Source organism: Phocoena sinus, chromosome 19 (assembly GCF_008692025.1).
Source record: "Phocoena sinus isolate mPhoSin1 chromosome 19, mPhoSin1.pri, whole genome shotgun sequence".
NCBI classification, from domain to species: Eukaryota; Metazoa; Chordata; class Mammalia; order Artiodactyla; family Phocoenidae; genus Phocoena; species Phocoena sinus.
This window is the reverse complement of record NC_045781.1, coordinates 58,915,511-59,183,716: the sequence shown is the minus strand read 5'-3', so window position 1 is coordinate 59,183,716 and position 268,206 is coordinate 58,915,511. Positions and strand designations below refer to the sequence as shown.

Here is a 268,206-nt window from a genome sequence, read left to right as displayed (position 1 = left end):
AGTTCCCAAAACTGATGTCAGCTGTGAGATTTGGTGGCTTTCATGTGGTTCACTGTGCCTTTTACCATTTAATAAAATCCAGTTTATTAATGATAAAAACTTTCAATCCCAGTTTCTTACACATTCAGTCTACGAAATTTAATATTCTATTTATTCATCACTTTTAAAGTCTTTGATTCAGGTTTGATTCCATTTAGAAACCTAGTCAAGCTCCTATAAACATGTTTAATTGTACTACTACATGCACTCCATTTGACTTTCTTTTTAGCTCCTACAGTTGTCTCACAGAACAAACAGAAACTTGTACATCTAGCAAATTACACTTGTGAAGCTGGAGCCCCCAAAGCTCTCTGAGCTGGTCCAATATTGTATGTACCCAGTAAGATTTCAACTTTAAATCACACGTTGAAATCAATTTCTCAATCACATGTTTTAAATTGGTTTTACAAGGCTGACCTCTCAGATGTCCACAATCCCTCAGCCCAAGCTCTTGGAAACAACTGTGTTTAGGAATTGGGAGTTTACCCATTTCCACAGCTACTGAAATGCCCAGTGGGGAATGAGCAGCAGCTACCACCAGACAACACACATGACTGTTTCTGCCTTGAGATGCTGGAATACTCACTCTGAGGCAAAAATTATTATAAATTTTCCCTATACGAAAAAGAAAAAAAAAAAAAACCATTTGTAATAGCATCAAAAACAATAAAAACACCCAGGAATAAATTTAATCAAGAAGGTGAAAGACCTGTACACTGAAAACCATGACGCACTGATGAAAGAAATTGAAGACACAAATAAATGGAAAGGTATCCCATGTTCATAAATCATAAGAATTCATATTGTTAAAATGTCTATACTACCCAAAGCCATCTACAGATTCAATGCAATCCCCATCAAAATTCCAATGGCATTTTTCACAGAAATATATATAAAAAAAATAATCCTAAAACTTGTATGGAACTACAAAAGACCTTGAATAGCCAAAACAATCCTAAGAAAGGAGATCAAAGCTGGAGGCATCACACGGCCTGATTTCAAACTATATTACAAAGCTACAGTAATCAAAACAGTATGGTTAAAAAAAAAAACAAAAACAGTATGGTATTGGCCTAAAAACAGATACCTAGACCAACGAACAGAATACAGAGCCCAGAAATAAACCCCTGCATATTTGGTCAACTAACATTTGACAAGGGAGCCAAGAATACTCAATGGAGAAAAGATGGTCTCTTCAATAAATGGTGTTGGGAAAACTGGACAGCTACATGCAAAACAGTGAAACTGGACTGCTATCTTACACCATTCACAAAAGTTAACTCAAAATGAATTAAAGCCTTAAATGTAAGACCTGAAGCCACAAAACCCTGAAAAGAAAACAGAGAAAAAGCTCCTTGACATTGGTCTCAGCAACGATTTTTTGGATATGACACCAAAAGCACAAACAACAAAAGCAAAAAGAAATGAGTGGGACTGCATACAACTATAAAGCTTCTGCACAACAAAAGAAACCATTAACAAAATGAAAATGAAACCTACAGAAGGGAGAAAATATTTGCAAACCATTCATCTGATAAGGGGTTAATATCCAAAATATATAAGGAACTCATACAACTCAATAGCAAAAAAAGAGCAAATAACCCAATTAAAAAGTGGGCAGAGGACCTGACTAGACATTTTCTGAAAGAAGACATACAGATGGTAACCAGGGACATGAAAAGGTGCTCAACGTCACTAATCATCAGGGAAATGCACATCAAAACCACAGTGAGATATTCCCTCACACCCGTCAGAATAGCTATTATCAAAGAGACAAGAAGAAACAAGTGTTGGTGAGGATGTGGAGAAAAAGGAACCCTCCTGCACTGTTGGTGGGAATGTAAATGGGTGCAGCCACTATGGAAACAGTACGGAGTTTCCTCAAGAAATTAAAAATAGGACTACCATATGATCCAGCAATTCCACTCCTGGGTGGAATTTCATTTCCTTTTCCAAAGGAAATGAAATCACCCTCGAAGGGACATCTCCCACATCCACAGCAGCACTATTCACAACAGCCAAGACATGGAAGCAACCTAAGTGTCCATCAGTGGATGATGGATAGAGAGGATTGTCTCTCCCTCCTCGCCCAGCCCCACTCTCTCTCTCTCTCTCTCTCTCTCTCTCTCTCTCTCTCTCTCTCTCTCTCTCTCTCTCGCGCGCGCGCGCTCTCTCTTTCTCTCTCTCACACACACACACACACACACACACACACGCAGAGGAATAGCATTCAGCATAGAAAAGAAGGAAATCCTGCCATTTCTGGAACAAGGATGAACCTAGAGGGCATTATGCTCAGCGAAATAAGCCACACAGAAAAGGACGCTCTGTTCTCACTGTATGATCTCAGTTACATGTGGAATCTAAAAGCCAAACTCATAAAAACAGGCAGTAGAGGGTGGTGGCCAGGGACTGTGGGGGAGGGGAAACGGGGAGGTGTTGGTCAAATGGCAGGACTTTCCAGTCGTGAGTAAGCTCTGGGATCTGATGTACAGCATGGTGACTGCAGCTCACAATACTGTGTGTACAGCTGAAAGCTGCTCAGAGAGTAATCTTAGTCTCATCACCACACACAAAGAACAGGTGATTATGGGAGGTGATGCTGGTGGTCTAGCCTTGTTGTGGGAATTGTCCCAAAATGTGTAAGTGTATCAAATCATCACATCGCACGCCTTAAACTCACACATAATTTACCTGCCAGTTGCGTCTCAGTAAAGCTGGGGAAGAAGCTGCCGATTTGCTGTCAGCGCGGAACGGGGTCCTGTGAGCGCCTGGTTTGGGGCGCCCCCTAGTGAAAGCCAGCGTCCTGACACCTCGCGCTCTGTGCAGCGTTGAGGGCAGGGGTGGACGGAGCTCCTGAGGGACCCCAGGCCCTGGACTCCGGGAGGTGGCCGCCCCCCAGGGCCGGCAGGGCTGGGAGGGAGAGTCGGTCATAACTGGTCCACATCACAGCTCCGCATGCCTGGTATGAGAAAACAGTGTATCAAAACAAAGTGCGGTTATGGGGTCCTTCTGTTTAAACAATAAACTATTTTAGAAAATTTGAAAAATAAGACAAAATGCAGATGTCCCTCGACGCCTCTGACGCACCAAAGCCCAGGCAGCCCCTGGGTCCCCAGCCTCCCCACTTCCTGGGAGCTGCTGCATAAAACCACAAGCAACAGGAGTTCACTCTTTCCCGGTCCTGGAGCCGCAAGTCCAAAACCAAGGTGTCGGGGTACGCTCCCTGTGCAGCCTGCTATGGCGGGGGGGGGGGGGGGGGCGGGCGGGGCAGGGACAGCACCTGTCCCATCATTGGCACTTTCCTCCTCTTATGGCGACACCAATCCCTGGACTCAGGGCCCATCCTATGACCTCATTTGACCTTGATCACACCTGCAAAGATCTATTTCCCAAGAAGGCCCCATCCGCGGGACCGGGGTTAGGACTTGATCGTGTCCTCTCAGGACGGAGGAGACGGTTGCTGGCCTTCCCCCCGAGGAGCCCAGGGGCCACCAGGACCACATGAGTTTTCTCCTCCATCTGCTCTCCCTCCTGCCTCGGTGGGGACTGAACACATTACTCCAGCACAAGCTCAAAACTCAGTGCTGTCTAAAGGCCAAGATGGACGACCCGGCCTCCACCTCCCCTGTACGTTAGACTGACCCCCTCCCTGACCCTCAACCTTCTTCTTCCTGGCCTGCCCTTGGCCACCCAGCCAGGGCCTTCAGTGCTGGCCTGCACCTGGGCCTGACAGTAAGAGGGGGGGCCTGCTCTGAGGACCCCACCCTCTCCACTGTCACCCATGGGAAGCTCACCCCTCATGGAACCAAGGCCCAACCTCTTTTCTGCAGGACAGGACACTGTGGTGATGTCACCTTCAAGATCTGGGGCCACCAGTACAGCTGCATCAGCCTGGAGGCGTGTAAGAGGGAAGAGCCTTTACTCTATTATGAGTTAATCACTCTGAGGGACATTGCCAGACTTCCCTGGTGGCACAGTGGATAAGAATCTGCCTGCCAATGCAGGGGACATGGGTTCAAACCCTGGTCTGGGAAGATCCCACATGCCGCGGAGCAGCTAAGCCCGTGAGCCACAACTACTGAGCCCACGTGCCACAACTACTGAAGCCCGTGTGCCTAGAGCCTGTGGTCCACTACAAGAGAAGCCACCAGGATGAGAACCCCGTGCACCGCAACGAAGAGTAGCCCCCGCTCGCCGCAACTAGTGAAAGCCCGTGCAGAGCAACAAAGACCCAACGCAGCCAAAAAATATACATATAAATAAGTAAATAAATTTAAAAAAAAATAAAAGAGGGACATTGCCTATAACTTAAATTATACATGATGGCCCATCCCAGGGAACCCTGCCTCCCAGGTAATGAGCGTTAAGGTAAAATACCTTTGTTTAGCTCCCAGGAAACCTCCTGACCAGCCCACCTGCGAGGAAAGAAATTCACATCCCTTCCGAGCCTGGCCTGCCAGGGTGGGATGGGAGCTGGGATCCTCGCTGGGACCACCTGAGCCTGCATCTGGCCAGCTGCCCCCTCTCGGGGTCCCAGGCTTCCAGGAGCCTCCACGGAGCATCAGGCACGAGGGTCCCTGGAAGTTAAATCCCCGGAGAGAGGCTGCCTAGGGCGCCACAGCGCGGTGTCTCCTCTGATTTTCCTGGGCGAGAATCCAGATATAGGTTCCTGTCCGGCTCTGCTGGTCCAGCTGAAGGGTCAGAATGACCAGACTGCCATGTCCGGGGATAGGGCCTGGGAGGGGGCTTACCAGCACCCAGGGCTGGGCCGTGGCCGGCAGAGAGGGACTTCTGTTCCTTAAGACGTAACTTGCAATTCCCTGGCTTGGTTCGACCTAGCATTGGGCTCTGTCCAGTGTCCGAAGCCAAATCCCTGGGTCTCACCTCAGCCACATGGCAAGGGAGGGAGGGAGGCCGGGTCTGGCCATCCTGCCCCCTGGGACACGGAGCCTGGGGCACTGTTCCGGAGCCCCTCCCAGAGCTGGAAAAAGTTATCACATCTCATGTTCTCAGGGACATCCTGGTCAACGCTGAGTGACAAGTGTCCATGCTGGGCAGGGCGCAGAGCTCCAAAGACACGCTCACGGCCACCAGCCCACACCCAGCTCGGCGACCAGACAGAGACAGGGCCCACAGAGCGAGGCTGACACACACACACACACACACACACACACACACACACACACACACGACCCCCCCCGACCCGTCTCCATGTCTCCAGGAACACACACACACAGACACAGACACACACACACACGACCCCCCCCGACCCCTGCCCATGTCCCCAGGAACACACACACACACACACACACACACACACACACACACACACACACACACACACAGCTGAGGCCTATTGGCTGTGGGCTTCGGGTCCTGAGAACCAGGCTGGGTGGCCCAACTCAGGACCCTGCTCCAGTGCAACCCAGGTCCAATGACTTCATGTCTCTGAGCTCAGTCCCCTTCTGTGAGACGCCACCCACCACGGTCTGGCCCGGGGTTGCTGCTAGGGTCTGAGCCACGCTCGGAAGGTAGCCAAGACCAAGTCCTCACGGCCAGGGCTCGGCAGCTGTTGCAGATCTGCATGGGGGCAGGTGTGCGCTGGGCAAGGGTCCAGGGTGCCCTTGCTCTGGGGCAGACGCCAAAGCAGGGGAAGCTTTCGCCCAGAGCCCCCTGGGCCCAAGGCCGCACGCCTGGCATCTGACAGCCCTGCCGTCCATGTCAGTTACACCACTCACAGCTGCCTGCTGCCGCTTCCCCCACAGCAGAGGAGAGAGCAGCCTGGCTGCCGAGCTGCCCCTGTCCCGCTGCCTCAGCCCACAGCTGACTCTGAGGACACTGGAGGGGAGGGGCCCAGGGCGAGGCAGACGACCAGCAGGCTGGGGGCACATCCACAATCAGGGTTGCACAGAATGAGGAAGAGGCACCCCGCTCCCGCGGGAGACCGATATTTATTTACCAACAGGTGTTTTGTGCCAGGCCCTGTGCACACCCTCCCATGCAGTCCTTACGAGAGGGTGCAGAGTTACACCAAAACTCGGTGGCTTAGAACAGTGGCAAACAAGGATGAACTCACCCCGTTCCTGTGGGTCGGCCGGCTCCCTCCTGAAAGTGCAGGAAGGCGTCATGGGAGCTGGGGAGCCCCTACCCAGGCAGCAAGGGACCAGGGCAGTCCTGTGGTGTGTTCATGACAGAGCCTTGGAGACACACAGGACCAAGGCCGCCTGGACTCCAGGAGAAGCAGCAGCCACCCCACCTCTCGAGGGAAGGGGCGGCCAAGAACTCTGGGGTCGTGATTTAAAGCTGCCGCGTCCCCAGGTGACAGCAGGGGCTCACGTGCAGGCTGAGGAGGCTGTCCAATGAGAACTGGGCCAGGCGCCCGCCTGACTCTGGACCAGTGCTTAAGTCAGTGACCGCTGCAGGCTTTTGCAAACCCCAAACCCGCATCCGAGAATGGGGGCTGCTCCGAGCAGTGCGCTGCAGGCGACTTCTAGAGACAATGAGGCCCACGTGCCTCCGTGGGGGCCCCAGGCCACGGCGCACCTTCTGGGTCCGCCTGCTGAGAACCCCACACGCAGTGCTCAAGAGCTGGGGGCTGCCCGGCCGCCGGGGTTACAGCCCAGCCCTTCCTGGGCTTCCCTCCCTGGGATCCCATCTGGATTCCAGAGCCCTTGATGGAGAACCTTGTACTGAAACCTTGTACCTTGTACCTCCGGGAATTGCAAGAGGCTGGCGGGTCCTGCTTCTGCCACTGGCCAGCTGTATGACCCTGGGCAAGTCACTTAACTGTTCTGAGCCCTGCTTTTCTTGTCTGTAAACTGGGCGTATTTGCCATCCTTCTGGGCCAGAATCTTCGGGTGGCAAGGGACAGAAGCCCCACCCCCAGCCCCAGCTGGCCTGAGCAGAAAGGAAAGAGCGGATCCACGTGCCCCTAGCATCATTTCTCTGTCCACCTCCTCTATGCCGGCTTCCTCCTCAGGCAGGCCTTGTCCATGTGGTGGCAGTGGTCATCAGCTGCTCCTGGGTCCCATCCCATCAGCTTAGCAACCTGCAGGAAAGTCTCAGGACCCAGTCTCATTGGCCAGCCAGGTGGAGTGCCCGCCCAGAGCCAATCACAGTGGCCAGGGAACAGCACACTTGCTGATTGGCCAGGCCTGGGTCGTGTCCACCCTGGGATTTGGACAGTGGTCCACGCCCATGAAATACATGGACTGAGAGACGGCCCCCAAAGGAAGGAGGTGGGAACGGATGCCGGGCTGGCAGGAGCAGTCGGTACCCGCCTGAACCGCCCCTGGGGCAGTAATCACTTTATTACTCTACTGCCTGTGGGCAGAGCTGGCCACCTTCTCAGGCTGGGCACCAGCTGGTAAAATCACCACATCCGTGCAGCTGAGCCAGCTGATACCTTCCTGCCCCCACCTCCCTCAGCAGCCCCCCTACACCTGCACGTGCCCGGCTGAACCACCCACTGGCCGGGCCCCACGACTGCCCCCGTCATCCTCGCGTCCACACCTGCTCTGGCCCCAGGAGGGCATCCTCTGAGGGCTGCCCCCCACCCCCCTTGACGCCCAACTGCTCTCTGCTTCTTGTTGGCCAGAGGTGAGAGGTTGGGGCCTCACACCTCGGCCCCCTCCCTGCTCCACGTGCTCCGGGAGGGGCTACATCGCACCAAGGCGACAGCTCCCGGGGCCATCACGGCTGCCCCCATGCTGTGCATGGACCCCCTCCCATTCTTCTTGGCTTCTGCCTCCCCAGGGAGCTCAGCTGAGCAGCCTCTGCTGGCTTCGCCCCTGAGCCGGGCCCAGGAACTGTCCACGGCTTTCTGTCACTGAAATGGCAACCCACTCCCACAGGACTCAGCGGCTGGGCTGCTGCTGGCTCACCCTCGCTGCTCGGGACCACGTCACCGCCGCTCTGCAGCCCTGCTGCCTCCCAGATGTGGATGGAAGGGCTGCTGCTTGGGTGTCCTCGCATGCCCGAACAGACCAGTATCGGCCCTTCTGGAATTCAGCGATAGCCAGGTTACCATGGCGACGCCCACTATCCCCGCTGAACGGGAGATGAATCAGGAGCTAAAGATAGGCCCCCAGAGTGGATGGATGGAGGGATGGAAGGGTGGGTAGGCCTGGATTCAGGGTCGGAACAGTTTGTTTCTCCCCAACAAGACAATTTAGGGGAAATCTCAATTGGAAATCCACCCCCAGAGGGCTGGGAGGCGCTGGCAGGTGGTGACCCCTCCCCTGACAGAGCCCATAGCACGCAGCCCCCAGTGGGTCCTCGTAGAGCCCAGTGTAGGCAGCCGCTCCCCACCCGAGCCTGGCCAAGAGGAGGCTGCTTGGGGCGGGGCGGCCATCGCACCGTCTGGCCCTTCCCACGGTCAAGCAATGGCCCCCGCACCCTTTCATTCCTGGGAGGGCCCTTGGTTCAGTCCAGGAAGGAGCTGGTGAGCCTGACGAGAAGCTCCCGGCTCCAGTGTGGGAGCTGCAGGGCACACATGCAGCGCTCCATCCCTCCAGGGGTTGCAGGCCTCTGCTGGGGGGGCAGTAAAGGCACAAAGCCACTGCAAGGACAAGATGACACTTTATTCTGCCTAAGCCTCCTGCCCCCACCCCCAGAGACCCCACAGACACAGAGAGACATGGGGATGCAGCTGGGACAAAGAGGAATCTGGCTATAGGGATGGGTGTCGGGGGGGTCTGGGTTTTCTCAGAGACAGGACGCTGCCTGCTGCCCCCTCCCCCATGAAGATCAGATGCAGCAGGAATCCCCCAGACCCCCCACCCACCCACAAGGCTCAGGCAGGGTCAGGCGTGCCCAGGGGGACCTGTCCCTCCTTCAGCCCTGGGGCCCGGAGGGAGGCTGGCCCACCAGGCAGCAGGGTCACAGGAGCCAATGGTGGGTGTGGGCTGGGGGACGGAAGGCCCCTGGGTAGTTGGGGTGGAGGGTGCTAGAAACAGATGGTGGACACAGTCCTGGCCGGCCCCCTACCGTATGTCCTCACGGAGCGGAGCCCGGGCTGGTCTCGCCGAGGTCTCTCAGAGGCATTCCTTGTGGCTGTGATGCTCAACCAGCTGCCTGGGCACCTCAGCAAGCACACTCTAGGCCAGCGCCACGGGGGACGCCTGTGGGTGGGGACAGTGCGCCTCCAGCCGGCTTCCCATCCCCCAGCCCCCTCCCCTAGAGCCGCCATTCACACCGTGACCTCCACCCCCTATGGGTCGTGCACCAGCTCCTGGGACCACGACCAGGAATTCACCCAGTGGGCGGCCGGGTGAGCTTGCGCTCACGATGAGAACGCGGTCGCTGGGCAGTCCGTCCGCGCTGGCACTGCGGGTGGCACAGGTGGGCCCCACTGGATCAGTGTGACCCTACTCTGGGCACAGGGCAAAGTGGCTGAGGCAGGAGGGGAGGCCCAGGTCCCCAGTGAAGCTGTGAGTGTGTGTCCACGGGACAGGCAGTTCTTTCCACGCCACAAAGGGAGCAGGGAGCTGCCTGAGAGGAGCCCTGCCCTCCGGGGCATCCATGTGACACTTCTCTATTGCAAAAGTTTCTAGGAGCCGAAAGCTGCTCAGAACGGCAAGGGGCCCGGGGCCCCAATGCGCTGCCCGCGGGACCCGCCCGACCACCCGCCCAGCACTCACGATCTTGAGCTCCCAGAAGGGCACAAACTTCAAGATGTCAGAGGGCAGGCTCGCCCCGTGGGGAGCACAGGACACCGCTGTCGCCGTCGAGGACCTGCATGTCGGTGAAGTCGGCGTTGCCCATCCCCACGATGATAGACACGGGCAGGTGAGAGGCGCGCATGATGGCCTCACGTGCGTCCGCCATGTTGGTCGCCACGCCGTTTGTCAGGATTAGCAGGATGTAGTGTTGCTGGGGCCACAGGGACCCTTCAGGGCAGCTGCATCTCCCCCCACTCAAACTCCAAGTCCACCAACCAGATGGCCTGGGGGTGACCATGGTTTCCAAGCTTTTCTAAAAGCATATTTGCTGAAGCGTAACCCACACATGCGCGCGCGCACACACACACGTAATCACAATGAACTGTGAACACATGCTCTCTTTGACCCTGAAGCAGATACTGGAACAGCCACACCTTATAGACGGGGAGACCGCAGCTGGGGGAGCCGGGGTTGACCCAGGTCTGAGGCCAGAGGAGGAGAGGTCTGTGGGCCCTGGGTAGGAAGGGGCTCCCACACCCTGAAGAGTCGCTGAGATTCAAGGAACAGAGTTTGGAAAGGACACAGTCTGGTCCAGCCTGGCCCGGTGCCCAGTGCATCTGCAGAAGACAGACTGGGACTTGTTTCAAATAAACGTCCATTTCCAGTGTGAAAAAAACAAAACCACTCAGAAATCGTTACTAAAAATCTGGATGAGAGAAAACATACAAGAGAAGAAGGAATCACCCTGGAGGTGCAGCCCCTGGAAGGCCAGCCGGGCTGTCCACCAGTTGGCCCAGTCCCTGGCCCAGTGGGCACCCAGCACCATGATGTCTCCAGAGAAAAGGAGCCAACCGACAGCGCTACAGGGGCACCCTCTCCCAGAGGGCTCCTCTCTGAGCCTGCAGACCAGGGGGATGGGCAGTCCCCTGTCCACGGCTGGAGCACCCCTTCAGTGCCCAGCCCAGCCCTCAGCCCCACATGCCCTCCTCCTGCCCCCCAGAGTAGGGCCAGTTCTCCATTAACATCTCACAGCCCTGCGTTTGCCAGTAGCGCAAACTCCACTCCCTCACCGCCTGGAACGGAAGCTTCACCTGAGCCTGGGGACCACTGCAGTCAGGGTCCCTGGAAGCGTCAACAAGGAAAGACAGGGCTTCTCCACAGGACAGAAAGACGGTGGGGGGGCAAACTTCAGGTGGAGGCGCAGGGAAGTGGGTCCCGCGACACGTGCCCAGCATCCACCCGCATCCACCTTGCTCTGCTAAGATGAAGGGTCCGAGCCCCAGCAAGGACAGACGCAGGCCTGAGTGCCCCCAGAGCCTGGCCGCCCGCCCCCCCACCAGAGGATTGAAAGGGGATATGGAGGCCACCACAAGGGCAAGGTCAGGAGACTCCAGCCAGGGGCCCTACTGGACACAAACGCGGGTTTCTTCAGCAAGGGGACCGCGTGAGAGAAGGCAGGGGTCCCCAGCAGGACGGCCACACCCACTGTCAGGTGGAGGCCCTTATCTTAACCCTGTTCCTCCTGGAAAAGCCACCAGGACGTGGACGAGGCAGCTGGACACTTAATACTCGGGAATGGACATCGTCTTTAAGTGTGATGATGGCATTGGAACCCTACTGTTTCTCTTTCAGAGGTTTATACTGATGTTTACAGATGAAATTATGTGTCTGGGACTTGGTTCCAAACAATAGGAGAACATGACAACTGAATGTAACGCTTAACTCCAGACTGGATTCTGTGCTAGAAGTAATATTGTGATAGACTTATTATGGGGGCAATGAGTGAAACTGGAGTATATTCTATAGGTTAAAGTATTGGATCTAAATTAAACTACCTGAAATTGATATTTGTGCCGCGGTTATAGAAGAGAACTCCCGGATCTGAGGTGCAAAGGGCAATGCTGCAACCCTGGCTTTGGGGCTCCATGCCGGGGAGAGCTGCCCCCACACAGGGCGAGGGACAGTCGGACAACTGGACCACGGGCGATCAGAGGCTGGGCGATGGCAAGTCACGGAGATGGAGCAAGGCTGAGAGGAAGAGCCCAGATCAGGACACCAGGACAGAGGATGGGCAGGTCCTGGGATGGCAGGGAACATGGACGCGCGGGGACAGACGGACGTGGGGGAGAGACTAGAGGACGGGGTCGCCTGCAACGTGGGGCTCGAAAGCCGGACCATGGTCGTGCACAGAGTGTCCTGGCCGCGAGCAGACCAACGTGGAGAACGTGGGGCGGGGGCGTTCAGGTCAGCAGCCTGCTCTCCAATGGTTCAGAAAGCAGACAATAGTAGCAAATATAGGTGGAGGCGGGAGGTGGGGGGAGAAAGAGAGAAGAGGAGGAGGAAACAGGGCAGGGAGTCAATGACGGGTGGGTCTAGGGAAGCAGGTGCCAAAGGTGCTGTACTGAAATTATTCTTCCATAAATTTGATGCTTTTCTTCAAAATAAAAAGTTAAAAGAAGGCAACAGAGTAGCCGTGCCCACAGCAGCACAGACAGGTCTACAGAGCATTCCGCAGCAGAATGCAGCCTTCAGCACAGTGTTATTTGGGTAAATTAAAAATACAGGGAAGTCCCTGGCAAAGCAAACAAAATGACAATGTATGTACGACAGAACTGTAAAGAGCAAATCAGCTTCCAGGGTGAGAATTCTGTGCCCGAGAGCAGAGCTCAGCCGCTGGCTCTGGGGCCCTTGGCATCTCCCAGCCGGGTCCTCACTCGGTCCAGACACACCGGCCTCCTGCCCACTGCCCCGGTTCCCTCGGCCTCCTTGCCGCCACGCCCCATCTCGCCCACAGTGGGCCCTGGCCCTGCCCTGTCCCCCAGCAGCAGGCAGCCCTTCCTCACGCGCCCAGCCCCGGCACCTAGAGCTGGACCCTGGGCAGGCAGTTCCGGCAGGCTTTCTCCACGCCCCGGATTCCGGCGGGGGAGGAGGGTGAGCCCAGCCCCGCTGCAGCCCCACCCGGGCGCCTCGCGCTCCCACCTTCACGCTCACCATCCTCAGGGTTGAAATTGATGGCAAAGTCATGGGACACCTGGGCAGGCACAGAAGGGACTGGTCAGTGGGTCCCCCTCCCAGGACCCCACACCCCCACCTACTGGGAGAGGTAGGTCTGGAGCCACCAGGGCCACCACGTCAAAGATCCTTCGCACAGAGGACAGAAGGACAGACCAGTGCCGGGCATCGCTCCAGCCCTGGATCCAGGGGGACCTGAAGCTTCTGAGTTACATTAGCCAATAAATCTGCTCCCCCCCCCCCGCCCCCAAGTTTTCTGCTTAAGTCCGTTGAATGTCCTTTCTAACTGGAAGGTTCCAGACTAATGGTCCCCTCTGCCTGACAGGGCTGCAGTGCTGGGAGGTCAAAGGTCAGCCCTCTGGCCAGCAGGCGGTCCCTGCAACCTGCCCACTGCCGGTCACATGGTAGCTGGTTCCCAGCAGGAGAGGCAGCAGCCAGGGGTCCTGGGACCCGGGCTCTCCTACCTCACACTTGGGAGGGATCCGGGCTCCGAACCCCAAAGCAGAGAGCCTCTTGTCGCTGGAAGAGACACGGCCCCATTAGCCAGGGTCCCTGATCTCCCTGGGGGTGGGTGCGGGTACTTTGGAGAGATACTGACAGAGCCAGGAGACCAGGATGAAACTCTACGGGGTCCAGGCCCCGCCCCGAGCCACATGGGGGAAACTGAGGCCCAGAGCCGTGAAGAAGCCACCCAGCGTGCAGGCCCCCATCACCTCCCAGGCGAGGGCTCCGCCCTGCCACGGCCTCAGTTCACGGTCTGTGAGGTGGGATTTGGACGCCATGTCTGTGTGAAGGACCAAGGGGACCACGGTTGGGGAGCGGCCCCACCTCCCATCTCGGGCCCGGCAGGTGCTGACCCACACCCCACGCAGAGCCTGGGAGGCGCTGGGCTGGGGGCCGCTGAGGCTGGCGCACCTGTCGTAGTCCTGGCAGGTCTCGCCCACAGCCGCCAGGGCCTGCAGTACTCCGTGGGGCTGGAAGGGGTTGATGTAGGGCAGGGAGGCAGCTGTTCCTGGGTCCCCAGTGGAGGCTATGAAGTCAACGGCCACCTGCAGGGGCCACAGTGCGAAGTACCCAAGGAACCCCTCCCCTGGGCTGGGGTGGGCACCTGTACCCCCATATGACAGGTAAGGGAAACTGAGGCCTGGGGAGCCACTCGCCCAGGGCTGCAGGGAAACCCCGGAGGGGTGAGCCCGAGGGCCCAGCGTTTGTGTTGGCGGGATCACAGAAGGGACGTGCCAACTCCAAAAGCTCCTGGGTCCCCAGGGTTGGCCAGCGCCTGAGGGCAATACCAGCCCAGTAGCTGCAGGGAGCCAGCGTGGGTCACGGCGGACCCTCGGCACCTCCTTCTACGGCGGGGGGCTGTGGAGGCGGGGGGTGGGGGAGGGGCTAGGCAGGGCTGGGGAGGAGCAAGCCCTGAGCTGGGTCCCTGTGTGCCCCTGCCCAGTCACTTTCCTCAGGGCATTCTGGCTGTCACGAGAAGGAGTGCAGAGGCCACACAGAAAGGACCTGTAGGCCCTGCCGAAGGGCCTTTTCTGCGCCCATCCACCCTGGGTGCCAGACGGGCTCTGAGTTACATCCAGGGTGGGGAGGGGCTGCTGGGAGCCCTGGGGTGGGGCCCGGGCTCTGACACCCATCCTGCTGGGATGCACCCAGCAGGCTGTGCAGACAGTCCGTGGACTCACCGTGAAGTGGTCTGGCAGCCGCCCATGATGTAGTCCCGGAACAAGTACGCCCTGTAGAACATCCGGGACCCCCACCCTGGGAAGACTGAGGCCAGGGCTTCAGGGTCGGGACCTCTGGGGCTCCTGGGACATGCCCTCCCCCAGGAGCCCAGCAGTCTCAGTCCCCTCCTCTCAGGCCCTCAGGCCGCCTGAATGCCCATCTTCCCCCCACCATCTATTCTCTTCTGTCTCCCCCTCCCCTCCATCCCTCCCACCTCCACACACTGGGGGCACCAGACCGCTGGGACGGGGGCCCTTTAGGGTCCATCTGACTACAGGGGGTTCCAGGCAGTGGCCGGCCACCCCAGCCCGGATCACCCTCTGCAGAGCTGAGGCAGGAGCACCCCCTCCACCCACTGCGGGGGGGAGGGGCTGCAGGCTGGGCCGAGGCTCACCTTCAGGTCTGCCAGGATGACCACCCTAGAGTTCTTGGAACTGCGCTTCTCCTGCGTGTACTTGAGGTTTACACAGTCCCACTGGGCCTGGGGGACAGGGACAAGCAGAGACCCCCACCCCAGAGTGCCAGCACCCAACACCCACCCCAAGGGGCAGGGGAGCACTGAAAGCCCTGCCCCACCGGCATTTGTCACTTCAACTTTTTTTTTTTTTTTTGCGGTACGCGGGCCTCTCACTGCTGTGGCCTCCCCCGCTGCGGAGCACAGGCTCCGGACGCGCAGGCTCAGCGGCATGGCTTGTGGGCCCAGCCGCTCCGCGACATGTGGGATCCTCCCGGACTGGGGCACGAACCTGTGTCCCCTGCATCGGCAGGCGGACTCTCAACCACTGCGCCACCAGGGAAGCCCTGTCACTTCAACTTTAACACGGGCTGGTGGTCCCTACTCCAGCCACCTGGTGTGTGTGGGTGTCCTGCTCTGTCACCATCTTTAGCCTCTCTAAAACCATCACAACAATTTCTGGGGTAACCCAGCGCAGGGCCAGCGCCCCAGCGCATTCTGGGGGACAGGCGGGCCCTTCCTGCTCTCACCTGGTCCTCCCGGAAGGCATTCTGCATCTCCACGAAGGTGGTAGAGAATTCTGCGATGACGTCGTGCTTCCCGCGGGAGTCATAATCCCAGACGAGGCCCTGGGGACCGCGGGACCCCTCAGCCGGCCTGCCCCTCTGAGGCCCCCAGCCTGGGTGTCTCCATGCCCCTGCAGCAAGGCCGCCCCCTTCCCACCATCCTTCCCCACGTACCTCGACTCCAGGAAGGTGTGGTCTGGGGGGACTCGCCCCACCCCAGCCACGCCCCCAGCCGCCCCATCCCCTCCCCAGCACCCACCCTCCGCCAGCCAGCCCCGCCCCGCCCACCTTCAGAGGCCGAGGCTCCTCACATCTGCACAGGCTGCTCAGAGACACCTTGCAAGGCTGCCAGGTGGGGCTCGGGCCGTTCTTCACCACCTGCGGACCGGGAGGGGCGGCTCAGGCGGCCCTGCCTCACGCTCCGGGCAGGACCCTGCAAGCCCAGAGCTGCATCTCCGAAGCGCGTTCCTTCCAGAGCCACCTTCCTAACACCCCACGTTCCTGGACCACCTGAACTTCTTTTTCCTTAAATAGCCTTTTTTTTACTCAAATTAATTTATCTCAGAAAGAAACTCTTTCTGGGGTTTCCCTGGTGGCGCGGTGGTTGAGAGTCCACCTGCCGATGCAGGGGACACGGGTTCGTGCCCCGGTCTGGGAAGATCCCACATGCCGTGGAGCGGCTGGGCCCGTGAGCCATGGCCGCTGAGCCTGCGCGTCCGGAGCCTGTGCTCCGCAACGGGAGAAGCCACGACAGTGAGAGGCCCGCGTACCGCAAAAAAAAAAAAAAAAAAAATGCCTTCCCACTGGTGTAACTGAAATCTTGTTTTACAGGCAGGTAGTGATAACAAATCCGGATTCTTGATTCTAGGACAGAAGCTCCATGCCCACCTGGCCGCTCTCTGTTCAAAGGGGTATGGCGGTTTCAGAGGTCAAGACGTTACAGCCGTGGGGGGCCAGGGAGGTGCAGGGAGGGCCGAGGTGACTCCTTCTCGTCCTTTCACGCTGTCCCTGGGTGCTGGCCAGGGACCCCTCACGTCCGTCCTGTACACCAGCTGCTTGCTCTGATCATCGTTGATCCGGTGCAGCTCCAGGAGGGGGTCCGGCTTGCTGAAGAGGCCCTGCAGGAGGAGCAGAGGGTGTGCTTGGCAAGCGGTGGGGTCCAGGCTCTGCCACCTCCTGGCTGTGAGGGCAACGGCCTCCCCTCTGGAGCGTCCCTGGCTCCCCAGCGCCCAGCGCCCAGTTTCCACCCTGCCCCCCACCTGCCCCACCCCCGGTTCAGTCTCCGTCCAGGGGAGGCAGCAGGCAACGCCAGGTCAGACCCCTGCTCTGTGCCCCTACCCCATGTGAGAAGCCAGCAGGACCAGAACCGAGTTCAGATCCAGTTCCTCCACTGTCTGGACAGGGACCTCCCTGAGTGCCCGTCACAGGGAGCTGAGGATGAGCTGATGGCAGCGATACATACAGGACCCTGACAGCAGCACAACCGCCTGCACAGGCAGCCCCACCCACGGCTCTGAGTGCGTCCCACTCCTCAGCCACCTGTCTCCCTGTGGACACAGTGTAGCTCTGTCTACACCTCCTGACAGGAGGGAAAGCTGGGCTCCAGGGGGGCGCCCCTCACCTTGTCATCCAGCTTCCTGGCACGGAGGGAGAGCTCCGCATGGCCTTTATTCCCAGAAATGTCTCTGGCTATCACCTGGGTGAAGGGAGAGAGCGCCAAGGCGCCAAGGCTCCCGGCTGGTCAGGAGGGGTCTGACCCCACCCTTCCCTGCCCAGCTGCAGCCCAGCCTCGGGGAGGTGTCCGCACGCCCAGCCTCAGCAAGGAATGGGCGGGGGTCTGCAGGGGGCGGGGCCTCACCGTGCTGGGGGACTTGCCAGCGTTCCTGCTGACCTTCAGCAACAGTGCTGGGGTCACCACCTTCTGGGCCATGATCTGGAAGTCAGAGGCTCAGGGAGGGGTACGCATCTGCTCCCCTGAGGACCCTAACCCCGTCCTGGGTCTCTCTGTCTCCTCCCCAACGCCCCCACTCACCCTCGGTGGCCAGGTTCCGCAAACCGACCCCCCAGGGCACCACGCCCTCGGCGCCTGGCAGCGGCACACCTCACCGCCTCCTAGGCCCTCCCACCGCCCACGCATCAGGTGAGGAAAGGGAGGAGACCACCGAGTCACGCTGGTGAGCGCGTGTGTGCAACCTGCAGCAGAAGCCGCGCCCTGGGAACCCATCACCCTCTACGGACCAGCGCAGCCCCTACCACAGCCCAAGGCCAGCGAGCGAGCGAGCGGCCATGGGGCTTCCCAGCCCCATCCAGGACCCCCAGGCTGCTCCCTCCCTGGGGTCTCAGCCCCCTGCCCAGCCCTCCCCTCCTCTCAACAATCTCCCCGGGGGCTGCATTCCTCATTGGCCTAAAAGCCCCTGACTGGGCTAAGAGTTGACCCGGGAATGCCGTGTGCAGCCAGCAACACCTGCTCACCAGGAGCAGCGCTCAGACTGGTCTGCAAACAAGATAGAGGACGACCACCCTCATGGCTGCTGGACGACCAGGTACTTTGTATGTGTGGGGACTGCCCCCTTCCACTGGCCAGCGAGTCCTCAGCTGTGGCCGTGGTGGGTGAGGGCAGTGCTGACCCTCTTCGCCCTGCCCCACACAGGATCTTGTCGGACAAGCTGAGACAGAGGGACAGAGGACACCCCCATCCACCCCCCCCGCAACAGGAGGTGCCTGGCTAACAGCTCAGAGCACACAGGAACATTCTGTGCAGAAGAGAAACCCATCCCAGGTCGGGGAAGCGGAGGCCAAAAAGGGCCACGTGCCAGGCCCCCCAGATTCTCCCATTTGCAGACTCACTTCTGGGCTCTCCTGAGTCATGGGATAGTTGCTTTAGCTGGTTTGACAAGTGACCATGCTTCCTGTGAGCCCCGCAGCTCCCATGGAGGTGGCTTTGTCACGGCCCCAGTTTCCCATATGAGGAAGCAGAGGTCAGGGACTCGCTCAAGGGCACAGCACTGGAACCTGAAGACAAGGTCCTAGCCTTTGGCCACTGATGGTAGCGCCCCTGACGGCCCCACAGATCTGGCAGTCCTGGGGGGGCCTTTCCCTAAAGTTTACGTGTATGTCCAGATGTGTGTCCATACATGTATCTGTGTATCCATGGATCTGCACCCACATGTGCATGCATGCCGATACACGTGTGTCCGTGCGTGTGTGTCCCTGTGTGTTGTCCTCTTCCACGCTCATGAGAGCAGGTAAGAGGCCAACACTGGGTAGAAGCCTTCCTTCACGTGGGGCTGTGCCCTGCCTAAATCTTGGTCCTCTTAACTGATGGAAGGCTCTACCCTGCCGGCTCCAACCCAGGCAGCGATGGGGATGTCACACACAGGCTTCACGCTGGGTAAAAGGAGTCGGACACAAATGAGAACACACTGTGTGATTCATGGACATGAAATTCTAGAACAGGCAAAACTATTGGGGGAGGGGATTGAGAGGAACAGGGGACCTGCTGGATGACAAAAATGTCCTGTGTGATCTGGGTGATGGTCAGGTGTATAAAACTGTCTAAGCCCATCGATCCCAACCCTCAAGGTCTACACATCTTACCGTATGTAAATTACACCTCAATAAAAGACAGGCACCCCAGAGCACTCACGAGAATCTAACGTGACGCGAGTGTTCGGCTCAGAGCCTGCGCTAAGCTGTCGGGCTGGTGGCAAGATCTCCCGTTACACTGACCACGGTAGAGCTAATTGGGAACGACCTCACCAGAGCATGCAGTGTCCCTCGGGTGGCAGCTGGACCTCAGACCGGTCACCGCCATGGGGAGAGACGAGGGAAGGGCTCCCTTGTGTCATGGAAGTGAAAAAAAGCAAACTGCAGAACAGTATATATGCCGTTTGTGTTTTTAAAAGTGTATCTACAGAGAAAAAACTACGTTCCTTTGCTCAGTCAAGAATAAATCTCTCCAGAAGGATGTAACGAACCTGGGGACGGGGCACGAGGGAGATACGTGGTCCAGGGTGTACCTGTTATACTTTCTGAATTTAGACCCATATGAACGTATTACCCAGTTCAAAATTACATTTTTTTAAGTAAAAAATGTTTTAAGAGAAGGAGCTTTGGAGTCAGAGCAGCTGGTACATGGTCTGTGTGTAATCACGCTGTCCCCAGGCCACCACTGCCATTGCACCGGCCCTCAGGACCAGCCGAGGTCTCCATGCTGCCCTCCTCCCTCTCCCTCCCAAGGGGACGGGCGCCCACCTGCCCCGAGGTGCACTCCATGCCCCCCAGAAGTCGTCATCCTGGCAGCTGAGGCTGCTGGGCCCGTGGGTGTTGTAGACCTCAAAGCACAGCTTCTGCACCTCCTCAAAGTAGTCGTCCAGTGTGAAGACCTTGGAGAAGGCCGGATGCAGGCTGCTCCGGACCACCTCGGTTCTGTCCACCTGCAGGCAGCCCTGGGTGAGCAGACCCCCGGGGTGGGGGTGGGATCTGTCCAGCTGAGCACTCCCTGAGGCCCTGTGCCCCGGCTCTAGCCCTCAGGGTCCCCCCTCTCCCACCCATCTGCCCTCGGGTGGTCTTGAAGGACTTGCTTCCAGGCCCTGCTGTGGGAAGACAACCCCTCCCCCTCGCCCCGCCCGCCACCTGCTGCTGCGATACCCCAGGGGGGCATTGCCCAGACCCCTGGGCACCTCCCTCCCTGAGACAAAGGCAGTCCTCTGGCCCCCCCAGAGGGCCTGCTCCATCCCCACACCACGGATGAGCAGGCAGGCTTAGAGAGGAGGGCGTGTCCAAGGGCCTGTGTGAGGTCACTCACTCAGCAGGGGGATTCCACCTGGACCCCCGTCTCCACCCAGAACCCAGTACTCTCACCTCCCTTGACCCTCCAGGCCCCAGGTGTCTCTGCAGCTTTGCTGCACCAACCCCTCCCCTCCCAAGTTGGCAGGGCCGCCCGAGCCCCTGTGAAGCCACAGTCAGGACACCTGCCCAGGGCCAGATGGAACAAGGGACACTGTCCAAGTCTGGCTGTCCCCCTCCTGGGTTCCCCTGACCAGGAGCCACTGCACAGGGCTGGCCCTAGGCACCCAATACTGCTGCTCCCAGGATGGTGGCCTGCTTCCCCGGGGGAGTGAAATCTTTCGTAACCCAGCCTCAGCCCATCCTTCACTTCTGTTCCACTCAGGCAGAAACAAGCTGCTGGGTCAGCCCACACTTCACGGACCGCACAGACAAGGACACAAAGGTGGGACCTCGGGCCAGGGCAGGAGGGGGAGACCACGAGGACAGCTGCCCAAAGCCCCCAGAGGGGTGATGGCAGTGCAGCCAGGGAGGCAGGTGGCAGCAGTGTCCACCGGGCGGGCGGTCCAGCTGAGGAAGGCCTGGTTTTACTCGTGCCTGACTCATCTGGGGGCTCTGAGGATACCCTTGGCAGGAGCCGCCTGCATGGTGCGCCCAGCCCCTCCACCCTCAGTCCCTTCCAACAGTGACCCAGCTTTACCTCCTCTGCCGGAGGCACCATCCTTCCTGGGGAAATTTTCAAAAGGGCAGGAACTTACCACGCAGCACCGTTTCATCAGTTCGTCCCCCAGCACAGTGCAACTGGGGCTTACAAAGGAGGGGAGCCCAGCTGAGGCACCACAGTTGGAGGGTGGGGACCAAGGCCTAACACACACCTTCCCACTGCCCCTCAGGTCCTCAGGCTCCCCAGATGTAACCCCCGAGAAAGCTCTGAGCCGTTCCCAGGAGGGTGGGCCCAGAGATGAATCTGGCAGGCCAGCCCTCTCTTCCTGGGCTGCAGGCCTTCACCAGGCCCTGGACCATGGTCCTCCTGTTCAACAGTCCTCACCGCTACCCAAGGCTGACACGCACCCAACACGCTGCAGTGAGAGCCAGAGATCTTTCAGAAAGAAATCTCCACAAAGGTAAGATAGTTTGTTTTGGTTACTGCCATGTCCCTGCAGCCTGGGACTGTGCCTGGCCCACAGCAGATACTCAATAAATACTTGAACGAGTGCCCGTTCTCTCTTCATCGATTTGTTCTGAGACAATTCCCCGCACATCGCTTTCTACCTTCCCTGGCCCACCCACACCTGCTCCATCCTCAGCTTCCACCGTCCAGGTCCTCAGGACGGTCATGCCAGGCAGGCCCTGGGCCAGAAGTGGGTCAGCTCATTCAGTTTCCTCTGGTCTGGTTCTAAGCTACTGAGAACTGATTCTAGCTGAGGGAACAAAAAAGAACAAGGACACTGGGAAATTCCTGGAATTGGGCATGAACTGCTCTGGACAGAGGCTGCGGTTAGGAAAGGGAGGTCGTTGCCTCTCCTTTCCTCTGGATCTTCTGTGACGCAAAGACTGTATTTTCCTCCTGTAACGCCCAGAAAACATACAAGGAAAAAAATGGCACGTGCAGCCACCTACGCGAGGCATCGAGGAAAGAGGACTGTTCGCCCTTTGCACAGCTGCCCCTTAGTCTACTCTTTGGCTTGAACTAAGTTAAGTCAAGTGGGAAAAAAACCTAAATAACCTAAAATGACTATGGTTTAAAAAAAAAAAAAAAAAAAAAAAAGACTATGGTTTCCCTGTAAACTACAACAACTTGAATCAACAGGGACTTAGAATTTCAATTTTTTAGAAAAATATCACAATTATCTACATTTTAACAAAGCAACTACAGGATACAAAATCAAATTAAAATTCACTCTGGAGGGGTGACACTCCCATGGGTTAAAATGCAGTGATGTATACCTTCCCTCCAAAATAAAAAATACCATGTAACTTGAATATTAAACAAAAATTATTTGTAACTACCCAGACCGACGCTAGTCTCCTACAAATGCCCCAGCACTCCCTGGCGGCCACTGCAGGCACTGCGGGTGACACCAGCACACGTACTTTGGTTATCCGTCCAGGAAGTGCACCTACAACCCACAAACAGTTCTGCCCAGATGGACACTGGCACAGTAGACCCCAGTCCCGCACACCCAGCCAGAGGCCTCTCTGCCCCCCAGCCTGTGAGCACCTCAGCCGGGGCTCCAGCAGACGGGCAGCTACCCTGCCCTCGGGTAGCTTAACTCCTTGCCATGTCTCTGAGCACAAAGCAAATGAACCAGTGTCTCCAGGCTGTCCAGAGGCAGTGCCCCATGTACCCTCTCTCAGATGGCTCATCAGGCTCCAACCCCCAGTCCTCCACACCAGCGGACCTTTCTATGGCTCATGACTTCCAAATACACAAAGTGAGCATGGACGTCAAATAAGTACCTTATCAACTGTTAGCTTTAGAGATGAGAACAGTGGTTTAGTAGTCCTCCAAATTGCCTGAGGTAGTTGGTACCGAACGCACAGCTCCTGGAGGGGTGGAGGGTTCCGACAAGGAAACTCACTAAGCACCTGCCTCCCAGGCCCCGAACCTGCTCCCCTCACAGCAGGCCTGCTGCGACGAGGGACAAGGACGTGCTCCAGGTTCCCCTCAAGGAGGTGGCTCCCCAGGGCCCAGTTCCTTACACAACGAAGGTCACATGGACACTGCAGGCTTATCACAAGTTGCCAACAGCACTTTATTTTTTCTTTTCGACATCCTGTTCCGCAGCTTCCTTGGCCCTTTTTGCCCGGATGCCAAAAAGTCGGGCGTTGGCACGGGCCATGCGGAGACTGGCGAACGCCTTGAAGTTCTTCTCTTCCTCTGTGATGACTCTGGCTTTCTCCTTCTTGTAGACCTGGAAGGGAGCACAGGCCCAGGAACAGCTGTCAGCAAACTGAGAGGCCTTGGAGGGGCATCTGCCCACCCAAGAAAGGCTAACAGGGGAGGCCACCAAAAGATTGTAACAATCCCCTGTGGATTTAAAACAACCCCAAGTCATGTGAAGGGTGGGCGGGGCACTGTGCTTGTACAGGACCTGGAGAAGGGGAGGCTCAGGCCCACGCCCCACTCGCAGGAGCCTCAAGGGCCTGGTCAATTGCCACTCAGGTTACAGGATCACCAAACACCCAGGGTTGCCTACAGCCTGGCCTTTCCAAATAGAAGAGAAAAGGGACCCGACAGAGGGAGTGGTGACAAGTAAGGGTCCACAAAGCTTCCCTCAAAGAGTCCATCCGTTAAGATGCAGGAGGCTCTCTCCAGGGTGGCAAGAAGGTCCTTTCCACAAACTTGTAAATCTCAACATGGGCCCCAGATGCCAGGCTGACTCCCTCCAACCCAACCCCCGCCCCGTCGTTCAGTTGCTCCCTCCAAACATGCCCACTTACGTTCCGTATCGGCATGACTGGTCCGGTCAGCTGGGTGGCCAATTTGAGCTCTTCAGCCTGTGTGCAGTGAGAAGGGAGTTAGGTGGGTTCAGCTCATCTGCCCAAGCCTGTAAGCCCTGGCTGGGTGTCCGCCAATGGATCCCTGTCCGTCTAGCCGATGGCAGGCACAGGCACATGAAAAAGCGCCAACCACGTGTGCAGCAGAGACACACGTAGAACAACTCTCAGGAGCCCATACGGATGGACTGTTAACTTCACACAAAGGTCAGTAACCGGAAAAACACTTTCCCAATTCTACGACAGCTGGCTCCAAGTCCCACAGCTCTTGCCCACGGTGAATCTCGGCAGTCCTAATAATTACTTTGTGGATTCTCAGAGGCTTTCTTCTAGGTATCTACCAACTCTCTACTACCCTGCATGAAGACCCAGTTTTGGATGATAAAAAGCTACAGACAAACATGTGTTCTTCTCAAGGCAGCTAAAGCCCCAGTGAGACCTCCACGCCCTCACCAGGCTGGGCACAGAGGGAGCCCGGTACTCACAGAGCTGTCTCCCTTCTTGGGGGCCGAGGGCTTCCTGGGGAAGAGGATGAGCTTGGAGCGGTACTCCTTGAGCCGCTGCACGTTCGCCTGCAGGGACTCTGTGCACTTGTTCCGCCGCCTCGGGTCCACCGAGATCCCAATGGTCCGGGCCACCTTTTTGTGGATGCCGGCCACCTGCCCCGAGAGAGACACAGATGAAGACCCGAGGGCTCCCCGGTCCCCACCCCCTGCCGGGAAAGCCCAGCCGTCAGATGGAAAAGGGTTCAAGCACACTTTCATCACAGCGGTGCAGCGATTCCGGAGAATGTCATCACTTGGCTGTGGGCCACGAGGGACAACCCGTGGGACTCAGGACGCGTGCTGGCGACACTCACCCTCAGCTCCTCCAGGCTGAAGCCCCTGCCGGCGCGCACCTTGGTGTGGTACCTGACCGTGGGGCATCTCACCACCGGCCGGAGCGGGCCGGACGCGGGTCGCGGGGCAATGCGGCGCGCCTTGGCCTGCCGGGCCTTGCGTCTGCGCAGACAGAAGCCGAGCGGCGGTCACCGGCCGCCCCTCACGCAGCGGGCCGGGAGCGCGAGTCCCGGCCGCCCTCCGCGCGCGGGGAGAGAAAGGGGCGCGCTCGCCTCGGGGCGGCTCACCTGCGTATCTTGCGCGCCGGCTGGTTGAACCACGTCGCCACGCGCCGCTGCCAATCCTTGTGGAAGTGGGGCTTCAGGATCATGCCATTCCGGCTGGGCGCCATGGCTGAGGCCGACTGGCCTGGGGAGCAGGGAGGACGCGGAGCGAATTAGGGCCCACGCCGGCGCGCGCACAGAGCCCGGGCCACGGCCCGACGCCGACGGCGGCGGGCGGGACCCCAGGAACGATAGATGGGGCCGGATGGTGTCGGATAGCGGCGATAGCGCCACGCTCGGGTGTACTCACCTCCTCCGCGGGTTCACGGACGCGGAAAAGAAAGGGGACCGCAGAGCACCCTGGGATGGTACTGGGCCCGGCCAATCAGAAGCGACGGAGCGTTCTGACCAATCAGAGCCAGGGCCGCCGAGTGACGTACAGGCCCCACCCCCACCCCGGCGGCCCTAGCTGCACGGACAAACATGGCGCCGCGTTTTCCGTGCTACGGGAGTCACGCGCCCCCGGCCGGTCTGGGTCCCGCGAAGCCTGGGCCGGCCGGCCGGCCTGCTTGTGCACCACGGTAGGCCTCGCCCTCCGCGTCCTGGTCTGCGGCCCCGGCCACCACGTGGAGCCTGCTTGCCCTCCCTGTGGGCGGAGCGCACACTTAGGAGCGGGCCTTCCAGAGCGCCCTGCGCGTGTCGCACGGAGGCCTGCGGTCGGGCCGTTGGTGGCGAGTACCCGGCAGCGAGTGTGGAACTAAGAACCGCGTGGCGGGTCGCGGCTGTCCCACGCTCCGCTGTGCACACTGCCACCCACGCAGCTGAGCGTCGTGAAAACACCAAGTAGCCAGGCCACCTGGGCTGTGGCGCCTCCAGTTCCCGGGACAGCTTGGGACGACGCCAACACATCCTGCCATCTTAAGCCTTGACACCCAGCAACCCCTTTACGTTCCCAGCCTCACCCCAGTCACCAAGCTTCCTCCCCTGAAACCTAATCAGCGTTTTATGAATTTCATGACAAAATAAGAAATTTGGAGGCCTGTGTCCTACACTGAGTAAACAGGTAGCTGATACTAATGCTGATAGCTTTCTGCCCTACTGAGATCCCCCCGGGTATTAGAAAAATCAGGGACTCATTGAGGAATTACAGGGTTATGGTTGGGGAGCCCAGAACATGTGAAAGGGCAAAGGAGGATTTTTAACACGTAAGTGCCAAGGCTGTGTGGAAGGTTGGAGCCCTGCCACCTAATAGGTACCTGCTCAGCTCTGACGCAAGGGCTGTATTAGTCCTGCTTGGCCGACAGTTGTTAGCAAATGCAAGAAAGCACTTTTCGGTAAACTCGGAAGTGGTGTTTATCTGTGAAGTTAGGGTCATAAATTTTTATTTTGGAATACTTTTAGATACACAGCAAAGTTGCAAAAGTAGTTCCATTATATTATCCACCCCGGTCCTCTTAACATCCTACGTAGCAATGGTAAGGTTGGCAAAGCTAAGAAATTAGCATTGGGACTTCCCTGTTAGCTCAGTGGCTAAGAATCTGCCTCCCAATGCAGGGGACACGGGTTCAAGCCCTGGCCCGGGAGGATCCCACATGCCACGGAGCACCTAAGCCCGTGCACCACAACTACTGAAGCCCATGCACCTATAGCCCGTGCTCCGCAACAAGAGAAGCCACCGCAATGAGAAGCCCCCGCACTGCAATGAAGATGGCCCCTGCTCGCCACAACTAGAGGAAAACCCACGCACAGCAATGAAGACCCAATGCAGCCAAAAATTAAAAGAAAAAAATCTGCATCCTTTCACAGACACAGACGGCTAAACTGGAAGGTCAGTGACCCACAGTTAAGTGGCTGTGGAGTTAGCTAGTATAAAATCTTTGTACTAGTTTTGAGACTTTGGGCAAGTTATTGGTGTGAAATGGGAGGAGCTGCTGTTAGGACACAGAACACAGCTCAGTGCCCGGTGCATGGTAAGTCAAGGTTACACAGCTCTGCTTCCAGGTGACAGGGAAGGGAAGGCAGTGCAGGCGAGAAGGGAGCGGGGGAGAGCGAGGGGTCATCATCTGCCTTGCAAGTCACTTTGTCCATTGGAACTGAACCCACACTCACTCCACCTGGCAGCCTAACTGCAGCAGAGAGGCCCTGGAGGAGATGTCTGTTGAATACCCGGTTGCCTTGGCCTGGGACGTATTTCTTCGGACACAGACGTTAGCCCACACCTCCCATGCCTATCTCAGACGCCTTTCAGTAATCCCGCCATGGACCAGGATACCTTGTTATTTTCTAATCTCAAACACATTCCTGTCCCCATCCCCCCTTTCAGACCCACAGACTCATGCAGCTCTGTCTGCTCATAGGGTGCTGCCCGGGGTACCGGGGGAGGGTTTGAAGTCTGGAGTTAGTGGTAAGAAGCTGAAGCTGCAGTTCGAGGACCTCGGTCTGCTGCACACAACCCGGCAACCCGGCCACACAGTTTTTCGACATCTGAATGGTCCATACTTACATCCTTGGGGAAATGCAGAATTAGCAAGGCCCGAAGTTCCCATGTGATGTTCTGCTGAGAGCTGTTTCCCAGCTGGGAAGATGAAAGAAGTGAACTGTTATGTAGGCATCCTTCTTGACACACAGACTTGTTGGCTCAGAGTTTTAAAAGTCTTCAGCTAGGGACTTCTATGGTGGTACAGTGGTTAAGAGTCCGCCTGCCAATGCAGGGGACACGGGTTCGATCCCTGGTCTGGGAAGATCCCCTGTGCGCCACAACTACTGAGCCTGTGCTCTACAGCCCACGAGCCACAACTACTGAGCCCGCATACCTAGAGCCCGTGCTCCGCAACAAGAAAAGCCACTGCAATGAGAAGCCTGTGCACCGCAGTGAAGAGTAGCCCCCGCTCACCACAACTAGAGAAAGCCCGCGTGCAGCAATGAGGACCCAACGACAAGGACCCAACGGAGCCAAAAATAAATTAAAAATAAAGAAGTCTTCAGCTAGAGGGACAGCCCCTGCCTCCCTGCCACAGAACTCCACGGCACAACTCTGCCAAGGGGCTTTTGTCCCGGGCTTGGGCCTGCAAGGGCCACTGAAAGGACTGGCTAATGCCGCTGGACTTAGCACTCACTGGGGTCAGGGTTCCTGGAGGAGAGCCCTGGAGGGGTGGGGTATGCACAGCCTCCCAGAATTTCCTTTTAATTGTGCCCCAATTGCTTGCCCCACACCTACACCTGACTGGCCCCCTCCAAAGATAGTCAACACTAGCTCCTGGAGCCCTCTGACACACAGTCTTTATTTATTTGACAGCACCAGGTCTTAGCTGTGGCACGTGGCATCTTTAGTTGTGGCATGTGAATTCTCAGTCGCAGCATGTGGGATCTAGTTCCCTGACTGGGGATTGAACCTAGGCCCCCTGCATTGGGAGCACCAAGTCTTAGCCATTGGACCACCAGGAAAGTCCCTGACACACAGTCTTGATTTTTAAAATTAATCTTAGGGAATTCCCTGGCGGTCCAGCGGTTAGGACTGTGTGCTTTCAATTAGTTGATAAAAAAAAAATTAATCTCACAGCGGCAATGTGTTTTTCTTGTGTTTTGACACACACAAAAGTCATGTTCCTAGAGCACTTTGCAAAAATTAGCACGCTGTCATAAATATGGGCTGCTGGTTGAATTAGGAAAAGCAGGAGCCGAACAACTCAGCAAGGACAGGATAATTTTACGGTGTTTCATCACAGAACTCAACCACCCGGCCTCTCGACTTACCAAAGTCGCAGCCAGCACGTAAACCTGATAGAGGCTGAGAGAGTCCTGTAATATGAGGGACACCTAATGTAAGCGAGCACCTGGAAGTACGTTATTATAATCACAAATATCTTATCTGAAAGTTGCTAAGAGTGGATCTTTTTAAATTAATTATCTATTTATCTTTGGCTGTGTTGGGTCCTCGCTGCTGTGCACGGGCCCTCTCCAACTGAGGTGAGCAGTGGCCCCTCCTCGCCACGGTACGAGGCCCTTTCATTGCAGTGGCCTCTCCTGCTGCGGAGCACGGGCTGCAGGCGCACAGGCTTCAGTAGTTGCGGCACTTGGGCTCAGCAGTTGTGGCACATGGGCCCGGCTGCTCCGCGGCATATGGGATCTTCCCGGACCAGGGACCGAATCCGTGTCCCCTGCTTTGGCAGGTGGACCCTCAACCACTGCACCACCAGGGAAGTCCCAAGAGAGTGGATCTTTAAAGTTCTCATCACAAAAAAAAAGCTTCCGTAAGTATGTGTGGTGACCAGTGTTAACTGACTAACCGTGGTGATCACGGCACAATACAAACAAATAGGAATCATTGTGTTGTACACCTGAAACAAGTATGCAGTACCTCAACAAAAAAATAAAAAAACATGTTTATATGAGCATGGACGAGAGTGGAGAACAACTTGTATGATGATGTAAGAACTCTAAGTTACTTCATCTAATAAGTCTTTACCGGTCTTCTGGGGCTCTGATTGTATTACATGTACATTTACCGTCAGGCCACGATGTAACCGCTCTGCTGGGCAGGGGCAGGTTGCCCAGCGTGGTCTGGCTGCTCCAGGGGACCACGAGCTGCTATTGGGAGAATCCCCTTCACCTCCGGGAGCCCTGTAAGGGAGGCACGAGAGGCAGCAGAGGTGCACAGGCCCTGTGCCCAGTGCGCCCTGCGGGTGCCATGCCTGAGGACCGGGAGGTCACGTCACCTAGGACAACTCCCTTCTGTCCATCAGAGCACCGTCCCCGCAGCCCTCCCTGCTGGGTGGCCGTGAGCCCACTCGCTGGCCAGCCCTGGGAAGCCAGGCTGCACCTTCCTCCACTATAGCAAGGCAGCCTGCTTCACGCCACTTCCATCCTATTCCTGGCTAAGCGTCACCAGACGTGGGCCATTTTAATGGTAAACTACGAGGGGCTGAGCACAGCCACATCCGTGTGAGATTACAGAGGCCGCCCCATGGCGAAGACACCAGCCTCACCCTCTGAACCCTCGGCCGATCTTTGGGAAGGAACCTGGGGAACTGGGGCAGATGGTGAAGCATCTCTTGGGCTGCTCGCCCCCATGAGCTTCCTCAGGGCGCCGATGCACAGGGGAGGTGGAAGCAACGAGGAGCAGGTGGGAGCCCCCAAGTGGGTCACACCGCCGGGGACTCGGGGGGCCGACTGCAACCCGTCCGTCTGTCCCACACCCTCCCTCCCACAGTACTACAAGAGAGAGGGTTCCCAACTGGTCACCTCACAGCTGACATCACACCCTGTGAATATAGTATCCGTGACCCAGGACGGCCCTCGGGGCAGAGCTGACCACGCAGGAAACAGAGGCCTCCATCCACAGCATTTATTAGTGGTCACAGTTCCCAGGTGTCCCCCCAGTGCCCCTTGTGTGCACCCGTCCACGCGGCAGCAGGTGACGGTGCTTCACTCCTCCAGGCCCAGTGCCTGTCCCTGTGACCACTGATGAGCGAGCCCAGGACAGGGCCCCGCGGAGGACAAGCAATGAGGGGCTTGGAGGCCCTGTCACGGCGGAGCCCGGAGCGTCCTGACCAAGCCTCAGGAGCCGGGAGGAGCCCGGCCCAGGCCCCGCACCACGAGCTGGCTGTTCAGGGCCCCCACAAGACGGGGCGCTCCGTGCGCACCGGTGACCCTCCCACGGGCGAGAACGACCCACAAACACGAAGGAAACCGTGCGTCTCTGCAGAGACATTTACTTGTCCCGGGCAGGGAAGTCAATAAATAGATCTCAGGGGCCTTGAGCTGAGACCTGCGAGGGCTGAGAGGAGGGACCGTCTCAGGCGGCTAGCAAGGTGGTCCAGCTATCAGGGCCAGGACTGCTCCTCCCCCTGCAGGGGCTGCTGCCGGCCACCTCCGCCGCCTCCGCCTCCCCCGCCTCCCGCTTCTCCCTCTGGGCGTCGCTCCACCTCTGTGGCGCAATCCTCTTCTTGGGCCCATGGGGGGGCGGGCCGATGAGGGCCTCGATGTCCTCGTAGTTGATCACTTCCTTTTCCAGCAGGGCGTTCGCCAGCTGCAAGAACAAGAGGCCAGTGTGAGCGGCTGACGAGCGCCCGGACAAGAGCCCTTTGAGAGCAGGGCACGGTGGAGGGAGGGCCCAGCCCCCGGACCCGCCGGCCGGGTGGGCGGCCGAGAGTGCAGAACTGCTCCCTGACTCCGCCTTGGAGAAAAGGCCAGCTGCCAGCCCCATTAAGCTTTCTACTTCCCTTCCCAACGTGTTTATTTGGGGCAACTTCAACTTCACAAACACGCGTGAGCGTCAGCATGCGGGCAGTGGAGCTGGCGGGCAGGACCGCCTCGATGGGACCAGGGGAGGGGCCCACGAAGAGCCGCCACACCCGCTGCTGAGGGGGTCCCATCGCTCCCACGCCGGCCGCTCCGACAGCTGGCCCTGGGCAACACGGGCTTGAAGTGTGCGGGTCCGCTCCTACGCGGATTTCTTCAGTGAACGTGACTGCAGGACTATGAGACCCACGACCCGCAGGTGCAGAATCGCGGGCAGGGAGGGCCGGCTGTGAAGGTGGCGCTCGGGGGCCAGCTCTATGGTGCTCAGCCCAGGCACGCCCGGACGGCGCGAGCAGGTCCCAGCGCACACGGGAGCCCCGCACGGCAGCGGGCCGGTCCTGGTGGGTTCCGCACGGCTCCCGGCGGGCAGGCGCTGCTGCTCTCGGGGCCCCACGACGCCCACAACATCACACTGAAGGAACAGTGTCCTTCACAGGACGGCCCGTCCACAGAGAGCTGCACCCCCTCCGGGTCCACGGAAGCTTCACCTCTGCGGTCGCCTCCAAACCCAACAGCTCAGGCTGGCGATGAGGACACCAGACAGAGCCCAACTGGGGGACGTTGCACACACACCAGCCCAGCCCTCCTGCACTGCCATGAGCAACAGGAGGGAGCCGTGCCAGCCAGGAGGGCCTGACGGACGTGACGACCGACCGGAAGGCAGGGTAAGCGCTGCGCGAGGCGGCTGAAGCGTGGACTGCGGTTAACGCCGCCGTGTCCGCGTCGGCTGGTCACTGTGTTGTGGGGAACGTGCCCCACTGATGGGAGATGTTAACACGAGGGGACCAGCTGGGGGCAGAGGGCTCTGTGCTATATCTGGCGCTTCCATGGGCACCTAAAACTATGCTAAGCTTTAGAATTTAGTTTAAAAGTTCCAGGAGAAGTGTAAGAGCTGGAAAAGGACTACACAGCGTCGACCAGACCCCACTACTGGCTGAAACTGGGTAACGGCCCAGGAGGGTTGGCGATGTCCCTCCGTCTCCTCTGAAGGAACTGGCCTGAGAGGTTCAATGATACAAAGCTAAACGAGGTACAAAAGGTGCTACGTTCAGTTGAGGTGGGTGGGCCTCGCTGGTTATGTCGTTTTCTGGAGTGCTGTGCACGGGAGGGGTGAGCGGCTGCGTCAGCAGGGCAGTGACGGCAGGCCCAGCTCCTGGCGGGACAGGCAGGCACAGGGCCCGGGGGGCGGCGGGGGCTCACCGCCTGCAGCTTGTCCAGGTTGTCCCGAAGCACCTTCTCAGTGTGCCTGTAGGCTGCGGCCACCAGCAGCCTCGCTTCCTGCAAAAGGAAGAGAAGAGGGCTTCCCTGGTGGCGCAGTGGTTGAGAGTCCGCCTGCCGATGCAGGGGACACGGGTTCGTGCCCCGGTCTGGGAAGATCCCACATGCCGCGGAGCGGCTGGGCCCATGAGCCATGGCCGCTGAGCCTGCGCGTCCGGAGCCTGTCCTCCGCAGCGGGAGAGGCCGCGACAGTGAGAGGCCCGCGTAACGCATAAAAAAAAAAAAAAAAAAAAAAGGAAGAGAAGAGTCTGTGATGGGCCAGGGCGGCTGGCCACCACGCGCGGGGTCCCCTGCGGCCCGGCCCTGGCGCTAAGGTACACAGAAGAAACACAGGTTCAGGAACACGGCCTTTCGTGTCTTACAACGAACAGGAGAGCAAGGCTGTCAAGGGCCTCCTGCCCCCACCCCAGCCCTGGGAATGCCCTGTTCAAGGGGCCTGCCCAGCAGACAGCCCGCCAGCTCCTGGAGCCCCGGACCCACATCTGTCCTCCACGCCCACGGCTGCCTACGTGCCAGCGACACTGCGGTCATCTCCCGTGGGCAGCTGCAGGGCTCACGGGTGCTGGCTCCGTCACTGGAGACATATACTTATTTGACGTCCCTCACAGTCCTGTGTTGTCTACGGTCCCACTGGGCGCCAGCAGGCCCTGGCACAACTCTTCTGGGCACACAGCCAGCACACACGAGGCCTGTCTCCCACCCGCATGCAGCTCGGGACCAGGGGGGACTCACATGGTCCATCATCTGCTGGAGACCCTGGCTGAAGGGACGCCGTCCGATGCCTGGGATGCCGTCCTGCGCCTCAGGGAAGGAGATAGGCCCGATGCCGGGCGCCATCCCGAACTGCTTCACCATGGAGTAGGCGATGCGCGTGACCTTCCTCAGGTCGTCCTGCGCCGCTGGAGTGAGGGGTCAGAAAAGGGGGTTCTTTCCTGGAGGTGTAGTTCGAGGCACCCGGGGCCCTGCCGACCCCTGAGAGCAGAGGAGGGTACCCGGGGACAACTGTATCCTGTCACTGGTCCTTAAAACTTAAAAAAATGCTCTTTTCTTTAAAAAACAACTCCTCAGGGGCTTCCGCAAAAAAAAACAAAAAAACCAAAAACAACTCCTCGGGATGCATCTCTGGATTCATGGCGCCGGCAGTGACCTGGCAACATCCAGATCCGTGGGGCCCCGAGTCTCCCAGAACCTCTTCCACCTCCTGACGGCCCAGCGAGACCACCTAGCTCCGCTTACAGTCTGCACGTGGGGAAAAGCTTTTTTTTTTTTTTTTTTTCCGTTGTGTGGGCCTCTCACTGTTGTGGCCTCTCCCGTTGCGGAGCACAGGCTCCGGACGCGCAGGCCCAGCGGCCATGGCTCACGGGCCCAGCCGCTCCGCGGCATGTGGGATCTTCCCGGACCGGGGCACGAACCCGCGTCCCCTGCATCGGCAGGCGGACTCTCAACCACTGCGTCACCAGGGAAGCCCGGGAAAAGCTTTTGTAACAACTAAATCATCTAGAAAGTCTTGCTTAGTTCCAAACCTACTTTGACCACAGCTCATCTTTTAGAAACACTTAATGAAATTCAAAACTGCATTTGCACCTGCTACTCAGACCCCTCCATCGGATTCACCACCCCTCACGCAGAACGGCTGCAGGCTGTGGAAGTCGTGTGGGCGCCAGCCCCTCACCGGAAGTGACCCTGTTGAAGGAGATGGACTCGGACGCACGGCCGCCGAGGGCCATGCACATCCTCTCAAACAGCTGCTCCCTGGTGAAGAGGTGCTGGTCTCTTGGGAGAATCTGAGTGAAGCCCAGGGCTGCATTGGTCCGCGGCGCGATGGACACCTGCAGAACAGAGGTGGCCCCAGGTAGTGGGCAGGACGTAGGCCTCAGAGATTGGGGGGTGCAGTAGACCCTCTTCAACCAGAGGGTTCACAGCAGGGAGCAAATGGGACTGTCCCATGTTTGTAACAGCGTCACGGAGAAGGGCTCCCTCCCCGTTGGGGCGTGAGGCAGCTGCATACAACCACGCGTCCGCGAGGGAAGGAAAGGTGACGAGGACGGGACGACCCGCCGAGGGCCCTGCGCTGCCCATGCTCCCACCCACAGCCCGCGCCTGCTGAGCCCACGGGGCAGGGTTCTGGCAGCAGGAGGCCACCCTGAGGCTCCGAGGAGGACACGTCCCCACCTCGCCTGGCGGAGTGCCGAGCGTGGGCAAGGGGCTTTCTCGGCACGACTAGTCTGCCTGACTCTGTCGTCGAATGGAAAACCCTAAGAACAGGCCATTTTAAATTAGGGTATTTACTTCACCATGGGCTTTCCCATGTTAGTTTTTTGAGATACTGCATGGAAACAGTTATCTTGATCCCTGGGTCTTCTCGGCGGGCAGCTCCTGCACAGGCCTTCGCCACAGCACTCTGCCCAGGACACAGCGGGGACCGGCCTGAGCAGCAGGACACCGGCCGACGACGCCCGACTGGCAACGCGCTGCTGCAGCCGTCACCCCCGGGGAAACACCACACGCGGGCTGCAGCTGCCGCACAGCCCTGTCTTCGGGGGTCACGGAACAAGGAGCAAGGCGGCTCCTCCTCAGCCGGGGGGACCAAGCCCCCGGCTCAGGCCTACGTGGAGGGCACAGTTACAACCCTCCACACGGGGCACCCACGCCCCAAACGCGGGCACCGTCCGCAGGGGCCGCTCAGGGACCCCCGGTCACGAAAGCACACAGCTGAGGGGGCGTTAACGACGGTACGCCTGCCAAATACGCGACGTGTGCTCGCCTCACTGCTTTCTAAACTCAGGGGTCACGACGTCAGCACGTCCCGGAGCTGACGGCGACCCTGGCAATCCTCAGCCCCACGGGCGGCCGCACGCACCTTCCCCACGGCCTCCGTGTGCTCCAGCAGCCAGCCCACCAGGGCGTGGCCCGACTCGTGCAGCGCGACCACCTTCTGCTCCTCCTTGCAGAGCACCTGGCTCTTCCTGGCGGCCCCTGAAAACACCCAGCAAGGTGAGCTGAGGCGCGCGGCCACCCGGATACGCGGCCAGGCGCGTGCTCGCGGCACCAAAGCGAGGCCTCGCTCGCCCCACCTGTGTAAACGCTGCCAGCAGCAGCCCCTCGGGCAAGGCCCTCACAGGGCTGCGGGGCCGACGGCACGAGCTCGGGTCTCCTGCCGGCCCCCAGACCTGGCAGGGCAGCCGTGGCCCCCGCTCTCCAGTCCTGCCCGAGTAACTGACCCCTTACCTCGCAACCTCACAGGCACCCCCCTCAAGTCACTGCTGAGGTCCTGTCCTCTGTCCCCAACCGTCCACACAGCCGCGTGTTTCCACCTCTGCACCCTGAACAAGCTCTAGGCTCAGGGTACTTGGTAAATCACGCGACCGGGACTACCCCCAGCACCTGCTGTGAGGGGACACGTCCTGAGACGCACTGGCTGTGGCGGGACACGTCCTGAGACGCACTGGCTGTGGCGGTCGGATCGCCCCACCCAGAGCCGGGCCCAGGAGCAGCCGCTGCAGCTCGGGAGTACCCCGCTCGAGGCACCACACACCCAGGTAGGATTCTGGACGGGTTTTCTCTAGTCTTTCCTGTTCAGATACTCTCGCTGTAAGCGCGTCACTTTCCACGTAAAAGAAATGGCTTACACAAAACATAATTTACAGTGAGAAACTGTGACGCTGGCTTGTGCCCAGGCTGCAGAGGCACCTGTCCTAGGTCTGACCTCAAACTGCGGGTGGCGGGCCCATCTGTGGGAGAGGCCTGCTCCTTGGTGCCACCCTCAGTGACTTGCTCTAAACCCTGTGGGAGGACGAGGCGCACTGATGGCCTCTGGTGTTGCCCCCGGGCTGTGGGAGCTCGTCCCGCTCTCCTCACAGAAGGCCAAGGACCCCGCGTACGGCAGCAGGTGAGCACAGCTGCGGGCGCCGGCCCCGCCCAACACAGAGCACGGAGCCTCCTGCAGAGCAGGCCTCCTCCTCGCCCGGGGCGCAGCTGCCAACCATGGCGACGTGGGCAGGGGCCTGTCCGGCGCTCAGGCCCCGCACGCTGGCCGATGGGCCGAGGACACTCACATTTGAGCTTGTGACACCCTATGGTATTTCTGTTTGCACTAACGAGAGTAAGTCACACCGTTAAGGCCTGACGTAAAAACAGGAACTCTTGACCCGTCTTCCCTCTTGGGCAATAATTCTGTCGCGCGGCGTCTAGGCCTGCCCCCCACCCGTGGGCGGGTCTGTGTACCGGCAAAGACGCGTTCCACAGCGTAGTCCAGGTTGGACGTGTGCACGGCCGTGTGCCCCTCCCGCGCAGCGTGCAGTGCGGCCTCGTTACAGATGTTGGCGATGTCAGCGCCTGTGGGCACGGGGGTGGCACTCAAGCAGACGCAGAGAGATGGGGGGCGGGAGGAGAGGGCTGCCCCATTCCCCTCGAGTGGCCGCAGGGGTGAGGTCAGCCGCCCCTCTGGACCCCTGCTGGTTCCTTCCACCTAGTGTTCCACACACACGTCGAGGGCTGAGAAAGGCTCTCTGACACCCATGAGGTTCTAGTTCAGGACGTTAAACAAAGTCCAAAGGAAAGAAATTTATACCACGATAAAAGGGGTTTCTACTTATATTACCCTGTAAAACGAGAGCCATACAGAAAAGAAACCTGATTTGTGACAACACGGAGACCGTGGGGGAGGGCAGTGGGGGGCCCGGGAGGAGACGTGGCCTTGCAGGTCAGCCCCCAGTGGGGAGGAGCGGAACAAAGGCAGGACCACCAGGACTGCTGGGGGTGGGGGGGCGTGCACAGGCGACAGAACCTCAGGGAGGAGAGTCCTCTCACCTCTGCCTGCTGCGTGTACACCTCACTCCCACCCCGGCTGTGCTGGCCGTGGGCCCAGAGCAGGGGTGGAAGGTCCCTGGGGAGGCCCCCTCCGCCCTCTCCAGCCCCAGACAGAGACCCGCGCCCCTACCGCTGAAGCCCGGCGTCAGCTCCGCCAGCCGCTGGGAGTAAAAGCTGCTGGCCCGCGTCAGCTTCAGGCTCCTCAGATGCTGCTCAAAGATCTCCCTCCTTTCCTGCGGGACACGGGACAGGGGACACGGGTCAAAGGACACGGGTGCAGGCTCCCGCCCGCCGACACTCGGGAGCCACCGGCCGTGAGGTCTGCTTTTGCTCCGAGAAACCAACTCAGGGCTGCAGGCGGCGTTTCAAAACCGGAAGGAAAAAAGGAGACAGGAGAAGATAAAGCACGTCACACATCACAGGTAGCAAAGGTTATTTTGTACCCTGTGTGACACGTCAGGAAGACGGGAATCCAGGCCTTCGGAAGCAGTGGCAGGCCACAACCTACGACAGGACAAGGCTGGGTGTTCCCGGGCCCGGCCCGGACCCCCACGTCGGTCTTTGCGGGAACGTTAACCCACCAGCCACCTGCCACGCTCACCCTCCAAACCCTCCCCTGCCCCTGCTGGGTCCTCAGCCACGCTAGGCTCCTGCTCCCTGGGCGGCCACCACGAAGGCCCAACCCCCTGGAGGTGGACGTCCGAGCAGAGACCTGGGGCAGTGCAGCCAGAGGGGCCGAGAGGTCCCTGGGGCTCGCACCCTCCACCCCGTCAGGGCAGCCGTGCAGCACGTGGCTCTGAGGCTCTGCGAAGACTGTGCCGCGGGACTCGGCCCAGACGTTTCAGGATAAAGAGGAAAACAACAAGGATCAAAACCAGGGGAAGAGGGGCTTCCCCAGTGGCGCAGCAGTTAGGAATCTGCCTACCAGTGCAGGGGACACGGGTTCCAGCCCTGATCCAGAAAGATCCCACACGCCGCGGAGCAGCTAAGCCCGTGAGCCACGACTACTGAGCCTGCGCTCTGAAGCCCGCGAGCCACAACTACTGAAGCCCGCGCGCCACAACTACTGAAGCCCACGCACCTAGAGCCCGTGCTCCTCAACAAGAGAAGCCGCTGCAATGAGAAGCCTGCGCACCGCACGAAGAGTAGCCCCTGCTCGCCGCAACTAGAGAAAGCCCGCGCGCAGCAACGAGGAACCAACACGGCCAAAAAATATAAATAAATAAATAAAATTTAAAACAAAAAAGCCCAGAAGAGCAGGGAGCCGAGGCCCGGAAAGGCCAGCCAGGCCGCACTGACCTGCAGCGTGGGAAGGTCGATGAACACATGTCGGTCCAGTCGGCCTGGCCTCAGCAGAGCGTTGTCCAAAATGTCAGCTCGGTTGGTGGCCGCAAGGACGATGACGTGGTCGGTGGTGCCCATTCCTGAAGGAACAGACAGCAGCTGTTAGGGTGGGGTCCCCAGCCCGGAAGCTTCCCCACAGACCCCCTCGAGGGACAGGGGGCAGGAGAGGCTGGGCACCTGAACGCAGAGCTGTGGACCCACCCGGGCCCGTCCCTCCTGAGCGCTTCCACCAAAACCACAAGAGCAAGAACCCACCACTTCCTTCCCAGGCCGCGGCCCAGAGGCAGAACCACGGGTCGGAACCCGGTTCTGCCCTCCAAGGCCATCCTCCACATCCAGACAGCAGCCCTGCAGGAAGAGTATTCCCGGGGTGCAAGGGGCACCTCCCCACACCACTGCCAGGGACACTGGGGACATGTCCCGTCCAACACTGGGACTGAGGGCCCCAGGTCTCTCATGAGAATTTAAAAGCAAGTCCAGAAACCATCACTAACGGCCCACACCTATGTGTGAACCTGGGCTGGACGCTAATTTGAATAAAGCAATTGCAAAAACGCCCCACGAAGCAGCCGGGGGGATCTGACCCCAACTGGATGTTAGATGCTAGTAAGAACAAGTGTCACAATGATAGGGAGGTATTTATCCTAGTGAAGGTGCAGAACTCTGGGTCTACTTTAACCCACGGGGGAAGAGGCAGGGGTGTTGGCAGACAGAACTGGCCGTAGTTACGACAGGCACCGAGGCTGGGCTGGGGCACGGCACTCAAAGCAGGCTCTTCCCAGCTTCGGAAAAGTTCCATGACACAAAGTTTAAAAAATAAAGATGCCAGGATCCATCTTTTGCTAACTTAATCTGTAATAAACTGACATTGACAAATACAATTTCAAATCACCTGTACAAAGTCTTTCAATGGAAGTGAAATCACAGTCCTTCACTCTACTGCACGATCCCAGGACAGCGGCCAGGGGCCCAGGAAGCCCCGACCCAGGGAGGGCATCCACCTCGCCCAGGGGTTGACACCACCAGGACAGCCCAAACCACACCCAGCCCCAAGGAAATCACTCCAGAACTTCAAAGAAATGTCTCCCAGAGACCAGGCTCCCAGCCTGGGCTCTGCATTTTGGGATGTGGTGAGCCCAGACACCTCATGGAGCCTGGGCCCACTCACGGCTCGAGAGTGGACAGTGCAGAAAAGCGTCTGCTTCCCAACACAAAGGCAGCATCTTAAAATAGCTCAGACTTTTGAAATAAACTCGGACAAAAGCAAGCGCCACCCAGCATATGTGATGCACCAGCCCCTCTGCCCCGACTGCCTATGCTCAATTTTAGGAAAAGCGAAACTCTGAAAGGGAAATGAGACGCTTGCTGGAGGGAGGGGCCCTGGGCAGAGCTGGCCGGGTCCACTTCCCGGGACACCTGGGGATGGAGGAGCCCCTCCGCCTCGAGTCCCAGAGCGCTGCCTGGGACACCTGCCGGGGCTCCCCACTCAGATTCCCCAAACGCCTGCCTGCCATAGGCCGGGGCTGTGAACACAGAATCCTGGGATTATACAACAGTGAAGAAACATTGAAAAACAGTAGGAATAACGGGTGCAGAAGAAAGCAGCAGCCGGGCCAGGGTAAGCGTGAGCCCGGAGCTCCAGGCGGGGACTCCCGCAGGACGGCCATGGCCTCTGCGCCAGCAAGCGGCCCACAGGGCTTGTTCGCGGACTGGCATAGCTCTGGGCACACCGCAAGTGGCAGAAACTGTACAGATGTCCCCGTGGCTGCGTGTCAGGTTGCTCCCACGTGGAGCCGGAGCTGCCGCAACCCCGTCTGACGGGCACGCATCTCTCTGCGCGGTGCCCGGCCTCCACCCCGGACTGAGGCAGATCCCACCACCACAAAGACCTCCCTGCACAGCTTCGTCCCCTCCCCGCCACTCGCGTGTTCTCCTTCCCAGAACCGTCATTTGCACGGTCTCGTATAAATTGAAGCGGACAGCCTGTAACCTTCAGAGGCTGGCCTTTTTCACTCGGCATAAACCCCGAGACCCAGCCAGGCAGTCGGGCTTAACGACAGCGAGCGTCTCTTCACTGCTGCCTGGTACCCCCGTGAGAACACATCAGGGCGTAGCCACGCACCCACCGCAGAACACATGGCCTCTTTCCAGGTTTCAGCTGTTACAAGCGAGTGAACACTGGTGCACGCGTGTTTTGTGGACACCGGGTCAACGTGCCGTGTGTCCAGCGTGTTCAGAGCCGGCCGAGCTGTCTCCCGGGAGGCTGCACGTTCTCCCTCTCCCGCCGCAGGGGGTCAGGTTCGCTTCCCCTGCTGCTTCACAGATGCGTCTTCACAGCTGCTTCACTCAAGTCAGAGTCCAGGTTCACGCACAGACCTGGGATCCAGTCTCTTCAGGTCCTCACCATGTCTGCTCTTGCCACTATTTTGAATGAAGTGAGAGGAATGACTCTGCCTTCAGGAATGAGTGCTCAGCTAAGTAACAGGGACGTGTGTGTGAGGAGGACAGAGTCGTGGACCAGCAGCCGGGGGCCGAGAACATCTCTCCAGAGGCGCCTGGCTGGGCTGCGAGAGGGAGCGCAGGCGCCCCGCCCCTGCAGGCTTCCCACTGCGGCGCCAGGTCCACTGCACGCTCCGCACTTGGCGCATGCGCTGCACCTGGATGAGCAGACACTGCTCCTCCCTGAGGGGTGACAAAGGCTCCTCGGACGCTCAGCCGTGTCTGTGCACAAAGGCCCGCGGGCGGCGGTCCAGCCCTGCCAGGGCCTCTGAGGGGGTGCTCCGGGGCCTGGGGGGCGGGTCCTGGGGGGCCCACGGCTGCAGCAAAGCCGGGGGAAGCTGTTCCTCTCCCGGCGGCACAGAGGGGCCCGTCAGAGAAGGCGCCAGCTGGGAACGCTTCCTGGGGGTGCACATCACCCGGAAGGGTGGTCTCTGGCTTCAAGCGCAAAAAGCAACAGGAGCAGAGAGAGGGGGGTACTGCTCCCGGGGCCCAGGTGCTCGGCCACAGCGGGCCCCGAGGGAGCCCCACCGTCACACACACAAGGTCACAACTACGGGTGAGGTCGCGCATTAGCCTCACTCGACACGTCAGGAAACCCCGGCTCGGAGGACGGGAGGGGAGGAGGGGCGCGCACCCCGCCGCGTCCCCCCATGGCCCACAAGCCCCCCGGGGCCAGCACTCGGGCGGGCAGCCGCAGGACAACATGAGTCTGGCACAGCCGCCAGGGCCGTGGAGCTTGACGGTGGCTTCCAGACACGCCCTGCCGTGTCCCACGGCATCACCGAGGTTCCCCACGGCTGAGATGCAGCACTTCTGACAGCACGCTCATCAAACCCTGCGACGGGGTTCCTGGAGACCAGGAGTCTAACTTGCAGACGACCAGACGGTGCGCTCAGGGTCCAGCTGCTCACAGCCCAGCACACGGCGAGGGGCTGCTCAGAGCGGGGAGCAGCGGGGGTGGGTGAGGGGCCCCAGGAGGGCCCATCTCCAGGGAGCGACCCCCAGAGCTTCTTCTCAGCTGCACAGACACCGAGTTCCCGGGCACGTCCTCCCCAGGAAGCTTGCTCCTCAGACCTTGACCACGGGGCAGAGTCCCTGAGCCATCCTGACGGACACCCGGACGAGAGGGAGACGCAGGTCTCCAGGGGCAGCTCCAGACGCAAACCATTCTCAGGACCTAACGAGGCAGCCCTTTCCTCCGCCGTGAGAAGTCACACTTTGATTTCTCACACATCTGAAAAGATGACGAAATGCCTCCCCTGCATCAGCCCCCGACCTGCCCAGCGCTGCAGGCCCGCGTCCCAGCACCAGAGTCGGGGCACGGGGGCACCGCCGTGCACAGTGATGCCACCAAGGCTGTTGAGCGGCTCCTGCCACACACGCGGGGCTCAACCTCACTCAGAGGACACAGCAGCCTCACAGGGGACGTCCTTTCCAGGGCCTGGCCTGGAAGAAGTGCCACAGTCACGAGGACAAGGACATAAAGACAGGCCCAGGCTGGAGGAGACCAAGGAGACAGGACAAGTAAGCAACGTGAGGCTGGACTGGACCCTGGGCCAGAAAGGGCACATCTGCAGGTCAGAGGCAGCTGCTGGACACCTGTGTCAGGCCTCATCCACGTCGGCCTCTGGGCTGCGTGGGGTAAGGGAATAGTTACAGGAACTCTGACTGCTTTTCCATTGTTTTTGTAAGTCTGAAACTCTTTGAAAATGAGAGGCTAAATAAAAAAGTTTCACCCTTAGCCACACACAATCAGATTCCACTGCCCACACGCTGGCCACCAGATCCACCATCCCAAACGCTGAGAATACTTTAAAGAGGAACATAAGTACACAAATAGGGACTTCCTGGTGGTCCAGTGGGTAAGACTCTGCGCTCCCAATGCAGGGGGCCTGGGTTCGATCCCTGGTCAGAGAACTAGATCCCTCACGCACGCCACAACTAAGAGCCCACATGCCGCAACTAAGACTGGCGCAGCCAAAATAAAAGATAAAGATTTTTTTAAAAATACAAATAAATGGTTCTCTTAGACCAAAACTACTTTGAGAAAAAAGTGTCTTCCTTACCTACAATACCTAAAACAGCACTGGAATTCTAATGAAAGAAAAATTAAAACTGGGTCCTACGCGGCTGGGACTTGAAAAGAGATGTGTGTGCCCATGTTCACAGCAACATCGTTCACAACAGCCAACAGAGTCCATCGAGAGACGAGCGGATAAGCCAACCGTGGTCCATCCGCACCAGGGAACATTACTCAACCTTAAACAGGAAGGGAATTCTGAGACTTCCTGGCGGTCCACTGGTTAAGGCACTGTGCTTCCAATGCAGGGGGTGTGGGTTCGATCCCTGGTCAGGGAACTAAGACCCTGTGAAGCTTGAGGACATGATGCTGAGTGAAATAAGCCAGTCCCAACAGGACAAACCCTGTACGTTCCCAATAAAATCAGACACCGACGGGAGGATGGCGGGGCCGGGGGCTAGGGGAGGGGAGGATGCCAAGTCGGTACTTAATGGGGACAATTTGTGTTTGGGAAGATGAGAAAGGTCTGGAGACGGATGGTGGTGATGGTCATACAACAATGGGAATGTACTTACTGCCACTGAACACTGCATTTAAAAATGGTTAAAACGGTAAAATTTATGTTTCGTATATTTTACCACAATGAAAACAAACACAATATCTACACACACGCGCGCGCGCACACACACACACACACACACACACACACACACACTCCAAAGAGGATCTTACAGGAGTAGCTCAAAAAAAACCAATTCCATTAAAAAGAAAAAAATTGTGTGGAAGCCAGTCCACAGGTCATCTCAAGGGCAGCAGACACAGCACCCCCGGCCGTGCATCTGAGGCACCGGCCGCACCCACGCCGGGCACAGACTCTCACAGCAGCAAGACTCCCTGGGCTCCTCTGAGACTGACCACCACCGTCGTGACCCAGCCCGACACGGCATCCCCACCTTTTCTTCCTTTTTCTTTCTGAACTACTGCTCTGACTTTGGGAAAGTGAAAGCTGTGTTTCTGGTGACCGCCTGCCGGAGGAAGAGTTCCCAGTGCTGACAAACCCTCAGGGCACACGAGCCTCCCTGCGACCCGGCCCGAGCAGCGCTCACCGTCCATCTCCACCAGCAGCTGGTTGAGCGTCTGCTCCTCCTCCGTGTTGGAGAAGCCGGACACGGTGGTGGAGCGCCTCTTGCCCACGGCGTCGATCTCGTCGATGTACACAATGCAGGGGGCCCGAGCGCGGGCTTCCTTGAAGAGGCTCCGCACGCGGGCCGCGCCGAGGCCTGAGGACACGGGGTATGGGGAAGCGGGCAGGTCAGGGGCACGGACCCTGCTCTTGGGGAAGCCCCAGCAGGCGGACCCTGCTGCACGTGTGCCGGCCCACTCCCGCCTGGACCCCCCAGACCACGGCTCCCCAGAACGTCAGCACCCCGTTCCCTCCACGCCCACGACTCCCTAAGGCAACCAGCCACTGCAGAAGGAGCGCGCCCTGGACACGTGGTCAGGGGGCCCACCTCCAATGACCTCTACGAACTCCGGGCCAGCCATCGCGAGGAAGGGCACCTGGGCCTCTGTGGCTACCGCCTTGGCCAGCAGCGTCTTCCCGCAGCCGGGGGGTCCAAGCAGCAGTGCGCCCTTCGGGACCTTGGCTCCGAGCTGCAGGAAGCGCTCTGGGCTCTAGAAAAGCAGCAGAGGACACGCACTGACCCCCGACGCTCCAGAGAACCTTCGCGACATGACTCTCGGGGGCCTTGGGTGATGTCCACGTGGCTCTGGGAAAGCAGAGTGCTCTGCGGTGACGGGTGACAGGCAGCGCAGGGCACCGTGGTCACGGAAGCCACCACTTAGGTGCCGGCCAAGCAGGGGGCTCACTGTGTAGCGCGGCACCGGCCAGGCAGTCCGCCCCGCCCCCTGCGCCGCAACCGCCACCCACTCACCTTCAGATAATCCACAAACTCCTTAACCTCCAGCTTGGCCTCATGCATTCCTGCCACATCTTTGAAGCTGACTCCTTTCCCCGTCTTGCCATCCACAATCGTGAAGCGAGCCATTTTAAGCTGATTCTGGGCAGAAAGACAAGGGGCGGAGCCCTGTGCAGCCCAGTAGGACAGGACGGAGGAGCCCTGGGCGCCGGCTCACCTGCAAGTCCTGCCCCACCGTCCCCACTCACTCAGACGGCAGCTAAGGGCACGGTCCAGACACACGAGGGCGCTGACAGCTAGAAAGCCGCCCGGCGTCCAGCAATCTGCCTTAAAGGAAAACACTCCCCACGTCAACTAGGTGACTCAACGTCTTTGCATGAGCCATCTTACTTCTCTGTGTGACCTTCCCCACTACCGTGTGATTTCTTTTTCTGATTATAAAAGTTATGTAACGACACACAGTTGTGGGGAGTGTTGGTAAAAAAGTTGCTTGGTCAATTTCTGGAGCGCAATCTGGCTGGACAGACAAGCTCTTGGCGAGGAGCTCAACCTCAGCCACGATCTCCTTCAGGACAGGCTCTCAAAAGATGCAGCTGCGTGGGATTCGCCCCGGCATTATTTAAATACAACGATGAACAGCCCAAAGGGTGCAAGAACTATCAAACTGGCTGAGCCAGGTCCGGCGCACCCCACGAGACACCATGCTGCCGCTCACAGTGTGCCTGCACGGCCTGAGCTACCGAGGGCCCAGTCCAGGGGGAGACTGGGGCGCTCTGTCCCCCCGGCCGGTTCCCAGGAGGGGCTCCTCCGCGGCCCTCTGCAGATGCGGCTGACAGGCCAGGTACGACTTGAGGGGGAGGGAAAGTGCACGTTGCAGTGAATGCCATGACAACAGAAGAATCCTTCTGAAGTCCACACAGGTCGTCCTTTTCAAGACAACCTTTAAAGCTGTCTCAGCTAGCAGGGGAAACCCCCCAGAGAGTCAGGTCCAGCTGAGAGCGCAGAACACAGGACACAGCGCAGCGGAAACCCCTGGGCTCGGCCACCCCCGTGCCGGGAGCGAGGCCTCAGCTGGAGCCAGTGCGACGCCCCCCAGGTCAGCCAAGCGGAAGGAAAGAGGAGCTGCCGGACGACGTCCAGGCGGACGTCCACTGTGCACTCATCCTGCAGGTGACGGGAAAGGGTCAGCACAAACAGACGAACCCAGGACCACAAGCTCGGGGAGACAATAAGTACAACTTACAAAAGCACTGAATCCGCCTTCCCGTCCTGTCATTCCAGCCAGACGGAAAACATACCACAGGATGGCCAGGCCCACGGCTGTCATCCCCAGGGCGTAGAGGGCGCTAGCATGAGAGAGAAAGGTGGGCACAGCCTCAGGCCCGGCCGCCGGGCAGCCGACACACATGCCTCACACAGGCTGGGGCCCGCAGACGCTCCCAAGATGAGAAGGGCTCCCTCACTCTGAGATCAACCTGTGGAACCAGCGCTGAAAACGGGTTTCCTTGTCCCATTCTCACCAACTACCCCTCCTGCATCAAGTGCGCCCGAAGTCTCAGATCTGGAGCACAGCAGCGCTGGGCACGCAGAACCTGACCGTGGCATGAAGCCAGAATGTCCCCCGCCATCCAGAGCCCCGGGGTAACTCATGCCTGCCGAGAGCAGCTCTTCACCTTCCACGTATTTTGTTTTCAAAAGTAGGCCATCAATTTTGGTCACTAAGGCAAAATCGGTGTAACAGTAAAAAGAGAAAACCGTAGGGCATCACCCCCCAGATGAAGAGGGGGACCCATTCAGGTGTGCCCCCCCATTCCCTACAACAAGCAGAGGTGCAGCCTAGGGGCCCTGAACCCTCAGGAGCCAGAGGCTGTGGGACAGACACACAGCACTTCACAGTCGCTGCTGGTCACCACGAGGGGACGCAGACCTCTGCACACAGTAGCGTCCAGATACAGGGCCTGTGACCCGCTAACGAATGTGCTCCCACCAAGGAGTCCGCAGGCCCTGCCGCCCACAGGCCCTGCACGGTCTCTATGTCTCTCTTCAGCACGGAACCAAGAAGTTCCACTGGACACCCTGCTTCTCCTTTTCCTGCCTCATCTTCCTGTTTGCAGGCAACAGCAAACCCAACCTGGGCTGAATTCGGAAACACCACACGCAGCGGAAGCGGTGCCTAAAAGTGACTCCAAGCTGGCCCACCTCATGCCACCCCTCACGCACCCGCCTCCCACGAGGGGCTCCAGCTCACTGCAGGCACAGCCAGTGTGAGATTTTTATTGGGGTTTGTTTCTCACGTTACAAAGTCAAGCCTGGTTTAGTTTAGAGGCACACAGAAATGACCAACCTACTTTCCAAAGAATCCCGTCCGCTTATAGGAAACCGGAATCCTGTCCTTGCCTTCAATATTCAGCTCATCCTCAGCTGCTCGAAGCTTCTCTTCAAATTTGTCGATATTTGCCACCTGCATTCGGTACATCAAGGCCAGCCGCTGGGGGCAGAAAGCAGAGGGACCGCGAGAATGATGTACAGGTCAGACCACTGACCCTGAGGACAGAGAACGGCGCCCCAGCCACAGTGTGTGGACAACTGCAGGACTTCAGAAGCAGAGGCCTGCCACTCAGAAACCCCCTCCACGTCTAGGGAGTTTTCATTCTCTCAAACACAATTACAGTGACACGTTCACGAAAAAACATTTTAAGCAAACGAAGGGCAGCACGTGCGTCTTAAACTCAGCACCCGGATCGCACTCCGCTGTGAGGGCACAGCAGAGCCTCGGCAAGGAACCCGCAGTGCTGGACCAAACCCACAGTCACCCTGAGAAGGGTCCCTGTTTAACCATCGGCTGGATCTGACAGTCAACCGAGTGCACTCCTCCGTCCTCAGGCAGGCGAGAGACTAAGGAATAGGGAGCAGGCCGCGTCTCCCGGAAGCTGGTGGGACAGTCCCGTCACCTCCACCCCAGTCCCACGTCAGTCGTGGTTCTGGCAGCCGGGCCCATGCTTTCCAGAGTTAAACTGTTCCAGGCTCAGATTCTAAGCACACTCTCGGAACCTAAATGGAGCAACCATATTTCCCCCGCTCTGAAGTCTCTTGAAAGTCTTGCGGGTCAGGCTCCACTTTGTAGGCTGAGAAGGCCAGGTGGAGGGGCACACAGGGGACCCACCAGTCACAACCAAGCTTTGCACTGGAACGCCTCTTGGCCTTAGTGGCTGGATTAACCTAACGCACCCCAAACACTTGGTCTGAACTTCATCGATCCTTGATCACTCAAACACCTGCCCTGGCCAATTTGGATGGAAGGGAAAAACGTAGAAAGGACCCTCTTTCTATTTCAACATCCAAAGGCAAAAGGCGTGATCCCAGAAGCCCCTTCAACCCCGCGCCTGTGAAGCCTTCTCTGATCCTCTGGGCCCCTATGAGCCGCTGCAGCAGCAGCCACCAGGCCCCTCACCCTTGGGCCGGCAGCGGCTACCATCGCCCCTGGCCTCTCAAGCGCACTGGAATTTAACTTCTACGATCTGCCCAGCTGTAAAGAGGGAGAGGCTCGTAGGGCTGGGCTGTGCCCACGGCCGCGCTTGCTCGGGCAGGATGAGCCCCCTCACCCCAAGCACCCACGCAGCCCAGAAGCAGAGCAGCGCCCGGGGCGCCCGCGGGGCATGCTCTGGGGCACCGTGTGAGTGAGCCATCAGGGAGCAGGCACTCCGCCCACAGGAGCAAACCTGGGCTCCAGCGAGCAGAGCGAGTGCAACCAGAAAGCCCTGTCTCCTGGCGTGGAGAAAGGTGCCTGCTTTTCCCACTGTCTAAACTGTTAACAGAAGATGGGAAGGATGCTAAAGTCAGGATCCTTGACTGGATCCTGGATTAAAAGTATTAACACAGAAGGCTCTCAGGCCAGTATAGAGGCACCCGGGAAACACAAACAGGGTAAGTGTGTTAGAAAATATTCTGGGGGACTTCTCTGGTGGTGCAGTGGATAAGACTCCACACTCCCAATGCAGGGGGCCCGGGTTCGATCCCTGGTCGGGGAACTAGATCCCACAGGCATGCTGTAAATAAGAGTTCACATGCCGCAACTAAGGAGCCCGCCTGCCGCAACTAAGACCCGGTACAACCAGATAAATAAATAAATAAAATATTAAAGAAAAAAGAAAATATTCTGGTATGGATGTCACCTTTCCAGGGCCTCAGGATGGCGTCGTGTTCCTGGGGGTAAATGAGAGGGGTCGGAGATGGGAAGGCAGGCGGGACAGCGACTCCTCCTCACAGGAGGGTCTACACAGCAGCTCTCCTTGCGCCCACCCACCTGCTTTGCTGGGCGTGTCTCCCCCTCCCTGACGCCCAACCCTCTACCTGGCACAAGCCTGCAGCCTCCCCTCCCCCTCGCAGGGCCCCTCTCCTCCACCCCCTTTCTTTCCTGCTCCTGCCCAGGGCCAGCCCTTGCCCACCGGTCTCTCAGCCGCATACTCTGGCCCCAAGGGGTTTCCACCGGCACAGCCCCAGCCCCTCCCTCCCCCGCCTGCTGGGCTCCAGCCAGCCGCACACCGGGCAGAGCCTGGACGCCCGCTGCCCCCTCGCCCTCAGCCCAGTGCCCCTGTCGCCCTCCCACCTCCTCTCTGCACAGACCCCGCTGGGACCACACTGCCTCGCCCCCTTCTCAAAGCCTCCAGGCCTCCTCCTCAAATCAAGACACTCACAGCTTGCTCTAAGCAACCCCGCCAGGCCCGGTACTCACAGGCCGCCCGAATACCACGGCGCCGGGGTGCAGGTACACCTCCACCACGTCGCTCTCGGGCACCACCTGCACCCGCTGCACCTCGCCCTTGGCCAGCATCTCGTGCACGAAGTCGCTCCAGGAGATGTTGCCGCCGCTGGAGCCGAGCGCGTTGAGCAGGCTCATGACCACAGCGATGACGAAGAGCGTGCGCAGCCGCTCGCGGTACATCTGGTCCTCGCGCTCCCGGCGCCGCCGCGCCTCTGCGGGGTGGGGGGAGCGGGTGTAAGACCAGGGCGGAGCCCCCGCCCCTGCCCCGCCCCCCCACGTCAGGGGGCTCGACGTCCCCGCGCCAGTGTAGCCGATGCTTCAACACAGTGACTGCTTACACGCCGTTCAAGGTCACCGACATCCCATTCCTGGGGTCCCACCTGCTGGGATAACATGAAACCATTTTTAAAGTCAAAAGCCTCCCAGGACCAGCGCAGCTCCACAGTGACGCCACATCTCACTGACAGCACGTCTGCCCAACTACGACCCTCTCTGGCCTTCCAGGCTCGACCAGATACCGACCCATCCCCAGTGCCCGTGGCTCACGCCCAGGTCCCTGTTAACAACAGCCTCTCCACCACCAGCTGCCCTCCCCCCACACAGCCACCTGGGACTGACACGGAAGCGAGCTGCACGGCATTCGTCACAGAAACACTGGACGAGCAGCACACTTCGGAGTGTGAGATAGAGGCTGCAGGCCCGCTCTTTATCAGAACCACGGCACAAATTCCCCCACTCACACCTGACACAGGAGCTCCTGGGGGCAGCACCTCCCTCCGGCGCACAGCACAGATGGGAAGGAGTCCCAGCAAAGGCAAGGCCACAGCGCTCCTCCCACCAATCACACGGGGGCAGGGGCTGCGTCTCACTGACACAGTGCTGTCCACCCAGCACTTCACATGGTCTCGCTAGCCCACTGCCCCCCAGGAGCCCACCTCCCCAGTCCTTGCACCCACCAGACACCTCATCCACACCCTAGGAGGCCCTGGAACAACCCGGCCTCTCTCACCTGTGCAGGGTGGGCCCATCCTTCCTAACACTCCATGCAGCTTTTGCAAGACCTGCAGTTAACGCCTTTTGATAAACGCGTGTACAATTCTTCACCAGTTCTGCCCAAGACAGACCTGTCTCAACAACCAAAGCTTCCACCGTTCACTCACCCTCCCCAGAGGCCATGCCGGCACACACAGCAGAGCCAGCCATGGTCACCTCTCCAAGGACAGACTGTGGAGGGACTCAGGGCCCCCCTGCCCTCTGCACAACCTGGAGGTGCAGCCACCCACACACACCACCTGCTTCTCCAACGGGCGGCCTGGGGGAATTCGAAAGCATTTTACATCGGTTTAGAAACCTGAAGCCTGAGGGACTTCCCTGGTGGTCCAATGGTTAAGACTCCGCGCTCCCAACACAGGGGACCCAGATTCGATCCTGGTCAGGGAACTAGATCCCACATGCCGCAACTGAAGATCCCGCGTGTCGCAACTGAGACCCGAAGCAGCCAAATAAATATTTAAAAAATAAAAAATAAATAAAAGGAAAAAGCTGAAGCCTGAGAGACCGTCACAGCAGCCATTTTGAAAACACGAAGGTACATTTCAGGTATCACCCTATCTTACGATAGCTTACAACAGTGTATCCCATATTTCAAGCTCATAAAGGTGACCACTTATTGTGATTGTGGACAGCAGATTCATGTTCTCAGGTGAGAAGCCGCCTCTCTCAAATATTTAACCTTCAGCCTTGCTAACAACCCAGTGGGGGGCAATCAACCCTGGCAGCCGCACTGCCCGACAGCCCTGCCGCGCCAGCCTGAACTGGTTGAACTACTTCTATTTCTGAAACTTTAACATAAGGAAACCAAATGTAACAAAACATATATCCGTAGTACTGATCAGGTATGAGATCATGAGGGCCGCTCCAAGAAAGACAACGGGAAAACAGTAAGGGAAGATACGAAAGTGAGACATAGGATCGGCTAAACAGATGGAAGCTTCTCGAGCTCTAAGAGATGAAACAAGATCTGACCCTGAGACTCTACATAGAAAAGGCATGTGAACGCTCTGGGCAGAAAGGACATTCCCTCCACTCCGAAGGCCCCCTGTCTCCTTCCCACCAAGTCCATCATCCCCACAGACTCGGGGACACGAGGCTGCCGACTGGCGCCTCTGCCCGTGCCCTGTCTGCGGAGGGTGAACCCGCCTTCGTGAGCACAGCTCCTCCCGCCGGCTGCTCCTCGTATATCCAGCTCACGGAGAGCTGAGGGTCACCCCAAAATCTCTACTGCCTGGGGCACCCAGGAAAGGCTGCTGCCTCCTAAGCCGTTAGACTGTCTACCCGCTGGACAGCAGCCTGCGGGACCGCTGGAAAACTATGGTCCCACGAGTCCTTCTTGGGGGTCGGAGGATGTCAGCTGCTGCGGTGAGTCACCTGAACCAGCCACCTGAAGACAAATGAACGAGTTACGACGCTGCTGAACGTGTAGGAGACCACGGCAGGAGCCCTCCAGGTGTTCACCCCAGCCGTGAGCACCGTGCCGTGAACACTGGGGGATGCGGCGATACCCCGGCTCTCGTTAATACCACCACGGGGCTGGTCCTGACCCTCAGCCCGGAGAGAAACCTGAAGATGGAGACGAGGTGCACCTCACAGAGGATAAAGGAGCACCGTCCACAAAACGTGTTCCGGAAATGCCAGCCATCGCCGTTTGTTAACCTTTCACGACGAGGTAACTGTAGGCGCCATGTACTCGCGAGAAGTAACAGAGGCCCCTCTTCCGCGTCTACTGGGCTCAGGGCCTTCCAACAGTCAATCTGACAAAACTGGGAACAACATCACAACCCAAACGTGGACAATACTGACACAGCCACCCCTTGCGACCCGCGCTCCCGTGTGACTCTAGTTCTGTGCAATTCCACCACAGGTCAAGGTCTGCGCATCCATCACCAGTCAAGCCACGACTCCATCACTCCAACCGCTAATCTGTGCTCCAGCTCTGTAATCTTGGGTTTGGAGAAGCAAACGTGTATAATCTCTCAGGACTGGCCTTTCTCATCAAGGCTCTCAGAGGGCAGGTCTGAGCGGGACGCTGGGCTGTGCTGCCTGCATGCGGTCCACAGAGCTGAGAGCTCACGGGCCAGTCAACTCCCTCACAGTCCAGAAGACGCCCTCATGGAAAAAAACCTCTGGTTAAGCAAGCAATTATCGTCTAATGCAAATGTAACGGACATGAACTTTACCCCGCTTTCTCGAGGCAAGCTACCGTTCACCCCAAAAGGAACCAATATACAACCAGCACATGAAGGAGGCGGGGAGGCGCAGACCCGGCCCAGGGCCGCCACCTCATCGGGTGTGCGCCAGGCGTGCAGGTGTGCGGCACGTGCGGAGGGTAGGAGCCGGCGCGACCCTCTCTCCAGACTGACTCTGCCTCGGGCCCCCGGCGCTACAGTGCCCGATGGTGACTTGCGATGGGATTCAGCGGGGGGAGTACGTGTCCGCAGCCACGGCAGGTTAGAAGCTGCAGAAAGCAAGTGGCCATGGCCACTCCTCCCAGAAATCAGTATCCGCAGGACCATGCACCAGCCTGAGCGACGGGACACCGGCCAGGCAGACGCAGAAGCTGCTCCGACCCACCTATCTTCTCCTTCTAAGAAAAGGCTTTACCCGTTTCAAGTTAAGGAATGGTCCTCTCTATTTTCTCCTAATTCTTTTCCAATTTCGTTTTTTAAATTGAATGACTCAATCCACTCAGAATTTATGTTGGTATATGAAATGAGAGTCTAATTTAATCTCCTTCCAAACAACTAAGCAACGGTTCCAAACCATTTCTCATACAATCCACCCTTTCTGCCACCGTGTGAAATGCCACTTTAGTTACTTGCTAATTCTTAGATAAACTAGACTCTGCTTCTGGATTTCCTACTTTGTTCCATTAAACTACGTGTTACTGGACCCAGCATTGACTTGTTGGGAGGAAACGACGTTCACATCTGCCAGTAGCAGCCTCCTCGGGGTTTCTCTGCCGTATTTTCTCATGAAGCAAGCCCTCACCTTCCTCCTCCAGCTCAGAATGTCTCTGAAATGAATGACACACTTGAAGACACACCACATATCTCAGAACACGAAGACACATGTGTTCAAACAATCAGCTTTAAAGGAAACTATGATCTCGGTGATAAACTACAAGTTATTACTATCGAAGTGCTACTTGCCAAACGCCGAGCAGAGGGCACCTGACTGGGACCTCCTTCAACAGTCAGGTGCCTACAAACCTCGGGGAAAGCTGGGACTGCCAGCGCTACACCCCAGGAAGGTAGAAGAAGGAAACTCTACAAAGTAAATTCACATGGAAACGTGTGGAGTAAGAGACCTGGAATTGCTGACAAAACCAATGAAACTGTAGGAAAAATGTAAAAACATAATATCAAAAAAAATTGTACGAGGGAATTCCCTGGCCCTCCCAGTGCAGGGGCCACGGGTTCGATCCCTGGTCTGGGAACTAAGATCTCACATGCCGCACGGTGCGGCCGGGGGAAAAAAAAAAGTGGGAAAAATAAAGAAAAATACCCATGGTCAAAGGTCATGCAGTGAAATGCTTAAAAATGCATGGGGGGGACTTCCCTGGTGGCAAAACGGTTAAGAATCCGCCTGCCATCGCAGGGCACATGGGTTCGATCCGTGGTCCGGGAAGATCCCACATGCCGTGGAACTAAGCCCGTGTGCCACAACTACTTAGCCTGTGCTCCAGAGCCCGCAAGCCACAACTACTGAGCCCATGCGCCACAACTACTGAAGCCTGCACGCCTAGAGCTCACGCTCCGCAACTAGAGAAGCCACCGCAATGAGAAGCCCACACGCTGCCACGAAGAGTAGCCCCTGCTGGCCTTCCCTGGTGGCGCAGTGGTTGAGAGTCCGCCTGCCGATGCAGGGGACGCGGGATCGTGCCCCGGTCCGGGAAGATCCTACATGCCGCGGAGCGGCTGGGCCCGTGAGCCATGGCTGCTGGGCCTGCGCGTCTGGAGCCTACGCTCTGCAACGGGAGAGGCCACAACAGTGAGAGGCCCGCGTACCGCAAAAAAAAAAAAAAAAAAAGAGTAGCCCCTGCTCGCCACAACTAGTGAAAAGCCCGTGCACAGCAAAAAAGACCCAATGCAGCCAAAAATAAACAAATAAATAAAATAAAAAAGAAAAATACCCATGGTCAAAGGTCATGCAGTGAAATGCTTAGGAATGCATGGGGGTGGGGTGGGGAACTTTCCTGGTGGTCCAGTGGTTACGACTCTGCATTCCCAATGCAGGGGACTCAGGTTCGATCCCTGGTCAGGGAACTAAATCCCGCATGCCGCAACTAAAAGATCCCACATGCCGCAACTAAGACCCGGCACAGCCAAAGAAACAAATAAATTAAAAGAAAGAAAAAAAAGAATGCATGGGGGTACTTCCCTGGTGGCGCAGTGGTTAAGAATCCGCCTGCCAATGCAGGGAACATGGGTTCGATCTCTGGTCTGGCAAGATCCCAGGTGCCACGGAGCAACTGAGCCCGTGTGCCACAACTACTGAGCCTGCACTCTAGAGCCCGCGAGCCACAACTGCTGAGCCCACATGACACAACTCCTGAAACCCGCGGGCCTAGAGCCCATGCTCCGCAGCAGGAGAGGCCACCTCAATGAGAAGCCCGCTCGCCGCAACTAGAGAAAGCCTGCGCGCGGCAATGAAGACCCAACACAGCCAAAAATAAATAAATTTATAAAAAGAAAAAAACAAGAAGAGCCAAGTCCCCTGGGGGCTTTCCCCCGGGGTGATGAAGGAGGCCTGCAGCACACACACTGCCTGAGCCTGCAGCCAGGAGGTCGACAGCCACAAACGCCTAATCTGAACCCAGCCAAGGGCACTATGGGAGTCGAGACCAATGGAAAGTTACAGCTCCTCTCAAGGTAAACGAAGGGGCCGCCAGCGAAGGATGGACATGAGCATCAGGAAAACGCAGCCCCTCCTAGAAAGTCGAGCACAAGGGGCTTCACCCCATAACCTGTGGGCTCTGGGGCCGAACCTCCAGACCCCCCAGCTCCTGAAGACGTTTCTGGACCAGACTAGGGAGGAAGGTCCTCCCCACGGTTACCAAAACCTGGTCGGGAAGCCGTCTTGTTCCAACTAAGCTGCCACGGTGGCTGCGGCCTTCTGGAAAGATGAGGCCTGGGGAACGGGACCAGTCTGTGTGCAGCTCTGGTGACAGGCCCGGGGTCCGATAAAGAAAGCGTTTCTCAGGCTGCCGTCCCCCCTGAGGCGTCTGGGGCTCACAGGAGCCTGGTTCTGAGCATGGCTGGCCTTTGGGTAAAGTACCTCCTCCAGGGCCCCCGGGCCTCGGGTCCCGCACCGCAACCCTCTGCAGCCACGTCAAAATCAGCGCCACTTCCCCACGCACGGGTCCCTCCCTGGACCAGGCAAAGAGCAGGCATCCAGCGTCCTCGTATGTAGAAAGGGCCAGTGACAGGGTCACTCTGAAGGGAGAGTGCACAAATCACTGAGCACAGTGCTGGGCACGCTCCAACCATTCCTACGGCCTAGCGAGTTCCATGTGTATCAGCTGCCTGCAGCCAGCTGTCATCTTAGAGGTCAATTCAGTCCAAAGTTCCCTTTTCATTTCCCTCCCCTTCACACAATCATCGAGTCCTAATTCCAGAGTCCAGAGGAGACTTGCAAGTGAGTTCGCTGTGCCCCGGGGCTTGGGGCCCCACTCCTTCCCCAAGGCCATGCCCCGTACCATCCTGTCCTCTGGGGCTGCTCCTCAGGCCTGGAGGCAGTGCCAACACCAGTCAGGTGTGCACGAGAGCGGGGCTTCGGCCAGGGAGTCCTGGAGCCTTCCTCCCCCAGAGCTCTGAGTCCGGGGCGGATCCGAGATCCACCCTTTCCACACAGGGCACAGCAGCCCCACCCGCCTTCAGGTGCTCTGAGCAAGGGACACGGGTGCTGATGATGCCGTCCCTAAAAGGATGGGCAGGAAGAACCCAGCAACTGCATTAGGGACGGGGGGCAGCTGTGATCCTAGGATGGGCTTCCTGTTCCTCAGACTAGAGCACACATGTGCAGACAACCAAGGCAGGCAGCGCTTAAGATCTGATGGATATACCTTCGTCATCTTCAGGGCTCCTCCCCTTGGCTTTATCACTGCCTTTAGTCTTCTGCTTCCACCTTGAGGTGTTAAAGTAGTACGTGCCTCCTACAAGGAAGAGGGAAAGTGTTTAACAACAATCAGGCTTGCAACTACAGGGGAACCCTCAGGAGAAGAGCGTATTCCCAGACAACCAAAACAAAACAGAAGCTATCTGAAAGCTACGTGCACAGGATCTAGAAGCTGGGGTAATCATTCTTACTCTAATATCTACTCATTGTAAACAGTGAACTACTTCAACTGAAGTAAGTGTTTCTGTAATTTAAATTAGCCAACGTGAGGAAATAAAAATGATGAACACAGGGCTTCCCTGGTGGCGCAGTGGTTGAGAGTCCGCCTGCTGATGCAGGGAACACAGGTTCGTGCCCCAGTCCGGGAAGATCCCACATGCTGTGGAACGGCTAGGCCCGTGAGCCACAACAATGTCCCCTGCATTGGCAGGCAGATTCTCAACCACTGCGCCACCAGGGAAGCCCCTGACATGCAGTCACTTTAAATGAATTTAAACAAATGAACAGCGGCAAGCGGCTTCCGCACGATGCAGCAACAGCGGCCCGGGCCACCACCTCCACCCAGACGCGCCCCAGACCACTCCTCACACCAAAGGCTCTGACTTGTCCAAGGTCTGAACCAACCACTGCTTAAAACGGGGGAAGGCGTCTCACAACGTGACTGGGCTGCACCTTTCTTCACACACATTAAGAGAGTCACAAATAAAACTGCCTCGATGTCCACCTGACACGGGGGTGTCTGGAGGTGACGGCTGTGCCACTGGGGGCACGTGTAGGCTGCCATGACCGGGGGTGGGTACGTATGTAGCAGTGGGAGATTTCACCTTTTCCCTGTTCCAACTGAATAAAGGGGGGAGTAAAAGTACAGGTGTCAACCCTTATGGTCCTTTGACCTAAGATCAAAAGAGACAGCCGGATGTCACAAGATCTCAATAAACGGTGCGACTCCAGTGTAAAAGCACATTATCTGTAGGCTGTGTTTACTTGCCTTCTGTACGTAAGACATACACAGCCAGTTTGCAGCTCCTTACTAAACGTTCCTGGAGTTGGCTACAGCACATAGAAAACCTTTGTCAAGCAGCCCAATTATTACCAGAATTAAAAAGAAAAAAGACAGAGACAACTCAAAAGAAGCAAAAATGGCTCGTTCAGACCTCAGACAAATTTCCTCCTCATAAACTTCATTTCAGAGCATCTGAGGGCTCACAGTGAGTAGCAGCCGAAGGTCCTCTTCGCGATTTCGTTTTTCTGATGACGTCAAACGAGCAACATTCTCTGAATTTACTCACAAATGCCATAGGCTCTGCCTGTCACCTCTGTCTTCAAAAGATACACACCTAGAAGTTTCCAGAGTCCGACTGGATTCTGGACGAGATGCTGTTTCACCAACAATCTGCTGACCCCTTCAAATGTAGGGGTTAGCAGTCGCCACTGGAAACTCTGCAAAGAGCGAGACAGAGAATCAATCCCACCAACACCACAGCACACCAGGCAATGCAGACTAATTCCCTGCTGCACAGCCTTTCCTAAAAGCTCTGATATTTAGTTACTTGTAATATTAACACCGTCCTGAAATGTGAAGCAATAGTCTGAGCATTACTGCAAAGTTTTAACATAACATCAAAAGAAAAAAACAAACAACATCAAAACCTTAAAAGCAGTGCTTGCTTCGGCAGCACATACACTAAAGTTGGAACAATACAGAGAAGATTAGCATGGCCCCTGCGCAAGGATGACACGCAAATTCGTGAAGTGTCCCATATTTTTTGGACTTGAGGACACGGGGAGGGGAAGGGTTAGGTGGGACGAAGTGAGAGAGTGGCATGGACATATATACACTACCAAATGTAAAACAGATAGCTAGTGGGAAGCAGCCACATAGCACAGGGAGATCAGCTCCGTGCTTTGTGGCCACCTAGAGGGGTGGGAGGGAGACGCAAGAGGGAGGGGATATGGCGATATATGTATACATATAGCTGATTCACTTTGTTATACAGCAGCAGCTAACACAACAATGTAGAGCATTATACTCCAAAAAAGATGTTAAAAAAATAGTTTAAAAAAACTAACTAAAATAAAATGGGGATGTTGATAAAAAAACAAAACAAAACAAAAAGCTTAAAAGCAAGCGACCAAGTCAAAGAAATGCTGAACTCAAGGAGCGGAACACTGGCTGCCATTCTGTAAGCCGAGGCTCACAACTGTCCTGCAGGACCCAAGGAGCAAAGGCCACAGTGGCTGCCCAAACCCTTTGCTCCCCACAACTCCAGACGACTATTCCTTGTAGAACGTTCCCAGGCAGCCCACCAGTTTCCCGCCTGAGTGTGTTTTATGTTACGGTCAACGGTACATCTTAGTTTCTTCTATCTCCGTGGCGCAATTTCTTCATTTCTGTTTTATTTACTTATTTATTTTTAATTTTTTTTCTCTTAGTTCATCCTTGGTCTGCTGTTATTACGGAGAAAAGTAACTCCTTACCAAAGGAGTATGTTACATGTAATTTCCTGTTAGCAGCAGGTTAAAAATTCCTCGTCCACACAATTACTGTCCTATTTAATTAATACTACTATTCTTGGCTCAGTGATGACCAGGAGGCATATAAGGGAGGACCATAGAGTGTGGACTGGGCACAGTAACTGAGAAACGTCAGCGTGTTAGATCGAGTGGGGGAAAAAAGTCATTCTTCAAAGTCAGCCCTAAACACTGCTTGTTTAAACCAAGATGACTTTGTTTTATTACTATTATAGCCACTGGTGAGGTTATCTGTTTAGACTTCACAAGTATGTGTGAATTGCCTACTTCAGTCCTTATTTATTTTCATAGAATAATCAAAGAATCTGATTAAAAATAATAAATTATGATTTTCCTTCTCAATATAACTAAACAGCAAAAACAAAAACAAGTGTAATGCAGCTATAGTTGTCCTCAGACTCAGGAAAGGTGGCCAGGAATCTAGAATAGGGATATGATATGAAATTGGTTCTCAAGTTATGGTAAAATACAATAACAATAATACATTATAACCTAAAATGTGAGAGTCGAGGTCCTAAGAGAGGGCTAAAAAGGTCCTAAAAGAGGGCGAAAAAGGCTGATTTTTCAGCTTAGAACTTAGGGTCTTTGTTTTCAGAGTGAAATGCTAACATTAACAGCGCCTGGAACACACCCTTCACACAGAGGGTCTATGAATTTGAATCCATAACATGTCAAGCTACACGACAAAAGTAAAACACAGTTGCAAGGTACTTTGCTCACACGAAAAACTTTCTGACAGCCCACTTCGAGCATCTGGAAGGTGCTGGAATTCATCTGGGTGGGATCTGATCTATATGAGCTATTAGTTCTCTGCCAGAAATTGATGAAACTCTTACTCGATTCAATTTCAAAACGCCAGGAAGACGGGCAGAAAATACCAACACACGAAACAAAGACTAGAAAAGTCCAAGCAGGAACTGTGCGGCCTCGCCCCCCGCCCCTCCCTCGGGCTGCCCGCCCGCCTCGGCCCCCGCTCCTCCCCCGGGCTGCCGGCCGGAGCGGCCTCTCGGACGACGAAGACCCGCCGGCGGGAGGGCATCTTCCCCGCACATTACCTGCAGGACTCGGCCTCCAGGCCCGACGACACCCATGAGAGGCCTGTGGACAACATACGGCCACCTCCACCCGGTCTTGGCGGACCTGCCTGGACTCCAGCCAGAGTAGGGGCCCCGCAGCCGCCCCGGGCCTGGCCCCGGACCCAGGCGGAGGGCCCGCAGCAGCAGACACGCAGCCGCCATGTTGACTCAGAAGCGGCGCCTGCGCGGTCGGGGCCTCTTCGGGGCGCCTACGCGGTCGGGCGGGGCGCGGGGGGTGGGGGGCGGTCCTCGGAGCGCCTGCGCTGTCCGGGCCTCGTTGGGGCACCTGCGCGGTCAAGCTTGCCAAGCCTCAGTCCCCTGCTCGCGGATTCCGGCGCCGCACGCGGCGTCAGCTGCACCCCTAATCCGACTGGAGTTCTCTAGCGGTTTGAGGTGCCATCTTGTGCGGAGCGCCTCGAGTAGAGCTGAAGCCAAGGAGGGCATCGGAACGCCGCGCCGAGCCGCCGCTCCCGTAGGGACTTGGCGCAGCGGGTCCCGGGACTTCAGAGCGAGCGAGGGAGCCCGAGGGGCGCGGAGCGTGCGCAGATGGCAGGGCCGCCCGCGGCCCTGACCCCGACTTCGACCCTCAGACCCGGATCCTGACCCCGACTCCGACCCTCAGACCTGGACCCTAACCCCTACTCCGACCCTTGGACCCCGGCGCGGTCTGGGCGCGAAGAGGGTGCTGCCGAGGGGAGGAGGGCTTCGCTGGTCCGGGCTCTGGCCGCAGAGCCTGCCCGGGTGGTGCCCGGAGGGTCCTGCGGACGGAGCGGACGAGGAAGGGGCTTAGGGTAAGAGCAAGGACTTCAGGAGAGGGTAGCTGAGCCCCCCGGCGCAGGCAGCTGGCAATCTTGGCCTACAGATGCTTAATTTTGGAGAGGTAACCATCTCGTCCACTGTTATTTTCTCCTGGAGGCAGGCTGACTCCCTCTGGAAGTCGTGCCCAGCTCTGGAGACCAGGATCACAGCCCGGGGGACTTAGTCCGCTCTATCCCTGGGAGGCGGGGGGGGGGGGGGGGGGGGGGGGGGCGGGGTTGCTATGGTTTTATCCCTGGGATTCCGGACCCCAGGGTCCCCGCCTCTTTCCCAGCCCCCCGGAGGTCTGGTGCTTGAACCTTTAGCCCTGAGACTGCTGATTGTGTTATGGTGACTTAAGTTTGTTTGTGTGTTTTTCTGTAATCCCCAAATTCCTAAGGTCATTAGACGATAACCAGTCTTACTGAGGGCCAGCTAGTGCCTGACTGTGTATCAAACATTCTTTTAATCTTCACAAGTGTGCAAAGTAAATGCTTTTACATCTATTTTACAGATAAGGAAACAGACTCAGAACACTTTAAAGTAACCTTTCCAAGGCCACAGCTAAGAATTAATGGCACAGAGTTTCAGAGATGGTCTGACTGGTTTCAGGGCCTGTGCTTTTCGCCCTATGGCTGTAAAGGTCATATGTGTCCCCCCCCCCCACCGCCCCGTTGGTCCTGAAGCTGCAAAGGTTTAGGGACTTTTTTTTTAATGCAGCGTCCTGATTATAGGTCCCCCCTCCGGCAGCCAGGTTCTCGAGTGTGGTTGATTGTGGCGAGGGGGCTGCCCCTGTCCTGCACAGCTGGACTGCCTGCCTTCTCACTTTCTCAACAATCCATCCATCCTCCCCGGTGTCCTCCTTCACTGTTTCACTGTTTTTCTTTCACTGGTTAAACTGTCCCACCCACATTCTCCTGTCCACTCTCCCCAGACCAGTCCCGTAACCATGACCAGGCTTCCCAGTAGTTTCTGGCCCCCTTGCACCCTATCAAAGCTTGTGCAACGCCGCCCTAACAGGAAGTGGCTGAGCCCCACCCTCACCCGGTTCCCTTCTCACCCAGCACAGAGAATTTGTGACTCACAGCCTCTAACAAATTTGAACGTGTTTCGGGAGAGTGTAAGATGCAGTCCTGTTAACACTGTTTGAAGTAAAAAGTGGTATTGGAATCTAAGCTCTTTGCAGGAGGTTCATTTGGAAGCAGTGCAGGGTGATGGCAGGAGCTGGGCTTTGGGAAAGGAGTGCGGGCTTCTGTCCTTCTGAGTCTGTGGCCTTGAGCAATTGATTACCTTCTCCAAGCCTCAGTTTTCTCATCAGTAAAATGGGGATAAAGTTATCTGCAGAGTGAGGCTGATACTGGGTGTCCCACGGGGTTGTTGTAAAGATAAAATGCAATGAAAATACATGAAAGCGGCTCATCAGCTGGGAAGCCGTCCACATCCAGGATGTGGTGGGAAATGAGGTTCTGGGAAATATTAATTCACTCATCCAAACACATTTACTGAACAGCTGTGCTTTGAGAGCTGGCTGCAACCCAGGCCTCAGGTGAGAGGTGGACCTTGACTCTGAACCCCGCCCTGCTCAGTCCCAGCACTGCAGTGGCCTCGGGCGATGGGGGTTCAGTTAGAGAATTCAGATGCCCAGTGGCCTGGACCCTGGCAGAGAAGGACCTGGGTGGGGGGGTGGCCTTAGGAGACCCGGCTCCTCCCGGGCCCCACTCCTGAGGCACCGCCTTCACTTTCCTGAGCCACTCCTGTCGGTCACCTGCTCTCTGTTCTTTCTGTACCTTGTGACTTGTGTTTACTCAGTTCTACTTCCTCAGCTCTCGGAACCCTGTGCACCTCAAGACCTTTGGGCTTGGCTTCCCTTAACTGTGTCAGAGGCCATCATGGTGAACTGACTGCGGCTCAGGCTTGTCTAGGCCTCTGTATCACCTCCCTGTCACCAGGCGGGAAGGGCAGGGGAGCAAGGCGCCTCGTCCTGCTGCCGTCCCTGTGACCCCTGCTGGGCTCCTCTGCCGCCAGCTGTCAGCCGAGGGGCTTCAGGCAAGCTGCTCTGCGGACATCTGTCCGTCCCCTTGTCTGTAAAATAGGAATAACACTTTAGCAGTCTGGGACAGAGGTTGATCTTTTGGGCCATCTTTGGTTTTAAGATATAAGCTCTGTTATTAATATCAGAGCAAATAATTTTTTGCTTCTTCACAAATTAGGCAGCTTGGCTGCAACTAAAGTGCTAAACTTTTTTTTTTAAATCACAGTTCCAATAAGGAGCTACTGTATAGCACAGGGAACTATATTCAGTAACTCGTAATAGCCTATAATGGAAAAGAATCCAAAAAAAGGATAGGGACTTCCCTGGTGGTCTAGTGGTTTAGAATCCACCTTCCAATGCAGGGGGTGGGGGTTCAATCCTTGGTTGGGGAACTAGATCCCACATGCCTCGGGGCAACTAAGCCTGCGGGCTCTGGAGCCTGAGTGCCACCAGGAACACTAGACCCGACGCAGCCAAATAAATAAATATGAAAACAATAAAAATAGAAAAGAATGTATATACGTATACATATATATTTATATATCCACGTGTATGTATAACTGAATCACTTTGCTGTGCACCTGAAACTAACACAACGTTGTAACTCAACTATATTTCAATAAAAATTTTTAAAACAGCATAGTGACTCCACACTCGGGCCTGGTCTTTGGAGCCCTTTGGCTGTCGCATAAGGTAATGACTAACTGTGCCCATGGTGGTGAGCTGCTGGGCTGAGGCTGTCTTGCAGCTTTGAATGACCTGGCCTGTACCTAGATCTTTGCAAAATGCTAGGTTGTCATCTATAAAATACACTCCCCTGTGGAATGTTTGAATAAAGTCATCTGCATTTTGGTAAATTTTGTTTCTGGACTGCACATCTTTCTTAGGAAACAATTTCTTCTCGTATGGCTCACTAATTGGGTTTTACTCACACGTACAACAAGATGTCACAATATCAGATTTGTTCTTGAAAGGAGAAAAGTCCATTATTATTAGCAAAAAACCTGTCCAGGAACTCGCACATGACTAAGTAGCTATGTATTCCTCAATAGTTCTCCAGACGTGGGCGTGGGCTTCTGGACAGACATTTAGGAGGGGCCTGGAAAGGGCAGGTCTGTGTTAACACCCAGAGTTCTGGACAGCACATGCCAAATTCATTAGTTTAACCACTCGCTCTGTTGATTATATCAGTTATCCATTGCTGTGTAACAAATTACCCTAAACTCAGCAAGTTAGAACAACCAGTGTTTATTACCACATGGTTCCTGAGTGCTTGGCCTCTCACCAGGCTGCAGTGCAGGTGACGCCTGGGGTTGTGGTCACCTGAAACTTGCCAAGTGTCCAAGATAACGCCCTTGCCTGGCTCCTGGCCCGTGGCAGCAGCTCCTCACCGTGTGACTCCAGGGGCTTCTCACGTAATGTGGTGCCACATGGCAGGGACAACCCAAGGGTATGAATCCCACGGGGCAGGGGTCATCGAGGGCCAGCTTGGCGGCTGCTGCCCGCAGTGATGGTTGGAGAAGATGTCTGCTGTTTATACCTGCTCAGTAAAGCCCACCCACTGGGTTCCTCACTACCCATCGTGTGGCCCTAGCCCTTTGCAGCGTCACACTAGTCACCACGTTGGGTAGTTCAGGGAGAGGACAGTCATCCCCCAAGTCCTTCCTTAGGACTCATAGGTTTTTTTTTTTTGGCCGAGCCACATGGCTTGCGGGATCTTAGTTCCCCAACCGGGGGTTGAACCTGGGCCCCGGCAGTGCGAGTGCCACATCGTAACCACTGGACCGTGAGGGAGTTCCTAGGACTCGTGTTTGCAAACGGGGAGAGGACTTTGCCTTTGGGGTCACGGAGTCGAGGCGTGAGTTGACGGTGCTGCCAGCACCCTCCGAGCTGTGGTTGGAGCGGGCGTGGCCACAGCAAAGAGGGAGACTGCAAGGGAGCCTCCAGATCCATTTGCAGTGAGTGGGCACCCCCATCGTTCCCTTGTCAGGGGCCAACCCCTTTCCTACAGTGTGAGTTTGCAGTGGGTTTTCTGTCTGTTCACATTGGGGTTTGCCTGTCCAGGTCCTTTAGCCACTTGGGAGCCACAACCAGACACCCAGTGTTCACCTCCACGCCCTGGCACCCGTTCAGAAGCCTTGTCTGGGTCCCGCTGGCAGGAAAGAGGGATCGTGTCTGGATGTCCATCTTTTTTTTTTTTTTTTTTTTTTTTTTTTTAGCGTTACGCGGGCCTCTCACTGTTGTGGGCTCTCCCATTGCGGAGCACAGGCTCCGGACGCACAGGCTCAGCGGCCATGGCTCACGGGCCCAGCCGCTCCGCGGCATGTGGGATCTTCCCGGACCGGGGCACGAACCCGTGTCCCCTGCATCGGCAGGCGGACTCTCAACCACTGTGCCACCAGGGAAGCCCTGGATGTCCATCTTACAGCCAGTATCTGAAAGTTATAGGCTTGATATGTCTCTGGTCCCTCGGGTTACCTGTTAGGGGGATGACAGGATAAGGAAAGAAGGAAGGCCTCACTGTTCTGTGTTTTGTCTCCTGGGAGCTCCCCATTGGAGGTGCCCTGCAGCCAACAGGATGCTCTGGGATCCTGTAGCCACTAGCCAGATTGTGTGCCCATAACACACAGCTAGCAGCTGTCACGGAGAGGCTCCGTTTCACCCGCTGGACAGAACATGCCATCTCCCGGAAGGAGGACGGTCCCAGGCCTTTGTGCTTTTCCATATTAAGACACAGAGTGGCCACCGGCTGGCTGCTTCTGGACCCCAGAGGTCTGTGGCTGTTAATGGTTTATCAGCACATCAGTGGTGGGCCTGCCTCTGCAGATGTTCCACAAACCACATTGAAGTTGGACAGTCACAGCAAAACGGGGAAAAGACAGTAACGAGCGAGCGCTTGCAGAGGTCCTGGCCTTTCCTGCCAGCCCACTGAGGAAAACCCACCTTCCTCCGAACTCCTGTCCCGTTCCCTCAGACTCAGAGGTGGCTGGCCCATTCTCGATATTCTGTAGGGCAGAACAGAAAGACAAAGGACAAAAACAGCTCAAAAGAAAGGATGAAAGAGGCAGAGGATGGGGAAAACACACCAGTGCTGTTACTGGTCCAAAGCAAAGCTGATGGGGAGATGGGTAGGAGGCTGGAGTTTCTGGGGGCGAGTTTTGGGAAGACTGGAGATTGGTGACAGGCCTCCAAAGAAGTTGCAGAGAAGGAAGGAACTGGAGAGAAAGGGAGATTTTTGTGGTATAAACTGAAATTGCCTTTGACAGATGTTGCATGGCTGTGTCCTGGGTGCTGAGGGCAGGAAGACCCCGCGTGGGCGGACGGGAGGTGTGGTGACAGGGACTGGTCTAGGGGAGGCCCTGGAAACCTGGGGAGCTTCCAGTTTCCCCCAGTGGCTGGCCGCTTGGCTTGCCTCGCAGTCCCAGGGAGGCCAGGCTGGCCGAGCACAGCGTCAGCACACAGGACAGCCTCAGCGCAGATGCGGCGCAAGGCGAGGGCTCAGCGCTCAGACAGGCCTCCCTCCAGGAAAAGCTGCTGCGGTAGCGGCCACGAGGCTCAGGGGTGCAGGCGCGGCTGCCTTTTCTCTGTGACTGACAGGGTTGATTTGACAGAGGAACAGGTGGCCGCTTCTATATAGAATTTCAACCATGGCTCACATACTCCCCCCTCTCCTGTGGATCGTTGAAAAGATAGACCAGCACAGGCGGCCGGGCACCAGGATCTCCCAGCAGCTTCCCCCAAGGGGTCCTGTGTTTCCGGAATTCCTCTTGTGCCCCCTCCAGCCAGCCCTGGTTGGAGAGGGCACAAGAGATGGTCGGGTCAAGTTGGAGATTATTCGGAGACAGGAGGATACTTGGCTTCACAGACGCCTCGGATCACAGTGTGCAAATTGGGTTCTGCCGTCTCCACCCCTGCTGCTGTATGTTTTATTTCGTTCGACAGTTTATTTGTTACTTGGGCCCTCAGGCAATCCTATATGAGGTTACAGTTTAATAAACAGAACAAACAAAACAAATCCCGTAGACTGTGTTTACAATCCGTCTCTACTGGCAGAAGGGAAGAACTGAAGCACCCTGAGGATGGACGGGGAGAAGCTGGCCTGGCCGGAACTCGCGGTTGCCACAGGGGTCACAGCCCCGAACACAGGAGCCCAGGGGCAGCTAGAGCACGTCTACGTGCACGTCGGTCCTTTTAGAACCCCTTTAAAGTTGTGACGTAAATCTGGGTTTCAGTGACAAACTGTATTAATTCCTGTAACACCGAATGCCCACGCGGTCCCCAGATTACCATATCGTGGGAGGTAGACGCACGAGCACAGCACCCGCCCAGGGACCCCGAGAAGCAGGCAGGGGCTGGTTCCTAGGCCGAGGTCAGTGCAGGAGCCGGGCGGCTGGCGTCCAGGCCCTGCAGCCCGGGCCTGGGCAGGGCACGTCCTCCACAGCAAACCCATCGGCAGGTGCCTGAGTGACGTGCGGGACAGCTCCGGGGCCACGTGCGAGCCCACGAGCCCCTGAGGCTGGGCTGAGCTCCATCTGTATGCGCTGCTTCACCTTCTCCCATCTCCCCGCGATCTCCAGGGCCGAGCCTCCTCTCTCCCTCCTTGCTGTGTTCCCGCCCGCCCATCTGGTGGCACGCAGCTCCGTCTTCTGGACCGCGGCACTCTGGGAACAGCAGTCCCCACAGCCCAGCCACGGCCCCCAGGCTGCCGAGCGTCTGTGCATCCTGCTCGCTCCCGTGGGCATCCGAGAACTGGAGCTCGATGCAGGGCAACTCTAGAAATCAAATATGGGAAGGACGATCCCAGCACGAATGTGAGCATTTCCTTAGGTTTGTGGTCACGGTTAACAGGTGTCGGCTGCGTTGTGCAAACCATGCTGGGTGGGTTATTCTTCGTGAGAATCCGGCCAGGCAGGTTCTCTCATCCCCCATTGCAGGTGGGGAAACCGAGGCCCTGAGTGAACGCGCTGCCCTGGGTCACAGTTAATAGGGGGCAGAGCTGGGGTCTGAACCCAAGCAGTCTGGTGCCAGAGTGTGTGCTCTTAAGGACTACTGTCGTGGGAGAGGGATCCGTGGGATCTTGTCTACAAAAGATGGAGCACACGCCCACTCCGGAGTCCGTAGTCATGGTCATCTTGCTGTTCATGTGTTAAATACACATTATGCATTATTTTATTTAATTAATTGATTCATTTATTTTTGGCTGCGTTTGGTCTTCGTTGCTGCACGCGGGCTTTCTCTAGTTGCGGCGAGCGGGGGCTACTCTTCGTTGAGGTGCGTGGGCTTCTCACTGCGGTGGCTTCTCTCGTGGAGCAGAGGCTCTAGGCACGCGGACTTCAGCAGTTGTGGCACATGGGCTCTAGAGCACAGGCTCAGTAGTTGTGGCGCACGGGCTTAGTTGCTCCCTGGCATGTGGGATCATCCCGGACCAGGGCTTGAACCCATGTCCCCTGCACTGGCAGGCGGATTCTTAACCGCTGTGCCACCAGGGAAGTCCCTATGCATTATTTTTAAATGTTTTTATATTCTTTGGGACTTGACCTTGGCATGACTGGTGCTTGGTCAGTGCAGGCCTGGCGCGTTCACAGCTGCACCACCCTCTCCTCCAGCTAAGCCTTTAAATATGTAGATTCTACTACGTAAGAGCCCAAGACTTTTTGATTATGTGGGTTGTATCTATTGATGTTTACCATGTTCATGTCAAAACCGAGAAATGTTTAAGACACAGGAAGGCATGTTCCTCAGCTGCCAGAGGGACGTCATTGTCCCACGTCACGCGTGTGCACTCAGGAACAGAGGGAAACAGACACCTCCTAGTATTGTCAGGAAGAGAGTTTTACCTTGCTGACACCCACAAAGAGTCTTGGGGACCTCCCCCAAACCTCTCTTTGCAAGCTGTGGTCTAAGGCAAACATGGCAATTCTTTTTTTTTTTTGCGGTACGCAGGCCTCTCACTGCTGTGGCGTCTCCCATTGTGGAGCACAGGCTCTGGACGCGCACGCTCAGCGGCCATGGCTCACGGGCCCAGCTGCTCCGCGGCATGTGGGATCTTCCCGGACCGGGGCACGAATCCGTGTCCCCTGCATCGGCAGGCGGACTCTCGACCACTGCGCCACCAGGGAAGCCCAAACATGGCAATTCTTATGTAACTAGAATTATTTTTTTACCAAAGATATCTATGAGTGTCATACTTTTTTTTTTTTCAGCCACACCGTGTGGCTTGCAGAGTCTTAGTTTCCTGATCAAGGATTGAACCCGGGCCTTGGGCAGTGAAAGCGTGGAGTCCTAACCACTGGACCACCCAGGAATTCCCCACGAGCATCACACATTTAACAAGGGAACTTAGATTCAGGATTATTCTGTGGATGGACCTAGAGATCGTCATATTAAGTGAAGTAAGTCAAACAGAGAAAGACGAACATCATGTGATATCACTTATATGTGAAATCTAAAACATGATACAAATAAACTTATTTACAAAACGAAAACAAGGCTCCTAGACATAGAAGACAAACTTACTGTTACTAAAGGGGCTGCGGGGAGCAGGGAGAGAGAAATTAGGAGTTTGGGATTAACACATACACACTACTGTATATAAAATATCTTGTAATAACTTTTAATGGAAGAGAATCTGAAAAAGAATATGTATATGTATATATATGTATACCGAATTACTCTGCTGTACACTTGAAACTAACACAACATTGTAAATTAACCATACTTCAATTTAAAAAAAAAAAGAAGACCATTAAAAAAAAAAAGATTATTCCTTTTGGGCCCTTCTCCAGCTAAGACAACTTCAAGTACCAAAGGACAATTTGGGGAGTTTGTTTTTAATATAAAGTCTTTACTGAATTCAGCATTACTAAAAGTTTCTGAATTTACCATCCTGGAAAATAAGCACTGTGGTTAGTTGCAGGACTGGTACCAGCCAGCGGGCTGCTGTCCTATCCACCATCACCAGCAGAGCTCAGCTGCATCTCCAAGGGCTGCTTTCCAGGGATGGCGAGGAACACGGCCTCCAGGGACGTCCGTGGCTCTTTCACAAATCCAAGGAGAGGGGCTGCAGGCGGTGTCATGTCACTTACTTGAACGTGTCTGCCTAGCAAAGCTTCTGGCATATTCTACTCCAGTTACGTTATCACCAAACGGTGCTTCAAGTCCTGACTGACTGTGAAAGTGTTAAGAGATCTTCGTGTTTTGTCGTGGCTGTGACACTGCCCAGCACACAGCAGGCACCCAGTCGTTTGTTGAATGAGTTCATGTTCACCTCCCAGCTGAGCAAGGCCCCAGCTTTCTGCAGGCTGAAATTCATCACATAAAACATTGTGCAAGTGTGGGACAGCCTTACTAGGAACAAAGTCTTAGGAAGACATCTTTACTCTCAAGCTTCCTACTTGGATTTGTGATGAATTCATTAAAAGAATACATCATGACATTTTGACTCTAACATGACATCAAAACAGGTAGGACTACAGGAAAAGTACTGGGTACAGAGTTTTAAAAATTGGCGGGTGCTTCCGGTGGTCCCAAGGTCGGGGACCCCAGGAATATCTGAATGCTGCTTTCTGCCACAGTTCCTCTTCCTCCTGAGGTTTTGGGGAAAACACACCACAGAGCTATGGTAACTGGAAAGCAAAACGCATAATAATTTACTGTGAAATGAGCTTGGGCTCCAAATTCTAGTGCTGAGAACGCTGGCAAGCTGGGGTCGAGCACAGGGCTGAGGCTGGGCCAGCTGGGCCCAAACCCAGATGTCAGTTCTTATGGCCACAGGGAAGAGAAAGAAGGGAGGTGCCAGACTGTGGGCCTGCTCTGGCCACTCGGCAAGGGAGAGAGGAGCCCAGCAGGTGCAGCAGCCCTGCGGCTCTCCCAGGCCACAGCACAGGGGTGTGGGTGGGCAGGGGAGCGTGGAGAGGTGATCTGCGCCATCGCCCGGGGTGGGGACCAGGTAGGACACATCATTTCTAATGCGGGAGGGCATCCAGCATCACCGGGCCTTTCTGGAGCCATGAATGGCTTGTGTCTGGTCAACAATTAGCTCCTTTTCGTTCCAGGGACACGGACATGCTGGAGCGTGAGTGCCTTTGGCAGGAACCTGGTTTTGTTCATGGCTGAATCCACAGCTCCCAGGTCAGTGCCTAGCAAACAGTAGGCCCTGTACGAGTGTTTGCAGGATGAATCCAGGTGCTTTGTGTGGGGTGCGGATGGGCTGTGATGAATCCAGTCGAGGAGCAGTATCGGAGGAGATGTCCAACCACAGGTACTGTCGGGGCCAGGCCTTCCTGACTGGGCTGGGGGACTCTGGGGACGGAGGATGGCCCCGGGACTACGTGGGTGCATGCTGTGGATTTCCCTCCAGAGCTTCCGAGTCAGAATCTTGGGGTGTGCACAGGTAACTGCACTGAGGAAAGTAGGCTTCCCAGGCAAGGGCTGGAGAACTACCCTTTAGGGATCAAAATCAGGAATTTGTAGATCTCATGTTTTGCTTGGCCACACAATGTTTGGCAAATTAATTCCTTTTGTTGAAATGTCCAATAAAAATTTAATTTCCAATAAAAAACTGGAAGACGTGGCAATGCTGGCTCTGGCAGCCCCCTTCCGCCCCCTTGGCCCAGCAGGCGGTTGGCCCCTGACCCCTGTCCCACCACCCTGCCATCGTCCGCCTTCACTAGGTCCCTGTTATTCTTCCTGCGTCTCTTTTCTCTGGAACTGCTGTGACAGCTCCCCTGTTGGCCTCCTGTCCTGTTCACACTGTTTCAGCAGGGCTGCTGCTGAGCCGTTCACTGCAGGGGCTGCTTGCAGGCTAAGACACAGCCCCGTGCCTGGACACCTTGCAGGTCCTGGTCACCTCTCTGCTGCTATCCCCCTAGAGCCCCACAAGGAGGCCCAAGCATCTCAGACTTAACTGTACAAAACTAAGCTCTCCCCCGCCACGTCTTTCCAGCCAATGTCGATTCCATCCCAGACATCTCTCTTTCTCTTGCAGCCCACAAAATCTTGCCTACTCTATCTTCAAAACACATGCCAGATCACACTGTCTCACCAGTCCAGACGTCACTGCCACCTCTTGCCAGCTCCTCTGGGCTCCCATCATCTCCAGAGAGACTCTTTCTTTCTCTCTTTCTTTGGCTGAGCCAGGTCTTAGCTCTGGCCCGCAGGATCTTTGTTGCAGCATGTGGGAGTCTTAGTTGCGGCATGTGGGATAGAGTTCCCTGACCGGAGATGGAACCCGGACCCCTGCATTGGGAGCGCGGAGCCTTACCCACTGGACCACAGGGAAGTCTGGCGACCCTTTCAACAGTAGGTCCCTTCACCTCCCTGGGACCTGCTGTGGCTTACTTTTCATTCAGAGTGAAATCCTAACTCTGAACTGGGACCCTCACCAGCCACTTCCCTCATCTCATTTGCTCCAACTTTGCTCTGTGCTTGTCGGGGCTCCTTCCTGCCCCCTCCTGGGGTGCACTTCCTCAATCCACTTGCCTTCTCCCTCACTCTGTGATTCAGCTCAAAGGTCATCTTATCTGAGTCCTTCCCCAGCCCCCATTACTCCACATTTAATACAGGCCTTAGAATGGTGCCAGGCACACAGTAGGCACTTAAAAGCCCTCAATGTGTTCTGAACCAATGAGTGCTATCCCTCCAGACACCACGAGAGGAGAGGTGCTGTCCCTCTCTCCACCTTCAGGACATGGGTTAGTCTGCCCCTTTGCCCAGGGCTGTCCAACAGAAACAGAATGCAGCCAGGGCATGATTTAAAATTTCCCAGTGGCCACAATTAAAAAGAAACAGGTAAAATTAATTTCAACACTATATTTTATTTAATGCAACTGTCTCAAATACTATCATTTCCACATGTTGTAAATACAAAAAATTTACTTTTTTTTTTGTGGTACGCGGGCCTCTCACCGCTGTGGCCTCTCCCGTTGCGGAGCACAGGCTCCGGATGCGCAGGTCCAGCAGCCATGGCCCACGGGCCCAGCCGCTCCGCGGCATGTGGGATCCTCCCGGACCGGGGCACGAACCCGCGTCCCCTGCATCGGCAGGCGGACTCTCAACCACTGTGCCACCAGGGAAGCCCTACTTTTTCTTTTTTTAAAATTTATTTACTTTTGGCTGCGTTGGGTCTTCGTTGCTGTATGTGGGCTTTCTCTAGTTGCGGCGAGCGGGGGCTACTCTTCATTGCAGTACGCGGGCTTCTCATTGCAGTGGCTTCTCTTCTTGTGATGCATGGGCTCTAGAGAGCAGGCTCAGTAGTTGTGGCGCACGGGCTTAGTTGCTCCGCAGCATGTGGGATCTTCCCGGACCAGGGGTTGAACCCGTGTTCCCTGCACTGGCAGACGGATTCTTAACCACTGCGCCACCAGGCAAGTCCCCAAAATTTACTTTTTTACATTTTACATTCTTTTCTTCTTAGTACTAAGTCTTCCAAATCCAGTATTTTATATTCACAGCCCATGTCAACCTGGACTTGTCACATGTGACTGGGGCGGCCTCACTGGATGTTCTGCACCACAACTTACTTGGTAGTTCTTCTTTAACCTTCTGTCAGCACTTTGAGTGTCAATACTTAAGTAGGGAAACCTGCAAGCCACTCCCCAGACAAGACCTGATTTTCACTCAGTATTTTTAACTCCCTACACTACTCTTTCAAAGCACCTATCATAGCCTGTAATTAGATACTTGTATGGCTATTTGATGAACTACCTTCTGTTCCTGGTCGTTCTCAGTGTCTGATTTAGTGCCTGGCCCTAAATGAGCAGACACTCAGTAAACATTTGTGCATTAATGTATTCAGTGGCTTAATTCTTTCCTTTTCTCTACTGTATATTTTTACCACATAGGTTCTGCTTCTGTGGAACTTCGCTTTGCTTTTGCCTTAGTATGTTTTCAGATTATTTCAAAGCAAATTGCCTCCTTATTCGTATTTCCTACTTTCAATTCTCTATTTGGTTGAGGTCAGTGTTTTTCTTTTTGTTTTTTAGGCCGCGCCGCGCGGCTTGCGGATCTTAGTTTCCTGTAAGGAAGCAGGTCTGAGAACTGACTCGGTTGGCGGACGGTTGGTCCAGCACCCCTTGGACAGCGGCAGGTGCAGCCAACGCAGGACGGACTCGTTGTGAGCTGACAGAGCACCGATGGCCCCAGCCCCGGGCCCTCTCTTCGCGGGCGCGCCTCCGGACCAGCTGGCGCCGCGGCCGCACCGCAACACCGCGCCTTCAGGCGCCTTCCGCCCAGACCCGCTCCCGACCGTTCCCTTCGCCGCTTCCGGCACTTGGGCAGGCCAATCGTCACGTCCAAGAACAAAAGACCCGCCTCCTCCGCGAGCCAGATAGCCAATCCGGCTCCTCGTTACCCCAGCGCCCCGTGCGCCAGGACGCAAGACCTTGCCCAATCCGTCCGCGGACGTGCTTCTGGTCCCGCCCCTGCCTGTGGTAGAAGCTGTCAATCTCGGCGTCCCCCGTGGCCCCGCGTTCACTTCCTTCCCGACGCCGTGACGTGCGCAGCCCTGTGCCCGACGGCGGCGGGCCAATGGCGGTGGTGGATACGGCGGGCCAATGGGAGGTAACGTCTCATGCGGCCCGCGCCGCCGCAGCCGCCGCCGGGTCCCGGAGCCAGAGGCCGCCCGAGCCGGAGCGCGATGGAGCGAGGGCCCCAAGCGGGGAGGCGCGGCCGAGCGCGCGGCCCGACGCCCCCTCAGTGAGCGCCCGACCGCCGCGGCGCAGCCCGAGGGCGGGCTCGCGTCTGCCCGCCTCGCCGCCGCGCCGGCGCTTGGAGCCCGCGCCGCCTTCCCGCTCGGGCCGCGGGCCGGGGACGGCCCGGGGCTGCATGGCCTCGCCCGCGCGCCGCCGCTGAGCCCTGGGCCGGAGACGGAGCCGGAGCTGGTGAGAGCCGCGGTCGCGCCGGGGTTGGGGCGGGCGCGGGGCGTGGGGCGGCCTTGCGGCCTGCAGGCCTTCCGCGCCGGGCGGAGCAGCGCAGCGGGCTTCGGCGGGCCTGGGGGCCGGGGTCCGGGGCAGCCGTGACGGGCCTCCGGGGCCTCCGGGCGGGCTTGTGGGGGGGGATCCGGGAGGGCCTGAGGGCCTGGGGGGTAGCCGGGAGGGACGACGGCGGGTTTCGGACGGGCTTGGGGGCCGGGGGCAGACAGGGGTTTCAGGCTGGACTGGGGGGCAGACAGGGGCTGAGGGTGGGCTCTGGGTGGGCCTGGGAGGCCCAGAGGGCCGACGGGGGACTCCGGGTGGGCCTCGGGCCCTGGGGGCCCTACCGGGGTCCTGGGACAGCCTTGAGGGGCAGAGGGAGGGCTGTAGACGGGCGGGGGCCGACGGGGGTCTTCGAGAGGCCTGAGGAGCCGACGGGGGCTTTGGGCAGGCCTGGGGGGCCGACACGGGGCTGAGGGTGGGTTCTGGGTGAGCCTGGGGAGCCGGAGGGGCCGACGGGGCGCTCCGGGTGGGCGTGGGGACCTTGGGGTCCCGGGGCAGCAGTGAGGGGCAGACGGGGGGCTGCTGGGGCCTCCGGGCGGGCCTGGGGGGCCCGGGAAGTCTTGAGAGGCCGGCCGTGGGCTGTGCAGGGCCCCGGGCACCTGGGGAGCGGGGCGCCGACCTCTGACCCGCGGGAGGGACGCCTTCGCGGTGTAGGCTGTAGTTGTTATTCCCAGCGTCCTATTATTATCGCTGTTTTGAAATGGGAGCAGGCGGCTTCGGGCTCTAAGCCGGAGGGGGAGGGCGAGCCGGGGCCCTGGAGGGAGAGGGGGCGTTGGGGCCGCAGGAGGCGCGTGGGCCCGCGGAGGGGCAGGAATGCGGGGCAGCGGTGCGGGGGTGTTTCGGGGGGAGGGTAGGCGGGACTGGGGGGCGGGTGGGAGGGAAGCGTTGGCGGCGGCTGCAACAGCAGCCCTTGGCCTCAAGGAACAATGTGAGACGTTGCCTGAAATGTTAATTTCCGTTCCTCATTTCATCATCCCCTGGCAGGGCGGTAGCTGTGAGAGCGCGTGCGTGTGTGTGGTGTGTTTGTGTGTGTGTGTGTGTGTGTGTGGTGTGGTGTGTGTGTGGGGTGTGTGTGTGTGTGTAGGGTTGGCCCTGCCACATGGATTCAGTCCCCTTTCAAAGAGGGATCGTGTTGTTGAATCTTGTGTCTCTGCCGTTTTGGGGGGAGTCTTAATTTTTCTTGAGGGCTGCTCTTTTCCTGGTGTCCCATCAGGGTTTTCTGCTTCTGTTGTGTTGTGAAAGCTAGTCTCGTATCCCAGCTTCCGAAGAGTTTTGGAGAGGCTTCGGGAGATGAAGCTGTGCCAAGAGGCCCCGTGCCTTCAAAACCATCTTCTCTCTAACCGTTCAGATGCAGCAGGCTTAGGTTTCATCGTTTCTGTAGGTTATGGGAAGTTTTATGTTCGCTTGCAAGGACAGGGTTTCTCAGCAGAGAAGTCAAATCTCAGGCTTTCTTATAGGGTGAGAAGGTATTCTGAAGGGATTTTGCACATTCCTTTTCCACTGAGCAGTGAGAGTGCGCTTGGTTGTTGAATTGGGGGGGTGATGAAATGCTCTCAGCCAAAAGATGTAAGATGATACTGCTTGTAGAAGAAGTGCCATTGAAACAGTTACTATTTTTGGTTTGTGCGAGCCCAGTCAATGGCATAACTTGGATAGCTCTAAATCAGAGACCCTGAGACTGTGTTTGATGCCTTTAGGACCTTGATTGCGCTTACTCAGTGTTGCTGTCCTGGAAGACCTGGAGTTCTGTTTGTGTTTTTTAGAATGATTGCACAAGTACTCTGGTATTACTTTGAAACTGTAGTTAGAAAGGAAAAAGGGAACACATCTTGCTCAACTTAGAATGTGACCCTTCATCCCCCGCCCTCCATTCAGCTGTTGTCCTCCCTCTGCGGTGTCACGCTCAGGAGCGGGCTCGCCTTTGATAGGCTGGCTCTCTGAACGGAGGAAACAAAGACCAAGTTGCTGTGACATTTCCCTCTGTTCTTTGTGTGTGCCTCTTGAGTTAGTTGAAAAGCTACCCACAGATAGTGCCAAATTTGACCCAGCTTTGAAACTTTGAAAAGATCTTTTTCTTCTAAACGTTTTTTTTTTATCGTGGGAAAATATACATAACAAAATTTGCCAGAAGTTTGTTTTTAAAGGTGTCACATAGTCTTGAATTCCTCCTTTGCAGTTGTACCTTTGTGCTGCCACTGTTGGATGTTTTCCTTTGGGCGTGCTGTGGGCCAGCCGTGATAGTCACACTGCACAGCAGGCCTTTCATCTCTCCAGACCAGATGGGCTGCTTGTGACTCGTGGCTGTCATCTTAGCTCTAATTACAGTGTTGATACAGTGACAAGTAGAACTTTCTACAAATAGAGTTAAAGGAGCTGTGCTATTTGTACTGGAGAATATTTTTCAAGAGGCGTTGTGTTGCGTGCCTTGAGTTTTTAAGTACATTTGACACAGTAAGGTTACGTTTCATCCAATATGAGAGGAGAGTTACTTTGCATAGGATGGCAATGAGCCCATCGTCAACTAAATAACATAATTAGAGAGCGTCAGTAAATGCTGGTTCAGAGCATGGTCTGCATTTGTTGCCAAAATAAGTGTTTTGATCTGTCCATTAGTCCATGTAAGTCCTTTCATCTCTCATATGTAAGTATAATGGATGAGCTTCCTTGAATAGCAAGATACTTGCTAGTTAATAGGTGCGAATGACGCTGCACTGCTTGCCTGGCTGTGTGCTGGGTCAGTTCACTATTGCTGTTCAGTCAGTGCTCCGTGGGGACTGAGTTTGGCCTGTTTGATAAACTTCGTACAAAAAATCGAATGAACGCAAATAAAAGTTACTGTCTTGAAATGTTTTCATGTGTGTTCTGTTAATTTGAATTTCAAATGGAATTTCTGTGCAATTCAACTTTTTCGGTTTTATCTTAAACTCTGTGAAAGATGGCGTCAATCCCCAGCACCTGGAACGCAGGCAGTTAGAGATAATTGGTATAGAAAGCCTTTTTAAAAAGGCTTAGGAAATGATCCACTTCAACAACTCTCTGTTCATTCTTTTCTGTTGTTGTTGTTAATTCTTATAGAGATGTTTCTGTTTCTAAGCGGTTCTTTTTTTTGTTGTTTGCTGCATCTTATTCTTGATATCTTTTAAGCCAGAGTCAGACTCAGCTGTGTACGTAAGTGTATGTTTTTGTTAGTATTCTTCTGTGCTTTTCTTAACTCGCGCTCCTCTCTCCCCATGTTAAAAATTTTCTTTAAATTCACCTTTCAACCAAATAGTGTTTTATATATATGCTAGAACTACAAGTATTATTATTATTATTTTTTTTGCGGTGTGTGGGCCTCTCACTGCTGTGGCCTCTTCTGTTCCGGAGCACAGGCTCCGGACGCGCAGGCTCAGCGACCATGGCTCACGGGCCCAGCTGCTCCGTGGCATGTGGAATCTTCCCTGACCGGGGCACGAACCCGCGTCCCCTGCATCGGCAGGCGGACTCTCAACCACTGCTCCACCAGGGAAGTTCTACAAGTATTATTTTTATGAAAGTGTCCCAAAGGATTATTAACTGGCCTAACCCTGATTGTGTGACCCCCTGCCCCCACCCATGTCCTTCACTCAAGTCCTCTCAAATCCTCATGCTCCGGTTCCCTTGGCCTTTCATTTCCTAGGTGACCCTCTGCTTGGACCAGGGTCTTGCTGAATGTCCATCATTGTCTCCCTTGCAAATCCTCACCGCCCCCCCCCCCATCAACACAGTTGATCAAATGTGTGATCACAGGGCTCTAAGCTGAATGAAGAGCGGCACGGTCTCTGTCACCCAGGGCCCAGCCTAGGCATGACCCTGGGCTTAGAATTGGCTCAGGAAGTATTTGTTGAATTGTTTAAAGGCAGTGTATGGAAGTGTTTGAGAAATTTTGAAAGGACATACTTAGTATCATGAACATTTGTTTGATTGACTAGGAATTACACTATGTACATTTTAGCCATTTTCCTATTTGTTGTTATTACAGGTTTACTTGCGAAAGGTGTGGGGCATGGCTTTTAAAATCGGCACAGAACGAGAGATAAAGGAAATAAAGTAACGGTTGTCTTTGTGGAAGAAAAAGAATGTTTTCTGTGAAAGCAGCTTTAGTAGGACTGTGGTGCGGGGGCCACAGTCAGAGGCTCGCCAAGTGTGGTTTGCTGCTGCTGCTCGTGGTGATGAGAACTTCGGGCACCTTCTGGCCGCGTGTCATGTGAGCACTGTGGAGTCCTGTGAAAGGTTTAGAATTTTTTGATTTATGTTTTTTATTTCCTAAGCGGTTGTAATAAAGAAGGCCAAAGCAATATAAATTCTCCAGAATGGAGGCGGGCCCCTTAACATTATTTATTTATTTTTGGCTGCATTGGGTCTTTGTTGCTGTGCGTGGGCTTTACGTTGGGGAGAGCGGGGGCTACTCTTCGTTGCGGTGCGCAGGCTTCTCTTTATGGTTGTTTCTCTTGTTGCGGAGAACGGGCTCTAGGCACGCAGGCTTCCGTAGTTGTGGTGCATGGGCTCAGTAGTTGTGGCTCGCGGGCTCTAGAGCACAGGCTCAGTAGTTGTGGCACCCAGGCTTAGTTGCTCCCTGGCATGTGGGATCTTCCTGAACCAGGGCTCAAACCCGGGTCCCCTGCGTTGGCAGGCGGATTCTTAACCAGTGCGCCACCAGGGAAGTCCCTAGTTTTGGCATTTTAATGAAGGAAAAAAAATCTCTTTGGAGGGAATACACCAAAATGGAGTTGTGTGTTATTTTTTTCCCCCTTATGTTTCTGTTTTCTAAAAATGAAACTTATGTATTTGGGAAAAGGTTGTTATTGAAAAGCCTAATCGTGGGCATAATTTGGGTGATAAAGACTTGAGTTCTTGGTTTAGATAACAGTAGGTTTGTGTGGTTTTTTAACATTTTAGGTGGTAAGGGGTGAGGGGAATTGGTGGTTGTCGAAAACGTTTAAAGACATCATTCTAGAACTTGAGAAATCCTGCAGTTCACACTCTGGTCCTTTGAATAAAGAGTTAAGTGGGTTTTCAGTGTGAAAATAGAAGTCTGGCCTATTAATATAGCTCAGATTTTTCCAAGGCTGGAAGGACTGAAAATCCTTCTGTGATGCCCCCTCCGCAGCCAGGATGGAGGTAGGCGGCCGTCGGGAGCGGTGCTGAGTTAGAGCGTCCTCGCTGCTGGCTGAGGGCGAGACCCACGTGTCCAGTCTTGCCTTTGGCATCTGTGCAGTGAATTATTTATTATCCTGAAAATCTGTGGGTGCTCTTTTTCCACTTGCAAAGAAACCAATGTGCACCTCTTCACAAAATAAGCATGTTGGTCTTTGCTCAACTTAAAACTTTTTTTTTTTTTTTTTTTTGCGGTACGCGGGCCTCTCCCGTTGCAGAGCACAGGCTCCAGACTTGCAGGCTCAGTGGCCATGGCTCATGGGCCCAGCCGCTCCGCGGCGTGTGGGATCTTCCCGGACCGGGGCACGAACCCGTGTCCCCTGCATCGGCAGGCGGACTCTCAACCACTGCACCACCAGGGAAGCCCTCAACTTAAAACATTTTTGATCACTTAGGTCAAAGAAAAGTATTTTGTCAAGGTTAAATAAAATTCATAAAATCCCCCCTTTTTCAGTTACTTGTTTAAAAAAAAAGTGACCTTTAAGAATGGCTGGGATTGAAATTTAACTTGTAAATGCTTAATAACTTTGTGATATCAGAGATTACTTTTCATCTAAAATGTAGCAAATAGACTTCTTTTCTCAGCTCATTAGTAGTTAAGTGTCCCTTCCTCTGCCCCTTCCAGTGGTAGTCTTCAGACCCAGAATGCGAATGTCCTGGAATAATGAACATTTCTAAATAATGAGAACATTTTGGGAAGGTGCTTTGTTCATAAGGTTTGGGCTAAAGTTATGATTAGTGGGTTTTTTTTTTTAACTGCATTCATATCCAGTAAAATAAAAAAGACTTTCATTTCATTCTCGGTGATAATCTAGACTTGAGAATATTATGGCTGTACTGTGTAAACTTATCTAAAATAGAATGAGAAAAGCAGAGTAGAACCTTATTACTCTTAAGAAATTAAGCCTTGCTGGTATGTACCATGTTTCTAAATGCGGTTGTACATCCTGTAAAACAGGAAGTAAGAATAAAAAACAGCAAAACCCCAAAGCAGCACTCTTGAAGGAATTAACTTTAAAAAAAGTTACTAAAACACTGGACTAATTAAAGGATGTGCAGAACACTAAGAAATCTTGGCCTTTTTGGATGCTTACAGAGGAGAAAAGCCAGTCTTTTTAAAAAAAAATAACTTTATTTATTTTTGGCTGCGTTGGGTCTTCGTTGCTGCGCGCAGGCTTTCTCTAGTTGCAGCGAGCGGGGGCTACTCTTCGTTGAGGTGCATGGGCTTCTCATTGCGATGGCTTCTGCTTGCGGAGCACAGGCTCTAGGCGCGTGGGCTTCAGTAGTTGTGGCTCGTGGGCTCTAGAGCGCAGGCTCAGTACTCAGTAGTTGTGGCGCACGGGCTTAGTTGCTTCGCAGCATGTGGGATCTTTCCAGACCAGGGCTCAAACCCATGTCCCCTGCATTGGCAGGCAGATTCTTAACTACTGTGCCACCAGGGAAGTCCCGAAAAGCCAGTCTTTAGTGGTCTGAAACTGTAGCCCTCAGGTGATTCTGATTTCAAAGAATTTATAGACTTTGTGAATTCTTTCTTTGCTGAGGTGTATGATTTGTTCCGTTTAGCTTTAGCTTACCTACATAGGTATTTCCATTACTTTGAGAAGAGTCCATCTGGAATTTGAAGTGTTTTAGTCTAGAGGTTAATATATTAAATATGCTAAAGCTCAGAATGTTTTCTTATGGGAAAAAATTTCCCCTAAATACTTGGGAAAGGTGATCTTTGAATTGTGTCTCTTATCTTTTAGTATGAAGTTTAGAAAAGGGATCTGTGCTTTCACTCACAGCTGAAGTAATTTTCGGCAGATATAACCTTAATGAGATTTACATGTGAACTTTGTTTTTCTTTGGTGAAGTGATTAGATCTGATTCTGCTGAAGCTGGGTTCTCATCAGATGACTAACTTTTTAAAGAAGACAGTTTAAGCAATAACTCTAATCTTTAAAAAAAAAGATACTTAATTAAAGACTAAGGGCACAATGAAGTTTTAGAACACTGGGGAGGGAATCTCTTAGAATTTAACCCACAGCATCTCGTTTTCCTCGCCTTGACAGTTTTCTTCTAGGCTCCAAATATGTTGTCTAGAGGGAGATGGGAAACAGAGGGGAGATGGAGGATTTGAAGAGGTACCACAGGAGGGTGTGAAGGTTGGAAGGAAGGCGTGCTCTCACAATCTGGAGAAACCCTTGTGGTTTTTATATTTCAGTGCTGTCACTGTTTTCTGTGGCTGCTGTAACAAATGACCAGAAATTTAAAGGCTTACAACAATACAGATTTTTTCTTATTTACAGTCCTGCAGTTTAGAAGCCTGGCATGGATCGTGCTGGGCTGAAGGCAAGGTGTCAGCAGGGCTGGTTCCTTCTGAAGGCTCCATGGAGACTTCATTTCCTTGCATCTTCCATCTTTTGGAGGCTCTTCACATGGCCCCTTCCTCCATGTTTGAAGGCAGCAACCTTGTGTCTCTCTGACCTTCCAAGGTGGATTTGTTTTGTTTTGTTTTTTTTAAAACACAGGACATTTATTTAAACTGTTACTTTTCATAATTCATTGAAACTTATCATAGGTCAATATCTTCATTTTATTACCTTATTGGGTACGTTCATTAGTGTTATATAAACCTCCATATAAAATTAAAGAACTAAAAGTACAACTAAGAACATAGCTCTTCTTCTGACTGTCTTCGGCCTCCATCTTCCACTGTTAAACACACTTGTGATTATGTGGGGTTCACCCGGATGATGCAGACTCGTCCCCCGTCTGCTGATGAGTAGCCTGAGATATCTAGAGGCTCCAGGGATTAGGTCGTGGAGCCCTTGGGGACGTTATTCTGCCAGCCACACCGGGAGTGCACGGCGCTGTCGTAACACGTGAGGTCGGGCCGGGTCCGTGTGCAGCAGGCTCTGGTGCTTGGCCTTGGTTCCCCAGAACTGCCTTGGTCTCGGAGAGACTCAGTGCCGTCCGTCAGCCAGCAGAACTTGGCATTGATAGGGGATTAGTGGATATGCTGGAAACACATGTCCTGGACAAGGTTTTGTTTTATTTTTTATTTTATTCTTTTAAATTTTTATTTAATTTTTTTTGGCTGCACCACATGGCATGGGGGATCTTAGTTCCCTGACCAAGGATTGAACCCGCACCCCCTGAAGTGGAACTGTGGAGTCTTTACCTTTGAACTGCCGGGGAGGTCCCAAGGTCTTGTTTTAAATAAATTTTTATTTTGGAATAATTTTAGATATACAGCAAAGTTGCAAAAGTAGTACAGAGAGTTCCATTATATTCTTTACCCAGGTCCTCTAATGTTAACATCTTACATAGCAGTGGTAATTTTGGCAAAACTAAGAAATTAGCATTGGGACTTCCCAGGTGGCGCAGTGGTTAAGAATCCGCCTGTTAATGCAGGGGACACAGGTTTGAGCCCTGGTCCAGGAGGATCCCACATGCCGTGGAGCAACTAAGCCCTGCGCTACAACTAGTGTGCCTGAGCTCTAGAGCCCTCGAGCCACAACTACTGAGGCTGCGAGCTGCAACTACTGAAGCCCATGCACCTAGAGCCCATGCTCTGCAACAAGAGAAGCCACCGCAGTGAGAAAGCCCGCACGCAGCAACAATGACCCAGCAACGATGACCCAACGTGGCTGAAAATAAAAAAAAAAAATTAGCATTGATGCGTTATACTGTTAATTGAATCCCAGATTCGTTTAGATTTCACTTGTTTCCCACTAATGTCCTTTCACTGCTCCGGGATCACACATGGCATTTAGTTGCCTGTCTCTTTGGTTTCCTATCTGTAACAGGTTTTTGGTCTTTTTCTTGTTTTTCATGACCTTGGCAGTTGTGAAGAGTACAGTCTTTGTTTTTTCTGTCTTTGTAACCATTCACCCATTTGGCACAGTTGTAAAGCAACTGCGTATAGGCAGTTGTGTAGCTGACTTCTGGTTTCTTTGAGTGTTTTCCTGAATGTGGCCTGCTGTATATGGGGAGAACAGTTTGGTGTCTTTTTGTAACTGGAATGCATAACATGCTTTAGGGAGGGGCTTCTAAGACTACACAGACAGCTTTCCCCACGTCCCACTGATTTAGTCAGATGTTTGTTGGTTGCTCACTGTGTGCAGGACTGTGTGGGGGAAGCACAGAGATGAAAGCAAGATGTGGGGCAGGAGCTGCACGCAGGGGCGAGGGCATTTCTGGCTCCGGGTCTGGGGGTTGATGCAGGAAGTGCTCTGGAAGCATGGTGGGTGTCGGTGGGTGTGCAGAGAGCAGGGTCAGGCCGGCAGACTGCCGGAAGGCTCTGGACAAGGGCCACGAGGGCGGGTTGTAATGTGAGAATGTCAGCTTGGCTTGTTTGAACACGGAGCCCATGAAAGAAAGTGGTAGCAGATGAAGCCAGGGAAACGGAGTACAGCCCGAGTGTGCGGGACTTAGGATGAGGGCCCTGGCCATGGCCTGCTGAGGGACGGCAGAGGCCGTGCGTGGGCTCTGCTGGTGCCAGCGGAAGGCCAGTGCCTGGCGATGCGTGAATCTGGGCTGCCAGGAGAGGGGTGGCGTTTAGGGCTTGGGTGGAGGGAGTGAGCGCCAGCCAGGGCGGCCACTGCTCATGAGGGGCCCCTGCCTTGTCTTCTAGCCTGTTCTTTCACCCCGCCATCCTCTGCTTTTGGATGATGTCTGGTTTAGAAAGGTCTCAGTGGGAACTGTTACAGGAAGTGGGAACACCATTTTCTAGGGAACTGTACGGTGAGTGGTAGAAATGGATGATGGGATTGAGATTTTGTTGTCGGAATGATGCCTGAGTTCAAATGACTGGCAGAGGTGCTGTCCCAGGGAAGTGGCTGAGGAGCGAAGTGTGTCTGCTGGCGCCTGGCCTGAGGCGAGGCTGGGAGGGCCTCCCATCGAGGCCGCCCTCAGAGCACCTGGGGATCTTGAGAGTGGGCTGCCTGGACAAGATGCGAAGACTGTTCATTTGGTTGCACCGGGTCTTAGTTGTGGCAGGCGGGTTCCTTAGTTGTGGCTCCAGGGCTTCTTAGTTGCAGCAGGCGGGCTCCTCAGCTCTGGCATGCGGACTCTTAGTTGCAGCGTGCATGTGGGATCGAGTTCCCTGACCAGGGATTGAACCCGGGCCCCCTGCATTGGGAGCGTGGAGTCCTATCCACTGTGCCACCTGGGAAGTCCCTGCTGACAAGTGTTGATGTAAATACTTGAGGGTCAGCTGAGAGGGATGGCCAGTTATATAAAAGGTCCCCTGCCTTGTGGAGCTGTGAGACACCCAGCCCCAGTCTCTAGTGCTTGCCCCCTGCAGGGAGGAGTGGGCAGCTCCCCAGGAGCCTGTGATTGGCTCCTACACGTGTTATTCCCAGACCGTTAAACTGCAGCCCAAGGAGAGTAGCTCTGAGTCTGGGTAGGTGGGGCTAGAGAACTTGAAGCTGGAGAAGCAGCCTGCGATGAAGGCGCGTGGGTGGAGAGGAGAAAGGCCACGATATCTTAGGCTTCTCTTGCACGCCGTCTGTTTTGTATTTCCCATAGTTCTATGCACATGTTGTGCACGTATGATCAGATACCTAGTCAATATTTGCCTGAAAGACGGATCTTAAAAGTTAGGCTTGGGCTTCCCTGGTGGTGCAGTGGTTGAGAGTCTGCCTGCCGATGCAGGGGACGTGGGTTCGTGTCCCGGTCTGGGAAGATGCCACATGCCGCGGAGCGGCTAGGCCCGTGAGCCATGGGTGCTGAGCGTCTGCGTCTGGAGCCTGTGCTCCGCAACGGGAGAGGCCACAACAGTGAGAGGCCCGCGTACCGCAAAAAAAAAAAAAAAAAAAAAAAAAAAAAGTTAGGCTCTAGGCTGAGGAAGGAGTGGCACCTGGCAGGAGATACACAGCCCTGTGTGTCTGGAGCTCGTCGTCCAGTGAAGCTGCACCGGTGTCTGCTCGCGTGAGACTCGGTGCGGTTTGCTTCAGGCCGTCAGAACGGAGCCTCTGACCTGCTCTGTCACTGCATGCTTGTCATGTGCTGTGTCACGAGGACTTTGTCCTTTGGTCGGGCTGTGGGCGGCAGCAGTTACGCTCAGGGCGTCTGGCCCTGGAGCCTTTAGCGGGGGATGGCTTTACTGGGCCAGCAGTAAGTAGTCAGGGCCCCGAATTGCATGCAGTCTAATTGTGGATGGAGAGATAAACGGAGAGCAGAAGTGGATGTTTTGGGCCGCTTGGCTGTGTGGTGCTTGGCTTTGAACGTTCACTCTCACTTAAACGCTCGTAGCTCTGCCAGGTGCCTTTGTTACCACCCCTCCATAACATTAAAGCATTTCACCATTTTACTGGCTGACAACCGCCCTGCACCTGAGGGAGAGAACAAGTTGCTATAGTTGTTTTCGTGACCCTGACTGTAGTGTTTGATGGCTGCACCATTACCACGGGGGTGGGGGATCCAGGATGGGGCAGGGACTCAAGTGGCTGCGCTACTCTCTGGCCTTTTCTCACCCTCCCCGAGGCTGGCCTGGTACTGTTTCTTTGTCCAGGGATGCTTTTTTTTTTTTTTTAAAGTATTTATTTATTTATGGCTGTGTTGGGTCTTCGTTTCTGTGCGAGGGCTTTCTCTAGTTGTGGCAAGCGGGGGCCACTCTTCATCACTGTGCGCGGGCCTCTCACTATCACGGTCTCTCTTGTTGCGGAGCACAGGCTCTAGACACGCATGCTCAGTAATTGTGGCTCACGGGCCGAGCTGCTCCGCGGCACGTGGGATCTTCCCAGACCAGGGCTCGAACCCGTGTCCCCTGCATTGGCAGGCAGATTCTCAACCACTGCACCACCAGGGAAGCCCCAGGGATGCTTTTGAGAGCTAAGAGGGTTCTGTAAAAATAACTTAAGATTAACGGGCGAAGGCTACTTCGTTTCCAGGTGTTTGCAAGTGGGCTGTTGGTTTAAGAAGAGAAACAGTCTGTGCTCCCCTCATTCTCAGACTCTGCTCTTTCTGAGTTGCTTGCAGGTTGCAGTCCTGAGAGCAGTAAATAACAGCTGCAGGGGTGCCAGGTATCTATTACTGGGGGACCAAGCTTCGCTGCATCCCTCTTAGGGGAGGCTGGAAGTGGGTTGTGGGCCTCTAAAAGGAGGCGGAGAGATTTGTAGCAAACAGACTAATGTTGATGAGTTTATTTCCTGCGTGGCCTGGTGTCTGCGTGTTTAACTCCATCCCACACCTCTGTTTACAAGGCAGCCGCTTGAGAGTTGGAACGGGGACCTGTGTCCTCATCAAAATCTAGGGTACTTTCTAAACTTCCCACACAAATAATATCTTTCGTTAGTGGCTACATTTCCTAAGCTGTAGCTTTACGGCTGAAAATATAACTAACTTGTCACCTAATAAGATTCAGAGGTGATAGTCACATAGATGAGACTCAGCGCACATGCTTTTTTCCCTTGAAATAAATTCACAATTGGACTTGGAAGCCTAGCATGTCATTCAGAGAAGTAAGCCCTCATTGTTAATTGTTGATACTGTCTGCTGAATAGATTCTCCTGGTATTGTCACTGCATCAAAGGGAAGAAAAGCCTCTCCTGGCCCCCCTCACAGGGGAGAGCACGCCAGTTTCCTCGCCCAGAGGCCCCTGTGCACTGGGGGCCCAGGTAGGTAGAACGTGGTGTGGGTGAGGCGGTGCTGGTAGGTTTCATGCCCATGGACCTCTCTTGCAAATGTTACAAACTGATTACATGACGAAAACTACTCTTTGGGATGTAAAATGTAAAAGTCACGTTCATTCTAGATGATAGTGAATTTATATTAATAATTGGATTAACAAAAGAAAACCATTACCAAAGTGAACAGAGTACCTATGGAGTTGGGAGACAATACTTGTAAACCATGTATCTGATAAGGAGTTAATATCCAAAATACAAAAAAGAGCTCATACAGCTCAATAGCAAAAAGCCAAATAACCCAAATAAAAAAATGGGAAGGGACCTGAGTAGACATTTTCCCAAAGAATATAATGAATGACGAACAGATAACATGAAAAGGTGCTCGTCATCACTAATCGTCAGGGAAATGCCAATCACAACCACAGTGAGATCATCTCACACCTGTCAGAGTGGCTGTTATCAAAACGACAACAAATAAGAAGTATTGGCGAGGATGTGGAGAAAAAGGAACCCTCGTACACTGTTGGTGGGAATGTAAATTGGTGCAGCCACTATGGAAACAATATGGAGGTTCCTCAAAAAATTAAAAATAGAACTACCATATGGGGACTTGCCTGGTGGTCCACTGGGTTAGAATCTGCGCTTCCAATTCAGGTGGCCCGGGTTCGATCCCTGGTTGGGGAACTAGATCCCACATGCATGCCGCAACTAAGAAGTCTGTGTGCCGCAAGTAAAAGATCCTGTGTGCTGCAACTAAGACCTAAATCAATCAATCAGTCAGTCATTCAGTCACATAACTGCCATATGATCCAGCAATTTCACTCCTGGGTACTTATCCTAAGGAAATGAAAACTCTAGTTTGAAAAGATCTGTGCACCTCCATGTTCATTGAAGCATTATTTACAATAGCCAAGGTATAGAAACAACTTAAATGTCTGTTGATAGATGAATGGGTAAGGGAAATGTGGTACATATATACAATGGAATATTATTCAGCCATAAAAAGGAGGAAATCTTGCTGTTTGCAACCACATGGATGAACCTTGAGGGTATTATATAAGTGAAGTAAGTCAGAGAAAGACAAACATTGTATGATCTTACTTATATGTGGCATCTAAAACAAAACAAAACACTAAAGTCATAGAAAAAGAGATGAGACCAGAGGCAGAGAGTGAGGAGAGGGGAATTAGAGGAAGGTGGTCAAAAGGTACAGACCTGCAGCTACAAGACAGATGAGCCCTGGGGGTGTGGGGCACCGCTTGGCAGCTGTAGCTGCCGCTGCTGAGCAGTGTGCGGGAGAGTTGTTAGGAGACCAAATCCTCAGTCCTTCTGGAAAGGAGAGCGGTGGTTTCCTTTTCTCTCCTTTTGTTTTTATTGTGTCTGTATGAGAAGACAGATGTCAGCTGAACCTGTGGCAGTCATTTCACAATGTATGTTAATCCACCCATCTGGCTATACACCTTAAATTTATACAGGGATGGAAGTCAATTATTTTTCAGTAAAACGGGAAGAGAATACAGAAGTTCACACAAGATGTAGTCTGGGAGTGCCGTTGAAACCTCCTGCACAGGGTGAGGCCCTTCAGCGCTCTGCTGCCCCCCACTGTCCCCGTGGTGCCCCACGACCACTGCCCCTGCCCAGTCCTTGTTGCTGGCATGTTAGTATATCTGTACATGCATTCACTTAAAAAAGTAAAAGATAAACACAAATAGTTCATAAACGGAGTTTATGCAAAAGCAAATATCAAGTGCTGATTAATGTAGGGAAGTAGGCTGCTTTAAATAGCCTTCAGGTTCATTAAAGTCACTTCTGAGTAGTGAGATATTTTTGTATCAGGTTATATTTGTTTCTTGCAGGAGCAAACCTGCCTTCTAGTGACCCTACACTTTTCCGAGGTTGGTTATCTGACACCAAAACCCTTAAGGACTGATCCTCTAGGGACTGAGTGTTGGGTGGGGGACACACGGGGAGCAGGGGATGCGGTATCCATGCAGTTACCAGTGGTGGGATGTTTACCTGCTTGGAGTCACTGAATGCGAGGGCTCAAGTGTGTCACTGTGGGATGTCTCAGTTCAGGCACGTTGAGCTTTCCAGGCTACCTCATCCTGGAAAACTTCAGAGTAACCAAGGTTCCGTTCTGTTGAGGTGTGGTCCTTTGAGGTTAGAGTTAGAGTTACAGTAAGGGGTTTTCACTAAGCATCCAGGATCGTCGATGACAAAGGTAGGAAGCAGCTGCTGCTTGTTGGCTGACTTCACCAGGAGTGGGTGCGCGTGAGTGCCGCTCTCCACCAGCCGCGGTGGAAGGGGAGTGGGCCAGGGTGCAGCTCCCCGAGGTGTGACTGTCCTGTCAGCAGGGATGCTGCTCGTGGGGGCAGGACACCCAGGTTGCTTCCAGGGGCAGCCGGGTCGTGAGTTCCCATGTGGGATGCAGGCAGCAGGTTGGTTAAGGGTGTAGGGTCTGTCTTTTCTACTGAGATATTTGGGATAGGATGTCTTATTTTTAGACAGATTTGAGGAATTTCAAAAGAAAAACCAACTCTAGAACTTTGGTTTTACTTATCTTCCAGTTTTTGTCTATCCCTCTCTTTCATTTTTGCAGTCAGAATGTGCATTAGGGTGATTGTTCATAGGTGCCCGCTGCTTTGTCAGACTTGGCCGTAAAAATGAGGCCCTCAAGTCATGGGGACCTGCCGGCCCTGAGGGCCCCACATGTGCTGCTCCCCAGAGTCCACATCCAGGCTGGCCAAGCAGGCCACCGCTGCTGCTGTGCTGTGTCCTTGGTGTCTTAATAAAGACTGAAGTTAGGTTAGGAACTCTTCCCGAAAGAGGAAGATGCAGAACCAGTTTATCAAGCACTCCCCGTAATGAGCCATTTCCCCCCCTTTCCTTGGATTCTTTTGAAGCCATAATAAATTTGAAATAGAAGAATACATACCAAGAAACGAATATGAGGTCTAATTTTTTTTTTTAATTAATTTATTTTTGGCTGCATTGGGTCTTTGTTGCTGTACGAGGGCTTCTCAACGTGGTGGCTTCTCTTGTTGCAGAGCACGGGCTCCAGGTGCGCGGCCTTCAGTAGTTGTGGCACACGGGCCCAGTTACTCCGCGGCATGTGGGATCTTCCTAGACCAGGTTTCGAACCTGTGTCCCCTACGTTGGCAGGTGGATTCCTAACCACTGTGCCACCAGGGAAGTCCCGAGGTCTAATTTTTAACATTTAAAATATATCAGCCATATTTAACATTTCCAAAACTATTTTACTGTGACCTGTTTTCCCATGGAGCCCAATTAATCATATTCAAAGATGTACAGTCACCAGTGTTCTGAAAACTTGGTGAAGGAAAAAGAAAAGAAATGAAAGTTGGAGAGAGAAAGGAATTCTGGCTCTGCCCACAGTTCCGCTACATCCAGGGAGGTCAGGGTACAGTGACTGCAGGCATCTGTATCAAGGATGTTTTCATGTTTCCTACTCGTGGGTGAGCACTTTGTATCTGGCGTGTGGATTCAGTGAAGAGGTATCTTCAGCTGCAGTGGAAACAAGCTTGTTAGGAAAGGGGCGGCCCTCGTCTTGGGTACTGTAGCACTGAACCGTGTTTTCTGGGAGTGGCTTAGGAAGCTCTTGCATACTGTGTTGAGTTTGCCTTTTATGTGTTCATATCTAGCTGCAGTCCTCTCTAGGCACTCTTTAGTGTAGAGTTGGGGGTGTTACTCATCCTTCTTTTATTGTGATAAAATGTAAATAACATAAAATTGACCATTTTAACCACTTTTAAGTGTCCAATTCAGTGGCATTAATTACATCCACACTGTTCTTATGACCATTACTACTATCCGTTTCAGACTCTTCCGCCTTCCCTCACGGAAGCAGTCTGTCCACAGAGACCCCTGGACATGGACTCTGCACATTTACCCGTTTGTGCCTGGCCTCTTTCGCTTAGCGGGATGTTTTCATGGTTCATCCATATTGTAGCATTATGTTCTTCCTTGTTAAGGCTGAGCTGTATGTATATCACAAGTTTTGTTTATCCATTTCTCCGTTGATGCATGGTTAGGTTTCCATGTTTTGGCTGTTGTAATGCTGCTGTGAACATGGGTGTGCGAATATCTGTTCAAGTTCCTGCTTTCAGTTCTTTTGGGTGCACACCCACAAGTGGGATTGGTGGATCATATGGTGATTCTTTGTTTAACTTTGTGAGGAACTGCCGGAGTGTTTTCCACAGCAGCTGTACCAGTAACACTTTTTTATTTTTAAAGGAACACTTGTTTTTGACTTTTTGCTATAAAGTGCAGAAAGGAGGACAGAATGGTAAAATGAACATCCTGTGTATCAGATTTAATAGGTAACATTTTGCCATGTTTGCTTTATTATTATTTTGTTGAAGTATTTTACCCGTTTTTAAAAAATCTTTTTGGGCACGCCGTGGCACGTGGGATCTTAGTTCCCTGACCAGGGATTGAACCCGTGCCCCATGCGTTGGAAGCGCAGAGCCTTTTTTTTAAAAAAATACATATGTATTTATTTATTTGGCTGTGTTGGGTCTTAGTTGCGGTACGTGGGATCTTCGTCGTGGCATGCGAGATCTTTTGTTGCAGCGTGCAGGCTCTTCTCTGGCGCACGGGCTTCTCTAGTTGCGGCGGGCTTCTCTAGTTGCGGCGAGCTTCTCTAGTTGCGACATGCGGGTTTTCTCTCTGTAGTTGTGGCTCGTGGGCTCCAGGGCACGTGGGCTCTGTAGTTCGCGGCATGAGGGCTTTCCAGTTGAGGCACACGGGCTTAGTTGCCCCGTGGCATGTGGGATCCCCAGCCTGGGATCGAACCTGGGTGCCCTGCATTGGGAGCACGGATTCTTACCCACTGGACCACCAGGGAAGTCCCTAATACCTAGCGTAAAGAGTATTTTTAGTTGATTTTGTAAGTACCTCTTCTTAGTCCTGCAAACTTGAGCGCAAAAAACGAAGGTTTTAGTTGTTCTCCAGTTTTTTAACATGACAATTTTCAGAACTATGGAGAGGCAGGAAGAGCACCGTGATCACCCACGTGCTACCATCTGGGTTCAGCGCTTGCTAAGTTCGCCCTGTTTGCTTCGTCTGGGGGTGTGCGCGCTACCCAACAATTTGGAAGCAAGATGTAGCCTCGTGACATGTCCCCCTCAGGAGCGCCTTCAAAAAATGACAGTCTCCTGCGAGCAGCAGCGTTGTGCGCCGTGGGGCAGCCTGCGGGGCCGCGCTCAGGACCTGACAGACTCCATGCTGTGTTTGCCCCTTTCCTTTGGGTCTTTAGCGTCAGCCTCCCCCTTTGTTTCTTCTTCCTGAATTGAGACCAGTCACCCGTAGATGGAAGGGCATTCTTTTTTGTTTGTTTGTTTTGCGGGCCTCTCACTGTGTGGCCTCTCCCGTTGCGGAGCACAGGCTCCAGACGCTCAGGCTCAGCGGCCATGGCTCACAGGCCCAGCCGCTCTGCGGCATGTGGGATCTTCCCGGACCAGGGCACCAACCCATGTCCCCTGCATTGGCAGGCGGACTCTCAACCACTGTGCCACCAGGGAAGCCCCTGGAAGGGCATTCTTGAGTTGTCGGGCTTTGTCCGGGTTCTGGGGTCTTAACTGGTTCCTCCTCTGTCCTGTGTTTCCTGTTAACTGGAAGTTAGGTTGAAAGGCTGGATTAGAGTTGGATTAAACCTTTTTACCTTCGTGGGTAAAATTTTTGGTTCAAAGTATTCATGTACTGACAAAGGGTCACCCCATCGATGACTTCTTGGTTGTAGAAGGACTCGTGTGTCGGTATAGTAGGAAGACCTGCTGGTCCCACCTTAGCCAGGTGATCTAACTCAGCATCACTAATGCCAACTCACGGCTTTGTCTGTGAGCTGTTCTAACTGATGTTTATCCTGCATCTGTGTTAGTGACCACAGGCAGTGAGGAAACCTTGCTTGGATCCTGGTTTGGAGGGAGCGGGCAAAAGGGCTTTAAAAAAATGTTTTGAGGTATGTGTCAGATCTCAATTTAAAAAAGTGTTTTGGGGACACTTGGACATATAAATATGAACCGGATGTCAGGTGGTATTGGGAATTGTTAATCTGCTTAGGTGTGAGAATGATGTTGTGGTTTGTAGATTACGCTTTGCCCCCATGATTTGTAGGCGGGGAAGTCTGGCAGGGGACTGTGCTGTGTGTGGGGGGGCCTTGCTGGCCTCTCGTGTTGGAAAAGCCCTTTGTAGGTGACGCTCGTCCACGTCATGTTGCATCCACATCCTGCGACATCCTTTGTGCTGACCTGCTGCCCCCTCTGTGGTGGAGGAGGCCAGGGAAGACACTTAGGGGGCAGACTTGCACCTGTTTGACTGGCTTTGTGTGGTGCAGGTTGCCAGCCTGTGCACCCATGTGCGTGCGTGTTGTGTCTGCCCAGAGAGGCTCTGGGGACTTCCCTGGTGGCGCAGTGGTTAAGAATCCGCCCACCAATGCAGGGGACATGGCTTTGATCCCTGGTCTGGGAAGATCCCACATGCCGTGGAGCAATGGAGCCCGTACGCCACAACTACTGAGCCTGCGCTCTAGAGCCCGCGAGCCACAACTACTGAGCCCACGTGCCACAACTACTGAAGCCCGCGCGCCTAGAGCCCCGTGCTCCACAACAAGAGAAGCCACCGTAATGAGAAGCCCGTGCACCGCAACAAAGAGTAGCCCCTGCTCGCCGCAACTAGAGAAAGCCCGCACGCAGCAACGAAGACCCAGCGCAGCCATAAATGAATGAATGAATGAATGACTCTGAAGTGCATACCCACATTTGGTCTCCACCCAGCTCTGCTAACGCCCTGAGAGACTCCGGTTCACTGGGACTTGAGGCCCGCTCTGCTGTGAGCACAGTGAGTGAGGAGCTGGGGACACTTCCAGGGTGTTTGTCAGGTGTGTCATTAGAGGGAACATGTAAGTAACTCCAGCAGTTGGACAGATAGAGGTGGCTAGGGTTTTCAGATCAAATAGGAGAAAACAAAAATTTCTCTGCTTCGGACTGTTAAGATCCATGGTGATGGAGTAGATTGATCCTGCTGTGATGACTTAAAACTGTACATTCTTTTATCCTCCCACAGTTTGTTTTGCTTTTGTCTTTATGCTTGGTTTTCCACTGAAAACAGTGGTTTTGTCTGTAGGCTGGCATGGGAAGCCTTGGCTCCTGGCCCCCAGTGCCGAGCTCCAGGCCACTTCCTTCCCACCCCTTGGGTGTCCTTACAGGGGTGGCCCTGCGTATACAAGTGTATGAGTCTGTGCAGAGTGGATTACATGAGTGGCAGATATATGTTCTTCTGTACTTTGCTTTTTCCCACGTATTCTTTGAGTTTGTTCTGTGTTAATACTTGTGGAGCTGCTTCAAATTTTTCCATCATCATAACACATATGTGCCACAACTTAGCTAACCTTCTTGTTCCTGACGGACATTTTCTTGTTTCCAGCATATCACTGTTACAGAATGACATCCTTGTGCATCCTTCTGGTGTAAGTGTCATCTGTTGTTTCCGTCCCTAGGATTCCATGGTCAGGGTTATGGGCATTTGACGTTTTGGTTGCCCTCTGCTGAGCCTGTGCTGGCTCACGCTCACCAGTAAGGTCTGAGTGCTTTTGATTTGTTTTAAAGCAGCACAGTTCTGACCTTTTGAGAGGAGCGTCGGGGTGGCCAGCCTTTCTGAATAGGTGGAAAGCTTTCATACATTGAGGGGCTGCTGTTTGGTGGGTGTTGGTATCTTACAGAGATTTCTCTTTCTGTCTAGAAAAGGCTGAAAAAGTTACTGGTTAGACAGTTAATCTTATTAAAAGTCATCATGGTTTTAGTTTGTAGTTACGCCTGGCAGCATCTGCACATGTGTCAGATCGTGAAAGTCCTTTTGGACCACAAAGAGCATGTAACCATGGTGAGTGGTGTGCGGTTCATCCCCTCCCAGATTCGGTCACCTTTAAACCAGCATGTCGGTCAGGAGGAAGGGGAAGGCATCTCGCAGGTACCTTGTTCTCTTTGGGTCAGGGAGTTTGCAGAGGCGCAGGTGGGTCTGGGGGAGGAATACCAGTCAAGGAGGGGTGGTGGGCCTTGTGTTTGGTAAGGGGGTTGTGGGTGGCCCTGGCCTCTTCTCCGGTCTGTGTGAGGACTGGCAGTGGTCATGGTGCTGTTGGCAGGCGAGATGCTAGAGCCTCTTTCCGGAAGGATCGGTCACCCCCAGTCAGGTGGAGATTGGGGCGAAGAGTCTTTCTGGGCAGCCCAGTCCCCCGTCAGCCGCCGCGGTGGGGAGGGCCGCTTGGAGGCAGGCGTGGCCCAGGAGGGCCTGGACCCCTTTCCTGGTGTGCCTGGGTGTTGCTTTGTATTTCTTCCTCATGTTCACATGTAAGTGATCATTGTATCGTTACAAAACAAATCACTTTCTGTTCCGTGAGCAACCTGAGAACAGAGGGTACTGTGAAGTACTAGCGTTCTGATCTCTTTGCAGGGCGGCGTGACTGTCCCCCTGTGCTGAGCTCCTCAGACTGTGACGCGCTAGCAGTAGCTTTAGGGGTGTCGAAGGCAGGGGCTTTTGAGTTTGACTCCAGCTTTTGAAAATGGGTTCATGCGCCTCAGCTGGATTTGGAACTTGGTGGTTTTGACGTGAGGAGGCCTTGGCTAAGGGGTTTGTTCTCAGAATTTACTTCTTTCTGTCTTCTCATCTTTGTGTTGCTCAGCTGTTTTTATGTTCCTGATCTTCAGACTTCTGAGGGCATTTCTTGCTTGATGTAGATATTAGAGCAAAGATCAGAACTTTGATTTGATTGTATTTTTGTACTTGTTGACTTGCTCTTGTGCTATCTTCTGCCACTTTTTCCTGATTTAAAGATGGAAGACCCAGCGTGCTTTAATTAATTAATTAATTAATTTGCGGTACGCGGGCCTCTCACTGCTGCGGCCCCTCCCGTTGCGGAGCACAGGCTCCAGACGCGCAGGCTCAGCGGCCACGGCTCACGGGCCCGGCTACTCCGCGGCATGTGGGATCTTCCCGGACCGGGGCACGAACCCGCGTCCCCCGCATCGGCAGGCGGACTCCCAACCACTGCGCCACCAGGGAAGCCCCCAGCGTGCTTTATTGATGGTAATATTTAGTGCTCATAAAATAGCTTTCAAACTTCTGGTGTGAATAATATAAAGTAATTTTAGAATTTAAGGAAAAGTTGTACGGTTGGTGAATAAATAATTAGCATTAATGTTATTGATGTTGCCTACCTAGTTGTTTGTCAAAATGCTTTTCCTGACTGCAATATTTTATTGTAATGGAGAATAATTTCTATGCAAAACCGGTTGATTTAGAGTTCCTCTCTGGTTGCTTTGGAAACAGTCCAGCTTGGTAGTGAGTACTAGTCGAGTGCTGAGTTGCCAGGCCTTCATTACGGGCTCTCCGCAGCCATGGCGCAGCTCCGTGGGGAGGGCCCTGGATTGTCTGCTGTTCTCTTGTTTGGTCACGAGAGCATCAGGTTCTGGAGGTTAGAACGGCGTGACTTTCTTTCCCTCCAGCTTAAGTGCCAGAGGCTTTTGTTATTCAGCTGAGTGGTCATGGAGTTCCTCCCTACCTGAGTTGATCTGTGCGACCCCACCTGCCGCCCAAGACCCCTCCAGCCTCTCGGCCTGGCCTGGAAGATTGACTCCCAGGGAGCATTCAGTGATTTCTTGAACAAGAAGTGTTCACATCTGTCCTGAATTGTGCAGGTTCCCCTGCTGAGCCCTCACTGAGGTCCTTGTGCCACTGCAGCAGCGGACAGGAGGTGAGGGCAGGGATGGCCTCCTGCACTGCTGGGGTGGCAGTGGGGGAGCCTGCCTGACAGCACTAGCGTGGCTACACTGGAGACGTAAGCTGGGTTCACTGGGGTTTCTGTGGACTACGTGTGTGTATATTTCGGCCCGTCACGCGTCACTCTGTGGTTGGAGGTGGTGGCCCGCTTCCCCCTGGAGAGCAGTGTTCTGGTCTGTTACACACAGCTTGAGGTGTGGTCGCCATTGGAAGCTACGAGGTCAGTTGTAAAGACCTTGGTCTCCCTTCGAATGACAGCCTGTCGAGAATACTTCTGGTTCTGGCGTTCTGGTCTTGCGTTTAGCGTCCGAGAGGCCTGCGCGCTTCTGGCAGCACCTGCCTGGTCATTTGTGCGTGTGAGGAGGTGGCAGCTGCAGATACTGGCTTGCTTGCCGCACGGCGTCTGGGGTCCCCTGCTTGGGCCTCACCTGGTCACGGGCTGGGCAGCGTGGGGAGCGGTCCCCTCCCTGTGTCTGAGAAGTCCCTGCTTCTGTGCCGCCTCTCCCTGCAGGCTCCTGGCCCTGGAGCCCCCTCCCGAGCCCGTAGCTCGAGCCTCAGGCCAGCCGCCTTGCCCCAGGAGGAGTCCACATCAGTCCCGGCCATGTGCTGGGCTGTCTGCCCCTGGTGGCCCCTGGGATGGGGGCCTTCGAGAGCCCATCGCAGGGGCATCCTGGGATCTGACTGTGGCCTTGGTGCCTGTTCTCACCGCCCTCTTGGGCCTGCTGACACACGTGGGATTGGGCGGCTCGAGTGTGCACCTCGCAGGGCCGGTGGAGACGGGTGGGTGATGGGGTGTGTCAGGGAACCCCGGGCGGGGCTCTGGACTGAACCCTCCTCCGTTCTCCTGGCTGCGGTTGGTCCTCTTCCGGAGTCAGTGGAGGGTGATTGCCCGGCCGTGGCTCTCAGACCTCCCGCTCCTCCAGCTGGGGTCGGTGCAGGGCGTTCTCTGAAGCCTCTCTCTGTTCTCCCTCGTAAACACCTTCCTTCCCGTCTGTCCACTTAGGTCTGTCCCCATCGACCCTCTGTTACTGTTGGTCCTTTTTTCCCTTTTGTCACCAGTCACTGGCACTTCCACACAATTTGCACAGTGATTTTCTAAAATGAAGATCTGACTCTGTTACTCCCTTCCTTAAGGAAACTGCCCTCTTCCAGGTCTTAAAAGGGCTGCTTCCTGCCCGGGAGTCCCTTCTCCCCACTTTCCCTGGTGCCTGGCGCTGCCCGCTCACCCTCAGGCCTCACCTCCTCAGGCAGCCTTCTCCATCTCACGGCTGCCCCTTTGTCGGGTGTGCCCTCGGCCCCTGTTGGCTAGATTCTCATCCTCCGTCTCCAGGGGGATGTCTCTGCGCCCCTCTCTGGTCATAGTTTATTGTCCTATGTTGTAATTGTTCTCTACTTAGCTGTCTTCCCACCCGATGAAGCTGTCTTGGCGAGCGCGGTGGGTTCCTGCTGGAGCAGGTGCCTGCAGCTCCTGGCCATGCCAGCTGCTGTGCCTGTCGACTCTGGCTGTCTGGACCCGCCGTGCCTCTCACTCGCTTCGTGTGTCGGTTAGGCTCCTTGTTTCATTGCTGGGTTTGTTGTGTGAGTCCAAAATGATTTCTTCTTTTAGATATTGTCCGCATCTTCTAAATATTGCACTCAACTTAGAGATGTTGGTACCCTCTTCCCACCTCTGTGCAAAAATAAGAACGTGTTTTGTGCTCAGACTTGGCATGTGGAGAAGGGAGCTCATGGCCTTCGGGCTTCCTGCTGAGCTGTCGCTTCTGTGCCCTGGGTGTGTTCACGTGGCAGCTTCAGCCTCAGAAAGAAGGTGGGAAACCTGCCGTTGGATCTGGAGCAGGTGCCTTTTTCCATCTCTGTCCCCATCCCCGTGCTCACTCCTGCTTGGGCAGATGGCACAGCTGGAGGAGGCCTCAGCCTGGGTCCTCCGGCCTCTTGTTTTACAGAGATTTGTCTCTCTTTCTGTGAGTGCTGACGTACGCCTGGTAAGTGGGAAACAGTGCTAATTATTTTCAGTTTACCACTCAGCCATGTTTTGCCAGAGAGTTTAAAAAATCAAGATAGGGCTTCTTTGGTGGCACAGTGGTTTGGAATCTGCCTGCCAATGCAGGGGACGTGGATTCAAGCCCTGGTCTGGGAAGATCCCACGTGCTGCGGAGCAGCTAAGCCCGTGCGCCACACCTACTGAGCCTGTGCTCTAGAGCCCGCGAGCCACAACTACTGAAGCCCATACGCCTAGAACCCGTGCTCTACAACAAGAGAAGCCACCGTAGTGAGAAGCCCGCACACTGCAACGAAGAGTAGCCCCCGCTCCCTGCAACTAGAGAAAGCTCGTGCGCAGCAACGAAAACTCAATGCAGCAAAAAATAAATAAAAAAATTAATTAAGAAAAATTATTATAAAAATCAAGATAAAGTGAGATGTCCTAGCGCTTGGCAGGGACCTGTGTACACCGCCAGCTGCCCCATGCGTGGTGGACAGGGACCGGCAGTTAGGGTGCCAAGTCCTTAAAATACACCGTGAGAGGAGTGTTTCCTTTTTGCCTCTTCTGTGTGGTGCTGCATGGGAGTTGAGTGTGTGACTTGGATGGTGAGTTGGACCTTTAACACCTCCCCGGTGGCTTCATCGTGACTGCACGCTTTGCTCAGAGCAGCCTCTGGCATAGTGCCTTCCCGCAGGGCTCCTTCAGGCCTCTGGGGCAGTTTGCTGCCTTCTTGCTGTCTTGTGAGCTTTCCCTGACTTGCTGTAATCACCTGTCTCAGATTCGTGTTTCTGAGGGTATGAAATATGGATACTCAGGGACTCAGGTTACCAGTCCTTTCAGTTTGGTGTTCAGCTGCTCGAAGGCTATGACGTGGACATTGTTAGCATTTCCATCGAGTCTCTGGTTTGGAGTTCAGTAGTGCTTTTAAGTTTAGGATGTAGAGGAGAGACGATTGGTCTCAGAGGCTGCTGTTCTGCCTTTGCTTTTCCAGCTCGTAGACTACCCAGTTTCCCTCACCTACGTTTAGTCTGGACACACAAAGCCCATGGCTGCCTGGCCACAGCCTGGCCACTCAGTGCCCTGGCCTAAGACTGCCGTGCACCAGCTGTGGCTGGAATCGCGGCGCGTGTTTGCCCTGTGCCGCGTGCCGTGGCATCTCGGCCTTCTTGTGCAGGAGTTAGAGGCAGGGTCAGAGCCAGGACTGAGAGCAAGTCACTGCATCTCTCTTGTTGTTATGAGAATTGAGATTACATCTGCCTCTCAGGGCTTTTTAATTTTTCTTTCTCTGATTCAGTGAGCTGATGACTGTTAAAGCAACCAGCACAGTGACTAGCACATAAGCCCTAAACAATAATTTTACTTATTTTCCCCCCATCTTGCTTGGCCAAGGGTGACATTGGATGCCTGGTAACTGCTATTTTTTTTTCTCCAGCTTTAGTCTGGTGTTACCGACGTACAATAAGCTGTACTTATTGAAGTGTACAATTTGATACATTTTGGCACACTCGAGATAACGGATGTATCTGCCACCCTCCCGAAGTTTAGGACCCCTTCGTAATCCCCCCCACCGCAGCCCTCCCTTGCTCCTGATTTTCTGTAGCGTACTTTGCATATTCTAGAATTTTATATAAATGTAATCTTTTTTCTTCACTGACTCAGTATCTTTGTAGAGAATCGGTTGTCTGTGTGTGGGTGGGTCTGTTTTTGGACTCTGTTCTGTCACATTGATCTCTTCGTCTGTCCCCGCACCACAGCACCCGTCACGGTTCCTGTAGGTGTACAGTGAGGCCTGCCGTCCTGGGGTGTCAGTACTGCAGACTTGTTTTTCTTTTTTCAGACTTGTTTTGGTTATTTTCTGTCTTATGTCACATTGCACAGAGAAGCCTGCTGTTTTTTTCTTCTTTTTCTTTTAAAATTCATTTTATTTACTTATTTTTGGCTGCATTGGGTTTTCATAGCTGTGCGTGGGCTTCCTCTAGTTGCACCGCGAGGGCTTCTCGTTGCGGTGGCTTCTCTTGTTGGGGAGCTTGGGCTCTAGGTGTGCGGCCTTCAGTAATGTGTATGCCCCACAGCCAGCGGGAGGCTCTGCCGGCATCTTGCCAGGCTCAGGTACGGGCTCATTCTCCTGGTCCCTGCTGTCGTTGGCATCCTGACATTACTGAGAGTGTGGCTGGTGACTGGAGCTGTCACCAGGAGCCACGTGGTTGTTGCTGGATCCGGGCATCCTGGAGGAGCGTGGAGCGGGAGCGCGGCTGCCCGCCCGCCTGCTGGGGCGGCTGTTCTCCGGGCCAGCACGAGGCTGTGTGGCCCCAAGTGGCTGAGCACCGGTGCCCTGAACGTCAGAGCCTTCCAGACCCCTGTTCTGTGTCATGTGGCATCTGACACCAGGCTGATTCATGATCCTCTGTAGGTAACCTTTTAGGATTTTATGGTAACTTGTAGGGTTTTCTGCCTTTTTGTGCGAGTCTGAAATTTCACTTATTTGTTAGGGTTTGGATTGGACTTTTTCATCTTGTCAGTATTTAGTAGCTCTTTGAATATGCAAACTTGTCTTATTTTATTTATCTCTTCAAGGTTTTCTATAAGGGGCCTGATAGTAACTTGCAGACTTTGGGGCTGCGTGGTCTCCATTGCACCTGCCCAGCTCTGCCATGAAGGAACCATAGACCATATGTAACAAAGGAGCCTGGCTGTGTTCCAGTAAGACTTTATTTATTGACACGGAAATTTGAATTTCATGTCATTTTCTGTTGCCACAAAATATTCTCTTCTATTTCAATCAGATACAAATATAAAACCATTCTTAGATTGTGGACTGTGTCAAAAGCAGCAGTGGGACAGATTTGGCCTTCTGGAGCCAGTGTGCAGAGAGCCCTGTCACACCAGATGAATTTGGAAGTGCATAAATTCACTGAGTTTTGTCCTTGCAGCTTTCTTTTAACTGCAGCAGTGTCTTGACTTTGGTCTTTCTATATAGTTTGACCTGTGGTTTCCCTAGATGTGGGTTATTTGTCCGTCTGATCTGGTCAGCTACTGATACATCATTGTTTTTCAGTGCTGTTTTAGATTTATTTTTTCTAAGATGTTTGTCACTTTTAAGAAATTTTAGGCTAAGGGGATACATTCCACCATCGTGATCTACTGGTATTGATCTTTTTGTAAACACAGTTGCGCTCTGAACAGGAAGCACTTTCCCCAAGTGTGTTTTGACTTGTACAGAAGAAATGAATTTTTTCCTTAAGTAGAAAGCTGGGGGAATATTAAACTTAATAACAGTCGTCATGCATGTATGCCAGCCGAAGGAATTAATTTTGAATTAAATGTGAACTGAACACTTTGCTGTGGAGTAACACATTGGGATGAAGTATTTATGGTGATTGAGTTGGTACTAACGAGGCTGCTTGTGAAGTGAAGCTGTGATGAGTGGAGTATCCCACTGATTACAGAGATGCTGAGGGGCCTTTGCACATTCTGGGCGGCGCCTCACGACTGGACGGCGGTGGGGGAGGGGCTGGGACTTGGTCCCTCTGGCATCCAGGAGCTGCACTGCTGGTCAGTGACCATGGCGTAGAGGAGACCCTAGTGTTCACAGCTTTATAGTGTAGTAGAAATGACCATGGTAATTAGTTAGAGGAGGCATTTGTCCTTATTTTCCTAGATTAGGGGAAAAAGTTTGGAGAATTTAGGCAACTAAAATAGGATGGTACCGTTCATGGTTCTGTGAATTTTTCTTTATTTAGTAAAACTTCATTAAAGTTGGATTATTGCCAGCTTGAGTTTTTTTTTTTTATTGTGGTACAGTACACGTAACATAACCCATTTTAGCCATTTTTTAAAAAAATTTATTTTTGGCTGCATTGGGTCTCCGCTGCTGCTCTTGGCCTTTCCCTAGTTGTGGCCAGTGGGGGCCACTCCTCGTTGCAGTACTTGGGCCTCTCCTGTTGTGGCTCACGGGCTCTAGGCGTGCCGGCTTCAGTAGTTGTGGTGCATGGGCTTAGTTGCTCTGCGGCTTGTGGGCTCCTCCCGGACCAGGGCTCGAACCCGTGTCCCCTGCATTGGCAGGTGGATTCCTAACCACTGCGCCACCAGGGAAGCCCCATTTCAGCCATTTTTAAGTGCACAGTCTTGTGTCCTCATAGTGTTGTGCAGCTCTCGTCACCACCCTCCATTTCCAGAACTTTTTCATCTTCCCTGACTGAAGCTCTGTCCCCAGGACACTGTCAACTTGCCCCCCGCCCCGGCCCCCACGCTGCTCTGCGTCTGTGAACGTGACTCCTCCAGGGACCTCGTGTGAGTGGGGTCACATGGCATTGTCCTTCTGTGTCTGGCTCGCCTCACCAAGTGTACTGTCGTCAGGGCTCGTCCAGGCTGTAGAATACCGTTCCCTTGCGCGATGGACCGCGTGGGCCGTCGGTGTTGTGAGCAGTGCTTTACTGCTCTTGTGTGCTGTACTTCATTCTTCCCCTCCAGGTCTCTGTGTTATTGTTGTGACACATCTTCTACATGTTATAGAATACATGCTACATTATTTTTACTTTAATGGTTAATTTTCTTCTAAGTAGATTTAAATAATAAGTTGAAAAAACTTTAAAACCTAGACTTGAAGAGTTTTTTAGACAACCTAAATCATACAGTGCAGTTTGCAGGTTTGTAAGTTTAAGGAGTAAAACTGCATAGAAACTGGGTGGTTTCTGTTTTTTGGTGTTCTTCATTCCTCTGTGTGGTATTCTCACAGTGGACTCAGGCATGAGCTCTTCCAGCTTCTGTCTGCCTTACTGTGTGTTTCTTCTGCCGTTGTTTTGAGAGGTGTTTTGCAGGCTGACCCTGTGTTCCGAGTGCTTTAGTCCTGTCACTTCACTGATTGTGACTTGTACTGTTTACAGCCAGAAATCTGCTGTCCCCCTGGTACTCAGACCTCTGTGTGGAATGTGGCTGTTTCCTCTGAAGCTGTTGAGAGTTCAAGTCACTTGGTTTCTGATGCAGCGTAGAGCAGTTTTATTTATGTTTCTTGTGCTTGGGGTTTGTTGAGCTTTATGGGTCTGTGGGTTTATAGTGTCCATCAATTCTTGGCCGTTATTTTTTCAGATAACGTTCTTTCCCTCCTTTTCTCTTTTGGAGACTCCACTTTCATTCCTGTGGGATTGCCTAAAATGTCACCCAGCGCGGCGGTGCCCCGTGCCCCCTGTCTCATTCGGGGCGCTTGCTGTTGCTCTGTCTCTCAGCTCACTGCTTTCCTTCTGTGATGTCTGCTGTGACACACATTCTCGTCTCAGGAAAGTTTACCTCATACATTGTAGTTTTATTTTGTCAAGAAGTTGGATTTGGGTCGTTTTAGATCTTCATCTGTCTGATCAGCACATGGGTCTTCAGCATCCGGGTCCGTGTCCATCCGGCGTGGCTGTCCTCTCACTTGTGCGTGGCTGCTGTCCTCTGTTGTTGCCCACACTCTCCTGCTCTTCTGCGTGGTCATTTTTGATTGTGTGCCAGGCATTGTTAATGGTACCTTGTCGTTGCTGGATATTTTCGTGTTACTGTAAACATCCTTGGGCTTTGTTCTTGGGGGTAGTTGAGCTCCTTTGAAGCAGTTACTTCTTTCAGTTCTTTACTTGCAGCTTTGCTAGGTGGGACCAGAGCTGCGTTCAGTCCAGGGCTGGTTTTTCTGCTCCTTGGAGCTCTGTCCCTGTACAGGTCCCCCATGTGCCCACCCGGATCCAGCTCCGTACTCTTCAGGCTCTCCTGCCCCTGCCGCACCCTCTCCCTCTCCCCACTTCTCATCTCTTGGGGGGTCACTCCTCACCACCTGGTGTCCAGACTCTGGAAACTGTACTTTTGTCCAGGGCTGAGGGGATGGTGAATGTGTTCCTTTTATGCCATCTTGGTCAGAGTGGAAGCTGGCATAGAAGTTTTCCAGAATTTTAATATTTTTTGCTTAAAAGCTTAGATTTTATAATTGACAACAGATACTGACAACAGTTGTTTACTTGAAAAGCTAGAGTTTGTCAGTTGTTTGTTGGAGTCAGATTGGGCTCCCCACGAGCAGCTGCAGCTCAGACAGCAGCACGAGGGCCTGGTTCAGGGAATCCTTGTCCTGTGTCTTCAGTAGGTGTGCTTCATGCCCTCTTTAGTTCTGTCGCAGTATTAAGACAGTGTGTAGCTCAGTGCCGAAGTTTAACAAAGTTAAGGTTTACTGATTGATCCAGAAGAGGAAGTGTTGTTACTGTAAAGTGACACTGCTCGTAGAGTTGCGACTGCGGGGCAGCAGTGCTGCACCCGCCTTGCAGGTGTCAGCTCCGGGAAGAAGACTAGTCCTTTCTGCTCTGACCTAGTTCTGATCTCAGAGCTCCCGCCTGCTGCACGCGGGTGAGACCGTGTCTAGAGGCAGTAATGGTGGAACTGGACCATGGAGGGCTGGTGGTACAGCCGAGGGACTGGATGGATTTGAGATATTTTTAAGATGGAGAAGATACACTGTAGGTGTATTTTCCTTTGTGGGAACTTTAATCAAGTTTTGCTGCCTTAGGTAAGACAAGTCTGGATTTTGTGGAAAGAAGTGTTGTTGAATGCAGCGGCTTCTTTGTGGCGGCAGCTTTGGAGATGAGTGGGAGACGTCTGAACCCAGCAGGGTGATGGTGTGTCTTCTAGGGGAGTTGTGACATCAATGAAAGCCCTGCCGCAGACCTGAATTACATAACGTGAGTGCTAACTTCATGCAGGAGCGGGGTTGACTGGAATTTATTTTGAATAAACTTTAAAAAATACATCATTTCAGGACTTCCCTAGTGGTCCAGTGGTTAAGAATCTGCGCTTCCAATGCAGGGGGCCCGGGTTTGATCCCTGGTCAGGGAACTAAGATCCCACATGCTGCAACCAAACCCACGCGCCGCCACTAGAGAAGCCTGCGCGCTACAACGAAGATCCAGCAGAGACCAAAAAACCCCAAAACAACAACTTTTCAGAAAATTCTTTTCTGTTAGCATCACTGTCTTCCCTTGGTTGCCTTGCAGCAGTGGTGTTCCTCTCAGGACAGACAGCAGCTGTGCTGGTTGGGCTGTCTTCCAAGGAGGAGAGTCACCAAGGCTCTGGCGGGGGGCTTTCTGTGGGAGCAGCCGTTCTTAGGTGGGGCTTCTGGCCCTTCACTTGATCTGACGTTAACCAGAGTGTGTCATTTCTCATGTCCATCTGGCACGTGATTGTGTCGCTCAGGGTAATCACTAGTGTGCCTGTGATGGTTTTAGTGACATTTCCATGGGTATAGTCTCGACAGTAACAGTGCTCGTTCTAAAATCGATATAGGTGTTCTTTTTTTTAATAAATTAATTTATTTATTTTTGGTTGCGTTGGGTCTTCATTGCTGTACGCGGGCTTTCTCTGGTTGCTGCGAGCGGGGTCTACTCTTCATTGCGGTGTGCGGGCTTCTCATTGTGGTGGCTTCTCTTGTTGCGGAGCACAGGCTCTAGGCATGTGGGCACGCAGGCTCAGTAGTTGTGGCGCACGGGCTTAGTTGCTCTGTGGCATGTGGGATCGTCCGGAACCAGGGCTCGAACCCGTGTCCACTGCGTTGGCAGGCGGATTCTTAACCACTGTGCCACCAGGGAAGCCTGGCTAGGTGCATTTTGACAGTTGTATTACCCCATGTGGCCAACAGTCAAAATTGATGTAGAACATGTCTGTCACCCCCTAAAAGTTCCTTGTCACACTTAATGCCCCAGGCCCAGCCCAAGCCACCACCTATTCCGCTTTTGGCATAGATTAGTTTTGCCCGGTTTAGGGTTTCCCAGAAACAGTCACTCTGCATGCTCCCCTCCCCCAGCCCCTCACAACCACTCACGTCCTTTGGTTCTCTGTGGATTTGCCTGTTCTAGACATTTCATGTCAAGGGAATCTTACAAGGTTGGTCTTTTGCATCTGGGTGTTTTCAGGGCTCATCCTTGTTGTAGCAGGTAGTGGAACTCCATTCTTTTATATGTTTGGAAAGTATTTCATTGTACTGATACACACATTTTGTTTACATTTATCTGTTGATGGACATGTGGGCTCTTTCCACCTTCTGGCTATAATGAATAGTGCTGATGTGAGCAAATGTGTATAAGGTTTTGTTTGAACACCTCGTAGGTGTGTGACTGGGAGTGGAATTGTCGGGTGATGTGACAGTTCTGTGATTGATTTTTTAAATTTAATTTTTATTTATTTATTTATTGGCTGTGCCGAGTGGCATACAGGATCTTAGCTCCCCGACCAGGGATTGAACCCGCAACCCCTGCAGTGGAAGCGTGGAGTCTTAACCACTGGACCACCAGGGAAGTCCCTAGTGATTTAAAAAAATCTCTTAAAATTTTTTTATAGATCTGTTATTAACTTTTTGAGGAATCACCAAACTCTTTTGCACAGCAGGTGCACCGTTTTACATTCCTACCATACAGGTCAGAAGCACAACCACAGGCCTTTGGGGGTCGGGTGGGCGGTGCCCTGTCTGGCATCAGCCGCCTGCACGAAGAGTGTGGTGAGTGGGTTTGTTCCACCACTGTCGGTGCTCTGCCACAGAAATCAGGAGCTTTCTCAGTATGTGTCCCCGTAGATGGAAGCTTTTGATTGGATCCCGTGGTTACATAGTTGTGAAGAAGTTGATCCTGATGGTTTTTGCCACCTTGTCCATTGCTTTCTTTTGAGGGAGGGACTTGTTGGGTTCCCTGTTCTGCCTTTGTGGTGACATCTTCACCTGGCCTGCGTTCTGAGATGCGTCTGTGTTGGTACTTTGTGACTTTTTCTTGTTGAGGAGACACACATAGCTGTGTGGCTCACGTGGAGCCGATTTGAGGACCCTGTGATCCTGGTCATTGCTGAGGAGTCTTGCCTGGAGCGTTTTTCTGTAGAGGCTGGTTTAAGCAGGTTGGGTTATGGTTTGTGAAGAGTGCTCATGGAAGGATCGGGCTCTGGTCTGGGTGAAGTGCAGCTCTCAGGTGCTGCCAGTGCCGGGCCAGGTGCAGGCCCACTCCCCACACAGTGCCGCCTGCTCCATCTGCCCCCGGTGGCGCTGCGCTACGTCCTGACCTCTGGCCCCGGACGTGGGTGGCTGAGAGCGGCTCTCCACGTGTCCGCGTGGCAGCCTGCGTCCAGGCCTTTGTGAAGCGGCATAGCTTGTGCATTTAGTGAGCACATCATTTCTGTTCGTTATTGAAGGAACAGTTGTAAAACATGCGCTCCTTGCCGGGGGCCGTTCTGTGTGCTTCACAAGATCAACTCATTTGCTCCTGGTAACTCCTGAGGCATAGGTAGACCTACTCATCTCTCTGTTGTCGAGGTGAGTAAACTGAGGCACAGAGAGGCTGGACCACATGCCTGGGGTTACACAGGTCATGAGTAGCAAGGCCGGCATTGGGCCCTGGGCAGCCTGGCTCCAGAGCCCCACCTCTGGCCACGTTCTGTAATAAGCCACCCCACTCCCCGCACTGTTTTGGACGGGTAGATAGCGTATGTTGTGTTGGCAGCTGTATCTCCAGCAGGTAGTAGAGCGCCGAGTGAACGTCTTCTCACAACATTGTGGTCTCGTGCTTTCCCACTTACACTCTTGCTGGCGGAAGGACGACTTGTGGTCTTACAGAAGTAACATAACATCTCTTTTGGCTCCTGGGTTGGCTATGCTTGTGGACGTAGCCATGCTGCTGCCCTGAGCTGCTGGGGACACTGGCTCAGGGGGTCCTCAGCAGCCGGTTCCTGCTCAGGGGAAGGCAGCTTGGCTTGTAGAAGGGTCTTTTTGTAGAGGGAGAGAACTTTTATTGGGCTGATTAGGACTTTAACTCAGCTATAAATTCTTTTTAGAAATGTTAGCAGGGATGTAGGTGCTGTTTGAGGGATTCCTGCCTCAGTTTGTTTATTTATTTGAACTGTAGTTGATTTACAATAGTGTGTGAGTTTCAGGTGTGCAGCAAAGTGTTGCAGATATGTATATACATATCAGATTCTTTTCCATTATAGGGTGTTACAAGATACTGAATATAGTGCCCTGTGCTATGCAGTAGGTTCTTGTTGATTATCTATTTTATATATAGTAGTGTGTGTATGTTAATCCCAACCTCCTAATTTATCCCTCCCCCCTTCTCTTTTGGTAATAATAAATTTGCTGTCTATGAGTCTGTTTTTGTTTTGTAAACAAGTTCAGTTGTATTAATTAATTAATTTTGGCCATGCTGCATAGCATGCTGGATCTTAGTTCCCTGACCCGGGATCAAACCCATGCCCCCTGCAGTGGAAGCTCGGAGTCTTTAACCGCTGGTCTGCTGGGGGAGTCCCTGTATTAATTTTTAGATTGCACATATAAGTGGTATCATATGGTATTTATCTTTCTCTGACTTAATATGATAATCTCTAGGTCCATCCATGTTGCTGCAAGCGGCATTATTTCATTCTTTTTTATGGCTGAGTAATATTCCATCGTGTGTATAAATACCACATCTTCTTTATCCATTCACCTGTTGATGGACCCTTAGGTTGCTTCCATGTCTTGGGTATTGTAAATAGTGCTGCTGTGGACATTGGGGTACATGTATCTTTTCAAATTAGAATTTTCATTTTTTCCAGATATATGCCCAGGAGTGGAATTGCTGGATCACATGGTAACTCTGTTTTTAGTTTTTTAAGGAACCTCCATACTGTTCTCCACAGTGGCGACACCAATTTACATTCCCACCAACAGTGTAGAAGGGTTCCCTTTTCTCCACACCCTCTCCAGCATTTGCTGTTTTTAGACTTTTTGATAATGGCCATTTTGACCTTTGTGAGGTGATACCTCATTGTAGTTTTGCCTCTCACTGTTGTGGCCTCTCCCGTTGTGGAGCACAGGCTCCGGACGCGCAGGCTCAGCGGACATGGCTCACGGGCCCAGCCGCTCCGTGGCATGTGGGATCTTCCCGGACCGGGGCAGGAACCCGTGTCCCCTGCATCGGCAGGCGGACTCTCAACCGCTGCGCCACCAGGGAAGCCCTTCTGCACATTTCTTGATTTTTTTTTTTTGGTTTGTTATTGAGTTGTATGAGCTGCTTGAATCTTTTGGAAATTAAGCCCTTGTTGGTCGCATCGTTTGCAAATATTTTCTTCCATTCTGTAGGTTGTCTTTTCGTTTTATTTACAGTTTCCTTTGCTGTGCAAAAGCTTGTAAGTTTGATTAGGTCAAGTTTGTTTATTTTTGCTTTTATTTCTTTTGCCTTGGGACACTGATCTAAGAAAACATTGGGACAAATTTTTAAAAAAATTTTTATTTGTTTATTTGGCTGTACCGGGTCTTAGTTGCCGCACTTGGGATCTTTAGTCGTGGCACGCGAACTCTTAGTTGTGGCATGCATGTGGGATCTAGTTCCCTGACCAGGGATTGAACCCCGGCCCCCTGTATTGGGAGCACGGAGCCTTAGGCACTGGACCACCAGGGAAGTCCCAACATTGGTACCATTTGTGTCAGAGAATGTTTGACCTGTGTTTTTTTCCAGGAGTTTTATGGTGTCATGTCTTATGGTTTAAGTCTTTAAGCCATTTGAGTTTATTTTTGTGCATAGTGTGAGGGAGTGTTCTAACTTCATTGATTTACATGTGGTTGTCCACCTTTCCCAGCACCGCTTGCTGAGGAGACTCTCTTTTCTCCGTTGTATTTTCTCGCCTCCTTTGTCATAGGTTAATTGACTGTAGAGGTGTGGGCCTGCTTCAGTTTTAAGTTAGAATTTTTTTGATATAAAAGTGGAGTATTGGGGGACTTCCCTGGTGGTCCAGTGGTTAAGACTTTGCCTTCCATGCAGAGGGCATGGGTTCAGTCCCTGGTCGGGGAGCTAAGATCACACATGCCTTGCGGACAAAAAAACCAAAACATAAAACAGAAGCAATATTGTAACAAATTCAATAAAGACTTAAAAAAAAAAATGGAGTTTTGGGACTTCCCTGATTGTCCAGTGATTAAGACTCCGCATTTCCACCGCAAGGGGCGTGGGTTCGATCCCTGGTCGGGGAACTAAGATCCCATATCCCACATGCCAAGCAACGTGACCAAAAAGAAAAAAAAAAAAAGTGTAGTATTTACCTTTAATGATAATCATCTTATTTCCTGGATTTGAAACATTGATGTCAGCAAAGTAAAACAAAATTTGATGACAAAGGATGATTTTTTAACTGCTAACGTAGTAGAGGATATTTAAAATGTGCTGAAGATGTGTTTCTCCTGACGAAGTATTCTTGACTTGTGACAGCTAGACGGCTGTGTTCACCTCTGTGGTTACTAAGAGCGAGGCGTTATTTGGTTAAGCCGGGTCCAGAACGTGGACACCCTAGCCCTTGAGCACTCGGGTGGGTGGAGGGTGGAGAACTGGGGGTTCACGGCGGCACTGGACACCGGGGTGGGCCACGCGCAGGCTGCCTGGCCGGGATGAGGGCGCACGTGCGCTCCTGTCCCTCCAGCCACAGTGAGCTGCGTGCTGTCACAGGGCTAAGTTTTGGGACACATGTTTGGGAGGAATCTGTAGAGAATTACTGGGAATTGCACCCTGAGCTTCAGCCTTAGATGACAAAAAGCACGGTTATACAGATAACTAACTTAAAATTTTTCTTTAATTTATTGAGTTGTAATTTTCATAGCATAAATTGACTCATATTAAGTGTATAATTTAGTGATTTTTCCTGAGTTTACTAAGATCCCTCTTACCTGTTTCCAGTTAGTTCCTGTTTCTGCCCCCACCCCCAGGCAGTTGCTAGCCTACTTCCCATCTCTGTAGATTTGTCTTTACAGATAATTAACTTTAAAAATGAAAACCCTTAAACACCCTTAAAAGCAGCAGTAGCACCTTCCTCAGTTGTCTGTATGAAGACACACTTTATCTTTGGTTGAGTAAAACCTTGGGATCTGACATAGAGGGCCAGATGCTCAGTATTTTGGACTCTGTGGGCCACAGGTGTCTGTCAAAGGTACCCAGCTTTGCCGTTGAACCACGAGGATAGCCGTGGGTAACGGGGGAGGGAAAGAGTGTGGCCGTGTTCCAGGAAAACCCTTTACAGAGCCAGGCCCTCGCTCCCCCTGATCGTGGTCACACATCCGAGATGGGATGGGCCAGCAGGACTTCCTGCAGAAGCTGAGCTTGGACCTTTCTCCAGTCATGTGACATGTTGGTGGCTGATGGAGAGCATACTTAGTGTCTGGGGGATATATTAGAAAGAGAATTTGTAAATGATAATCAAGAGAAAGGATTTGGGTTTTGTAGGATCATAAGCAAGCATTCATCAGCAGTAAATGTGAAAATGAATGGGTTTGGAACTTAAAACCTATTAATTTTATTATTAATTAATTAATTTGGCTGCGCCATGTGGCACATGGGGCCTTAATTTCCTGACCAGGGATCGGACCCCACGCTCCGTGCAGTGGAGGCGCAGAATCTTAATCATTGGACCGCCAGGGACGTCCCCCAAACTTGTTAATTTTGAATATTGCTTAGTCACGTTTAACTGGGAGAACAAGCCCTTCTGTGCCGTCAAGTGTGGGTTTGGGCCTGCAGCCCCTCTTCCCGGGGGAGTGTGGTCGCTGTGGGAGTTCCCCCACCAGCCGGGTGTGCTCTTGGTCTGTCTCAGAGTCTTCAGTTTATATTTACTTTTTTATAAAGTGGAAAAATTCCCTTCTCCAATTTGTGAAAGTGCTGTGTTCTGAGCAACAGTGAGGCGTATATCGCACACACCGGATCTGCACACGTGGTCCCACCGCAGAGGGCGCAGAGGGGGGTTGGTTGTGTCCTCCTGTGGAGGCTGCAGTGCCCATCCCGGGCCTATGAGAACAGGTGTGTGTATATGTTAAAATGTAAGTTAAAAAATGTGAACGAAAGTCACAGGCCTTTGTATGCTAAGACACCCTGTTTTCTCTTTTTTCCAGTCTTACTATATTGTGCACATCTCTTCACCACATATTGAATTGCTAGACATTCAGTTGGGATCTGAGGAAAGAATGCAGAAGTTTCCCAGGATAGCATTAAAAACAGGATGATTTTTTTAAAGTCAGGGAGTGCAGCGTGCCCCCTCCTCACCTCACAGGTGTCTCCCGTGGCAGGTTGCTGGGGCAGCGACCCCGCTTGCAGGGAGCTGGGTCCTTGAGGAGGTCTCCCCAACCCTGTGATCCTCCCACCCCTGCCTGGTGGCTCCCGGGACACACAGGCCATGGGACATGACTTAGGCTTTAATGCACACGCTTACGCTTTCCCAGGTGCTGGGGCTCTTTGCAGCCGCTTCCTGCAGGAGTGCTTTGCTGAGCTGTGTTTATAGAGAGGTTTTTGATGAAGGTGGAAGTGAAGTGAGAGTGTAGACCTCCGAGTTCGTCACCCACCCCCCCCCCCATCATTTCAGGGTGTTAGGTTTCTGGCCTTTGTTTTTCTTAATGTGGCGTTTGGAGGACGTTGGGAGTATCACTAACAGCGAGGACCCTGTGTAAGTCGGCTTCCACTTTGTGACTAGAGCCCTGGGTGGTTTCCTGACTGACTTTGATTTATTTCTGCTCTTTAATGCATAATGCAGCATCAGGTGGGACTTAGGGCAGTTGGCTGTGTGCTGTAGAATTGAGACTTGCTTTGGGATTTTCTGGGTCTTCTTTGGGGGCAGAATTTAATTATATTCTGATGCAATTCAAATATTTTAACTTTTCCCTTCTGATAAGTTCTTGTGTCTAAGGAACTGCACGAAGAAGATGAAGTGATCTTCATCCGTTTTTATCTATACCTGAATTTCTATAAAAACACATAAGTAGTCATCTTGGGCACCTCCAGTGATTCCACTTCTCACCAAAGTAGAGCTTTTTGTGATGTGTGCACTACTCGTAGGTCCTCTGGCATCAACCAGCGCCCTCTCCTAGAACTGGTGCTGACTGTCCCTGGAAGACAGCACAAGTGAGGAAGGTTTGTGATTCTGTCAGCACAATAAGATGGGATTATCTTACCGTTAATCAGTGAATTAGAGGTAAGTTGTGTAGAACCCATAATGCAAGGAAACAGGAAAGTGATGCATGGAACTAAAAAATGGCTTTGACAGATACTGAGGCCTGATCCCGGCCCCACAGTGTTTGTAATAAGTTTAAGTTTGATATGTAACAGTGTAACTTTTGGGTGAATTTTTTAAGTATTTGAATTTCAAATGTTTAAAAATAATTTACTTCATGTCCTTCAGGTAGGAATTTTCGTGATAGCTCAGTGACTGAGATGTGTGGGGCTGGGTCACGGTGAGGGATGTGCCGTGATTGTGTGATGCAAGGTTTGGGCGTGGAGCAGGAGAGGAAAGGGATAAAGTTAGAATCGCCCGCTGTTTTATCAGCCGTCTGCTTTCCCTGTAACAAGGAGGGGATAAATGCACGAGTGTGGACCAAGCCTGTAGTCAGGTGCTTCCCACCCCCATGGCAGGGGTCACCCTGTGGGTCAGCAGGTGGAGGGAGCCAGGAGGGCTCCTCACGCAGCCTGGTCAGCCCGTCCCTGGGACTGAACCCGCCACCTGCTCCCTCTGCTTCACTTCATGCCTGACCTTGTGCAGGAGATGTGCTGTGCCTTAAAAGATGCTCACTTCCTTGCCAACATGTAACACGTATGTGGGTGTACATGCAACACATGTGAGTGTTTATGTAACACTTGTGGGTGTATATATGACATACATGTGTGGGGTTTATATGCAATGTGAGTGTATACGCAACGTGTGGATGTACTGTAACACATCTGTGCAAGTAAATGACGTAACGTGTGGGCACACGTAATGTGTGCAGGTGTATATGTAACACGTGTAGCACATGTGTGGGTGTATATGGAACACGTGTGGGGTATGTATGTAACGTGAGTGTATATGTACCGTGTGTGCAGTACAGTTTTATTATTTATTTACTTATTTTTAAAAGAATCAGTTTCATTTATTTATCATCATGAGTCAGTTTTATTTATTTATTTTTGGTTGCACTGGGTCTTCGTTACTGTGTGTGGGCTTTCTCTAGTTGCGTTGAGCAGGGCCTACTCTTCATTGTGGTGTGCAGGCCTCTCGCTGCAGTGGCTTCTCGTTGTGGAGCATGGGCTCTAGCCATGTGGGCTTCAGTAGTTGTGGCATGCGGGCTCAGTAGTTGTGGCTCGCGGGCTCTAGAGCGCAGGCTCAGTAGTTGTGGCTCACGGGCTTAGTTGCTCCACGGCATGTGGGATCTTCCCGGACCAGGGCTCGAACCCGTGTCTCCTGCATTGGCAGGTGGATTCTTTTTTTTTTTGGCAGGTGGATTCTTAATCACTGCACCACCAGGGAAGTCCCATATCTAGTATTTTCTAGATATTATTATATATATTTTTTATTTCAATTTTTGGTTTGAGAGGACTGTGTATGTTAGTTTTGTGGTTGAGAAGGTCTTAAGGAGACTGTCTTGGTGCGTGTTTTCTGTGCAGTATATGCACGTATTTGCTACCTAAGTCCAAAGGTAACCCGGCGTGAGTCCCTGGGCACCTGTAGGGTGGATGTTCTGTCGGTGGGCTTGCCTGGACTCGCACAGTGGGGCATCAGGCCCATGTGGCTGTGCCGTGCTTCAGCGTGGGGACCTCCGAGAGGGGAGGCCCAGTTCTCCACCTGCAGGAGTTGGCCGCCTGTCTGTGGAGACGCACTTGATACCAGACAGCTGGAAGGTTTGGGAAAGATGAGGAGAGACATGCACAGGGCTGTGGGGACCCCTGGGCCGGGTGGGTGAGTCTTGGAGGCCCACATGCCTTTGCCACCTGGGCACTGTGTGTCGTGGTGATGGGGGCCCAGGGCTCAGCAGCCCTGCACTCCTTCCTGCAGCTCTGGAGCGTGCTGAGGCCGTGCCGGGGCGTGGAGGTTCTGGGGCCTGGGGCCAAGGGGCTCACCTGAAGGGAACGGGAGGGCTCTCAGGGCTGCTGCCAAGTAGGGGGCGCGGCTGTGAAGGTGAGGCGCACGGCACAGTGTAGAGTTCCGTCTCTGTACAGAGAGTGGTGCTCGTTTCCCATTCATCATGGCACGCTTATGAAAGGAAAGTTACTTTCGTTAAAATAAGAAATTTATTCTATTTAAAGAAAATACTAGATGTGGGATTTCCCTGGTGGCACAGTGGTTAAGAATCCGCCTGCCAGTGCAGGGGGTCACGGGTTCGAGCCCTGGTCCGGGAGGATCCCACATGCCGCGGAGCAACTAAGCCCATGCGCCACAACTACTGAGCCTGTGTGCCTAGAGCCTGTGCTCCACAACAAGAGAAGCCCGCGCACCGCAATGAAGAGTAGCCCCCGCTCGCCACAACTAGGGAAAGCCTGTACACAGCAACAAAGACCCAATGCAGCAAAAAAACAACAAAAAAAACCACAACTAGATAAATGGTGGCATGGGTAATGAATGCATGATTATGGCAAAAACTTAGGGATACGGTACCTAGATGAGTGAGTTTGCAAACATTGACTGCGTAGGGCAGAGGATAGCACAGCCGAGTGGGTCTTGCCAGTTTTTTAAAAATTTAAGGTAATAGACTAGAAAACATCAGAGTGTCACACATACTGTATGGAAATACTGTCTCAATTTTTGTTTTGCTTGGGTGTGGTATATCCTGGGTCAGGGTGTCAGTTGTGTTTCTCACCATTGATTGTGTGTGGAAAAGTATGAGAGCTCCTGGTCTGAGTGACCTTGAAGGGACTTTCCACCTCTTGAGATTCTGCTTTGCTTAGCTTCTCATCAAGTATGTGTTCAAAGCCCACTAGGTGCCAGGCCCTGGGCGACGGTGCTCAGGTGCTGCCCTTAAGGAGCTCTTTGCCTGTTATCAGAAAACAGTTTTTATAAATCCATCACTGCTGTCTTTTCATGTTGATTCCAAGATGTGTGATTCTTTTACATCTCTGGAAGGGGATGTCTTGGACATCAGCAGCGGTCCTAACTAGTTGTAATTCCCTGCACTTGGCTGAACCTTGTCATTGTTGTTTAAACAGCTTAAATTTAGTTGTTATGTATATTTTGGTAGTAAAAGTCTTGGTACTGTTGATGTTGGAATGTCTTCTGAAAGATGACACGAATATTGGGCCTGGAAGCGGGAAGTTCCTGTGCGTGCAGAAAGGTGCCGGTTCCTGCCAGCAAGGCACCGGGCAGCGCTGGCCTGATGGCGGCAGTTCTCTGTGTCTTACAAAGTAGCGATTGAGCGCTTTATGGAGCCCATTAACCAATGTTTGCTGAACTTTGTAACTGAAGAGTGCCCGTGACACCCCAGAACCACCACCATGGACAGGAGGAGACAGCCGCTTCCTTCGGGGCGGGTGAGGGGAGCAGAGGCTCAACGGGACCGTCCTGAGGGCACAGTTGCGCGTGTTTGGCAGCCACATCCTCCATGGAATCTTCAGACAGATGCATGTGGTGTGTGACATTAGAAACGTCCTAGAAATGAGCATGAGGCAGAGTAGTGGCCCAAGGCAGGGGCGATCACCTCAGCTTAGGCGCTGTCCACATGTGTTCTGAGGAAAGGGGCTCCTGACCTGGGCTCTGTGGGATGAGTAAGGAGGTGACCGGTGGACAGAATGGCCGAGGGGCCTAAGCATGCAGAGGGACCAGGGTTGGTCAGCGTGGAAAAGAGGACAGTGTGGTGAGCACTAAGGCGGGGTAGGTGCTGGTGGGCGGGGGAGGCGTACAAGGCAAAGCAGCGGGCTCTGAGGACTGTGGAGAGGATGGAGTTAGTTACAGAGGCCCTGGTGCCTCGCATTAGGGTAGTGTATGTGTAGCACGACGTACAGAAGGCGAAGCTTGGCAGAGAAGGCTGCTGGGGAGGCTTGGCCTCAGGCAGGAAGGGTCCCTGTCCTTCCTGGAAGAGCACAGGGCGAGCCATCATGGAAGCCGGGGGCCTGCATGCCGCTTGCTTAGGAAGAAGGAGAGGAGGCGGCGCCTGGGCTGAGTAGGGTGACGCCTCTGGGACTTGCTGAGGTGTGACAGGGGCCCTGGGGCCAGCAGGAGTCCTGCTGTGTGGGTGCCCGCACGGTGTGGACGCTGCAGTCTGCCCTTGTGTGACGTTCCTGCAGCCCTTTGCCAGGCCCTGTTGTTGGCATTCGTGCCAGTTCAATGACAGGCAGAGGAGACCTCGGGGTGTTTGTTGGTAAGGGTCCCCCGGGGTAAAGGGCATGGGTGATGCTGGGTGGGAGGGCGGGAGCGTGGACTGGAGGTGGGCGGGTCACCGGAGCTGAGCACAGAGCATGCGGTGGCCAGCTGGACGTGCCCTTCCTGTGGGGACAGCTCAGGCCAAGCTGGGGCCAGGCCCAGTCGGGTGCTGTCGTCGGTGGCAGCTGGACTGTGGGCCGGGCCTCACGTTGTGTTCTTCCCAAGCTCTGCTCCCCGGAGGCCTTAACCAGGACGGGGGCCAGGAGGAGGGGCCACTGGCGGCACACACGTGCGCGCACAGGCGCAGAGCATGGGTGTGGGCGAAGGCCGCGTGCAGGGCCCGGTGTGGGGGGCTCTGCCTGGGCAGAGCTTCGGGGGTGCCCTCAGTGTACCTCCAGGTTCCTGCCAGAGGATTTCATGAGCTCATTTGAAGCCCTTAGTGACCTGGTTGCTGGATTGACTTTGTCTTAAAAGTTCCTTTTAGGCGCGAGTGCCAAGGAAAACCTCACCTCTTTTTCCTTATTCTCACCACTCGTGATTCTGGCCCAAGCTTTAGGGGACTGTTCAGAGCTCATGTGTTAGACCTTTTCTACATCTCAGGTCTCGTTGTCCCTGGAAACCTCAGGTCTGGCTTCCAGTGCCCCCTCCAGGGTCAGTGCAGCCTGGGGGGCCTCTGCCTGCTTCCCCTTGGCTCTCCGTCCTGGCGGTGCATTCTTTAAGATCATGTCTGACTAGGAGCTGAGCATGCGCTTCTTACATCCTCCACAAATGCGGTTAGGAGGCCCTTTGAAGATTACTGTAAAGCTGTAAGGGCATCATTGTTCCTCAGGACAGAGGTTTTAGGTAGACTCTTCTCAAAAACAAAACGTCATATTCTCTTTGCTGTTCACTTGTTGCAGAACATATGCTAGGTTAGGCTAGTCCTTCCTTTTTAAAAATCTTTCTTTTTTTAAAAAAGTGGGGACTTCCCTGGTGGCGCAGTGGTTGGGAATCTGCCTGCCAATGCAGGGGACACGGGTTTGAGCCCTGGTCCGGGAAGATTCCACATGCCACGGAGCACCTAAGCCCGTGTGCCACAACTACTGAGCCTGTGCTCTAGAGCCCATGGGCCACAACTACTGAGCCCGTGAGCCACAACTGCTGAGCCCGTGTGCCACAGCTACTGAAGCCCATGCGCCTAGAGCCTCTGCTCCGCAACAAGAGAAGCCACCGCAATGAGAAGCCTGCGTACCACAACTAGAGTAGCCCCTGCTCGCTGCAACCAGAGAAAGCCCACGTGCAGCAACGAAGACTCAACACAGCCAAAATGCATACATACATACATACATATACACACCTGTTTACTGATTTTAGTCAAGAGGCTGTCAGGATATCAGCCTAAGAGTGGGGATGGGATGTGAGGCGACATGTCGTCACTGTGCCCGTGATGACTTCTCTTTTGTTTCTGGCAGTTGGAGGAGGTGGGGGTGATCACTGGGGGCTCGGGCAGTGGTCTTAGGGAGGCTTGGGGGGTTAGGGCTGCCTGTGGGTGGTAGGCCATGGCTCCAGGGGCAGCATCTTGGGCTCCACAGAGCTGGTCGGTTCTTCCCTGGGCTTGCGGAGTCAGCGTGGGACTTGCGTGGTGGCCCTGGTGCCCTGGAGCCGTCTTATGCTGGGGCCTCCCTCCGTGACTCCCATTGTTGTTCCCCGTGTTGTGTCCTGGCGTTTGCCCCACATCCTGTCCCTGCCTGTCCCCGTGTTTGACCGAAGAGGCTGTGCTCTCGCTGCTCGGGGTGTGGGGAGATGCGTCCCCAGCTGGCAGGTGCGGGGGGCAGCGGCCTGGCCGTGTGGGCGCAGGCGCGTATGGGGTGTGCGCTTCCTGTGCATGTGGGCCTGCGAGGCTGGCGCTCCGGGCGTGGGGTTGTGCGGCTGGAGCGCTCGAGCCAAAGCGGGCGCTGGGTGTCCGGTGGAATCGTGGTGCTCTTGGCCCTGTCCAAGCAGCCGGGTTTCCTTTGGCGAGCAAGCCACACAGATAGGGTCTCAGCTTACCAGGGAGGAGTCGGTTGTTTGCAGTCTCCTTCGCTGGGCCCAGCCCACTGTGCAGAGATACTGGTTCGAGAAGCCAGAGCCTGGGCGCCCCGTGCCGCGTGCCGGCCTCGGAGCTCGGCCGGTGCCGTGCGGGTGCCTGCGTGGTCCGGGGCCCATCTTCCCGTGGACGCCCTGAGGACCCCCTCGGCCAGCCTGATGCGTGCCTTGCAGGGACAAGTCTAGCCGGGGTCTCCAGTCGGTGCTCCGTGGTTGATTTCTGTTTGTTAGAGTTCGGGAAAGAGGGCTTGCGTGCTGGTGAGTCCCCTGGCGGCCCACACCGACCGGCCTCCTCTTCTACCACGTTTGGGAGAAGAGGCAGTGGACAAGAGGGTGGTTGCTTGGCTCCTTTGGTGCTCTCGGTCTGGTTGGATTTCAGGTGCAGTCCAGAGACGGACGGGGTTCTGGGCCGAGGTCCAGGCTTTCGTAGTGGGTAAAGCTGCTGATGCTGGCAGCTGGCCCCCCTGCATCCCGCCTCCCAGAAGTAGGCTGTCTGAAGAAAGCATGTTTTCACGCTCAGCTGCCCTTTCCAGCAGAAAGCCTTTTATGCACAACAGATTTCGGGCAAGCAGCCACTTGCAGTTTTCCGTCTGTTCAGAGTTATATTTCGGGGGGGGGGAATTATAACTAGAGTATCTCTAGGCATGAAAACCTTTTTTACTGATATTCTTGTGCTCACTGCTTTTTGACGTGGAGGCTTGCAGTACAGTGTGTTGTTTATTTTGTTTGTAATTTAAAAAGTTACACAGTCCTATTTCTCTTTTTCGAGTCTTGTTACTCTTTGATGCAGGAGTGTAAAGCTTATTTAACTACTTTCCTTGGTAAAATAAGCGAGTTATTACTGATTTCAGATTTAAACTTTCCATCAACTTTTGACCCAGCCTTGGTGCGCTTGAATGTCCCCGTAAGGCCGTGTACCTGACCCTGAGACTGGATCACCTGTCCAGCCCGGCAGGTGCTGTGTCCTTGCTTACTCCCTGCACAGCAGTTACACGTTAGCACAGTTTTGTTTCATACTGTCCTCCAGGGACAGACCTCTGTTCTCAAAGTGCGTTCACTCTGCACCCATGTGGTTCAAGGTCCATCCCTCACCAGCTTCTGAACTTGTCTAGGTAATAGGTCATTGTTTTGTGCCCCCATTTAATTCGTCCCATTTGTATATCTTTACATGTAAAAAAAGGGTGTTTCTCACTCATCCCTACAGTGTCCTTAATTCATTTCTCTTGGTTGCAAAACTTGTTGAAAGGTCTTAACAGGTCTGGTTGGCCCTGGGTGGGGAGGGTGTTGCTTACAGAGTTTCCCTGCGCAGTGGGCAGGTAGGGAGGGTGTGTGGCTGCGTCCTCACACACGTGCGGGGCTGTGCTGGGGAAGGGTGTATGCCTTGGGGACCCACCTGCTCCTTGTGTGTCATCCCCCCACTGACGGGAGGGCACCTGATGCCCTGGCGTGCCAGGTACCTGTTTGTTTTTGCTGACTAAGAACAAGCCTAGTATCAAATGCTTCACGTTTGACACATTTCCTGGCTAGAGTAAAAATTCCTATTTATCTTTCTAGTGAAAGAGGGAGAGAGACTGGCTCTTGTGGTGAAGTGCTGCTAACAGTGGCCAAGAGCCAGCGGGGAGGAGTGGTGGTGACAGCTTGGAGGCTGCTGGGAGCCCAGGCCTTCGTGCTGCTAGGGGTGGGGTGGCGCGGGCACACGCCAGCACCGCAGAGCGGGTCTCCTGTGAGAATCTGGAATCCACCAGCAATCCTGGTAGATGGGGTGGGGGGAGGGGCTGAAGCAGCCCCAGTCTGCCCTTTTTAAGATGCAGGCTTCTCTCCGCGAGCTGCTTACAAGCGTCTTTTGGAAGCAAGTCTTAGGGTGTGTAAAACCGCTGCTGAATGACACGCTCCAGCTCAGTAAAAATGGATTTGTTTTGGCCAAAAACCTAGAGGAATTGAGAGAGAGAGATGAAGACAGGCTTGCAGGATCTTAGTTCCCCGACCAGGGATTGAACCCTGGCCATGGCAGTGAAAGCGCTGAGTCCTAACCACTGGACCACGAGGGAATTCCCTAGAATTTTCTATATTCAGCATCAGTTTTGAGCAAAACTCTAGGGAAAGGAAAAGGAAGAGTCTTAGAAGTCTTGGTCTCTTGTTAACAGGCAGCTTTCTGAGATAGTTTACAAAGTGTCGTCTAGATAAGATCTATCATGTCCAAAAACATAGTTTTAAATTATGTTTTAAAGAGTTAGAGGAGAATGTAGACTGTTGAGATTCAGCCCCGGCGAGAAGGACGGAGGCAGGGCCTGGCACCTTCCCCTGGCACCTTCCCCCGGCACCACTGTCTGTAGGTGTCACTTGGGCCCTGCGTCTGCCCAGCCACCTCCCTCCCTGCTCTGTCCTTTACGGTCCCTGCACCCCTTGTCCTGTGTTGTGCCGTCGTGGTGTCCACCAAGGACATTCAGGCCTATCTAACCCTTCACAGATCGGTGAATTAATGCTTTATCACCTTAAAAAAAATGTATTTCTAGGCTCTTAGTCACAACTCATCTTGATTTTGCTTCCAGTGCAAGGATTTGTAACTGACAGACTTTTAATTTGGAGTTATTTAAACTAGAATAAATTGTTTTGAAATCTTCCAACGAATGCACTGTCAGACTGAGATCTCGGCTGATTTTAGGAAAGCATTTTGCAGGGAGGATGTGGGAAAGGCAGCTTTCCGTGAGTGGCTGTAATTGGCCAGCGCCAAGGGCTCACTATGGCAACACTGGGTTACATAGATTGCTGCGTGCGGCTTCTGTTTAATTATGCAGGGTAGGTTTAATTTTTTAGAATCAGATTTGCACGTCTTTGAAATAATTCTTCGTTTGAAGATTGATTTTTTTTTATGACTTTGCATTTGTTATTGGGTGGCAGAATGTATTCTGACATTGGATTTGCAAGATATTAAAAAAAATCTGTAATAGACTCTGTTTTGAGAATTTCTTTAGTCTCTTCAGAATGAAAACTCATTTAAATACTTTAGGACTTGCCTGCCAGGGAGTTTTAGCACACGCACAGTGCTCTGGCGAGACTGCGGGAAGTGCTGGCGGGACTCGCAGCCCCCAGCATGGGCAGCCCTCGCCAGGGCTTTGCCCCTGTGGCTATTTGGGCCCGACTTTTATGGGCCCTTAGTTCGGCTTGCTGTTGTCTGGTGGTTGTCTTTTCTCAGTTCTCCTGTTCCCATTTGCCCCTCCCCTGGGACCATTGACATTTATTATTGATTGATTGATTGATTGAGGTATGCGGGCCTCTCACTGTTGTGGCCTGTCCCGTTGCACAGGCTCCGGATGCGCAGGCTCAGCGACCGTGGCTCACGGGCCCAGCCGCTCCGCGGCATGTGGGATCTTCCCGGACCGGGGCACGAACCTGCGTCCCCTGCATCAGCAGGCGGACTCTCAACCACTGCGCCACCAGGGAAGCCCCTAATATTAATTGTTGTTATTATTTTTTTAACATCTTTATTGGAGTATTAGTTTCTGCTTTATAACAAAGTGAATCAGTTATACATATACATATGTTCCCACATTTTATATTAATGTATTTGTTAGCTGCCCATTGTTCAACAGGGGCACGCTGGATTCTTTGGAGGAGGCCTGTGGTGTGAATCATTCCATTGTCCCCTTGAAGACCAGAGAGTAGAAGGAGGCTGGGAGAATGACATAGGAGAAAGAACGAAGGGCTGGAAGCAAGGGTACTTTTACGTTGCGGACCTTGGTCCTGGTTTGCAGTGAATCCCTCTGCGGCTCTTTTTCTGAGAGTAAAGTCACAGATCACAGAGTTGAAATGGTGGACTTGACGCAGCTCCCAAACCAAGGACAAGCAGAGGGCGTGGGCCGTGGTGCTGTGTCAGAAAGCCGTGTGCGGTGCCGCACAGCCCGCTTCCTTAGGCTGGCTGTGGGTCCAGACCCAGCTGACCTCTGCCGTGGTTACTGCTCAGCTTGCCTGGGGTCCGTGTGTAACAACGTGGTGTGGACATTGCACAGGGCTGGCTTTGCCTTCGGTGCTGCGTGTGGCCGATGTGGGTGCCGAGTAGGACAGGTACTCCTTCGTGGACGGTGTGGTCATTTTCACAGTCCTGCGTACTGAGGCTCTCTCCTGTAGGTTTCAACTTCATCTTGCTCTGCATTTCAGATGAGTTTTCTCATCTCCACCCCCACCCCACCCCTCTTTTTAAAATTTTATTACTAACAGTTTAATAACCATGTCAACCCAAACTTGGGCCAGCAGCGAAACCCCGCCCTCCCACCGTGGCACTGCGTAGCTTATGGGATCTTAGTTCCCCCAGCAGGGATTGAACTTGGGCCTCTGGCAGTTAGAGTGCCAAGTCCTAACCACTGGACCTCCAGGAAATTCCCCTCACTTATATCCGTAAATCACTGTTTTACATGGAGACCATCATCACTTGTTTTTCCCTTTGGTGCAGTTTTTAGCACTAAAAGGGCATATGTATTTGATTCTGTCTTCTTAGAAATAAATCCATTCACTTAGTGTTACATATTCAGAGGTCATATATAATTGTGCTCGTGACTCATACATAGAGGTGCTTATACCTAAATACTGTCCATTTTTTCAAAAATCTTTTCTGTTTACCAAAAACAATGGGACTTACTTGAACCTTCAGTGCTGAGTAGGAAAGATAAGAGTTCTGTTGTTGTTGTGCCTATACGTGCATTTTGAACAACACCTGTCATGCATTAAGGTGATGTTCTGTCGTGATATTTACCCCTGAGATAAACAGAAAAATGTACTTAGATTTGTTGCCTAAGATATTGGCAACAGTACTGAATCCTTTTATTTAGAAGGATCTGTGCCGCATCCTCTAGGACAGTGTCTTCAAACTGTGGATCATGAGCCATCATTCCTATTTAAGAAATGTTTTCCTGTGCCAAGGACATAGAGGTAGCTTCCTGCACCTTCTGAAAACTTTCTACTTCTGCTCTTTACACCGAAGCCTTTAATCTGTCCCGGACTGAGGTCTGCGTACGAGCCGGCTGCTCGCAGTCTTCCCTGCGGAAGCCAGCTGGCCCAGCCTTGTCCTTGACTGGGCTGTTCTTTGCTCGCTGACCTGCATTGCTTATTGTCACGAATCAGGTCTCCCCATGTGTGCCCACGTGGTGTTGGAGCTTTTGTGTGTCCCATTGGTCAGCTTGTCTATCCTGGTGACACTGTCCCCTGTCTTCATCATAAGTTTTGATTGTTGCTGGTGTCTAGAAATGCAGTTGGCTTGTGTATATTCATTTTATATGTTGTACCCAGGAACTTCTGTTTCTACAGATGAGAAAACTTAAGAATGACAGAGGATGTTAGAATGTACCCAAGGTCACTGCCAAAACAGTGGCAGGGTCAGAATTTTAACGACAGCTATCACACTCCACTGTCCCTGGTCTGAGCTTGGCCCACGTTGATCTTTAGGAAGTTAAGCTGGCTGCAGCATGAAGGGGCATCGGAAGGCGACTTGTAGGAAGGGTACAAACTGGCGCCCGCAGAGGTGTCAGGGGCAGTAGAGGCAGCAGACGTGGAAGTGAAGCCCACAGGCCGGGAGGCCTGGGTACGAGCTCTGCGTCCGCAAAGCCAGTGGAGGTGTGTAGCCGGACTGGGAGGGACTGGGACCTCCCAGGAGGGGCTGCTTGCTCAGAGGTGCCAGTGGGGACTTGGTTGGGGGGTGCGGGGGCTGGTGGAGGAGAGAGCAGTTGCTGGGAGGAGGCCCTGGGGGAAGCGCCTCACTTCCGGGCCTGGTGCCTGCTGCTGGGGAGGAAGGTAGGCACCAAGGCAAACAGTGCTCCGGTTTCGGTGTATAATGGAAGACTTTGGGCGGCCTTTCTCTTGGATTCTCGCTCACAGGATCCATAAGTGTCATTTTTGGTTTTTTTTAGTTAATTTATTTTATTTATTTTTGGCTGTGCTGGGTTTTCATTGCTGTGCGCAGGCTTCCTCTTGTTGCGGTGAGCGGGGGCTGCTCTTCACTGAGGTGCACGGGCATCTCATTGTGGTGGCTTCTCCTGTTGCAGTGCATGGGCTCTAGGCACACGGGCTTCAGTAGTTGTGGCTCACGGGCTCTAGAGCGCAGGCTCAGTAGTTGTGGCGCACGGGCTTAGCTGCTCCGTGGCATGTGGGATCTTCCCGGACCAGGGCTCGAACCCGTGTCTCCTGCATCGGCAGGCGGATTCTTAACCACTGCGCCACCAGGGAAGCCCTTGTCGGTTTATTCTTGCTGGATGATCATCCTGAGGTCTGAGTAATACTTCTTGTTAGGAAACAGTGTGTGTTTTCTACTGGAGTTTCTCTTGTCCATGAGGGTCATCCACCAGGAAAGAAACTTGGATTTTTATGTTTTAACAGAACAAAATTTTACTCCACTTTTCAGAATGGAGACTCTTTGCTTGAGGGGTTTCCTGGGAGACTGGGGTGGTGGGCGAGGGCCAGCGTCTCCCTGCTTGGTAGCAGGACCTGTTGGCTGATGAGCATATCACTGTAACAGTTCAGCACTGTCACTGGAACAGAGCTGTTCTTCTGGGAATTAGAGGTGGTTTAGAGATGAAGAACATCGCCAGCACACTGAATTAAACGTAGAAACTGAAGTAAGGAAGACGCCTCACTCCTTGACTTGACAAGTGGAAAGCACGTTTGTGCAGGGATGGTGACCACGGGCTGGCGGGAGGGTGTTGGGCTCCCGGGGGCGGGTCAGCCAGCTCACGCACACACCCGCTGATTAGACCGCACCCGTACCCTGCAGGCCTGTGCAGAGGCGTTTCAGGGTGCTCTTGCTGTGCTTGTGTGTCTGTGCAGTCATCAGGGCGGGGACACCCTCTCGTGCCCGGGATCACAGCATAGATCACTCATCACACATTGAATCACTGGAAACCCAAAGTTGATCTCGATTCAAGTCCTAACTTCACAGGAGTGGTTTGGCCATAAGGAGTCTATTTAGCCCGTCCACATTCTACCCTTTAATAAGGAAGGATTGGATCTTGCCCCTCAAAGCAGATTTTGGGCCCAGGAGATGTCTGTCGTGGCATGTATAGTGTTAGGCTGTTGGATACGCCTTTGTTTGGCCAAGCAGCATGGTCGGTGGACCAGCAACTAGCAGCCCTGTGTCCTTGTGTTGACAGACGGGGCTGTGGGTTACCTCTGAGCTCGGGGCAGCCTGGGCTCTGCAGGTGTGTGGATTCTCACAGCCCTGCTACTCCTGCTTCAACGACTTCTGTGGAACCTTCTCATTTCTGTGGTCTTCCTTCTTAAACTAGTCCTTTCCAACTTACTTTAGAGGGTGAGGGTGGTAAGAATTCTCAAGGCTAAGAAACACCGCTTTCTGGTGACTGTCTCCACAGTTTTGTAATTGGGGGTTTGGATGGGCAAGTGAGACTAGATCAGTGATTATTTATTAGATTTGCTTGGAAAGCGTTAAAACAGTACAGTTTGGCAACGCTTACCCCAGACACACAAAATCTGAAGCATCTTTTGGGGGTGGGAATGTGTAGGAGACAAGTCACAGGTGATTTAAGTCTTTGAAATACAAGGGCGTATCTTCCGAGCAGCCCTGTTCTTTCTTCTGGGCCACGTGTTTACACTTGGAGTGTGGAAGAGGCCAGATGGCGGTAGGATCTTAAATTCCTGGTGGGTGAGATGCAGTGTAAGTGGTGGGAGTGGAGACTCCTGCCTTTAGAGGCCAGTGTCCTGTTTGTGTCATTCGCCCCGGGTACTATGGTTAAAGAAGAGAACAGGTATATATTAAGTAGCTGTTTTCTTACCCAGTCCTTGCAGGCTGAGCCGGAGGTGGTGTCCCCTTGCCTCACACCACCCCTCATTGCTCCCTGAGGGACAGCTGTCAATCTGAGCGTTTAATCTTGTTTGAATTGGGGCTAGTGAACAAAACTTATTTTGCATTAGATAATAATCTAGTTTGAAAGGCTCATGGCAGTAGTGAGGTGGAGGAGGGATGTAGTGTGTGGGGTGGCATACAGGGAGGGCTGTGCAGTGCGGTCAGGGATTGGTGACTGTGCAAAGGAGAATGTGGACACTTCATCCTGGGAGCGCACTGATGTGGAGGTGAGGCAGCGCTGAGCCAGCGACCTCGAGCGGCTGCTCAGGAGCCCACCAGGCATGGCCGCTCGGCTGGGGCTTGCAGGGACACACGCTGGCCGGGGAGGGCTTCTTATTGTCCTTTTTTTAACTTCTGATTAATTTTTTCCGTAAACCACATGGATTTGAGGTGAATTTTTATCTGTGTCAAAGGGTGACTGTGAGCTGGGTGGATTGAGAGGGCACAGATGCTTGGAGGTGCAGGGTCGAGCACTTGACCGTGCCTCTGGGAAGCGGCCTCCTTTCCACACCCGCTTGCCCACTGATCAGCTGTGCTCTTCCGGTGCCCCTGAGGCCCACGGTCTCTTCCACACGGGGCCTCCCGTTGCGTGCCTGCCGGTGACCAGGGTGCAGTGTGGGGCCTGCAGCACGATTGTGACATGACGTAAAGACAGAAAGCCGGCCTGGACAGTAGTGACAGGTTAAGGAAGAAAGTGAGGGCCTGAGTATGCTGTTGGAGGGTGGAGAGGAACCTGCCCTGATGGGCAGCGGGGGAGAGGCAGCCTCCTGTGAGTGACACGGGATGTTTCCAAGAAACTTGGAGAGATTTGGAGTTGCCAGGGTGGCAGCTGGGGACAGCATCCTTCAGCACCTGTGTCCCTGGGGCTGTCCACCAGGGTGGTGGCACTGATGGGCTGTGAGGTCACCTTTAGTGGGTGCACCTGCAGCAGGAGCTGACCCCCACCAGCTCCGGGAGCGCGGCAGGAAACGCTGGCGTGCCTGCCGTGCAGGACGGAGCTTCTGTCCCGTGAGGCCTTTTCCTCAGCTGTGTGTGTGCATGTATGTGTGTGCTGTGCCATGATGGTCTGAAGTTTGAACATGAATCTGTTCCCCATGAGCTCAGTGACGCCCGTGGGCAGAGTGAGGTGTGCATAGGGGTGAATCTAATGTGCCACGTTCGCTTCTCAGCAGTGCGGTGGGAAGTGGAGAGAATCAAGTTGTGATGACACAGGTGGAGAAATACTGCACCTGAGTCAGGAGTTGGGCCGGTGCGGAGGGAGGGGGAGAGAGTGATGACTTGGAGCTGGAATGGACTGGGTTTCGATTCTGAGGGGGGCACGCCAGGTTGCTGGCTTGGAGGATCGATCGTCTAGAAAGTGGTACCCTGAACCAGGGCAGGAAATACAGTCATAATTCCCTTGGGGCTCCATCTGTGCGCTTGTGTGTGCTGTGGATGTGTCTGTGGTGTGGCTGGACTTTGTGAGTTCAGTGGGGAGCTCTGAGCTGGAGAATGGGAATTGAGATCTACCCATATGGTTGTTAGAGCCTCAGAGGCAGGTTGGATGGCCCCGGGAGAGCCGGGAAGACCCACAGCGCAGGAGCGGGTGGAGTGACAGCAGAGAGTCTGGGTGGGGTGCTGCCCAGCGGGATGGGTGTTGCCCAGAGGCCAAGGCAGGGCAGCATCAATTATGATCCTGGCTTGGAGGGAGGAGGAGCTCAGCGTGCCCTGGGTTTCTGAGCTGAGAACTCTCTTGTGAATACCAGCCTTGTGTCTGTATTTTGGGTCAGAAGGGCTTGGTCACTTTTAGACTTCAGCTGCGTCCCAGAAGCTGTGAGTGCACAGTGGGGTTGGGGGTGGTAGTGTGAGTGACCTTCGTGGGTACAGGCTCTGCAGCCTGACTTTGATCCTGACTTTGAGGCAAATGATTCAACATCTCAGAATCTGGTTTCTCAACAGAAAAAAGGAGCCGATCCTGTTACTGTCAGGGTTGTCATGAGGGTTAAATGAGCCAGTGTAGGGAGAGCAGGTGCAGGGCAGGGGGGGGCAGCTGTGGGGTGGCAGGGCTACCCTTCTGTGCAGGACGCGTGCTAGAGTGTGTGCGGACGGCACAGAGACATGCTAGGCACGTGGCCAGCTGACCCCTCCGCCCACCGTTGCTGCTCGAGAGCTCTGTGACCACTGCGGGTTCCTGGGAGGACAGGGTTGGGTGTCAGTCCGCCGTCGGGAAAGCTCTCCTGAGAGGCTGGGCTGGGGCTGGGTTCCTGCCTACGCCTCCCTGCCCAGCGGCTGCAGGTGCCCTGCTTGTGATGCCCGCGAACATGGGAAGGTGTGGTGGGCACCGGCTCCCGTCCTGATCTCCAGAGAGACGCTGGAGAGCTTCCAGACAGTGTGCACTGCCTTCTGTCTGTCTGAAGAGAGCTGTTCATTTGGGTGCCGTCCCTTTCTTTCCTGTCTGGGCAGCTGGTGCATTGGTGGAACTGGCAGAGGGTGGGCCTTCCAGCAGGACTGGGGTGGGGCCTGCAGTGTGGGACACCTGGTACTAAGTCATCAATTCAGCAGTTCCTAGACTTGGTCCTTGTTCTGTGCTGGGCCGCCTGCCCCTGCTGCATCTTGGTTCTACAGTGTTAGGGCTGCTCACCCCTGCCAGCTCCATACCGCCCCCCCCAATCACATTCGTTGCATTTTAGATGTTAACCTGTACAGATTATTGGTGTGAGCTCACATTCTCCATGAAAAGAGTAGCACACATTTAGGGAAAATGATGTATTTTAAAAGGAAACAATTTTACATTGGATATCGAAGAACCTTAAACTTTTCAAATGAAAGGTGTTTTAGGGATTATCAAACCTAATCCCCTTGTTTTATGGATTAATAATCTCAGGGTTGTTTCCTGGTATTTTTTTTTTTGAATTTTATTTTATTTTATTTTGTTTTGTTTTGTTTTATTTATTTATTTATTTTGCGGTACGCGGGCCTCTCACTGTTGTGGCCGCCCCCGTTGCGGAGCACAGGTTCCGGACGCTCAGGCTCAGCGGCCATGGCTCATGGGCCCAGCCGCTCTGCGGCACGTGGGATCCTCCCGGACCGGGGCACGAACCCATGTCCCCTGCATAGGCAGGTGGACTCTCAACCACTGCGCCACCAGGAAAGCCCTTGAATTTTATTTTATTTTATTTTTTATACAGCTGGTTCTTATTAGTCATCAATTTTATACACATCAGTGTATACATGTCAGTCCCAATCGCCCAATTCAGCACACCACCATCCCCACCGCACCGCGGCTTTCCCCCCTTGGTGTCCATACGTTTGTTCTCTACATCTGTGTCTCAACTTCTGCCCTGCAAACCGGTTCATCTGTACCATTTTTCTAGGTTCCACATACATGCGTTAATATACGATATTTGTTCTTCTCTCTCTGACTTACTTCACTCTGTAGGACAGCCTCTAGATCCATCCGCGTCTCAACAAATGACCCAATTTCGATCCTTTTTATGGCTGAGTAATATTCCATTGTATACATGTACCACATCTTCTTTATCCATTCGTCTGCCGACGGGCATTTAGGTTGCTTCCATGACCTGGCTATTGTAAATAGTGCTGCAGTGAACATTGGAGTGCATGTGTCTGTTTGAATTATGGTTTTCTCTGGGTATATGCCCAGTAGTGGGATTGCTGGATCATATGGTAATTCTATTTTTAGTTTTTTAAGGAACCTCCATAATGTTCTCCCTAGTGGCTGTATCAATTGACATTCCCACCAACAGTGCAAGAGGGTTCCCTTTTCTCCACACCCTCTCCAGCATTTGTTGTTTGTAGATTTTCTGATGATGCCCATTCTAACTGGTGTGAGGTGATACCTCATTGTAGTTTTGATTTGCATTTCTCTAATAATTAGTGATGTTGAGCAGCTTTTCATGTGCTTCTTGGCCATCTGTATGTCATCTTTGGAGAAATGTCTGTTTAGGCTTCTGCCCATTTTTGGATTGGGTTGTTTGTTTTTTTAGTATTGAGCTGCATGAGCTGTTTATATATTTTGGAGATTAATCCTTTGTCCATTGATTCGTTTGCAAATATTTTCTCCCATTCTGAGGGTTGTCTCTTCGTCTTGTTTATGGTTTCCTTTGCTTTGTAAAAGCTTTTAATTAGGTCCCATTTGTTTATTTTTGTTTTTATTTCCATTACTCTAGGAGGTGGATCAAAAAAGATCTTTCTGTGATTTATGTCAAAGAGTGTTCTTACTATGTTTTCCTCGAAGAGTTTTATAGTGTCCATCTTACATTTAGGTCTCTAATCCATTTTGAGTTTATTTTTGTGTATGGTGTTAGGGAGTGTTCTAATTTCATTCTTATGCATGGAGCTGTCCAGTTTTCCCAGCACCACTTATTGAAGAGACTGTCTTTTCTCCACTGTATATCCTTGCCTTCTTTGTCATAGATTAGTTGACCATAGGTGCTTGGGTTTATCTCTGGGCTTTCTATCTTGTTCCATTGATCTATGTTTCTGTTTTTGTGCCAGTACCATATTGTCTTGATCACTGTAGCTTTGTAGTATAGTCTGAAGTCAGGGAGTCTGATTCCTCCAGCTCCGTTTTTTTCCCTCAAGACTGCTTTGGCTATTCGGGGTCTTTTGTGTCTCCATACAAATTTTAAGATTTTTTGTTCTACTTCTGTAAAAAATACCATTGGTAATTTGATAGGGATTGCATTGAATCTGTAGATTGCTTTGGGTAGTATAGTCATTTTCACAATATTGATTCTTCCAATCCAAGAACATGGTATATCTCTCCATCTGCTGGTATCATCTTTAATTTCTTTCATCAGGGTCTTATAGTTTTCTGCATACAGGTCTTTTTTCTCCCTAGGTAGGTTTATTCCTAGGTATTTTATTTTTTTTGTTGCAATGGTAAATGGGAGTGTTTCCTTAATTTCTCTTTCAGATTTTTATCATTAGTGTATAGGAATGCCAGAGATTTCTGTGCATTAATTTTGTATCCTGCTACTTTACCAAATTCATTGATTAGCTCTAGTAGTTTTCTGGTGGCATTTTTAGGATTCTCTATGTATAGTATCATGTCATCTGCAAACAGTGACAGTTTTACTTCTCTTTTCCAATTTGTATTCCTTTTTCTTCTCTGATTGTCATGGCTAGGACTTCCAAAACTATGTTGAATAATAGTGGTGAGAGTGGGCATCCTTGTCTTGTTCCTGATCTTAGAGGAAATGCTTTCAGTTTTTTACCATTGAGCATGATGTTTGCTGTGGGTTTGTCGTATATGGCCTTTATTATGTTGAGGTAGGTTCCCTCTGTGCCCTCTTTCTGGAGAGTTTTTATCATAAATGGGTGTTGAATTTTGTCAAAAGCTTTTTCTGCATCTATTGAGATGATCATATGGTTTTTCTTCTTCAATTTGTTAATATGGTGTATCACATTGACTGATTTGCATATATTGAAGAATCCTTGCATCCCTGGGATAAATCCCACTTGATCATGGTGTATGATCCTTTTAATGTGTTGTTGGATCCTGTTTGCTAGTATTTTGTTGATGATTTTTGCATCTATATTCATCAGTGATATTGGTCTGTAATTTTCTTTTTTTGTAGTATCTTTGTCTGGTTTTGGTATCAGGGTGATGGTGGCCTCATAGAATGAGTTTGGGAGTGTTCCTTCCTCTGCAATTTTTTGGAAGAGTTTGAGAAGGATGGGTGTTGGCTCTTCTGTAAATGTTTGATAGAATTCACCTGTGAAGCCATCTGGTCCTGGACTTTTGTTTGTTGGAAGATTTTTAATCACAGTTTCAATTTCACTACTTGTGATTGGTCTGTTCATATTTTCTATTTCTTCCTGGTTCAGTCTTGGAAGGTTATACCTTTCTAAGAATTTGTCCTTTTTTTTTTTTTAAATCACGCTTTTAGGGAGAAAAACTGGCAACTCAGGAGTGCTAGACGTTTCAGCTATGTCTTCCTTGCCTGCTCTCAAAAATCCTTTCACAGAACTTTTGTACATCTGTAAGTTGCAAGCGTCTGAGATATTTAAAGGAAAGCGTTGATGACACTTGGGTGTGGCTGTGAGGACCTGGGCCAGCTTTGGGAGAGGCCGTGTGGGCTCCTCCTTGGGGAGGGCTTCCCTCGTAACTGTCTTGTCTCCCAGCCCAGACACAGGGCTTTCCCACTTGTTCAGGTTGTCTTTAATTTCTTTCACGAGTATTTTGTGGGTTTTCATTCAGTGTACAAGTGTTGCATCTCTTTGGTTAAATCCATTCCTATATATTTTATTTTTTTTTGATGCTGTTGTAAATGATGTTGTTTTCTTAATTTCTCTTTCAGAGTGTTCCCTGCTGGCATGTTAGAAGTACCTCTGATTTTGCACATTGATCTTGTGTCCTGCAGCTTTGCTCTGCTGCACTCTTTTGTTAGCCCTCATGGTTTCTTGTAGATTCTCTAGGGTTTTATATTCTTTTTTTTAAAAAACATTTATTTATTTATTTTTTGGCTGCGTCGGGTCTTAGCTGCAGCACGCAGGATCTGTCTTTGCGGCGCGTGGGCTTCTCTGGTTGTGGTGCGCAGGCTTAGTTGCCCCACGGCATGTGGGATCTTAGTTTTCTAACCAGGGATCGAACCGGCATCCCCTGCATTTCAAGACGGATTCTTAACCACTGGACCACCAGGGAAGTCTCTGTGTTCCTTTTTAAGGTCAGTTTTCTAGCTGGACAACCTGGTTGAGTTCAAGCTTTAGTTGTGTCCTGTTGTGGTAGGTTGTGATTTCTGTCTGCGTTCCTGAGTGCTCGGTGGACCTCTTCTGTTAAGCGCTGTCATGTGGATGCTTGCGGTGAGACTCGTGGGGCACGGGGATGGTGACTTCATGGAGCTGGACTGATGCTGCGCTCCCGTTAACAGAAGACAGGCTGGTGCCCAGTGTCCTGTGGTCTGTCCTCCTTGGACTGTTCCTTTTGGAGAAGTAAAGCAGATGGGAGTGGTGAGAGCCTGAGATCGATCAGTCGTGATTGTTGACACGAGTGAAGTGGGGAAGCCACAGCCCTGATTGCTGTGACCTTGCGTGTATCCATTGCTGGGGTCCCAGTGCACCCCGACCATGGTGGGTGACAGCGTCCTGTTGTCTCTGGAGAGCATGGTGCTGACTGGGAAGTCCGAGTTTGCTGAGAGCTAGAGACATCGGTCATCTGTTTCCTGGCTTAGACCCTCAGAAAAGGAGTCTTCGTCTTGTTAGTCAGGATTTCAAGTGTGTCTGTGATGTCCGAAGGACTGCTCTCCATGTGGGTTGTTGTGTGGACGGTGCGTAGGGAGCGAGGAGCCTGTGAACTTGAGTGTGGACTTGCTGACCCAGAGGCAGGCTGGTGAAGGTTCGGTGGTGTCCGTGTCACTCCTGCCGCGAATGGGCAGCTTGTTTTGCCAGGCGCAGCACTGTGCCCTGCTCCAGTCGTTAGGGGCCTGCTTTCCCAGTCTGTTCCCACTTCCCCTAGTTTGATTCTACGTTCTTATCCCAGCTTTCAGGAGTTGCCCGGGCCCTGGTTTACCGTTTCCCTGGGGTTTCTCTTCATAGCTGTGTGGCTTGATATCTGAGAAACCCCTTTCTATCCTCCCCTAGGTTTGGCGGCTCAGTGGGCACTGGTCCCTGGACAGCAGCTCAGGCTCTCCCGCCTCCCCGTGTGCCCGTGTCTGTTCATTCTGCGCTTTCTTCTGTTCAGGGGCAAAAAGCGAATTGTCTGGAAACATTAATTTTCTGTTTCCTGCTTGCTTTGTCCTCTGGTGAAAAGAAGCATCTGAGTTGAAGAGAGAAGTTGTACATGGGGCGTTTGTTTTCCCTCCAGCTCCTTCCCCACCTGCCTCAGCTATGCCCCGTGCCCTCCTGCCCACCTTGTTCCCTTGAGCCTTCTTTCCAATCTAGCCAAGGAAGCAGCCTCTGCGTTCTTCAAACAGTGCCCTCAGTCCTCTTGGTTACATTTTAAGGTTTATTTTTGTTTTGTTTTTAATTAACATTTTTTTGTTTTTGGCTGTGTTGGGTCTTCATTGCTGTGCGCAGGCTTTCTCTAGTTGCGGCGAGCGGGGGCTGCTCTTCGTTGCGGTGTGCGGGCTTCTCACTGCGGTGGCTTCTCTTGTTGCAGAGCATGGGCTCTAGGTGCCAGGGCTACAGTAGTTGTGGCACGCGGGCTTCAGTAGTTGTGGCTCTCGGGCTCTGGAGCGCAGGCTCAGCGGCCGCGGCTCACGGGCTTAGTTGCTCCATGGCATGTGGGATCTTCCCGGACCAGGGCTTGAACCCATGTCCCCTGCATTGGTAGGTGGATTCGTAACCACTGCGCCACCAGGGAAGTCCTTAAGGGGGTTTTTAAAGCTTCAGTGAGAACAGCAGGGACATGTGTTCTCCGTTTCCAGTTTCAGGGAGGCGGTGGTTGAGTGTGGGCTCTGGAGTCAGCCTGGGTCTGAGACCTGGCCCCCCATTCGGGGTGACCTTGGTGAGGCTGTGCACCTTCACAGGGCCTCAGAGATGAAGTTAGGCCAAACAATATGAAATTGTTAATATGAGACTTTTTTTTTAATCGAGATCATTGTAGATTCACATGCAGTTGTAAGAAATAACACAGAGACCCCTTGGCTACTTTGCCTAGTTTCTTGCGATGGGAACATTTTGTCAAGTTGTAGTATAATATCACAACCAGAGTATTGACATGGATACAGCCGGTGAATCTTAATCTTATTCAGGTGGGCCTTCCTTGTACCGTGCGCGCGCAGTTCTGTGCGTCTCCGTCACATCTAGGTCCCTGTATCCACTATCCCCACCAGACACTGTCCTGTTTGCTTTTTCATAATCACACCCACTTCCCTTCTGCTTCATCGCCTCACCCTTGTCCTTAACCCTGGCAACCACCAATCTGTCCTCGATTTCTAAAATTTTGTCTCTGAGAACGTCATGGGAATGGAATCATGAATGTAACCTTTTGGGGTTGGCTCAGTACAAGCCCCTTGAGATCCATCAGAGTTGTTGCCACACTGGTAACAACTTTCTTTCCTTTGTGTTTCTGAGTGTTGTTCCCTGCAGACCACAGTTTGTTTACCATTCACCTGTTGCAGGACATCTGTGCTAATTCCAGTTTTGGGGAATTATGAATAAAACTGCTATGAACATTCTGTGGAAGTTACTGGACCATTTCTGACGTACCAAAATGGCGGTCTCTGACAACGCAGTCCAGTACCCAGAGGCGCCCTGCGCTCTGCTGGGTGTGTGGGTGTGTGGACCTAGCTGGTCTGTGCACAGACCTCAAGACACATCCTGCCTCCTCCGTGCCAGTGTCCGAACTACGGCAGAAGTTCCTGCTCTGGAAGGCTGAGCTCTGCGCTGGCCGCCTGCGCCCAGCCCCGTGCCCCTTGACCTGGAGCGTTACCACAGGAGCCCGCGGCTGCTGTCTCTGGGGAGCAGGGAAGGGAAGGCAGACGTGGACTCAGCCCCGCCGCCCTGTGGGTATGACCACCCTCCAGCACCTTGGTGTCCTGGCGCTGGTTCTGTCCACGGTGTGTGTGGAGCATCTGCCCACACGGGGCTCCGCTGTCACTCGCATCCACACTCCAACTTCTGCCCGGGAGCATTGTGGTCCCTGGGAGCTTGGGGTTGGAAAACTGGTCTGTGTCTTCAGACCTCCGGCTGAGGCCAGAGCAGCAAGACCAGGCTTTGGCTACTTGGGATTCCCGGCATCTGGGGCCTCTGGAAGGGCGGCACAGGAGGGCGGCCAAGGAGGCCAGGGCGGTGCTCGGTGCTTTAAAACCCAGAGTGTGGGCCAGCCGAGGGGACCGTGCTTTCCGTGGGACTGATTGCAACTGTCTAGTGCTCATCTCATGCTGAACGGAAACTGCGATTAGCAGTCACAGGCCTTTGAAAAATTAATTAATTAATTGGGTGGCATTGGGTCTTTTAAAAAATAAATTTATTTCTTTAGTTAATTTATTTTTGGCTGCGTTGGGTCTTCGTTGCTGCACCGGGGCTAATCTTCATTGCGGTGTGTGGGCTTCTCATTGCAGTGGCTTCTCTTGTTGCGGAGCACGGGCTCTAGGCGCACGGGCTTCAGTAGTTGTGGCACGTGGGCTCAGTAGTTGTGGCTCGCGGGCTCTAGAGCGCAGGCTCAGTAGTTGTGTCGCGTGGGCTTAGCCATGGTTGACACTGGCTTCATGTTGCCAGGGTCTGCGTCTGCACTCTGTCCCCACTGGTCTCTACTTCTGGGCTGGGAACGTGCTCTTTGAATGCTGTCGCTCTGACAGTAAAGTGTAGTCTGCTGTGTTTCCTTGTGAATATGTGGCTTGTTTATAGTTGTGGTGTTGGTTCTGATGTGAACGTGTGTCCAACACGAAGCTTTTTTCATATTTTAGGATATTTCTTCAATGTGCATTCCCCAGAAATGGGATTACTCTGTCACAAGGTACAAATATTTTAGAGGCTCTTAATTTGTGTTGTCTTCTAGGAATAATTGAGTCAATTACTAAGTATTTTCTCTTAAAATGAAAAGACCTTTAGACTAGAATTTAGAAGCCCTGGATTTTGTTTCCAACTGGCTTTTAATTCCCTGCATGACCTCAGACAACTTGAAAATTTATTTTTTAACCTCACTTAACTTGGGCCCAGTAGAGCACTGGTTCTCTACCCATGTGATTTTGCCCTTCAGGGGACTTGGGACAGTGTCGGGACATGTTCTAGCTGTCACAGCTTGGGGAGGTGCTCCTGGCATGCAGTGGGCAGAGGCCGGGATACTCAGCACCCCGCGGTGTCCAGGACAGCAGAGGATGATGTGGCTCCAGGTGGTAAGTTGTGCTGCGTTTGAGAAACTCAAGTTTCCTTCAAAACTGAATAGTAGTTGTATTATTTGTTGCATTCCGAGTGTAGACATTCATCATAAACTCTGTGTTGTTCCGTCACTGTCTTTATAGGAAAATTGAAAAGCTTAGTGACTTGTTGCTTTTCAGTAAAACCAAGGTGTGGTGATTGGAAGCTGCTTTTCTAGTCCTTGAGGTTAATAATGTCAGCTTCAAAAAGTCCTGTACCAGCAACATAAGGACAGAAAAATCTAAACCCATCTTTGCAAAACACACATACACATCTGTAAGCACAGGTCGGGAAACCACTTAGATCTTTTGGAAACCGAGTGCAGACCTTGGAAATCTGCTCTCCATAAGCACTGTGTCCTGGCAGCTGTGCTTGTCTCCTGTGTGCCTGTGCGTGTCCGGTCCTGATGCTGCACGGCTGGTGCGTTTGGAGGTGGGAGTGAGCTTGATGGGATTGTGGAACAATAGGTGTGAATGGAATAATGCTGGTTGTTTGGTTCTTGGGATCTCAGTTCTCTTCGAGGATGCCAGTTCTCTTCAGGACCCTGCAGCGTCACTGTGTTCACATGGCCAGGCCGCAGGCTTACTTGATTGGTTGATTTGATTTCGGGCATGGAGGTCTTTGGAGAGGCTTTTCAATAAAAGCTCTTCTTTTTATAATGATTTTGGAAGATTGTGCCATTTGCTTTTCTTTTGATACTGTACTTTGGGTTTACTTTCAAAGGGTTGAAATCGCTACATTTTGATGTAAAAATATTTGATGGATGAAAAGATGTTTTTAGTTGTCTCTGTACCTTTAAACTCCTAGTTTTGAATGATGGAAATAAATTATTTCAATTAATGACAAAATGGAAGGGTGCCCAGTTACACAGTCCCGGGAGCGGGCACGGTCCTCTCATCTTCCTCTCCAGTCCTTGTCAGGGCAGCAGAGGGGGACGAGGTCGCTGCTGGACCCGGGGAAGACTCACGGTGTAAACGTGAGAACCAGCTCTCCAGGCCCTGGGCCCTGGCCTGCCTAGCTTGAGCAGTATTGCTTAGACTTTGGGTGTGCTTCCTGGTTGGTATCCACCCCACCCCGACTTCCAAGAGGAACCATTACTTTGAAATTTATAACTATTTGCTTTTCATTGATTTTTTTTTTTTTTTAAGATTTAGTTTTATTTATTTTTGGCCACATTACGTCTTTGTTGCTGTGTGCGGGCTTCCTCTGGTTGCAGCGAGCGGGGACTGCTCTTTGTTGTGGTGCACGGGCTTCTCATTGCGGTGGCTTCTCGCTGGGAGCGTGGGCTTTAGCTCGCGGGCTTCAGTAGTTGTGGCTCGCGGGCTCTAGAGCACAGGCTCAGTAGCTGTGGCACATGGGCTTAGTTGCTCTGCGGCATGTGGGATCTTCCCGGACCAGGGCTCGAACCCGTGTCCCCTGCGTTGGCAGGCGGATTCTGAACCACTGCGCCACCAGGGAAGTCCCTTTTCATAGATTTTTACTGTATATGTAGTAAATCGAATATATTAAGTTTCACGTACTTTTGAAAGACACATATATTCAATATATTCCTCTGAGATCTTTTCTCACTCACTGTTACGGTTTTTGAGATTCGCTGATGTTGATACGTGTAGCTGCAGCTTACTCATGAGTAACGGGGTTGTTTGCCCATGGCTGGCCTGCCTACGAGGCCCCTGTGTGCTGCCACCCCCAGACGATATCTCTTAGTCATGTTGACGAAGTGTGCCAGCCCTTGTGGGGCCGCCCCAAACCTCTGGTTTCTCCTGCCGTGGACGCTGGAGGCATGTCTCCGACCTGGGATCCCAGGAAGCTTATGTGGTCTGAGTTACGGTCCTTTGCCTTTGAGGATGGATCCCTAGGTGGATAGAGAGAGGAGTGGAGAGGATACGGGGTGGCCGGGACCGGGCCCATCTGGGTACCGCAGGAGCACAGCTTGAGGCTGGGAGAGGGCCTCCAGGCGGAGCAAGGCGCACGGGCCAGCCGTCGGGGCTTTGTGAGCCAAAAGGAGAGTTCACATTTTACTGAGTGTGACGGGGGTCCGTAGAAGATGCAAATGCATAACTTCGACAAAGGTTTACTGTCAAACTCCAAGTAAGGTGAAAGTCTGTGGACGGCCCTTCCAGGGCCCCAGTCCTCAAGCCCCTTCTCTGGGGAGAATGACCGGCCCATCGGAGTGTTCTTTCCTTAACTGGGCCTCTCTGGGCACTGCCGTCCAGGAACCATGATCAAGAACAGAGACTTCCACCTGGGTAGCGTCCTCCCACAAACCACCAGGTGTGAGTGCCTCTCCTGGTGTCCTCTCCCTTTACAGCCCAAAGCAGCCAGCCAGACATCCTAAAAACCTCTTGCTTGTCTGGAGTTCCGTGAAGTAAAGGAAGGTTGTAGTGTGGTCCAGATGGAGAGAGGCTGACATTTTAAAATGAACTGAGTAGAAATTATTATTTACATGAGCTAACTTTACTCTCTTCTTTCAGAATACCCTCAGTGCTGCTCTGGGACACGCCTGTGTTGGATTTAATTTACAGCCATCAACCTCGGCTTTTAGCGATGGACTCGGTAAATATTTTATCGTATTGTCTCTCTCATCAGTTTGTGTTATTTTCATTGGTTTGTAAAAAGAAGTATCAAAATATTTCTTACGTCTTCACATTGGTTTTCTTGAGCTTGATAGAGCTTTGGCTAAGTGTTCTGGGTCCTGGATTTCACTTAACTGAGGGTGCTTCAGGGCGGTGGTGAGCTGTGTGGTGTCCCAGCGAGAGGCGTTCTCTGGACAAATTAAGACAGGTTGGCAGCCTGGTCTGTGACAGAAGTTGGTTTCTTGTCAACTTCTGTTGTCTTACTGGCTCAGTCCCCAAGTGGTCTGGAGCCTGTAGGACCTGCTTGCGGTGCCTGTTTTGTGCTCTGGGCGTGTTGCACACACACCATCTGAGAACTGTCCCTCCTCCTCTGGGGAGGCAGGCTGCCTGGCTGTGCTCTGCTCTGTGTCCCGTGTGTGGGCCAGCTGGTAGCCACACGTGGTTTTCCTGAAGTCCGAGGCCAGCGTGTGTGGTTGGTGGGTGTGGAGTGGGCTCCTGGCTCATTTGCCCTGAGCCTTGCCTCCCGCCGGGAATTCCTAGCACGGCTGTGCCCGGAGAGGCAGCCGCCCTCCTGCGGCCTGGGGCCCGACTGGCACTCCTGGCTCTAGGACAGAGCCCTCCTCCCCTGGGACACGTTGGAAAGAAACCGCTTGGCTCCTTTGCATGTTTCCTACCGTGGCCAGGTATTAGTGTTTTAAAGCAAACAGTGCCAAAGTGTATTTTCTATTTTGTGTTGTTTCTAGCAGACAGGAAAGAAACCTTTCCTGCTGCTTAATCTCACAGACCCCGTCCTCTATCTCAGCCGTCATTGTATCCGGCCACTTTGAAATGCACCTGGCTGGACTCTTTGACTTGAGGAAGCGTTTCCTTGGAAATGGGGGTGAGGTATGATGGAAAGATCTTAGTCTGCAGGGTGGTCTGGGATTAGAAAGAAGCCAGCCCGGCCAGTGGGGTGTGGTGGTGAGGGGCCGTGGTGGGCCCTGTAGCATGTTGGGAGCGCTCCCACGGCCGTCTTCCAGGATGAGCCCATGCATTCAGCTTGGCTGTCGCGGGCTGTGGGGCAGCCATTGAGAGACTCAGCCCAGCAGGGGGTGAGCTGGGCGTGGAGGGGCGGCCGGGCCCACCCATACTGCAGGCTCGAGCCTGGCCTTTGTTTGGAAATGGTAACATTGGCCGTAATTTATAACGAGGAAAAAGAAGACGCTGCTTAAATTAGGTTATTAACAAGCATTTGGTGATCGCTGCTTAAAAGGAAACAAGTTATCCGCTGCTCTGCTGAGAGACCTGGGGCTGGCCCAGTTGTTCTGGTGGATTGTGAGCAGTAGGGGCGTTAACGTTCGCACAGTTTCCTGACATGTGAAGGGCTGGCTGTTTGACGGTAAGTCCCATGGCAGTAATCCACGGTGTCTAATGCCGTTTATCACTTTTGTGAACCATAAATATTCAGTTGATATTGATTGTAATTGTCTTTAAAACATCCACAGTGTATGGAAGGAATAGAGATAAAGGTGCTACTTTGATCACCAGGGGGGCCCCTCCCGGATCCGGGGCCTGCGTGTGTGGGCACAGGTGCCGGGGTCTATGATCCATGACCTTTGCTGGCAATCAGAAGGCACAAATAGAAAAACAGAATAATTTTGCAGGCTCTCTAATAATTGTTCATTGTTATTTATATCATTCATTATTTTATTTTATTTTTTTTGCGGTACGTGGGCCTCTCACTGTTGCGGCCTCTCCCGTTGCGGAGCACAGGCTCCGGATGCGCAGGCTCAGCGGCCATGGCTCACGGGCCCAGCCGCTCCGCGGCATGTGGGATCTTCCCGGACCGGGGCACGAACCCGTGTCCCCTGCATCGGCAGGCGGGCTCTCAACCACTGCGCCACCAGGGAAGCCCCATTCGTTATTTTTAATTTTCATTTTGACCACGTAAGGTAGAATATGAAGCATTTAGATCACATCTGAGATCACTTTTTCTGACAGAGGTGGGCTTGTTAAATATCCTTCAGGGCACACTGCTGTGCTCTCGGCCCTGCCCTAAGGTGATCCAGGTGTGGTTGTGGCTCCAGGGTCCGGGAGGGGGCGGGCCTATGCCAGCTCTGGACGTGGGCCCAGGTACTGCTGGGCCTCGGCTCCCCTGCCCTGTGAGGCGGTGATGGCCATACTCATCTGAAAGATTTCCCGAGAGCTTAAGTGACACTGTTTATGGAGGTAAAGCTCAATGAAAATAGAAGCTTTAAAATAGATTTATTCTTTGCTTTCCTTTCTCTAGCATAAAACACTAGTTTCACCTGATGGCTGGTGTAATTCTCGCTGTGTTAACATCTTTCTTGGTAAAGCGCAAGGGTCGGGGGAGAGGTGAGCCTTAAATGGCTCTCGATGGCACGCGTTCCCCCAGGGTTCGGTGAGGGTGTGGCTGCTGCCGCCGAGGGTTGTCAGCAGCAGGGACCCCAGGGCAGCGCAGGGTGGTACCGTTGCTTCCTGTGGACAGGAGTTCTGAGTGATGTTTCCAAAAACAGAGTGGCTTCTGGAAGTGGCTGTTAGAGTAATAAAGGCAGTTTGTCTATCTGAATGGAGGCTTGGATCTAATGGTTTATGTTTCTAATTGAACACCTTCATAAAAAATAGAAAAGTGGTCACTTTCTAAAATTGAAGTACAGTTGATGTGTAGTATATAAAGCTTATGTAGTAAGTTACGGTATAGTGATGCGCAGATTTAAATGTTACATTACAGTTACTGCAGAGTGATCACTTTTGACTTGCTGGGGTGTGCAGAGCAGTGACACGCCCTGTCTGTGGCATCCTGGCGCCCGGAGCAGGCTGTGCTCACTGTGGAGCTGTGAGCACGAGAACTGCAGGTCTTGTCAGCGGCAGAACCAAGTCCCCCGCCACCTGCTGTCCAGATGCGGGCTGGGGGCGTGGGGGAGGGCGTCCTGTGCCTGGGGCCCCTCGTGACGGGGAATGTGTTGCCGTCTGGTGATGCAGCTCTTCTGGGCAGGTCTCTCCGTGCCCCTCACATGGCAGGAGTGGCAATTTGCTGACCCTGCCACCACCCAGCTAGTGGTCGGCCACTAGTGACTGTGGCACTTCACAGTCACAGCACACGTGGCTGGGGGGGTGGCTACCGTCTTGTGCCTTGGCTGCAGGGCGGAAGGCTGGGTTGGATTTGCAGGTGGTAAGAAGCTTGTAGATACTAATGCTAATGATACATTTGCCTTTTTAACAAGGATATTTGTCAGGATTTAAAAATAGGTAACAAAGCACACTTTTGCTTCTTTCTCTAAGAAATATGTCTAGCTAATTACACCAATAAAACATGTATTCCGGATTTTTTTTTTTTTTTTTTTTTTTTTTTTTTTGGGTACGCGGGCCTCTCACTGCTGTGGCCTCCCCCGTTGCAGAGCACAGGCTCCGGACGCGCAGGCTCAGCGGCCATAGCTCACGGGCCCACCCGCTCCGCGATACGTGGGATCCTCCCGGACCGGGGCACGAACCCGCGCCCCCTAGCATCGGCAGGCATTGGCAGGCGGACTCCCAACCACTTCGCCACCAGGGAAGCCCCGGATTTTTGAGTATAGTAAATTTTTATTGTAATTTTAGAGTTCTGGGGAAAATTCATTGTCTCGGCTCCCTTAAAATACATGCAAAGTATGGAATATTAGATGTCATTTAAATTAGATTTCATTAAACGCATGCTTTTTGTTCATATAAAAGTTGGCAGTTGTGTTCACACACCTCCTCAGAAAGCTCTCGCTCTCCCTACCACAGCCCTTGTTGGTCAGTAGGACTTGGGTCCTTTTATTCCAGGACATGGGAGTTGCCTGGAGAGTGCACATGCCCAAGAACAGGGTTTGGAAAATAGGCAGGACAGAGCAGAAGGGACGGTCTGAGCCCAGGCTGTGCCCCAGCTCCTTTCCCTCTGGACGTTTCTAGCTGAACTGGCCTCTGGGCTCTGGTACCTCAGCTGTGCTGGGCAGGAAGGCATGTGGAGATTCTGCTTGCGACTGGAAGGGTTTGTCGGCTGTTTGTAGCACCTCATTTGTTGCCTATAATATTGCCATTGTTTTCCCTCCATCGTTAGCTACAGGGATTCTCATGGAGCCAGTGTTCATTTTATTTTATTTTTTTTTATTTTTTTATTTTTTTTTTTTTTGCAGTACGCGGGCCCCTCACTGCTGTGGCCTCTCCTGTTGTGGAGCACAGGCTCCGGACGCGCAGGCTCAGCAGCCATGGCTCACGGGCCCAGCCGCTCCACGGCATGTGGGATCTTCCCAGACCGGGGCACGAACCCGTGTCCCCTGCATCGGCAGGCGGACTCTCAACCACTGCGCCACCAGGGAAGCCCCCATTTTATTTTTTTTAACTTATTTTTTATGTTTTTATTTTTCTGCCTACACCACAAAGGCTTGCGGAATCTCAGTTCCTGGACCAGGGCTTGAACCTGGGCCACGGCAGTGAAAGTGCCAAATCCTAACCACTAGACCACCAGGGAACCCCCATTTTATTTTTTTAAATATTTATTTATTTATTCATTTTTGGCTGCGTTGGGTCTTCATTGCTGCACAAGGGCTTTTCTCTAGTTGTGGCGAGCGGGGACTACTATTCGTTGCAGTGTGTGGGCTTCTCATTGCGGTGGCTTCTCTTGTTGCAGAGCACAGGCTCTAGGCACACGGGCTTCAGTAGTTGTGGCTCACGGGCTCTAGAGCGCAGGCTCAGTAGGTGTGGCGCATGGGCTTAGTTGCTCCGCGGCATGTGGGATCTTCCCAGACCAGGGCTCGAACCCATGTCCCCTCTATTGGCAGGCGGATTCTTAATGACTGTGCCACCAGGGAAGCCCATCCCCATTTTATTTTTAACACCTTCAAATTTTAAAAGCTGGCTAAAGGGATTTCCTCCAAGTTTTATATTTGAGGGTGAAGAGATTTGCCTGTATCTGGCTCAGAGTAGAGCTCCACAGGTTGTTAAAAGTGAGCTGAACTTGACTGCTGGACCAACCTGAAATCCCGCCTTCCCTCCTGCTGTTCCTTGCTGGGCCTCAGGGGACGAGAGCTCTGTGCAGTTACGGATGTTTGCTGCGGGGGGGTTCCTGTGCCGCCCACTTGGATCTTGGTGGGGGGAAGAAGAAGGCAGGGGAAAGGCGATGCAGGGCTGTGGGCCGGTGGGCTGTTCTGTGGGGTCGACCCGGACAGAATCGGGGAGGCACCCTCATGGCTTGGCCTTGTGCACTCTAGGTTAGGTACCTTTTTTTTTTTTAATTAATTTTTATTGGAGTATAGTTGATTTACAATGTTGTGTTAGTTTCTGCTGTACAGCAAAGTGAATCAGTTATACATATCCATTCTTTTTTAGATTCTATTTCCGTATAGGTCATTACAGAGTACTGAGTAGAGCTCCTGGTGCTATATGGTAGGTCCTTATTAGTTATCTCTTTTATATATAGTACTGTGTGTATATCATAGAATATGTACCTTGATCATTATTTGTGTTGCCCGTTGGGAATAGGGATTGGGGTATTCTTAGTGCCAAAAAAAGAAGGGTGATAGTGAGGTTTCCGGTGAGGTTTGCAGTACTGTGTTCTGAGAGTGAGGATGCGGTGTTTGGTCCCGCAGGGTCGTCTGCACCATCTCGTGGTTGCCACTGAGGCTCTTTCAAGCTGTGTGGGGAACCCTGCAGATGGAGCTGAGGGCTGTGGCCAGGGTAGCGAGTTTGAAAGGGGAGCAGAGCGGCTGTCTGGTCCCTGCCCAGGGCGGGGCAGAGTCTGCTCCCATGGCCCTGGATGTGTACACGGCCGTGGCCCGGGGCAGCGTGGGCCCCAGGACTTGCCGGCAGGAAGGCAGGGAAGGCAGTGCACACGCACCTCCCGTCTCAGCCCCGTGCCCACTCCCTGTTTTTGTCCACGCAGAGGCCCTGGGGCGGGAGCCCGGAGGACAGGGGAGGAAGGAAGGGAACAAGAATGGGGTCTTGGGGAATCGCATGACACTTACCGTTTCTGACTTTGTTGTTTGCTTATTGGAAGAAAGAAGCCCCAGGGCCCTCATCCACCTCAGAGGGCGTTGTCACACATGAAGACCAGGGCCGCCAGGGCTGCCGTCTGGATCCTGGGTGTTTGTGGGGGTGGGGCCCGGAACTGCGTGGGCAGCGCATCTGCATCTGGCTTGAGGCCCCACCTTCTGATCCCAGCACACCCTTCACACGTCTTCTTTTTCTCCATCTCCTGGTTGTGGTCGACCTCTGTTGAAAATTTGTTCTTGTGATTTTTTAAAAAATTAATTTATTTGGCTGCGTTGGGTCTTCGTTGCTGCGCGTGGGCTTTCTCTAGTTGCGGCGAGCGGGGGCTACTCTTCATTGCGGTGCGCGGGCTTCTCATTGTGGTGGCTTCTCTTGTTGCGGAGCACGGGCTCTAGAGCGCGCGGGCTCAGTAGTTGTGACTCGCGGGCTCTAGAGCGCAGGCTCAGCGGCCATGGCTCACGGGCTTAGTTGCTCCGTGGCATGTGGGATCTTCCCGGAGCAGGGCTCGAATCCGTGTCCCCTGCTTTTGCCAGGTGGATTCTTAACCGCTGTGCCACCAGGGAAGTCCCTGTGCTTGTTAATTTTTTGAACAAGGATTTTTTTTTTAGATTTTGAATTTTCCTGTTCTTTTGAAAAGTTTACCATCTAGCTCACCACCACCCCCCCACCCCCGTGCCCTCCACCCCCGTGTATTTTCATCTTGGGCAGAGTGGTGACTTATGGAGGAGCCGCACGGGCTGCAGAAGTTGGATGGTGAGGCCCCGCCCCTGTGTTTGGGGGAGGGGGTCTCTGGCAGAGTGTGTGTGAGTTGGGTGCTGGAGCCTGTGGAGTTGGGCTTTATTGCAGCCCAGTCTCACACTAGCATCTCAGATACAGTCTTTGGGCTTGAGGCCCATGGCGATAGATGGGTCGGGGGTAGGACAAAGGTTTGCAGCCAAACCTGGGGTGGTACAGCTGGGAATGCTCAACCCTCGTTTGAGCATTTTTTATGGGAAAAGCTATAATCAGGTGTGTAAGCTCATCTAACCTCCTTAAGCTAACACCTCACTTTTCTTTAAAAATCCCTTGTCTTTGTGTTTGAGCCTCCTCTTTTTACCCTGCCCCGCAGGACGTCTCTCAGGCACTCTTCATCTAGTGACGGCTGCTCTTCTAGGTCTCTGTGCAGAGGGTCTCTGGGTGGCCCCTGTCTTCACGTGTGACAACGCCCTCTGAGGTGGATGAGGGCCCCGGGGTTTCTTTCTTCCAATAAGCAAACTGCCCATTCACAAAAGGTCCACAAAGTCAGAAACGGTAAGTGCCATGCGATTCCCCAAGACCCCATTCTTGTTCCCTTCCTTCCTCCCCTGTGCTCCGGGCTCCCGCCCCAGGGCCTCTGCGTGGACAGAAGCAGGGAGTGGGCACGGGGCTGAGACGGGAGGCGCGTGTGCACTGCCTTCCCTGCCTTCCTGCCGGCAAGCCCTGGGGCCCACGCTGCCCCGGGCCACGCGGGAGGGATCCCACTCGGGAACTGGCTGCTGGGTTGCATCTTCCGGGAACCCTGAAGGTCTGTGAGAGGCACGAGAGGCACGGGCTCTCCACATACTTTCACTTACATTCTTTTTCTTCCCCTATGAAACGCAAGAAAGTAGGTGGCATTTTCCACATTTTTATTAAAAGATTCTAGGCCTCGAAGATGTTGAATAGTAGGGTTTTCCAGGTTCCATAGCTGATCAGCGGCAGACTGAGTACGTCCTGGGGTCCTTCTTACACTAAGGCAGGAGATCCCTGTGCTGGCGTCTGACTTGAGGAAGGGGGCAGGAAGTGAATGAAGTGGCGTGCTGGTGTATCACCTCCGGGCGATGGCATTCCCTGGGCCCCATTTACACTCGTACCATGATTGTGCTGCAGGGGGTATGGGGGTGTGTGGTGGGTGGGGGAGTGAGTGTGGGTTTATGGTGGACTGTGTGCGGCGGGGTGTATGTGTGGCACTGGCGTGTGTGGAGTGGGGTGGGGGGTCGCCTCCGGCCATCACCCAGTGCTCGGCTCCGGGGCAGAGGTCATGTGCTTGAACTGTGCCGGGTGCAGGGCGAGGCCTGGGCACAGTACAGACAGGACTGGGTCCACTGCTCTAGGTCGACAGCAGAGCCTGTTTTCTAGATTCCTCGCACCTGACATCCTTGTCCTTTTCTTGTCCAAGGAAGAAGTTGCTGTTCTGTTCACTCTCGACCCTTTCACACTTTTTCCTGAGACTTACGTGAACTGCGGTCTGTGTCCCGAGGGCAGTGGCCTCAGAGGAGTCGTGGGGCCTGCATCCCCCGGAGAAGGTGGCCAGTAGAGGCTTGCCAGCTGGTGACCACTCGGGGCTGCTTGGCCACCAGTGTGTGAGGCCCGGCGCCTTGGCAGTGGGGCAGTGCCGGGGAGCCCTGCTGGGGTGGCCGGGAAAGGACAGCCACAACTCCCACGCCGCTGTTGGTGCCCTCGTTTGTGACCTGATAAGTTGTCAGCTCGGCGGAAGATGGAGTTGTATAGTATGCACAAAGGATATGGGCTTGGTGCTCTCGTGCTGCCCGGTGGCCCAGACGCTGGCGAGGTGGACACTGCTGCCCTTGGGGTTGGGGCGGGAGTGGGGCTGTGGCTGGCGGGCAGGCTTGCTGGTCTCCCAGGGAGCTCCGAGAGACGTGGAGGCCTGTCTTCAAGGAAGGCTCCGTCCTTCTTCTCCATCCAGGCAGACTCTCCGCCTGGGGACTCCGCGCCTGCTCTCCTTGTCTGTTCTGTCCGCCAGGCCCCCCGCGCCGGGGCGCATCTGTCTCCGTCTCTGCAGCTGTCCTCTTACCATGGCTCATGTGGCACCTTAGCCCCTCGGCTTCTTCTGGGCACTGCGAACCTTCACTTCTCCAGGACCACCTGCAAGTGCCTATGGCCTGGGCCTTCTGGACTGGGGCCCCTCCCCGCAGGGAGTACCAGTGTGACGTGTGTGTAGCCTGGGGACATTTCTGCTTGGTGCTCAGAGTGGGCACTAACGTGTGTGCCTGGAGCCCATCACGCGGGAGCTGCAGTCCAGAGCACCTGGTCTTGAAGGGTGTCCTGCTCACAGCGTTCACCCCTCCTGTGCTTTAGAGTCAGGAAACGGGAAGCAAAGTGCATGACTGGTGTCAGGACCTTGGTGATTGTCTGGCTGAAGTTTTGCTGGAGATCCGTTGAGGTTCACTGTGGTGCATCCTGTGCGTCGAAGAGTCCTGGGAGATCATGTGAGGAATTTGAGCCCTGGGTGCGGGCTCTGTGTGGGTCCTGAGGACTCTCTGGAATTCCAGTAGTGCATTTCCTGATAAGGAACTCAGGGCAGCCTGGCCTTGGACGTAATCAAGTCTGTACTCGGGAAGCTGCTTGGAAAGTCACTGCGTGAGGACAGGCTCCTGCCAAGGGCTGTTTTGCAAGTGTGTGCTACAAAATATTTTCTCTTCCCCTTATTACTTAAGTAGGGCACCTGTCATAAGCTAGTGAAAGTTACTAGAGAGCACAGATTCTGGCGGGAAGAACTTCTCTGAAACTCATTTAGAAATAGCCATAGAGAAGTATTAAATGAGAGCGTTTTTCCCAGCAGCCTCACCAGGCCTACCGGTGGGTGGTCGTGCCCGAGAGCCTGTGACAGTGGCCTCGGGCTGTGGTCTTAACCGTGACCCTGGGCTGGTGTGTGGAGAGGAGAGACTGTGAGATGTTTCTTTTTGGAAGTTCGATTTCGGTTTTATTTAAAACAACAAACTGTGTTTATGGTGTGTGGTTTCCACTCGGTGGCTCACGACTTCGGTTCCCCCTCCCAGTGGGCCCGTGGGCAGGCGTTGGCGGTGCGAGCACGGGGCGGCTGTTGGTGGGCTGCGCTTTGAGGAGTGCGTCTCCACAGGGCTGCACAGAGTCTTGGGTCCTAGGACAGCCCCGCCAGGTTGGGAGAGGGGCGCTGGCTTGGCTTTCGTTCTCTGGACGCGCTCCCCAGGGAAGGGTGCGGTGACCACCCCGGACTGAGGCTCAGCGGCTCAGGGCTGCTGCCATTCGCTTCCCTGTCACCCAGACCCTTCGAGCTGAGGCTGCGGTTTCTGCAGGACACTAGGAGGACAGCGTAGTGTTTTGTGACTATTAACGTTTGCGTGGGAGGCTGCGGGGAGGGACCACACCCGTGGGCACGGGGTCAGCCTGGCGGAGCGCATGCTAGGTCCCAGAGGCCATGCGCCGTTAGATATGGCAGGACAGACAGGCTCCGAGACCGGCCAGGTGGTGGGCTGAGCTGGCCCGGCAGACATTTTTCCTGTCTGCGGTCTGATGCGGAAGGGGTGAGGGCTCCGCCTCTCAGCGTGGGGTTGCCTCGAGGTGCTTGACCTGGGAGGATGATGGCCCTTGAGCATGTGCCACGCAGGGATCCGCGTGGCCTGAGGGGCAGGTCCCCCCCTTCAGGTGCCCGTTCACGGCCGTCGGGGGTCTTCTCGGCCGGTGCCCAGTCACAGAGGCTCAGCTGAGAGTTGCTGGGGGTTTAGTGGGGAGCGAGCAGGACCCTCAGTGGGCCTCCCCCTTCCCTGACGCTGCTCCCATCCCTCTCCAGGGGCGCCGTCTGGGCCGCCCTTGGCCTCATCTCAGCTCTCGAGGCTCCTTTCTCACGTGCCGGGGCCTGGGGCCTTTGGCCTTTGCTCAGGCTGTTCCCAGTTGTTATGCGTTTACAACAACAAATAAGTTTTTGGCTACTGTTGGGAGGTTGGGGGTGGGTGGAGTCGGGGGCAGAAGGAGGACTTGGGGTTTGCGGGAGCAGAACTGCTCCCAGTAATGAGCTCTGTCTTTTCACCAAACAGCTGACACACTCCCCTGCACACACCTGCCTGTCAGTTGACAGCAGCCTCGCTCTCGGGCTGTGTCGCACTCTGAGGTTGCAGGGAAACTACTGTCAACAAGAGAACCCCCCTACCTTTTCTACAAAGAGTGGATGAAAGTAAAGTGTAGGTCGCCGAACATGATTGTACACGACGTTGCTCTCTTTTGTTGAAAGGGTAGTTTCTTAGTGCAGTGAAGTGTAGAAATCTTCTCTTTATTCTAAGAGTTAACGCTATTCGGTGTCTTAGAGAAAAGTTAGGGCTCCCATGATTCAGGTAGTTCGTGCACATTAACCAAAACTCAGTGTGTCAGTTTGCTGGGGCGGCCGTAACAAACCCACAGAGCGGGGGCCTCAGACCAGAGACAGACTCCTCCACAGCCCCGGAGGCCAGAAGTCCGAGACTGAGGTGCCGGCCGGGCTGGTCCCTGCCGGGGCTGAGGGAGAATCTGCCCCAGGCCTCTCCCAGCTGCTGCATTGGCTGGCGCCTCTGATGTTCTGTGGCTCGCGGAAGCGTCACCCCCTTCTCTGCTTCCATCTTCACGTGTGCGTGTCTGTGTCTGTGTCCAAATTTCCCCTTTTTTAAGGGCACCAGTCGTACTGGGTGAGGACCCACCCTGATGATCCCGACAACATCCGCAAAGACCCTGTTTCCAGATAAGGCCGCATTCTGAGGTACTTGGGGGTTACGATCCCAAAATAACCTTTTTTTTGGGGGACACAATTTAGATAATAACACTTACCAGTAAATAAAGTTAAATATAAAGAATAAAATAAAAATCACGTGTAATCCTATCCCTCAAAGATAAACATGCAAATTAAAAATTGTGAATATGTTACATTTCACAAAACAGGGATCAGATTGTATATAAACTTTCGTGTTCTGCACTTTAAAACCTAGCATTAACTTCCGATGACGTGAAACTTCAAACTGTGACTTTCAGTGACTACATGGTCTAGAGAGCAGTGTATATAACGTGCTTGATGAAGTTGCGATTTTCACGCTTCCTGGAAAAGGGGCCTTGTCCCCTTGCACACTGTCCGCCCTCACGCGGCTGGGGGTCCTGCTGAGCGGGGCCTGGGGACTGCGTGGGGAGCAGGTGAGGTGGGAGGGGCCTCAGGAGGCGGGAGGCTGGGCTGGGGGTTGGCGGCCCAGCCTGATGTGGCCGCCTTTGTTACATAAACCAGGCGCTCTGTCCCTGGGAGCCTCCCGGCCCAGCATGGCGAGCTTGTGGCAGTTCAGTCACCTTTTTTATTAAGCAGACTTTAGTTTTTAGATCAGGTTTAGGCTCACAGCAGAATCAAGCAGCAGGGTACAGAGATTTCCCATATACACTCCACCCCCACCCACCCAACCCGGCGAAGTGGTTGATCTATTGAAAGCAGTGAACCCGCACAGACACGGTGTCACCCGGAGGCCACGGTCTGCATTCTGCTTCCCTCTCGGTGCTGTCGGTCCTGTGGGTTTGGACGAGTGTGTGATGATGCGTCTCTGCCATCACAGCCTCGCACAGACTCGTCTCACTGCCCTGAAACCCTCTCCCTCCACCTGTTCACCCTTCCCTCTCTTCACTGTGTCCACAGTTTTGCCTTTTCCAGAATATCATGGGGTCGGGCTCGTCCCGCCTTCTCACATGGGCTCCTTTCACGTAGGAATGTGCATTTAAGGTGCCTCCGTGTCTTTTCATGGCTTGATAGCTCATTTCTCTTTTTTTTTTTAGCGCTGAATAATAGTCCATCGTCTGGATGTCCCACAGTTTATTTATCCATTCACCTACTGAAGGGCATCTTGGATCACTTTTAATTGTCTCTCTGGTCTTCTCTGATGGGAAGTAGACAGTAAACAAAGCCAGCTGCTGACCTCTGACCTCTCTGTGAATTGCCTGGAAGAGGGGGTGTTGCCGCCCGGATGCTTGTGCCGTGTTGTCCCCCAGTTCCGAGAGCCCTGGACTGTGCAGGACGTTGCTCCAGAACGATGCAGCCTTCTGTTCAGGGAGCACCTGAAACACTTCGCGTGGAAACCATCCCCACAGCGGTGACACTCTGCGGAGTTGGTGATGGGCGGCAGGGAGAAGGATGGCCTCGGGCTGTGGTCTCCTGGGGTCCGAGGGTGTGCACCCCAGTCCAGAGGCGGTGCAAGGCCCTCGCTGGGCTCCTTGGGAAGTCTGTGTGCCCGTCCAGCCAATGTGCCTTTGCCCACACCACTTAATTTTCCTTTCAGAGACAAGACCAGTAATTCTTAACCTGGGCTTAAAACACGTAGAGTGTCATGGGGTCTGTAGCTATTTCAGAATGCCGCCAAGTTCTCCAAATGCAGCCCACACCCTGCATTTTTGAGAGTGAGCTCTGCCCCTGGACTCAGCAGTGGGATTGACGCTCAGGGCCCCGAGCCACGTTCTGAAGCAGAGCCCCGCCCGGAGGTTCTGGTAGCCAGCTTGGGGGCTGCTTGGACCTGGACCCGGTCTGTTCACCCCTGTGCTGCAGCCTCACCGCTAGGCCTTCACTTCCCCATCTGTAAATGACATGATTTTGGATCCTTTTCATCTTGACATTCAGAGGATAGTACTGGGTCAGGGTCTACAAAAGATTGCTGTAAAATCTGGAATAGTGCATCTTATTCTTGCTGAGCAAAAAGGACCAAGTCCCAGTCATGCCCCAGCCCGGGGCGCGTGGGCCCCGCGTGTCGGTGTCCACGTCCCGCAGCCGGCGGGCACTCTCTGCTGGCCTCCACGAGTCTCCAGTGGAGCTGAATGGACAGACAGGCCCACCAGGCGGGCCGGGCCCTCCCCCCTGCTCCAGTCTCCTCTGTGCTCCTGCTGTGGGACCACGCGGCCCTGGGCGTCGGCTGCCACCAGGGAGACAGACAGAAAGCCAGTGCTTCTTTGAGAGAAACGCTCAGATTTGTATCTGTTCATCTTTTCTCTCTTCTCATCTAGTTGACGGTGATCATGGTGGGATCCAGGGAGTGGGGCACACGGAATAAAGGGTCTTGTCATGGGTGAGGTCTTGGCGGGGTCTGTGATAGAGCGGGGGCCTGGAGTAGCTGTCTCTCCTGCACGCCCATGTTCCTGGCATCTCAGGAACCCCTCATGTTGTAAACACGGAGGGGCCCAGAAAACTTCTGTCTGTATAGGGGCATCTGTCAATAAAATGCTTATTTACTAATTTCATTTAAAAGTAGGAGGAGTAAACCCACTGCATGTTACTCTAAATCACTGTACTTTGCAAAATGAAAAACTGTCATATGTTGCTTTGGTTAAAGTATACCCCCCCAAAAAAAAATGTAGTTGGAATAGGGAAGAATATTTGAATAGCTTTATTTTTTGGGGGCCTCACCGCGCAGCTTGCGGGACCTTAGTTCCCTGACCAGGGGTTGAACCCAGGCACCGGCAGTGAAAGCGCCGAGTCCTAACCACTGGATGGCCAGGGAAGTCCCTTCAATAGCTTTTTGATATAATTTTGGAGGTTTTATTTGATATGACACTGAAACCCAACAAATGGTCATGTGGTGATGGTCACTGGCAGTGTGCGTCCTCCATTGGGTCACACGTGTTTCTTCTCAGCTGTATTCGACCCACTGGTCTTTCTTGCACTGTAACTGGACCTTTCACCTGTGTTGGATTTTGCAGCATTGTGCGTTGGCAGTTGGTCAACTGTGGTTTGCTCAGTTATTTCCGTCTTCCAGATGCTGATGTATTTTATTTTGTTACTTTTGTTTCTGTTACCACCAGTCTCATCAGAAGAGCCTTTAAGCCATCAAAAGCTATCTGCTCATGGCGTTCTCCAGAATTCTAATATTTGACCAAATGCTTGACTTTTAGCGTTGGCAATAAAACAGGTCAGGTGCTGGGACTTCCCTGGCGGTCCAGTGGTTAGGACTCTGAGCTTCCGGTGCTGAGGGCCTGGGTTTGATCCCTCGTTGGGGAACTAAGGTTCCGCATGCTGCACGTCGTGGCCAAAGGTCAGTAAATAAGGACAGGTGTTTTCCTTGAAGTGGCAGTCTCATTTTGTTCATTTTCCCTAAACACTCTGCCAAATACCCTCGTTTGTAGAGGTTGTATGTCAGTCATTCTTCCATATAAAAATGCTTTTGCTGGAGACAGCTGTTATTTGGTACACAGCAGAAATGCTTCATGTACATTTCACATTTTGTTACATAGAATATGAAAAAGACAAGTACGGAAAGGCTTGGTATTTAATGAAATTAATAATTCATTAATGAGTGGTTCATCGTGAAGGTTCTTAAGCAAATTGGGCCATCACCTTTGCATCACGAGTGCAAATACCACCCCAGCTAAAAAGGCAGTGTTGCTATGAAACAAGTTTCAAAAGGGCTGCAGGAATTCCTAAGGGTCCTTGGACCACATTTTGTAAACGGCTGTACTAAGCTCTTCAGCATGTATGAGAAATTGTAGTTGAACAAATCAAGTCAGCCTACATGCTTATCGGTCTCTCAAAATTCCACAGCCGTAGGAGAATCCGATGGTGTCCATGACCTCTCCCTAGTGCGTAAGCTCACGAGTTCGTGTGCATTTTCAGAGGGCTCCTGATTTGGTGGACCCTTGGTAGTAAGCACCCCTCCTGTAGTTCTCACAGAAATGTGAACATTGCCCCTCGCCCTTTAAAGTAGGTCTGTGTATGTCTTCTGGCGCATGCTCACAGACTCAGCACACATCCTCAGCTGTGTGTCGGTGCCCTAAGCTGCTTCCCCTTCCTCTGATTTCCTCTTCCGGAGCAGACCAGCAGCAGAAGGCGGTGCTGTGCGGCCAGGCTTCCTGTGTGCCAGCTGCTCTTGGGGGTGTGGACTCTGCTCCCAGGACAGGTTGCTGGGCGAGGTCCAGCCCACCCCTCTGGCAGCACACAGCCCTTCCCTGGGCCTCATCCAGTTTCCTTGCGTAATTCTTCCTGCTGAGACTCTGCCTCCAAACTGATGGTGCATCTCGTAGTTTTAGACCCTGATTCTCTTGGATCATTTGAGCCATGTAGCTTCCTCTTGGGTCACTTTGGTTTTGTCTTCTGTAGTTCAGCCTGGTCACTTGATCTAAAAATCTGTCTTTGTTTTTCCAAATTTTGCAGACCTTTTAAGATGATCTGGATTGCAATGACTCAAAATATATCGATCGGTACACATTTGCTGGTTTGGAGAACTTTTTAAAGTTATGGAGTTCTGTATACTCAACTTTTATTAGTCTTCTAAAAAATTGCTGTCTCTGAATTGACTATGAAGGGACCTTGAGACTGACGTTCTAATAATGCTGGGGCCGATCTGCTTTAATTGGAAGTGAGGACGCTGGGCCTTTTCCCAATAACTCAGTAACCTCCTGGATGTAACTCTGAAGGCCGTTTACTATGAGACTCTGATGTACAACCCGGTAAGCATCTTTAATGAAGTTCTTTATCATAAAACATGACTTCTGTATGTGAAAGTGATCTTTTTCAGGTTTTATTGAGATGAGGAGGGGAAAATACTCCTGTTTGTCTGTCAGAGAGATTTTTGTATCGGGAGGCGTCTCCTGATTATTGAGAGGAGTACAGCGAGCTTGGTGGAGTCGAGGCCCTTTGTGTCCAGGGACGCGGAAGCTGGTTGGACTGTAGTCTGAGACCGCGCGCGCCTGCGCTGGGGACAGCCGGGCCGGGAGCGCCTCACCGCACGCGGGCCCTGCCCGGCGCTTTCTGCTCTGGACTGGCTCCTGCTCTGTGGGCTGTGGCTTTGCTGGATCTGTGTGACCACAGCTGTGTGTCAGGACCCACTGCCACTTTTGACACATTGTGGTCGGAGCTTCCCTTATTTTTGGCCCTCAGAATTAAATCAGTCTGTGCCATAACTTTCTTGGTGATTCTTTTCTGGCATAAACTTCAAACTTATGCAAATCAGAATGGTACTTCTCACTGACGTATTTCCTTTTATGAAGTAAATATTTAGCGTCTGTATGTGCAAGATGCCATGTTAACACTCAGCTGGATTTCCAGCATGAAGAGTAATGGCCTAGCTGGACAGCACTGGGCCAGCTGCTCCCCCTTTTAATCCGGAAAGGCCCCCTGTGGTGGGCGTTCTCGCTTTGCCTGCAGAAGGAAAGTGGAGTCTCGTGTGTGCGTGGGACTCTAGCGGCTCCAGCGGGTGCTCTTCCATGAGGCTGTGTCGTCCCCTGTGAGCACGAGTGAATCTCAAGGCATTTGAGTCTCGCAGAAAGATGTCAGACGCACAGAGAGACCCCCTAGAGGCACGTGTGGGAAGGGGGAGACTGTTTCTCCTGTGGCTCGAGCTTGCCCAAAGCTCCACTGAGGAGGTAGCTTTGGGTGGGCTTTGAGTAATAAGTATAATTAGAACAAATGGCCGTCGTGTTTAAAACAGGGCTTTCGGGTGAAAGAATCAGAGTGAGTCTGGAGCTGCAAGTCCATTGTGTCTCAAGGTTGGGGTGCAGGTGAGGTTGGGCCACCAGACCAAGGGGTGTCTTGGAAGGGGGGCGGGGAGGAAGCCCAGCGAGCAGGCGCGGACCCGTCCCCGTGGCTGCTCTGGGGCTTGGGAAGTGGGGAACCAGATCCTCAACTCGGTAACTGGAGGGATGGCAGCGTTGTTGGCAGAGACGGGGGACGCAGAGAGAAGGGGCTGATGGGAGGAGCTGTGTTTGGGCACGAGGGACTCGAGGTGCTGGGAGGAGAGTGACTGGGATACCCAGCAGGCAGCTGAGGCCGGGGGTCCCCCGTGGGTGCGGGCGTGTGCGCACGGGAGAAGGGCGGGCAGGAAGAAGGAAGCTACGTGGAGCAGAGCAGCAGAAGCCCCGAGTGCGGCGCAGCAGTGTTCAGCGGGCAGGCTTGCTCTGTGTAAGACAAAGCGGAGAGAACATCTGTAGAAGTGACTTCTCCACTGGAAGCAGTGGGTCCTTTGAATGGATGACGTGTGGTTGTCTAGGTCCCGCTCCTGTTTTGGGAAGTAAGATGCCTTATGTTCTATTCTGTACATTATTATGTATTTAAACCTCATAGTAAGCATAGCTCACGGGGACTTCGTGTTACTTTTTTTACTAGCAATTTTTGGGTTTTTAAATGGTCTGAAGGACCAATAACAATGATGTGCTTTAGACTGAAGCCTCCACAGAAGAATCCAACAAGTGTGGTTTAATTTCTAGATATTTGTGGTGAGGCTGAAGCAGTTTGGAACCCCCATGTACTGGTTGCTGTTTGCTTCAACTTGAAATGGGTTTGTACTCTTTATCAAGCACCTCCCTGCCTCCTGTAAAGCTCCTGTAAAGCTGACTTCCTTCAGTTTGGGGGAGTGTGAAGGGTGAGACGAGGTGAGCCAGAAAACAGCAAAACTAGTGAACGCGAGCACTCACAGGCAGGTAGGACCAGAGGCCTGAAAGCTCTGCCCCGAAGCCTGGAGCCTGCAGGTTTATCGGGCTCTGCCCTGGGCCGCCGTGCCAGGTGGAGCAGGTGGCTGCAGAGCAGAGCGCACTCGGCCTCGAGTCCCCACGGCTCTGCTGGAGCTGCTTTAGACCTTAGGGGGTGTCCCTTTTCTAATTTAGTTGGCACATTTATGTGTCACCAAGAACAGATGTTAGTTTTTTTTACAGAGCCGTGTAGATTAAGGTACACTTGCACTCGTCCTCTCCGTGATGCCGGCTCGAGCAGAGTGGGCACCGGAGGGCTGGACAGGGCTGTGCAGCGGGGTGGGCGTCCGGAATTGGGTGCCTCTGCCTGACTGGGGCTTGGGCATCACTGCCTCTCGGGTCTTCACAGTTGATGTGGGAGCATTTTGTGGATTCCTTGGCTTTAAACTTTGTGAGCTGGGGACAAGGGAAGGACTCCGTGGACAGGAAGGTGCCCAGGTCAACTGGGTGAGGGTGACAGGGAGGGTCACCGGTGGGGATTCGACACAGGCTCACTCAGAGAGGTTTCCTTTCTTCTGCAATGGAATTGCTTAGAGTCTGTTTCCGGTGTTCCTCTTCTCTGACATGATATTCAGAAGAAAGCAGCCCTGGGCAGTTTTCTGCTCCAGGAGTTTGATGGTTCAGAGGCGCAGGCTCTGGGCTCCTTGGCAGCCCTGCACACAGGGCTGTCGACGGGCCTGTTTGCATCGTCGGGTCGGCGCTGCCAGTCTGTCCTCCCGGAACTGGCCCTGGTGCATTGTATTAACTCGCACTCCGACTATTCAGCCTCACTCCTTGCCCAACGCCCCCTCTGTCCCAGGGCCCGGCCCAGCACACCCCATCGCGTTCAGCGGTCCTGTCACCTCAGTCTCTTCTGTTCTTCTGTGACCTGGGCAGTTTCGAGGACCACCAGTGAGGTGTTTCTTAGAGAATGTCCTCCATGTAGGTTTCTCTGATGTTTTCTCCTTAGACGGGGTTGTGGTTTGGGAGGCATATGACCACAGAGGAGAAGTGCCTGCTCATCATGTCCAGTCGGGGTGCTGGCTGGCCCCGCGGCCGCCTGGGTGAGGAATGCCTGCAGTCCCGTCGGGGTGCAAGCGTCTCCAAGCTTCCATTTTACAAAGCGTTCATTGCATCATGTGAGAACGTCTGAAGCGTTTGTTTTGCTTGATGTCATCCATGCTGTCAAGATTATTATTTTCTTAAATGAACGTTTTGTCACTTGGGAAACGATCTGCTTTCTCCACCCACCAGAGGTAAGAGGTAAACTGTTTCAGGTCATGACTTGCAGTTTTATCACTATTATTTGTGTCCTGAAGTTCTTTCAGATATACTGTTCCCTGGCAGGTACCTTTTGGGATAACAGTGTCAGCAGCTCTGAGCCCCCCTCCCCGAATTGCAGCCCTCCTTCTGGAGGGGCCATCTAGACTAGACCGTGGTCTCAGAAAGCCTCGCCCTGCCCGGGAGCTGTGCTGTGCTGTCACAGCCCAGAAGAGAGGCCGGGCTGCGAGCGTCCAGAGTGGCTGTGTGTGGCTGTGACCTCCTGGCCAGGTCTTCCTGGGGTGGAGGGTGGAGTGGCTGCCTCGCATGCTGCGTCTGGGCAACTGGCTGTGCGGCTGTGACGAGGCGGACAGGCTCCGTGGACCGTCCTGTTCGTCACACTGTTAACAGTGCGACACCCTGCTTTGCTGTACAGCAGACATTAACACAACGTTGTGAATCAGCTATAGTTGAATAAAGTTTTAAAAAATGTGACTTTCTAGGGCTTCCCTGGTGGCGCAGTGGTTAAGAGTCCGCCTGCCAATGCACGGGACATGGGTTCGAGCCCTGGTCCGGAAAGATCCCACGTGCCGCGGAGCAGCTAAGCCCGTGCGCCACGACTACTGAGCCTGTGCTCTAGAGCCCATGAGCCACAACTGCGGAGCCCATGTGCCACAACTACTGAAGCCTGCTCTCCTAGAGCCCGTGCTCCACAAGAGAAGCCACCACAATGAGAAGCCTGCGCACCGCAACAAAGACCCAACGCAGCCAAAACTAAATAAATAAATTTATTAAAAAAAAAATAAAGTCCCACATTATGTTTTCCAATCAGTAAGGGCTTTACTTCAACAATTATAATCCGAGAAATAGGAGAGACCCCGGCAGCCTCTTTGCTTCTTTTGCTGACAGATACGACTGTGTTCCTTAAGTTTTTAAAGTCGATTGAGAGCTTAGAGTGACTTCTCTCCTTAAATGAGATGGGTTAAGTATTTTTTATAATTTTTTTTATTACTTATCTGTTTTGTACATATGAGTGTCTCAACGTCAATCCCAGTCTCCCAAGGATTAGTTAAGTATTAAAATTTACCTTCCATGGTTTGTCGATGCAGGTTTGGGGCCCAGGCGGTAGCTCGGGGGATACGACAGCTGCCTATTAAGTGGACCGGTGTCCCCATGCGTGATGGCCTGGAGGAGGGCTTCCTGTGACACGGACGGACAGCGCCGCCGCCGCAGGGGGTGGTCTTCTTTCCAGGCTGTGGTTGGTAGGCTGTACCTAAAGTGAATGTAATTGCTGAGGAGTGAAGACCCTCGGTCCTTTGGTTTTGTTTTCTTGTCGGGACTGGTCGCTCCGCCTCCTTTCTCACCACGGAGGGCGGCCCTCGGCCAGCCGAGGACACGCGGGCCCTTCCGAGCTTCCCTGCTGTGGGTGGGGACTTCTCCGTCTCCGGGTCGGTGGGGAGGGCTCTGCTGGGCTCCGAAGGCCGAGACCGTGCAGTGCGAGTGCCACCTGCGTTGCCGTAGCTGCCGTGGTCACTGGGAAAGTTCTTGGTCCTTGTGTCTGTAATGGTGCCGTCTACTCAGGCATTCTGAGTCTCGGCCATGGAGAATTGGAATTTCTTAGAAGCTTCTCTCGGAACCTGTTTTCATAAAAGCTACAGCAGAAGAATGATAGAAAGGTTTTGTTTATAAGGTGTTAGCTTCAGGGCTGCCTACAAAGCATTTAGTTGGTGTTTTCTCAGCTCAGTGGTCCGATTAAAAAATAATGAAGAGATAGCATAAAACATCTGTTTTGTTTGTTGCTTAATAGCTGGGAGTTAACTGCATTTCTGCAGGCAGAATTGGGGGTGGCTTTGGGTGCTGTCGCCTTCCCTTACTTGGTTTATCTCTTGCTGGAAACCAGCCCGACTTCCTGGGAAGGCGGGTCCTCACCATGGGGAGGGCTCCGGCCACGCTAATTCCCACGTCACACGCTTCCCTGGTGCTGGAGGACGTGAACACGGGACTGTGCTCGTTTTGTGAAGACTGATGAGCAGACAAGTCCCGAGTTTCCTTTTTAGGGCCTACAAGTCCCGAGTTTCCTTTTTAGGGCCTGGAAGCTCTCTTCTCTCTTACAGACTCTGCCGCGAAAAGCTGCCTCTTGCTGTGCACTCCAACAAACTCCTCACCGACCCTCCCTGATTCTGCCACCACGGGGCTGTCGTTAGGATTGAATTCTGTTGATATTAAATGTGGGTTACTGTAAAATGTTGTAAGATCAAAAGGCCACCTGACTGAGGTAAAAGGAAGGAAAAAAATCATTCCCTGTCCCTTTCTAATTTAAAAAAATTTTTATGTTTTATTTCCCCCCCAGTGTGATTGAGACATAATTGACGCGCGCGCGCGTGTGTGTGTGTAGATAGATGTTGTGTTCTGGATCTCAGCTCGATTTCGATACAGAGCCGAGCCTCACTGGCTCAGAACAACTTCAGAGCAGGTGGCCTCCTGCACATGAGGGAAAGATGTTGCAGGCAGGATTCGCCTGCTTCCTGAGGTGTGCTTGGCCTTCTGTCCTGGGTGAACCAGCAGCCCTGCAGCCTGCAAGCCTGTGCCTGGTGACTCCCTGACCCTTGCAGGCAGGCTTTGTGTTTGGCTCAGAGCTAGATTTGCAAACGGGTCCAGCCGTGGGCCTGGTCCCTCTGTAAGCCCCCCGTCCCAGGGTCTGAGGGTGTGGGACAGGCCTCAGCTTAGAGAATACTCTCTTTCCGGAGGGGGGAGTTCAGGACTCAGGACAGAGGAGGGTGTTTTAGATTCTTTACGGTGGAGCACCTCCCTCCACGGGAGCGGAGCTCCTGCACGGTGCTGGCGGGTATGACCACAGCCCCCTTTCCCCGTGGCCGCCGAGGGGGGAGGACGGAGGAGGGTGGAGGCAGCTCTCCAGGGTCAGTGCGGTCCACGCACGTGCCCACTTCGTGTCAGGTCCTTGACTCTCGTCCATGGGGCTGTCCACCCGCTGCATCTGGACTGTGCTGCTTCTCATGCACCTTGTTCCATGGCTACTCTGTCACTGCAGACACACAGTAAATCAGCAGGTGTGTACGGAGCGGGACGCGGAGGTTTGGAATCAGACAGAAAGCAGCTCTCAGGGCCGATGCAGTGCCGTCTTGTCCCCGCTGTTCCAGCAGAGGTGGCGACGTCCGTGGTCCCTCAGGAAGCAGTAAGGGGAGGACTCACTGCTGGCACCTTTCTGTTCTGTTGAACTCTGTTGAACAGACTAATCCTTTCCTCTGTGGCTCCTCCCCACTCCCATTCCCGGAGCTCTTGGTCCTCAGCCTGTTTCGGACCTTAGCACCATGGCGTCTTTTTTGCCTTAGGTCATAGGTATGCATTTCCAGGGGGCAGAGGCTGCTGGTCCGTCTCATTTAGCAGCTGCCCACAGAGAAGAGAATCAGAACGGGTCGGGTGGTGGTCCCAGGAGGGAGGGCTGGGATTGTGCGGCCCGTGTGCCCCCTTCCCTGGGAGGGAGCGTTCCCTGAGGTGGTCGTTCTGGATTGACTGTCGCGCCCTCTGCTCTGCAAGGCAGGAGGTGAGCGCCGTCTGTGACTTGCCGCTTTCTGCTCCTAAACAGAGCAGTAGGGGAAGATGGGCTCTGATTACAGGTCCTGCAGTTTTATAAATTATTGTGGGACCGTGCACAGCAGGTTTGGGGAATCAATCGTGGGTTTCTCTGTTAAGTTAGGGGAAGTTTGCTCATGGGTACCACTTGTAATCTTAAACGGAGGCAGGGGAGTATTGATCCAGTGTTTGGCTGGAGACCCGATGGTAGGGGCTTGTCTTTAGTTTTCTTTTGTCTTTAGTTACTTTTAAACTTTCTTTTAGGGTATCAGTATTACCTAAACTTTTGCAAGAAAAGCATGCTGCTCACATTATGGTTGTTTAAAAAAAGACAGACCCTGCCTCACCCCTTGTCCTGTCCCCAACCCCTGAGCCCGGAGCCTGGACTGTGGTGCAGGGGGAAGGGGTCCAGAGTCATGCCTGAGTTAGTGTGTCCATCGAATGTATTTTAGTAACTTTTATTAACTGTTTTAAAATAACTGACAGTGGTATGAAAGTTGAAAATCTGGACAAGAAACTGTTATTTGACAGGGCATAGTTGAATAAATACATGGCCTTGTGTGTGTGTGTATGTGTGTGTGTGTTTTTTTTTTTGTGTTACGCGGGCCTCTCACTGCTGTGGCCTCTCCTGCTGCGGACGCGCAGGCTCAGCGGCCATGGCTCACGGGGCCAGCCGCTCCGCAGCATGTGGGATCTTCCCGGACCGGGGCACGAACCCGTGTCTCCTGCATCGGCAGGCGGACTCACAACCACTGCGCCACCAGGGAAGCCTGTGTGTGTGTTTTAATAAATTTATTTTTATTATTTTAATTTTTGGCTGTGTTGGGTCTTTGTTGCTGCGTGCGGGCTTTCTCTAGTTGTGGCGAGTGGGGGCTACTCTTCGTTGTGGAGCGCGGACTTCTCCTTGCAGTGGCTTCTCTTGTTGGGAGCACGGGCTCTAGGCGCATGGGGTTCAGTAGTTGTGGCTCGCGGGCTCTAGAGCGCAGGCTCAGTAGTTGTGGCTCACGGGCTTAGTTGCTCCGTGGCAGGTGGGGTCTTCCCGGACCAGGGCGTGAACCCTTGTCGCCTGCATTGGCAGGTGGATTCTTAACCACTGTGGTACCAGGGAAGCCCTGGACTTGTGTTTTAAAGACTGTACTTTTTATTTCTTTGTTAGGCTGTAAGGCAGGGACAAACTGTTGATTTCTAGCCTTTGAGAGCCCTGGTGTGCAGAGGCGGAAGTAACAGATTGCTTTCAGCTTTGCCTGGGCCTCCCCTGCACTGGGCACTGTCTGAAGCTTTTGGGCCAGCTTGCTGGGTTCCAGGGGCTGGAGGAGGTGGGTCAGAGCAGGGGGCCTCTGCCTACTGCTGCCTTCCTGGTCCTCCACAGTACTGCTGCACGGCACTTGGACTTGAAAGGTCTCGAGTTGTCTGGGGGAAGAGAACAGACACGGTGTGAGCACTGCTGGGAGGCCACGGCCCAGAGAGCTTGCGTGGCTGCATTGTGGTCACCAAGTGAATGACCCAGGCCGGCCGACAGTATGCCCTGAGCCCAGTCTTCTCCCCGCCGCCCTGTCACATCCATTTGTGGGGCTGAAAAATGTTCACTAAACGCTGGATGATAAAGTGAGTAAATATGGGGTGTGTGTGTATGTACATACATGTATACCGACAGATACCCTCCAGGCTGAATTTGACTAGCTGAAGGCCATTCGTTTCTTGCCATGAGAGTTCTGAAGGTCTGGTTCTGTGGACCGTGTGTCCTGACGAGCCTGTGGGCAGGGTTCCGTCTGGTTGGGACAGGGGCCGAGGTTGTCCAGAGGGCCCCTCGGACTCTCGTGTGCAACCGGACCGTGGGGGCCGTGCTTCGGGCCCTTCGCTGTGTGCAGTTTCAAACCCGAGTCCTGCTGGCCACATTGGAGCGAGTCCCCGGTTTGGGTGCTCGGCAGTCGAGGGCAGCGGATCTGGGTTCAGGTGCGGTTTCCCCTTTGCCCGAAAGGATTCTTCTGGACACATCCGGAGGCTGCTTCACATGGAACCAGCTGCCAATGCAGAGGAGCTGTGGAGATTAGACGGACAGGACCGAGGGCAGAGGGGCTGTGGGCGGGCGTCCGCCATCTCTTGGAAGCCGGGGCTCTGTGCTGACTGTCCCCCATGGGCCTCGGCGCAGGATTAAGTCCATCTTTTTCTTAGAGTTGGAAACGGGTCACCCCATGGAGTCCTCTCACCTGGTTTATAGGCAGAACGCTTGTCACGTGTGGCTTTTGTTGATGGCTTAGGGTTGGGGGTCGTGCAGCGCGAGAGACGCTGCCCCTTCGGGCCGCACGCCCAGGCGTGTTGGCAGTTTCTTCGTGGGTTTCCTCCTGCAGTCCCTGCTTTTTAGGTTGAGGCTTGCCCTCTGTTCGGGGCTGGGCCCTGGGACCCGTCAGTGCCGGGCTTGGCGTGTCTGTGCCGAGCTCTCCTCTGGAGCCCGCGCAGGGGAGCTGCGGGCATTTGTCACTAGGGGGACGTTTGGGGCCAGAACCTCACAGCCTCTCTCCTCCTTTAGACACCAGGCCTCGTGCTGGTCACTTGGCATGGAGACTGGCGGGCGTGTTTCCCGGGTTCTGTGCTCCTCCCTGGAAAGCACGCTGGGCGGCACCTGCAGCGTCGGTTCAGTGCCCTGTTCACGGCTGCGGTCATCTTCTCTAGATTGCCTGCTAGTGAGCCCGTGTGCACCGGGTCGTTGGCTTTCAGCAAAGACGGCTTTGGCTTCCATGAGGGCCCTGGAATAGCCCGTGGCCCGGCCCTGGAGGTCGTGGCACTCGAGCAACCTGGGAGCAGAGGAGCTAAAACCGCATTGGCATTCTGCACCTGGGGTGCCAGAAATAACATCTCTTCAGAGTGAATTTCTTGGTAGAAAGGAGGAGTTTTTTATACACCCATTTATATTTGGACTTGAATTGAGTAGTTTCGAGATGCAGTGTTTGGTGAATAAAGATGAAAATGTGTGTTTTTGAGCGATGAGGAAACTGTGCAATGGCAAGTGTCTGGAGCAGGTTTCTTTCTAAATTTTTTGTTTTTCTGTATTTACAAAAAGCTTTGATGAATACTTCATGGGCAGTTATTGAAAACAGTTACAATGTGAGTGGAACAAACAAATGACACCTCGTTTGCCCTCCACCTCGGTTCCCGCTTCCTGAAGCGTGAGTGCACACACCGCACATACACCCGGGCCAGCGGTGATGGAGCAGCCTGCCCTGCTCAGAGGCCGAGCGTCTGGAGTGCTTGGTCAGCGCGTCCAGGCTGTGCCTGTCCGGTCTGGCGGCCTCCTAACCCCACGTTCAGTGTTCAGGTCATATCGGGAGCCCCGTTCACTGTTGACATTTGATCTGGTTTTTCTTTTTTTCCTTTCACTTAGAAACTGCTAGTCCCTCTATGTGCCCCGCCGACTGCAGGCACTCCTTGAACTGCCTCATGGCTAGTGTGGGGCAGGTGTGGGAGCTGCCCCACCTTCCTGTACCCAGTCAGAAAGCCTTTCCAGACATGTCCTGCCTTTGCACGTTTTGGGGCCAGCTGTTTTAAGGACACTGGTGGGCACGGATGAGCCCCCGCGTTGAGTCTGTCTCTGTGTGTTGGTCATTGTCAAGGAGCACCAGGGTTCTCAGTGATGCTGTTCAGTGAGCACCGCCGCCACCCCACCCGGGTCTGGGCTTGGCTGTGGCTACACGGGTGCCTTGACACTCCTGGGTGCCATCCACACCCTTCACGATGATCTGGTTCTGAACAGACTTTAAACTTTACACAATCCTTCCCCACCCACTACCCCTCCCAAAAAAACATGTGCAAAAGGAAAAAAAACAAAACAGTGCCTAAGAATGCCTCCTCCGTCTTCCTGTGTCTCCTGACTGCATCTCCTCTCCTGTGTTCTGCTTTTCCAGGTTGTGCTTGTCGCACAAGTGATTTCTAACCATAGTGGGGTGGCCACAGATCAGAGGCTGTGGCATGCGTGGTCCCTGCCCTGTGCGTGATGGGGAGCCCTGGGGGTGCTGTGCACATGGAGGCTCAGCGGGGCGTAGTCCTTATAAAAGTGATTCAGCAGTGGGTTGGTTGAGCCTCTCTGAGCTTCTAGCCACTTCTGAGCTCCGACTGTTTCTGCATATTTTTAGGCTTATAACTCAGGCTTATGAATAAATTTAGATGCATTTTGCTTGGCCTGTTAATATTCAGGATCTTTGTATACACCAGTGTCTTAAAGAAAGCCTGAGAAAATATGCTAGTTAACCAGGCTTTATAATCCTGTTACTGTTATTTTCAACCTGCTTTATCTGTGGCCTAATAACACATAAACTTAGTTTGATATCTTCTTAAGCTCTACATTTTTGTGATTTTCTTTGGAGGTCATTATGGTGGTCAAGCTTAAGTGTCGTGATTTGAAATTGGTATCAAGAATTGGGACTAAATCACTGTGATCAAGATGGTAGGCTTACCTTTCCAGTAAAATCATTATATACATGCATGTATACTTGTTAATCACGTGGTTGTAAACTTGAAAGGATAGGTGTTTTCCCGTGCCTTATCCGGACAGAGCTCTTCTCATCTAAGCCGAATGACCTGAGTGATGGTTTTCTTGGTTAGGGTGCTGCCTGGATGGCATGGTCTGGAAGCATAGGGAGAAGTTAGCTCATTACACACGGTGGTGTCTGATTCTCTCACGGAACCGCGTTGAGGAAGGCAGCCCTGAGCAGGCCCGGCAGGCTCTTCCGTCTGGGCCAGTTGGCTTTGCTGGCCGAAGAGCCTCTGTTGGTGCAGAACAAAAGTGGCCACGGCGATGTGTGTGCTAGTGAGCGCTGTCACTTGGAGCCGTGCTCACAGATGGGCACAGCGGCCAGGGTTGCAGGCCCTGCTCTCGAGGGGCCTTACTTGGTGAAGAGAATGTCTAGGATCAGAAGCACAAGATCTGGAGGATTTCTGTTAAAATCCTCTACGTTTGCAAAATCTGATATTAGTGTTTTACAGAGTTTTTATGTTTAAAGGATGTCACGGGGAGGAGAGAAGGTGAAGGCAGTTACCAGTAAAATAATTATTTACAAGTTTTGTCTTTCTTGCACCCCCTGCCCCCATCATGCACTTGTAAGCAAACGAGTCTCTCACTGCAGCTTTGTAGAAGTGTGGGTAGAAAAACGACCATGTATCAGTCTAAGTTTGTTGCAAAGCCCAAAGAAGTAAGAGGGTCCAAGAGGACCGGCACCCAGGACTTGTGTTGTGTAGCCTTCCGTCATCAAGTGTGTTCTTTTCTTGAATACTTGCTGAGTGTTAAGTGCCGTGTTAAGTATTTTTTGAGGCCCCGGATTCTCATGGTTCAACAGATTAGTTCATGAAATGAGACATAAAATACCAGCACTACGGGTATCTAAATAAGTACACTAATAGTAAACCCGGGTAATAGAAGAAGTTCAGAGGAAAGGGATTTCCAGAGAGCTCCTGAGGGCTTGGGGAGGGAACGGAAGGGGTGAGAGAGCATGTTGGGGAACTTCGGACCCTGAAGCCCTAGCCACCAGAGGCGCGCATCTTGCCTGGCAGAGAGCCGACTCCACCCCCGTGGGTGAGGCCAGGAGAACGCAGGCTGGAAGTAGGCAGGGGTTTGGGGGATGGCTCACACAGCCCTCCTCTTTAGATGGGAACGCGTAGAGCCCTGCCGGGAAGCAGGAGTGGTCACCTTTGGTGTGCCCCCTGGGTCTGGATGGACAGGTGTGAGGGCCTTGGTGGCAGCAGAGCTCACCCTGAGCCCCCTTAGTTTCAAGACCCTGAACTTGGGTGCCCCATGTCCTGGTTCACCCTTTCTGCCACGGGATGGAGAAAAGGTGTCTGTGGCTGAAAGGTGAGAGGTTGGTCGGGGAGCACTGCGCCCTCGGGGACGTGTCCTAGGTCAGCAGGTGCTTGCTTGCCGCGAAAGCCTCTGTCCAGGGCGGGGAAGAGGCCCTGACGCTGTCCTCCAGAGGCTGATGGGCCTGCATGGGCAGTCAGGCCGCTTGGGCCGGGACTCAGGCCTCCTGCCCAGCTGGTACCTACCGCCTCCCGAGACTTGAGCCCCACCTCTGTTTCTGTGAAACGCACGGAATCAACAGACTTCATCACAAGTAACTGTACTGACCGTGTCGATCTGGTCACTGTAAGAGGTGTGCAGACAGCTGGACACGTGTGTGCTCCGAGCTTGCCTGTGGCTCTTGGGTGAACGTGAGAGTTACTCAGTGTTTTGATTTTTGCTAAGTGAAGCCCCTCATGGGAACACAAATGTCAGGTGCTGGTATGGTCTCGCACCAGTTTCTTTCTTTCCGGAGTGGCTGGTTTCTGGCAAGGCCACGTCTCCTGTCGGTGGCCGCAGTGTTGCCCCGTGACCAGGAGGGCAGTTCAGCATCCCTCCCCTCCCGCCCCCAATTACGTGCCTGGACTTGGCAACTGAGGTTCCCATATCTGCAGATTACCCTCCTCCTGCTCTCCAGGAAGCCCCTGGGGGGAGCATGGCCGTGGTCGTGGTGCCCATGGCAGGTACAGGTGCCACTTGTCCACGCATGTGTTTTAGGGACCAGAACACACTCCTGCGGCCGCTGCTGTCAGTGCCACTGCGGCGCGCAGGGCTGGCCCGTGAGGGTTCCGGCGGCCCAGACCCAGGGTTGACGTGATGTGGGTGTTGTCGTTTACCTCACAGCCGCATGACTTATTTTGGTGTGATTTTGGAAGTACGGTTTTTCTGTTCAGGCTAAAACCATTAGCTTGCTTTAGGATCGTGGGAAAGTAACTGGACTGTTTTGGGTTAGACCGAATAACCTTTGAAGGCCTTCTCCATCCACACTGTGTGACAGTGCCTTGTCCCCTGCCCGTGATGTGGAGGCGGGGCAGGAGAGCCCTTTATGGTTGTGATGTTGAGGGAGGGCATGGCTGGGACCTCAGAGTTCATTTCCTGTAGTGAGAACATCGACTGGTTTCTCTGGTCCTCCAGAGGCGTGCACACGTGTGTGTGCATGCGTGTGCACGTGCGTGGAGGAGCGTGCATGCGGCCGTTTTGTGAATGACTCTGAAGGTGACTGGGTCGTTCAGGAAAAGTCTAGGGATGGACAGACAGCTCTCGCCGCCTGAGGGTGGACGGCGCATTGTCAGGAGCCCCGGCATGTGCGGTCTCACGGCACACGTAAAGGTAACATTATTATTTCACCTTCCGTTTCCCAGCACTCCCAGAACCTGAGACGGTCATACACACTCTGTGTACAGTTTCAGCAATTACCAGCATCTGGTTCTGTTTCTTCCCCTGCTTGTGTACGTCTTTGTTTTCCTTCTTTTTAAAAAATTTTTAAATTTTAGTATTTTAAAGTAAATCTGTGATATCGTATCACTTTACCTGCACATACTTCAGTAGTAAGTCTAATAGTTAAAGACTTAAAACCTTTCCCTTGGATCTTCTAGCGATGGCTGGTGAGAGCGGCTGGTGTCGGTGATTCCGTCCTTGCAGACTGCTGGCGCCGTGCTGCGGGCCCACAGACGGTGTGCAAGCCTTTTCCTTAGACTTCGAGTGTTATGGTCTGTCTTGCAATGCATGTAGTTGCTTTTTCCTCATAAGGGTGTGAACTCTAGTGGTAATTTTTCTCAGAACTGAATTTAAAATCTTTTATTTACGTGAGAGTCAGGTGCCATCATTGGTGGTCTTTGTGTTCCTTCAGTTTGCGGCAGGAGTCGGTGGGAGGGGCCCTGGGCTCCGTGCAGACCCTCACTCCTGCCTTGGCGTTCGTGAGTCCATCATCCCTCTGGTTTCACCTTTAGAGCTTTAATAGGATTTTTGAAAAAGTGGTTTTCAGTGACCCACCTTTGGCATTGCGTATGGCCTGGTTTGTAGGGCGTGGGAATGCCAATGAGACCCCACAGCGGCTGTTGAGGGGCTCCAGGGTGATGGCTGGACCACATGGAGACTCGGCATCGCTCCCTGGGCTGGGGGCAGGAGCTGCTGTCCCACGAGCACCCTTAGGCCAGGGAGCGGATCGGACTGCCAGATGTGGCAACAGGCCCTTCGGGAAACTTCTCCACGTGGGCCCCCACGGCTGTACGCATGTCCTCAGAGTTGCTGTGGGGATGCACGCTGGCCACCCTGGGATGCAGGTCCTTTCATTTGAGTGTGCTGAGCCCTGAGAAGAAAGCCTGTGATGGAGCACATGGATTCTTTTTTTTTTTTTTAAATAAATTTATTCTGCTTTTCTTTCTTTCTTTCTTTCTTTTTTAATTGTTGGGTCTTCGTTGCTGTGCGTGGGCTTTCTCTAGTTGCGGCTAGTGGGGCCTGCTCTTGGTTGCAGTGCGTGGACTACTCATTGCGGTGGCTTCTCGTTGCAGAGCACGGGCTCTAGGCATGTGGGCTCAGTAGTTGTGGCATGTGGGCTCAGTAGTTGTGGCACGTGGGCTCAGTAGTTGTGGCTCACAGGCTCTAGAGCGCAGGCTCAGTAGGTGTGGCGCACGGGCTTAGTTGCTCTGTGGCATGTGGGATCTCCCTGGACCAGGGCTTGAACCCATGTCCCCTGCGTTGGCAGGCAGGTTCTTAACCACTGCGCCACCAGGGAAGCCCAAGCACACGGATTCTTGCAAAGCGAGAGAAGCTGGTTTTACTGATTATAGCGCTTTGACCACCAGTCCCTTCTCACCACACCTGATTGAAACGGCCCCTCCCTTTCCCTGCTCTTCCTGATGCTTGAATCTAAACAAGGTTTGCTTTCTGCTCACAAGAGCCTCTCAGAGCTCAAGCCCCCAGCTGGGACCTATCGGTGGGGCTGTATGCTCATGGTGCCTGGGTGTTGAGATGGGCTGGCTCCTTGTGGCTTGTGTGTGTGTGTGTGTGTGTGTGTGTGTGTGTGTGTGTGTGTGTGTGTGTTGATTTTCTTGAGATCTTTGTAGAGTCACATGCAAGTGTAGGAAATAACACAGAGAGCCTTGTACAGTTGGCCTGGTTTCTCTCATGGTAACATTTTGCAAAACTGGACAGCATCACAGCCAGGGTAGCATACCGGCTTCAGTCAAATCCCCTGATTATACTCAGACTGCCTTGTTTACCTAGATGTGTGTGTGTCCTGGGCTCCCTGCACGCAGCACCGCAGCCGGGACACGAGAACAGCGGCCGCACCATGAGGGCCTCCTGATGTTGCTCGTCACCTGTAACCGCTGACGCGCTTCCCGTCTCCGTGCATTTGCCCATAAACGTCCTCTGTGTCTGGGAGCTTCCACGAGCATCGTGTTTGTCGTTCACCCGCAACCCGTGCAGCGGCCGCCGTTCCTTCTTGTGGCCGACTCATAGTTCACCATGTGGCAGTACCCACATCTTGGTGATCCATTCATGAGTCGACAGACCCCTGAATCGTCTCCTCCCCTTGGTGACTGTGAACCGTGCAGCTGCGGACGCGAGCACGTAGGTTTGTGTGTGCGTATGTTTGTCTCAGGCTACGGCAGGAGTGGACGTGTTGCTCTGCTCTTTGCTGTGACTGGAGCCTTTGGCGGTGGGAGAGTCACGTTCTCTTTGGGGAAGCCCGTGGAGGTTGGGGTGCCTGCGCATGTTGCCGAGTCCAGCGTGGGCTGCCAGGGCCGAGGGGGCTGAGGGAGGCCTTCAGGGGATCTCCCGCCAGTGCTCGCGTCCTCCTGGAAGACGCTAGGGCGCTCTGCTGCCATCCTGCTGCCCCTGGCCCGTGGGTTTCCGTTGCTCTGAATTTTCCCGTTGAGCAAGAAATTAATTTGAGAGCAAGAGAAAGTGCTAAAGAGAGAAGCCGGGACAAGATGTGTGCTGAAAGGGATGTTGGAAGCTGGTTTGAGGGCCTGTTGGCGACACCGCTGAACGCAGGCCTTGTGAACAGGGCTGGGCGCCAGGGAAGGGCAGCCCCTTGGTAGACAGGGACATTTGCTGCAGGTGCGTCTCCCAGAGAGATCTCTCCATGTGGGGCTCACTTGTGGGCCCAGGGGGGTGCCCAGTAGCACATGAGGAACATCTAACACACGACAAGTCTGTCTGCTTCCGTATGAATGAAACGGAATTTACAAGTGCTCTCTAGCTTTGGATTACTGTTCTAATGTTACTTCCCTCAAAGAGAACTGGTTTTAGTCCAAAATAAGGAGTGAGTAGTAGCGTACAATGTGTGTCTAGGAGGTGTTTTCTAAGCTCTGGACGGGGGTCTGAGGGAGGTGGCATGCGGGCGTGGCATGTGCGTGGCCACCGGACATCATCAGGACGTTGGTGGGCGGGGAGGCACGACTGAAGGCAGCGTGCAGGGGCCGTGGGTTGCCTCAGGCAGCCACGCTTCTGGGGGGTATGTTTTGAAAGCCGGAGCCCGCTCTGGTTTCCTTGGGTTCCCGTGCAGGGCGGTCTCAGGTTTGGCCCCCAAGGAAGCTCGCTCTGCAGAGCAGGGACCCTGGACTCAGCCCCGGCCCGTGAGTCTGGGGAGCCCGCACACTCTGGGACCCCAGGGTCATGTTGGATGTTGGGCCGGGCTGAGTGCTCTCAGTGTCCCTGCGCACGGTGCCGGGAGTGAGGTGCCCCTGGTCATAGGGAGGCCCACAGTGGCAGTGGGGTCTGTTGGGTCTCCTGGTGGAGGGCCCCGGTGGGGTGGGGGGGCCGAGGGATTTGGGCTGCACGCTAGTTGGCCACAGGCCAGCGTTTGTATTTGTGGCCTGAGTTTGTGCAGCCAGATTGATACAGGTGGTTTCCACGTTTGTAACGAGTTGTTCACAACAGCGCAGCTTGCAGAGGCCAAAGGCCCTCCATCTGGCCCTCCCCAGGGTCAGCCTCCTGGGACCAGGCTTGGCATGTGGGGTGCCCGGAGCTGGGGGCCCAGCTCCGGGGGCTCGCTCTGTTAAACTGACGTCGTGGGTTGTGTCCCGTTAAGTGCCACTGACCTACCCGTGAGCCCGTGCCGACACCCACGTGGCACAGCTGGGAAGGGGCTGGGTTGGGAGCCCCAGTCTTTAGCAAGAGTCTGCTGGTTGCAGGCAAGTAGCAGCCGATTTGTCATGAAGACAGGGTTGCGTTGGGCTCCCCTGAGCACAGTCCCCCGTGTCCGCGGACGCAGAGCGGGAGGAGTTGGGGGCAAGCACAGTGCGCACGAGCTTGGGGTACTCGGGAAGGCAAGTTCCAGAAAGTCCAGTAGCCACCGTGCATTGCAGGGTCTCTTGGCCGGCAGACACCCCGCCCTCCCGAAAGGTCACCCCACCTGGGTGGTCTTTCCGCTGGTCCTGCCAGAGGTCACTGCAGCGACAGAAAGCTGGTGGGTTGCCCGGAGTGTCTGTCCCCCGAGACCTCTGGGGCCCAGGCGCTGGGGAAGAGGCTCCCTTCCCTCCGTGATGAGCAAGGGTGGGAACCTGGTGGCCCGTTACCCAGACTATGCTGGGGTGTGTGACAGAAGTAAGCGTAGGCTGTTTGGTGTGTAGAAGTATTGAACCAGGCTTGGCACAGAGATTGCATGTGAATTTAATAGAATGCAGAGAAAATTTGGGTTGATTTCCCTAAATTCTGGACATAGAATTGTAGACAATGTAAGCGTGGTTTTCCTTTCTTTCTTTGTTTTTTTTATTTTTAAAGAGATTTCAAAACTTTATAAGACTGTCTTAACCCTCGCCTGGCATTTAAGCATATTAACAAATTTGTACGCATTGTCAAATTACAAGGTAAATTTAGAGATTTTTTCATTCACTGTACAATGCTTCAGATTGTAGAGTGAGTGAAAAACATTGGAATGAAAATCTACCTTTTTTTTTTTAAGTTTTTAAAAAATTATTTATTTTTGGCTGCGTTGGGTCTTTGTTGCTGCAGGCGGGCTTTCTCTAGTTGCGGCAAGTGGGGGGGCTACTGTTCGTTGTGGTGTTGCGGGCTTCTCATTGCGCTGGCTTCTCTTGTTGCAGAGCATGGGCTCTAGAGCACAGGCTCAGTAGTTGTGGCATGTGGGCTCAGTAGTTGTGGCTCACGGGCTCTAGAGTGCAGGCTTAGTAGCTGTGGCACGCAGGCTCAGTAGTTGTGGCTCGCGGGTTCTAGAGCGCAGGCTCAGTAGTTGTGGTGCATGGGCTTAGCTGCTCCGCGGCATGTGGGATCTTCCCGGACCAGGGCTCGAACCCCTGTCCCCTGCATTGGCAGGCGGATTCTTAACCACTGCGCCCCCATGGAAATCCCGAAAATCTACCTATTTCTGACCAGAATTCTTTAGCCTGGAAATATTGTATGTCTTAAAGAAATATTGATAGATATATTTTCCCAGCTTGGATTTGGGTCACGTTTGGTGAATATTTATTGTGTTTCATTTCCTTCAGGCCTCAGCGGTTGTGCTTCATTTTGCAACGGTTATCTCTTTGATTTGCTTCTAAATAGACACGGGACACTGCCCTGGTGCTGCTGGGTGGGGCCTTCTGGTGGTGGGCGCTTCCCTGCTGATGAGGATACCATGGGATTTGACCTGTGTGTAACCAAAGAAGATAACACTTTCAGTGTTTTCAGCTGTAACCATGGGGGTGTGCCCTGGGGCCTGGGTGGGCCTCAGGCGGGGCTCCCCACCTGTGGAGAGGGCCTCAGACTTGGAGGAAGAAGGCAAGGCCCAAGGGGGTCTTCAGGGAAGAGGTGGGTGGCTGGTGCTGAGCAGCACGGGCAGGGCGCCCAGGTTTGGAATAACTCAGTCTGTGCCGTAGTGGGCTGCATGGCCCTGGGAGGCCTAGCCCAGTGCCCCAGGCCAGCCACGGGCCTTGCCATGTGGGTCAGGCTCTAGGCCAGCTGAGCAGCATGCTTCACTACCTGGGCCTCTCTTGTGGGAGTTCTTGGTGTATGTGACTCTGTTCCTCTTCTCTCCATAGCCCCTCAGCGCACACACGCACGCGCGCGCGCAAAGGGGGCCCATGTCCATTAGATGGGGCAGCTGAATGTTGGTGACATGCGTCCTCTAGGCTGTGCGCAGTTCATTTTGCCCAAGGGTGGCTGTCCCTGGAAGCCTTTTCACTGCCATTGATGCTGTGTTGCTGTTGTACCCAGAGGGGCGGGAATTCTTGGAGCGCCAGCGCTGGCAGGAGGCGGGCCCAGGCCTGTGGGCCTTTGGTTTAAGACACGCAGCTCTAGAGTCTCGTTGCACAGCATAAGTGCCGCTCACTCCAGGCTTATTGGTCAGGTGACGAAAGTCCGTGATGCTGCTTTTGGCATCTGTGACACGCACTTCGGGATTTTGTAGCTTTTACACAAAACCATGGTGAATGCCGTCCCGTCTTCCTCTCTGCACCACTGAGGGTGTGCTGTGCCTTTCATTGTGGGTGTGAAGGTGGATGCAGGTGGCGCTTGCGAAATTACCTTCCAGCTACACTTTCAGGGTGAGGGGCGGAGGGGTGGACGGTGGCCTTTGTGGCATAGAAGGCACTGAAACACAAAGAAGGGTTCTGGCGGCCTGGCCTCGGGGTGTGGGCTTAGCGGACTGTCCAGACGCTGGACCCGAGGGAGGAGGTGGGAGGCCCTTGTCAGGGAAGGTCTGGTGCGGTGTCCGCAGCAGCGGGCTCCTGGGTGATCTTATTTGGTCTTTGCTGAAAATAAGAAAGAATCCTGAGCCCTTGGCGCCTGGCACTCGCTCCCTGGCGGCACGGTGGTGTGTGTGGGCTGCGCCCGTGGTCTGCTTTCTAGGCTGTGCTTTCCGGAGGCGTCCTCAAGGGAGGACGCGGGCAGTGGCGCTGTGGGGACCTCGGGGCGCGTGGAGCAGAGGACGCGCGGAGAAGGGCTCGTGTGCAGGACACGGGACTCCTGTCGTCGCCCAGCCCTCCTGCCTGTGGACGGACAGCTGGGCGGGTGTTGTGTCGCAGGTGGAGGGGGTGCCGTCTGCTGCCTGTGAGGGTCACGTACATCCGGTCACCGTTGTTTCCTTGTATGCCATGTTTGGTCGTCTGCGGTATTTCGGAGAAGCAGAGTTGATGGCACCTGCATCCTCATTCAGCTGGCTGTCCTCTTGTGTTTTACTAGCAGAGGTTTAAATGGCTGTGAACAATGTTCCAGAATCTTAGTCTAAAAAAAGGAGGGGGGCGCAGATACTAAAAGTATCTAAAGTACCCTAAAAGTAAAACTCTCAGAGAGACGTGGAGTTTGGTGGGTCAAGGAGGCTGGCATCCAGGCCTGCCGCGTGCTCTCCAGTGTCGGCCACGAGCGCCCGTCTCGGGCAGAGCGCTCTGGCACTTTTGATGGCTGTGAAGTTGGCTGCAGGCGGCACCCTGTGTCCAGGTAGTTAAGCTGGTGCTTGACCCGGGAAAGTGCCTTGGTGTCAGGCCGTCTGGTTGTCCATTGTCCGAGGCTGCCTTTCTTCTTCACCCTCTGGGGCTTTCAGAGCATCACCTTCTGAGACCTGCAGGGAGCGAGCGTTGGTGTCAGCGGGGGCGGGGGCGCGGCGCCCTCCCAGCACGGAAGCCTCTGGGCCTGGCTGCTCTTGCCTTAAGAGATGAAGTTTAGAGAATGTCCACGCAGGTGCCCCTGCTGGTAAAGCCGAGGCGGCTCCAGGTGCTGCGTGTTCTGACCTTTCTGAACACCCACTTCAGCTGAAACAGAACCTCTGAGCGAGGCCCGCGGGAACAGTCGTTACGGGAAGGTCTTACCCAGGTCGCTCCCAGGTGTCGGTGACGAACCCAGCGTGGAAACCCAGTACCAGTGGCCGAGGCATGCCTGCACTGCCGCCTGTGCTGTTGCTGCGCTACACACACGTAGAAGCAGGAAGCGGGTGTGGGTGACGTGAAACCCGCACTGACGTGGGCAAGAGCTCGGCCCTTCATAGTGACCCGTGACAAGGGGTTAAAAGTTGCATCTGGGGCTTCCCTGGTGGCGCAGTGGTTGAGAGTCCGCCTGCCGATGCAGGGGACGCGGGTTCGTGCCCCGGTGCGGGAAGATCCCACACGCCGCGGAGTGGCTGGGCCCGTGAGCCGTGGCCGCTGAGCCTGCGCGTCCGGAGCCTGTGCTCTGCAACAGGAGAGGCCACAACAGTGAGAGGCCCGCGTACCGCAAAAAGAAAGAAAAAAAAAAGTTGTATCTGATCCCTCAGTTTCTTCATCGCTAAAACCAGCGGTGGACAGGGGTGGAGGTGGCGGTCTTTGGGACCCAAGGCTGTGGATGTGCTTGTCCCTGGTGGTGTTCGAGGAGGGCACATAGCTCCGGGCGCCCTGCCTGGGGAAGCCCGGGGGCCTGTGATTGTGGGAGTGGGCCTGGTCTCACGGGAGGAAAAGGACTAGCCACAGGACCGGTTTTTGTTTGGGTTTTTGTTTTAACGTTTATTTATTTACTTGGTTGCTTGGGTTCTTAGTCAAGGCGTGCAGGATCTAGTTCCCTGACCAGGGCTTGAACCGGGGCCCGCTGCATTAGGAGTGTGGAGTCTTACCCACTGTACCACCAGGGAAGTCCACAGGACCATTTTTAAAGATAGATGTTAGAAGTTGAGCATAGTAATGATGCCTGACTTGTGTTATAAAGACTTCCTGCTTCTCGTTACTTTCACTGCAGTGTTCTTCTTTTTTTAGATTCATTTTATTTATTTATTTATTTTGGGTGCATTGGGTCTTCATTGCTATGTGCAGGCTTTCTCTAGTTGCGATGTGCAGGCTTTTTCTTGTTGCGGAGCACGGGCTCTAGGCGTGCGGGCTTCAGTCGTTGTGGCATGTGGGCTCAGTAGTTGTGGCACACAGGCTTAGTTGCTGCGCGGCATATGGGATCTTCCCGGACCAGGGATCGAACCCGTGTTCCCTGCATTGGCAGGTGGACTCATAACCACTGTGCCACCAGGGAAGTCCCATCACCCCAGTGTTCTTTACAAAAATAATAGAAAGGAAGGTTTCCCTGAATGGAGCCTCCAGCTTGGCGAGCAGGAGAGGGCTGCTGGGGGAGGGCTGCTGGGGGAGGGTGGCGGTGTCGTCGGCCCCACCCCAGGGCCCCCCTCCCCTGGAGTGCCGGCCAGGCTTGCTCTCCGCTCTCCCCTCCCAGATGCCGCCACAAGCAGGAACAGCCGTGGGCCCTCCCCAAAGAGGGGTCCAGGGGGCTGGCTGCGGTGACCCCCTGGTTTACTCTGTCACGGGCATGGCCCCTTCCTGCCTCCCTTGCAGGGGTCACCCTGGTGAGAACCTGGGGCCGGAGGACCTGGGCTTGGGTACAGCGGGCCTTTGCCTGGTGTTTGTGCTTCCCCTCTGAGGAGGAGAGGGCCATCTGTTCGGCTGGGGGTGGGGGGGAAGGAGGCGGGCCGGGATGGGCTGTGATGCCAGCGGTTACAGACGGCCCCTTGTCATCCCCTCTACTGTGTGTCTCTGTGGGTTTGACACTTCCAAGGACCTCATATCCGTGGAATCTTATAGTATTTGTCTTTCTGTGACTGGCGTATTTCACTGAGCATAATGTCCTCAGTGTTCTGAAGTCTGTGTGGTAGCATATTGCAGAATTTCCTTCCTTTTTAAGGCCGAATAATGAATATTCCATTGTAGAGATAAACCACGTTTTTTTCCATCCATTCATTTGTCGATGGACACTTGGGTTGCTTCCATGTTGTGTTTGACTCTTGTGAGTAATGCTGCTGTGAACATGGCGGAGCGAATATCGCTTTGAACCCCGCTCTCGTTTGGGGGAGGGTGTATGCTCAGACGTGGAGCTGCTGGGTCACGTGGTAATTCTCAGTTGCACTCTTGGAGGACTTGCCATATTGTTTTGCACAGCAGCTGTACTGTTTTACATTCTCACCAGCAGTGTACCAGGGGTCCACGAGTTGACCCCTTGGAGATGATAGCCGAAGGGCCTCGGAGCAGCCCTGGGAGGTGGCACCCTGGCTTCTCTTGATGTTTATTATGTGCAAAATGTCCTTGTGGGGAGGTCCCCAAAATTGCACTGTGCCTTTCTCACAGAGCTCGCACTTGAATCAGCAGTGTTGTTCCGGGAACGTGCTCCTGACTCCTGACTGCGTCCTGGCTCTAAGGCCTGTTCTGCTCCTTCCAGCTTCCTGAGGTTGTTTCCTCTTCTGACCAAGGTCAGCTGACAGCCAGTGTCCCCGGGTCCAGTCGATGGCGGCCTGGGAAGCCTGTGCTCATCACTGGAAGTTTCCATTTCACTCCCTTCACAGGAGACGTCTCATGTGGAGTTGTTGAGAATCAATAATGAATACTTCTAAAAAATTCACAACAGACTGTTATTTGCAATCTATTATGTCATATTTTTTAAAAGGTAAGGATCAGAAACTTGAGAATAAAAAAAAATACTGTGCTTTGTTAGTGAAAAGCAGCCCCAGCTCATGGTAAGGTTTTCCAAATGCTTTTGCAGTCATCTGTTGGCTCTCTGCAGTAGTAACATGAGGGGTCTTGAATTATTTATTAAAAGCTCACCACACAGGCTCACACTGGCTGTGTCCCTCTGGTGGGTGGGGCCGTCCCTCCAGTGGGCGGGGTCAGTCTGGCTGTCGTCTTTGCCCTGGGCCTGCCCAGGCCAGTGCGCACCAGCTCCGGGTGCGGGTGCGGAGGGATTAGGTAGGAGAGGCCTCGCCGCTTCTCTGGGTTCCGTTTCTTGTGATCTTGGGCAAGTCACGGATCTCCCTGCTGTGGATGAGAATGATCTGTGTTCCCCGTCTCCTTACTGCTCGGGGTTATTTAATGGCTCCATGAGGCAGCTCCACAAGGGGCCTTGCCTCCCACTGAGTGGAGCACGAGTGCTCATTGTGAATCGGTCCTTAAGAAACCACCCACCCTCAGTGTGTCTCTGCGTATTCCAAGACTAAGTAAAAATAAGCATCTTTGCGTTTTCTTTTGTTCATTATGGAACAAAACAAAAACAAACCTTTGCTTTTAAAATCCCAGAAGTGGGACCGTCAGCTCTTCCCTGCTGTGGCTGCTCCTGTGTGTGTGATCCTTGCAGGCTTGCCGAGGGTGGCAGCGAGGCCCGCTTGGGCTGGGAGGAAGCTGGGAGCGAGTGAAAGGGTGGGGTGGGGGGGGGTCCCAGACCCCCTGCCGTGTGGTCCGGACAGGTGGGGCAGAGGTGGCCCCGGCCACAGATTTGGTGCTGGCCTTGGGGTCACAGGCAGCTACACACACAGCCAGGGTCCCTCTGCCTGGGAAGACTTGGTAACCTTTAGATTTTTCTAATGTCGTTAGATGGAAACAAACTGCGACCCCGAGCTTTCCTTCATGTATTCTAGTGAATGTGCAGCGTGTTGCTCTCTGAACCCCTTGGAACTCTGAGGGTCCATCCCCCACTGCCCCCTCCTGCCATCGGGGCTTTTCATTCTTAAAGGAAGTAGAACGGACCTTGCCATGTCACCCCGCCACAGCTAGATGACAGAACAGCTTCAGATGGATCAACCACCTGGTTCCTGCAGCCCCGCGGTGGGCTGCCCGGGCCCACCCGGCCCTCTGTCCGAGCTTGTGGTGGCCCCGGCACCTTCCCTGATGCTGGGGCTGCTGGTGCAGGAGACCGGCTGCCTGACAGGGTCGGTGCTGCTCGGCCAGGCTCCGCCTGCTGAAATACTGACCGTCTTCAGCCTCTTAAGCATTTGGTGACTTGTCTAATATTCATGAAGTCATGAAGTCATTTCTCAGAGTTTCCTTTCACTGAAATTCAGAGGGAGCAGGCAACAGGACGCTGTCAAATCCTAGGGTGAGATATTGTGCTTCAACACGAGCATTTTTTTGTTTGCCGCACGTAAGGTTAATTCTTCAAGATGCATATGCCTCGCAAGATGTGCTGGAGGGGAGCTGTGTGTTTCAGCCACTGTGCCACGTGTTACTGAAAAGCAGTGAAATGACACGGCGGGTGCACCGTGAGGGCGGGGCGGGCTGTCCCCCAGGGGGTGCGGCGCGGGGCCCTGCCTGTCCTTACAGGGGGGGCGCCCAGCTGAGGAGGCTCCGCCCGGCCCCCCGCACATCCTGCCGGCCTGGCAGAGCGCTCAGGGCCTTGTTGTGGCGTCGCAGTGCCGCCGGGTGTGCCGTTGTGTTGGCCGTGTGTCTGTCATTAGAAGCGCTACCTGTACCCAGCTCCGTCCAGCTGCCCGGGGCTGGTGTTCGTTTGTGAGGAGTCTTCCTGCTAATGCTTATGACCCTTCGAGATGCTCTTCAGAGACAGGTAGAAGCTTCCTGTTTACTTTCTCTTGTTTTATAACTTTACGTGTGTGTTCGCGTGAAGTAAATAAGCCCTGTAACAGTAGTATTTTCATACTGAAGGTTTAATCATTCCACCTCCTTCCTCCAAACTCGGGATTAAAAGTAAGCTGGTTCCGATGGTCCCCTTTGCTGAGCAGCTGCAGGGCGTGAAAGAGGCTTGGGGTCCGGGGGCGGGGTGGGGGTAGCCACCCAGCGGGCTCCTCTGAGCGCCTGGCACCCCGTGCGGCCCGGCGGGGCTCGGCGTGCAGGCTGGGTCATCCGGTGGACGGGCCACCACGGGAGGCATCCGTGCTGAGGAGTGGCGTGGCGTGGCCGGAGTTGGGCTTTCCTTGGGCTTTCCGAAGATAAGCTGCTGTGTGGTCCCCACAGGTGGGGCAGAGGTGGCCACGGCCCCGGGGGGAGGTGGTGACGTGGCTGTGCGGCGGTGTCGGCCCTGATGGCAGGGGCTGCGGGCACCGGGGCTCTGCTGAGGTGCGCGGTGGCCCACCTGTCACAAGGCCCTGTCTCTTTGACCCATCCATCTCTAGGGACCCTCGTCTCACGGTTATTTTTGAAGAAGGTAACAGCTTTGCTGAGATACAGTCGGCACACCACACAGCCTCGCCTAGCCTCTGTGTCCCCACAGCTGCCTGCGCACATTCTCACCACCTCAGCAAGAAGCCGCGCCCCTTGGACATGGCCGCCCCCCCCCCCCCCCCCCCCCCCCCGGCAAGCCACCCACCTGCTCTCTGTCTCTGAGGATTTGCCTCTTCTGGACTGTGTGTGTGCTGGAATCATACACTCTGCTCCCACGGAGAAACACGCACGTGTGCACCTGGGCACGTGTCAGGAACGCGTTGTCTGTGACGGCAGAAACATGGAAAGAACCCAGATGTGCTGAATGTAACTTGCAGACATGTTAAAGAGATTATATCTGATGTTTCATTTAAGAACTGTGGTCTGATCCTGTTTAAGTGAGACTGCATGTGTGCTCGTAGCACCAGCCATTCACTTGCTGAGCTGAGGGAGGCGGCTTCCTTCCCAGCCCCTCAGGCCTCGGCAGGGCCTCTGCTGTGCCCCGGACCCCGGCTCCCGCTCCTGTGGGGCTTCCAGGAGACCCCCTCCCCGAGCCCCCTGCTTGTCGCCGGAGAGCTGAGCCTGGAGTGCGCATGGGCACGCAAGCTGCTGTCCTTTCCCCTTCTTTACCGAACCCTCCAAACCCACTGTACTGCCAGCTACACCCTGTTTCTTTGCTCCCCTCCACAGCAAAAGTCCTCTTAAAGAAGTGGTTGGACCTTCGTCTTCAGAGCCTCTCCTGCCCCCGCTCTTTGAGTGCTTTGTGGAGACAGAGTTTAAATACAACGAAATGCACCAGTTTTAAGTATACAGTGCGCAGAGTTTAACAAATCTTCGGAGCCACGTTCCTACCACCACAATCCTGACGCAGAAATCGCTGTCATCCCAAAGTGCCTCTTCAAAGCCAAAACCTTCGTCCCATCCCCTGGGCCCAGGAGACCACTGGTGTGCTTTGGTCACTGTAGATTTTCTTTCTCTAGACTTTGCTGTGAATGGAACCACACCGCTCCATTCATCCTTCCACTCAGCGCCCATCCCATGGGTTCCATGCAGCACCTGTCAATGTCTACAGACATTGCACTGTTTCCAGTTCTTACCTGTTATGATCAGAGCTGCTGTGAACAGCTGTGTACAGACACTGTGCCTGTGTTTTCCTTTCATTTTGGTTAGTGCCCAGAGCTGGGATTTCCGGTAGGGGAATGGTTAACTTTTAAAGAACCTGTGAGACTGTTTTTCAAAGTGACTGTACAATTTTGTGTTCCCACTGGCAGTGAATGAGAGTCCATCCAGTTGCTCGTAGCCTCACCGTCACTGGGTATGGTCGTTCTTTCTAATTTTGGCCATTCTAGTGGTATACTGTTGTGGGTTTAATTTTCTGTTTCTGTAATGACAAATGATGTTGACTGTCTTTTCTTGTGTGTGTGTTCCTTGTATGCTGTTTTGGTGAAGTATCTATTCCTTCATATCAATTTTATTTGGTCCATTTAAGAACTGGGTTGTCTTACTTAGAATCCTCTCTAATTCTATACTTTAGAGAGTTCTTTATATATTTTAGACACAAGTCCATTACCAGATTTATGTCATGCAAATATTTTCTCCCAGTTTGTGTCTTGTCTTTTCATTCTCAAGTATCTTTTGAAGATCCAAAGTTTTTATTTTAGTCCAAGCTAACAGTTTTTTTCCGATACTTCATGCTTTTGGGGTCTTAAATCTTTGTCTAACCCAGTGTCACAAGATTTTCTCTTATGTTTTCTTTTAGAAGTTAGGTAGTTTGGGCTCTTATATTCAGTTCTAAATCCATTTTGAGATTCTTTTTGTATAAGGTTAAAGGTTTTTTGTTTTTGTTCTTTTTCTTTTTTTTTTTTGCACGTGAGGATATCCAGTTATTCCAGCACCACCTGCCGACCAGCTGACTGTTTGCCACGCGGTGGCTGTACCTTTACTGAAGATTAGCTGCATGTATATGTGGGTCCATTTCTGGGCTCCCCGTTGTGTCCCACTGATCTGCATGTCAGCCCTTAGGTCAGTGTTACATCGTCCTCGTGACTGTAGCTTTGTAGTAAGTCTTGAAATGAGGTAGTGTACGTCTTTCCACATTGCTCTTTTTTAACACTGCTGAGGCTACGCTGTGTGCTTTTCTTTTCCATGTTCATTTCAGAATCAGGTCATCAGTTTCTACCAAAAAAAAAGTCAGCTGGGATTTTGACTGAGGCTGTGTTAAGTCTGTAGATGAATTTGGAGAGAATCAGTATCTTAACAACATGGAATGTTACGTGTATTTAGAGAGGACTTGCACATATTTTATCCCTAAGTAATTTCGGGGTGCTATTGTAATCGTCTTTTATCTATCTATTTATTTATTTACTTTTCATTATTATTATTATTTTTTTTTGCGGTACGCGGGCCTCTCACTGTTGTGGCCTCTCCCGTTGCAGAGCACAGGCTCCAGACGTGCAGGCTCAGCGGCCATGGCTCACGGGCCCAGCCACTCCGCGGCATGTGGGATCTTCCCGGACCGGGGCACGAACCCGTGTCCCGTGCATCGGCAGGCGGACTCTCAACCACTGCACCACCAGTGAAGCCCCCATCTTGCTTTTTTAAAATTTCAGTTTTCTAATGTTGGTTGGTACTGCATATACATATAATTGATTTTTTTTTTTTTTTTTTTTTACAGTAGCGACCTGTTTCACATATTTGCTAAATTCAGTTATTGTGATAGGTTTAAAAAAAAAAAAACGTTCGGGCTTCCCTGGTGGCACAGTGGTTGCGAGTCCGCCTGCCGATGCAGGGGACACGGGTTCTTGCCCCGGTCCGGGAAGATCCCACATGCCGTGGAGCGGCTGGGCCCATTAGCCATGGCCGCTGAGCCTGCGCGTCCGGAGCCTGTGCTCCGCAACGGGAGAGGCCACAACAGTGAGAGGCCTGCGTACTGCGCAAAAAAAAAAAAAAAACACATTCTATAGAATTTTCTGTGTGGTTATGTTTATCACATGTGAGTGGAGACGGTTTTATGTTTTCCTTTCCATTCTGTGTACCTTGTATTTCTTGTCTTACTGCACTGTCTAGTACTGCAGCCCAGTACTGAAGGGAAGTGTTGAGAGTGGGCACTCTTGGTGTGTGCAGTCTTTCACAGTTCAGTGGGTTACTGTTGAGTTTTAGTAGGTTCCCTTTATTAGCTTGATGAAGTTTTCTTCTTTTCTTAGTTTGCTCAGAGTGTTTAAGGCAAACAGGAGTAGAGTTTTGTCCTATGCTCTTTTTACCTATCAAGATGATAATTTTTGAAAACGCAATAGAGAAAATTCAGTGAAACCAAAAGTTGGTTCTTTGAAAAGAAATAAAATGGATAGACTTCTAGTGAAACTGATCGGGGAAAAAAGAAGACACAGATTTTCAATATGAAGCATGAGAGAGGGAACATCACTATGACCCTGTAGCTGTTAAAAGGATGAGGGAATGTTATGAACAACTTAGATGAAACGGACAAATTCCTTAAAAGAGAGAAACTACCTAAGCTCACTCAAGAAGAAATGGATCACCTTAGTAGCCCTGTATCTATTAAAGAAGTTGAATTTTTATTTAAAATCTTGACACAAAGAGACCTTCATTCCCCGGTGACCTCACTGGTGATTTCTACCACCCCTCAGGGAACAGGAAATGTCTGTCATACACAGGCTTCTTCACCTGTCCGTGAGGCAGGATAACCTTGATACCAGAATCAGAGGAGGATGTGATGAGAAAACTACAAGCCAGTTCCCACGTCAGTATGGCTGTAAAAATCCTTGCTTTGGAGCAAAATTGATTTAGCAATTTAAAAGGATAATAATGCAGGTAGGGTTTATCTCAGAAACTCACATTTGGATTAACATTCAAAAATCAATTGCTGTAAGGTGCCATATTGATGCAATAAAAAAGAAAAACCGTAAGATCTTCTCAAAAGCTGCAAAAAAAAAAAAAGAAAAGAAAGTGACAAAATTCCATATCCCTTCACAATTAAAAAACAGTACAAAGTGAGAACGGAAGGCGCTCCCTCAGCCTGATGAGCAGGTGTTAGGGGTCCCCGCAGTGGCTGCAGGTACTGCTGTGTGAACAGCTGAGTCCTCTCCTAATGCCAAGTGCAAGTAGGTTGCTGCTGGCACCTCTTTTGTTCTCTTTTTAGAAATAACCTTTACTGCTGAAGCAATACTCTGCATTGTGGAAAATTAGGAAATACTGATAAGAAAAAATAAAGCATACAACACCACGTTTTCACTGCCGAGAAAAGAGATCTTCTGTGTGTGTGTGCTTACACGTGTGCAGGCATGCATTGTGTGTGGGAGGCTCTGGGGCCCAGGTAGCCCACGTGGTCCAGGTGCTGCTGTGGGGCACTTGCCCCGTGGCCAGTGGTCAGTGGCTGGAGTAAAGGTGGCTTGATTCCACGGAGGGGCCGTGTTTGCTGGCCTGCGAGCTGATTGCTTGCAGTAAGTCTCTTAGTATGTGTGTCTGTGTCTCTGGCTGACCCTGACTGACCTGATACGAGTGTGTAATGTATACTTATTAATTTTATAGAATCCCCTCTCTACAGTCAGTGACTGCCGCCTTCCGTGTCAGTGAGCCCTGTCTTGTCCACTGCGTGGACCACGGGGAGACCTCCTGCCCCTGCTCCTGCCCACGGAGCCGCCCTTTCTGGTCCTGCCTTCATGCTCTCCTGTTGCACGAGTACCTCGTCCTGTGCCGTTCAGCTTGCCTATTTTACGGGTCATTAAAATGAAAATCCAGGGGCTTCCCTGGTGGCGCAGCGGTTGAGAGTCCGCCTGCCGATGCAGGGGACACGGGTTCGTGCCCCGGTCTGGAAAGATCCCACATGCCGCGGAGCGGCTGGGCCCGCGAACCATGGCTGCTGAGCCTGCGCGTCCGGAGCCTGTGCTCCGCAATGGGAGAGGTCACAACACTGACAGGCCCGCGTACCGCAAAAAAAGAAGAAAATCCACCTTTGACTTTGCCTGGGCTCCTGTTACACGTTTGCTTTCTATTGGTTTTGTGTAATTACCGTTATCACATGTTCCTTCTGTGCTTTGAGGTATATTCTGATTTGAAAGCCTCTTTATCGAGATACCTCGATTATTTTCAAAAAATAAATACATTTTCCTCTAAGAACCACTATGCCGCTGTTTCCCAGTTTACTGTGCAGCGTTTTGTCATCCCCAGTTTTGAAGGCTTTTAGTTCCCACTCTGATTTCCTTTCTGACCCTCATCCTTAGAAGTGCATTTCTTAATTCTCAGATTTAAGGTGTCCGTGGCCTCTCCGCCCCCCATCTAAACTGTATTGTGGTGTAAGAAGTTGGTCCTTTCAGATTTGTTAGACTGCTCTCTGGGCTGTGTGTGGCCAGTTTTCATGACCAGTTGTCCTGTGTCCTTGAAAAGAATGGGCATTGAGCGATTACTGACCGGGATGTTTTGTATGTGCTCATTGGATCAAGCTGGCTATTGTGTTCCAGTCTCTCGTGTTCTAGTGTTTGCTGGGCTTGTCTCCTTGGCCCTTTAGCTACTGAAAGGTGCTTTAAAGCCTGTTCCTGTGATTGTGGCTCTGTCTTCCCTGTGGTGTCAGTTTTTGCTCTTTACTCTGAGGCTGTCTTCTGTGTTTCGTGAAAGGAGCCTCTGCTGTGAGGTAGTGACATACCTCATCACCTCCTGGGTTGGGTCGTGTAGCAGCCTCAGTTCCTCTGCTTACCATTTAAGCAATGTATCTTTTCTCTCCTTCTCTCGAAATCCTTCTAGGTTGTTATGTTCTTGATATCCCTTGCTCATTCTGAGCTAGGTGGATTGCTTTTTCCTTTCCAGTCTGACAGACTTCGTCTTTTAGCTGTATTTCTTAGTCTTCTTACTTTTGTACTTAATAAATATTTAGTTCTTTCACATTGTACTTGTTTATTCTGACTTTTCTGTCTCTTTTTCTCTCTTATTTTGCCTTTTTAGATCTTTTTCTGTTCCCTTTTTATTTCCTCTACAGGTTTGGGAATTACACATTTTTTGTGGTCACCTTGGACGTGAGAGTGACGTGTAGCAAGCCAGCCTTTTCAGACCACCTGGGACACCCCCCAGGTTGCCTTTCTTCGCGCTTCGTGTCCATTCTTGTTTCGACTGCGTTGTGTGTGTGTTTATATATTTTCACCTATAACTGCCACTTCTTCCGAATGATCTTCTTTACTGGTTTCTTTCATGAGGACCTTCGTAATGAAACCAGAGAAATGGACTTCGGTGTTTCCTTGCAGGTGAAGACAGGGCCGAGGGTCGGGGCCTCTATTGTGTGCAGGCCTTGGCCTAGCCTCCGCCGGCCCACGACCCTCGCTTCCCGCTGTGGTTCTCGATGTCTCCCAGACACCTTCTCCGGGCTGCGGAGAACTGCCCGCATTTGTCCTCAAGACTCTGAGGCAGCTTGTAGACAAGGGAAGGACATGACTCTTTTTATTCAGGGGCAATTTTGGAAGATGGAATTATTTTATCCCCGAGAGGATAAAATCTGTGTCGGTTGGTTCACTTGGAGCTGCTGACCCTGTGGCCGTGGCCCTGAGAGACGGTCCTCCGAGGCCCTGCCGGGGCACCCCCGTGATTATCTGAGCCCCTGCCTGCCTTTGTAAAGTGGAAACAATACCATCTGTTTAATGGAGGCTAGTTAGGGGCTCTAAATAAAATGACATATGAGAGTAAAGTACCATGCAAATGTAATTGGAAATGGATCATTAAACCCAGTCCCTTACTGAAGGGGGTGGGGCGTTGTCGTTAATTACAGTTGCTGTGTGTACCGGGCACTTGCCTGGGTTCCACGTGGCCCTGCAGGACAGTGGTTCTTTTCCTGATTTACACACAAGGAGACCGAGATTGCTCACGATTTCAGCCAGTGCTCACGGGTTGTTTGCCGCGTGGTCCACGGCCACACCACGCCACATGTTGTGAGGGTCTGACTTGCAGATGCCCTGGCTGGAAACAGCCCTGTCATTGTAGTTTCCCGGAGGCCTGCCTTCCCTCTACTACATCAGCTTTGGGGCAAGAACGGGGGGGGGGGGGGGGGGGAGGGGGAGCCTTCCGTGGCCCTGGGGTCCCTTTCTCAGGGCCCAGGGCGCTTCCTTGAATACCAGGAGCAGTGAGCTTTGGGAATGACGCTGGTGCAGGGCTTATCGACGCTTCTCGTCAGGCAGCACCTATGGACACGTCTTCACTCACGTGAGTTTACTCTCTGGAGTGGATTCGGGGCCAGGTCCTCTCTCTGTAGCAGGCTGTCGAGAGGAGACACAGGGCTTGCCTGCACCCACCCCCTTTCCCCAGCCCTGTGCAGAAGAATACCTGCGTACTGTGGCTTTTAAGGAAGTTCACAAAAAAGACAAATCTGAGTTGGTATTTACTTTGAAAGAATTTGCCACAGATGCAGTTTAAATAGCTGGATCTTTAAAACAGAGCACTGGAGTTTATAAATGTTGTTGTGTATATCTGTTCAGGAACTTAAATTTGCAAACGGACGTGACTGCAGTTTCTCCTGGTTTTGCATCCTGAGTCCAGGATTCTAAACATGTGGTGGCCCAGGCCTCCTCGCCACCCCCGCACCTGCTCCCTTTCTTCCACCCCTTTGCCATGTGGGTGGAATCAGTGCGGGGGATGCTCCGAGTAAACGGAAGTTTGCTTATTCTGTAAAAACAGTTTCTTGGAACATTTTTAACATCTCTGTTTTAACTTGCAATTGTTTTTTTCCTTGGAATATTTAGTATTTAATTTTAATAATGACTGTCCTGAGAAGTGTATCTGTAGGGCCCATAAATAGATTTTTGTAACACAAAATATCAAGTTTGTTTTTTCTCTTAAAAATGTCAGCTCATGATTGGGGATTTAGTTGCCTAGTTTTCTGTACGATGGTGTAAAAATGTGGTAGGAAGAAAAAGGGGAAAAGCATGTTCTTCTCACCGCGCGCCGTGCTGGAAGAAGACCAGAGGTGATGGGGTGAATGCTGACAGTCCCAGAGATGGCGCTGCAGCCCTGTCAAGTCACGCCCTCACACCTTCGGCTGGGTTCACGTCAGCCGTCTCTCTGCAAGCCTGTCAAGCGCACACCTCCTTATACTGCTGCTTTATCCTGGACTGCATGATTTGCTTCCAGAGTCTCAAACTCGCCAAAGATGAAATGGACTGTGTTTTTCAAACCAAGTTGGAACTGGGTTCTGAGGCCGGAAATCTTGGACTGTCTGGCCTGGACCCTCCCTCGGGTCTCCTCCGGCTGCAGGCCTGCCCCCACTTCCACCTCTTCCTTTGAAGCCAGGTCTGAGTCAGTCCTAGGAACCTTGGCCCCGAGGGCCCCGGGGAGGCTCAGGTGACCGTGTGGGGAGGACCCAGAGATCCCTGAGGTGACTGCAGCCGCTGTGGGCTCACGCCCTCTGCTGTAGACGCTGCCGTCTCGTGGCCACTTCATGTCCGTACACGAGTTTGCACAAAGCTGATTAATCCGGGCGCCTTATATTTTGCTTCTGTAGGTACATGATTTTGCAGTGTTTGGTATATCCGGGGATTAAAAGCACGTTTGCATACATGGAATTGCTCTGAGAGGTACCAGTGGGATTTAAGCCGTGGGCAGGGTAGTGAGGGGAGGGGGTGGGTGGTCCTTGCTTTAATCTGGAATTTTTATGCCATTATCCTCTATTTACAGCTTTCAGGAATCATCTGGTATCACCGCACATATGTTTAGAGCTGTTGCCAAGGTGACGAGCCTCGTCTCGCTACCCACACAGTCCTTCCGGGCCGGGGGACGCTTGGCGGGATCTGTTCACACAAGGGTCCCCAGGCTGTCCCGTTGCCGTCACGTTGTCTGCCCGCTTGTAGCTTGATTGCCTGGTTGCTTTCCCTGCAGTGTGTTTCCCATGGAGAGAAGGGGACCCGCTTTGTTTCTGTGGTTGTTTTCAGCCGACCTCCTTAGAGATGCAATGACCGACTCAGGCTTCATATGTTTGCCAGTGGAAATATCCATTTGAACATTTTTACAGTGGTGCCTATAAACAGCTGCAGTCACAGGACCTGCGTTGTGGTTTATTGGTTTTTCCGCTGGGTTAAAGAAGTCTGAAGCCGTGTATATCACAGCGGTGCTCCTCCGGGTGTGACGGTAACTTCTCCGTCTCTCTGGAGGTTGAATTTGTACAGTGATGCGTCCTCGTGTTTCATTCGGGGCCGCCTTCTGTTCACCTGCCGTGTCGCTGTGCACTTTCAGGAAGAGAAAACTGTCAACCTTCTTTGGGTCATGGACTCCCTGGGGATTGGTTAAAAGCTGTGGATCCTCTCGCTTTTCCTGCACGGTTTCCGGAGCCTCAGGGCTCTCCAGACCCTTGGCCCTTCACCTCAGCTGTGCCTGAACTTCGTCTCAGAGGTTTGGCCCAGGAAGAGTCTCATATCATCACTCGAATTTACAGTCTCTATTTAGATGAAAGTTCCTGGTTATTGACTTTTGGGGTAGAACCTAGTCGCGTTCCACAAATGACTCTGTCACATGCAGAATACCTTTCCCCCTTTCTCTGTCAAGATCTCTTGATAATTTTACAACTGAAGACGTATGCCACCATCAGAAGTAACAGAGGGCATGGTGTGAATGACTGTGCAGTGTGAAGCTGCATCAGGTTTTTAAAAAGAATTTAGTTAGTTTCTTGCAGTTCCATTTCTAGTTGTGAACCCTAAAAGAAACTCTTAGGTATACATGTACAGAAGCGTGAAGACAGATGCTCATTGTAGCACTGTTTGTACTGCCCAAGAGCTGGAACAAAATAAATGCCAGTCAATAAGAGAATTTTTTTTCCTTTCAGACAATGAATACCACACTGCAGTTATAATAAAGTAGAACTACATTGAACAGAAGCATAGATAAATCCCCAAAGCATAATCTGGAGGGGAAACGGTTTATGAAGATCCGTGCAACGTGTTTCTTGTAAAAATATCCCGTATCATGTTTATAGGTTTACAGTGTAGCATGTAGCACGAGTGTGAAAACATGTATGGTGGTGATTAGCATCAAAATCCAAAATCTGGGCTTCCCTGGTGGTGCAGTGGTCGAGAGTCCGCCTGCCGATGCAGGGGACACGGGTTCGTGCCCCGGTCCGGGAAGATCCCACATGCCGCGGAGCGGCTGGGCCTGTGAGCCATGGCCGCTGAGCCTGCACGTCCGGAGCCTGCGCTCCGCAACAGGAGAGGCCACAGCAGTGAGAGGCCCGCGTACCGCCAAAAAAAAAAAAAAAAAAAAATCCACAATCTTTGGAGAGGAGGAGGAGGAGGGATGATAGCAGGATTCATAGGGGCTCCAACTATGTATGTAATATTTTTATATAAAAAAATTCCAAACCAAATATGGCAAAATGAACAGGCGATGGATACATGAATATTTCTTACATTATTTCTCATACTTTTCTGTATGTTTCTACATTTTAATGAAACTATTAGCCATTGTTACTTTGTTATAAGATGCCAAGGATAGAAAATATTTGCTGTGAGGAGATCATAAAATGTAATAACCCATTTTAAACATATTTAGGGGCCTCCGGATTCCTGGAATGGTTTGAAAAGGAACTGCTTTTCCCCTCGACACTGTGAAAACGTGACTCAAACAACGTGTGCCACACGTGGGCTTTGGGGATTTAGAACTTGACCTCAGTTGGCTGCTGTTGACTGGGCACCAGTCTGTAATGTTTTCATTACAGTTTCATTGGTGAGGTTTTTTGTTTGTGATTGTTTTTTGTGTTTAATTGGCAGATGGTAGGGTTCGAACTGAGCTGGCCACTTGTCATGCCTTTGGTTGTGTCCAGGGGAAGCCCACTGGGTCCTTTCATGATCCAGTCCAGGCTTTGACCACAGTGGTCAGATGTCACCTTCTGTTCTGATCTTTAGTGGACGGGACTTGTGACAGTGGCCCTGGAGGGAGTTTCTAGGTGGGACGTGCGTTCTACTCCGGACTCTCCAAGCATCCTGCTTGCTAGTTCTGGGCGTGTCATTCCCACCGTGGGGATTTTGGTTTTCACCCTGTAAAATATCTGTCCTAGGACAAAACTCGTAGGGTTTTTCCAGATCATGTAGGTAAAATGATTAGTAGAACGTGAAATGTTAAATAAGGTTTGTGGATGCAGTTTGCGATTCCCTATGTTTGATTCTGTAATCAGATGATAGAGGCAGTGTATGTGCATGGTGGAAAAGCATAAAATACAAAGAAGACTGAAAGCACATTCCCGCGGGCGTCCCTGTGTTACTAGCTTCTGGAGTCTTGTTTCGTGGATTAATTGTATTTTATTATTACATGGTATATTTTAGCAAAAATGAGAGCCTCCTATCTTGTAACTGGTTTTACCTTTCCGTTTCAGATCTCAGAGCTGTTGTGTGGAAACAGGCTTTTTCTCTGTGACTGCTGATATGACCTGCTTTTTACTGTGTCTGTCAGTGCCTTGGTTTAGCACAGGGTTGGCTGTCTTTTTCTTAAAGGGCCAGAGAGTAAATACTTCAGGCACCGCAACCTTAAGGGGCAGTGTTGAGGGTGTCACGTGGGTACTTGTATCGCCGTTCACAGGTGTGAGCACTGTCGGTGGCTCCGGGGTGGGCCCAGCAGGGAGGAAAGCCTGCGCTGGCAGTGCGAGGACTGTTAGGAGGGCCCCTCTGGGTCGCCTCCCAGCCATCCTCCTCTCCAGGGAGGGGCAGCAAGTGCCCACCAGCTTTTTGCTTAGGGCTCAACTGAGCCTTGCTGAGTTTACTGTGAACAAATCCCGGTTTCTGTGATGAGCATTCCCTGGCATGGAGCCACCACGCTCAGAGTCCATTTCCCTGGGTGAGGGGAGCAGCCAGAGACCCAGGCCTGGGGCCCTTCCTCGGGGTGGAGGTGACCCCTGAAGCTGGTGTGCCGCCTTCCCTCAGGGGTCCGAGGGGCCACACCACGCAGGGTGGAGAGCGGGGTGCAGCCTCTGTTGGTCTGGAGGACACGGGGAGGTCGTTTATCTTGGCTTTGGGGAGCAAGTGGCCAGTCGTAGGACACTCCACGAGTTTATCTTGCGTAGGTGTTGTGTTGGTTCCTAGGGCTGCTGTAAGTCACCACGCACTGGCTGGTGTAGGCAGCCGAGGTGCGTCCTCACAGTTCTGGAGGCCAGAATTTTAGGCTGCGGTGCTGGCAGGACACTCCCTCCCCAGACCCCTGGGCAGCACCCCCGGTCTCCTCCAGCTCCTGGCGGCCCACGCCTTCGTCGGCTCAGGGCCGCAGCACTGTCTCCCTTCTGTCACGGGGACGCTTGCTGTTGGGGTGAGGGTCTGCCCCGAGTATCCAGGAAGGTCTCCTCTTGAGGTCCTTCACTTGGTTACCTTATCCCAAATAAGGTCACACTCGCAAGCGCTGCGTGGCAGGATCTTTGGGAGGGGCCTGCCGCTCAGCCACTGCTGATGCTTCCTTGGGGTGACCATGTAGCTCTCTTCTCTTTCCCCTTTCAGATGCAATGTAGACGTGAACCAATGCACAGGTCTTAGGTGTACAGTGTAAGCGTGCCCACCCCTGGGCCTCTCAACGCCACTGAGAGGGCACTTCTGTGACGTGGCGGGGACCCCACTGTGGGGGGCCTGCCTCTGAGCAGCGCTGCCCTGTGGGCACGGTGCACCCGGCGCCGCTCGCTCGTGGACACGTGCTTTGCAGTTCGCGGCTGTCGTGCACAAGGCTCCCTCCCACAGGAAGTAGGGTGTCTGGGTAAATGCATTTTCAGTATATTCTCTCAGTGCCCTCTTGCTAAGGAAAAACCGCTCAGTTTCTCCAGGAGCCCTGCTGCTCCATCCAGCAGAGGATTTTTGTTGGGTTTTGCCAAAGTGAGCAGTACAGGGAGGAGGTGGGTCCAGGGCGAGTGTCAGTGCGTGTTGCGCTCCGAGTGGGCGGTGCCAGTGCCCAGGAAGGGCTGGGAGACGTGGGAGTGGTGCCCTGTGCTCCCGGGACCCTGGAGGCGGCAGGCCACGACCTCCACCTGCCCGCCGTGGGGCCCACGCCCCCCGTTGTCACAAAGGCACCCAGCAACAGCGCGTGAAATGTGGCCAACCATCACTACAAACAGGACTTGCGACTGGGGTGTGTGTTTAGAGTTACTTGTTTCTGGTGCGTGGAAACCTGTTTAGAAGAAGGTCGCAGTGAGTGTAGTTGCCCCGAGCAGTTACCAGAACGTCCCTCTGCTCAGGTTCCAAGGTGAAGCGTCGGGAACCGTGGACACGCGTGCCTCCCTGGTTTTTCATTCCCAAGTCTGATGAGACTTCGGGCACAGGCCAGGTGATGGTGACTTCTGGGGTAAAGGAGGTGGCTTCATGATGGGTTTATTCCTGGATGACTTAGTTGTTACTAATTTAGACTTGTTTTGCTCCAAACATCCCCTTGGCAAACTTGCCATTCAAAGAGGGAAATTACCAGCTGATTATTTAAACGTAAGGGAAGTGGAGAGGATCGTTCTTTTGGTAGCCTTTTCCTGCAAAAGACTTTCTGTTTCAGGAACCAGAGAGTATGGTGGACACAGTGTCACCAGCACAGACAGGTCTTTTCCAGGCTGCTGTGTGAGTTTAGCCACTGTGTCCCCTGTGACAGATGCCCGGGCTGGGGTGGGCTGTGTCCCGGGGAACCTCAGCAGCACACGATGGGGTGAGCGGCCTCGGCGGTGCCCGGCCCGGACAGGTGGACGCGCAGGGCTACAGGGGACAGTGTGCCACGGGGAGCAGGAGGACGCGTCTGGGGACGTTGCCCACCCTGAGGCGGGTGCCGGTGCTTGTCCTGTGGCACCGTGGGGCCCTGTTGTGACGCTGCTGCACTGAGCATGTCCGGCGGCAGGTGCGCCTCGGAGGCTGCGGTCTCTGGGCCCGGGCTTGTGCTGTGGGCTGAGAACAGAGCGAAGGGGAGGAGGCCTTCTCCGGTTCTGGTGGCCGGCCAGGGTGCCCTCCTGGGCTGGCTCAGAGGCCGAGCTGCAGTCCTTCCTAAGACGCTGCGAGTGCGTGCACACACCCGCGCCTGCGGAGCCGATAACCAGCTGCCGGGCCACCAGCCACACGGGCCACGTGCGCCCGTAAGAGCGTGTGGCCCAGCAGGCTGATGTGAACAAGCTTTTTTAAAAAGCAGGTTTGGAGGAGCAGGGCCTGGGCGCCTCACGTCCTCGGTGAGGACACACTGCGGGGCGTGGGCTGCAGGACAGGACACGTGGCACCCCGGTCTCCTGAAACAAGCCCCTGCTCACAGTTGCCCATGTGTGGGCACCGGGCCGAGACCGGAGGAGGACGGAGACGGCCGGGGTCCCTCTCCTGGATGCATCTGCGCATCAGGAGGTGTGCGAGCACCTCGACTTTGACCTTGATGCTCTGCTTGGTGTCTCCATCCATCTGTCCGGTTTCCTGATGGGAAGATGTCCCTTTATATGCAAAACGTTACACTTGTACGAAATCCTTTTGTCACCTGCCCTTTGGTTTTTCTGGCCACATAGACCATCCTGGGGGGACACAGAGGTGCTGAGGGTTGTGCAGAGTGGGAGGACTCCCAGGGCCACGTCAGCCACGGCCCCCTCCCTTTCCTGGGGAGGCACCTTTGTAGGCAGGGTGCCCCCAGCCTCATGAAGTTTGGGTTCCCACGGTGGTGGTGGCTGTTATTTGAGCTCTGTGTGACGGTGCCGGGAAGTGGGGAGGGGGTAGCATTTTCACACGGGGCCTGGCTCTCCAGCCTTCAGGGGTGAGTGTGCTGTGTGCTCCTGCGTGTGTGTGTATTCAGCCAGGCTGCTTCAGGCTCTGGTGGAGGCAGTGTCCTTGGCCTGGGCCTTCACCGCCCTGAGAATGGTGGTTCTGTGTCTTCAAGCCTCCTGGCTGCATGGTCACGTGGCCAGAAACCCATTATCGAAGTAACAATTAAGGCCTTTTCGAACCAACTGGCAGGAAAAGTGTCGAGTTTCCTGTGATGTTGCCATCACTTCTTAATTTAGAAACTGATAAAAGATCTACCCACGGGTGTCATCAGGTAGAGGGGGACGTGTCCACGGTTGCATTCACAGAGATGCACGGCAGAGGCAGCGTCCAGCCACCCGCTGCTGCGTGTCTGCTCCCCACCATCTGTACGTGCAGGCCTGGGGCAGACGCTGGCGATAAACCACCGTGAGGACAGTGGGCGGAGCCTGTGCCTGCCCGCCCCTTGTCACTGCCGGCGGCGGCTGTGGCTCTTCGCGGAAGTGACGGGACCTCACCCTTTGGGGGCAGGGAGGTGATGGCAGGAGGAGACTGGTTCCTCAGAGAGGGGGGCACACCTTGGCTCTCAGGCAGAAGCCCATAACCGGGTGTTCCTTCAGGAGAAGCATCTGGAAGTGCCCTGGAGGAACACTGGCTTCAAGGGCTCCATCCTCAGCCCCCACCTCCCCAGCCTGAGAGACTCAACGGCCACTGATAAGAGCCCTGGGCAGGTGTCAGGTGTCATCCTGAGCTCTTAACATGAGGAAGGTTTACTTCCATATTTTACAGATAGAGAAACAGATATATCCAACCACAAACCCAGGGCTCTTTTTTTTCTTCATTGAAGTATTATCGATTTGCTCTGTTATATATATTTCAGGTGATACAGTATTTTTGCAGATTACACTCCAGTTAAAGTTATTATAAGATATTGGCTATAATTTCCTGTGCCATACAATATATACTCGTAGTTTATTTATTTTATACATAGTAGTTTGTGTTTCTTAATCCCCTCTCCCTATCTTTCCCCTCTCCCTTCCCGCTCCCAACTGGTAATCACTGGTTTGTTCTCTGTATCTGTGAGTCTGCTTCTTTTTCGTTATAGTCACTAGTTTGTTGTATTTTTTAGATTCCACATATAAGTGATCTCATACAGTGTGTGTTTTTGTCTGTCTGACTTATTTCACTTAGCATAATGCCCTCCAAATCCATCCATGTTGCTGCACATGGCAAAATTGCATTCTTCTTTATGGCTGAGTAACAGACCATTGTGTGTATAAACACCACATCTTCTTTATCCATTCATCTATTGATGGACACTTAGGTTGCTTCCATGTCTTGGGTATTGTAAATAGTGCTGCTATGAACATTGGGGTGCATGTATCTTTTCAAATTAGAGTTTTCATTTTTTCCAGATATATACCCAGGAGTGGAATTGCTGGATCATATGGTAGCTCTATTCTTGTTTGTTTTTTGTTTTTCTTTGCGGTACGTGGGCCTCTCACTGTTGTGGCCTCTCCCATTGCGGAGCACAGGCTCCGGACGCACAGGCTCAGTGGCCGTGGCTCACGGGCCTAGCCGCTCCGCGGCATGTAGGATCTTCCCGGACCGGGGCACGAACCCATGTCCCCTGCATCGGCAGGCGGACTCTAAACCACTGCGCCACCAGGGAAGCCCTATTCTTAGTTTTTTAAGGAGGCTCCATAATGTTCTCCATAGTGGCTGCATCAATTTACATTCCCACCAACACTGTAAAGAGGGTTCCCTTTTCTCCACACCGCCAGCGTTTGTAATTTGTAGGCTTTGGTGACGGCCATTCTGACCGGTGTGAGGAGATACCTCATTGTGGTTTTGATTTGCATTTCTCTAATAATTAGAGATGTTGAGCATCTTTTCATGTGCCTGTTGGCTATCTATGTGTCTTCTTTGGAAAAATGTCTGTTCAGGTCTTTTGCTCATTTTTTGATTGGGTTTGTTTGTTTTTTTGATATTTAAGTGTGTGAGCTGTATCTACATGGTGTGTGTGTGTGTGTGTGTGTGTGTGCGCGCGCATGCACGTGCGTGCATGCACACACACACACATATGTATTTTTTTGCCGCGTCATGAGGCTTGTGGGATCTTAGTTTCCCGACCAGGGATTGAACCCACGCTCTCGGCAGTGAAAGCGCAGAGTCCTAACCACTGGACTGCAAGGGAGTTCATGTTTATATATTTTGGATATTAACCTCTTTTCAGTTGTATCATTTGCAAGTGTTGTCTCCCACTCAGTAGGTTGTCTTTTTAATGGTTTCTTTTGTTACGCAAAAGCTTTTAAGTTTAGTTAGATCCCCTTTGTTTATTTTTGCTTTTATTTCTTTTGCCTTTAGAGACAGATCCAAAAAAAATACTACTATGATTTATGTCAAACAAAGTTCTGTCTATGTTTTCTTCCAGGAGTTTTATGGTTTGTGGTCTTAGGCTTAGATCTTTTAATCCATATTTAGTTTATTTTTGTATATGGTGTGGGGAAATGTTCTCGTCTTTCATCTTTTATGTGTAGCTGTCCAGTTTTTCTAGCGCCATTTATTGAAGAGGCTGTCCTTTCTCCATTTATATTCTTGTCCCCTTTGTGGTAGATTAATTGACCATAGGTGCACGGGTCTCTATCCTGTTCCATTGATCTAAGTGTCTATTTTTTAAAAATCAATTAATTAATTAATTTTTGTCTGTGTTGGGTCTTTGTTGCTGCGCACGGGCTTTCTCTAGTTGTGGCGAGCGGGGGCTACTCTTCATTGTTGTGCGTGGGCTTCTCATTGCAGTGGCTTCTGTTGTTGTGGAGCACTCGCTCTAGGTGCGCAGGCTTCAGTAGTTGTGGCACACGGGCTCAGTAGTTGTGGCTCGTGGGCTCTAGAGCACAGGCTCAGTAGTTGTGGTGCACGTGCTTAGTTGCTCTGCAGTATGTGGCATCTTCCCAGACCAGGACTCAGACTTGTGTCCCCTGCATTGGTCGGCAGATTCTTAGCCACTGCTCCACCAGGGAAGTCCCTAAGTGTCTGTTTTTGTGTCAGTACCATACTGTTTTGATTACTGGAGCTTTATAGTATGGTCTCAAGTCAGGGAGCATGATACCTCCCACTTTGTTCTTTTTTCCCTCAAGATTGCTTTGGCAATTAGGCAAGACTTGTGGTTCCATGTAATTTTTAGTATTGGATTATTTGTTTTAGTTCTGTGAAAAATGTCATACATACTTTGACAGGGATTGCATTAAATCTGTAGATTGCTTTGGGTAATATGGCCATTTTAACAGTATTAATTCTTCCAACCCAAGAGCATGGGATATCCTTCCATTTCTTTGCATCATCTTCAAATTTCCTTTATCAGTGTTCTGTAGTTTTCAGAGTATAGATCTTTCACCTCCACAGTTAAGTTTATGCCTAGGTATTAGATTGGCCAAAAAGTTCGTTCGGGTTTTTCTGTAAGATGTTATGGAAAGACCTGAATGAACTTCTTGGTCAACCCAGTATTTTATTCTCTTTGATGCAATTCAAAATGGGATTTTTTTTCTTTCTCTTTCTGATAGTTCATTATTAGTGTATAGAAAAGCAACAGATTTGTGTCCTTAACTACTTAGGCCAGTGTTTCTGAAGTGTCCTGACAGCTTCTCATAATTTAGGAAAACAGTCTATTTCTGTCTTTGCCCTTAACACACACCCTGGAAACATGTTCACAAAATAACTCTTCATGAGATGGTGTGTGCGATGCCTCCTGATATTTTCTGTTCCGTGTTATTTCACTTTCTAACAAGTGGCTGTTGAACATGCTAAAACAATTGTGGGACTGAGTGTGGTTTTGGAAACCCCCATGTAGGTGAGCTGTGTCTGCAGGGCACGTTCCCAGAGTTGCTCTCACTCTCATGTTTCTCCTTTGATGAAATGTCTCTGCACGTCTTTTGTCCATTTTCTAATTGGATGTTTGTTGTTTACAGTTGTTTTGATTGTTGTTTATTTTTTATTCATACGAGTCCTTTGACTTGTGATTTGCAGTTTGCCTTTTCATCCTGTGAACTAGATCTTTCACTGAGCAGAAGGTTTTAATTTTGCTGAGATACAGTTGACCAGTTTTTCCCTTTGTGAATGGACGGTACTTCTGGTGTCATGTCTTAAGAACTGTTTGCCTAGCTTGAGGTCTTAAAGATTTTCCTCTTCTTCTCTTCTTTTTTTTTCCTACAATTTGTACAGGTTTTCATACTTTTTTTAAATTTAGATTTATACCTGAGCATTTCAGTTTCATTTGACGCACTTGTAAGTGGTATTGTGTTTTAATTCTGTTTCCACGTGTTCTTGCTATCCGTAGACATGTGGTGGGTTTTCGTGTGTCGATCTGGTATTCTGCAACCTTGTTGAGCTCACTGTCTCCAGGAGTTCGGTAGAGAGACAGTCACATCATTATCACATAGAAAGTTTTATTTCTTCCCTTCCAGTCCATTTGCCTTTTATTTCCTTTCTTTCTCATTCACTGGCTAGTGCTTCCAGTAAGATGTCCAGTAGCAGTGGTGGGAGGGCAGCCGTGTCCCGTGTCTCACTATTAGGGGTGATGCTGGCCGACGATGCTGTCCACCCTCCTGCTCACTCTGAGGGGTTCCCTGGACCCCTCTTGTGCCGAGAGTCTTCATCATGAGCCTTGATATTTGTTAAATACTTTTTCTGCACCAGTTGTTAGGATTGTGTGATTCTTCTTCTTTGGCCTGTTAATGTGGTGGATTGCGTGGATCGGTTTTCAAACACAGAGCCAGGTTTGCATGTTTCTGACCCAAGCATAGCTGCACCGGCCGCTCTAGTCGCCTTCTCCATGTGGTGACCCTGTGGGGCCCCCTCTGGTCCCGGTGCTGGATCTTCCCCCTTTTGTCCTGCAGCCGCCTGGTGGGTGGGTGTAGTGCCCGCACAGGGCCACTTTTCCCATCCTGTCCCTCCCCAGGGCTGTCCTCCTCTGGGTTCTCAGTCTGCTCTTTCTCTGGCTTGTGCTTTTGTCTCCGTGGAGCAGCCGTGGAGGCGTGTGGACTCGTCCCCTGCTGTGCTCTTGGTCACCACGTTGTGGGGCTCTCAGGGTGCCGGCCTGTCCCTGTCTTCTCCTCTCATTTATTCTGCAGCTTGGTCCCTTCTCTCTAAGACATCTTTTTCCTCCTCTGTTTTAACCCCCACCCCCCAACCTTCCTAGTTCACCGTTAATTGATCAGGTTTTCATTTCCATTCTGGCCGCGCAGTTCCAGTGGCTTGTGTGCTCTGTGCAAGGGAGGGTGGGTCTCGCCACAGGCTGGGAGCCTTGAGCTGCTGCCCCATTGTGTCCAGGGAGCTGCACTTCTGCACAGGGCATGGGGCCCCGTGAAGGGAGACTGTCCTGGGACGGGGTCTGGTAATTAGCCCTCCACTTTCTAAACGCCTGCCAGGGTGTAGCAGGTACATACCCCGTGTTTTTTTTTTTTTTTTGCGGTATGCGGGCCTCTCACTGTTGTGGCCTCTCCTGCTGCGGAGCACAGGCTCCGGACACGCAGGCTCAGCGGCCATGGCTCACGTGCCCAGCCGCTCCGCGGCATGCGGGGTCTTCCTGGACCAGGGCACGAACCTGCGTCCCCTGCATCGGCAGGCGGACTCCCAACCACTGCGCCACCAGGGAAGCCCTACCCCGTGTTTTAAACTTTGCAATTGTGAAATGTAACGTAATATCCAAAAGTCTGCAAAATAAAAATGTACAATTTAATTCTCACGAAGAACACACGCATGTGACTTCTGTGTAGAAAACTCCAGGTCACACTCCCAGGCATGACTGCCCATCCCACCCTCCTCCAGACTTTTACTTACAATAGTCACCGCTTGATGTTTTTAATAGTCTTGTCAGCCGAGCAGTGCATCCCTCAGCACTGTTTTCAGAAACTTAGGGAAACATACAAAGTAACTTTTTTTTGCCTTGACTTGTGAGATGGTTGGGTTGTTGCAGGCTCCCACAGGGGCTGCTGGTGCGTGCGGTACAGGCCTGCGCCCTGCGCTGGTGTGGCCTCTGGGTGTCGCCCCAGGAGCTGTGGGCTGTTGGGCGCGCGTGCGTGGTGGTTCCTGTGGCTCCGCTCGCGCTCCCGTCAGGATGCGTCGTTTCCTCTGTTCTGCATCTTCGCTGATGCTCTATAGCTTATTTTGTTTTTTGTTTGCATTTTCCTGTTGGTTAAAGAAGCTGATCAGTTTTTCATCTGGATTTCCTCTTTTGTGAAAGGCCTGAGTCTCACTTCCATCTTTTGTAGTGGACGTTTTCTCTGTTCCTTATTGATTTGTGGGAGCTCTTTATAGATGCTGGATAAGAGATTTTTGTCAGTTATGTGTGTAGAAAATTCTTCTCTTTTGTGGGAAGGTGACCTTTAATGAACAAAACTTGTTGTTTTTAAAGTGTTAGAATCTGGGCTTCCCTGGTGGCGCAGTGGGTAATAATCCGCCTGCCAACGCAGGGGACACAGGTTCGAGCCCTGGTCCGGGAAGATCCCACATGCCACGGAGCAATGAAGCCCGTGAGCTACAGCTACTGAGCCTGTACTCTAGAGCCCGCGAGCCACAACTATTGAGCCCACGTGCCACAACTGCTGAAGCCCACATGCCTAGAACCCATGCTCTGCAACAAGAGAAGCCACTGCCATGAGAAGCCCGCGCACCACAACGAAGTGTAGCCCCCGCTCGCCGCCACTAGAGAAAGCCCGCGCGCAGCAACGAAGACCCAACGCGGCCAAAAATAAATAAATAAAATTTAAAAACAAAGTGTCAGAATTTTCAGACTTTGCCGTTATGGTTAGTGTTTCCGGTTTTGCGGGCTCTTTGCGGGCTCTTTCTTTACCTTGAGGTTGTGAAGGTGTTCTCTACCCTGTTGTCCAGCAGCCTGTTCTCCTCTGGTCTGCAGTGTCTGGACTTGGGTTCTGTGTGGGGGTGAGTGGGAATCACCTTCATATCTCTGCATGGACTCTGCCGGGGGGCTCAGGTGGGGGGCTCCTTGGTCGGAACATGGGTCACCGTGCACATGCGCTTGGCCTGTCGGTCGGCCCTTGTCAGCATCAGGCTGTGTCAGTACTGTTCTTCAGCTTTTTAACTTTGACTTTAATTTTTTAAATTAATATTTATTTATGCAATTTGAAGTCCTTTCCTTTTCATTTTAAGTTTATTAGCATGAGTTCTTTTTTTCGAAGGAAGATTTCTTTATTTATTTGTTTGTTTTTGGCTGCGTCGGGTCTTTGTTGCAGTGCGCGGGCTTCTCATTGCGGTGGCTTCTTGTTGCGGATCACAGGCTCTAGGTTCGTGGACTTCAGTAGTTTGTGGCACGTGGGCAGTAGAGCATAGGCTCAGTAGTTGTGGCACGTGGGCTCAGTGGTTGTGGCTCGCGGGCTCTAGCGCGCAGGCTCAGTAGTTGTGGCACACGGGCTTAGTTGCTCTGCAGCATGTGGGATCTTCCCGGACCAGGGCTCGAGCCCGTGTCCCCTGCGTTGGCAGGTGGATTCTTAACCACTGCACCACCAGGGAAGTTCCAAGTTCTTTCTTTTTTAAAGACCTTCTCCTTTTTTTTTCTTATGCCAGTTTGGGCTTCTGTACAGGAGTCATCTTATGGTTTCCCAGCCCCTGCTCCTGGTTTGCACTCATTGTTTCCTGACAGCAAGTACTTCCATCTGGGTTCCCTCTGCCCAGGAGCCTCTGTACTGGTGCTGGGCCCTGAGTCCCTTACACACCTGGGGGTTTGCAGTGAGGACCCCACAGTAAACTTTACTGAACTTTTACTGAAAAGTAACTATTTTATAAAAGAAAACAAGTTTAGTGAGAAGAGTGGCATTGTTTCATATAGCTGCAGGTCTTTCTAATACCTGGCACCTTTACTCCGTCTGTTGCATTCTGCGGTTTTGCTTAAAGTGTGTGAAAACGATCCAGCCTCTCACAGACATGTATAGGGAACAGGGAGTCGCCTGGGAGCCTCCACGTGAGGGTGGGTTCTCCTCCGACTGGACTCGGGGCATCTGAAGACCCTGGGGGCTCCCTTGTGAAGCATTGGTCCCCTGAGGTGTGTGGGTCTCCCAAATGTGGACGGTCCATGATCACCACCAACCTCATTTGACCCGTCTTCAGGCTGGGTGCTAGGAAGCTAATGGAAGGGATACAAGTTTCCCAGAATTCATGTGAAAGCTCACATTTTATTGCTGGCCACAACTACTGTTAGTTTTCCTTGAAGCGATGGCCTCCTTTTGTTCATTTTTGAGAAAACACCTACCAGTCCTTAATAATCATAGCTTGTCTGAGAGAGTCTTTCAAGTAGCCATTGTGCCCCACGCAAACGCAGCCAGTGTGGCCACAGCCCCACCGCAGGGGCTTTTCCAGAGCCCAGTGCAGTCCCGCCAGCCCCACCGCCCGTCTGCTCAGAGTGTCGGGAGGGCAGGGAGTAGGGTTTGCAGAGTGACAGAGTGGACGACGTTTGCTGCTTTATCGAGGCAGTGCTAGGGATGCCGGCTGGCTCACCGCGGCCACGTGCCAGCGGGTGCTGGGCCACGCCGGCCGGAGAGGGCTTGGGGCGTCCTGGGGCCCTCGGGTGACACCAATAGGCCACAGTGTCCCTTGTGGAGCCCACGATAGTGCTCTGGGTGCAGTCTCTGTCCAGGGAGACCTTACTTATGGACACAGAAATTCTAATTCCATGCAGTTTTTCTGGTTTACAAAATATTAGTCGTGATTTTCTGACCCCACAGGAGAGGCTGGGCTGTGCCTGCGGCTGCCCTTGCCCAACACCCCCGGCTCGCAGGAGTGGGAGGGCTGGGGGACTTTGCTGCAGGCTCGCAAGTGCCTTTCTTTTGCCGTTACCCTGGTCGCCAGTGTGGCTGCATTTGGTGTTTGAGTCTGGAAATCGTTTTTCGGGACCGTTGCTGCGCTGTGTCCGCGTCCCCTGCACAGAGGCCCCCGTGCGGGAGAGGCGGGGCTCATTGGGCTCCTGCCCTTTGGCTGGGGTCCTGTCCTGGGCCGTTGTCTCTGGTTCCTCCTCGGGTAGCGTCTTTGCCTTGCTGTGACAGCGGGCTTTGTGGATCGCTTCTCTAGGACTTAGCGTATCCTCTCGTTTTAAAGTTTGTGAGTCTTCTCTTCTGTCTCTGAATTTTTCTAGACTCTCCTGAAGCCCAGGTTGCTGCTGACCCGGTCCTCTCTAGCCCCTGCTCACCCTGCTCCTGTGTGTGTTGTCCCTCCGGGCCCCGCTCTGAGCCTCCCTCCCAGCTGCCTTCTCTGCCCCTGTGGTTGCAGCTTGTGGGGACGAGGCCGCTGGGGTGGGGGGTGGGGGTGGCTGGCACAGGTCGGCAGGCGGTGGGCCCTCATCCCGCCCCATTGCGCCTTCCCTCCTGGAGCTGCGGGGCCGGGCTCTCCCTGTCCGTGGATTTGGGGCCCACGGTGCTGTGGCCTTTTCCACTCAGGTTCCAGCTTTGATCCCCACGAGGCCAGTAAAGCTGCCTTCAGGTTCCCCCTCGTGTCTTGCTTTTAGCTTGCCACTCGCAAAGGCAGGAGTTTGCTGAACGGCGGGTGTGGCAGGGGTGCAGCCACCCACCTCCCTCAGGGTTAGTTTGGAGGGAGCCTCTCCCCCGAGAGTGGCGCCTCTTGCCCACGGAGAGGGACTCGCAGGGCCGAGTTGTGTCGGGAAGGAGGAGGGTGCCGTGGTTGGGGCAGTCGCTTGTTGCGGTGCCTGCGGGGCTGGGTCTGCCCATGGTGCTCAGAGCGCCTTTGGGGAGGGACACGCCTCGTTGTGACACGAGGTCTCTTGACAAGGATGTCTGTCCTGCCAGCCTCTGTGAATGGACGTCTCCCTGGGCCCAGGACAGGCAGACGGGAAGGAGAGGCTGCCCAGCGGAGGGGCACTGCAGGGTGGTGTGGAGCCCGAGGGACTGGGCAGCCTCAGGGAGGGTCCTGCTGGGCACGTAGGGGAGAGGACAGAAGTGTGCCTGTGAGACCGCGACACAGCTGGGGCGGAACTGGGCCCATCGAGCCGTGTCCCTCCTCAGGAATGAGTGGAGACCTGGCACTCGGGGCCAGCTGCCAACACAGACGTCCTGGTGAGGCGCAGGCCTCCTCTGTCAGCTAGTGGATTGCGCCCAAAATGACGGCAGTGGCGAGTGTCTCCTGGTGGCCGGGACACACCAGAGCCCGGGTCGGAGACGTGCACGCGGGTGTAGTGTTGAAATTTCACGCCGACGACAGCAGTGGAGCAGGAGGCGCTAGAGGAGCCGCAGGGTCTGCCGGTGTTTCCAGAAGCTGGGGGTGCGCCTTGGGGGGCCGCCGTGGGCGCCGAGGCCCTGGAGGAGCGGGCCCCCCTCTTGCCCCCAGCCTCTGGGCAGCTCGTGCAGGGCTTCCCAGGAAAGGCCAGAGCCGCCGTGGGGCACTTGGTGACATCAGCTTTTGAGGCCTGGGCCGGCCGTCCACGCGCCCTCCTGGTTTGGACGCGGCAAGGTCTGGGTCTGGGACTCGTGGGTCCACCCGGCGTGCGCTGCCTGGCTCCACACGCTTGGGGATTCGCGTCTGGGGGCACGAGCGTTGCGCGTCCACGGCTCCGTGGCCTGAGTTTCCATCTTGGGAGCAGGCAGTCAGGAGGCTTTCAAAACATTAACTTCCAGATAATCTTTAAATTTCTGTGGAAACATTGCTGATGAGTTCCCAGGTAGCCCTGGGATTCAGCAGCTGTCCTGAGTCAGGCTCTGATATGCCATTCCTCAGGCTGAGACAGCCCAGTTTGGTCGTGGAAAACTGGAAGAGAGCTTGGCGTTCACAGTTTCAAGCGCAGATAGGAATCATCATTTCCGGCCGCAGCCACGGGGAACGTGTGGAGGCAGAGCCTGACCCACCTGCTCTGTGGTGTGCTGCGGAGGCGGTGTCAGGAGGTGGCGTGGTCCCTCCACTGACTACAGTTAGATGTGTGTCGGCCAGTGAATAAGCAAGGGGACACTCGGGGAACCTTTGATCCGTTAACGTGGAAAAGGAGACAGGTTCTCCAGAGGCTGGTGAAGGGCAGGTCGGAGCTGCCACTCCAGAACGCTTCTGAACAGCGTGTTTCCAAAACCATACAGAGTAGAGGCTGTTTAATTCTGGGTGAGCTATTTACAGAACCCCTCGTCCAACACGACAAGGCGCCAGAGGTGTGATTCGGTTTGTGTGAACTGTTCTCTGACCCTGTGAGGAGGACGTCTGCGAGGAAGGCTTTCAGGAGGACAGAGCAGACGCGCTTTTCCCTGTTCCCTCTGCTGAGCGCAGCACGCACCCCGGATGTGATTCGTGGAGCAAGCACAGGAGGACGGGGGGGTGAGGGGAGAGCTGTCCACATCGGGCAGGGGCGGGGCAGGTCAGTGTGGCCACAGGCAGAGACGACTCCACGCACAGGTGCAGAGCGCCTGGCTGTGCCGGCACGGCCTCCAGGGAAGCACCGGGCTTGTTGGGAGCAGCAGACAGGATTGAGAGACGAGTCGGCCAGCGTCTCCACTGGGGTCTCCATGGGGAAGGCGATGGGCGGAGTGGACAGTTCCGCGGGCTGTGGGGTGGTCTCTGGTTATGTGGTACCTGGGATGCGTTATGTTCGGGGGAGTCGGCGGCTTGTGTGTGAGAGGTAGGTGGGGTGGTGGGTGGTTTTGTGGGGGGTTCTTGGCCATTGCCAAGAAAGGGCTGGCCCTGGTGGGAGGGCGGTCTGTCCCCAGAAAGCAAACTGAAGATGCCAAAACATAAAATACAGAAAACACGATAACCACAGCATGTGTCCTGGGAAATGCAGGGGCCCAGGCCTCAGGCCCACGTGCAGGAGTGGGCGCCACAGCTACCTGACATCCTCCGGGCGTTCCCCAGCGGCGTCACTTGCCTACCTTCTGGACATTTGACTCGCGGGAGTTGGGGACTTCGGGGTGCTGGGTGCTTTCTGAGTGGCAGAGTAGCCCTCATCCTGACCTTCTGTTGGGGGTGGGGGCAGGGGGCTGTTTTGCAGGTGACGGCAGGTGGCCGAGAGGGTGGTGGGCATGATCCCCTGGACCTCGAGGTGTGACCCTGCCCGTGGGCAGAGGGTGCTGCCACCGAGCATGTGTGGCGCCTGACCCCCGGAGCAGGGCCCCGCGTGCACCCCGGGGTTCTGCTGTTCTCCCTCGTGGAGGGTAGACGTGCCGCTGCCGGGGCTGCCTACCGGGCCGGTGCATCAGGAGCGGCCCCCTCAGAAGGCTGCTGCGTCCATGCATCGTGCATCACCGACTGGAGGTGGCACCTGGGTTTCATGTGGGGTCACTGGACCTTAACCCCGTGCCCTCTGTTTTTAAGCAGACGGTTGACGATGAAGCGATGGCGGCGTGAATAAAGGCCTGCTGAGGAGGAAACGATGCCCAAGGGTGGGTGTTCTAGAACCCCACAGCAGGAGGAGCGTTCCCTGAGCAGCGACATGGTGGAGAAGCAGCCCGGGAAAAAGGTGAGCTCGTCCTCCCCTACCACTCCGCGTGGGCCTCGTCCGGGCCCGGGGGAGGGCTGGGGGTGTCACTGTCGCTTGTCCCTCTGCAGTGGGCGACGTCTGTGCCGCGAGACCCTCTTCGGGCGGCAGTGGAGGAACTGCTGTGCTGGGTGGCTGTGGAGGACACGTCTGGCTTTTTTTAAGGATGTTTGTTATTTGGGGGCCAAAGTGGAGCTTTAAGCACTAGGTCCGTGGACAGAAATTGCTGTCTGAGAGAACCCCAGTTCGGCCCCACCGTCTGTGCCTCAGGACCATGGGTTCCTGCCATATGGTTGCTGGCAGACCGAATCTGACGGTAGCTGTGCGAGTGGTCCCGACTTGAAACGCTGCTGGGTAGTTGTACTCCCCGTTTGCTTGTTGCCAGTGTGAATAGGAAAGCAGGTTGTAAATCTGCATCGTTGTGCCCTGTTAATGTGCTGGTGCCCTGGGCTCGGGGGTGTGTGCTGTGTGCTCCACAAGCTGTGACACCCAGTGTTCCCTCCAGACTGTTCTTAGAGGGACCCCCAGGCTGGTCTGTAGGAGTTACAGACTCACAGGCTTCCTGAGGGAGGGCCCACCTGCAAAGGTGGCCTCGCCCGTGCTCTGCGTGGGGTGCTGTGGCCTGTGCCCGGCCCCCTTTGATCCAGGAGGAGGACGTGCAGAGAAGCCCTCAGTGTGGAAGCTGGATGTGGCTTGTTGCTGCTTTGTCCCGTGGTTTTACGAGCAGGTCTGGGAAGAAGCCTCGGGCTCCATGCTCCTCCCAGCGCTGGGAAACTCTGGGAGTGCCGGTTCCCAGAATCCCAGAGGAATCTACTGAGGAGAGAGTAGGAGGCCGCGTCCAGATGCTGAATTCACAGGAAGGGTGGCAGGGGTCCATGGATCCAAAGCCCCTGGGAGCCCGCGCTCCTCTCGGGGCTCCAGACAGGCCTTCTGGTGGCAGTGAAGGGGTCGGGGTATTGCCATCCCAGGTGGACTCCTGCGGTCCCAGTGGCGCTGGGGATTGCAGAGAGGGAGATAGAGAAAAAGGCCCGAGGAACAAGCTGTGCCTGGCCGAGGAGCCAGCCCCGCGCCCTGCCCCGCTCTCTGCGGGACGCCGGCTGAAGCACATGCCACCCGCTGCGACCCCATCCCCTCCACAGGGCAGTGCTGTCCACCCTGGACGCTCCCCGGGCGTGGCCGTGTGACACCACAGGTGTCCACGCAGGTTTCGCAGGGGAGGGACAGGTCAGGCCTTGAGAGAGAGGAGCACCCTGACTGGAGCGGGGAGGGCAGCTGCGTTCCCCCAGACGACAGGGCCGTCTGTGGAGGAGGCCCGGGAGGTGTGCGCGGAAGCGGCGGGGTGCGAGGCCTGCGGAGCGAGGCTGTGGCCAGAGCAGCGTGCAGTGTCTTTTCTGAGCGCTGTTAGCCAGTGGTCGGGCGTGGAAGTTTAAAAACACATGTGTGGGGCTTCCCTGGTGGCGCAGTGGTTGAGAGTCTGCCTGCCGATGCAGGGGACACGGGTTCGTGCCCTGGTCTGGCAGGATCCCACATGCTGCGGAGCGGCTGGGCCCGTGAGCCGTGGCCGCTGGGCCTGTGCGTCCGGAGCCTGTGCTCCGCAACAGGAGAGGCCACAACAGTGAGAGGCCCGCGTACCGCAAAAAAAAAAAAGGCTACACAGACTGTTTAGGGATTAATTTGATGAAAGATGTGCACCCTGAAACCTGCAGAACTTTGCTGTGGGAAATTCAGGCAGTTCTGAGCCGCTGGAGAGGAGCAGGGCCTACGGGCCAAGGGTGGCTCCGTAGTGTTCAGATACCAGCGCTCCCCAAGCCAGTCTCATAGAGCCGTCGATGCAGGTCCAAGCGCCTGAGGGCTTTTGGGGAGAAACCGATAAGCTGCTTCCAAAGTGTGTTTGGAAATTCAAAGGAGCTGGCGCAACGACAGCCACCTTGAAAAGGCAGGAGGCAGTCGGAGGCCCTCGGCCTTGGCTGTGAAGCTGCGGGGCAGTGGAGACAGGTGCACACCTGTCCTGGGGAGCAGGGTCCCCACAGGCACCCACGTGTGTGCTCAGCTGCTTGTCTACAAGGTGCTGAGGCTGCTCCATTGCGAAAGGGTCATCTTCTCAGCAGACAAAGGCGGGACAGTCAGATCCACCTGTTTGTGCTGTTTCTGGCGGCTGATAGAGTCCTCACTCCTACTGGCTTCTGTCGTTGTTGGTCATTTACAGATAAGACTCAGTTAGTCATAGTCGAGGTGGTTCCAGGGCAGGTGTGTGGGGTGCGGGTTAAGAGCCAGCCCTCCTCTCTCTGTACGTGGTGTGTGGGAGCTGGCTGAGCGTCCGTGGGGGACGCTGGTTGCTGGGCCACAGCAGTTTTCAGGGTGTGCCACGGTCTGACACGGAGGTTGAACTGATAGAGGTTGAACCCGATAGAGGTTGAACTTGACGTCTAGACATCCTGTTAGCATTGAGGAAGTAAACACACTGTGGAGTGTGTGTGGTTGGTCCCTGTGACGGTGCCTGGGTACTAGTGAGGGAGGCTCAGCGAGGTCTGCCCTGCTCTGCTCTGGCTGAGGGCTAAAAGCTTTCTGTGAGCACTTTTAGTGAAGTAGAAATGCACATTTCCTTTCTAGAACCTGGGATCACGGTGATCCAGACCAGGCTCTCGGGACACCCCCTCCCCCGCGAGCAGTCCCCACGGTAACACCCCGCCCCCACCCACAGGGGATGCGGACTCATGGTGGGGATCTCTGCTTCCTTCCGATGGACGTTCAAGCAGCTTCTCTGCCGATTCCTGTGCTGATACATATCTGGGTTCTTTCCAGTCCAGGTGTGATGTGAACATACATACATTGGGGTTTTTCTATGGAGGCAGCAGATAGGGTTTAATGGTTCGGCAAAGTGACTGCACAGTTCTGCACCCCCAAAGCCTAGGTCAGGCGGACCCATCCGTGCTAACACTTGGTGATGTCAGTTTAATTTGCCTTGTTCTGTCGTCTCCTGGTCTCCTGTACCGTCCTCTGCAAGCTCTCCGTCTGTGATCCATCTGGACTCATTTTGAGTTTTGTGCTGTAAGGGAAGGTCAAGGTTTATTTTCTTCCCTGTGGATGTCCACATGGTCATTGTCACTGGGAAGACTGTCCTTTCCTGCTGGGTTGTAGCGGAGCCCTTGTCACCAGTCAGGTGGGGCTCAGCTTCTGCTCTTTGCTCTGAACCTTTGGCCCTTGGGTCCAGGGCCACCTATTGTGACTATAATTGTACAGTCTTGATACCTGGCAGTTTAATTTGCCCATCTTCGTTGTTCTTCAGAATTGTCCTTGCTACTTGTGACCCTCTGCGTTTCCATGTACATTTTGGAAAAAGCTGGTTGATCTCCACGCAAAGCCTGCTGGGTTTTGATTGGATTGCTTTGAATGTAGAGATGAGTTGGGGGAGATATGCTGTGCTAACAGTATTGAACAGTGTCCCATAAGTGGGCCTGCATTTTTATCAGTCTAATTTCTGTTCTCTCAGTAATGTTTGTAATTGTCTATGTAGAGGGCTTGAACACCTTTTGTTAGATTCATTCCTATGTATTTAATGTCTTTCGATATAAATATGTAATATTTCAGCATGATTTCCTAATGGTTTATAGTATATAGAAACCAATCACTTTCTGTGTGATTGAGCTTCTCATTCACTTACTAATTTGAAGAGTTTAATTGTAAATTCCTCTGGATTTTCTCCTGTGTAAAATCACAGCGTCGTAAGATAAATACTCCTTGTTATCCCTCAGGAAGAAGAGGGGGGCGGGGCTGGCCTGGTCTGACCGTGGAGGAGACCGCCCCCCTGAGGCGTGTTGTCACGGTGGGGCGCAGCCCGCCGGCATCTTCCCGCAGCTGTGGAATGTTCCGTCTACGGTTGCACTGGAGTGGATGCACCCATTTGCCTTTTGATGGGCGGTTGCTCTTTCTTTCTTTTACTGTTATGAACAAAACTGTGAGTTTGTGTGGCACGTCACTCACTCCCCGGACTTTGTTAGAAACTCTTGAGTGGCCCCAAGCAGCGTCCGAGGCCCACTGCTCTGCCGGTCCAGTCAGCGATTCTTGTGAGAGTACTGGTGTTGCCTCCTGGTTTTAATTTGCATTTTCCCAATGCCGATCACCTTTCCAAACGTTAACTGGCTGTATGGATATTTTTTTCTGACAAGTGCGTGTTCAGATCTTTTGCTCATTAAAAAATAGGTTTAGTTTTTCAGTAGATGTGGTGAGTATAGGCATTCCTGCCTTGAACCCCCTCTCGGCGGTGGCACCCAATCTTCCGCACCAAACCTGTGTCAGGTGGGGGACGTCCCTCCCCACAGTGTGCTGGGGGTTGGTCTCAGGACCTCAGGGCTTTTCTGCAGCTGTGGAGATGATCATAATTTTCCATCCTTTTTCTTTAAAAAAAAGCATTTTTAAAATATTTATTCATTTGACTGCGCTGGCTCTTAGTTGCAGCATGCGGGATCTTTAGTTGCAGCATGCGAACTCTTAGTTGCGGCATGTGGGATCTAGTTCCCTGACCAAGGATCGAAGCTGGGCCCCCTGCATTGGGAGTGTGGAGTCTTAGCCACTGGACCACCTCCTTTATTTTCTTAGCGTGGTGAATTACATTGGTTTTTTAAATTTCTTGGATTTCTGAATACGTTGTTATTGTGATTTGTGTTATCTTTTTTTGTGTCTGTCGATCAGATTAACCAACCGGACCAGGAGTTTTTTTGGTGGCAGGTTGCTTGTTACAGTTTGGGGCTTCCACTGGTGGGTGCTGTTCTCCTGGCAGGGGCGGCGGGAGGCGGGGCGGAGGTGCGTGCAGGTGGTGACAAGCGGGCCTGTGTCCTGGTGCCTCTGGCACCGGCTCGGCCGAGGCTCGGGCTCTGCCTGCTGGTCCCTCTTCGCGCTCCGGGTGCCCTCGGAGCTGGCGGTGTGTTGTGGCGGGGTCTCCTTGGTCACCCAAGGGTGTCTCGTTGCCTGCTGAGACTGGAGGGCACGGCGTGGCAGTCAAGTGGAGGACTCTCAGGGCCCCAGGAGACAGGACTCGCGCCGCTCAGGGTTGGGCGTCCCCTCCCAGGAGCACCCGACGCCCCAGTGCCGTGAGGGCTGCTGTGAGGGCCGTGTGTTTGCCTCCGCCTCCCCGGGGTGGATTCCAGAAAGGAAGCCTGCTGCTGGAGAAGGGGCCGCCTGGCGGTAGCAGTGCCATCCTCCCTGTCAGCAACGCAAATTGGCTGGCCCGTGTGGTGCGGTGCGCTGCGGGCAGACGGGGCACTGGTTAGCCTGAGGCTCTGCTGAGCGCCCCCACCCCACCCTCAGGGCTCTGTGTGCTGCCCTTTCTGTGCGGGGCGTGTCACATCCCGATCCCCCCGCCCCCAAGGTGGCGCTTCCCCCGGTTCTGCAGACGGTGGCAGGCGAGGCGGACGCCCGGCTGGACCTCCCAGGTTGAGGCTGGAGTTCAGGCTCCCGGGTCCTTACAGGTCAGCAGGGCTGGGAGCGATGGCCACACCCGGCCGCCCTCTAGCCAGCTCCTGCTCTGGGCTGGGTCGCCCGCACTGGGCTCTGCTCCGGGGCTGCTGCGGCTGCAAGATCCGTCCCAAACACGGCCCTGCAGTGTCACAGGCCTGTGGTGACCAGAGGTGGCTCAGGCCCCGGGCAGGCGAGGGACGACACGCTGGAGGGGAGCCAGCATCTCAGGGCAGACATACTCTCCCGTTCGGTGTGAGGCCGGGCCCCTTCGTTCACGGTCACGGGGAGAGTTTCCAGTGGAGGGCGGGTTCCGTCTGTCAGCAGGCCCCTCTGAAGGTGCGTTTTCCCCGTTACTGAGTCCATCCCTGGGAACACGAGGCAGGAGGCAGCGAGGTGGTAGGGCCGTGGGTGCCTCTGAGCCTGGTGGGCAGGAGGGGTGTCCATTGCCCAGATAAGAGACTTGCTTTCCGGGCACGTGAAGTCCTGCTAGACGTAAGGACTTTGAGAGTCTAACTTGGGGCCAGCATCTGAAAGCGTCACTCTCTTTTCCAGGATAAAGATAAAGTTTCTCTAACCAAGACCCCAAAGCTGGACCGCACTGATGGTGGGAAGGAGGTGAGAGAGCGAACGACCAAGCGGAAGCTGCCCTTCACTGTGGGCGCCAATGGAGAGCAGAAGGACTCGGACACAGGTACCCACCCGCCCCCGGCGCCCCAGTTCTGCCGCACGGACCCGGGAGGGGGTGACTCACAGCTGACAGGGCAGATTCCCAGGCAGAGGATTCCCGCACGTGTGCACAGAAGCCATGTTCCCCCAGCCCCAGCCTGCCCAGGGGCCTCCCGTGCGTGTGAGCACGGGCTCCTCTCCCTCAAGGAGAGCCTCTGGAGAACTTCACATGGGAGGATAAACGAGTTTCCCCTCAGGGCTGCAGAAGCACATAAATTAAACCCAGTTGTTTGAAATGGAGGCCAGAGGGAGCTGTGAGAAAGAGCAGGAGGCACGCAGGCCCCCGCGCGTGCGCTGCGGGCGTGCCCCTCACCGCCACGTGGCACGTGTGCGTTCAGGTTGGTTCCGTCCGAGCTGCCTGCAGGGACGTGTGCTGGGTCCAGGCAAGAACCCGGCCCCTTTGCCAGCCGGCTCACACTCCTCCTCTTGGTCCTGGTGTCCTGGGCCTTCCCCGCCTGCCGGTCATCTGACTGCAGACCCCCTAAGCCAGGGGCAGGTGTGGGGTGGATCCACAGAGCCGCGAGGGGGCCTGGGTCCCCCAGGATGCAGCCACGGGGGAAGGAGCAGAGGTCCTGCCAGGATCGGGCGGAGGGCAGGGGGCTTTGCTGCACGTGAGGGTTTGTGTCAGGTCTCAGGAAAATGGCAGGTACAGGAATGACATAAATGTGAGAGAATTGGGAGAAATGGCAGGGGGGAACAGCCTGAAATGAACGTCTTCACTCACAACGCCTCCTGCACAGGGCGACCCCCAGGCGGGTGCACCCCGGGCCCGCAGGCTGGTGAAGCAGGTTGGCGGGGTTGGTGGTGCCGGCTGGGGTATGGCTGGGGTCCGGGACAGGCGGCTCGACCTCCGCGGGGTCCTCCGCAAGGGGAGGGGGTGGGCTGGGGGGAGGGCACAGGAGGTGGGAGTCCTCGCAGGGACCCTGTGCCTCGGGCTCTGGGTGCAGAAGAGACAGGCCCAGCTCAGGCTTGGGTGCCCGAGCCAGCTCTGGTACCGGAGGGCGTGGCGTCGCTGTTGGGTGCGGCTTCCTGGGTGCTGGGGGCCTGCAGGTCGGTGTCGTCCTCTGGGATGTCCCTGCCCGAGCACAGGCGGGCGCGGCGTCCTCGGGGGTGTCTGCAGGGTGCTGGCCGTGAAGGCGGCCTCCAGCAGGCCTGGGGGACGGTTGGCATCTCAGCACGGGGCGCCAGGCAGGTGGGAAACTGAAGAACGTTTTGCAAGTGGGATTTTCCAGGCAGGGACAAAGTCTAAATACATGGAAAGTCCAGCATTTGTTCTCTTACTGTGGAGTGTCTATCCCTTTGGGGGCCAGTTTTGCTGTACCATTGACCCTTGAACAGCACCACGGCTGTGAGCTGCATGGCTCCGCTTATGTGCCGGCTTTTTCAGTAGTACACAGTGTGGGAGGAGGGGGGGGCCTTCGACTGGGTGACTGTGTCCTGCCCATCCCCGCCGCCCCCGGGGTTCAGGGGCTGACCGTGCAGCTTTCTTGTACACCTGCTTTGGTCATGTGGCAGAAGTGGTCTCCAGTAACTGGGAGCGTCTCATCCTTCGGGCCAGGACTGGGCACCTCGCCTGCAGCCCTGGTCACTGACCCCTCCCTGCCCTTCCTGATGAGCGGCCGCCTGGCCGGGCAGAGTGAAGCTCTTCCTCTGAGAGGCCTCGCTTCCACCAGGTGCCGCCTGCCCGCCTGCCCCACGGCAGATGGGGAGGCTCTTGTACAGAAGTGCCAACGCTGGTGAGCGCCGAGCTAGGGAGGCTGAAGGTCCCCGTGTTCCCACGTCCCCTCCCTGCCTGTTGGCTCCTGCCGTGTCCCTCCAGCGCCCCCTGCTGGGAAGATGTAGCCTGGCGCTCACGGGACTGTTGCAAGTGGCCAGTAGTTCTCCGGCTGTGCTCCCTGAGAGGGGGAGGCTGGTGAGCATCCCCCAGAGACCCTCGGGCTCCCTGGGAGCACCCTCCTGTTTCCCGGTCCCCAGGAGGCCCGCGGCGCTTAGTCAGGGCTGGGGCGTCCTCCCTGGAGCTCAGGCCACCAGCGGGCGGGCACCTGCAGGCAGGGAGAGGGGGCCCTGCTGCCCGGTGCCAGTCTTGGTGGGACCAGGACCTGCTTCAAATTATACTCTGCTGTCTGCTTCTTATGTGTTTAATTTCCCCGCAACATAAGTGTACGCACACCTCCTGCTGAGGTCCGTGTGGATGAAGCCCTGCAGGCTTCTTGCTCAGTCTGACAGCAGCCCTCCCGCCTCCCACCTGGAGCCCCCAGGGCCCTTCAGAGAGGGGCCTGTTCTCAGCTCCCAACGTTTCTTTGCTTCTACTTTGTGCTGGCCCTGCAATGAGGATGTGTGAGCAGCTCACCCGTCTAGGGCTGGGATTTGGGGTCGGAGGCGGCGGGCACGCAGCTTCCCTGGTGGGCAGGGCCTGTCGGGACTCCTGCTCAAGGCTGCCCTGTGTGCGGGGATTCACTGGTGCTGGGCTCTGAGCACGCCCCCTGCCAAGTGCTGGAGGTCACGTGGGTGACCATGCAGGGGCTTGGCCGCCTGCCAGGCGTGACACGCTGTGAGTCTCTGGTTGGGAGGGCACATGCCACCCACACTGTGACCCTGGAGCTCTCGGGACCCCAGAGCGGGCAGGACTGATGTAGGACGCCGGCCACCTCCATCCCAGGCCAAGTCGAGAGGGCGTGGCTTGGCCCTCTTCTCTCTGGTCTGGGTCAGGGTGGCCGCTCCACCCGGTGAACTCCCGGGTTTGGGTGTGGGGAGCTTGAGGGGTGGTCGGAGGCCCCCAGGCAGGCTGGGGCCGGTGGCGTGGGTGATGCTGTTCATGCGGTGCTGGCGGTCTGGAGTATGATTTACTGCTGTAGTGGAAGTTGGGGTCAGTGGTTGGGAACCCCTGTTGTCCAGGCCCTTTATGCCAACCTCACCTCCGTAGATTCTGGCCTCCTGATCACGGTCACCTGTGGAACGGCTCTGTGGTCGCCCTTACCTGGAGCTGGAGCAGCCACTGCCGGGGGAGTGAGACGTGGGGGGTTCAGCCTGTCCCTCTCAGGCCGGGGACTTGCTGAAGGCCACACAGACCGCTCTTTCTTTAAAAGAGCAACGCTGGAAATTTTTTTAAAAAGGAAAAGGAGGAGACACAGAGCAGGAAACCAGAAGGGAAGCCGTTTGTCACCACAGCCTGAATGATGGTGCCCATGTGGGTCCAGTGGCGCTTGGAGGGTCGGAGTGTAATGCGGGGAGGACCCCGTGCAGCACGTCACCTGACGGGGTATCTGTCATACGTGGACTGTGCCTGGGCCGGCTTCTTGGTCAGAAGCTTGTGTTTGTGACTGATCGAGGAGGTCAGGCCCTGTGTGGTGTGGGAGGTGTGCTCTGAGGCCAAGGGACGGGCCGCTCTTGGGACAGCAGGTCCCAGTGCCGACCACCCACCTCCCATCAGCCTGCCGTGGGCCGAGCCTGCAACTTCATGGGAGACCGAGGACCTCCTCCGCCCCCTCCCCACCATAGGGTGGAGCCCTGACAATGGTGACATCTGAGGAGAGTCATAGATTTCCCACTTTCGGCAACATGGTATGCCCTGGTTGTCAGCCACGGGGCTTCTGGTGGCAGTGGACGGGCTGAGGGCAGCTGTGCCCGCCGACACCTCCGGCTGGAAGATGCCATCCTCCAGCCTGGGGGCCGAGAGGGCTCCCCAGGCTCACGCCGTCCTGCCCCCATGGGGCTGGCCCTCCCTGGGCCTGTGCGCCTTCCTAGGCCCCAGAGCGGAGACGAGGATTGGACCCAGAGATGGCCGCCACAGGAGGAAGGCACCCGAGCAGACACAGAGCAGCGTCCAGAAGATCAGGCAGGTTTTCACAATGTAAAACAGAGCATAAGGCAGCAGAAACGATTGCTGAAACGAAGCATTCGGGCGGGGGACGGGTTCTAGCGCTTACCGGGTCCACCATGAGCAGGGTGAGTGAGCTGGAAGCTACTGAACCTAAAGACGCCGCCTTGGCTGAGGCACAGAAGGAAGCAGGGGAGTTGCCGACCGGGGTCCAGGAGGAGCACACGGGGCCGCCGGTGTCTGCGCAGGGTGCGGGCTCCACGCAGAGCGTCGTGTGGAACCACGGGACCACCCGAGGGGACACAGAAGGCGGCCGGGAGAGTGTCTGCAGACCACGTCCCGGAAGCCAGAGGAGATCTTCTCCCAGAAGCTCACTCTGTGTCTTTGCTGCCAGGATTCGCCGTGACTCGGGGAAGTTCTCCACTGGACGCCGTCAGTTTTGCTGGGGAGTGAAACTCCCCAGGAGGAGTGGACTCTGGGTGCTGGGTCCTGAAACAGAGGCCCTCAGGGCTGCGCCCTCCTCAGGCCCAGCCCCAGCAGAGGCCACGGGGGCTGTGGGAGGAGAGCAGAGGCGTGTTCTGGGGGAGACAGGAACAGCATTTAGGGGGAAACCCAGGGATGGCCTGGGGGGCTGGGGATCCTTGCATCTGCTAGCTGGGTGACCGTGTCCCAGGAAGAGATGATAAACGTGGCCCCAATTTCACAGAGGACCAGCGAGGTGATTGAGCGTGAGAATCAAGGCGCCATGGACATACAGGCCGAGTCACACGGCTGTGCTCTGCTTTCCTCACGGTGAGGGCACTGTCCAGGCTCATGAGACTGCCTTCCCCCCATTACCCTGGGAAGACGGCACGGCTGGCGTCCCCGGGGAACGAGGGGGCAGGGTGTGCTCCAGCCCCTGCGCCCCCACAGCACCCTTTGGCCTTGCTCGCCACTCACACGGACCTGCCAGTTTTCCAGTCTACAACTTGACACGCCGCCTGGGCTTCGTGTAACTTCTGTTCTGCTTCCGGTTGGATGTGAGAAACAAAACGTTGGCAGAGCGCTGAGGGAGCTGGGCCGTTGCCCGGGCACCTCCTCTGCCGTGTCCCCATCCCTGCGCTGGCAGGTGGGGCCGTCGCCCACCTCAGGGCAGGGCAGGAAGGACGTTCTGCAGGTCTCACCTGGGTTGACCCCTGGCTTGGCCCCTGCCGACAGGACGCAGTGGCTGGGCAGGAGGGCCCTTCTGCAGCACCAGCGCCCTGGCCTCCGCTCCTCTGTGGCCTGGGTTCCGTGGGCAGCCGCTCCACCTGCGACTCCCAGCCCGGCCAGACGTGGGCTCTCCAGATCCCGGCAGCCGCGGCACCTGTAGAGAAGTACACTCCACCACCGAGAAGTTGGCGTCTCAGAAGATGGGATTACATTTGGGGTTTTTTCCTGTGTTAAGCCTGGGGAGACCAGAGGGTTAGTCTGTTCTCCTCCACGTGTGGGGTGAGCAGGGCCCCTGGGCAGGTGTGGACGCATGCTGGGGGTGCCTGAGCCTTACAGCTCTCCCAGCCCTTTCCTGAGACCACAGGCCGTGGTCGGTGCCACAGGGCCCAGCTCTGCCGCCGACATCAGAGTCTCTGGGTAGAAGTTGCTCCTTCGCTGCCCCTCAACAGCAGCGCAGGCAAGACCCTCGAGGCACCCTCCCTGGTCCTGGGCATCCACTGCCTGCACGGTCGCTTGAAGACAGAGGTGGCTGTGGCCCTTCTGCCGGGTTCCTCTGACATCTTAAATCACGGGCGCGTCTGTCCTGAAGACCCATGTGCCGCGGAGAGGGGGGCTGGGCTGCTTGCTTCCACCCTGAGGTGACCCAGTGTACTCAGCGGGTGCCACCCACAGCCCGGCGGGAGGCCGCGGGGTCACGCGCTTCGCTGAGGTTCTGCTTCCGTCCTCTTCTCTGGGGGCTTCGTGTCTCCACCGCCCCTGAGAGGCCAGACACCCCAATTGTCTGAGGCCAGGCTGTGCTTCCCAGGAGGTTGGGCAGAGCAGGGCCCAGGTCACAGGGCGCGGGCAGGGCCACACGGCCTCCCCCTGCCCTGCCCCCCAGACCCATCTGTGTGGCGCGCAGCTGTGGGAGAGCTTCTGAGCCAGGCTCCTGCCCAGGTCCGGCCACTGCCCCAGCGTGGCTTCGTTTCTCGGGGCTCCTTGAAGCTGCTGGGTGCCAGCTGTGCCCTGTGCAGAGGCCTCCTCGAAGAGCCGGGGCCATGTGCCGCCCTTTCCTCACTGCTTTTGCCGGGTCGTGGGGGAATTGGGGGCGGGGAAGGCGAGCGGGGTCCTTGGTCACCCCTGAGGAGCGTCCTTTCTGAATTTCCCCCTTGCTTGGGCCTATGCCTCGTGCGTTGGTTAAAAACCAGTTGTTGCTGGCGGGGTGGCCTGTGGTGCTTGGGGGTCATCACCTAAGATGCACAGATCACCGTTGTCAGCAGATCACAGCAGTTTAAGGTACTTTTTAAGGAAATAACAGTTTACAGAAAACGCCTTGTAAGAAAATGGAAAGCGTGACACGCTTGTGGGGCCTGAGGTGGAGAGCAGCCCAGGGTTGTAGTTGTGGGAGTGGAGAGGTCACCCCAGCCCGGGGACGCGGAGAGCAGGGAGAGCCCCTCAGACACCCGGGCCCCGTGGCGACCCAGCTTCCCTCCCCGTGGTCTGCACCCGTGACCTAGGCCCCCCCATCCCCGGGCTCCCCAGAGCGCACAGGGCAGCAGGGGAGGGGTCTGAGACTCGACGGAGCCCCAGTTCCCGTGAGTAGGAGGGTGAGTGTGGAGCGAAGTGAGCTTTCGGCTCCTGGTCCGTGGAGTGGGGGGTGTCTCTTCTGTCCGCCCCCCCTGCCCCTGTGAAAGACACGGCGCGGTGTTTCTGCCTGAGGCCGGCAGGGTGTTAGGTGAGGGGCCAGAGGAGCGCCTATGCTTGTCGTGAGGAGGCTGAGGGGCGCCGGGCTGGCGCCGTATCTCGTTAGTGCTCTGTGTTGATGCCTTTAGATGCCTCCAGCTCAGTCCACGCCGTGGTACTGCAAGGCTGGTTCGCTCCTCGAAGCGCCATGGCATGAGATGGAGGCTCCTAGAAGCAAGAAGAAAGGTACAGTACCGCCCAGCCAGCCTTGACCTCTCCGCGGGTCTCTAAGCTGTGTTTGCATTTACATCTGAACTCTTTGGAGGCGGGGTGGGGAGGAGGACCTGGACCACAGACACTAGGAGTTGCTAGACCGAGGCCCGTCCTGAGTGAGCCGGGACTCGGGGTCGTCCGTCCCGCCGCCTGGCGCGCTGGGCACGGTCTGGGGAGGCACCTGGAGCGGTGGACGGTCGGTGGGGGCCAGGCTTGGCTTCAGTGGCTGGTGACGAGGTGTCGGAATCGTGTCCCCAGCACAGCTACTGCCGGAAGAGGTGATGACGGGCAGCGTGCGTGCTGCCAGCTGTCCCTCCCCTCCCCCGCAGGCTGTGAGGCCCCGGAGTCAGAGGGCTCCGTGGCATGAAGTCTCCCCTCTCTCCTCCACGCCTCACAGAGAAGCAGGGTCCCGAGCGGAAGAGGATCAAGAAGGAGCCTGTCGCCCGCAAGGCCGGGCTGCTGTTCGGCATGGGGCTGTCCGGGATCCGCGCCGGCTACCCGCTCTCGGAGCGCCAGCAGGTGGCTCTCCTCATGCAGATGACGGCCGAGGAGTCGGCCAACAGCCCAGGTGAGCCCTGGGGGCAGGTGGTCCTGGGGCCTGGGAGGCCCTCCTTTGGGACGGTGGCCCAGCCCCGCAGGTCCCTCCCAGTAACCTCCCCCCATCCTCTCCTCGGCCTGCAGTGGACACGACACCAAAGCACCCCTCCCAGTCGACAGTGTGTCAGAAGGGGACGCCCAATTCTGCCTCAAAAACCAAAGATAAAGTGAACAAGAGAAATGAGCGTGGAGAGACCCGCCTACACCGGGCGGCCATCCGGGGGGACGCCCGGCGTATCAAGGAGCTCATCAGCGAGGGGGCGGACGTCAACGTCAAGGACTTTGCAGGTGAGAGCTCGGAGGGAGGGCCGCGGGGCAGACCCCCTTTTCCATAGGATGATTTGCTCTTTCTGTGTGTCCAGAGCTGTGCACTGAGAGAGGAGCGTTCGTGAGACCAGGAGGCCTTCCTGTGTGGAATCCTAGGTTTTCCCACGGCCCTGGGTGTTGGACCCAAACCTAGTTTAGCACCTTTTTTTTTTTTTTTAAAAGCGATTTTCCTAAGTTGCGTTTTTCCAAAGCCCTGGGAACTGTCCACGGGGCAGCTCTGTGTGCGTGCCGACGTGAGCAGCCGCTCCCCGAGAGGCCTCAGCGCGTGCTCACGGAGGCCCTTCCAGATCTGCGGCCGTGGCCACGCTCTGCCTGCTTCCCTGTCTGCAGACGGGGCACATCCTCCCTGTGTGTTGACAGGTGACTTGGGCTGAGGCTGCCCCTTGTGACCCTGTGTTCATTGATCCTGTACCCTTGTCAGCTCGGTGGCCCACGTCACCCTCGCAGATTCTTAGTCTGTAAGGTTAACCGCTAGAGGTCACGAGCAACCCAGAGGCGCCCAAGTAAAGACCACTCGGCATTTCTAGGCGGGGTGCCCACCAGGCCTCTGTCCTGTCCTTAGCGCTTCCTGAGTGCCACCCAGAAGCGGGAGTGACCTTCCTGAGGGTTAAATCACGTACGTGCTGAGTGTGTGTTTCCAGGCTGGACTGCGCTGCACGAGGCCTGTAACCGGGGCTACTACGATGTCGCGAAGCAGCTGCTGGCCGCCGGCGCAGAGGTGAACACCAAGGGCCTGGATGACGACACGCCCTTGCACGACGCCGCCAACAATGGGCACTACAAGGTGGGCGCCTCCCTGCAGACCCCACGGCAGGCCTGCCGTTAGACTGTGCACTGGTCCGCAGCCACCTGTTTCTCTGTCCTTCCTGTGTGCGGGGTGACCAGCAAGTGAATCTTTGACAGGCCCCGCCTCCCCTCCAGCCCAGCTTTCTCACCCTGGGTCAGCACCTGGGTGGCCTCTCGCCGTCTGCGGCTTGTGTGTCAGGGCCCTGCTCTGGCCACTCAGGTGTGGTCAGCCATTAGGAGGTGAGTGGCCATACCCAGAGGCAGGGGGGCTCTGCCTGTCCTCGTCCCTGTGCTGCTGCCAGACCCGGCAGCCTGGACGGGGGTAGACAACATGGGGTGAGCAGCCCAGGAGCCGCGAGCACCTGGGGCACGGCCCCTTAGGTCCAATGCAGGAGCCGCACGTGTAGGTGAGGGTCTGGCTGCAGTCACCACCACACTGTCCAAGAGGCCCCTGGCCAGAGCTGGGATGGTGCGTGTGATGAGGACACGTGGCAGCTGTTTGAGTGCATCTGGTCTGTCATGGCGACCCCGCTGGTCACTGTAGGCAGGTGTCAGGGAACCGGCAGTGTGGCCAGTGTGGAAATGACACGTTGGCGCAGGGAGAGATTGGGGGTGCTCTGAGCTCAGGGTGCCGGGACACCTGGGACACCCGAGTGCTGATTACAGAGCTGACGTCAGGAATTAGTTAACGTTTTAGGGAAGACGATGGCATTATGGGGTTTTCGTTGTTACTGTTTCTTAAGAGCCGTTTTAGAGAAGTATGCTGAAAAACTTTATGAAATATCTGGGATTTGCTAAAAACAACCAGGGCAGGCAGGGACTTCCTTCGTGGTCAGTGCTTAAGAATCCGCCTTCCAACGCAGGGGATGCAGGTTTGATCCCTGGTCAAGGAACTAAGATCCCACATGCCATGGGGCAACTAAGCCCACGCGCCGCAACGAGAGAGAAGCCCACGCACCGCAAGGAAAGGTCCCGCCTGCCACAGCTAAGACAGACACGACACAGCCAAAAATTAAAAAAAAAAAAAGATACCCGGGGCAGTGGGCAGGTATGGGGTATGGGTGAAATGAGGCTGGCTGGCTGGTAGGTGATGGAGCTGGGAGGGAGAGGGCCGCCGCCTGAATCTCCGCTTGTGTAATTGTCTTTAAACTTGTTATTAGGGAGCAGTGAGAGACAATGGACACGTGGCCTCAGGTGTGGGCTCTGCAGAGGGGAGAGGGCTGAGGGCCAGGAGATGGGAGATGACCCAGGACTGTCCGGGTGGGCTGGTGGCCTTCGGGGCTGCATATGGTGGAGACCCTTTCTCGGCCGGAGGGAGGACAGCATTGAGGGGACTTTACCTGTGTTGCTGGTCTCAGAGGGAGGGGCCGTAGCCAGGGAACGTGGTGGCCTGAAGCAGTTGGGGTGTTCGTCGGCTGGCAGACAGCAAGGACACGGGACCAGAGCCCTGACTCTGACCCCAGGATTGTCCAACACTGTGGTGATTTGTCGGAGGGCAGGGGAGCGCCTGCCCAGGAAGCAGTGTCCTGCTCCCGCCATGCAGACCCAGGTACACCTGCGTGCAGCCCGGGCTGAAGTGGAGGCCGCCGTCCCGTTTGCCAGGCACCTGGGGGAGGCTGTCGGTTCCGCACCGGCCACCCGAGTGAAGCGAGGATCGAGATGGAGTGAGTCACACAGAATTCTTTGGTTTCCTGGTGCATCTGAACGTTGTCTGCACGGGACAGTTGCCGTTTGGTGTGCAATGGCAGTATCTATAAACAAGTTGCACTCCTTCGTTAAGAAATACATTATTGCGGGACTTCCCTGGCGGTCCAGTGGTTAAGACTGCACGCTTCCACTGCAGGGGACACGGGTTCAATCCCTGGTTAGAGAACTAAGATCCTGCATGCTGTGCCATGCGGCCTTAAAAAAAGAAAAAGAAAAGAAATACGTTACTGCTAAAAAATGTAACTGTCACCTGAAGCTCCAGGAGTCGTGATCTTTTTGCTGGTGGAGGGTCTGAAATACCGCGAGAACTACCAAAATGTGACACACAGACACCAAGTGAGCAAATGCTGTCGGGGAAATGGCGCCAGTAGACTTGCTGGGTGCAGGGTCGCCACAGACCCTCAGTCTGCAGACAACACGGCATCTGAAGCGCAGTAAAGTGAGGTCTGCTGTCCTTGCGTTCAGTGGGTCCTGGGCACGGATTAGCGACAGGTGATCTTACTTTCCTGCAATAAACAAACATGCAATAAACCTGCTTGCACAAGCTTGGTCTTTGTCTTCTCTACTGTGTAACACGCCCCCGCCCCCACCCCCCCATAAAAGCCTTCCCCCCAAGTTGCAGGAGCCCGGCGGCTCGAGAGGAGCAGCCTGTTTGAGTGGTGGGTCTTTGGTGGGAGAGGCCTCGCGGGCAGCGTGAACAGCCTCCACCCCTCGGCCTGGTCGTGCTCAGGCCCTGTGAAGGGGCCGCAGTTGGGCATCGGCGTGGTGGCCGCTCAGTGTTTCTCAGGGTCCCTGACGGGCCTCTCACTGCTCCGCAGGTGGTGAAGCTGCTGCTCCGGTATGGAGGGAACCCTCAGCAGAGCAACAGGAAGGGCGAGACGCCGCTCAAGGTGGCCAGCTCCCCGACCATGGTGAACCTGCTGCTGGGCAAGGGCACCTACACGTCCAGCGAGGAGAGCTCGGCCGGTCAGTGCTGCGGGGGCGTGGGCTGGGCAGGTGGCGTCACCGCGGTCAGCAGGGCTCTCCCGGCAGCCTCCTTGGATGCCTGCAGCTGACGGGAGCTTCTGGCCCGTGAGGAGTCCCCCCCTGAGCCGGGATGGGGGGCTTCCGTGCAGGGCCTCCAGCCCCGTGTCTGTGCAGACCTCTCTGTAGCCCCTCTGCCCAGGGCCAGCCTCAACCTGAACTAAGCCAGGTGACGCGCTTGTTGGGCGGGCGCCTTCCCCTCCCCTCCCCACGTGCCCACAGCCCCTGCCCGAAGCACCTCTGACCTCCTCCCCCCTGTCCCCGCAGAGAGCTCCGAGGAGGAGGACGACGCCCCATCGTTCGCACCTTCCAGCTCAGTCGACGGCAATAACACGGACTCCGAGTTTGAGAAGGGTCTGAAGCACAAGACTAAGAATCCGGAGCCCCAGAAAACTGTGACCCCCGTCAAGGATGAGTATGAGTTCGACGAGGACGACGAGCAGGACAGAATCCCTCCCGTGGACGACAAACACCTGCTGAAAAAGGATTACAGGAAGGAGACGAAGTCAAATAGTTTCATTTCTATACCCAAAATGGAAGTGAAAAGTTACACTAAAAACAGCACGATCGCACCAAAGAAGGCGTCTCACCGCATCTTGTCGGACACGTCAGACGAGGAGGACGTCGGTGTCGCCGTGGGGACCGGGGAGAAGCTGAGACTCTCGGCTCACACGACGCTGCCTGGCAACAAGACACGGGAGCCTTCCAGCTGCAAGCAGCAGCAGGAGAGAACGAAAGTGAAGAAGAAGCGGAAGAAGGAAACCAAGGGCAAGGAAGTGCGGTTTGGGAAGAGGAGCGACAAGTTCTGCTCCTCCGAGTCCGAGAGCGAGTCTTCGGAGAGCGGCGAGGACGGTGGGGGCTCGGCGGGGAGCCCCGGCTGCCTCAAGGAGTCCCCGCTGGTGCTGAAGGACCCTGCCCTGTTCAGCTCCCTGTCCGCCTCCTCCACCTCGTCCCACGGCAGCTCCGCCCCCCAGAAGCATAACCCCAGCCACGCGGACCCGCACGCCAAGCACTGGCGGACAGACAACTGGAAAACCATCTCCTCTCCAGCCTGGTCCGAGGTCAGCTCCTTATCAGACTCCACGAGGACGAGACTGAGCAGCGAGTCTGATGGCTCCTCCGAGGGCTCCAGCGTGGAGTCACTGAAGCCGGTCAGGAAGAGGCAGGAGCACAGGAAGAGGGCCGGCCTGCAGGGCACGCTGCCCGATAGGAAGAACTCCTTCCATCCTGGCGGGGACGGCGCCATCCCCAAGCTGGACAAGGAGGGCAAAGTCGTCAAGAAACACAAGACGAAACATAAACACAAAAGCAAGGAGAAGGGGCTGTGCTCCGTCAGCCAGGAGCTGAAGCTGAAGAGCTTCACCTACGAGTACGAGGACTCCAAGCAGAGGGCAGACAAGGCGATCCTCCTGGACGACGTGCCGGCTGAGGGCAAGCTGAAAGGCCTGAAACACGAGAGAGACCCCTGTAAGAAGGAGGAGAAGCTCAGCAAAATGAAGTCGGAGGAGAAGGAGTGGCTCTTCAAGGACGAGATGATCAAGGTCTCCAGAGAGGAGAAGTCGCTCAAGAGAATCAGGGAGCTGAACAAGGACGGGGGCAGGGCCTTCCGGGAGGAGAAGGACCGGTGTAGCAAAGCCGACAAGGAGAAGCTGCTGAAGGAAAAATCTCCAAAAGAGGAAAAGCTGAGGCTCTACAAGGAGGAAAGAAAGAAGAAGTCCAAAGACAGGCCCTCCAAGTTAGAGAAAAAGAATGACTTTAAAGAGGATAAAATTTCAAAAGAGAGGGAGAAGACCTTCAAAGAGGATAAAGATAAAGAAAAACTCAAAAAAGTGTATAGGGAGGAGTCTGCTTTTGATGAATATTGTAACAAAAGTCAGTTTCTGGAGAACGAAGACACCAAGTTTAGTCTTTCTGATGACCAGGACCGGTGGTTCTCTGACTTGTCAGATTCATCCTTCGATTTCAAAGGGGAAGACAGCTGGGACTCTGCAGTGACAGACTACAGGGACATGAAGAGCGAGTCTGTGGCCAGGCTGATCCTGGAGACGGTGAAAGAGGACAGTAGGGAGAAGAGGCGGGAGAACAAGGCCCGGGAGAAGCGCACGGACAGGGACATCTTCTCTCGGAAGAAGGACAGGGACTGCCTGGAACGGGGCTCGGAGCGGAGGAGAGAGCACGCTGCCGACAGGCACAGGGCCGTGCCCGGCTACCTCTGCGAGAAGGACAGGAGGAGGCGGGAGTGTGCGGAAGGCGGCCGGGACAGGAAGGAGCCCCCCGAGGCCGCCAAGGAGCGGAGAGATGGCCGTGCAAAGCCCGAGGAGGCGCACAGGGAGGACCTGAAGGAGTGCGGCTGCGAGGGAGTCTTCAAGGACAGGCCCGACTGCGACTTCGGGAAGAGCCTGGAGCCCTGGGAGAGGCACCACCCGGCGAGAGAGAAGGAGAGGAAGGAGAGGCTAAAGCTGGAGAAGCACAAAGAGAAGTCCAGTGACAAGGACAGAAACGAAAGACTGATGCTTGAGAAGTGTCAGAAGGACAAAGAACTTGATAAGTGTTTCAAAGAGAAAAAGGACGCCAAGGAAAAGCATAAAGACGTGCACAGCAAAGACAAAGAGAGAAAAGCATCTCTCGACCAAGGTAAAGACAAACGGGAGAAGACTTTCCCTGGAATTCTCTCCGAGGACTTCTCTGAAAAAAAAGATGAAAAGAAGGGTAAAGAGAAAAGCTGGTACATTGCAGACATATTCACTGATGAAAGCGAAGATGAAAGAGATGACTACGCGGCGAGCGGATTCAAAGTCGGGGAGGCCGGCGAGGGGCGGGGGGATGGCCCCCCCGAGAGGGAGGACGGGCGGGAGCCGCACCCCCCCGACAGGCACCGGAAGCACTCGGCCGACAGGCAACATGCGGAGAAGCAGAAAGACAAAGAAATCAGAGAGAAGAAGAAGGAGAAGGGCGCCACAGACGGGGGGAAGGACAAGAAAGAAAAAACCTTGGAAAAGCACAAAGAGAAGAAGGACAGAGAGTCCACGGAAAAATACAAGGACAGGAAGGACCGAACGTCGGTGGACTCCACTCAGGACAAGAGGAACAAGCAGAGGCTCCCCGAGAAGGGGGAGAAGAGGCCCCCTGCGGAGGACAAGGCCAAGAGCAGGCACCGGGAGAGGCCGGACCGGGAGCAGGGCCGCGAGAGGAAGGCCAGCAAGGGCACCGACGCGGAGAAGAGCCTGCTGGAGCGGCTGGAGGAGGCGGCGCTGCAGGACTTGCGCGAGGACTCCAACGACAAGGCCAGCGACGCGTCGTCGGACGGCTTCCCCGACCGCGGCCACGACCCGGGCCTCGGCGCCCTCCTGGAGGTGCCCTTCCCGGAGCCCCCGGAGGAGCGGGCGCGGGAGAGGGAGCGGCACCGGCACGCCTCGTCCTCCTCCAAGAAGAGCCATGACCGAGAGCGGGTCAGGAAGGACAAGCCCGAGAAGAAGGAGAAGAGCGACGACTGCAAGGACACGGGCGGCCGGAAGGACAGCGGCCAGTACGAGAAGGAGGTCCTGGAGGCCGACGCTTACGGCCTCTCCTACGGCGGCATCAAGGCCGACGCAGAGGACGAGTTAGAGAAAACCATCGAGTTGTTTTCTACCGAAAAGAAGGAGAAAAATGATCCTGAACGAGAACCTCCCAAGAAGGTAGAGAAGGAACTGAGGCCTTACGGCTCTAGCACCGTGAGCCTCCTGAAGGAGAAGAGGCGGCGGGAGAAGCACCGGGAGCGGTGGCGGGACGAGAAGGAGCGGCACCGGGACCGGCACGGGGACGGGCCCCCGCGGCACCACCGGGAGGAGCTCAAGCCCGCGGCCAGGGACAAGGACAACCCTCCCGCCTCCTTCCGAGACAAGCCCAAGGACGAGGGCGGGAAGCTTGGCGAGGCCAAGCTGAAGGAGAAGGTCAAGGAGAATCTGGAGAAGGACAAGGGCGACCCCGTAAAGCTGAGCAACGGGAACGACAAGCTCCTCCCGGTCAGAGACCCCGGTAAGAAAGACGTCCGGCCGCGGGAGAAGCTCCTGGGCGACGGGGACCTGATGATGACGAGCTTCGAGCGGATGCTCTCCCAGAAGGACCTGGAGATCGAGGAGCGCCACAAACGGCACAAGGAGAGGATGAAGCAGATGGAGAAGCTGCGCCACCGGTCTGGTGACCCCAAGCTCAAGGACAAGGCCAGGCCCGCCGAGGACGGGCGGAAGAAGGGCCTGGATGGCCCGCCGAAGAAGCCGCTGGGGCTGGACCCTGCCCCGAAGGACAGGAAGCTCAAGGAGTCAGCCCCTGCCGCCCCTGCTGCCGAGAACAAGCCCCACCCGGGACCCGCGGTGGACCCCCGAGACTGGCTGGCAGGCCCCCACATGAAAGAGGTCTTGCCCGCTTCCCCCAGGCCGGACCACGGCCGGCCCACCGGGGTCCCCACCCCCGCCTCGGTGGTGTCCTGCCCCAGCTACGAGGAGGCCATGCACACGCCCCGGACCCCGTCCTGCAGCGCCGACGACTACCCCGACCTCATGTTCGACTGCGCAGACCCCCAGCCCGTGTCCAGCACGTCCGCCAGCGCCTGCTCGCCCTCCTTCCTCGACAGGTTCTCCGTGGCCGCCAGCGGGACTTCAGAAACGCCGGGCCAGACGCCTGCAAGGCCGCTGTGCGCGAGCCTTTACCGCTCGGTGTCTGTGGACATCCGGAGGACCCCTGAGGAAGAGTTTGGGCTCGGGGACAAGCTGTTTAGACAGCAGAGTGCCCCTGCGGCGCCCAGCTACAGCTCGCCGGGGCAGCACCCGGAGGACAAGGCCCTGGGGCCCCCCGCACCCACCGGGAAGTTCGCCTGCCTGTCTCCGGGGTATTACTCCCCGGACTATGGCATCCCCTCCCCCAAAGCGGACGCCTTGCACTGCCCGCCTGCGGCTGCAGCCAACATCACCCCCTCCCCAGAGGGCGCCTTCTCCGGCTTACCGACCAAGTCCCCCCCTTCACACAGAGACGAGCTCTTGGCCCCGTCCATGGAGGGGGCCCTTCCCCCTGACCTTGGCATTCCCCTGGATGCCACGGAGGACCAGCAGGCCACCGCGGCCATCATCCCCCCGGAGCCCAGCTTCCTGGAGCCCCTGGACGAGGGCCCTTTCAGCACCGTCATCACAGAGGAGCCGGTCGAGTGGGCGCACCCCGCCACCGTGGAGCAGGGCCTCCCCTCTGGCCTCATCGGGGGCACCCCCGAAAACCCCGCCAGCTGGCCCGTGGGGTCGGACCTCCTGCTGAAGTCCCCACAGAGATTCCCGGAGTCCCCGAAACATTTCTGCCCTGCCGAGTCTCTCCACCCGGAGCCCCCTTACCCGGTGTCGCCCGTCTCATACCCTCTGTCGGTCCCCGAGCCGGGACTGGAAGTCAAGGACGAGGCCGGGGAAGCAGTCCCGGCCGCGGTCTCTGCTTCAGAAGAGCCAGCCGCGTTCGCCCCTTCCTCCAGGCTGGAGTCCTTCTTCAGTAACTGCAAGTCCCTTCCGGAAGCGCCCCCCGACGCGCCCCCCGAGCCTGCGTGTGTGACGGCCGTGGCTCAGGTGGAGGCCCTGGGTCCCCTGGAGAATAACTTCCTGGAAAGTGGTCACAACCTGTCTGCCCTCGGCCAGGTGGAGCCGGTGCCCTGGCCCGGTGCCTTCCCCGCCACCGAGGATGACCTCGACCTGGGGCCTTTCTCGCTGCCGGAGCTTCCTCTCCAGACGAAGGATGTTTCCGATGTCGAAGCAGAGCCTGTGGAAGAGAGTCCTCTCGTTCCTCTGGACAACACCCCCGCGCTCCCGAGCGGCGGGGATGTCTCTGTGGCAGCTGCCGAGGAACAGCTGGTGCTGCCTCCTGACCAGGTGGCCGCCCGGCTCACAACCGAGCCTGCGCCTGAGCCCCCAGAGGAGCCGAAGCCAGTCGCGCTGCCCGAGGCCACAGTGGAGGCCGGGGCCGGGCCGGAGGGGAGGGCCCCCGAGGACTCCGACCCTGGCTCTGGGCCCACGCCGGCCCCCTCAGAGCAGCATCCACCGGGGAGTGGGGACGAGCAGGCCGAGGGCCCAGACCCCTCGGCCACGCCCCACAGTGCTCCCGACGCCCCCGGGGACGGTTCGGCCCAGGCCCGCGCAGCGGATGGGGCCGGCCCCCAGGACAGTGCCGGGCTCGAGGGGCCTCCGGACGGCGTCCAGCCTGAAGCCCCCGAACCGGAACCCAAACCGACAGCCGAAGCCCCAAAGGCGCCCAAGGTGGAGGAGATCCCCCAGCGCATGACCAGGACCCGGGCCCAGATGCTGGCCAACCAGCAGAAGCAGAGCTCGCCGCCCACCGAGAAGGAGGCTGCGGCCGCGCCCACCCCCAGGGCCAAGGGCCGCGGCTCTGAGGACGATGACCCCCAGGCCCAGCACCCGCGCAAACGCCGCTTCCAGCGCTCCAGCCAGCAGCTGGCCCAGCAGATGCACACGTCCACGCGTCAGACGCGGGAGGTGATCCAGCAGACGCTGGCTGCCATCGTGGACGCCATCAAGCTGGACGACATCGAGCCTTACCACAGCGACAGGTCCAACCCGTACTTCGAGTACCTGCAGATCAGGAAGAAGATTGAGGAGAAGCGCAAGATCCTCTGCTACATCAGCCCGCAGGCGCCCCAGTGCTACGCCGAGTACGTCACCTACACCGGCTCCTACCTCTTGGACGGCAAGCCACTCAGCAAGCTGCACATCCCCGTGGTGAGTGCCTGCCCGGGCGGGGGGCGCCCCCCAGGCCCAGGACCCGCTGCGCTGTCCTCCCCGTCATTCCCCGTCTGCCCCATGGCGGCTCCCACCCAGTCCGCGTGCTTCGACCTCGGCTGACCCAGGCTCCGCCCACGTGGGGCACGCCTGGCCCCCTCTCTGGTTCAGTGCCCCCTCCATCCCCTTCAGCAGCCCGAGGGCTCCCCAGACTCCAACCCTGGCCCCCAGCGGCCCCACGGTGCCAACCCAAGGCCAGAGCCCAGACCTTTTCCTCTAGAGGCCTGAGGGCACCTCTCCTGCCTCCTCAGAGCAGGTCCTTCCTTGGGTTTCCGGGCTTCCCCACCTGCCCAGTCAGGCCCACGCCCCGCCTCTCGGCCGTCTGTTCGCGTGCCCCCTCCCCTGGGTGGTTCGCCCCACGTCTGTGCAGATGTGACCTGTCCGAGCCCCGCCGCGCACACCCCACCCCCTCTTCACGCCCAGACGCAGGCCGTTGGCAGGTCCTGCCACACGAAGGAAGCCACGCGGGGAGCGCGCATCCTCCACGTGCTGCTGCCCCGCCCGCCCCCCCAGGCAGCAGGCACAGGCGTCGCGGCCAGTAAAGCTGATCTCAGCCACCTGTGCTCAGTGGTAGCCAGAGCCGCCCCGGCCCCCAGGCTTCACGGTGCTGCCCAGGTGCTGCCCATCCACACCTGTGTGGCGGACTTGCCTCATTTTTTGACCAGCCCACCCCACCCCTCCCCACCCCCACCGCCGCGAGGAAAAAAGCCCAGCTTTCGGCTTGTTCTGTCTCTCGGGCCTGGGAGAAGCCCCCGTAACGGGCGTCGGTGCTGCACGGGATGCGTCGTGCGCTCAGACCTCGGCCTGCGCCGCCTGTTCCCAGGCAGGAAGTGGAGCCGAGAGGGGGGCCCGAGGCACTGGATGCAGGGGAACCAGGCCTGGGATCCCTGGTCAGTGAGACTTTGCTGCTGTTTGGTTTCAGTAACTAAAATTTAGACAAACAGCACCGTGGCCCCCTAGAACATTTGGAAACCAGAGAGAAAGCCATGCTCCTGCCTCCCCCTGGACCCCCGCCACCTGAGTTCACCCCGCAGCAGCCTGTGTGTCTCCTGGAGCTCAACCCTTTCTAGCGGCGGGCTCCGGTTCACAGCCTGTCGCCCCGCAGCCAGGCCCAGGCTGTTGGGGGTGAGGGCAGGCCGAGGCCTCATTCCCATACCCTCTGGAGCCGGGGAGGGTGAAATGGAGGTGACCTCACACCCACGACAGCCCCAAACAAGACCCCTATACAGAGACCACCGCAGGCGCCCAAGAGGCAAGGGGAGGCCGGCGCCCTGGGCCCCCGGGGCGTGATGGGCAGGACGTGCAGCCAAAGAGACCCGGCTGGGTGGCTTCATCTCGGGTTTTGAGAAGTTTGGACCGAGAAGTTGGAAGAGAGCATGTACCTTGAGCTTGGGCCTCGAGTCCAGCCCCTCAGGGGGTCTTGTCTGTGGCGGCCACTGTACCGTGGGCATGATTCCTCCCCTCCAGCCCGAGGTTGTGGCCACATGAGTCACCGCACCCTACTTGGCCTCGGCCACCAGGGAGGGGCTCCTCGGCAGTCCCGTGCTTCCTGGCCCCACGAGAGGCTCCAGCCGTATCTGGTGCTGTTGTGACACGCTTCCTGTGTGTTTTGGAAGCACCGGCTTCTTCTCCTGGGAGAAGCACCCTCCTGGGTTCAGGGGTGGCCCCGGCGAGCCCTCTCCTTCGCTGACGCCCTGGGAAGAGGGGCGGGCCCAGCTGTCCTGTTCGTGTGGCTTCTGGGCAGCCGTGTCACAGTGGGTCTCGGTGCGTGAGGACACCCTGCCTCTCCTCCGTCCCCTCTTGGCTGCGCAAGGGCCGAGGTGCAGATGCCCTCTGTTCTTAGCTTCCCTCGCCTCCCCCATCCCTGCCGCTCCCTCCCCGGCCACCCTCCTCCCAGCCACACGCGGCGGGGGGACGGGCGCTCGCTCACCGACTCTTGGGGACAGGCGTTCCCCCAGCGCGTCCGCGTCTTCATGGGACCGTGGTCTCCGGGCTGACTCCTGCAAGTGGGGCGGCGGGGGTGATTCACGGCCCCCGCTGACCCCCGTCTCCCCCTGTGACCGCAGATCGCGCCCCCTCCCTCCCTGGCGGAGCCCCTGAAGGAGCTGTTCAAGCAGCAGGAGGCCGTGCGTGGGAAGCTGCGCCTGCAGCACAGCATCGAGCGGGTAAGCGGGCAGCCGCGGGCCCAGGGCGCCCGGCCCGGGTGGCTCTCAGCTCACCAGCCCCTCTCTTCCAGGAGAAGCTGATCGTCTCCTGTGAACAGGAGATCCTGCGGGTTCACTGCCGGGCGGCGAGGACCATCGCGAACCAGGCGGTGCCATTCAGCGCCTGCACCATGCTGCTGGACTCGGAGGTGTACAACATGCCACTCGAGAGCCAGGTGGGCGTCCGGGTGAGAGGGCCTGCGGGGGGCTGGAGCGGCGCTGGGGTCACGGGCCCCCGGAGACTCACGTGCGGTCTGCCCGCGCAGCGGCCGGAGCTGCTGCACCAGGGCTTCCTCACCGAAGGCCCCAGAGAGGCTGTCACGCTGGGGACCACAGGGCTGCTGCCCCCGACGGGCACGCGGACCCAGGGCGCGCCCAGCAGTTGGACACACGGTGTGCCTCGTCTGTCCACCAGAGTCCAGCCCGCCTCCCTCCGCCCCCAGGGCTGTGTTTGTCCCATGAGGTCACACCCTTCCCCAGCCGACCGCTGTGCTGTCCCTGTGGTACCTGTGCTCCTGAGGGCCCCACCCGTCGGCTGACACACTGGAGATCTAAAATGTGCAGAAAGCAAGTCGATTCCCGTCCTCCCTGATGTTCTCTCCTCCCCCGCAGCCACTGTGACTCTCAGCCCAGAGCGTGTCATTCTGGGCCAGGCCTCGGTGCTGGGTTCCCTCCTGACGGAGGCCCCTAGTGACCCCAGGCCCCCAGGTGGATCACACAGACCCCTGGGTGTCTGAGCAGCATTCCCAGGTTGGCCGCATGGTGACGTACGGTGGTTCAGTTAAACCTGATTTCTTTCTAGTGCATTGAAGAGTCCTCACACGTAACCTTTAAGGATACCTCTTTAAGCTTCTACTTGAACGTACTACGCATAGCAACGAATTTTCCCTAAAGCAAAAACATTTGTCCACAAAGTATTTTAGGGATTGGGTGGAAGCTTTGCTTTTTTTGATATTTGCATCTGAAAGAAAAAAAAAAGAATCTGCTCACCTTTAAGGGATTGCTGGGTTTCCTCTGAATGTCAAGGAGACGACAGACAGGACTCTCAGGCCGCAGCCTCCTCCCCTCAAGCCCCTTTGTAGTGGGGCCTGGGCTTTCCCCAGGCAGGTGGTTGCGTGTGGCTGGGCGAGAGAGAGACTTTCCCGCCCCGAGACCCGGGAGGCCCTGCAAACCCAGCCGGCAAGAGCCTGTGGGGACCTACTGCTCCCAAGGCTGCCCTGCCTGTAAACCACAGTCCACCGTGGGCGGCCTGCAGCCACCCCAGGCCTCGCAGACGTCCTGTCAAAGGAGAAGTCACTGCCGCTTTTTAGAGAAGTCACTGCCGCTTTTTACCCTCGCCAGCTCGCCCTGGGGCCTCCCCAGGAGACGGAGGGGAGCCTGAAGGCGCCGCCGGGGTCCCGAGTCACCACTGGGCAGCTCCCCCAGCGGGCGGCGTGGAGAGCTGGTGGGGGAGGGAGCCCTTGACCGGGGGACCCGGGGCTTGGCGTGCCAGGCCCACCCCTCCCGGACGCCCACACGTGCTTCACTCTCCCGCCAGGGTGATGAGAACAAGTCAGTGCGGGACCGGTTCAACGCCCGCCAGTTCATCTCCTGGCTGCAGGACGTGGACGACAAGTATGACCGCATGAAGGTGAGCCCCGGCCCCGGCGGCGGCGGCGGCGGGGCCAGGGCTCTTCTGGGCGGGGGCGGCAGGGCCGTGTTCGGAGGAGGCAGCTTCAGACTCGCTCTGAGCCCAGCTGGCAGTGAGGGAGCCGAGGCCTCCCCGCCCCCATGTTGCCTCTTAGAGTGTCTTCCCTCCTGTCCAGGTGTGCGGGGAGCAGCTCCTGTCACCAGCTTGCGGTCAGACCTCTGTGGGACCCCACCTTGAGCCCTCCTCAAAGGTCACAGCATCCACCCATCACCCCTGCCCCTGGCTGTGCTGACCAGTGCAGCGGGCAGAGGATGGGGGGGAGATAGAGAGAGATTAGCAAGTAAGAAGCAAGTCCTTGTCTGCGGGTGCGAGGGTTGCACCCGGGGTCCCCCGTGAACACTGACCGGCAGTGACGTGCCCGTTACAGAATTAACATCTAGAAGCCGGCACCACCGGGAAGCCCCAGGAGGCAGGGCCCGCTGCGTGGAGCTCATGGAGGCGTGACCCAGGCTCCCGCGCTGGGCTGCCAGCCTCACCCCTTGCCTCAGTGACCCTGCCTCCGGCACTGCGGCAGCGCACCCAGAGGGGCGGCCAGGAGGCCAGAGGCCAGAGCAGAGAGGAACCAGCCTACAGGGCGTTCAGGCCCCGCTGAGGCCGGGTCCAGGCCGTGTTTCTAACAAGCTGCAAAGGTGACCGTTCGGGGGTCCCACGGTCACTCCTCCCACCACCAGCCAGCCTGAAGGGAGCTGCACGGGAAACTTACAAGAGAGAAAAAATTTCTGACCAAAGTAAAGTTAGATTCGGTACATTACAAAGACAACGTTAAGTCTCATTTCCTTAACGTGCCAAGAACTTACAAACCAATAAGAAAAATAGATGATGGATAGAGAAAGGAATTGGTGAAGTACGGAGAGTGCAGGGGCACGAAACGGCCACCCGCGTGGCCACTGGTCTCAGAGCACAGGGTGGACGAGGTCCTATTCGGGAGACAGGCTGCCCACCCTCAGTTCCTGCAGCCCTGGGACAACTCTCCGGACATGCTGGTCATGTTTCAGGGGTTTAGCCCAACAAACAAACAAACAATTTCATTTCAGTAACTGAAAACTCAGGGGTACGTACGATTCTAGTCAAGAATGCTTTAAATTAGGTGAAAGCAGCTGGACTCCTGAGGGTGTCTGAGCTGTCACGCCTTTTGTTCAAGCCTCCCTGAGGATGACAAGCGGCCCAGGCATGCCGAGGAGGACACGGCTGGCCGCTGGGGCATGTGGGGCTCGTTTCCAGAACACTTTTTTTAACTGAACTGTTTTAAGCAAATCAGAAGTTGTGACAGCTGGCCCTGCATGCTTGTGTGCACGTCGAAGAAAGTAAGGTGGTCTTCCTGCACACTGTCCCCCGCTCACTGTCCCCACGGAGGCTGGCCTTCCGCCTGCTGTGCCCTGTCACCCGCCTTGCACCCCAAACGCCGCCCCCACGTGCTGTGGTGACCCAGGCACCGTCATTCTTTCAGTTTCAACATTCTCCCTTCTCAACATGAAATACAGAGTACGCCTTTAGTAGGATAACTGTTACCTTACTTAGTACCCGCTTAAGAGTAAACACGTGAACGTTAATTTCTAAAAACTAACCAAGTGCATTTCTAAAAGGCACAATTTCCACTGTGAGTGCAAATGAAGCCAATGTCACCAACCATAAATAAGATAAATGGAAAATGAAAACAGAAGAGCAAAGAAAGCTATTATGAGTTCTGACTAGAGGCTGTGCTGAAACCCCCAGGGTGGGGGCACAGAGCAGGGACGATGGACAGACCCCCGTGTGGTCAGCAAGGCCACTCACCGCGCAGGACGAGACCCAGACGCAAGAGGTCGTCCTGAGGCCAGAGCGCGAACGGGTCCCCCGCCCCGACCTCCCGGGAGGCGCTGCGGCAGGGGGAATGGGTGCGGGGGGCGGCCGGGGTCTTGCCTCCCCTCCCCTCACCTGCTGCGTTTCCCGCGTAGACGTGTCTCCTGATGCGGCAGCAGCACGAGGCCGCGGCCCTCAACGCCGTGCAGAGGATGGAGTGGCAGCTGAAGGTGCAGGAGCTGGACCCCGCCGGGCACAAGTCCCTGTGTGTGAACGAGGTGCCGTCCTTCTACGTGCCCATGGTCGACGTCAACGACGACTTCGTGCTCCTTCCGGCCTGACGTGGCGGGACAGCTGCCCGGGTCACAGGCGAGCCCCCCAGTCCGCCGCCGAGTCCGGGCGGCGGAAGGAGACCACGTCCCCGGTGGGGACGTCCAGGGAGAAGCCCGCGCTGGGCCCCTGGCGCGCGGCTCTCTCACACCCGCCGCCGCGGGAGGACGCAGAGCCGGGGACGTGGGCACGGACACGGACACGGCAGCCTCAGGCTCTTTTCCGGCGGCCGCACAGGCATCTCAGGAGCTGCAGGATGGAGAGCGTTTTTTTAAATTCCTTGTTTCATTTCTGATCGACTAAAGAGAATAAAAGTTAAGGCGTCCACCCCTCACCAACAGCGGCCTCCGGGTCAGAGGGTGGGGAGAGCTTCGGGCCGGCAGCCGTCCTGTCGCCACGAAGCTGCCGACGGTGCCAGCCCGAGATCTGGGCTGGGACGCTGGGCCGGGTGAGGGCCTGGCTGCGCCGCCCGCCCGCCCGCCTCACAGGGACACGCAGGCAGGACTCCGGGTTGTGTTTTTAATGGAGTCAAATCCACGTGGTTTGTATATTTTTTCCTTTAATCTTGGGCATTTTGTTTCTCTTTCTGAGAACATAACTTGAAACACTACAGAGCCAATAATCATATAAAAAGTGTACCCGTAAACGCTGTACAGTTTTATACACGTTCACAATGTACTTTTGCTGCCTTCTAGATAATTTATTTTGCAACACATTACTGCACAGTTGTAAATAACTTATGTACTGTAACATCACTTCAGTTATGTGTAAAGAAATAAATAAATTAATTAAATGCTCTTTGTACACGACAGCCCCCTCAGGAGGGTGGACGTGGCTGTGAGGGAAGGGTTCCCGCCCTGGAAATCCCACTGTCTTCCACTTTTTTTCCTACCAAATGAGTAGCTTATAATTTTGAAACAAATACACTCACCCCCAGCTTTCCTGCCCTCCTCTCAACGGACGACTGGGGCTGCTGGCCGGGACGGCACGGGTTACCCGGAGGCTCTTTCCCAGGGCCCATCAGAGCGGGCAGGACACGGGCGGGGCGTGTGCTGGGGCAGCAGGTCCCCTGGGTGGCACGGCTGTGGAGGGACCGCTGTCTCCCGACTCCCCGTGGGGCTGCCACGTGGGAGTCCCCACCCGGGATGTGTGTTCCGCCTGAAACCCAGCTCGCGGGGCCGGAGTCGGAGATCTGAGCCCAGCGTGACCTGGGGTCTGTGCTCCTCTCTGAGGGGGGCGCGCACAGGGCCAGGCCGGGGGCCCCTTCTGAGCAGAGGCATCCGTCCTGCCTGGTCCATCCACAATTCCCGTCCAACGGCTGGCTCGAGCTGGAGGGCAAGGGGTGGAGGCTGCAGGGCCAGGCAGGGCGTCAGGGGTGGCCCTGGCCCTCGCTGGAGTCCTCGGGCACCTCGCTCCCTCCCCCGTGCTTCCCGTACCTGGCACAGGCGGGAGCTGCAGACGTGACCCCACTTGGGAGTGAGAACCCAGCCCTGTGCCAGCAGCATGCCTCACAGAGCAGCCCTGACGGTGCCCCGGACCGGCTGGAGGTGGTTTCCTCTTTCTGGGCTGCCTGGCCCGACCCAAGCTCTCGGTTTCTGCCTCAGAGACGCCCCGGCTCTGCATTGCCCTTTGTGCGCATCCCTGCCCGCCACCGCCCCGGCCGGTCCCACCTCCAGTGACCCCGGGGCGGGGCCAGAGCCTTCACTGCCCAGCGTCTTTCTAAACAGCATGAATTAGGTCGCACCTGTTCGTCTGGCACATCCTGGCGTCAGCAACTTCAGGCCACCCCGCAGAGACCCTGCACTCAGAGAGGTCCCACCCGTGGTAGGCGCTGGTCCTGCTGCAGCAAGCGTGTCTGGAGGTGTACCCCACGCTCTGGCGCGTCTACACCACAATGATGTTGTGACATCATGACCTCCCTTTCCTGGCTCTCCGCGGGACTTCCTGCCGTGAGAGACAATGGCACAGATGCTCTCGTCACGTGGCTGTGCAGTGGTGGGCCCCAGAGAACAAAAAGGGATTAGTATCCAGGATATAAATAGAGAACCCGTAAAACTCGACTGCAAAAAAAAAAAAAAAAAAAATTTCAAAAATCAGCAAAGGACTTGAATAGTCCTTTCCCCAAAGAAGATACACAAATGGTCAACAGGCTCGTGAACAAACGCTCAACATCACTAATCACTCGGGAAATGCAGATGAGAACCACAGTGAGATACCCCCCGACACTCATTAGGATGGCTGCTGACAACAACAGAAAACAACAAGCACTTGGTGAGGGTGTGGAGAATGTGGAACCCCGTGCACTGTCGGTGGGAATGTAAAATGGTACAGCCACTACGGAGAACAGTATGGAGGTTCATCAAGTATACTTACCATGTGATCTGGCAATCTCCCTTCTGGGTGCACACCCAAAGGAATTGAAACCAGGGTCTCAAAGACATACTTGTACGCCCACGTTCATCGCGGCACTATTCACAACGGCTACAACATGGAACAAACCCAGCTATCCACTGACAGATGAATGGATAAAGAAAAGGTGGCGTATATACCTGATACATACTGATAGATGCTAGAGCATGGATGAACCTTAAGGACGTTATACTAAATGAAATAAGACAAATACTGTACAGTTCCACTTATAGGAGGTACTGTGAGTAGTCAAAATCAGAGAGACAGAAAATATAACGGTGGTCACCTGGGGTGTGGGGGGTGGAATGGGTGCTGAAATTCCGGCCTCGGAGGCCAGACCTGGGGAGAAAACTTGGGTTGATTGTGTGGAGACAGCCTGGGTGGTAGGGCTGCAATCCGGTGCAGCTGAGGGTGTACGCAGAGGAAGCCTGGGTTGCCTTGGAGGCCGGGCACCGTTGTTTGGGGGGTGCCTGAGAGGGGGAGCGGGACCTGCAATCGTGGCCTTTTCCCCTGCGTGTGTGATCGCCAACTGCACGGGCTCCAGGAGGCGTCGTGAGCCACCTCCACTCCCGTCGCATACTCCCGGGGTGTGCCTAAGCTGCCGCCACCGTCGAGAAACCCAGGACTGGTCGCCAGCCGCCACATCTGCACACCCCTAGCAAGGGGATTAACCGCCAGCACACACTGAGGAAAGAGCTGACAGGCATCCACGCTGAAAGCAGCCCTGGTACCAGATACGTTAAACCCACGAGAGCTACACAGGGATGCCCCCACGTGTCAACAGCCCTCCAAAACCACAGCTGAAAATTGTCTCTCCTAAACGCACAGAGTAAGAGAAATAAGAAGAGGAACCGCTCCAGTTAAAAGACCAAGAGAATGCTGCTGCAAGAAGCAACAACACAGACCGCTTCACTCCAGCAGACACTGAGTTCAAAAAGGAAAGTAAGGAATTAAGAAAGGCCATCGGGGACTTCCCTGGTGGCGCGGTGGTTAAGAATCCGCCTGCCGATGCAGGGGACACAGGTTCGAGCCCTGGTCCGGGAAGATCCCACATGCCGCGGAGCACCCAAGCCCGTGTGCCACAGCTACTGAGCCTGCGCTCTAGAGCCCACAAGCCACAACTGCTGAAGCCCATGCACCACAACTACTGAAGCTCGCGTGCCTAGAGCCCATACTCTGCAACAAGAGAAGCCACCGCAATGAGAAGCCTGCACACCGCAACGAAGAGTAGCCCTTGCTCGCTGCAACTAGAGAAAGCCCGTGCGCAGCAACGAAGACCCAATGTAGCCATAAATAAATACTTTTTTTTTAAAAAAAAAGAAAGGCTATCGACAGAAATGCAGAGTACTATAAAAAAGAAACAAACTGAAGGGTACCAAAAAAAATTAGAAAACTCATTTGCAGAGACAAAAGCTGAGCTAAAGGCAATGAACAGCAGAATTAATAATGCAGAAGAATGAATAAGTGAAGGTAGACCAATGGAAATGAGGAAATGACCCAATCAGAAAAGCAGAAAGCCAAATGGAAAAAAAAAAAGCAATATAAGAGGCCTATGGGAGAATATAAAGTGTGCCAATCAACACATAATAGGGATTCCAGAATGGAAAGAAAGAGAAAAGGCTACCACAAATGTATCTGAAGAAATGACGGCTGAAAACTTTCCAAATCTAAAGAAGGAAACATATCCAGGTAGAGGAAGCACAGGGGGTCCCAAACCAGGTAAACCCACACAAACCTACAGCAAGACATACTATAATAAAAATGGCAAAAGTTGGGCTTCCCTGGTGGCACAGTGGTTGAGAATCCACCTGCCAATGCAGCGGACACGGGTTCGAGCCCTGGTCTGGGAGGATTCCACATGCCGCGGAGCAACTGGGCCTGGGAGCCACAACTCAGCCTGCGCGTCTGGAGCCTGTGCTCCGCAACAAGCGAGGCCGCGATAGTGAGAGGCCCGCGCACCGCGATGAAGGGTGGCCCCCGCTTACCACAACTAGAGAGAAACCCTCGCACAGAAACGAAGATCCAACACAGCAAAAGTAAATAAATTAATTAATAAACTCCTACCCCCAACATCTTCAAAAAAAAAAATGGCAAAAGTTAAAGATTAAGAGAGGATTCTAAAGGCAGCAAGAGAAAAACAAAGAGTTAGTGACAAGGGAACCCCCATTAGGCTATCAGCTGATTTCTCTACAGAAACGCTGCGGGCCAGAAGGGAGTGGCAAGACAGTCAAAGTCCTGGAAGGGAAAAATCTGCAACCTAGGACATTCTACCCAGCAAGATTATCATTTAGAATAAAGGAGAGAGAAAGAATTTCTCAGACAAGCAAACACTAAAAGAATACTAAACCTATCCTAAAGGAAATACTGAAAGGTCTTCTCTAAGTAGAACAGAACTAAGAATCTACAGGAAAGAGAAAAATCACAATTGGAAAATAAACCACTTAAATAAGCCAGTACACACATTTTTTAAAAATCAAAAAATTTCTGTGAAACTGAATAACCAGAATGAACAGCAAAAGGGTGAACATGAAGATGTAAAAAGGGACGTCAAAATCATACAATGTGGGGGAAGGAGAGTAAGAAAATGTAGACTTTTTTTCATTTTCTAGAATGTGTTTGAGCCTATATGACTACCAGTCTAGGGCAAGCAGATATAGGAAGGGGTTAACATACTTGAAAACCAGGGCAACCACCAAAAACATACAATAGCCTCACAAAAACCAAAAAGAAGAGGACATAAGTATAATTCAAGAGAAAATCATTGGGGAATTCCCTGGCGGTCCAGTGCCTTAGGACTCTGAGCTCTCACTGCCAAGGGCCCGGGTTCAGTCCCTGGTAGGGGAACTAAGATCCCTCAAGCCGCATGGACAAAAAAAAATCATCAAACCACAAAAGGAGAAACAAAAAGTTGTCAATAATTACCTTAAAATGTCAATGGACTAAAAGCTCCAATCAAAAGACACAGAGTGGCAGATTGGATTAAAAAAAAAAAGAGCCTACAGTATGCTGCCTACAGGAGACCCACTTTAGGGCAAAGGACACACACAGTGAAAGTGAGGGTATGGAAAAGGATATTTCATGCAAACAAATGACAAGAAAGTGGGGGTCGCAATACTCATATCAGACAAAATAGACTTCAAAACAAAAGTCATAAAGAAAGATAAAGAAGGACGCTATATACTAATAAAGGATGAACACAAGGAGAGGATATTACACTCGTCAACATATATGCTCCTTATATAGGAGCACTCAAATATGTAAAACAAATAACAGACATAAAGACAGAAACTGACAGGAATACAATAATAGTACTGAGGCCCCACTCAGGGCCTCTAGACAGAGAATCAGTGAGGCAAGAGAGATCCCCAATGATAAAACAGAACAGTAAGACTTAACTGACATTACACCCAAAACAACCAGAATACACATTCCTTTCAGGGCACATGGAACATTATACAGGACTGACCACATACGAGGGCACAAAATAAGCCTCAACAAATTTCAGAGTACAGAAATTATATCAAGCATCTTCTCTGACCACAATGGCATGCAACTAGCAATTAACCACAGAGGAAGAAATGAGAGCTCTTTCACGTGGTGCCTTGCATGCAGCCGGCCACTTAAGGATGAAGCTGAAGATTTCTTTCCTGGCCACTGGCTGCCAGAAACTCATTGAAGTGGATGATGAATGAAAACTTCGTACCTTTTATGAGAATCCTATGGCCAAAGAAGTTGCTGCTGACACTCTGGGTGAAGCACGGAAGGGTTACGTGGTCCGAATCAGTGGTGGGCATGACAAACAGCGTTTCCCCATAAAGCAGGGTGTCTTAACCCGTGGCCGCGAACACCTGCTACTGAATAAGGGACATTCCTGTTACAGACCAAGGAGAACTGGAGAAAGAATTCACAAATCTGTATGGGGTTGCACTGTGGATGCCAATCTGAGTGGTCTCAATTTGGTCTCCGTAAAAAAAGGGAGAAAAGTATTACCGGACTCACTGATACTACCGTGCCTCGTCGCCTGGGGCCCAAAGGGGAAAAGCAGAGGGGCTTCCCCGGTGGCGCAGTGGTTAAGAATCCGCCTGCCTGGGGCTTCCCCGGTGGCGCAGTGGTTAAGAATCCGCCTGCCTGGGGCTTCCCCGGTGGCGCAGTGGTTGGGAATCTGCCTGCCGATGCAGGGGACGTGGGTTCGTGCCCCAGTCTGGGAGGATCCCACGTGCTGCAGAGCGGCTGGGCCTGTGAGCCATGGCCGCTGAGCCTGCGCGTCCAGAGCCTGTGCTCCACAATGGGAGAGGCCACAACAGTGAGAGGCCCGCGTACCACAAAAAAAAAAAAAAAAAATAATCCGCCTGCCAACGCTTGGGACACAGGTTTGAGCCCTGGGCCAGGAAGATCCCACATGCCTCGGAGCAACTAAGCCCCCGAGCCACAACTACTGAGCCTGTGCTCTAGAGCCCCCGAGCCACAACTACTGAGCCTGTGCTCTAGAGCCCACGAGCCACAACTACTGAGCCTGCGTACCTAGAGCCCGCGAGCCACAACTACTGAGCCCACGTGCTGCAACTACTGAAGCCCACACACCTAGACCCCCGTGCTCCACAACAAGAGAAGCCACCTCAATGAGAAGCCCACGCACCACAACAAAGAGTAGCCCCCACTCGCCACAACTAGAGAAAGCCCACGTGCAGCAACGAAGACCCAGCACAGCCAAAAAATAAAAAATCAATCAATAAAAAAAGCTAGCAGAATCCACAAACTTTTCAGTCTCTCCAAAGAAGATGATGTCCACCAGTATGTTGTGAGAAACCCCTAAACAAAGGTAAGAAATCTAGGACCAAAGCACACAAGATTCAGTGTCTTTTTACTCCATGTGTTCTGCAACACAAATGTCGGTGTATTGCTCCGAAGAAACAGCATTCTCGGAAAACTAAGGCAGAGGCTCTGCAGAATGTGCTGAGCTCTTCGGCAAGAGAATGAAGAAGGCCAAAGGAAAATGCCGGGAACAGACTGTCAAGAGATGGAGGCTGTCCTCTCTCAGAGCTCCTACCTCTGAGTCCCGTCAAAAATGAGATGTTCCGACTTCCCTGGTGGCGCAGTGGTTCAGAATCTGCCTGCCAACACGGGGGACAGGGGTTCGAGCCCTGGTCCGGGAAGATCCCACATGCCGCAGAGCAACTAAGCCCATGCACCACAACTACTGAGCCTGCGCTCTAGAGCCCGCGAGCCACAACTACTGAGCCTGCGTGCCACAGCTACTAAGCCTGCACTCTAGAGCCCGCGAGCCACAACTACTGAGCCTGCGCTCTAGAGCCCGCGAGCCACAACTACTGAGCCTGCGTGCCACAGCTACTAAGCCTGCACTCTAGAGCCCGTGTGCCACAACTACTGAGCCCATGTGCCATAACTACTGAAGCCCGCATGCCTAGAGCCTGTGCTCTGCAACGAGAAGCCACTGCAATGAGAAGCCTGTGCACTGCAACAAAGAGTAGCCCCTGCTCATCACAACTAGAGAAAGCCTGTGCACAGCAATGAAGACCCAGTGCAGCCAAAAATAAAGTAAATAAATAAATTTTTTTAAAAAAATGAGATGTTCTAGGAGTTCACTGGTGGCGCAGTGGTAAAGAATCCGCCTTCCAGTGCAGGGGATGTGGGTTCAATCTCTGGTCGGGGAACTAAGATCTCACATGCCACAGAGCAACTAAGCCCACACACCACAGCTACTGAGCTTGCGCGTCCCGGAGCCCATGTGCCACGACTAGAGAGCCCGTGTACCACTAGAGAGAAGCCCGTGCGCTGCAACAAAGATCCCGCGTGCCACAACCGAGACCTGATGCAGCCAAATAAATAAAATAAAAATTTAAAACAAGAAATAAAACTGAGGGGGGACCTTGAAGATGGCGGAAGAGTAAGACGCGGAGATCGCCTTCCTCCCCACGGATACACCAGAAATACATCCACACGTGGAACAACTCCTACAGAACTCCTACTGAAGGCTGGCAGAAGACCTCAGACCTCCCAAAAGGCAAGAAACTCCCCACGTACCTGGGTAGGGCAAAAGAAAAAACAGAGACAAAAGAATAAGGACGGCACCTGCACCAGTGGGAGGGAGCTGTGAAGGAGGAAAAGTTTCCACACACTAGGAAGCCCCTCCGCGGGCGGAGACTGCGGGAGGCAGAGGGGGGAGTTTCGGGACCGCGGAGTAGTGCACAGCGACGGGTGCGGAGGGCAAAGCGGGGAGATTCCTGCACAGACGATTGGTGCCGACCGGCACTCACCAGCCCGAGTGGCTTGTCTGCTCACCCGCCGGGGCGGGCGGGGCTGTGAGCTGAGGCTCGGGTTTTGGTTTTGGACGGAGCTCAGGGAGAGGACTGGGGTTGGCGGCTTGAACATAGCCTGAAGGGGTTAGTGCACCACGACTAGCCGGGAGGGAGTTCGGGGAAAAGCCTGCACCGGCCGAAGAGGCAAGAGACTTTTTCTTCCCTCTTTGTTTCCTGGTGTGCGAGGAGAGGGGTTTAAGAGCGCTGCTTAAAGGAACTCCAGAGACGGGCGCGAGCCGCGGCTAAAAGCGCGAACCCCAGAGACGGGCGCGAGCCGCGGCTGAGGGCGCGAGCCCCCGAGACGGGCGCGAGCCGCGGCTGAAAGCGCAAACCCCAGAGACGGGCGCGAGCCGCGGCTAAAACCGCGGACCCCAGAGACGGGCGGGAGACGCTAAGGCTGCTGCTGCCGCCACCAAGGGGCCTGTGTGCCAGCACAGGTCACTCTCCACACCCCTCTTCCGCGGAGCCTGTGCAGCCCGCCACTGCCAGGTTCCCGGGATCCAGGGACAACTTCCCCGGGACAGCGCACGGCGGGCCTCAGGCTGGTGCAACGTCACGCCGGCCTCTGCCGCAACGTCACGCTGCCTCTGCCGCCGCAGGCCCGCCCCACACGCAGTGCCCCTCCTTCCCCCATCCCCCAACCCCCGGCCTGAGTGAGCCGGAGGCCCCGAATCAGCGGCTCCTTTAACCCCGTCCTGTCTGAGCGAAAAAACAGACGCCCTCCAGCGACCTACACGCAGAGGCAGGGCCAAATCCAAAGCTGAGCTCCTGTGAGCTGTGAGAACAAAGAAGAGAAAGGGAAATCTCTCCCAGCAGCCACAGAAGCAGCGGATTAAAGCTCCACAACCAACTTGATATACCCTGCATCTGTGGAATACCTGAATAGACAAGGAATGATCCCAAATTGAAGAGGTGGAATTTAGGAGCGAGATCTATGATTTTTTTCCCTTTTCCTCTTTTTGTGAATGTGTACGTGTATGCTTCTGTGTGAGATCCTGTCTGTATACTCTTGCTTCCACCATTTGTCCTAGGGCTCTATCCGTCCATGACTTTTTTTTAAAAATTCTTTTTCTTAATAATTAAGTTTAATTGTAATAACTTTATTATACTTTACCTTCGTTCTTTCCTTCTTTCCTTCCTTCCTTCCCTCCTTTAGACAACGAATCACCCCAAATTGAGGAGGTGGTCTCACGGAGCAGGATTTATGATTTTTCCCCCTTTACCTCTTTTTGTGAAGGTGTATGTGTATGCTTCTGTGTAAGATTTTCTCTGTATAGCTTTGCTTCCAGCATTTGTCCTAAGGTTCTATCCGTCCCTTTTTTTTTTTTCTAAATATTTTTTAATTCAATAACTATATTATACTTTATTTTATTTTTACTGTATCATCTTTCTTTCTGTCTTTTTTCCTTCTTTCCCTCCTTCCTTCCTCCCTCCCTCCCTCCCTCCTTTCTTTCCTTCTTTGCTTCTTTCTTCCGTCCTTCCTTTCCTCCTTTCCTTCTTTCTTTACTCATACTTCTACTAATTCTCCCTACTTTTTCTCCCTTTTATTCTGAGCTGTGTGGATGAAAGGCTCTTGGTGCTCCAGCCAGGAGTCAGGGCTCTGCCTCTGAGGTAGGAGAGCCAACTTCAGGACACTGGTCAACAAGAGACCTCCCAGCTCCACATAATATTGAACGGTGGAAATATCCCAGAGACCTCCATCTTAACACCAGCACCCAGCTTCACTCAACGACCAGCAAGCCACAGTGCTGGACAACCTATGCCAAACAACTAGCAAAACAGGAACACAACCCCACCCATTAGCAGAGAGGCTGCCTAAAATCATAATAAGGCCACAGACACCCCAAAACACACCACCAGACGTGAACCTGCCCACTAGAGAGACAAGATCCAGCCTCATCCAGCACAAAACAGGCACTAGTCCCCTCCACCAGGAAGCCTACACAACCCACTGAAACAACCTTAGCCACTGGAGACAGACATCAAAAACAACGGGAACTACGAAAGTGCAGCCTGCAAAAAGGAGACCCCAAACACAGTAAGATAAGCAAAATGAGAAGACAGAAAAACACACAGCAGATGAAGGAGCAAGATAAAAACCCACCAGACCTAACAAATGAAGAGGAAATAGGCAATCTACCTGAAAAAGAATTCAGAATAATGATAGTAAGGATGATCCGAAATCTTGGAAGTAGAATGGACAAAATGCAAGAAACAGTTAACAAGGACCTACAAGAACTAAAGATGAAACAAGCAACGATGAACAATGCAATAAATGAAATTAAAATCACTCTAGATAGGATCAATAGCAGAATAACTGAGGCAGAAGAACGGATAAGTGACCTGGAAGATAAAGTAGTGGAAATAACTACTGCAGAGCAGAATAAAGAAAAAAGAATGAAAAGAACTGAGGACAGTCTCAGAGACCTCTGGGACAACATGAAACGCACCAACATTCGAATTATAGGGGTTCCAGAAGAAGAAGAAAGAAAGAAAGGGACTGAGAAAATATTTGAAGAGATTATAGTTGAAAACTTCCCTAATATGGGAAAGGAAATAGTTAATCAAGTCCAGGAAGCACAGAGGGTCCCATACAGGATAAATACAAGGAGAAACACGCCAAGACACATATTAATCAAACTGTCAAAAATTAAATACAAAGAAAGCATATTAAAAGCAGCAAGGGAAAAACAACAAATAACACACAAGGGAATCCCCATAAGGTTAACAGCTGATCTCTCAGCAGAAACCCTACAAGCCAGAAGGGAGTGGCAGGACACACTGAAAGTGATGAAGGAGAATAGCCTGCAACCAAGACTACTCTACCCAGCAAGGATCTCATTCACATTTGATGGAGAAATTAAAACCTTTACAGACAAGCAAAAGCTGAGAGAGTTCAGCACCACCAAACCAGCTTTACAACAAATGCTAAAGGAACTTCTCTAGACACGAAACACAAGAGAAGGAAATGACCTATAGTAGCGAACCCAAAACAATATATAAAATGGAAATAGGAACATACATATCGATAATTACCTTAAATGTAAATGGACTAAATGCTCCCACTGAAAGACACAGATTGGCTGAATGGATACAAAAACAAGACCCATATATATGCTGTCTACAAGAGACCCATTTCAGACCTAGAGACACATACAGACTGAAAGTAAGGGGATGGAAAAAGATATTCCATGCAAATGGAAACCAAAAGAAAGCTGGAGTAGCAATTCTCATATCAGACAAAATAGACTTTAAAATAAAGACTATTAGAAGAGACAAAGAAGGACACTACATAATGATCAAGGGATCGATCCAAGAAGAGGATATAACAATTGTAAATATTTATGCACCCAACATAGGAGCACCTCAATACATAAGGCAAATACTAACAGCCATAAAAGGGGAAATCGACAGTAACACATTCATAGTAGGGGACTTTAACACCCCACTTTCACCCATGGACAGATCATCCAAAATGAAAATAAATAAGGAAACAGAAGCTTTAAATGATACATTAAACAAGATGGACTTAATTGATATTTATAGGACATTCCATCCAAAAACAACAATACACACTTTTCTCAAGTGCTCATGGAACATTCACCAGGATAGATCATATCTTGGGTCACAAATCAAGCCTTGGTAAATTTAAGAAAACTGAAATTGTATCAAGTATCTTTTCCGACCACAACGCCATGAGACTAGATATCAATTACAGGAAAAGATCTGTAAAAAATACAAACACATGCAGGCTAAACAATACACTACTTAATAACGAAGTGATCACTGAAGAAATCAAAGAGGAAATCAAAAAATACCTAGAAACAAATGACAATGGAGACACGACAACCCAAAATCTATGGGATGCAGCAAAGGCAGTTCTAAGAGGGAAGTTTATAGCAATACAAGCCCACCTTAAGAAACAGAAAACATCTCGAATAAACAACCTAACCTTGCACCTAAAGCAATTAGAGAAAGAAGAAAAAAAAACCCAAAGTTAGCAGAAGGAAGGAAATCACAAAAATCAGATCAGAAATAAATGAAAAAGAAATGAAGGAAACAATAGCAAAGATCAATAAAACTAAAAGCTGGTTCTTTGAGAAGATAAACAAAATTGATAAACCATTAGCCAGACTCATCAAGAAAAAAAGGGAGAAGACTCAAATCAATAGAATTAGAAATGAAAAAGGAGAAGTAACAACTGACACTGCAGAAATACAAAAGATCATGAGAGATTACTACAAGCAACTCTATGCCAATAAAGTGGACAACCTGGAAGAAATGGACAAATTCGTAGAAATGCACAACCTGCCAAGACTGAATCAGGAAGAAATAGAAAATATGAACAGACGAATCACAAGCACTGAAATTGAAGCTGTGATTAAAAATCTTCCAACAAACAAAAGCCCAGGACCAGATGCCTACACAGGCGAATTCTATCAAACATTTAGAGAAGAGCTAACACCTATCCTTCTCAAACTCTTCCAAAATATAGCAGAGGGAGGAACACTCCCAAACTCATTCTACGAGGCCACCATCGCCTTGATACCAAAACCAGACAAGATGTCACAAAGAAAGAAAACTACAGGCCAATATCACTGGTGAACATAGATGCAAAAATCCTCAACAAAATACTAGCAAACAGAATCCAACAGCACATTAAAAGGATCATACACCATGATCAAGCGGGGTTTATTCCAGGAACGCAAGGATTCTTCAATATACGCAAATCAGTGTGATAAACCATATTAACAAACTGAAGGAGAAAAACCATATGATCATCTCAATAGATGCAGAGAAAGCTTCTGACAAAATTCAACACCCATTTACGATAAAAACCTTGCAGAAAGTAGGCATAGAGGGAACTTTCCTCAACATAATAAAGGCCATATATGACAAACCCACAGCCAACATCATCCTCAATGCTGAAAAACTGTAAGCATTTCCACTAAGATCAGGAGGAAGACAAGGTTGCCCACTCTCACCACTCTTATTCAACATAGTTTTGGAAGTTTTAGCCACAGCAATCAGAGAAGAAAAGGAAATAAAAGGAATCCAAATCGGAAAAGAAGAAGTAACGCTGTCACTGTTTGCAGATGACGTGATACTATACGTACAGAATCCTAAAGATGCTACCAGAAAACTACTAGAGCTAATCAATGAATTTGGTAAAGTTGCAGGATACAAAATTAATGCACAGAAATCTCTGGCATTCCTATATACTAATGATGAAAAATCTGAAAGTGAAATCAAGAAAACACTCCCATTGGGCTTCCCTTGTGATGCAGTGGTTGAGAGTCTGCCTGCTGATGCAGGGGACATGGGTTCATGCCCCGGTCCGGGAAGATCCCACATGCCGCGGAGCGGCTGGGCCCATGAGCCATGGCAGCTGAGCCTGCGTGTCTGGAGCCTGTGCTCCACAACGGGAGAGGCCCGCGTACCACAAAAAAAAAAAAAAAAAAAAAACACTCCCATTTACCTTTGCAACAAAAAGAATAAAATATCTAGGAATAAACCTACCTAAGGAGACAAAAGACCTGTATGCAGAAAATTATAAGACACTGATGAAAGAAATTAAAGATGATACAAATAGATGGATAGATATACCATGTTCTTGGATTGGAAGAATCAACATTGTGAAAATGACTCTACTACCCAAAGCAATCTACAGATTCAACGCAATCCCTATCAAACTACCACTGGCATTTTTCACAGGACTAGAACAAAAAATTTCACAATTTGTATGGAAACATGAAAGACCCTGAATAGCCAAGGCAATCTTGAGAACGAAAAATGGAGCTGGAGGAATCAGGCTCCCTGACTTCAGACTATACTACAAAGCTACAGTAATCAAGACAGTATGGTACTGGCACAAAAACAGAAAGATAGATCAGTGGAACAGGATAGAAAGCCCAGAGATAAACCCATGCACATATGGTCACCCTATCTTTGATAAAGGAGGCAGGAATGTACAGTGGAGAAAGGACAGCCTCTTCAATAAGTGGTGCTGGGAAAACTGGACAGGTAAATGTAAAAGTATGAGATTAGATCATTCCCTAACACCATACACAAAAATAAGCTCAAAATGGATTAAAGACCTAAATGTAAGGCCAGAAACTATCGAACTCTTAGAGGAAAACAAAGGCAGAACACTCTATGACATAAATCATAGCAAGATCCTTTTTGATCCATCTCCTAGAGAAATGGAAATAAAAACAAAACTAAGCAAATGGGACCTAATGAAACTTCAAAGCTTTTGCACAGCAAAGGAAACCATAAACAAGACCAAAAGACAACCCTCAGAATGGAAGAAAATATTTGCAAATGAAGCAACTGACAAAGGATTAATCTCCAAAATTTACAAGCAGCTCAATAACAAAAAAAAACAAACAACCCAATCCAAAAATGGGCAGAAGACCTAAATAGACATTTCTCCAAAGAAGATATACAGACTGCCAACAAACACATGAAAGAATGCTCAACATCATTAATCATTAGAGAAATGCAAATCAAAACTACAATGAGATATCATCTCACACCAGTCAGAATGGCCATCATCAAAAAATCTAGAAACAATAAATGCTGGAGAGGGTGTGGAGAAAAGGGAACCCTCTTGCACTGCTGGTGGGAATGTGAATTGGTACAGCCACTATGGAGAACAGTATGGAGGTTCCTTAAAAGACTACAAATAGAACTACCATATGACCCAGCAATCCCACTACTGGGCATATACCCTGAGAAAACCATAATTCGAAAAGAGTCATGTACCAAAATGTTCATTGCAGCTCTATTTACAATAGCCCGGAGGTGGAAACAACCTAAGTGCCCATCATCGGATGAATGGATAAAGAAGATGTGGCACATATATACAATGGAATATTACTCAGCCATAAAAAGAAACGAAATTGAGCTATTTGTAATGAGGTGGATAGACCTAGAGTCTGTCATACAGAGTGAAGTTAGTCAGAAAGAGAAAGACAAATATGGTATGCTAACACATATATATGGAATTTAAGGGGGAAAAATGTCATGAAGAACCTAGGGGTAAGACAGGAATAAAGGCACAGACCTACTAGAGAACAGACTTGAGGATATGGGGAGGGGGATGGGTAAGCTGTGACAAAGCGAGAGAGAGGCATGGACATATATACACTACCAAACGTAAGGTAGATAGCTAGTGGGAAGCAGCTGCATAGCACAGGGAGATCAGCTCGGTGATTTGTGACCGCCTGGAGGGGTGGGATAGGGAGGGTGGGAGGGAGGGAGACGCAAGAGAGAAGAGATATGGGAACATATGTATATGTATAACTGATTCACTTTGTTATAAAGCAGAAACTAACACACCATTATAAAGCAATTATACCCCAATAAAGATGTTAAAAAAACAAACAAAAAAACCAAGATTCAAATCCATTCATGATAAAAATTCTTACCAAAGTGGGTATAGAGGGATCATATCTCAATATAATCAAAGCTATTTATGACAAACCCATAGCCAACATAATACTCAATGGTGAAAAGCTGAAAGCCCTCGCTAAAAATCTGGAACAAAAACAAGGATGCCCAGTCTCACCTCTTCTATTTAACATAGGATTGGAGTCCTAGCCACAGCCATAAGACAAGAAAAGCAATAAAATGTAAACTAATTGGAAGGGAAGAGGTAAAATTGCCATTATATGCAGATATGACACTACATATAGAAAACCCTAAAGACTCCACACAAAAGCTACTAGAACTGATAAACGAATTCAGCAAGGTAGCAAGATGCAACATTAACACACAGAAATGGGTCACATTTCTGTACAGCGATGAAATATCAGAAAGGGAATTTAAATAAACAATACCTTTTCTTTTTTTTGCCTGCACCACCTGGCATGCAGGATCTTAGTTCCCCAACAAGGGATTGAACCCATGCCCCCTTCAGTGGAAGCATGGAGTCATAACCACTGGGCTGCCAGGGAAGTCCAACAATACCTTTTAAAACTGCACCCCCCAAAATAAAATACTTAGGAATAATCCTGACCAAGGAGGTGAAAGACTTATACACTGAAAACTATAAAACATTAATAAAGGAAATTGAAGCTGATTCAAAAAATGTAAAGATATCCCATGCTCTTGGATTGGAAGAATTATATTGTTAAAATGGCCATTCTATCCAAAGCAATCTACAGATTTAACGTGATCCCTATCAAATTACCCATAACATTTTTCACAGAACTAGAATGAGTAATTCTAAAATTCATACGGAACCATGAAAGACCCAGAATTGCCAAAGCAATCCTGAAGAAAAGGAACAAAGCAAGAGCCATATCCCTCCCAGACTTCAGACAATATTACAAAGCTACAGTAATCAAAACAGCATGGTACTGGCACAAAAATAGACATATGGATCAATGGAACAGAATAGAGACCCCAGAAATAAACCCACACATCTATGGTCAGTTAATCTTCAACAAAGAAGGCAAGAATATACAATGGGAAAAAGGCTCTTCAGCACATGGTGCAGAGAAAGTTGGACAGCTGCACGTAAATCAGTGAAATCAGAACACACCCTCACACCATGCACAAATATAAACTCAAAATGGCTTAAAGACTTAAACAAAAGACATGACACCATAAAACTCCTAGAAGAGATCACAGGCAAAACATTCTCTGACATAAATCGTACTACTGTTTTCTTAGGTCAATCTCCCAAGGCAATAGAAATAAAAACAAAAATAAACAAATGAGACCTAATCAAACTTAAAAGCTTTTGCACAGCAAAGAAAACGATAAACAAAGTGAAAACACAACCTACGGAGTGGGAGAAAATATGCGCACACGATGCAATCGACAAGGGCTTAATTTCTAAAAGTTACAAACAGTTCATACAACTCAACAACAACAACAAAAAACAAACCACCCAATCGCAAAAATGGGCAGAAGACCTAAATAGACATTTCTCCAAAGAAGAAATACAGATGGCCAACAAACACATGAAAAGATGCTCAACATTGCTAATGGTTAGAGAAACGCAAATCAAAACTACAATGAGGTACCACCTCACACCGGTCAGAACGGCCATCATTAAAAAGTCTACAATAACACATGCTGGAGAGGGTGTGAGGAAAAGGGAACCCCCCTGCACTGTTGGTGGGAATGTAAATTGGTGCAGCCACTATGGAAAACAGTATGGAGGTTCCTCACAAAACTAAAAATAGAGTTGCCACAGGATCCAGCAATCCCACTCCTGGGCATATGTCCAGAGAAAACTATAATTTGAAAATATACATGCACCCCAACGTTCACTGCCGCACTGGTTACAAGAGCCAAGACACAGAAACAACCAAAAGGTCCACCGGCAGATGAACAGAAAAGAAGATGTGGTACATGTACACAATGGAATACTACTCAGCCATAAAGAGGATGAAATAATGCCATCTGCATCAACATGGATGCAACTAGAGATTATCATATGAAGTGAAGTAGGTCAGAAAGAGAAAGACAAAAACCATATGTTATCACTTATATGTGGTATCTAAAATATGACACAAGTGAACCTTTCTATGAAACAGAAACAGACTCAAGGATATAGAGAACAGACTGGTGTTTGCCAAGGGGGAAGGGCTGGGGGAGGGATGGAGTGGGAGGTTGTAGTGAGCAGATGTAAGCTTCTATATACAGAATGGATAAACAATAAGGTCCTACTGTACAGCACAGAGAACTACATTCAATATCCTTTGATAAACCATAATGGAAAAGAATATATAAAAACAGAATATGTATGCGTATGTATAACTGAAACACTTTGCTGTACAGCAGTTATTAACACAACATTGTAAATCAACTAGACTTCAATTAAAATACATACACACATAAAGTGGAGAAAAAAAAAAGGAAGATCTGGGGAATAAAATGCCCATGAATACTCTTAAATGCTCTGACATACTTCTGGGGACACAGAAGTCCATGCACATGTGCAGCTCTGTGTGCGTGCGTAGGAAATAACTGAGAACATCCTATTTTCTCATTTTTGGTTAACCGTGAGGCCTTGTGGAAGCAGGAAGTAAAGGCCAAGGCAGAGCTGTAACCTGCTGGGACACTGAAGAGCCTCTGGGTAAAGGGTAGCTGACTTACTGGATCATGGTCTTTAAGGAAATCATTAGTTGAGTACCAATCTAGGAGCACAGAGACTTCACAACCCACACACCACAGGGAGCCCAGACTTTACAGAATTAGTTCAGGAAAGTCACTGAGCATAGCAGCAACAGCAACGGCAGCAAGTCTGGGGAGTAGGAAACTGGTTTCTCCAGTCACCACATTATATTACGTACAATGTCTACTTTGGAGACTTCCCTGGTGGCGCAGTGGTTGAGAATCCGCCTGCCAACGCAGGGGACATGGGTTCAAGGCCTGGTCCGGGAGGAGCCCACATGCTGCAGAGCAACTAAGCCTGTGTTTCACAACTACTGAGCCTGCGCTCTAGAGCCTGTGAGCCACAACTACTGAGCCCACGTGCCACAACTACTGAAGCCCGCGCGCCTAGAGCCCATGCTCCGCAACAAGAGAAGCCACCGCAACGAGAAGCCCACACGCGGCAACGAACGGTAGTCCCCACTCGCTGCAACTAGAGAAAGCCCACACACAGCAATGAAGACCCAACGCAGACAACAATAAATAAATAAACAAACAAATAATAAATGTGTGTGTGTATGTATGTAAATTTATTATTTTTTTAAATCAACTAATAGGTATTATCTCTGAGTAGGCCCAGATGTTAAACGTACTAGATAAGTCAGTTTTCATAAATCATGTTCAAAGAACTAAATGAAATTATGTCTGAGGAATTAATATGACAGAATGGTTCTCACCAAATAGAGAATACCAGTAAAGAAAAAAATTATTTCAAAAAGAAAATGGAAATACCGTGGTTGAAAAGTACGTTAAATGAATCTGAGTGGGCAGAAGAACCAGCAAACTTGAAGATACGTCAATTGAGATTATCACATGTGAGGAACAGGGGGAAAAAAACGCATGAAGGAAAATGAACAGTTTCGGAGACCAGCAGGGTACGATCAAGGGCACCAATAACGCTTAAACGGAGTCCTAGATAGAAAGAGAGAAAGGGGAAGAAAGATGGTTAATTTCATGTCAGTTTGGCTAGGCCACAGTACACAGAATTTCAGTCAATTACTCTAGATGTTTCTGTGACGGTATTTTTTAGATGTGGTTAACATCTAAATCACTAGAAGTTGAGTAAAGCAGACTCTCCTCCGTATTATGGAGGTCACGTGAAGGCCTCATCCAATCATTTGAAGGCCTTAACAAAAAATGACTGATGTCCCCCAGTGAGGAGGGAATTCTGCCAGCCAGGCTGCTTGAAGACTCAAACTGCAGCATCGCCTGGCCCTGGGTTCAGCCTGCTAGCCTAACCTGTGGATTTTGGACTTGCCAGCCTCCACAATCAGAGAGACTAAGTGCTAACCATCGAGCTATCCATCCAGCTATATATCTTCTGATGATGCTGTTTCCTTGGAGAACCCCAATACATCAGACAAAGACAAAGTCAGCTTTTATATGTACAAATAACTAAGGGAAATCATGTCTGAAGAATTAATATGACAGTTAAGAGAATAGTATCTCACCAAAGACAGGGTACCAATAAAGAGAGAGAACAAAAGTTTTTAAAGACACAAGGGGGAACTCCATAATTGAAAAGTACAAAAGCTAAATTTGAGTTGGTAGAAGGAAGAATCAGCAAACTTGGAGACAGATCAACTAGTTTGGTCTAATTTGAGGAAAAGAAAGAAAAACAGTAAAAATGAACAGAGCCTCAGAGACCTGTTGGTTGCTATCAAGTGTACCAACTTATGCACAGCGGGAATCCTAGAGGGAGAGGGAGAATGGGGCAGAAAGAATATGTGAAGAAATAACGGCCCAAAGCTACCCAAATTTAATGAAAAACATTAATCTATCTCCAAGAAGCTCAATAAACTACAAGGAGATCAATTCAAAGAGCTCCACACCTAGAGCCATCGGAATCTTATTGTCAAAAGCAAAAAACGAAGAATATTGAAAGTAGCAAGAGAAAATCAGTTCAGGCCACCGGACGGACCCTCAGTAGGAGTAACAGTTGACTTCTAGTCAGAAACCATGGAGGCCAGGGACTTCCCTGGAGGTCCAGTGGCTTAAGATTTCGCCTTCTAGTGCAGGGGGTATGGGTTCAATCCCTGGTCGGCGAGCTAAGATCCCAAATGCCTCGCGGCCAAAAAATCAAAATGTGAAACAGAAGCAATGTTGTAACAAATTCAATAAAGACTTTTTAAAAATAATGGTCCACATTAAAAAAAAACTGAAAAAAAAAAAAGAAACCATGGAGGCTAGAAGACAGTGGGATGACGTATTCAAGGTGCTGAAAGGCTGTCAACCAGGAATTCTCTACCTGCTGAAGCCATCCTTCAAAAAATGAAGGAGAAAGTAGGACATTTCCAGATAAACAAGAACAGAGAACTTATTGCTAGCATACCTGCCCTTCAAGAAATACTAAAAAGAGCCCCCCAGGCTCAAATGAAAGTCACTAAATAAAAACTTGAATTCACATAAATAAAAAACACTGCTAAAGACAACTATACAGGTAAACAAAAGACAGTGTAAATGCATTTTTGTTTTAAACTCTTCTGTTTTATTTAAAAGACAACCACATAAAGCAATAATTATAAAACGGTTGATGCATTTACAATGTATAAATATGTAATTTGTATGTAATCTGCGGCACAAAGGTAGGAAGATAGCTATGTTGGAACAAAGTTTTTGGGTACTACTGAAATTCCCTTACTGTTCTATTAAACTAGGTTATTTTAGTTAAGATGTTAATTGCGAGCCCCACACCAATTTTTTTTAACATATAGTAAAAGAAATGGGAATTTACATGGAATACTAGAAAACATCTAACAAAACAAGGCAGTGGTGGAGGAACTGACAAAGAAAACAGACAACACACAGAAAGAGCAAAACGTCAGAAGTCTTATCAGTAATTACTGTAAATGTACATGAATTAAACTCCCCAATTAAAAGGTAGAGATTGACAGAAGTGATTTAAAAAAGAATATGACTTAACTATATGCTACCTACAAGAGACTCAGCAAAAATTGGCAGTCCAGAAAGGAGAACTAGACAGACAACAGTCATAGCTGGAGACTTCATTCCTCTCATTTTTCATAATGGCTGGAGTAAGTAGGCAGAAGATGAACAAGGAAACAGAGGACTTAACACCATAAACCAACTAGACATCCATAGAACACCCCACCCACAACAACAAAGTATACAGTCTTCTCAAGTGCACATGGAATGTGTTCCAGGAAGGACCATATGCTAGGCCATAAATCAAGGCTGTGTAAATTTAAAAGGACTGAGATAATATAATATAAAGTATGTTCTCCAACCACAATGGAATAAAATCAGGAGTCAATAACAGGAGGGAATTTGAAAAATTCAAAACATATGTGGGAATTAGACATCTCACTCATAAATATTCTAGAAGAAGTTACAAGGGAAATTAGAAAATACTTTGAGGTAATTTGACAGAAAAGACATTGAGCTAATTCACCACATAATTAGCAAAAGAAGTATGTGGGCGGGGTGCCCACTGAGACCCCTGAGCTAATAAGGCAGCCAGAGCAGGACCTGGGCTGGAGGACATCCTTGGGGCCAGCACCGCGAACAGAGGCTTCGAGTTCCAGGTGAGATGGGGCAGACACACTTTGCCCTTCTCTGCAGCTATACACGGCGCTGAGCCAGAGCAGAATGTCAGCACAGCTAGTTAAGGATGGAGAAGTGAACAGCAGCGAATGCAGCTGGGAGATACCGAAATCTGAAGTACTGCTGACCCAGCACTGAGTTCACAACTGTCTTTTCTTCCAGCGTCATCCAGCCTCAACTTAATACAGTCTGAAACCCAGAAGGCAGTATGTGGCGCAGACAGAGATCCAGGAGAAAACTTCCACTTCTGGCTGGAGGAGTGAACAGGGGGATTCCCAATGCTCAAAGTGAGCATGGAATCCCTCCATCCTCTCACGTGGCAGGTCCAGGCCATTCTGTGGCAGGACTGGTGGCGGCTGGTGCAGGAGCGGGGGCGGGGGGAGGGTCAGTACTCTGAGGAAGGAAAACTTCTCCCGCTCAGAGAAGCTCTGAGACCAAGAGGGTGGGGTCAACTCCCACTGCGTTTTCCCCTCTCTCTCCTCCCACTGCGTGGGCCTGGATGTGGACCCAAACATAGTTCAGGCAGAGCGGGGGAACCAGAGGCCCAAGTTTCTGCCCAGAGGATCAAAAAAGGGCTGGCACAGAAAGCACCAGGAGATCGTGGATAGAAAGCAGCTCAGGAAAGTGATCCCATAAAACGTCTTCTTTTACTCCAGGGCTCAGCCCCACTCATACATGCATGGATTTGTTTCTGATTAGCACACTACAGACTCTGGGAACACAGAGTCCACGCACACCCAGATCACAGACTGCCATTACGCGATGCACACCTGGGACAGTTCAGAAGAAAACCACAAAGGCTCTGAACTGAGCTGACAGTGAACTACCGCTCACGGAAGCAGGTTGAAACTTACTGCTTGAATCTATCCAGGTGGGCTGCCTGATAAAACATAAGTACCTGTCTCCGTAGTTTTAAAATAAGACCCAGGGTCTCACACACCTGGGATACAGTTAAAAAATTCTTCAGCATATGAAAACCACAAAACTTCAATTCACATAGGAAAACACAATCAACAGATACCAGTGCCAAAATGGCCAAGATGTTGGAATTATCTGAGAAATATGTTTATTATGCAAATACTCTCAAGAGGCTATCGCAAACGTTCCTCAAACAAATGCTGAAAATAGAACATCTCATAAGAGAAATACAAGATACCAAGAAAACCCAAGTTGAAATTTCAGAACTGAAAGATAAAGTGAGCACCACGAACTCACTGTATAGATTCAACAGCAGGACGGACAGATTCAGCGAACGTGAAGAGAGAATAATAGACATTATTCAATTTGAACTACAAAGAGAAAAATTAAATGTTAAAAACGAACAGATCCTCAGATACCTGGGGGACATAAACAAAAAGTCTAACATTCATGTGACCAGAGCCCCAGAAGGAGAAGAGAAAGAAGGTGGTGCTGGGGCTTCCCTGGTGGCGCAGGGGTTGAGAGTCCGCCTGCCGATGCAGGGGACGCGGGTTCGTGCCCCGGTCCGGGAAGATCCCACATGCCGCGGAGCGGCTGGGCCCGTGAACCACGGCCGCTGAGCCTGCGCGTCCGGAGCCTGTGCTCCACAACGGGAGAGGCCGCAACAGTGAGAGGCCCGCGTACCGCAAAAAAAAAAAAAAAAACCTCAAGTGAAATAAAGACATTTATGTAATATAAAAGTAAAAATAATTAGTCTCAAACAGACCCACGCTACAAGAAGTCTTAAAAGAAGTCCTACAGACAAAAGGAAAATAATATGAGAGAATTCTGCATCTACGTAAACAAAGATCTTTCGAATTGTTAACTGCACGGCTTAACAGATAAGATACGGCTCATGTACTCCTTTAAAACATACCCGCCTGTCTACAAAGTAACAACAATGCACTTACTGATTACAGCACAAGGAACAGAAAATGTTAACAACAACAGATCAAGAAAAGTGTGGGCGAAATGCAAGTGTGTTACTGTGAGGTACTTCAAGGTAGAATTGGGACGGGCCGGGACCTGGGGCCTCTGCTGCAGGGCCTGCACCTGGACACCCGTCTCCTCCAGCAACAAATACAAAGAAATTACAAGGGACGAAAAATGACGGCGTGCATGCGCAGTTGGGGCAAATTATGGACCAGATACAAAAAGACCAAAAACCCCAACTGCCACGTCTACAGAGCCCAGAGCAAAAGCAGAGGTCGGGCGCAAAAGCGGGGTACTGCGCATGCCCTCTGCACTCAGCACCACAAAGGGGCGGGCAGACCACCTAAGGCACCCCTCCGGCCTCCCCGCGACACATCCCTGCCCTCACCCCATAGAAGGAACCAGCTCGCCCCTCCCCGGGGAGCCAGCAAGGCAACCTGTTACTACGGCTTCTCCCTACCCGCTTCTGTGGCAGGGATCCCGTTAAAGCCTTGCCTGAATTTCTTCTCTGGCCCCTGATGAGTTTCTATTGATTGAGGAGGCCAAGAACCCTGGCCGGTATCAGACTTAGTGGCGCCCGTTGTGGGGCAGTTGTCCCCTTCTGGGCACCTCGGGGACCACCGAATGCAGCTTCCCTGTGGCTGACAGATGGCCACCTGAATCTCCTGTTTCAGCATCACGTTTGGTAAGTCTGCCTTCCTGGCCTCTGGGGGCCTCAGGCCCCTCATTCAGGCAACGCTTTCCCCTCCCCCTTTTCTTTTTCCCTCTCCTGCTCTCTGTCCTCCCCTTCCGGGAGAGTGGATGGCAGGCAGCTACAGCATCACTCGTCTCAGCTTGTGAGACCTGCTCCCTCCGGCCGGCCACGGCTCACTTTGACGGGTGACAAGCAGAGCGGGCAGAGGCTCGCCTTACGCTGTGCAGAACCTGGTCCAGCGAGCTCCCCTTGACCGGAGATTCAGGGCTGGAAGTCCAATCATCCCAGCGTTCTCACCTTTATTTTCCTGCTGTCTCTCCTTTTCAGTCTTTTCTGTCCCTCCTCCCTGTACCTCTCCCTTGAGCCTTATACCTGCACTCCTGTCCCCTTTACCCTGATAACTTCTTGTTTGTGTCTTTAAGTTTTTGTCATCGGTAGTTCTGTTTTATGTAGTTTTTTTTGTCTGTCCAACTGCTCCTACGAGCCTCTGCTGACGCTGTGGGCACGATGGAGTATTTAAGCCTTGAAATGCAAACACAGCCCACATGGCCTGAGACTCCAGCCTTGGGTTACTTACTGGGATTTTAAAGAGAAAAAAAAAAAAAGGGGAGAGAGGCTTGCATC

The 268,206-nt window shown here is 53.5% G+C and overlaps 3 protein-coding genes, 2 non-coding genes and 1 pseudogene across 10 annotated transcripts; 3 read left to right on the top strand and 3 right to left on the bottom strand.

Annotated features, from left to right (window-relative positions):
* Window positions 1-22,980: 22,980 nt before the first annotated feature.
* Window positions 22,981-25,302, bottom strand: RPL13 (ribosomal protein L13). The gene is made up of 6 exons (XM_032612312.1): window positions 25,163-25,302; window positions 24,877-24,997; window positions 24,610-24,751; window positions 24,236-24,409; window positions 23,694-23,750; window positions 22,981-23,164 (listed from the first exon to the last, which is right to left on the bottom strand). The coding sequence occupies exons 2-6, from the start codon at window positions 24,978-24,980 to the stop codon at window positions 23,006-23,008; spliced, it is 636 nt and encodes a 211-aa protein (XP_032468203.1). The 5' UTR covers window positions 24,981-24,997; window positions 25,163-25,302; the 3' UTR covers window positions 22,981-23,005.
* Window positions 24,465-24,548, bottom strand: LOC116744889. The gene has a single exon (XR_004347214.1). It is a non-coding gene; the product is annotated as a small nucleolar RNA MBII-202 (small nucleolar RNA).
* A 5,236-nt stretch (window positions 25,303-30,538) lies between the features above and the next one.
* On the bottom strand, window positions 30,539-60,729 carry SPG7 (SPG7 matrix AAA peptidase subunit, paraplegin). The gene is given in 18 exon segments (XM_032612311.1): window positions 30,539-30,716; window positions 30,719-30,880; window positions 32,353-32,430; window positions 33,163-33,329; window positions 34,103-34,259; window positions 35,291-35,406; window positions 36,655-36,765; window positions 37,370-37,472; window positions 38,539-38,663; window positions 44,209-44,382; window positions 44,614-44,776; window positions 45,037-45,162; window positions 46,265-46,367; window positions 47,370-47,509; window positions 49,754-49,995; window positions 56,907-56,996; window positions 58,297-58,399; window positions 60,547-60,729. Coding segments are annotated over 18 exon segments (2,385 nt in total). The 3' UTR covers window positions 30,539-30,674.
* LOC116744850 lies at window positions 58,620-58,726 on the top strand. The gene has a single exon (XR_004347178.1). It is a non-coding gene; the product is annotated as a U6 spliceosomal RNA (small nuclear RNA).
* A 14,283-nt stretch (window positions 60,730-75,012) lies between the features above and the next one.
* Window positions 75,013-243,341, top strand: ANKRD11 (ankyrin repeat domain 11). 6 transcript variants are annotated; one of them, XM_032612284.1, is made up of 15 exons: window positions 75,014-75,273; window positions 142,207-142,288; window positions 154,864-156,084; window positions 158,219-158,514; window positions 212,007-212,148; window positions 218,173-218,311; window positions 225,687-225,857; window positions 225,971-226,174; window positions 226,855-226,997; window positions 229,525-229,672; window positions 229,997-236,472; window positions 238,599-238,697; window positions 238,769-238,912; window positions 240,274-240,366; window positions 242,361-243,341. In XM_032612284.1, the coding sequence occupies exons 5-15, from the start codon at window positions 212,062-212,064 to the stop codon at window positions 242,544-242,546; spliced, it is 7,890 nt and encodes a 2,629-aa protein (XP_032468175.1). In that variant the 5' UTR covers window positions 75,014-75,273; window positions 142,207-142,288; window positions 154,864-156,084; window positions 158,219-158,514; window positions 212,007-212,061; the 3' UTR covers window positions 242,547-243,341. The 6 variants fall into 6 exon arrangements, with proteins under 6 accessions (XP_032468178.1, XP_032468175.1, XP_032468179.1 ...); XM_032612287.1 differs by lacking the exons at window positions 154,864-156,084; window positions 158,219-158,514 and adding an exon at window positions 240,542-240,706 and having other exon boundaries at window positions 75,013-75,273; XM_032612288.1 differs by lacking the exons at window positions 154,864-156,084; window positions 158,219-158,514 and adding an exon at window positions 225,166-225,262.
* Window positions 243,342-248,007: 4,666 nt separating this feature from the next.
* Window positions 248,008-250,041, top strand: LOC116743623 (annotated as a pseudogene).
* Window positions 250,042-268,206: the final 18,165 nt, after the last annotated feature.

Excerpts from the sequence above, each read along its gene's own strand:
- RPL13 (XM_032612312.1), bottom strand. The coding sequence starts at position 24,980 with ATGGCGCCCAGCCGGAATGGCATGATCCTGAAGCCCCACTTCCACAAG. Across the intron at positions 24,410-24,609 it reads TCAGCCTGGAGGAGCTGAGG|GTGGCCGGCATCCACAAAAA; the intron begins GTGAGTGTCGCC and ends CTCTCGGGGCAG. Across the intron at positions 23,165-23,693 it reads CAGTCATGCCGATACGGAAC|GTCTACAAGAAGGAGAAAGC; the intron begins GTAAGTGGGCAT and ends GCTCCCTTCCAG.
- ANKRD11 (XM_032612285.1), top strand. The coding sequence starts at position 212,062 with ATGCCCAAGGGTGGGTGTTCTAGAACCCCACAGCAGGAGGAGCGTTCC. Across the intron at positions 225,858-225,970 it reads GGAGTCGGCCAACAGCCCAG|TGGACACGACACCAAAGCAC; the intron begins GTGAGCCCTGGG and ends CTCGGCCTGCAG. Across the intron at positions 226,998-229,524 it reads CCAACAATGGGCACTACAAG|GTGGTGAAGCTGCTGCTCCG; the intron begins GTGGGCGCCTCC and ends ACTGCTCCGCAG.